This window comes from Nilaparvata lugens, chromosome 4, assembly GCF_014356525.2.
Source record: "Nilaparvata lugens isolate BPH chromosome 4, ASM1435652v1, whole genome shotgun sequence".
NCBI lineage: Eukaryota > Metazoa > Arthropoda > Insecta > Hemiptera > Delphacidae > Nilaparvata > Nilaparvata lugens.
In genome coordinates, this window is record NC_052507.1 from 38,470,205 (window position 1) to 38,758,562 (window position 288,358).

Consider the following 288,358-nt stretch of genomic DNA (forward strand, 5'->3'; position numbering starts at 1 on the left):
CAAAAAATTATAGTTATTTCAGTATTTTTCTGCGTTTTATAATCTCTTCCAAAAAGTAATTCACAAAAATGTTCAAATTTGGTACACATTATTCATTCATCTGAGGTACTCAAATGTTTTATTGAAAGGGCTTTGAAATAACGACAAAACATGCGCCAAAAATCAGCGTTCTCCGATTTTTTCAATAACTGAATGACAGAAACGTTCACATTTGGTACAGGGGGGGGGGTTCAGCTAGGTTCTAAAAAAACTTGATATGAGAGGATTTCAATATTTCGTCAAAGAAACACTCAAAATCGGCGTTTTTCGACCGTTTTTCTCAATAATTGATGGGAAATATTTATTAAAATTTGGTAAATGTTGTACGAGAAGTGCTTTGAAATAGCCTACGGCCAAAAGATACGCCCAAATAGTTTTTTAGAGTTTTTTTGCGTTTTCAGTTTTTACAAGACCAAATTGACAGAAAACGTTTAAATTAGGTACAAATATATAGCTAGGGTCCAAATATCTTAAGTTGAGAGGACTCCAATATTTCGCCGAAGATACGCTCTCAATTGGCGTTTTTCTAAATGTTTTGGCTTTTTGACAATCTTATAGGTACATTGTTCAAATTTGTTGCACAGGCCCGTATAATATTTTTTTGTTTTTGAGTAGGCCTGAGTTTTCCCAGGGTTTTCAGGAACAAATGAACTTGAAAGAGTAAACACCAAAATGTAAACAGGTTTAGCTTAAGTAATGGTATTGCTAAATAAAAAGGTCTATTTTCACACGTTCTTCATTGAGTTTTCAATTGTATTTTTCTACATTATTTTATCAAGTGTCTCAATTCATTCTTAAGAGGGTTAGATATGGATGTTTGTTAAGTTCTCCACATCATTACTGTTTCAAATTTCAAAGAACTATTAGACTGAAATACAATAATTCTCATATCTCTACCAAGTCTGTAGTTAAGAAATAACTGAATATTTATTAATTCTGATAAAAATAAAACATTTTGCAACCCTGCGCTATATAATTCAAATAAAACTGGTGATTCAACAGAGCCTAAAAGTCTCTTCTGAATTTTTGACGGGAGGAAGGCAAGCTCAAATGAAAAATACATTTCTGATCCTATTTCTGGATGATCCAGCCTGGGGTCCAGGAGGCGGAATCCCCTGGCTAGACGGATAAGACGAGCGAAGCGAGCCTGCAGGCTACTTTCATAAAATAACAATAACTCAATTTAGTAATCTAATGATGCCCGGTTACACTTGCATCTACCGTACTGAAACGCAAAATCGCAATATTGTCCGATTGGTTCCGTTAGATGGCGTATAAGCGATTAAATTTAATAGACTTTAACCTTTGTTTCTGTTACGTTTGAAGGCTTGACAATTATCATGAATGATGGAAGACTCAAAATTATTTGAATTTATTAGTGAAAATCCGTGCTTGTTTGATTGTAAGAGTAAATTTTATAGGGATCAAAAGATAGATCAGAATTTCATAATCAAAAAAAGCAAGAGCTAATTTCCTGTCGGATTACTGGATTTGGCGGAAATAGCTGAAAACTTTGGCGGCAGGCGGGGTCCGGAGGCCCTACCCAATAAAATTTTAAAAATTGTTAAATAACCCATTTTTAGACCATTTCAAGCTTTTATTGACAAAAGTTGGAAGGACACCATGTATAAAAATACAATAATAGAATATACTATAGTACAATAAAAATCATTTCTCCTCTCAATTTGGTGACTAGGAGAATAAATAGATAGACAATACAAATAAACTCAATATTGTTTATTGTAAGAACACAGAACTGTATCAGTAGAAAAGAGCAATAACATTACAAAACAAAATTCATTCTTGTGTTCTTGTAAACTCACCAATCACTTCTTCTGCTGAGATGTGATGGCTTCTGTGAACCGACATGAGAGCCAGTCCACTTAGTCTGTCTTGTCGAAGCGCGTTTCTCAGGCACCTATGTCTTGAAACGCTTGAGAGTGGAGAAGGTCCTCTCGCCAGTTGCAGTGGTCACTGGCGATGAAGCAAATATTTTTAGGAGCGTGAATATGTTAGGCAAAAGTTCTCTATTACATTGGCTTAATGCCTCAATAAGGCATGGCACAAGAAGGCTTGTCGTGCTCCATCTGTTTTCCCCAAAACGATTTCCACAGCGAGTACTCTACATAGTAGTTCTAGATCAACAATCTTTCCATGAAGTTTCAAAGATTGAACATCTATTTTCTCAGTTGCTGAGGTTAGTAAAAAACACTGAAGTGTTACCAGAAGTTCTTTATGGTCGGTGAATGTGCATTCGAGCTGATCTACCAAATCGCTGATCTATCGATTTCCATCGATATTCTAAAATAGGATTGAGGGTCTTGAGTAGAGTAGCTGCTTATGTGGCTTGGCAAGGAGCTAATCTTAGCAAACGAATTTCTTCACCAGCATCACTCATTTTAAGATTCTGCTTTTTTGGAAATCTTTGAAAGCTCAAGATCGATCGTTTTCTTCAAGTTTTCGAAATGGCCAACAATATTTTCAATATTGTAAACTGAAGACGTGACGTAATAGGGAGACTGAAGCACTTTGTAAACAGATATTGTGGCAGAAAATGTGTTTGCCAGTAGAGAAAGGAACATTACAAATTCACTAGCAATCATAGACGTTGAGAGCGATGATGTTTTGGAGGATGTCTCAATATCCTGACTATCACTAAGACTTTCTAGAGTTTCAACAATGGCCTTGAACATCTCCTTGAACTTCAGGAAACTGTTGTGTTTCTCCGCCCACCTGGTTTCGCACAATGATAGTCTGATAGACTGATGACAGACTGATATACAATGCATTCAAGTTTGCATTTTCTGTGTGGCTTAGCAAATTTTTATCTCCGCACTTGAGTCTCATCCTTGAAAGCGCACAAAAATTGCCGTCATTTGAAGGCTTCATCATTGATTGATATTGGCCCATGGTCATCACTACACCTTAATGCTAACTCTTTCCGGCCACAGAGTTTTATTGTTTCTACTTACAATCGATGAAAGCTTTTTCCTGTTTTCTTCCACTTGCTTCTTTCTACTTGAATTCCTTAAGCCTATATTGAATTTCAATATTTGTTTTCAACAATAAGTGTAGAATCTTAGGCCGGTTACAGAGCTCGACCGACCGTCAGTGCGTACGTCAGTCGCGCTTGTCTTTTCCACAGAGATTCCATGTATCCCTACAGAGCAGGTATCCGTACCATGCGTTTTACACTGCGTACGAAGACCTGTCGAGCTCGTGCGCATCCGTTCCATCGGTCGACTGATGCGCTATTGAAGCAAATACTGTAGAAGCTTTCAGAGCTGTACTGATAACTGATCAGTAGCCCGATCGCACCATAGCCACTGTGCTGACACCACTGCCTGACAATCAGCTGCTATTGAATTGAATAACATAATGAATGTATTCAATTAATAAAGATGTCATATATTTGAATTTAGTATTTTTCTATATCATTTCTAACGTTCTTATTGGAAGAATCATTTATATTATTGTTATCTACATTCATTTGGTCTGTAGCTTTAAAGTGACTGCAAGAATTTCCAATGGTATACAGAAGCTTGAAATAAGTTTTGACGTTTCAAGTTGTCTTGTAATTTTCAGATAACTCATTAAAACTTCTGATGGACATTCTGAGGTAGTTAAAAAATTATCTTTATCCCCAAGCAATGATGGATAGATGGTACTGAATCCCCCTTGAAATGCTCTTTGGGCGACCATCGTGTGAACTTGTGAACGCGTCCATTTTGTGAGTCGGATCAGTTCGTTCGTCAGGAGAGCTCTGAATCTGAAAAACTGATGTATGGATCCGTATGGTCAGATGGTACATACGCACTAACGGTCAGTCGAATTCTGTAACCGGCCTTAGAGGTAGCTGAGCGACTCGTGGTGTTTTTAATTCCAGAGCATCCTTCCATTTAGTTAAAGGCTCTTTCAAAAGAGATTTCAATGTTTGGTTACATCCTCTGCCTACACAATAAAACACAATATTTACAAAAAAAAAAAAAAACAACATCAGTTTGAGTATATACAAGCCTAGGGTATAGTTTATACTATAAAATTATAATTCGTCGTAGTCGAACAGTCGATGAGTAACATATATCATAGCGTAGAGTAGTTTTAAAAACAGTAGTAAAAAGTAGGTCAATAGCAAGGTGTTAGTTTTCAATAGCAAATACAGTGTAGTTATCTAACTTTCAAACATCAGATTAATCAGATTTAAATCAGCAAATCGTTCATTCACCAACAAAGCCACCATTTGGATTAATTGCGGAATACGAAGAGGAGGAGGAAGAAGAAGAAGAGGACGTCAACCCGCAGGACAAGGAACAGGACCAGGAAAGAAAGGATCAGCCAACAGAAGGTAAAATGCATAGTAACATAACTTCAGTTATGAAATCGGAATTTGAAAAAGACATTCAAGATATTAATAAAACTATTCTAGAGTTCAAAGAATGGGCTGGAGAAGAATTTGATAGGAGGAAAATCTTGCGTGCAGATTATGACATGTTTTTAAATATAATAAGTCGAGCTACGGAATCTGTGATATTGAGTCAGGCGGCCCAAAACTGGAGCAATCAATTATTAACTTGAGTAAATCTGTTCAAGAAATTAAGAAGCCCACTAGTTTTGCTGATGTTATTAAACTGCCAAAAAAATAGCTTCATTCGACCAAACTCCAAATAACGTCAGGAAGTTACAAGCAAAAGAGCATGTTGTTCTGCTGAAACCTTCCGAGTTGAAAGGAGACGAGAAGCAAAGCAGCGAAAACTTAGAAAAAGCTTTAAAAGAGAACATCCCAAAAAAGACAATATTAGGGTCAAGAAAACAGTGCGAGGAGGTGGACTTCTTTTAGTATTAGACACATTAGAGGATGAGAAAAACATACTTCAAAACAAAGGCTTGCATACTTCAGGAACCATTAAAATGACGGAACCTACCAACAAGAAGCCGAAAGTAATAATTCTGTACCTTCTGACATCACCAAACAAGAGCTATCTGAAATTATCTATAGTAAAAACTTTAGTCATACTGAGATTTCAAAATCAGATTTCAGGAAAGATTGTATCCCAGCTTTCAAGCTAGGCCCTAAAAACAAAGAAATGCTGCATTGGGTATTAGAGTGTGACCCTGAAATCAGGAAGCTCATCATAAATAAGGTTAAGATTTATATTGATTTCATTAGTTGTAAGGCAAGTGATTACATCACAGCTCAACGTTGCTTTAAATGTCAATCTTTCGGACATATAATGAGTACTGTTCTGGCCAGAGAATTCGAATTGTAGCGCCAGAATGCCAGACTGCAGTTCTGCCAATAGTAGGCTTGTGTTTGCGCCAGCGCAGACCGTCCTGCTGCTTTGGCCTTGTCGTCCTAGTCTAGTCTGTCTTGTTTTGTCAGCCCGTCTTGTTGCAAGACCAAAATTGTGTTTGTCATGTAATTTCGATCGGAAGTTTCTTGTAAATTGTTTGAGTGTCGTGTGTGTGAATTATGAATATAACAGCGTAAATAGTATTGAATTGAATTAATTTGAACCGGATTTGAATTTATAAAGAATCCAGTTTGAGCTTTGTTCAAAACACAGTGCATAGCCTGCAAGTTGAACGCAAAAAGGCAGCCCAGAAGCCAGAACCTGTCTTTTTCCAGATTTCGTCCCACCCTGAATCTGACCAAAACACCTAATAAAGGCTTCGAAGGGCAAGTAGTCAAGATTGGAATAAATCTGGTGAGTTTTTGCTCTTTTTTTATTGTTCATTAATGCAGAGTTTAACTGTACAAATAACCTGGCTTAAATTCAACAAGTTATTATTGTTTGTGAGTTGTTGGAAGAACATTATCTAATCATATAGTTTTGTTCTCAGCAATAACTTATCTTGTGAATTGATAATCAAAGTTTAACTCTGATAACTTACTAGTTGTGATTCTTCCTTTCATCTAGTTTTGAACTCATTCTTGTTTTGTTGTCTGTTGTTTGTATTGTCGGGGCTGAATTGTTTTGTGTATGAGTTCAAGATGGAGGAAAAATTACAGAAACAAATCAGGGTGTATCACGCTAAACTGGAACAATTGTATGCCAGATTGCAAAGAATTTATGACCTGTCTAAAAATGTCTCTTATCCAAAAGTTGCTGAGCAATTTTCAATCTTGTATCCTCGGGTGTCTCAGACCATTTCGGATTATGAAAAGACAGAATTAGTGGTTGATGAGTTGGAACTTGAGTTGAATAAAGATCATGTTGTAGCATTCAATGACTCACACCTAGATCTGTTTCAGTATATTGAAGTAGCGGCTAACACTCTCAAACAGAAAGAGGCGACTGTCGCTATTGCTCAATCTTCGGCAGCTACAGCAGCTAGTGCACAGCCGGTCGTGTCCGAGTCGGTACTGCCTAAAATCGACCTTCCGAAATTTGATGGGAACCAGACTCAATGGTCGGTGTTTTATGAACTATTTAAGCCATTGGTACATGACAACAAGAATTTGAATGATCAGCAGAAGGTCCAATATCTTGTAAGTAGAATAACTGGACAAGCAGCAAATATTTGTCATCTTTTGCCTACATAGGTAAAAAGAAAGTTCGAGTGTCAGATGGATTGTCAAATTTACTACAATCGAAATCACTGACGCTCGAAGAATGGAATAACCTTGATTCTATTTATTGCCAAAATAGAGTCACATCTGTTTTATTTCAAACTATTAAAAAACCTGACAAACAAACTGTACGTAACTTCGTGCTGCCAGTGAGTAATGATAAATGTTCTTGAGGAAACTAAGAAAATATTTTCAGAGATAAATGAGTGGGCATCAAATAATTACCCACTTGTCGTAGGCATAGATGAATTTAGTCAGCTTGCTGATATATCATCTGTTGAGTTGCTCAGCTTCATCTTATCACCTAGTCATTTGAAATATATATTCTTTCATCGAGGCACTGGTAGTATGAATTTCCTTGATATTCCCGAAGCAGAACGACCGGACGAGAACGAATGTCCAAGAGGCTATCTACTGGAAGATGATATGAACAATAGATTTGTCAATTGCATGATAAACTTGAAAATATTTTACAGCAATACGATAGAGTCAATGGAACAATTTTCAAAGAAGTTTTTCTGACACTCCAAAGCACAAATATTCATGATTCTTCGGCAGTTTTCAGAGATATTCATTTGAGGGGTATGAATGTGTATAACAACGAACTGAAAATGTTTTTAAAACCAACAAGTTCAAAATACAGAATGGGGTTTAGTCTTGAGGGAGGCGGAATTTATGTACCCTTCGATAAACACTCTCACAGGTTCAAAACTAACGAAAAATATATTATTGTTAGTAGAGATACTCAAGTGATGTTAAATGAGGAACTGATGTATTCTATCAAGAATTTTAATATAGCAAGATGTGAATTACGGTACCAAAGGTCAGATGGATAGATGATGTTCCTGGTAGTGGAAAAACACAACTTATTATAGAAAAGCATGAGCCATTGAAAGAACTCATATTAACTCAAACAAGGGCAGCAGTTAGAGAAATAAGAGTAGCCATACAAAAAAAAATACGAGAATAAATATAGTTCTATAATCAATTCCAACTATAGAACAGTGTCGTCATTTCTGATAAATGGACCGCACAACAAGAAATATAATCGTGTGTTTATCGATGAGGCCGTACTAATGCACGCAGGCTTCGTAGGATTCGTCTCGGCGCTGATGGAATAATTCTGATTGGTGATTCGAGACAAATTTCGTACATTGAGAGAAGTGATTTACCGGCAATATGGAAACATATTTCTGTGTCTCTAACAGATGCCCAATGGACGTATGCTGCCTACTGTCGAATTACTACAAGGATATCTGCACGAGGAACAAGATTATACGCTCAATCATGCCAACAATCAGTAACGGAGGCTATCATCAACTAGGACCAGAGACATTAATCCTTACATTTACACAGGCTGAGAAGCAAATGGTGATGGAAGCAGTGAATAATAAGGCTCCTGTCGGTTCACTTAAGGACTCACAATACATGAAGCTCAGGGTCTAACATTCAAAGATCTTGTATTGGTGAGGAAAAATATAAAGCCGTTAAATATTTACAACAGTATCCAACATGTGATCGTTGCACTGAGTAGGCATACCCGGTCTTTCAGATACTTAACAATAGGGGAACTAGATTTGATGATGTCATTAACGAGGAAAATACTAGATATCAAGGACGAGGATATTCTTAACTGGCATATAAATAACTACAAATTTTCAGTGAACAATGAATAACAATGATGTTCTATCATTGGGAGAAGAACTGGAGGTTTTCGAGGAGATATATGATGTATCTGTTAATCAAGCAAACAACTTAGTAAGATAGCTTGAAGAGTACAACTTCAAGATTTTCTGTCTCAATATAAGAAGTATAAGAAAAAACTTCAATCAATTGATGGTACAACTGCAAGATATGTCTGTAGAATTCGATGTTATTGTTCTTACTGAATGCTGGATAAAAAATGGTAATATCTTACAACACATGGAGAATTACAATATAATTTCTTCGGTAAACAATCCACTCCAAAATGATGGAATCGTCATCTACATCAAGAAATGCTCCAATATATTATCTTGTTCCGAATTAATAGTTAGACAGGCAAATGTACTGAATTTGAAGTTGGAAACAAGAAACAACTGTTATTACATCATTGCAATTTACAGATCTCCCTCGCATCATGACATAACAGATTTTTTATGTGATATGAGACAAGTTCTGGATAACCTGCAACGTAATCAAGTCATATGTGTTGGAGATATGAATATAAACACACAGCTTCGTCATCCACATCAACAACTACAGGATTATCTGAATTTTTGTTGTGAATATGGTCTTAAACATTGTATCAAAAAAGCTACAAGGAATACTAGAGAGGCAGCTTCCTGTATAGACCATATTATGATCAATTTCGAGAAGCAAGTACTACCTATAATTTATGAATCCAGCATCACAGACCACTTCAGCATAATCCTGGGATTGAAAGAAAGTACTTCTACTGATGACAGCAGCAACGACAGCAATACACTTCAAAAATCCATAGATTTGATAAGACTGAAACAGCAACTTTCTACAGAGAACTGGGAAGGCGTCATCAACGCTCAAGAAACCAAAATTTCCTACGGAAATTTCATCACCATCCTCAAGAAACACATAGGAGATAATACCATAGAGAAACAATAGTGTAAGTAGATATCCCATGGTATAGGGCGTTTATGTCGCAAGTTTTACTGTTATCCCAAGCCGATAGTTCACGTAGTTCTTTCCTATGCAGCTGTGTGACGCTGGTAGTCTTTCAAATTGTGCCGTTCATACACCTTCACCCCAACAAAACAGTAGAAATTGACAATAATCGACAGTAATCGGCGTGACATAACAGTAAAATTTGCGACATAAACGCCCTATACCATGGGATATCTACTTATGATATCGTTTCTCTATGATAATACCAACTAGTGTACTACCACCAACGTAAACGTCTCAAACCTATCAAACCATGGATCACAAGAGGACTAGTCTCAGCTATAAGGAGAAGGGATCTGCTCAACAGAAGGAGGAAGATGCGACCTGACGACTTGGAATTAGCACAACACTACAGACAATATCGCAACACTCTAGCAACATTAATTGAAAATACAAAGGAAGAATATTATAGAACAAAACTAAATGGAGTACAGGACAATCTAAGAAAAACCTGGCAACTGATAAGGGAGGCAACAGATGCAGTGAAAACTGAAAAGGAATGAGGATACATCAAGTAAGATCATTATTAAAAACAACATCCTGTCAATCGAAAATAATCACGAAATCATTCTTGAGAAGACTAATGAGCATTTTGCTAACATTGGAGCGAATCTAGCCAATAATGTTGCAATCACACTTGAAAAGTCACTCCACGTTATAGAAAACGAATATAGACCAACTATAAACTCGCGATCTTCGATGTATTTTCAACCAGTTACAGAACAGGAAGTACTGGACACTATCAATACTTTTCGAAAATAGTGCCCCGGCTTGACGAAATTGACAACAGAACTCTGAAAGCAGTAAAAGAGCACATTGCAATACCACTAGCGGATGTTTTCAATAAGAGTCTTTCAAGTGGCGTCTTTCCAAATTCAATAAAAGAGATTTGTATAAGACCCTACATAAAGGTGGCGATAGATCTGAACTCAACAACTATAGGCCAATAGCATTAGTCAGTAATATTTCAAAGATCCTTGAAAAACTTGTAAAAAAGCGATTGGTTAATTATCTTGAATCAAAAAACCTGTTGTCACCCAATCAGTATGGCTTTCGACTAAACAGATGTACAGATGATGCTATATTTGAGTTGACAAGGTCCGTAATAATTAACGATTTGGATAATGGTAGGAAATGCGTTGCAGTATTTCTGGATCTAGCAAAGGCGTTTGATACAGTATCTCATGGCATCTTACTGAAAAAGCTTCAGGCTTTGGGTGTAAGAGGTGTTGTCTCAGAATGGTTCAAGTCATATCTGGAAAATCGTAGGCAGAGAGTCAGGATTGGGAGAAACCTAAGTGCAGGAGATGGCCTTCCAGTTAGCTTCGGAGTACCATAAGGAACCGTTCTTGGACCAATACTCTACCTCATCTTTGCCAACGAGCTGCGCTCTATGGATGTCGGTGGCAAGATTATCGCCTTCGCCGATGACACAGCAGTATTATTCCGGGGAACCAGCTGGGATGACGTCTTCAGGTCAGCTGAACTTGGAATGGGAAAAATTACCTCCTGGCTCTTCAATAACATTCTGACGATTAATGCCTCAAAAACAAAATTTATTGCTTTCTCACTGACAGATTCCAAGAAGCCTTCTAATCAGACAATCAAACTACATCATTGCAAATTGGATAGTATGAATTGTAATTGTCCTTCAATAGAGCGCACAAACAATATAAAATATTTAGGAGTCATAATAGATGAATTACTTCGCTGGGATAAACACATTTTACATCAAACGACTAAAATCAGAAAATTAATTTACAAATTCATCCAACTCAGGCAGCTACTATCAATAGACATGATGAAAAATGTTTATTATGCCATAGTCGAGTCCATAGCAAGATATGGCATTTTGGCCTGGGGAGCAACAAATTTCTGCCACATCGATCCTATCTTCAAGGTTCAGAAGCTAATTTTGAGGATAATAGGGCGCAAACATCCACTCTTCCCTTCAGTACTACTATACTCGGAGCTCAGCATCCTCAGCATATGGCACATTTACATTCACAGACTTCTAACATTCACCAGAAAGAACCCACAATTCTTCATCAATTTGAATCACCCGCAAGGAACACGCAGAAGGAACATGGACTTGGCAATTCCCAGATATTCACATATTTAGGACCAAAAATATTCAATAAACTGCCAATAGCTATTAAAGAAACAGTTCCAATCAATTATTCATTCAGATCAAAAACAAAAAACTGGCTCCTGTCCAATAGAATCAATCATGGAGAACAATAGTTCTATGAAAAATTTTCCATACTGTTTCATTCTTATTTTCTTCATTTTAATGATTTTTTCCCATGAGTATTATAAATGTTTTTCATGTTGAATTTTTATAAAATTTCTACATCTTAGGTTATCAATTTTTTTTATTTGTGTATATAAATGTGGTTTTCATGAACTTCTAATGACTCGCAAGATGTATCTTTATTATTAATCATGTCTATAATTTGAATAAACTCCTCTGGTCGTGTTGTACCCTCGACCAAAGAAATTATTATATTATTATTATTATTAATACATTTTATAAAGTATTAGAGTAGCCTATATAGTATACTTTTAACTATAAATTGTTTTGAACTCTTCCTTATTTACCTATAAAGATATATATTAAAACTTGAGTAAATTTAATTCCTATGTGTTGGAAATGCTTATTTTGAGGAAAATTTCGCGGGGAGGGGGGTGGGGGTTCCAACCCCTTTGAACCCCCCCCTCCTCCAAGGGAACGGCCATGACTGGACTACCTGGAGGTCTGCTCAGTTTCAGAGCTTGACGAAAATTCATTAAAAGAGCTTTCCACTGACAAACTATCTCTGATCGTTTTTGTAATACTCCTTCAATTTAAGGGTTGTGTAGAGAGAGGACCTATACTCTGTCCAGACTGCCATGAGCGGTCTACTTGCGCCATTGATATACTATGTATACTACGTAGTATACAGGTAGACAGACCGTCCCTTTACTCATACAAACAAAAGGAGACTGCGCTTGTGTGTGTGAGTAGTAGGAGGGTCGGCCTAATCCTACAGAGCTCATGCCTATTTGGAAAGAGTATAGATTCCTAATTCCGCTCTAAATAAAGGCAATGATTCAATTCAATTCAATCTCTGAGTTTGAGTCAATAATGAGAATTTCACCTACATCCGAATTATAGTTTGTGGTTCTAGGTGGCTTTATCAACCTACTTCATAAATAGTCTTACAGAACCCCTAAAACCTAAACTAACTGTTGGATTTTTATTCTTTTTATTCCTATCACCTCTTTGTCTAATTGATAAGAATTAATTTTCAATTGGGTCCTGATTTAATCAAGAAGTGAGTTAGTAGTATTTTACTCCCTCAGCATCAATATAAAAGACAACTCTGAATTTAGTGTCAACTTCATGGTAACCACTTTTTGATGCATTGATTTTTTTAATATTTAGAAAGATGTCTTCCAAATATTGAAGATGTGAACATTATCCTTGCTTGGAGCACAATTATCAGTTTTTCGAAAATATATTTTTGCTATTCAGTGCATCAAAGAGGGAATCCATTAAGAATTGGACGTTTAGTGAGAAATGGAGAAAAATATAAATTTATTATTTTTTTACAAAATAGCATTAAAATAACATTTTTTGCATCTGGTCACAAGCTTAGCTTTGCTAATACATTGGCACTATTGTAAGTGTGATATAGCCTGAGGCTACTTTACTTTAGTTGGATCTACAGTCCTTAGTGGACCTTGGCCTCCTCAACACAACGCCTTCAATCGCCTCTTTGGGGTCTTTTCCGCCAGTTGTTCGATACTATAGCCTGGGCTGGAAGTTTTTTATTGTATTTTTTTATCAATAGAATTGAAGTGATTGTTATTTAAAGTGATGTTCACAGAAAAGGCACGGCGATCATTCCCTTATCGATGAATGAATAATTATCATTTCTTCAACTTTTATTTTTAACATGAATGTTGAAAACTTATAATATAAATTTAACTTACAATATTGATTAAGGTGAATTTCATGATCAAATTGTGATTAAACAATTCAGGAATGATTATATCTCGCAACAGTATTTCTGAACGTTTTGAATATTTGACCACTAATCAACTTGCACCTAAGTAACGCCTCATGGTATTGGGCTTCTGTGAACGTTCCCTCTGTGTAGGAATTGACTATTTTATTCTCACAGTTATCGAACGTGAAGGTCATTCGTCCTTTACTGGCCTGCAACAAAAATAAAGCATTTTCATTCTTTAGTACAATGAATGAAGAATACTTTTCTTGAATATCTAAAATTGGTTTCCAATATTACACTAGGATTGCATTATGCCGCATATATTGGCCCAACAAAGGCCAACGTCGGCGAGCGCCAATGTGTGGATGGGTGGTTTGCCAACGCTGGCCTTCATTGACCTTTTGTTGGTCATTACTCCGATTTTTTCCGAACGGAGACCAGCCCAGCGTAGGCCAATGAAGGCCAGCGCTGACAAGACACCCATCCAAACTAGTCAACCAATGCGTGCTGTTTCCTGTTTTGTCGCTATGTTGCTGTGTTGCTATACGCTCAACTGTTATTAATTATTATTGCGTTACTTGTTTTATTGTCTTCATTTTAGTTGATATTTTCAGTTTCTATCGTGGATATGTCGCTGGCTACCGCTGGACATTACAGTGTGGATGGCAATACAAGCTTACCAAGCTGGGCCAGCTTACTAGGCCAGAGACTGGGCCAATATGTTACTTTTTTAATGACTTTAATATCAACGTAATAATTATTTAATAAATATAAGAATTATTCTAGGCTTGTTGAAAAGACATTAAAATTGAAAGTGTATTCGAATCTAGAAAGACCACTAGAGCAATTTTTCCAACAATCTGGTTTTGGAGACAAGATATTAAAAATAAAAAATACAGTTAGTTTATTGTTAATGTCTACTTTCTTGGTTACTACTTCCAATGGCTGATTAACTAACTTAACATTTAGAATCGCTCAACTAGTATTGACAATTTCAGTTGAAATGAAAACTTCAATAGTATTGACGAAGTTGATAAAGTATCGTAATGAATATATATATATATATATATTATATATATATATATATATATATATATATATATATATAATAGACGAACAGGTGTTACCCGTGCTCCGCAAGGATCTTTGAGAAACAGACATAGATTGAATTATGGCTATAGAGTAACAAAAGTGAGTTAAGAAAGGGGGTGGATTCTCCGCGACATCTCACAGACGTATGAAAATTATAATAACCAAGGGTTAAAAATCTGGTGTGGCGCACTCACACAACTTCTTGCCGTTATGAAAATTTATCACCTGACGCTAGTGTTCCCGCGCATCTCAAGTCTACTATTCAAAGATCTGAGTCAGCTGGTGACTGAACAATAACGCTGTAGATACAAGAGGTCTGCTATCTTTTCATAGTGAATGATTTAATTGAATCATCACATTTTCTCGAATTTTGAGCTCAATTTTAGGTGAAAATGCTATTGAACATTAAATGTAGAGATTTCCATGCTCAATCTTTTCCACTTGAATTTTTTTGTTTGAATTGTATCTGAAGCCTGATAATTGGTAATCTAAAATCTAACTTTGCATGGATGGGGCGGAGCTCCTGAAATTTTTACAGGTATGGGACTTGTGGCAGTTGATAGAGCTTTCCAATTACTATTTTAGGTATGAATTTGATCAAAATCGTTGGAGCCATTTTCGAGAAAATCGCGAAAACCCCTGTTTTTGACAACATTTCCGCTATTTTAGCCGCCATCTTGAATTACATTTGATCGAGATTGTTCGTGTCGGATCCTTATAGGGGAAGGACGTTAAGTTCGAAATTTCAAGTCATTCCGTTGATTGGGAGATGAGATATCGTGTACACAGACGCACATACACTCATACACACACACACACACACACACACACACACACACACACACACACATACAGACCAATACCCAAAAACCACTTTTTTGGACTCAGGGGACCTTGAAACGTATAGAAATTTAGAAATTGAGGAACCTTAATTTTTTTTGGAAAGCAATACTTTCCTTACCTATGGTAATACGGCAATAAAAATATGGTAATAAAAATATAATTCATAAAACCACGACAATAATTCATCATCAATTAGAAAGCTTTACAAGAAATAAGCTTGGATCCTTAGATTACAAAACTATTACATTATGCTTATATCAGAGCTTGGATTTAATGTCAATAAATAATGAAAATGAGATAATTTCACTGCAATTTAATAATATTGTAAAACAAAAATCCAAATTAACTGCTGTCGCTGTCAACTATTTTTTGATAGTTCAATAAGAAATAATATTTTTCAATAAAGATGAAAAAGCAGATTTTAGCTGAATTTTCCAATCAAATACATGTAAAAGTGGTAGAGGATAATTTAAAAAATGAATATGGATTGCAGTGAGGAAATAGTTATTATGTTTGGGACATTCCTGCCATTCCACAATGTATTTGAAAGAGATGTATGTAGTTGAAGTCAAACGAAATGAATGTGTTACCTTCAGCTTTATGTGATCTGGATCGATTATGATTTGATCATCGTCAGCCACCATAGCAGAGACTGCACAAATCACACAATTCATTTCGATTCCAGAATTGAGCAGAGCCAAACATACCGCATTTATGGCGCAGGCCAAAAGCTGTAAAAGAAATTAAGTTTCAAAATGTGATATATTTTGTACAAGATAAATAAATATCTCTCATAAAAAGCAATGATATTTTTCCCAGCAGAGCAGAAATTCATTGTAAAGAATATCCTTCGCATTAGAAATAATCAGATGCGGTGCAATCTGGAGATATAGGTGGCCAGAAATGTGAATGACAGGTCCAGGTTTCATTTCCCCCACGCAATCACTGCAATCTTTTATGCTCCGAATTTGGACACACTATACAGTACTGTAGCATCTTTTGCAGATAACAGTGCAGTCATATAGAAATATATTTATAAGGAAAATTATGGATTGGAGAACGGTACATGAAATCTCAGACCAAAATTGTTTGTACATGAGAAAATAGTTTCACAAAAGTATCTTGAGCTTTGATAAAACAAATAACATTGTTTCTTATACAAGAAATTTGGAAAAACTAGTAGAAATTCAGCTCTAAAACTCACAACTGCAATAAAGACTCCAAAAATCTATTTTTTTGGGGCCTTATTACACAAAATATTATGTATGGTCATAGATATTTGACCAATTTGTTTTAATCAAAGATTTGATTTCGTAGTAGACCCGTATTAGGCTGTCGAATGTGATATAAAAAACCTATTACACCATTGCCATCATTATTACATATTTACATCATTGATCAAAGATTTGGCCGAATATATTTCACTGGAAAATGATACCCTTAATATAGAAAGTGTTGATAGAACAAAATTCTAGTTACCCTTATTAGTCATTCATATAGTCTTATCAGCGAACTGGTCAAATTATTACAAAATGTGTATATACTGTAGTAGGCTACAGATAAACAGTAATCGTATTTCTTTGAAATATGAAATCAAAATTAAATTCGAATCATATTATACGGAGAAAAATTGAATTTTAATCGAATATATGTAATGAATTACAATCATAAAGAATGAAATTGAATCAGATTGGATTTAATTTGAATATGAATGTATGTAAATTTGAATCGGAACAATCGTACAATTTATTTACACTGAATCGTAGAAAATCTTATTATTATGAATGAATATACTTGATAAACAGTTAACTTTGTCAATTTCTAAAGACGAAGAATAATATTAACTAACATACCCCACCAAAATCCTGTACTTTTTGAACTATGACAGAAACACCGGTTCTTGGATATGTCACAGTCCGCACCACTGATTCACAGGTGCATTTCAAAAAGCTTTCCCTTTCTCGGTCACAAACCACTGAAAAAATAACGAAATATTTATTATTCAATATGGACGAAAAATTACAATTGTTTATTTCTATTCAATAAGAAGCAAAATTATTACAAATACAAGGTGCGTCAGAGAAACTTACTTATTTGAAAAAATCCTGTACGTTGGATTGGTCGTGTAGAGGGGCAGGAGGGGGCGCATCTGGAGGGGGAAGTTCTCAAATTTATCCTCCTTCAAGTAAATTAGCCATCATGCTCTGGTATAGAGAGCAGCGGGCCTTCGCAGTTGGGAGCTTCTTTTCTAATGGTCGATCACCTTCCATGCTTGATTTAAAATTCCTCCCCACAGACTCGTTCCTGGCGTGGGTTAACTCATTTCAGGAGTGTGGAAGTGTCGCTAAACCCAGAAATGGACTTCAACGAACCATCAGAGCTCCAGAAAATATAGAAAGAGTGAGGCAGTCAGTTGTGCGTTCTCTAAGGCGTTCGGCTTGCAAACACGCAGCTGTTAAAAAAAAAACACGCTGCTATTTCTGACTCTACTGTTCGACGAATTTTCCATGAAGGCCTTCAACTTCATCCCTATGAAATGGCTGTTGTTCAAGAATTGAGTCGAGTGAAGTCAGTGGTAGCGGACGGTTGTGTTTTTGGTGCAGCTCCGTCTCAGATAAGATAGCCTGTTTCCTTTCGTTTCTTGCTTTCAGAAAATGAAGTAGAATATTGTGTTCATAACCTTCATTATAACTTAATTTTTTCGCGTCTTTAAATATTAAAATAGCTTTCAATCTTAATACCGTAACATCATTTAGTAAATGTTAGTCTAATACCGTAATTATTATCAATCATTAACAATCCTTGTACTAACGTAAATTTCTCTAGTTGATAAACGCATTTTAAAATTTATTTTAACTGGATCCATTAATCTTACTTTAGTTACAGATTTATTTATTAATTTTTTTTATTTTTTTAATACAGTCGTAATAACAGTTTAAAAAGTATTTCTGAGTAAATTCATGATAAAAAAATCTATTTTCAATTTCATACTCAATCTTTCCCGTAATTGAATAGAAATCCTCTAAAATCAAATTCAAATTAATTTGTGATAAATAATGCATTATATCTTCGTGTTATAAAAAGTAGGTTTAAATTTCTAATACAAAATAAATTAAGAATCATTTCAAGGAGCTAGGCATTATCACCGTTCCCTCTCTTTGCATTTATGAGGTGATTATGTACTTCAGGAGAAATAAGGCTTCGGCTAGAAATAGTGATTCCCACAGGTATCAAACCAGAAATAGAGGAGACTTTGCCTCCATGTACCATAGGACAGCTCTTTTTGAAAAGAAGCCAACATATATGGGTCTTAATTTTTTTAGAAAGCTTCATGATGATATGAAAAACGTTGAAGATCTCAATTTATTCGGAAGGAAGTTTAAAGAGTTATTGATGGAAGGTGTATTTTATACCACACAGGAATATATGTGTAGGGATGGGCCCTTTGTGTGTTAATATGTTTATGTGTATGTGTGTGTATGTATGTATATGAGTATGTGTCATGTGTATTTTTTCTTATTGAAAGTAATGTTTCCAAGCATTTTTTTTGACAATTCTCATACTCTGTTAAGAGTCTCTGGGAAGATATTAAAAACAAACAAACAAACAGAATTGACTGAACGCGATTTTTTTGTCCGTCAAAATGCATGTGATATGCTGATTGATAACCGCCTGAAGACGCGGTCATTTTTGTTAGTGACAAGGCTCATTTTTTATGGGGTTATTTGAAATCTCTGTTTTATGTCGATCGACAACGGACCATAGCACACCTCAAGAACAACATTCGCGACGCCATTGCCAACATACCGATTGATATACTGCAACGAAATTTCAAAAAACGACCTCATCAGTATAAGCGCAATGGGGGTCGCCATTGGTCTGATCTCATTTTCAAGACTGCATGGAAAAAATTGAGATATTGTATTCTCATATAAAAAAAGATTAAAACAATATCTCAAGTACTTTTGTTTTTATTGACCTTCCAAATAAGTAAGTTTCTGTGGCGCACCTTGTATAAACAATATTATCCAGGTCTCGGTCTACTCTTCTTCTCAGGTGGGGTCTGCGTTTCGGTCTACGCCGGATCAAACATAATATCCTCATACAAATCACTAATAGATCTATAGTCAAAGTTCGATAAATATCCAACTTTCACGATAGTGAGATACTCAGATACTAATTTTGATACAGAGTGGGAAGAGTTGAAAATAGGTCTCTAACCATCCTCGGTAAATTGAGAATCCATATGCAAAATTTCAAGTTAATCAGTTCAGTAGTTGAGACGTGATGATGTGTCATTCGTGAATTTCCTATCCCCCCCCTACATGTATAAGCCAATTCTTCTCTTTATTATATTATAGATGAGTGGACCTTCACCTTCAACTCAAGGTAGGTTCTACCGGAGAATGTTTTTTTATTCATAGATAATGACAATGAGTAAGCAATGTTGGCTCATCAAGTGGCCACCCATCCAACTATCGTTGAAAAATGTAAACTTACAAGACTGTCCTGCGTTTGGTCTGTATATTGCTTCAAGGTACGATCTATCACTCAATTGTTTTTGAGGTCTCACGTCTGCTGGACCATAGATACTGGCAACTACAACTGTTTCACCTGCAAACAAAACATAAATAAATTATCATGTGCTCTTACAAATTCCTCACTCATGAAATGTTGACATATTTTTCTCAGTTCTAGTTGATTGATTATTTACTTTTAAATGTCAATTTTCTCTTATTGGGTCTCTAAGCTGTACCAATAAGCTGTAGTAGCTGCGAGAGTAGTTCACAGTCTTCAACTTCATGCGAATAACAACTGCTATTTTGTCGTGGGATAAAGAACTTGATACTGTAGTGTCGCTTCGAAAAATATTATATGTTCATTTTTGGACAGTGCAAGGAGAGAAGGAATGATATGTTTGAGTGTATAAGTGTCTCCACTAATACTTACTCAATTTTGTCACAATGCCTCAACTAAGATCGCAGCCTTCACAATATGGAAATACATTACTATAATGAAAAAAAAAAAATATATATATAGGTAGTCACGACTAACTCAATATTTCCTTGGAAAATCATGATTATGGAGAGGAAAATGGAAATTAAAAAAGAAAAACTAGCCTCACCAAACACATTAGTGGAAATCTTTATCAATAACGCAATTCCGAAAGAAATGAATTATCACTCTATAAAAACAAACTATCTGGATTATTATTTGAGAGCTTAATTATATTTTACTCATTTATTTTAGCAAATATTCAAAGTAAAGTAGTTCAAGGTAGAGGAAGCCTAACCTCCAACACTTGCATACCATTCCGGAAAAGTAATCAATCATTGTAAAACTTCTATTTCTATATTAACATAAGTTGCAAAGCACTATTTTGTAATGAGATCAAGCTCATAAATCTCACTTTTTAACATCTTAAATATCTAAAATTGATCTGAAAAACTTTGAAGACCACGTGAAAAATCACAATTTTCAAACACTGATATTTCTAAGAATACAGAAATTCTTACAAAACAAATTACCACACATGAAAGAAGGAATTTTTATGTACATTACCTGTAAATTTCAAATTCCTAAGCTCCAAAAAAGTGTATTTTCCTACAGTTACCTTGAAAAGTGGCCATTCCTGCACTGATTACAGAACGCAAAGAATCACTTTTCCGCTCTAGTGCGGGAAAAAACTTTTCTGCACTCCAGATTTGCAACATGGCAACACAAAATAGTTGGTGGGTTATATGGAGGATTAGTGCACGAAAACAAAAATTAAGTTGGTAACAATGACTGTGGTTAGATTTAGATAAGAATCATTTCAATGGCTACCCTACATTTATGATAAAATCCCAATCTAGAAATCCAAAACAAGAATAATGTTTATCTAAATCATAATTAAATAATAACTTCTCATCATTTAATAATAAATAATGTTTATTTCTATTGACAGTAATAATTATTTCAACTCCAAGCAATGAGAAATGTAGCAAACACATTTTGAAATTCAAATTTTCAGGTTAAATAATTACCATTCGAAATCCATGTCAATAAAATTAATAAAATAACATTAGAATATACTACAATAAAATATTTTCTGTTGTCTATGTTATTTTATAAATATTTTTTAGTTTACTTATGGTATCTTTCGGTAATTCTAGTTAATCATAATATTCTGAATTCTGAATACTGTTTTAAGCTGGATGAAATGAAGTTAGGTATGATTCTTCCCGCTAGGTTGCGCGCTTGTTGGTTCAGCCATTTTGCAGTCATCCAAACCAGCTGTTGGCATGTATTTTGAATGCGAAATTATTGTTTTATCTGTATTTTTTCTGATTCTTGAATGAATAAAAATGAGAACTTTGGCTGAAAATTTTCAACTTCAATTGGATTATTAATTTTTAAATGAATTAAGGTTGTTATTAATAACAGCATCACACACACAAACATTTGATGGATTTCAGCCATCATTTTATCCATAATTACCCACTTTTCATATTCAATGGTAACTGTAGGAAAAATTTAATGTGAAATATGTGCGCAAAGTTCCTCTGCTGCACTCAAGAAGCCATTCTGCCCTCGCCTACGGCTAGGGCATAAACGTTTCTTTCGGTGCAGCAAACTGACACTTTGCACACTAGTTGCACAAATAACTATTGTAGTTTTTTGTGTATGAGACATGTTGAGTGGAGCTTGACTCAAGCAGCCAGCACATCCTTTTGTTTAAATAAAATAAGAATCTACTCTCTGTCAGTTTCTGTGGGAATATGTTAACCTAACTTAAAATTTGATATAGTGAACTGAATTACTGTGATGGAGAATCAAAACTTAAAATGTTTATGAACTCTAAAAGCTAGTCAAAATGGCGACACACTATAAATAGCTGTAGAGATGTCAGCTCGAGACAGTCAGCAGCCAAATTTCTGAATCTCCAGACTATTAATGTCATAAGTGTTTTCTGTGTGCCAATGTAGACAATATTCGGTGAGTCGCCTCAAAGTTATCTCAAAGTCATTTCAAAGTATTCTCAAGTTTATTCAAATTTACATCGAATTTAGTAGATCTAAACCATTCATGAACTTTTAAAAAATTGTTTAATATAATTCTTTTTATCAAATCAGTTCGAGAGCAATTATAAATTTTTCCATACAGATCTAATTCTGAATCATTATAATTTTGAATTCATTCAGTTTTACTCAGAAACTTTTGCAATATTTAAACTACCTACGAAGACAAGTGAATTATATAAGATGAGCTGTATAATTTTGTGCTGATAGATCACACATTGTTGAATTAATAATCCGTTCAATCATTTTTTTGTCAATAGCCAAGATAATTAAATAATTCACTCTATGTAGCTTACAGTTTATTATTTAAATTTTTTAAGATATCATAGACCGGATTAGGAGTGCTCGTTAATTTGTTGAATAACTGTTGCCCTGTCATAAATCGCACTGAAGCTGCCCGAAAAACTTTGCAGTGTGCTTGGGCTGAGAGGTGAGATGGGCAACGGACAATGAGCGCATCAAACAACGGTGAAGAGGGCCGCTGCGTGCTGAATCGGACGGAGCCTACACGGGGACCAGGACGACGCTGCAAGACTGGACCAACTCCGCCGCTGAGGGCATCACCGACAACCACGGCCAAAGGACGACCTCTGTGCTGAACCCGATCACTCAAGCAAACCAGGTCATTTTGATAAAATATCCATAGTAAATTGAGAAATTCATAAGAACACCCTTGGAAAGAACATTCAATTAATTCCATGAAGGCTTGAAAGTGCAATAAATTATCAAACTTATTCAAAACATCCACACCCTGATGATAAAATTGAATTAAATGTCTCTAAAAGGGAATTTTTATTTCATAGATTATAAGTGACTCTATGAGAGGCTATCTTCTTGGCTCGAAAATTCTTCATCTATGACCTACAAACGTGGGCCATTTTTGACAAAAAAAAATATATATATCTTTTCTGTATAGGGCTACTTGTAATATAAATATAAAGAAAATAAAAATCTCAGTACCCTTTTTTGAAATATTTTATCACTACATGTTTCGGACATTTATGCCATTTTCAAGTGATATGAAGTAAATACATTTAATACAAAGTATAAAAAATAAAAAGAATTATATTAAAAATACAATATTTTTATCAAGTCAGTCCTGGCTGCCTAGGAAGCAGTTGTTCTGTCAGAGGCCCTGAAATTGATCAGTTGCAACCTGAAAACTCTGACACCAGACCTAAGACAGCCAGGTCACTCGATATTATTATTATACCTGATAATCATCTACATTGATGTAGAGGCTTTTTACACGCTGGACTGAACTTACAAGTAGCACAAATGTGTTGATTGTTGAGTTATCTCTTGAACCGATCGGATGCTCTTACTATCGCTCTAGCAAACGTGCCGACTCCGGTTTCTCAAAGCGTCGAGTTGTTCTAACCTAAACGTTTATTTATTCAATTTCTAAAAATCTGGAAATGAAATTTCAAAACCAGATTTCTAGCTTCAATTAACTTGGAGCACGTAAGGCAACATGGAGGTGTGATTTATGTAAGTGTGAGTCTCAAAGTGAAAAAACTCTGAGTGTGAACAACGAGACAATTTAGACTGTTTAAAAGAGTTTTTCACTGAATTTATCAATTGTATATTTGAGGAACTGAATAATACTATTTCCAACTTGAATAGTATTACTGTTGAATTGGAAAACACGCTTAAGAAAGTCTGTGATGAAAATACTGCTTTGAAAACTAATTATGATAAACTGGCTATTGAAAATTCAAAACTGCAACGAGTTATTAATGATCTAAGACAGCATTCTTATTTCGATAATTTAGAAATTGTGGGAGTCCCGGAAACCAGAAATGAAGATGTTTATTCTGTGCTACAATCTACAGCCCTGGCAGTAGGAGTTCCATTCAAAAGAGAGGATATCTCCATCGCCCACAGGGTCCCTTCGGCTAAGAAAAAAACTAAACCAACCATCGTTCGTTTCGTTTCGCGGACTACAAGACTACAATGGAGAGATGCTGCAAAGAAAAAGAAAAACCTGTGTTCTACCGATATTCATCCTAATCTTTCACCTCAGAATATTTACATCAACGATCATAACCGCGCACAATAAGATCCTTCTTGGGAAAGCTAAAAACATGACCAGAAATGGAGAGTTAGCCTGTGGGACATACACAACTAGCGCCCAGCGGTCAAATGGGAGTGATACATGGCTCCCATAAGCACGTACTCTGTTTACGTAGTGACGTCATCACTGCCAGTCACATTACTTGTCTGTCACTCACTCTCTCTCTCTCTCTCACACACTCTCTCTGAAAGTGACAACGGTATATAAACTTTCCGACAACCATCTGCTTTATAACGATCATTCCTTCCTATTCAACTCCATTGATTTATCTCGATTTGTGACGAATTTTGAAATAATTAATACATCAAATTTCCAGCTGTGACAGTATGTTGAAAAAGTTGACGACTGGGAATCCCCCGGTTTGTCAAAACCACACCACCCCATCAACTTTTCGATAATTAGCACATATTGATTCTTTCAGGCTGTCACCATGAGTGAGGAAATGAACAGTGTTTGCTACGCTGAGTGACAGAGGTTCAAAGTTATTAGTGTTTGAAGATTTTAAGTATTCACAAAATCTTCATCACCCACATTGTCTTTGTCATTAAAACAAAATTCAGAAATGGAAAGTAAAAACATTAGAATGAATGATTGAGACGATGTCTTTGCTAGAACCAATTTGACAGAGATTATTCATTCAAGATGACTGTATGAATGATTGTTCGTACAAGCATGGTTCTAGCGCAATCTTTCAATATCAATTAGAATGCAATTATAGGATAGAAATATGTATCTCATTAACTTTGCTAATATGTTGTCATAATACAGTAGTGTTTTGCTTGAAGCTTCCTTCGTAGCGAGCTCGCTCCCGCGGAGGTAGTTTTTCTGGAAGCAGTTCACACCAAAAAACGTCCGCCAGCGGTAGTTTGGTTTTGTTCTTGTTTTGATGAGGCTGGTTCTCTAGAAGTGGGGGAAGGCCGGCAACCAGAGTGCTGTACTTCGTCTCTTACTTACTTTCTTTTTGCAGAATATTGAAAATCTCATCCCACTCCCTATCTTTTCTCGTACCATCTTTCTCGACCCATATTATGGGTCGTTTCCTCACTTCTTCAATTAGGTTCTCCATTGAAGCAATAGTTGATTAAGAATAGCTGCAACACAAAATGTTGCGTCGCTGATCGCCCAGCGATCAGAATGTGTTTGGGCACTCACAGATTGAACGTAACTAAAGGGCAGGTCACTCCGAGCTCTCGCGTCCGCGGCGGTAGCGAAGTCAAAAAACTCGCCTTCCATGTTATTAAGTTGTGCAGGTCACACCGAGCTCACTACCGCTAGCGGTACTCCCACTAGGAGACGTTTCAAAAGTTCGCCTGGCTCGCGAAGTGAAACTACCGCCGAGGTACTACCTCCGCGGTAGCGAGCTCGGTGTGACCTGCACAACTTAATAACATGGAAGGTGAGTGTGTGTATGAGTGTATGTGCGTCTGTGTACACGATATCTCATCTCTTAATTAATGGAATGATTTGAAATTTGGAACTTAAGGTCCTTCCCCTATAAGGATCCGACACGAACAATTTCGATCAAATGCAATTCAAGATGGCGACTAAAATGGTGAAAATGTTGTCAAAAACAGGGTTTTTCGCGATTTTTTCGAAAACGACTCCAACGATTTTCATCAAATTTATACCTAAGAAAGTCATTGATAAGCTCTATTAAGTGCCACTATTCACATATCTGTAAAAATTTCAGGAGCTCCGCCCCAACTATGCAAAGTTTGATTTTAGATTCCCAATTATCAGGCTTCAGATACAATTTAAACGAAAAATTTTAAGTGGAAAAGATAGAGCATAAAAATCTCTAGAGATAATGTTCAGTAAGATTTTCACCTAAAATTGAAAATAAGCTCGAAATTCGAGAAAATAAGATTATTCAATTGCAAACTCTTGGCAACTGTTGATTCTATTATATCATTCACTATGAAGAGATAGCCGACTTCGTGTGTCTGCAGCGCTATTGTCCTGTCACCAGCTGGCTAAGATCTTAGAAAAGTAGACTTGAGATGCGCGGGAACACTAGCGTCAGTTGATAAATTTGTCACCTGGTCATATGGGACATATATATATGAATCATATATTTATCTCATATTGATCAGGATTTTAGAGTTTTAAATTAGAAAAGTTTAATGAACAGTGTTTTTGTCTTTGAACAATTTTTGTCATCGACAGAAAGATTTTTTATTTCATTTGTTGTCAAAATTATTGTAGCTTCTCTTTTGTTTTTAATAACAAACGTGCCTGTGTTTGTGCGACAGATAAAAATATGTACTGAAATGGCTTTCATGTTTGGCATTGACTGAGTTATATTTAATACCCAAAATTTTTCTTTTGGTCGGTGTGTGTGAGCTCGTTCGAGAGGACTGTGAGTAAAGTCCGGCTGTTCTGGTGAAGGGGATAGATTTTGCTCTTGTTTTATAATACAGTTTTCCTATCGCAGTTCGGGCAGTTTAAAGAGAATTGTATTATTGAATAGGACGGGATCTGAACCCATTTCATTAGATCAGTTATTTTGATTTTTAATTAATAATTAACGCCGCGAAATACCAGTGGATGCCAAAGTGGGAAGCTATTTCAAAAAGGTAGGTGACTACTGTGTCATTGTTCTTTAAATTTTTCATAACCACAAACATTGAATCCTCATTAGCAGCAAAGCGAGTAGCCCCTGAAATATTCATACGATTATTATTATTTCGTAATTTCTTATTATAATTCTAATTTTGTAATAAATAATTTATTGTTTTGTTTTAAATATCAAAAACCTGTACGATCTTTTCTTGTGTTTTTTTTTTCATTTTCCCACCCTTACATATTTGGTGGAGGCTCAAGGGTTTTTAATCCAGCTTTTAAATTTGGACTTTTCCGGTTACCTCATTGAAGATTCAATTTTTGTGTTTGCATTTTGCATTATTGAATATATGTTTTTTTCAGTGAAATTATGGGTCAAGTAGTTGAGTTTAAACCTTACGGGGCTCTAGAAACAGTTAGTAGGATTAATTTCGAGGATTTATTGAATTGGAATATTGTGGAACAATAATTGATTACTAATAATGGATTTTAACGGATGGAGAATGATGATTATAATTGAACAGATTAATTTTGAGATTCACGATATTGGAAGATTTACGATTATTGATTTTGAATTACAAAAGCTATGGCAATTGAAGATTTTGTACGATTGCAAGATTTATTATCAATTCTTATTAGAAAGAATTAGATATTTATGATGAGATGAGAAATTAATGATTATTAAGACTGTACCTCAGAACAAGAACAACCAATGTCAATTTTTTGTGAAATTGCAACTAATAGCCTATCCTATGTATTTTTTAATGCTCTTTCCAATGCAACAACAACCAATGTCCTATGACATGTAGTTTCCGAGATATTACTTATTTTTTATCCCAATGTCATCAGCTGTCTGAAAAAATATTTTTTCCAATAACAACCAAACAATAGATTGGTTATTCGTTATTCATCTTTCAAGTACAAAAACAACCAGTCATCATTGGTTGTACTTTAATACGAAATAAATTCAAAATATCTATACAACTAATGCAAGAACAACCAAAGTCACTTTGGCTGTTTTAGTGGAAATATCCCTTCCCTATAGACCAACCAATGTCAACATTGGACGTTTTTGCAGCTGGTGTATTTTGGAGTTTATCACACATTGGCTATAGTTTTCAGGAGATTTCAGGTTATGTTTGTTCGCCTAGTGTATCTGCTAAAGGAATCAAGAAACAAATTTCAATAAAAATATTATTTATAGTAGTAGTGACACTAAATTGATAATATTAAGTTTTACTTAGTAGGTAATAATTTCTGTAAATTCATTTAATTCAGTTATGTGACTTCAAGAACTTACATGATATTGGCCAAGGCTTTGGCGATAGCTGAAGGTAAGAAAATGTTTCTTGTAATTTTTATAATAATAATAATTCTGACTTTATTCAATACCGAAGTTTCTTATACTTTCAAATAATAAAACATTAATAAACATAACTTCTATAGATTCAATAACTTCAATTTCTCTTCTACTATCACAATCATAGCCTAATAAAATGGGCTGATAGCCTACTTTAATGAACCAAGTAGTTTTCAAGTTACAATGAAATCAAGTTTGTGTGTTTTTATAAAATTAAAAAGCTCAAGTCTTCTGATCATTTTCAATAATTATTAATTTTCATTTGATTTGAAATAGGTATGTCCACCATGTGGGTCCACATAATAGGTAGCCTACCGTACTAAAATTCTAGGCTAAAGTCTAGTTTATTTTCATAAATAGGTACCTTTTTCTTATTTTTATTTTTCAAAGTCGTACGGTAGGCTTATTTAGCACTTTCGATTTGTATAGCCCTTTCGCTGCTGATTTAGAAGAGCAGAGAGATTTTTTGCAGTAACCTCTGTGCTGATTTAGGAATTTCGGAAAAACATTGTTTTTTTTTCACTAGACTTACTTGTTATAGTCCCTAGTTGAGATATTAGCAGGAATTTCACCAAATTTTTATGTTGTGTTTGTCCTGGGTTCGATTCTGATAAGCCAACAAAACCACTACTAGTTCCTGGTAAACCAGCCATTCTGAATAAAAGTTCACAAAATATTATAAAATGATAATTTTTTACAGTCACAACTCACAAACAAAACCACGAACTGTGAACAAACCGATCTGATTCTGAATTGTAAAGCCTTGTACACACGTCCGTACAGATTCGCGCGAACAATCGTATGTACATATGCCTCAGCATTCAAAAAGCTATCTGATTTGCAGACGACACGAAGACATGGTAGATGTAGATTTTCCACAACATGGCAACAATGGCGTCATTCCATCATTGAAGATAGTTATCACAAATTGCAGCAGTAACATTTTATTTCAATGACTTATATAATAAAATCAAAAATAAAACTTGACAAACGATGTTGGTGGGTTGAACGATTGTAGGTTGAAGTAAGGAAATAAATTGCTACATGACATAATATTGGCAATTCAATCTTTCTTAGGTTGTCAAAACATTATGTTGTTAATATACTGAATCTAATTCAACTAGTTATCTAAACAAAAAATGATATCATCATGAGGGAAGCAATAACTCCACAAGAACGATTGGCTCTAACTTTGAGATTCTTGGCATTAGGCGATTCATTTGTTGGTTTCCAATATCTATTCAGAATCTCAAAAAAAGAAAAATTCTACAATAATTCCAGAAGTTTTGATGATCTAATCAAAGCACTTAACACTGTCTCACAAAATTGACAGTCTTCTTTAAGGAAATTAGCCATAAATTGAATCAAATACTAAATTGCTGCCCATTTTAAACTAACTCTGCTCATACACATGACAAAACAAGATTCTCCAAAAGATTAGCTTCAAGATTTACCTTCAAGGGAATACTAGTTCAAAGTTTGAATAAATCTCTCTATAGATAGCCTAGCTATCTAAAACGTATAATATCATATTGAAGATTACAATTTTAATTAACAACTCTGATTGATAACATGAAACAAACACAAGATGACTTGATAGCCACAGTAAAATAATATTTGAGCTATACTTTCTTTTAGGAACCCTGTAGAGAAGCTTTTTTCACTTAAATTATGCAGTTCTAAATTTGTTAATCATGATACAAATTATATACTCCATGCATGTTTCTATTTAAATATTTGACAATCCACATATCCTACAAAATTACAAAAATCCTACAATTTACAATTAGTTATTGGATCACAATTTGATTTGTCATTCATTAACCTAATTCATTGGAATTAGGTTATGACGCCTTCAATGTTTACGTTTTGCCACACCCGTATGGCAAAATCGCGTCCACACGTACATTCAATGCTCGCCCGAGGCGCCTTTGAGCACGCCAAAATACCGACAGGGTTCCGGTTCGCCCACATGCCTCAGCGAACAGTGTCCACACGTGCGAATGCAAGCCCATACACGTATGCTCACCCGAGGCAAACGTACGTGTGTACACCGTTTAACATAAACAAACTACATAGGTTATGTAGCTACTGCAGTAGGCTATACAGAACATGACAGCTGATAGCTTACAGAAGGTCGGAGAAATAATGTGGAGAGTTCTAATTAGTTCCTAATCGTTGCCAATAGATGGCATGAGTAGTACAAATCATAACAGATTGCGACAGTAAATATACGGCAACAGCAATTGACTGGTAAAGTCAAAAACGTAGATCTACGTGCACAGCACATCTTGTGAATTTTTCTCCGACCGTAGATAGATCTACGTGAATAGCAGTAGTAACTAAGCCGCGTTTACACCGGAGTTGGCAATAAAAAATTGCCAATTTCGATTGCAGACGCTAGTTGCCGATGGAAGTCTGCAACTTGTACTTGCAACCTGGGCACATAGTTTGTTTTTAGGTCTGCAACCTGCAACTTGAAACTAAACTTTACAGTATGTAGAAAATCAGACAGTATGTAGAATGTCGAGTGCTGAAGAGGTTGTTCTTGCTGCGGCAGCGTGTGTTATTTTATCAAAATGTAGAAAACCGAGAAGATACTGGGTTCGACCTTCATTGCAGGCAAGAGCAAAGTATAGCAGCAGCGATCTTTTAAATCGAGATGATACAGATCCTTTGACGGGAGAATTGAGATGCGATGGCAGTGTAAAAAACTTTTTAAGAATGTCAAGTGACGTTTTTGGAAGTTTAATTGTTGGTATTGGACACATAATTAGTAAACAGGATACTAACTACAGGAAAGCAATTCCAGTACGAGAAAGATTGGCTATTACATTGCGCTTTTTGGCGAGTGGCGACTCTTATACTAGTATCAGTTATTTGTTTAAAGTTTCCAAAAGTGCGATATCTATTTTAGTGCCATAGATTTGTGAGGCTGTTATAGGTTTCCTGAAGGATAACATACAGGTGAGCAAAGAAAGAAAATTACTAAATATTGTTATTTTAGATTCCTTTTATTTGTTTACGTTGTGCACTGAGTTGAATAAATCTAGACAAAAGTTAATTGTTAATAAATCTAGACAAAAAAAGTTGCAACCTGGTAGTGACTTGTTAATAAAATATGAACACAAAGTTAAGTTAATGTTCCAAAGTAACACAATTCATAAAATTAGAATAAATGTATACATCAAAAAAACTCCAAATCAAACAAAGAAACTCTGTAGCTTAAGAAATATATAGCTTAGCTTGAGTAATGTATAGCTTAGCTTACATTATAGCTTACATTGCACTAGCACAAACAACAACCAAACAACAAAACACAACAAGTCACGACGACTAGCCTGCTTGAACTGAGGAACTGACGCAGCGCGTCCATGTGGAGCCAACAGGTGGGAGGGGTAGCGGGGTAGTTGCAGACTCAAGTTGCAACTCAAGTTAGCGCTGCAACTCGCATTGCCAACCGGGGTTGGCAACCGCCTTTGATCTTTACCGACTCCGGTCGGAAAACCAAATTTCGATTGCCAACTCGCAAAATCGGTCTCCAACTACGGTTGGCAATGCGAGTTGCAGTTGTTTTAATGCGTGCAACTCAAAATTGCCGATAAATGTTTATCAAGATAATGACTATAATATCTACTGTGTGAAATAGACTATGAAATGTGTTATAAACTGAGGAAAATGAATTTGTCTTGAAACTATGCTAGCCTATCGCTTGTTTTAATGACCTATGTCAAACTTGTATTAATATAATAGCAAACGGATAGCCTATTATCACTTGAAACTTGCAATTATTCATTCATTACAGAAATTACAATCTTTTTTTCTGAAGATTTCTTTTTTGTAACTCTAGCCCAATCATCAGCATTGTAGGATCCTGTTTATTACAGTACTCCTAAAAAGCTGGGGATGGGGCTCTAGTACCAAAACGTGCATATAGAACACAGAATTTTAATCTCTGTTGTAAATGAGAATGAGAGATTCAAAGTAATATTTTTATTATTAACAGTTCATGTTTATGCTAAGATACAACAGAAAAATGCATTGTTCAATGAAAATTTTCCCATCTTTTGATTCCAGGTAGAGAATGTTGGAGAAGTTGCATCTGCCACTAGAACTACACCTTCGTCACAGACTATGGTATACAGCGAAACTGATCTGGAGAACATGATGGTTGTTCTTCATTCTGAAGATTTAGATGCCGCTGAAGAAGTCGCCATTCAAGAAAATTTGCCGAAAGAAGAAGCAGACAAAAATACTGATAATCTGCATCAATTTCAAGAATTCACCATTCAAGAGTATTCGCAGCCAGTTGAAATAGAAAAAAGTAATGTTAATCAACATGAATTAGTCGCCTTTGAAAAAGTATCCATTCGAGAAAATTTACAGGCAGAAGAAACAGACAAAAATACTGATAAACTACATCAATTTGGAGAATTCACCATTCAAGAGTATTCGCAGCCAGTTGAAATAGAAAAAAGTAATGTTAATCTACATGAATTAGTCACCTTTGAAGAAGTATCCATTCGAGAAAATTACAGACAGAAGAAACAGACAAGAATACTGATAATTTACATGACTTTGAAGAAATTGTCACCCAAGAAAGTATTCAGGCAGAGAATAATATTAATCTGAATGAATTTGGAGACGTTTCCATTCGATAAATTTTTCAGGTGGAAAATAAAATTGGAAATGGTGCTAATCTACATGAGTTTGAAGTATTTGCAAATCAAGGAAGTGAAAATGTTGACAAAAATAATGCTAGTCTACATGCATTCAAAGAAGTGACCGTTCAAGAAAATGTGCAAGCAGTATATTGTATTGAAATTGATGGTATTTCTACTGACCTAGTAGAAGAGATTGATACAAATGAGGAAAGTATTGGAGCGAATTCTACGGATGGAATCATCGATACAGGAGAAGAAAATTTGGAAAATAACTCCAAAAAAATAAATAAAAGAGGAGGAAGGCAGATAAATGAAAAAAAAATCACGAAAGCGCATGAGGAATAACAATAAATGGGAACGCAATGTCAGAAAAAAGGCCAAAGATAGTGGCATGGAGTACATGTCTGTTACAGGAAAACTCAAACCTGCCAAGACGTTACTACCTCCATGTAATGTATCATGCAGGAAGAAATGCTTTGAAAAAATCAGCGAGGTTGATCGATTGACTCTTCTTGAAACATTTTATAATCTTCCAGTCAATTGTCAGAATCAATTCTTGTGTGATTCAGTAGAAGAGCTCGACAAGAAAACACAAAGAATAAGAAGTGATAAGAAGGAAAGCCGACGCCAATACACAAGAAAATATTTTTTAAAAATGAAAAATAACTCGGTAAAAACAGAGGTATGCCAAACAATGTTCCTGAATACATTTTCAATCACACTCATGAAAATGAGAGTGATTATAGAAAAAAAGCAGAAGTTGGGAAACAGCATCCTGCCTCCAGATGGTAGAGGAAAACATGGCAATCAGATTAAAATATCGTCAGCTGTAAAAAAAAGTATAATTGAGCACATAAACCTATTTCCTGCTCATGAAAGCCATTATTCTAAAAATAGAACTGAGAAAAAGTATTTGAATGAGGATCTGAATATAGCTAAAATGTACCGATTGTATGAAGATTATTGCAAGGAGAAGCAATTTGATGTAATTGCTAATGAGGGAACCTACAGAAAACTATTTGTAGAAGAGTTCAATTTATCATTCAAAAAACCCAAAAATGACACATGCAATAAATGTGACAAGTATGATTTAATATTGAAGACTACTAATTGTGAGAAAGAGAAAGATGAAGCTATCAAGGCACGTGATTCAGATCTTCATCTGGCAGAAACTTCTTATTCAGAGAAAAAGAAAGACAAGGAAAGATCATTGACTGATCCTGAATATGCTTTTATCAGCTTTGATTTAGAGAAATGTCTTCCAACTCCTCATTTGAAAAATAACGTTTCCTTTTACAAAAGATCTCTATGGACTTTTAATTTGACTTTCTATTCAGTATTGAGAAGAAAAAAATACCACTGTGCTATTTGTGGGATGAAACAATTGCACAAAGAGGAAGTGCTGAAATTGCCTCGTGCTTGCGGCACCATTTATTGGAATTGCCTGAAAATGTAAAATAAGTGACTCCTGCAGTGGCCAAAACAGGAACATTCAAGTTGCAGTATTGTTTTTGAATTTTCTAGAAGCTGAAATTGGCAACAAGCAATTGAAAGTAATAAATCAAAAATTCTTGCAACCAGGACACACTCATCTTGAAGCAGACACTATTCATGCACTGATAGAGAAAGAAAAAATAAAACTGCTATGAAGATTGATTTACCAAGAGACTGGGCGAATTTGATTCTGTCCATTTCCCGACAGAAGAGTATAAAAGTTGTAGAAATGGAGCAAAACTCTTTCGGTGACTTCAAATCATTGTTATCAAAAAATTCATTCACAGAAAAGTTAACACAGCCACGAAAAAGTGCCGTGGTTGAAAATCAAATGGCTTCAGTACAGGAGAGATGAATCTGGGAAAATATTTTATACATTTTCATTTGAAGGTGAACAATTCAAAGTTTTAGACTTATCCCGAAAGAAAAGCCGTCGCTGTAGCAGTATTGAAGCATCAGTTCCTGCATTGTACCCTGGACCTCTTGCATTACAACAACAAAAAGTGAACGATCTCATTTCTCTTCTTCCCTACATTCATTCGTCCAGCAGAAGTTTCTATGAGAAGTTGGTGGTTAGTGGTGATGGTGAGATGAGGTTACCAAGAGACAATGACGATAATTATGATGATAATGAAATGAACATTGAATAAAAATAATGTCAGTGATCAAAACATGATTTGATGGATTTAAGACTATTCATTCAACTTTAATTTTTTAACATGTCTGATTGCATTTCAACACTTTTAAAACATCTTTTTTTTCCTTTTCCACACTTTTCTATTTTTTGTCAATGCTTTTATTCAATAAATTTAGTTTGTTTGCTTATTCAGTCATTTTCTTAACAAAATCCTTGAACATTTTCACCATCAATGGTAAAATTGAAAGAAGAATAGAACCAATGTCATCCTCCGGCTCATTCGCCTACATGCAAGAACAACCAATGTCAGCATATTTTTAATTAATATAAAAAACATTAAATTTTAAACATTGCCATACTGAGGTCTTGAGAAAAACATATCCACCTAGCTAAAAACTTTTAGAATCAAAGAAAAATTGATTGAGATATTCTGATAGCAATATCGACCTATTTCTTGAAATGCTCATATCTCAAAAGTTGGATTTTTGACATTGGTTGTTCTTGTTCTAAGGTACAGCAATATGATTGAATAGGATAAATTTATTATTACTGAAGAGATATTTGAGATATGGAGAATTTATGATTATTGAAACCAGATTAATTGGAAATTTATTATTTATTATTGAATAGAATTGGATTGGAACAGATTAACAATGGAAAAACTTAGACCGTTACTATTACCAAAATTTTTTCATGGAAAAGATGAAGAATTTGACATTGATGATTTTTTCAACTATTTTGAAAAGGTTGCCTTGGCCAACGGCTGGGATGAAAAGGATAATTTATTATACTTGCGGTTTTGTTTGAAAGGAAGTGCTGAGAAATATTTTGACGTTATTGAGAATGATTTGACTCGACAGGAAAATTTTGAATATATGCCAGTGAAAGAAAAATTGGTTAATTTCTATTGATCTCCTCTCAAATTGTGGAAACTAGAAAAGCAATTAGATACTTGTAGAATGGAATTTGACGAAGATGGCAGAGATTTTGTAGCACGAGTCTTATCCCTATGTAGAAAAGTAGATTCGAATATGCGTGAATCTTGGATTATCAGGATAATTTTAAGAGGTTTGTCTTCAAATATATTTGAAAGAATTATAATGTTATCAAATAGTACTATTGTAGAATTGTATAAAAATATTGAGAAATATGAATTATCATGTCAGTATTTGAATGAATGGAAATTTGGACAGGTGCAAGTAATTAATGATATTATGGAACCCAAATTTGAAGAACTATTGGAAATCGGAAATGATTTTGAAAATGAGAATTGTTGAGAAAATGCTATTATCTCTGATGATTTTGATTCTTGTAATTATTATGTTTCAAATGAAGTGGATGTATATTGTCATGTTAGTAACTTCGAGATTGAAAATGGGTTGGATGAAGTTCTTATTTGTAATGATTGTGATTTGAATGAGGAAGATATAATTTACAAAGAGGATAAAGATATGGAAATGATTAAGGAAGAGTTATCAGATTTATCGGAAAGTGATTTGGATTTCTCTTTTATGATTGATAACAGGCCGATTGAAAATTGTGTGAACTCTGGTATGCGTAATGATTGTGAATCTAGAGAAGTCAAGATGCATCAGAATGTTAGTCTCGTGAATAATAGGACTAATAGAAAAAGAAGATATAAGAAATGTAATGTTTGTGGTAAACATAATCATTTTACGTGGAATTGTTTTACAACGTTAATTATGCTTATCGGGTTTATAAAAGGATGCATAGAATTTGTGAAAAAGAAGGCTATGATATTAGAGTGTGTTCTTTTGATGGCAGAAAGTTTTCGGACAATGCTAGACGTAAGAAAGCATATTTTACTGATAGGACACAGGAGTTTAGTACTAGGCATATTGATGAAAATGTTTTAGACGGCGGTCCATCAAATATTGATAATTCAAGGAATGAATAAGGAAATTGTATAGTCACTGAATCTGGTTCTACTTTGGAAGGTGTTGGGCACAATGGAATATATTATGTTAGAAGAAATTATTATAAGAAATATTCAATCTTCCATAAACACGAGATTGATCTAGGAGATATTAAAATGAATTATAGCCAGAAATGTGGATCAGCAAATAATGGTGTTGAACGAAATATTACTGACTCATGCTACTTGGAGCTGAAAAGTATTACTGACGATAATAAACATTTTGTTAACAAGATGAATGAATCAATAATTATCGATAAACAAGAACCAGGCCATGGAAATAGTATATTGAACTGATTACAGAAAAAATGTGTATCAGCGAAAGGTGTGAACAGTGAAGGTGAAAATACAGAGTCAGATTTGAATTATTGTAATTATCCGAATGATATGAAGAATAAAAAAAGTGGACCAGATGAATTTGTTAATGAGAACTCAGTCGAAAAATATTATGGCATTTCGGATATCTTATTACAATCGGGTAGTGAGAATGTTTTAGAAGACGTGTCTCAGTTGAACAATAATAATGAGAAATCAGGCCTGCAAACAAATCAATCACGAATAGAAAAGCAGACTCAGCGAATGTATTGCATGAGACAGTATTGCTCGTAGAATGAGGCATTTAGCTAATTTATAATTGTCATTCATTTATCAACACTGATCAGTGTAATATTCGATATCTAATAATGGAAAAATTTTTTGGCTTTTCTTGGTATTTGTTAGTAGTAGTCCTAGTGATAATATTTTCATATATTAGTTCTTGATTAATTTTAATATGGGATTGCATTTGAGCAATGAAAATTTTGATATTTTTACTAATAATGAACTTTTCAATTTTGGGATTTAGGATTTGAGTTTTGATATAGGATTTTTAGATATGATACATTATATTTCGTTTTTGAGTTTAATTTTTCTATAAATAATAATTAAGTGTACATACTTGAGATTTGGAGTACGAGTTTTATTGATTACTTTTTCCAACATTTTTTTATTAGTAATGTTATTAATAATATATTATGGTTGAAAAGGCTGCAATTGGGTTTTGGAGATGGAAAATTAATTTTATAAATCTTTATAATTATTTTTCCCACGCTTGGTTCTAGGATATTTTATTATTGCAATTTGAAGCCTAAGAGGTTGTTAACCAGTTTTGATATAATAGTTGAAGATTTTTTTTAACATCATACATGCTCCTATTGAAGGCCAGGCATGTTGAATTATTGCGAGTTGAGGTCAATGTCAGCAATTGGATTATTTGTCACGTTTACTACTGTAATTTGACTTGTTAACTAACGTTTTGTTTTGATTTCAGACATGACTCCAGAGTTTATGAATTTTGTTTATTAATTAATATGGTCTTTTATTATAGGTTTCTTTTATTCAAAGTAAATAACATGAAACTAATCCCGTCTAGTCAATCAATTATTTATTTTGTTATGATTTCAATCAGAAATTAATTACCTTTTATTCAATTATTGTTTTGAATATTATTGTTAATGTTAATAATGGTCGGATTTCATAGTTACAGAAACTTGTCAAATAATTTTCTACTTAATTCATGTATTATTGAACTTGATCTTTATTGATTTTTTTTCAAGTCATTTTATCGAATTCGAAATTTGTTAAATATTATGGTCGTTATTTGGCTTATTTTATCATTTTTGAGCTGAAATACTTATTTCTCATAAATTTTTTTATTGATTTTTTTGTTGTTTAATGATACTGTGGTCGTGTTTTTTTTCACATTCTTATTTAAATTGAATTTGATCTTTCACCTATGAAATTATTTTCTTGAATTGGAGATTTGTTGTTTAAAGTTAGCTGTAGAGTTTTATGATTGCATAATGGAAAGTTTGGTAGTTTGATTTTGAAAGTTGTTTTTTTTATACAGTAGAATTTATTATAATTGTAAAGGGGTTATCCTTTCCTAAAAATGTTCCTTGAATTAGATTTGAAATTTCTTATACTCATTCATATTCCTATAAGTAGTAGTTCTCATATTACATCTTCTCGACTTCGGACTTTGCGGGAGTATGTGGACTTCACCTCAAGGACTTCGTGGGATTTCGCAGACTTCATGGGCTTGTTTGAGATGACTTCAGCTTCAGCGCAAGGCGACTTGTGAATTGTCACTACACTCTACGAGATAGATTTTCTTGAAGATCTGGAGGATATTATGCAAGCAGAGACGTTTGGCTGTTAACACAAGCAGGGCCTGAATTTTCATCATGTAGTATGCTGTACACTACTCAACAACGGAGAGGACATCAGGCGCTAATCAGGGCTTCCATATAATGAAGAACAAACTTCATCTTCTGTGGAAATCATAACAGATGAATTTCGATGCTGGTAGATTTCATTATTTTGGCGGCTCAATTGGATGGCAGTTGGATGAATTAATATCCAGTGACTACTCAACCACCGTAGCCTATTACTGGTTGGACACACACATGCTACTACATGCAAGCTGAGCTGCGAGATATTTCTTCGACAGTTGAGAGACAGCTCGATTTCAACCAGAAATATGGATGCCTTACGATCGTCATCTTATCTTTAGTACATGGTTCAATATTGTACCTGTGGCTGGAGGTCTGAAGGAGTTGAGGAAACTATAATGATCATCGGCGGACAGTTTCAATTGCACAAGTATGTGAGGACACCTATGTATTTCGACGGCCAGATTTGTCAGCTTCAGCAGCAGGATTTCGTTTTGGCGTGGAGACAGGAGGATGGTGAGATTCAGGTCATCTCAGGAGATCATCTCTCTTCTTGTCGGGCACAGGACGATTTCTTATGCTATCTTCCGCGGCTGGTGCATGGAGGACATATGTCATCGAGATGTATGCATCACTTGTTTGCGGCGACAGAGCTGAAGGACATCCAACAATATTGCAGTTTAAGCTGTCGTCCAGCTAAGCAGGAGTTGGAGATCGTCGAATTTTCGCCTTTGGAGTATATCGTCGCGAATATACAGGCTAACACTACAGTCACTTGCGAGGGAGGTTCATTTCATCATCTTCAACCTATTCCGGGAGCAATGTATGTGGTTTTACCCTGTCATTGCGAGATTTCGGTCAGCGGGAGAATAATGGTGAGAAAGACTTTTCCGTGTGACGCAAATGTTGATAAACAACCTCAGGTTCTCCATTACTTACCTTTACATTGGGTTAAGTTTAATTCGTTAAAAATTGATGTTTTGCAACCGCATTTCAATCCTAATTTTGTTAATTTTAGGGAAATTTCAAAAACTGATATAGATATAAAGGTTCCGGATTTACAGTTCAAGACGTAATATCGTCAGATATATTCACAAAGTAGATCTTCCAAATTCTTGGGAGATGTTATAATTCCTCTAGTTTTGTCTTTTATATATTATTTGGCTGGTTAGGGTTTTTAACTTTATTCTGTGTATATTTAGGCATCAAGTTGTATGTGTGTAAATTATCTGCTGTAACGGTAGCACAACCTAAGATACATATAATCGATAGTTGAGAGTTATATAGTTGCTTTTTGATGGATTAACTGTTTTATTGTTTTCTTTCTTGACTATATAGTTATGAGTCATATGTACTTATAAAGTTTTTTTTCTTCTTCGATTTTATTGCAGCTTTTGAAGTAGTTCAAAGTTGATTCACAAATAAATATATTGTCAATTGAGATTTTCTTTTCATAATAAGTTGAATATTCATGTACGTCTTATTTTCAAGATGAGATTAAATTAAAGTGCAATGTGTATAATATTGAAAGTTAGTTTCATATTTAATCAATGTTATTGTGCAGCATAGTTTCATTTGAATTTGATTGAATGTTTGTAATTTAGTTGGAGTAACCTACCTTTCTATGTAAATGTTTGATTTCAATGTATAGTAGCATTATCAAGTCAATCAGGCACACGTTTGTTTCCGGAGTATATTATTTTGTTTAATTTTTTTTTTATTATTATTTTTTTGTTCCCCTCTTGACTACAGACTCAGGGACGAGTCTTTCAGTGGGATGGGTGATGTGTCAACTGGTCATATGGGACATATATATGAATCATATATTTATCTCATATTGATCAGGATTTTAGAGTTTTAAATTAGTAAAGTTTAATGAACAGTGTTTTTGTCTTTGAACAATTTTTGTCATCGACAGAAAGATTGTTTATTTCATTTGTTGTCAAAATTATTGTTGCTTCTCTTTTGTTTTTAATAACAAACGTGCCGCTTGTGCGACAGATAAAAATATGTACTGAAATGGCTTTCATGTTTGGCATTGACTGAGTTATATTTAATACCCAAAATTTTTCTTTTGGTCGGTGTGTGTGAGCTCGTTCGAGAGGACTGTGAGTAAAGTCCGGCTGTTCTGGTGAAGGGGATAGATTTTGCTCTTGTTTTATAATACAGTTTTCCTGTCGCAGTTCGGGCAGTTTAAAGAGAATTGTATTATTGAATAGGACGGGATCTGAACCCATTTCATCAGATCAGTTATTTTAATTTTTAATTAATAATTAACGCCGCGAAATACCAGTGGATGGCAAAGTGGGAAGCTATTTCAAAAAGGTAGGTGACTACTGAGTCATTGTTCTTTAAATTTTTCATAACCACAAACATTGAATCCTCATTAGCAGCAAAGTGAGTAGCTCCTGAAATATTCATCTGATTATTATTATTTCATAATTTCTAATTATAATTCTGATTTTGTAATAAATAATTTATTGTTTTGTTTTAAATATCAGAAACCTGTACGATCTTTTCCTGTGTTTTTTTTTTTATTTTCCCACCCTTACATATTTGGTGAAGGCATATATTGCTTACATATTTGGTGGAGGCTTCTCCCACCGTCCATATCTTGCTTACAAATTTTCATAACGGCAAGGAAAGTTGTGTGAGTGCACCACACCAGATTTTTGTATTAGTTTTCATGTTGATCGTTCTATTGATTTTCTCAAAGCCGCTAAACCTGTCCATTCTTATAAGACTATTGACTATAATAATTATATTCTATAATATGACTATAATATTCTTAAATTGACTATAATAAATTACTGTTACCTATTGGGGAGGAGAATAGGGAAGATGTGCATAACCCAAACTTACATGTAAACGATCAAATGATTTTTTTCGCAGACAAGATAACACGTTACATTGAACAAGCAAGTGTTAAAGTACAAATTCCACATAAGTTTCTATCATTAAAACCCTGGATCACCAGACGTCTTGTTTTGTCAATTACTAAACGTGATAAATTATTTAAAAGGTTCTCAAAGCAACCTTTTAATGCTATTTTAAAAAATGAATTATCGCTTACAGGAATATGCTGAATAAATTATTGAAACTCAATTTTGCTGAGTGAATGTGATTATTATAAAAAAATAGCCAAAATAAAAATAATGTCAAGAAAGTCTGGGACACGTTAAATGAGATGTTTGGAAGAAAACGAAAATCAACTCCTCCCAAAATTGATGCTGATATTTTAAATCTCCACTTCGCCAAATTAGGGAAGAACTATGCTGAAAATTCCATCTCAACTGTGGGAAATAAGTTTAGGGATTCATCTATGAGAGATCATGTCTCTTTTTTCCTAACACCTACCACTGAAATTGAAATATTTACTGTGTTAAGCTCTCTAAATGATAACTCTGTTCCGGGAATTGATAGAATAAGCAATAAATGTTTGAAAATTATCCGGCCTCACATTGTAAAACCCTTATCAGAAAAAATTTAACCATTGTTTTTTGGAAGGCTGCTTTCCTGATAGTTTGAAGTTGGCAAATATTATACTGCTGCTTAAGTATGGTGATCATAAAGACCCAACAAACTACCGCCCAATCAGTCTGCTGAGTGGTATCGCTAAACTAATTGAAAAATTGATCAAGTCCCGACTAGTTTGTTACCTACTTAAACATAATGTCATTCATAAAAACTAATATAGATTTCAGGCAAACAAAAGTACAATTGATTCTATAACCCTCTTAACCCAAACAATTTCAAATAACTTCACTGAAAATAAAAAAAAACAATAGCTACCTTCCTGGACCTAGCCAAAGCTTTTGATACAATCCCACATTCCAAATTACTAAAAAAGATAGAAAAGATTGGCATATGCGGTATACCCCTCAAATTATTTGGCAGTTATTTAAAAAATAGATACCAAATCCTTACTATAGAAAATAAAACTAGTTTTAGACAGTTAAATGATTACAGTCTTCCTCAAGGAACTGTTTTATCTCTGATTCTATTTCTTCTATATATTAATGATTTAATCAAACTTGAATTGAAAAATTGTGTGACACTCGCTTTTGCGGATGATACCTCTTTAGTATTTACCGGATCGTCTTGGGAGGAGGTAAAGAAAACTGCAGAGTCGAGATTGAAGACTTTTAAGACCTGGTTAGATTAGCACATTCTCACACTTAATTCGAATAAAAGCGTCATGACCTTGTCTCCCAATATGGTTGGCCAACCACTTGGTCTAGACCACATTCATATTCATGATTTAAACTGTACTCTTTCAATCTCGAATGATAGCTGTGGTGCTGTGGCTGCTCAAAATTGAAAGAGAAAATTAGGCTATGTTAAATATCTAGGTGCTATAGTTGATCAGCATTTGTGATGGGATATTCACATAGATAAGCTTTGTAATAAACTCAAGCACTGGATCAACAAATTCTATAATATCAGCAGGTTGGGTAACATAGCCGTTTCAAAATTGGTTTATTTTGCCTACATTCAATCTCATCTCCAGTATGGTATAAAAATTTGGGGTGCATCTTATTCGAATCACTGCAATAAGATATTCACAATCCAAAAAGCATTATTAAAGGCAATTTTGGGCAAAACTTAAAGATTTCCAAGTGACAGTATTTTTAATGAATTGAATGTATTGATGGTTGAGCAGCTGTATATAAAGAATTTAATTATTTACATTAATAAACATAGAGAACTTTTCAACCTCTGTATATCGCCTTACAGTCTCCGTCCCTCAACCATTACCTTTGAACCACACAATGCAGTTCAATCCATTTGTAGAAGACAGTTTGATTATATTGTGCATAAGCTTATAAATGTGATACCTGAGCTCTTTTAATAACATAATATCGGGGGACCGAGCTTTGCTCTGGAGTGTAAAAGCATAGAAAATTTGTAACGAAAGATTGAATTTATAGTTTATATTTATTTATTCATTTTTTCAGTCGTACAATTATTTTTACAGTTATATGAGGAGGCACAACAGGCTTATGCCCAAAACGGTCCCTTTTCAAATTTATACTACAGTCCAAATCAAAATCTAGGTTAAGCTTCTATCACTCATCAAAATCTAGGTTAAGCTACTATCACTCATTAAAATCTAGGTTGAGCTACTATCACTCATCAAAATCTAGGTCAAGCTACTATCACTCATCAAAATCTAGGTTAAGCTACTATCACTCATCAAAATAACAATTTATTCACACTTAAAAAAACAAACACATCATCAATTACAAACAAATAGATATATTATGAATTCGATTTAGAATCATATACTATGTTTGCTACAATATTTGTTAATATACATCCACTTTGAATCACTAACAGCATCCACTTACTATTTTGGACTTTCTGAAGTGTGAACATATTTTCTAAAAAGAAAGGGAAATAAACAAAAATAAGTTTCTCTTGCTGAATATTTTTTCTCGTGAGATCAGCTGGATGATCCCACACACATGCACTCGTTCACTCTCTTCCATTACGGTATCGACAGATGACAAAATTTCCAGCTGTTTTTCCAAGGACGTATTTATCCTTTTAATGTCCTTCAGCGAGTTATCCAAGGGTTGAGACCTAGTGCAATCGAATCTTCATATCATAAACCTACTTTGTTCCAAATTTCATGAAAATCGTTAAAGCCGTTTTCGAGATCCGTTGAACATAAATAATCATATAACCAGATATAAAAATATAAACAGATATACAGAAATTGCTCGCTTAATATTGTAATAGTGTGAATATTGAGTGGGTATTATTGTAGCTGTTTTTGTGTATCTTATATTGTTTTTCAGGTTTTTGAACTGAAATGAACTTTGATTCTAACTGTATATTGAACCCTGCGTTTTTAGTGTGAGAATTGACTCTGTCTTGTTTGAATTTGCTAACTTGTTGCTTAGTTGTCAAAAATTAAAGCAATTTTCGTGCATTTTTCAAATACAGTTTCAATTTCATTTCGAAAAAGCCACTATATTTGAAAATTGTACGAGCATTGACCTTTTTGCAGCTTTGGCTTTTCCACTGGAAGTTGTGCTCAATGCTCGTGGAGGGGGAATAATTTTTAGTGAAAAGGCCACAGTTGGTATTGAGACGTGAATGGAAAATCATGTAAGGTGTGCAAGCCTTGGTCCTCTGAATGGGTCTGTTGCCCATCCAGAGGGACAAATTGAAATGTTTTTCATCATCAGTACTTTTGTTGTAATTCGTACAGTAATCTAAAATTGATAGAATCCATAGATGTAAAATTGAAAGGTTAGTTGTGTTTGTGAATTTAAGTAGAGTGTAGTGAGTTTCATTACGTCTGAGTTTATTGAGTTTTGGATTGAGTGTTTCTAAAGAGTCGAAGTTTAAATTGTAGAAATGGTGAGTGCCAAACTATTGTTTTTATTTAGCTCGGAATTTAGTACGTACATAGAATGACCGAGGCCCGAATTTAGTTGCAGCAAGTTAGCAGGTTCCTAAAATGTATAGATTGAAATAGAATATACCTTCTTTTTCTGAATCAGTTACTGAGTAACTCTGTTGGAAAATTTGACATGATTGTTATTGATTCGTTTGATTCGTTAATGAGTTGAATAAACCTGAGGTTGAATTTTAAAAGGATTTTTCATTGAAGTTCCTGGCTCGTAGTTACTATAGTTGCTAGAATAGGCGACAATTATGATAATCTGTGCTTTTGAATGAACGAATCCACTAAAAGCTCCCAACCAATCAAGGATTCAAATACTGCTAGATGATTAATTGATAGCAGTAAACTTTAGCAAATATTATAGAAAAGAAGAAACAACCCCCCTCCGTTTACATTGGTGGCCAGCGGTGGTATAGTCTGCAAGGATGACTATTGAACCACATGTATTCTTATATATTTCATATTTTGGAAGATTAATCTAGAGGTGCGTACAGACTTTCGTTCCGCTCCAAGACCGAACGTCACTCCAGCACAGCGATTGATGATCGACCGGCAAGCAACAATGGTTCGACCGGGGAACGCGAGAAGATCTACCATCTTCCGTAATGTTCATGATCGGTGCGAGTAGAGAGCGGAGGCGGAGCGATTGCTGTGCGATGGTGGTACGTGGGCGGTACGAGGGAGGAGTGTGCTCGGTGCGGGTTGGAAGCACGAGTATGTGTACGCAGCTAAATAGAGACAAATATATCTCCAGTTACAGAATTATGTCAGGTGTGGTGTAGGGTTAAAAATACGTCCATTGGTTACAATATAATAGGATAATTTAAAAGGAAGACTTCTGAGAGAGATAGATTTATGGATTGCTTCTTCACATCCTAGGATAAGTGATTTCTTGTGGATAAGTTCACAATCATTCAAGCATGTCTGCTTGTTTATTTTATTCATCTCGTATTTTCCAACTTCTTTACTTTCCTTCTTCATAATTTTTTTCAAATTTGGATGTTAATAGAAATCCACCAATTTTATTTATCATAGAAATAATTTTGTTTTCAGTAACACTCGGTCCCTGCACTCAGGTTTTTAACCTTTTCAGAGACTTTCCATTTTTAATAATAATACTATTTTACTTTTAACTCATTTTGTTAATTGTCAATTGTATTTATGTAATTATAGACATTCATGTATGCATTGTATGGAGGAAAAATAAACTATTGATTGATTAATTGATTGATTGAAATAATTCCAATATTTTCTAGTCAATCAGTGGTCAAACAGTTTGTGCGTTTGACTCCTGACTACATTTGGATCGTAATCATTAAAGCTGTAGATAATAACTGATGTTTGTGCAACATACACTGTCAGTGGATTGTAAAACTCCAGTCCAGGATACAGTATATTTTTGGCTTATTCGTCTTTTTATTGAAAGAGACCATCAACCAAATCAGTAGCTGTGGCAGTAGCCTAAATAACTGCTTCATGGTAACAACATTCCCAGACTTGAACGCTACCAATTCACAAGAAAAAATGTTGATATTTCTTAAAATTTTAGTTCCAACTCAATACACCTTATAGTTAAAAAAACAGATACCATCATCCACTCACGACCACGGCAGATTGGCCACCTTTTCAGGACGTTTGTCATACTTTCTATGATAACAATTACAGTGTAGTGTGAGTCCCAAGTATTCTTCTCCAATATCTCACTTTTCCAGCCATAGCCCAGTTCAGTTGGTGACTCACTTGAGCATAGGACTGTATTATAACAAGTGAAGTCTGGTGAGTGGCCAATCTGCCGCGAGCGATTTTGTGGAGTTTTCCACTTTAATCCATTGCCTGCTCAAAAAATGGTGTAGAGGGAAAAGTTTGGAAAACAATTTTTTGACTCCGCAGTTCTGTTTAGGGTAGTAAAGGAGGTCAACTTAGCGATTTCACAATTACCTTGGGGTTAGAGATATGCTGTTTAGCATGAATGGAAAAGCATTATTGTTTGCGGATGACACCACTCTTCTTGCCCAGGATGAAGATCCCCAATTGGCCATCCTCAGGTCTGCCCAGCTGCTTGAAGAGGCCAGTTCGTGGTTTGGAGCAAATAGACTGTGCATGAACCAGACTAAGACGCAGAACATGTTATGCACTCTGAGACGCAGACCACCATCCTTTGGTGAGCCTGAAGACAAGCTGCTTGGTTTTATGATAGATGCCTCACTGTCATGGGACCAGCACATCAACATGGTCTGTAATCGGCTCTCGAAGGTGATTTACCTGATGCGCAAGTTGAGGAACATTGTGCCAAGAAGCTACCAGGTGACTGCGTACCATGCTTTGTTCCACAGTCATATTATTAACTATGGATTGTGCTTTTGATTTGGGGACATGTGGGTTTTTGTAAGAGGATTCTGCTTTTTCAAAAAAAGGTGATCCGCATAATTACATTCTCGCCATACCTGGAACATTGACGGTCACTGTTCAAAGAACTGCGGATCATCACAGTCTTCAGTCAATACCTGCTTACTTCGTTAGTGCTTCCAAAGGAACAGTAACATAAATTTCAAGTGATAGGCCAGGTTTATGATTATTTTACTAGAAGACGTGATGATGTGGACCTACCACAATTGTGATTGGCCAGATCACTCACCAGTTTCCCAATTCACACCCTGAAAATATTGTACAGGCTCCCATTCTGTGTCCGTGAATTGAAAGATGAACAATTTAAAAATGTTCTTTGAGATAAACTCCTCAAACTTCCACTCTATTCCTTGAGTGAAGTGGAGATCACTCATTTTATTTGTCTCTTTGACATGCCATTTCGATAGTTAGTGTGAATTTTATGAACGTTTAGGTTTTTAAATTTCTATGACGAAATCTATCCAGTGAAAAGGCTGGTCATGGATTGAATGAAAGTTGAATTGAACTTTGGGCCGCCCAAAGGGCAGGGTGACCGGGGCGGTCACCCAGGGCGCCGCGGCTAGGGGGGTAGGATGTATAGGCTAGGTCGTATAATGATTACCGCCATGACATTATCGGTTCAAGTACCTGGTACCTTCATTTCACCTTCACTTTAAAAGTCTTGAACCATTTTCTTATCAATTCATTTCTGTGTATAGGCTACCTCATTACTTATATGTGTAGAGTGAATTGTGGCATAAACAATAAAAACTTGACGTTCACTGATTAAACTTTTGGTAAATACAGTCACTCTACGCATAACATAGGCGTATATTTTTCTAGTCATTGAGTGAGTCTATGCGCGCCCACTGCCCCTGCAATCTGCAAGTCGTCATTGGTCGCTTCATTGTTTCAAGCTGGGGAGATAAAACTTCTTAAATTATACTTTTTTCTAACCTTGTATTCTGCAGGCTAAAAACTATTAAATTTTAAATTTCCGTTGATATTCCTAAATTGAAATTTTTTAGATTTGAAATAAATTGAATTTTTCTAATTAAAATAAATTGAAAAATTTTTCAATTTTGAAATATCAACTGAAATTTAAAATTAAATATGTTATAGCCTGCAGAATACAATGGTAGAAAAGTGTATGAGATAAGACAAGCTGGGCCGGATGGTTCAAATATGGAGCTGTTCAAGCATGGGGGAATCTTCTTCAAACTTCGCTTCCTCCATTTGATGAATATGTGCTGGAGACAATTGAGGATCCCAGAAGTTTGGAAAGTGGCTACAGTCAAATCTATTTTCATGAAGGAGGATATATAGTCCAGTCACTATATACATTGGTGCTTGCAATTTATATTGTAGTTCTGATTTTTTAAAATATATTATTTGGATACATGAGAAAAGTCCACAACCAATCTCTTCATGCAAAATTTCCTTGTGGTAGATACAGAGTGACCCAAAAACTATCTCATATAGATTTCCAGGTACAACTGACAACAATGCTCCTTGTATTGTCAAAAACACATTTTTTCAGCTTTAACCATCATCACCAACTACTGGAAATTGGCCATTTTTGTGTATTGGAATATGGGCTTATGTACACTCAGCAATAAATTTTTTACTTTTCGACCGAATTTGACTCATGATGCATGATTTTGGACCGCCTTGACGAGCCGAGAAGAATAAAGTGTGGTACGATGAGATCTGAGCATTGTGTCAAGAGTTATGTGTTTGAAATTTTGATCCTTGAGGTGTCCTTATGCGCGCCTCTTTACTAGGAAATACTGAAATGGAGTGCATCTAACGGGTGATTCTCATAGAGCATAATCTCATGATAAGCTTATGTCATTGTGCGAAATATCAATGTGAGGTGAAGATGGTTGAAGCTGAAAATTAAGTGTTTTTTACAATACAAGGAGCATTGTTGTCAGTTGTACCTGGAAATCTATATGAGATAGAGCTTTCTACCTGATCTTAGATTCTAGAGCACAAAAATACGCCCTGAGGGATTTTGAATTATACATCTAACTAAATGGTATCGTAACAATCGAAAGATATTGTTGATCAAAAACTAAAATTCGTCAGAATTGATTTCTTCTTTAAATTTTACTCATTTTTTGAAAATTATAACTCAGTACCTACTTATTGGAGATAGAGAGTTCCGAATGATCTCATTTTATACAGAATTTTATAATCTAAAACAAAGGCTACAGCAAATGTTTCCGTCTGATTACTGGAGTTGGTAGAAATAGCTAAAAACTGGAAAATGTACTAAAAATACGAGGTTTTCTGGCCACTCTGTATCTAGCACAAAGAAATTTTGCATGAAGAGATTGGTTCTGGACTTTTCTCATGTATCCAAATAATATATTTAAAAATCAGAACTACAATATAAATTGCAAGCACACCTCCTTTTTATGGTTATATTGACTGGACTGGGAAGTTCCTGTGACAACTATAGAGGAATCAGCTTACTAAACAGTGCTTACAAAATCTATAGGCTAGCATGATTATCAAGGAAAGGATGCAGCCCATAATGGAAGTTCTCCTCCTGGAAGAGCAGTGTGGTTTACTTTTAAATACTACCTTACCGCGCTGTACTTGTGGGGGCGCATATTAAAATCTCGCCCCGTGCGCCAATTAACCTCGGGGCGGCCCTGGACGCAGGGAGTCATTATAATTTTGCCCTAGGGTATAATTCTAGCATAGGGTGTTTTAGAAATCAAGTTCCTATGTGTGCTGTTTTCTCATGAACATACTTTGCTACTGTTCACTGTAGATTTCTAGTGTGTTTATGAGTTTATGTAAAGGTAAACAATGCAAAAATTACACGTGGAGGACAAGTTGATTGTTTTGAAACTTACCTTGTGATATGATTACAGAGCCGTCGGGATTCGCTAAATAGTTCAATTCACATCGCATTGGACGAAGAATATCGTCAGATTCTTGATCAATTTCCATTATTAGATTAAATATTTACTAATTATAAGAAACTGACATGACATAACCAATCTCAAAATAACAGAGAAGAGAAAATAAAATCAAAAACAAAATCTGTCTTGTTCTGAATCATGTCTACCAACTAACTTACCAGCTGTGTCCACTTCCATTGGCAGATTTTCAACTTTTTTGAGCTTGATATATTAAATTTATCAGTGTCACCAATAGAATCTTTAATATTCATATAAATGTTTTTTACCATCTATATGGGAACAATACAAACCGTAAGTTTTCAAATTTTCAATTTTATACGTTGTGATCTTGTGCCTATGCTAGTCCCTGTGTTGGATTTCCGGCGCTTCACTCTCAGCGAAGTGCTTCTAAACAGTTCGCCAAGCGTCCAACACAAGTGGCTAGCGTTCGACTTTCCATAAACACTGCAGTGAAACTATGATACTGTAAAACAGATTCTATCAAATGTTCGAATAAAAATAATAATGAGCTGAATAAAAAATAATATATTAGATATAATTTTGTATTTTTCATACAATATGATATGACCCAAAATGTAACGGTGGCGAAGTAGCCGTCCACACTCTTGCGTGCGTCGACATTCGTATAAACTCGGCAAAAGTGAAGCGTCTGCATGAGAGCATGGGGCCTTGAGTTGAAAACCTTTCTCCTTTAACTTTAAGAGTGGAGTGAGTGAGAGATTGATGTTGTCTGTTGTGATCCCAGTCGGTCACGCAAAATGTTTTACTTTTTTCTGGTGAAATGTATTTGTAACAAAGTTTGAAAATAGTTATGTAAAGCTTCATCTTTCGAGTGATTGTAAATATTTTAATACATTTGATTTTATCCTTTAACAATAATGGAGAGTTTAAATACGCATTTCTTCTGAAGTGAGTATCTGTCTGTGAGTTGCATGACGTTCTAGAAAGTTGCTAAGTTCTGAGAATTTAGGATTGAGTTTTCATCTCTAACTTGTTTTTATTGATTATCTTGTTGAAGATAAATATTATTTTCTACGTATCTTTTATCCTGATTGCATTTGTCTTTTAAATTCAATGTTAATTTTGAGGAGAGAATATAGAGCTGAAGTACAACCAGTATGTACCTGCTAATGTTTGATAAAATAGTATTGCATGCATGGTAGTAGTTTCTAAAATTATCATGTTCAGTTATAAATATTGCAACAATTAATTACCGTATTATATTGCTAAATTTTCAGTTTCGTAGTAACTATTCGTTTGCCTATGGTGTTAACTAAAAAAAATTGATTTAACTTGTGTCAACTTTCTATTCCATACCATTGTCTAGCATAGCTATGCTAGGTAGCTCCTGTCTATTAAAATTATTGATAGGCCTATTACACTTCATGAAGAATTTTCCCAGTAAATGATATAAAATTATAATGATATTATCTTAGGCTATATAAAAAATACTTTGACACTTTACTTTGGATGTTAAATAAAATATACTATCCAATATTAGACTATCGAATTTCAATATTGATACCTTCTAAAATATAACTGGAACTAGCATTCTGGAAATAAAACTGAAATAACTTAATAATAATAACCAATAAACTAATAACTAAAATTTAAATGAAATATACTGGAACTCTATTGTCTCTTTTCTGTTTAGGGCTACTTGTAATATCAATAGAAATTTTATTTCTAGATATAATAAAAAAATATTTTCAAATTAGGCCTATTCAAAAAGAGTAATGAGATTTGTATTTCTATTTATAGGCCTATGGAACTCAATATTATTAAATGATCACTGTTGCACTCAAATTAAAGTCTAGTCAGATAATTTACTGAAACTAATAAACCAAGAATACCTATCATTGAATTAATCATAATTAATCAATTCATTCATCATTCCTCACATCGTTTCCAACACGCAGGTAACCCAAATAAAATTATATTTTTTGGTTTTTATCAAATACCTACTTTATAATCTTGTACCCAATCTTCATTGTAAGAGGTTCAGTGTATTTTTTCTAGGTTAATATATAATTAATTATTATTCAATATTGACTAATTCTTTTTTCATATTCTTCAACAGAACTCCACCATTGACCTGCACTGCCATCAAATCCTATAGGCCTAGTCTTTCTATTTTAACTACAAACTAGAAATTGGCGCTGACTACGAGAAAATGGAGGTGGATTTAGAAGTCAATGATGAAGGGCAGAATGCGTCCGACAATCATGTGACCAGATTGTCGTTGAGCCCGTTCATGAGCGAGTTGGGAATTTCTCCGATGTCGGCGCTTGCTCGAAACCTAGACACTGCCTCAATCAGTATCAATCCTCGAAAATTGTCTCTGAACAATTGTGAGGAATCACCACTGCCATCAATAGTGCCAATTATAGGTGAGTTATAAGTTTGAAAATTCCTTCCCAGTGGTTCGAGTTCGAGACATACATAATGCTGAATTTCTATCACCCACGCATAAGCCTGGAGCTTATTTGGTCATCATCATCAGAAAAAAAAAACAGGATTTATGTTCAACTATCCAATCATCTATTCTAGATAACGGATCAGATCTGAGGAAGCTGCGCAGAGGATATTTGAAAAATTTACTGGTTTTCATAAGTTTTTCGAGATGGATGTAAAGTTATCAAAATGAAAAAAGTTTCTCTGGGAAAATTCATTTTGATTATTATCACTTTTTGTTTTTTGAGGTGGATTTCAAGTTATCAAAACGATAAAGTTTCTCTGGGAAAATGTATTTTGATTATTATTACTTTTTGAGATATCGGCAACTAAATTTAATTTTCTTTAAAGATATAATTTAAAATTTGGTTATAGATTAATATCCATGAAATCTTGAGAATAAATTCTTCACGGTACGGTAGCCTAATGCAAAGTGAAGTAAGGAATGTTTTCTAAAAATATTAATTTTGTGAAACTTGTAGCCTACCTATCTTAAAAACAAATTACTTACAATAACTGGAAAAAGTTTATCTTTGAAAAATGTTTATATAGCTTTCTCGAAAATAAATATTCTCAGAAAATATATTCTAATTTCATTAACAAAAGGCCTGTGATGTCTTGAAGAATGTATTCTTAAAATTCAATGAATTCATCTGTTACCAAATTTTAAATTGCCTTCTTAAATAAATTAATGTCAGCGTTAGTCGCTCATACCTCAATAGGTGATAATTATAAAAAATTCCTTCAAAACTTTTCTAATTTGGTAAGTTGATAATATCCAAAAAGAAAACTTTTACAAGTAAAAAGTTTCAAAAAGCCTGTTGCACAGTTTTAAGTCAAATAGGTTGTCATAATTTGGTCAAATACTTGATGGTGTGATAGGTAATTCCTGTTATGGAATATTTGGTTGGATACGCGTTGCTATAGTCCGTACAAATTTACATCAGACTTGGAGGAATATGCATCGCAGAGAAATGGAGGGAGATCAGCCAATTACATTGATTAATAGAGTCATAGATAGGTAGAAGCGCAGTTGCCATTTTGTAAGTCGTCTGACTGCTTTCAGACAGGAAACAGGATATATGATCCGACTGAGTAATGTGGTCTTGAAATCTCAATTGAAGTTCAAATTGTTTACTGGATGGAGGATTAGAGTTCACTATGAACTTACAGTGGTTTTAAAAGATCTGCAACTTTCTAAGTTGTGAATTCAACGCCATTTAATAAGCTATTCATTATTTCAACTCGAGGCTTGCGTTGGCAATCATAACTTGCTCAAAAAACCTGAGCATCATAATAAGCGCTTCGCCTCTTACATTTGCTTACCTAACCTAGATTAACGTGATTGAACTAATTAAACCTAACAATTCTAAATTTATTAAACCAAACTAATTTATTAAGCCCATGATATATGAACCTTCTTTCAAACTTTAACTTTAAGCATCTGAAATGAAATAAATTCTTTATTAGGCGGATTTAGGACTTTCAAGTCCTCTCTACCACTCAACCTCGACTGTTGCTTCTGTTACTTTTTCGGAGATAAATATAAGTAATAAATTATGTGCACTCAGCAATAAAAAGCTCAATTTATTGTTGGCCAAGATAGCCGGCAGATTTGTAAATGTGTCCGGCTTGCAACAACTGAGCTTCAAATTGTACATTTCTTAAAATCAAACCAGTAAGTTACATCATCCTAATGAAGCTATATGATTTGAAAGTCAAAAATAACCAAGTTCATCTACTGTCAAGGTTTTCTGTTTATAATAAACAAAAGATGATTCAAATGAAAAAGTAAAATTGATTCTTAATATTTCATTTTAACGAATTGAGAAAGATGAGTTGTGTTATCAAAAGGTTCTATGTTGGCTCAAATGTTAACTTACTATTGTTTGTAATTTGTTTTGATCCTTGAGATGTCCTTATGTTTATTTCCTCCTCTACGAAATACTACAATTTTGGTGAAGAAAACAGGTGATACTAATAGAAGAAGATCCCAGTAACCTATTTTTATACATCTCGAAATATTAATTTAAGCACAAAGATGTTAGTGGTGATGGTTGAAACTCAAAATAAATGTTTAGTATCTAGAAAACCAATTTTAGGTAGAAAGGTAAAATTAGTCTCAAGTTGGAGGGTACAAACTTACACCTAGAGAAGAAATATTTTGAATTATACATTCAAGTGGAAGATATAGGCATTCAATTGAAAACTGAAATTTCTAAAGAATTTCATTCCTCCAAAAATTGTAATTCATTACTTATTTGAGCTTGAGCTTATTTTATTCAAAATGTTATATTGAGAAAAATGTGGGAATGGTTTTTCTGTCCGACGGCTGGATTTGGCAGCAGAAATTGTAGATTAGGCCTACTGGTAAAGGAACTGAAAATTCTAGGTTGTAGGCTACAGGTTTACAAGGCCAGCCTTTTCTATTTACGTTTTCCAATTCTTAAGAATCACTGCCCAAAAAAATTCCCGCAAAATTATGTAGGGCTATACCTAGTGACGATCAATAGTAATTTTTGGATACCTCTTTAGAAACAGTCCTTGGTCCTTTGCTTCTCCTTCTATATATTAATGACTTGCCACCACACCTTGAACCAGCACACTGTGTTTTATACGCTGATGATGAGAGTATTTTATTGAAAAGTAACAATCAGCATGATATGGAATCTGAAAGTAGAAGAGCTCTTCAAAAACTAGAAGAGTGGCTGGCCTCAAATATGTTGGTACTGAATTACAATAAGACTATGCAGATTCCATTCAGGACGGCTCGGGAAGCAGTATTGGATACGAGAGATGGTAACATAGATTCAGCAAACGAGGCAAAGGTACTTGGAGTAGTGCTGGACTCTGTACTCTCCTGGTGACCTCATTTAGACCAACTAAAAAGCAAACTCAACTCGGCAGTATTTTATTCTTAGAACCGTGAAGAAATTGCTGGATACAGGAACGCTTAGAAATGTTTATTTTGCTGTGTTCCATTCTCTTCTTTCATACGGTGTTATATTTTGGGGTAATTCAACTCATGCAATACATATATTTAGGATTCAAATGTGGGCAGTTAGAGTGATGGTGGGTGAATCTATTAGAGCAAGCTGTAGAGAAGAATTGAAGATTCTCCCATTACCAGGTGTATATATCTTGGAGGCTTTTTATTCTATTGATAAGAATAAAGATAGGTTCAATACAGGAGAGTGTTCCACTCATACAATACCAGATATAGACAAAACCTCAGAGACGAAACTCATCGAACTAGTATGTATGATAAGGGGGGTGAAGAGTGCAGGAATTCGGCTTTATAATTCATTGCCAACACGTGTTAAGGCTCTCACAGGTGAGAAGTTTAGAATTAAGGTGAGAGAGGAGTTGTTGCAGGATTGTCCTTACTCCAGTGCGGAATTCTTTTTGCATTATGAAATGCAAAGATTGACGATTTAGATTATAATTAACAAATCCGTATACCCCTTTCATAGGTGGTCAGTGGGATGAAAAAAGGAAATGAAAAAAAAATGATTAGACTAATAGATATTCTTCACTGCAGTTGGATAAGAATAATCTTGCAAACTATTATTTGCTTCAATCCTTAGATTAAATAGATTGGAATTATTGAGATTGATTGGATTAGATAAATTAGATTTCAGAACCTATGAAATACAATTGTAGGCTATAGTTTAAAAGTTATCAATTCTTAAGTATAATAAAAATCTATTCTTCCTTAAAGTTTTTATGTTGTAAAGAACAAAATGGTAGAACAAATCTGATTTTCCGACTAACTATTCATTAACTCAGTTGTCATCCTTGACCAAGGTAATGGGAACGGAAAATAGTTGATCGCTACTATTCGAAAGTATTTCAGTTTCTGTAGTGGTTATTAATCCAACCACTTAGGCCTATATCATACTCTGCCACCACAGACAAACCACCAGTTGCGCGATTCTTGCGCAAGATATTGAGAACACTTCACCAATATTGCCACTAATGCCCGGTTGCAGAGTCGTCACATAAAGTTAAAATCAGGCATTCAACTTATTTATGAAGCCATAACTCCACTTTTCCTTGCACAGATGTCAAAGTAAACTATAGCTCCCATAAAACTAAAAACGCCCAATTAAACACATGATTCCGTTGCAGAGTAATCAAAAACAGCTTATTTATGTCTCCAATAGCTAAAAACGCTCATTTAAGTTATAGGCCCGCATTCGTGCTATTATCTACTCCCGCCAAATGCACTTTATTACTTTCCTTGCCCTATTACCATAGGTAAGGAAAGTATTGCTTTCCGAAAAAAATTAAGGTACCCTAATTTCAAAATTTCTATACGTTTCAAGGTTCCCTGAGTCCAAAAAATGATTTTTAGAGGTTGTGATAGCTTTTAACTTTCCTTGCCCTATTACCATAGGTAAGGGAAGTATTGCTTTTCGAAAAAAATTAAGGTACCCCAATTTCTAAATTTCAATACGTTTCAAGGTCCCCTGAGTCCAAAAAAGTGGTTATTGGGTATTGGTCTGTAAGTGTGTGTGTAGGTGCGTACAGATATACGCGCCGCAAACATGAGCAATTCACTTTAAATCAGCTTATGCCAAGCTTTTCATATCAGTATCTTACCGTTTCTGTAAAAATACAGATATAGTCAGCTGATTATAAGTGAATTGCTCATGTTCGCGGCGCGTATAAATATCTGTACGCACCTTATGAGTGTATGTGCGTCTGTGTACACGATATCTCATCTCCCAATCAACGGAATGACTTGAAATTTGGAACTTAAGGTCCTTACACTATAAGGATCCGACACGAACAATTAATTCGATCAAATGCAATTCAAGATGGCTGCCAAAAGTGGGGAAAATGTTCTCAAAACCAGAGTTTTTTTTGCGATTTTCTCTAAAATGGCTCCAACGATTTTGATCAAATTTATACCTAGAATAGTCATTGATAAGCTATATCAACTGCTACAAGTCCCATATCTGTAAAAATTTCAAGATCTCCGCCCCATCTATGCAAAGTTTGATTTTAGATTTCCAATTATCAGATCTCAGATACGATTTTAACAAAAAACTTCGAGTGGAAAAGATTGAGCATGAAAATCTCTACAATTAATGTCCAGTAACATTTTCACCTAAAATTGAAAATAAACTTGAAATTTGAGAAAATGTGATTATTCAATTGCAAACTGTTGGCAACTGTTGATTCTATTAAATCATTCACTATGAAGAGATAGCAGATCTCGTGTGTATCCTGCGTTACTGTCCTGTCGCCAGCTGGCTCAGCTCTTTGAATAGTAGACTTGAGATGCGCGTGAACACTAGCGTCAGCTGATCAATTTTCATAACGGCAAGGAAAGTTGTTTGAGTGCGCCACACCAGATTTTTGAAAGATGTTTATGATAAACCATCTGTAATATTATCGCTAAATTATGGTGAGAAATCTCTCGCCAAAAGCCAAGATTCGCCATTTTATGGTTTATGAATTTTATGTGAGGTCTTTTAGGTCAGTTCACTGTGATGTTCAGGGGTGCCCAGCCCCCCCAAGGGCAATGGCGCATGCCCCCCCCCCCCCTAATCGGAGAGTAATGCCCCCCCCCCAATCCAAGAGTAATGCCCCCCCAAAGTACCCCAATTCCCAACCCTTTTGTTTTTAACATTGGTCAGTGTATGACAATAAAATTCACATCTTACATTCTAATCTTCCAAAGGACATTATTTACCTTTGTTCTTGTGAGGAATTCTTTCTGTTTTTATAATATTGTAAAAATATATACCATCGTTTCTTATCTCGTTTAAAATAGAAATAAAGTATCTTTTTGATATTATTTTTGAGACTAGCAGTGCACCCGTTCTTGTTCGGGAGGACTAGAAAGTACTACATTACATCAGGAAAAACTAAATGGCAAATATTTTAATAGGATATTAAAAGATAAGTAAGGGAGGCTTTGCTTTTCAAATGTTGAGGCTACTTATAAAAAGTTGAATAATAATATCATTGATAATTCTTTATTGCAAAAGAATATTGCATAGCAATTTTGGTACGTAAACATTCATACAAATTTGGAACGATTTTATTCATACAATATTATAATGTCGGCAAGTTTAGGTGTTCTAAATCCTATAATATTAAACGAGCAATTTCTGTTTAGATGTTTACATGTTTTGATGTTTAAATGTTTAGATGTTTGTATTCCACCGGATCTCGAAAACGGCTCTAATGATTCTCACGAAATTCAGAACATAGTAGGTTTATAATATAAAAATTCGATTGCACTAGGTCTCATCCCTGGGGAAACTCGCTGAAGGACATTAAAAGAATTAATCCATCCTTGGAACAACAGCTGATAATTTCGTCGTCTGTTGATGATGGAAGTGAGTGAGCGAGTGCATGAGTGTGGGACTGAGACAAAATTATGACAGCTGTTGAACTTTTGTAGGTATCTAATTCAATCAGGTACTTAGTGGCAGTTGTACAAAAGCCGGTTGAATTTTAATGCTGATTAATTCCAGTAGAACCAATCAGATAAGCTATCTTCTTGAGATGGTCTTCTGTGATTTGGTTCACGTGAAATTAATCAGGATTAAAATTTAACATGCTTTTGTGAGAGAAATTTTTGCATTCCTCTGCGAATTAATCTCAATCCACTATGATTAGATAGAACCTTTCTGTATGAACTATGAATATTTTTTATAATTTCTTCTTTCGTAATAATTTTTATATGCTTTTGTAGGTACTCCAGAGCGGAGCTCGGTGTCCCGATATTTATCATAAATTGGAACAGGTTGTCACTGATGTTGTGTTGTTGGTAGTATTCACTTTTTAACATTACAGGAGTAAATAACACAAGTCGAACAAAATGTATCTTTAAATGGTTTGGTTTTTGGAATGAAGATATCATCTGAACAAGTACATTTTGTAAATTCTATCTATTAATACCAAATATCGGGGCACCGAGCTTTGCTCGTTATTTATTCATTGATAAACAGAACTCAATTCTTTAAAATGATTGGGGAAGTACTAACAGGCACAGCCCAAGACTGTTTCTTCCCCGAATTTTGAATTATACACTAATAACAAAATAATACTCACTAATCACTTAGAACTGTAAAATAATGATTAACTTTGAATAATATTATTATGATATATACCATCTCATGTCAACAAATCATATCACTGTATTTTGATCTAGTTAATTAAAATTTCTAGATTTCTCGCGAGATACGGTAAGCTAATTGATTACACAGCTGATCCACACAGGAGCACGCATCTTCTGTTATCGACAGACGACGAAATCATCATCTGTTTTTCCAAGGATGGATTATCCGTTTCATGTCCTTCAGGGAGTTTTATCAGGGATGAGACCTAGTGCAATCGAATTTTGATATCATAAACCTACTATATTCCGAATTTCGTGAAAATCGTTAGAGCCGTTTCCGAGATCCGTTGAACATAAATAACCATATGACCAGATAGCCAGATAACCAGATTTAAAAATAGAAAAATATGAACAGATATACAGAAATTGCTCGCTTAATATAATAAAATGATAACAACTTATAGTCCATTTGACTGGTCGTTTTTCAGGAAACAGCCCCAAAAGATTTTTTTTATGGTTCTATATGTATTTTGGGGCGCTGAATTCTAATCTGAAATTTGCTGACACGCCAAAGGGCGACTTCACCATCAAAATTCTGGACTTTTTTTAAGTTTTCCATTTAATCTCGAGAACCTTGAATTTTTCGAGAAAAAGCATTCTCTATATAATATTAAAGATTATAAAATTTCCAATGAATTGAGTGGTCGCGCAGGCCTACTTTTTGGATTTTTTATCTGAAGTGTTCCACAAGATACGCAACTTTGAATGTGCGAGAAATTTGTGATATTTCTCCCATTTTCACAGTCTCGCATATGCAACGTTGCGTATCTTATGAAACACTTCAGATAAAAAATCCAAAAAGTAGTCAAGGTTGTGATGAATTTTCTCCTCTTCTCACTCCCATTAATTATACTTCTGTTTTCAATACCGTTCAAAAGTTACAGCCAATTGAATGATGATCTTTATTTTCTCATTTTTCTTGCGATTTTACTGTTATCAAAGAGTCTCTAAATTGAGTACAATACATGATATAAACCTGCGATTGGTCTTAAATGAGAGAAAATTTCATGCTATAGAAGTTGAGTTGCCTTAAATTGATCGAAAAACTGTCGAGACTGTGAAAATGAGAATAATATAGCAAATTTCTTGATTTTTTGAAACAAACGTATCTTATTTCACGACTATATTTTTACAAAAATCATTCACCTCACATGAAAGAGGAGATTCTTTTCTTCAAATCAAGACCAAGTATCATTTTGAGTTACCGAGACACACAGTTTTGAATATAGAAATCGGTCATTTTTCTATGCATTGAAATATGGGCTAAAATACACTAAAGAAGGAATTTCTAATTTTTTTTACAAATTTTAGTGTTATGATACATGATTTTCAACCGCCTTGACGAGCTGATATGAACGAGCTGTAGTACGAGGAGATGTGATCATTCAGTCAAAAGTTATAAGTGATTAAATTTTTGATCCTAGACGTATCCTTATGTGTGCCCCCACTAGGAAATACTGAAATCTAATGAGTGATTCTCATAGAACATAACCTTCGTAAGGTGATTTCAGCCGAAATATGTTTCTTTTTTTTAGGAAGGCCATGATAATGTATTATAATGAGAATTTGAATTTTGGCAGTAGGACATGATTTTCTATTTTTGGGTGTATTCCCCCTGCTACCACTACTAAATTCAAAATACATAAGGAATTCTGTTCAGAATTGATATTGTTAATTCACGTGATATGTGGCTTTCTATCATTACTAGAAAAAGATCCTAGTTGTATAGGGTAGAAGTGGTAGGTTTGCATAATTTTGAAAACCCCTTAAAAAATACCCCATTTTTGAAAACTCTTAGCTCCGGAATAAAAAATCGTAGAGTTCTGCGCGACCACTCAATTTATTGGAAATTTTATTATCTTCAATATTTTAGAGAATGCTTTATCTCGAAAAGTTAAAGGTTCTCAATATTAAATGGAAAACTTGAAAAAAGTCCGAAATTTTGGGGTTTTTTGGAGTTTTGGGGGTAAAGCCGCCCTCTGGTGTGTCAGCAAATTTCAGATTAGAATTCAGCGCCCAAAATACATATATATAGAACCGTCGAGAAAAAATCTTTCGGGCTGTTTCCTGAAAAACGACCATTTGACTGGACTATTATACAAAACAGAAAAAATTAATGAAGCATTACAATAATTAGCCTACTTGATTACTGTGTGGTAAATAGGGTGTAAATTTGAAAGATTAAAATTGGCTTCATTTGATATTTTTCACAAATTTTTGACAAGAGAAGTTTTTTCTTCTGTCAAATTCCCTAGAGTTTGCGATGTTGTTTATAATTGCATTCCCATTTCAGAGACATTAATATCATCATGAAACGCCTTCGAAATTTATTTTTATTTATTATTTATTTTTTAATAATAATTAAAATAATTATCAGATTAAAATGTACATTACAATTCAACTTATCATTGTGCTTTTAAGAAAATTAGGTTGCAAGGAAACTCAAACACAGGACCATTAAAAATTAATATTAAGCAAAGGAAATCAGAATAATAGTAGATGATGAAGTTATAATTTGTTTTTGTCAAAGATTTACCTTCAAACTCATAGACTTAAAATTACTAAAATTCCTAAAAGTATTTAGAGAAAAAGTATTTTAATTAACTACATTAGGATATCTCTATTTAATACCTTGATTTTTTAGCCATGATTCAAAATATTGACATAAAATATAAAAAAATCATGCCCCCCCCCAAAATGTTGATGGCGCAAATTGCGCCATGCCCCCCCCCCCTTGTGGGCACCCCTGGTGATGTTGATTGAAACTTTCCCCGATGCCAAAACATTGGTTGCATGTACGGGAATCTACGGAAAAAAATGAATAGAGCTGCAGTGTGCTTTATGTGTGATGCTAATTCGAGATATATCTAAATGAGCTTCGATAAACGACTGTGCAACGACCAACCATTTATGTGAGTAATTTTAAACTATGTCTCAGATTAATTGAAACTATGTCTCAAACATTGACTATGTTTCATTTTAAGTAACGACTCTGCAACCGGGCATAAGTGGAGCAAAAACCTGTATGATTATCAAAAATATTTTTCGCCACACTTGGATGTAATGAGCTGGTTTACGTGCGTCATATGGAGGCCGAAAGTGATTGTTTTCCGACCAGGCCGGTAAAACTTTACGGCCCTAGGGCTGTAAAATGACCTTGAATAACAGCTGATCGTGTCCGATCTCACAAAAATCATAGAGATAATCTCATAACGACTGTAATAATCTATATAATTATGTATCGTGAATCGCGGTATCATGTCTATAATATATTTTATAAATTACTGTTTCATAATTTAATATTTATTATTGTGTTTTTGATATCAAACAATAGAATACGATGATATCTCCATAGCCTCAACAATATAATGTTGGCTGCATTGTCCATTGTCAGAAAGGTACGTATCGCAAGTATTTAAAAGTGAAGAATCGAATTTGAAATCAAAGTACAATAATTGTATCAATATTTAAAAGTGAGGTAGAGTAATAATTGTTTCTTTTTTATTATCGAATTCCACTTTTTAATGCAATACAATCAACAATAATAATAGGAAAATACAGCAGAGATCTAAATTTTAAGGTAAGCCTACTGGTGAAACTCAGCCTTGACTGAAAAATTCCTAGTAATTTTTCCGTAATTCATTATTAAAACTTTTAGATAATTTTTCTTCAATATCAAACCATATAGAGAAAACATTAGGCCCACTCAAGATTGAATCTTCAAATGTTTTCTCTATGATTTAACTATTTTCAGAGCAATATTTTGTTGTGAAAATGCCGGCAAACCGGCTTCAAGTTTGCCGCTATACACTATATTATAGTAGCCTACATAGTACGTTACATGACTTACAGGCCTCTACGATCAATAATACACAATGGCCGAGAGCGTAAAGGCGTAATACATCAGAACTCAAAGCTCAGTGAATTACAAACATGATCTAGGTTCGAACCCCTCAGTCAATGACATTTTTTTTGTCGATGAATTTCGACTATTATTAGCTATTTTTTATATTAGTCACCGTGATTTAAATTTCAATCAATTTTTTATATATATTTTGAGACAAAACTGTGAAATATGCATTATATTAATTTTTAATCACATTATTTCAAAATAGTAATGAAAATTCTATTCATCCATCTATCCATGAGATATTGCACCAGGCGCAAAGCGCGAGCTATAAAAATTCAAACAATTATTTGAAATATTAATAGTATAAAAATATTGTCACTATTGTAAATTATTAATTAGTAATATTGAAATTAATTGACAGTGAAAGTTGTCATAACCAAGATTCAAACTATCAAAATACGCTGTTTGAATTTTATTTATTTTCCAATTTCTTATATATTGGGAAGTTTTTTTTTGGTGTGGCGAAAAATAGCGTTCGCAACATGGGCAAAAATGTTTTTCCGGCTCTCGAACGCTTCAAGTTCTCGACTTCGTCTCGAACTTGAAAACCGCGATCTCGAGCCGGAAAACGTACATTTTCGACCCTAGGTGCGAAATATACTATTACATCACCATAGTGCATGAAAATAAAATCCTGCTCCACCAAGACAAGGAACCATCTCACAACTCAGTGGTTGCCATAGTAATAAACTAGTAGTTCTGTGAACAGTAGACCTCACGCAGAATTCTCATCCACAAGTACCTGATTGGAACTATGGACCTTATGGAAATACAGCAACAGACTGGCTTCCCCACACATCTGTGTAATCACTTGTCAGCTGATTTATGATGAATAATTCTATAGTATGATTTTTACTTTCCTTGCCCTATTACCATAGGTAAGGAAAGTATTGCTTTCCGAAAAAATTAAGGTATCCCAATTTCTATATTTCTATACGTTTCAAGGTCCCCTGAGTCCGAAAAAGTGGTTTTTGGGTAAGTCTGTGTGTGTGTGTGTGTATGAGTGTATGTGCGTCTGTGTACACGATATCTCATCTCCCAATTAACGGAATGACTTGAAGTTTGGAACTTAAGGTCCTTACACTATAAGGATCCGACACGAACAATCTCGATCCAATGCGATTCAAGATGCCTAAAATGGCAAAAATGTTGTCAAAAACAGGGTTTTTCGCGATTTTCTCGAAAACGGCTCCAACGATTTTGATCAAATTCTTACCTAAAGAAGTCATGCCACAAGTCCTATATCTGTAAAAATTTCAGGAGCTCCGCCCCATCTATGCAAAGTTTGATTTTAGATTCCCAATTATCAGGCTTCAGATTCAATTTAAACAAAAAAATTCGAGTGGAAAAGATTGAGCATGAGAATCTCTACAATTAATGTTCAATAACATTTTCACCTGAAATTGAAAATAAGCTCGAAATTCGAGAAAATGTGATTATTTCAATATTGCTAACTGTTGACAACTGTTGATTCGATTTAATCATTCACTACGAAGAGATAGCAAACCTCGTGTGTCTACAGCGTTATTGTTCTGTCACCAGCTGGCTCAAATCTTTGAATAGTAGTAGACTTGAGATGCGCGGGAACACTAGCGTCTGGTGATCAATTTTCATAACGGCAAGGAAAGTTGTGTGAGTGCGCCACACCAGATTTTTACTCTAATATTGGCGTATGAATGAGGCTCCTTTTTCCTTTTATATTATTCTTGAAATGCAAAATTTCTAAAAACCTTGTGTATATATTATGTAGACGCGCAATTAAAAAAGGAACATACTTGTCAAATTTCATGAAAATCTTTTACCGCGTTTCGCCGTAAATGCGCAACATTTAAACATTAAGAGAAATGCCAAACCGTCGACTTGAATCTTAGACCTCACTTCGCTCGGTCATTCAATATAAAAAGTATCATGTGTGCATACAGACAGACATGTAACCTAAGTTTTATTTATTTGTTTTTGAATAAATGTGAGTGCACAAGGAAGACATCCCATTGCTCTCTTGACACATAAACAATTGAGAATACAATGTGATTTAACAAATATCAAAAGCAATATAAAATTATCTACAAAAAGTTTTTCTGAAAGGAAAAATATATATATAATACAGAATGCTTCAAAAATAGCTGATTGATAAAAATATTTTAATGTCATCCTGGTGAACGGAAATCGAGGCGTAACCGCACTGTTGCATTGCAATGCTACTCATACTTTGCAATGTGTTTGTCTGTCACATGAAGGTCGATACGATCGTAACTTACACTGAAAGCTGAATATCGACCAGACCGTTCTGTTCCTACCATTACGCTTTTCATTAGCTGATGCAATCCTTATTGAATGAGCGGTTGCTAGTTCTTACTTTAGACTCAAGGCCAAAATCATTGCCCGTCTGTGTGTTTGTTTGCGTGTCCGTTTGTTCTACTATTATCTCGTCTATATAAATAAAAATCGAACCTCAAATTTTGACATTCAATAACTTTTTTATGTGTGCACCGAATTTGATGATTTTTTCTTAGTTGTGTTTGTTATGTTCAGGAGCAGGTTTATGGCCTATCAAATTTATGATCCGACTTCAGGACTCTTTCCTACGGTCCTTCAAAGTTTACATGTAATCCTTATGGGATAAGATTTGTAAGCTAGCCACACACAGAAATAAAAATGAGCTGTTATAATCATTGCGTCATACAACAGCCGTCGGTAGATCTTTTTTCTATTTTCTTTCTTCTGATTCACAAAATTTCAATTCTAATAATAATGCCGCGGTACGAACGACGTTCAAACTTGGGTCGTAGAACTCGAAATGCTGTAAATTTAGAATATACATGGGAAAATCAGCAGCAAGATGTACCATACAATTTCCCAGTAAGCTGCATTCAACTATATCTAAAAAAAAAAAAACTGCGGCACAACTAACTAAGCACACAGGAAGTCCATATTGAGATATAAATGTAAATACTGATTGTTGGATAATTTCGATAAAAATATAGTGCATCAGATCACAGTATATGGAAGAAGACGTTAGGTGTCACGCGCATGTTTGTGATAAATTTCCGGTGTAGCTGACGTCATTTTATATTCAATCATCTGTTTTTAACAAATAAGTTTCATAAATTGCCAATAGGTATTAAAAACCTCGGTTGGTGGTGATGACGCAATCTAGCTGGCTGGCCACTGCGCGCACATTTCATGACCCCTACCGTTTTCATCTAAATACCGTGCATCAGATTAAGCTAAGGCTAAGCACACCTGAGGAGGCGTGGCTTGGTGATACAAAGTGTTGATCTTATGGAGATTGCCTTATCACACCGTTACACGCAATGCCCTATTCAGTGTGTGTGAGTTCTTCCATTCAAACCAATAAGCAAGAAGCACCTGGATGCAAAATGCCGCATCGCTCCTTCTCAGGTGCGCATCCAGCTAAAGTTTGTCATGAGATGCATTAACTATTTGGCGGTACGAAGTTCGCCGGGCCAGCTAGTATGAGATAATATTCTACTATTATCTCCTATGAGCACATCACATCATTTTCTTTACAAAGTAAAGAAATATTTACAAAGTAAAGTGAGTTAGAGCACATCACATAATTTTCTTTACAAAGTAAAAGTCACACAGTTGAATTCAGTGCGTCAAGCCATTAGATGAAATTTGATGTTGCTTGATGAACCTTGTCAAGGTTTCCATTAAATTTAAAAATTGGGCATTCTAACATTTAATGATCCATTGTCTGTGTCTCAGCGCCACATTCACATACAGCAGAGTCAGCAAAGCCCTATTTATACATCAGACCTCCACATCTTCCATGGCAAGTGCACATTTGGTTCAACCGAGTCCATGCTCTTCGTGACAGTTCAAATCCTGCCACTCTTATGGTTGGGTCCAAATTCCAGGCACTGTCATTCTCAGAAAAATTATGCCACTGTTCTCTCCAGGCATTGGATATGTCAAAGTTGTAGTCCACGGAATTGCATGGAGCATTTCTGGATTTGAGGCACTGTCTTGGCATATTTTGAAGGTCTTCATGGATGGGTAGGGTCTGATTTTTATTTATTTCAGCAAACAAGCTTTTAAGAGCTTTATGAAGTCTCAGCTGTGGTGGTGGAATATTGCTCAATACAGGGAGTCACTCTCTAAGATTTGACTTAACAGTGCCTGAGATCATCCTCATAGTTGAGTTCAAAGCTGTATCTATCTGCTTGGTGTGAGCACTGTTCATCCATACTGGAGCACAGTATTCTGCAACAGAATATACCAGGGCCAAACCAGCTGTTCTCATTGTGTCTGCTGAGGCTCCCCAAGATGAGCCAACAAGTTTTTGCATTATGTTGTTTCTTGTTTGCAATTTTGCTCTCAGCTTTTGAGTGTGGCATCTGTATGTGAGCGACATGTCAAGTTTAATTTCCAAGTACTTAGGAGTAAAATTGTGTCCCAGTACTCTCCCATCAAGTGTAATATTTAGATCAGTACCTGCCTCCTTATTATTTAGGTGAAAACATGAGGCATGAGTTTGGACACAGTCTCCATTTTCGAAAGTACTCCTGCAGGTCTGTAAGGTCAACTGATAGTTTATCCTCTGCCTCATTCATACTCTTACTCTGCACAGTCAAAGCAATATCATCAGCATAGATAAATTTCCTTGCATTTGTCTGTGGCAGGTCACTTTTGTACAGATTGAAAAACAATGGGGAGAGGACCGATCCCTGAGGAAGACCATTGTGGAGCTGCCTCATTCTGCTCTCCTTGCCACCCATATGCACTGAGAATACTCTTGCTGATAGCATGCTGCTTACCATGCAGGGGATAGTTTTAATTGATTTGTTTAGGAGTCCCTTACTTCATACAGTATCATAGGCAGATGATAGGTCTATGAACACTGCAGATGTTTTGAGACTCTTCTGAAAACCACATTCTATGTTTGTGGTTAGGGCCATGACTTGATCCACACAGCTACGTTTTTGTCTGAACCAGCTTGCTCTGGTGGGATAACTGAAGTGATTGTTGGCTCAATTCTGTTATACAGCAACCTCTCCAATACCTTATATGCTACACTTAGGAGGGCGATTGGTCTGTAACTGCTAGCATCATTTGGATCTATACCAGGCTTCAATATGGCAACAATTTTGGTTTTCTTAAAAACAGTTGGTAATCTCCCAGTTTCCAGAATATTTGAGAAGAAATCTGCAAGATACTTCCTTACTTCGATTCCACACCCTCTCAGAAACTCTGGAAACATGCCATCTAGTCCAGCTGCTTTCCCTGTTTTGGTCTTAGATAAAGCTATATTGATTTCATCAACTGTGAATGTGCTGATAATGCAGAAGAGGGCTGGGTTTGCTTTACTATCTCTTTCAAATTCTGCTGAACCGCTATTGTATGGTCTTTATGTGCTGGTACTTTGGAAAGAGACTATTCTGCTAGCAATCTTATTTTGGTCAACTCCTGGATTGGTACTCTGAATGCTAGGAGCAGCACCAAGCCTTTGTAATAAGTTCCATGCTTTCCTGCTTGAGTGTCTGAAATCAGTCTCCTCCAACATTGATTTCCATCTCTCAGCACGGGATTCATCCAGCTTCCTTAGCAAGTCCGATGCCACTTCCTGGTTTTTTGTTTAGATGAATTCTTTGTAAAGAAGGTTGCATTCGTTTGTCCACCCAGGGATATATTCCTTGCGGTAACCTCTTGGAATAAACTTTTTTGCTACCCTCAGAACCAGTTCAACAATTCTTTTATAGTTGTTCCAGGTAGAGGGAACTTCTACAATCTCTCTGTCCAACTCTTGGCAAAAAAGATCCCATTTTGCACTCCTGAAATTCCACCGTGGTTTGGGTATTGATTTTACAAGGGGTACCTTAATTCCAACTTCATGAAACACACACAGGTCTGTGCTGACTATGAGGAAAGTCAGTGAACACTTTCCTTAGAACAGGTAGAGGCCGGCTGTTCTCATCCTGGGAGACAAAACATAGATCTGGATTATAGTCTGTCAACCACCTAGCTGATTGAAAGGTTTTTTTATCCTTGGCATCAAATACTAGATAAATAGCTCATTTAGCTCTGCCCAGTCCATCAAAGTTTGACCATTTTGATCTGTCTCTGCATACCTCCATTTTGTTTCATGGCTGTTGAAATCACCTATGCTCCAGGGTGGGGATAGCAATCCAAGACTCCAGGCGGCCAGCCAGATCTTGGTGGCTTGTAGATGTTTGTTACATGTAAGTTACCAATCTTTATTGTTTTTCTTGATAGATAATCTGTAGAAGAGCTGGATTTCACTCCAACATCCTGCAAGTCACTCCTTACGTAGGTGGCTATGCCATACTGCCGATGATGTACTGCTGCTACAATCTTATATCCATGTATTCCACCTCTAGATAGCAATTGGTCATCATTTTCCACATGTGTTTCGTGGATAAGCTCCACGTCTATTCTGTGGCTGCTGAGTAGTTTAGATAGACATTCAGACTTACTTCTCCATATTCCTTCAATATTTAGTTGGCAGATTCGGACTGAAGGTCCAATATCCTTTGTCTGGATATTTGTTCTACTATATGTTTGCAAAGATTCGATCAATCAGCTTCAAATTTTGAACACATATTCTTCGAACCTTTCTACAGATCTTTTTTTTCTACCGGCGCTACAGTCCATGAAGAACCTTCGCCTCCATTCATTTCTTGTCTGAGCTAACACTCTCCATTTCATTACTTCAATCACATACAGGTCGTCCCTCAGCCTCCCTCAGCCAGCTCCTTCTCGGCCTTCCTCTTTTTCTTGTACTGTAGAAGACTCCTCGCAAGATCTTCTGATGGGCTCTCTTCTCACAACTTGTCCCAGCCAACTTATTCTTATTGACTTCACGAATCTGACAAGATCCTGCCTTTGGAGTAGGGTTTCGATCTCCTCATTATACCTGATCCTCCAAATCCCTTCATTTCTGGGGCCATAGATTCTTCTTATCACCTGCTTTTAAATACTCTCAATGCATGAGTGTCCTCAGCCTTCATAGACCATGTTTCACAGCCATATGTCACGACAGGTCTTATCAACGTTTTATACATTTCCATTTTCGTTTCTCTGTGAATAGCTCTTGATATTATTATATTGAATATTGGCAAATGATGTTCTGTTGCCAAGCATTATCCTTCTTTTTATTCTTGGGGATATTCTATTTTTTGTTGGACCTCCGCGTCAAGGTAATAAATAGTCCAGTCAATATAGACATGAAAAAGGGAGTGTGCTTTAATGTGCGGTCTCCACCATTCATTTTCTCTTGAAATTCTGTTTCGAAATCATATATCTCTTGAGCATATTCCCTTTTGAAAAATGAAGTTTGAATCAAAATGAAGTTGGGCTCATATGACGGATCCAAGATGGCGGACAAAAGTTTTGAAGCGACAAAAAAGTAGTTTTCTAATTTGAATAGAATCTTCAATGAAACCTACTGTCAAATTAGCCTTGTAAATGGAATATTAAGTTGTTTCCATAATTTTCACCAACCATGTATTCAAGTTTCGAATTTAAAAGCTCAATCTGACAGTTTATGAGTGAGTTCTCCAACTCAGGGAGTCACTAGTTATATTTATCTGTATTTTTACAGATGCAGTAAGATACAGATATAAAAATCATAGCATTATCTTATGTATAGCGTAAGGCCCGGTGCACACTTGCGTCTTTTCTAGTCGCGGTTTTACGACCAGAGCGACAACTAGGTCACTGGCGTTCTAAAAGTTGTTAGAAGTATATGGGTTCCGGACGGAGCAGTGCACATTACAGCGTCGCACACCCCGCTCATGCTTTGCGGACGTTCTGCTGACGCATGTCAGCCGCCACTTTCTTTACGTCAAAGCGAGCAAGCCGCGTTTCATTCTCCACTTAAAAAACCTAGAACGCGTATAAATGGTGATAGACAAATTGTGATTTCAGATTCGGATTCAGCGCCTCCAAATTAGTCAAGTGACCTCGCGGCTATCGAAAATAATCATAATTAAAGAAGTTTTGGTTCTATTGGATATTAAGCCATTCTATGTATATAGTTCTCGATATTCTTCGAATGTTTTTTCAAAGTTTCATTTAAAAAACTGTCCTATGCTTTGTAGTTGATCTTAATACAATAACATACTTTGTTATTGCATTGAGGTAAAAGTAATCGTACTATAATTACAGTACTTGATCAATAACATCTTGCTCTGAATTAAATTCTAGGAACTATTATCCATAATGTGTATGTGGCTTCAAATAGTTCTGAGTATAAGCTGAGTCTGAGTAGTTTCCAACGATTTTTTTTTCTCATTGTTAGTTGACTTCATTCATACTTTGTATTTGTTTCCTCTGATTATCATTATGAAATATAGGAGCTTCGATCTAATTGGAACAATAGATCTTTTGAAATAATAAATACGGTAAACACCAACCTACGAATGTCGGCTAGCAGTCGGCTAAATTGATGTTTGCGTTGACATCCAACAATTCTTGGTAATGCATGTTTCATTCAAAATGAGTTTATTCTCAGTTTGTCACAATTGTGAGTCGCTTAGTGCTAAATTACTTTGGTCAATAAACACGATCATTTTAGAGAATTGTGTTCTGTTCATCAATAGATAAAAATAACGAGCGAAGCTCGGTGCCCCGATATTTCATTTATAAAGCCACCACGCACCATAGCTTTCTCATAGTGGCGTAGTCTTATTGTTTTCTGCGAATAATTTTCAGTGATCTTCTGTAAAAGACTGAATTCTATAAATAATAAGTGCATTCCGTTTTCTGTATTTTCCTATGTAGTACATAGTATGTACGTAAAAGATACATAAGCTACGGTATTTACCAATCTTACACTGAAGTTGGATTTTGGAACTAAAATCTCCAATCTCTTCCTGTTGGTTGGGTACCCACCTAAAGCTGTAAGTCCACTCATCTGTCATTATCATCCGTCTCATCAACCACGTACAAGCCTAGTTCTCTTGCAGGCATAATCCTTTTGAAAAAGAATGGGGGTGAAAAAATGAACCATTGAATAATCAGAGAACAAGACGTTATGATGTACTATTGTTGAATTGTTATATTGGTTTTCAATATTGATACTGTGATGAGGTCCAATACTGTAAATAATGTTCTATATTCGTATTACTATAATATATTTTTACCATAGTATTATATTACTATAAAATATCATTAAAATTATTATTATTAAAATATTATGACTATTAATAATATTCATATTACTTTTATTGGTGGGAAGCCACTCAATGAAATTCCACATTGTTTGATATTTATATACTTTGCCAATAATGTGCCTCACGATTGTTGTGTTTTGAGCCGGGACCGCCAGTTCGGATGTCCATCCGAAACCATGTTAGTAACTTGACTAAAAAACTTCCCAAATCAAAAGTACTTATGTAAACCTTTTCCATAAATGTGAGTGGAAATCTAAACTACATAAATGGATAGCATTTTTCATAATGATGAATTGAACCATCTTCTACAACTTGTTTACTCTTTGATCCGGTTTTACTGAGGGCATTTGTTCATTCAGAAAAACAATGGATAGATAAATCCCTTTCAATGTCACTAACAAATAAACAGTCGTTAGAATCACCTTCCAGGTAAAACACCTTTTTTTCTAGCGAAAACGACTTTCGTCCTGGACATGTGAAATTGGTCACCCAAAAACATTAATTTATGCAGAAAGTAATCAATTAAGGAAGGAAGGGTCTGGAGGGTTGAACACCGACTACCATACCAGTTCCAACGGACCGTCCATTGTTTTAGACTCGGGTTTCTAATAGCGTCGCTGGGAGCTAGACATTTTTATTATTTATACAACTCGAGCTTGGGCTAGTGGAGGGATAGATTGATTGATTATATGCCTTTATTAGGGTGGAATTAGGACTCCTGGTCCTCTCTGCCATACAACCCTTTACAAAAGAAGACAAATTTACATAAGAACAGAAAAAAATAGATTACATATTATGTAATAAGATTACATAAGATTAATATATAAGTAAATAAAACTATTAATCAAAATACAATAACATATAATAAAAGAGAATTTTAAACTTTATTTATTTATACAATATTTCAAATTCCACTAGATAAATCTATAGGAAAACCTATCAGAAATGATGATCTAATCAAGTTGCCATTCACTCACACATGCACACAAAACAACCCTAAAAATAAAGATTTTACAAAGTATAATAATAATTATCAAAACAATATATTAAGATGAAATATTTTTGTATCTGTAGTTGCATAAAAGGTGGAAATGAGTTAAATTCATGTAGATTGATACAATGTAGATAGACAATAAAAATAAAGCTGAACCCGACCCAAGCTTATCTGCGCCACCAGATCCCAATTCAATACTGCCGCGCCAAACAGAGCTCGATCGCCAATACTCTTCACAGTTGGAGGCAACAGATTCCAGATCCGACAAGCTGATACATGGAATGATTTATTATACATAGATGTTCTATGATTTGGAATAACCAATAGTTGGGTGCCCTGCCTGGTACCTCTCACACTACGATCTCCAATAAAAACAAATTTATGTGCCAAATAACCTGGGGTTTTTACATGCAAAAGGTCATGAAGCAGCATCAGAATGTGATACTCCCTCATTTTCTTGAGTTTTGGCACATGTAGTTGCTGGAAAAATGGGGTGATATGATCATCTCTTCTTAGATTGAAGATGAACCGGATGCAATAGTTCTGAGCCCTCTGCAGTCGCTCAGACAAGGCCACAGTCATGTCATTGATCACAATGTCACCATAAGAGAAGTATGGGAAAATTAATGACTTAACCAGCATCACTTTCACATGAAGTGGAATGAAGTCACTAATTTTCTTAAGCGAGTGGATACCTGCAAATACCTTATTACAGGTGGTGTTGATTTGTTTCGTCCAGTCGAGTGTTTTGTCTATTGTCAGTCCCAGATTTGTAACAAAGTCACTGTAATTCAAATTTATGTCGTTTATTTTGATGTATGGTCCATTATCAAAGTTGAAACCTCGGCGAGTCATGAGTTTAGTGTAGAGAGAGAGAGAGAGAGAGAGAGAGAGAGAGAGAGAGAGAGAGAGAGAGAGATAAATCGTAGAAGATTGCGAAGAAGAAAGAGGGGATAAGAGAATGGAAAAGTGAGTAAATAAGTAGAAGGTAGAAGAAGAAATAAATTGAACTAGAACAATTTTTTTTGGTGGAAGAAGAAAATAAGTCGTGAAAAGGAGAGAGGTAGAGAAAGAAGAAATGGAGTTGCAGAATGCATATAGAAGTACAAGAAAGAGTAGGAAAGGAAAGAAGGAATAATGAAAAGGGAGAAGGGAAAGATAAATAGAAAGGATAAAGATAAAGGGGAAGGACTAAAAAGAGTAATAAATGAAAGGGAAAGGGTACAAGAATTGTTGACAAAAAAGTTACTAAGGGGGAAAAGAAGAGTCTTAGAAGTTCATGTAGCGAATACAAGAGGAGAAAAAGAGGGAATTATGCAGGAGAATGCGGAGAAAAATTGGAAACGAAAGTTTAGTGTGAATAGGAAGGATGAAGAGCCAGAAATTGAAGGTAAAGGAAGAAAGAAGACTTGAAGTTAATTTACGTCTGTTCAATATTTTTTTAGATTATTGCCGAAATAGAAAATCAACCTCTTACATGAACAATTAGCCAAATCAATCTTCCAGGCTTTCAGCTAATAATTTTACTATATTTTCAGCAACCAACATACTCTTCGTTTATACATCACTCTGTCTGTTGTCTCGTTGAGTAACTTTAGATGAAGATAAAAAAAATTACGTTTAAAATTTCAAAAAATATTCATAAATGAATTAAAGAGAATAAAGGCAGATAGAGGAAATATACATAAAATAGAAGAATGTGAACGAAATATTCATATTCATATGCAAATTATAATAATTCTGGTTTCTATGCAAATAATTACTCACTATGAACTGGAGAATTGCTGAACAATCAAAAGATAGAATGCAATTATTTGAAATTGGTATAATACTTATATTACATTCCAGCAGGTAACCTGCGCTTTGCACTCAGTAAAATTTTGTATTATGAAATGAAACTGTCCTATACTTCTTCAAGTTTTCAATTTCTCTTTGATTATTATTTGAGCAAACATCTGAGGCTGGCTCAGGTCTGGTGTCAGTGTTTTCAGGTCGCAGCTGATCGATTCCAGGGCCTTTTACATGAACTAACGACTGCTTCTAACCGACGTATTTAACGTGACCATCCGAAACACAAGAGTGTCCCGAGAAAAATATATTGCCCAAGAAAAACTTTCACTTCTTACATTATTCTATCCACACAGTTAAGGTCTGTCATTTCAACTGTCTTCTTGTAACCCTTCTTGAATTGCATCTTGAGGTGTCGTCGTAACACCAGCAGCTTAGACGTCCATTTTCAAAGACGAAGAAGAAAAATAAATCTATTTTCGAACAAGAAAACGAAGGATGAAAAGTAGAAGACGAAAAAGTTGGATACAATTACGAAGGGGTCTTTAAAAGAAGTAGGAATAAGAAGAACGGTTGAAGCCGTCGCGCACAAGACGCTGATCCGGTTGGGGGGGGGGGCAACCACCCCTTCTTGAGCGCTTTTCACCTGAACCTGTGCAGTGCACCCTTGCTTGGCCGCGAACCAACGGTGAAATGCTGGCAACAGCGCCGCGACAGCAGAAGACGTTACAACCACAACCAAAACCTGATTCGCTTTCTTCAAGACGATGGCGAAGGGGCTAAACCGACAGCAAAGAAAAGTAATACCGTCGTAGAAGGTGCATTATGCACCAACGAAGGGACACGTGCTAATATTATAATATACATGCCACTGTGTTCAAGACCCTCGCACTACTACAATAGAGGGCAGCAAGCTCCGCCAATAACGACTTTACAACGGAAACTTATCGCTCCTATCTCTATTTTCTTTTCTAGTTTTTCTTCTGTTATTTTCAATCACAATCCTCGCCCCTCCCCCTCGCTTATCTAACCGTTTGCCTACCTGCAATTGGTGTTCATTTTTTGTCTCATCAATGTGCAACTGAAATTATAAACTACTAGCCGTCAGGCTCGCTTCGCTTGCCATATCCGTCTAGCCAGGGGGCTCCGCCCCCTGGACCCCCGACTGGATCGTCCAAGGATGAGATCAGCAGGCTCGCTTCGCTCGCCTGCATTTTTCATTTGAGCATTTTTATCATATGTTAGAACAATCCAGTCGGGGGTCCAGACTAAACGTCTGGCTAAACGGATATGGCGAGCGAAGCGAGCCTGACGGCTAGTAATATAATATTCCCAGGATTGAAGTAGCAGTGCCCAATCAATTTTTCCGCGATAAATGCATTTAAATCTTCAACTTGGTGCCAACCTAACAAAGTCAACACAACTTAATACCAACCTGACAAAATTATTATTTAGTTGCCAGTTAACAACTGCTTCGAAGAGGTACTCTATCTAGATTATAGTTCTATAGTAACATATGATATGGAAATTTCAATTATAATTAAGAGATTGGGAGAAGAAGAATATACATGCTAAAAGACGAACTTTAAACCCTTAAAAACAACCCTTAGAGTTAAAATATTGCCAAAAGATTTCTTAGTGCGCCTTCTAAAGAGCCAACTGAACATACCTACCAAATTTGAACGTTTTTGGTCCGGTAGATTTTTAGTTATGCGAGTGAGTGAGTGAGTGAGTGAGTCAGTCAGTCAGTCAGTCAGTGAGTGAGTGCCATTTCGCTTTTATATATATATAGATTAAGATTTTTAGGTAGAGTTTCAAATATGTTATGTACCTATTTATTTCGATAATGTATTGTGAAACTATATTGATTGCTTCTATTCAATTATCTTACAGTAAATTTGATGGCTTTTGTTAGTGGGGAGTCTCTTGCGGGAAGGTCCCACCTCGCGTGAATATATAATTTAAGCCCCATTGACGGCTATACTTCAGCCGGGAACGACAATTTAACGTGGTCATTTTATATTAATCCAGTAATTCGCAGCTTCTGCTACTGGATTTGGAGATTCAACCTTCACATATGCAACTTGCTAGACTTGGTTTTAATTTTATTCATTTATTCATTTCCCTGATACACTAAAATGTAATTGATTGCTTAGGGCCTTTCCACACAGAGCTATAAGCGAACAGAGCTTGCTTAGATATGTCTATACTGCATCCTCCTAATGAATTCTGATCGCAGATCGCTCTATGTGAGACCAGGTCCTTGAGATTCTTTTATTGTATTGACGACTATTATTGCTAGAATTCGTTTCAAGCAAATAATAATTGGTGATGAATAATGTGATAACATTCAAGAGAGCCATGAAAAATACTAATCATCTTCAAGTTAATAGTTCTAGAAATTATTATGGATTTTGTGTTGATTAGGAGAGGGGATTTCGAAGAAAAGAACAAAAGGTTCTCTCAATTTAGAACTACTGTATTAAAACATATAGTCTAGTGAATTTCCAAACGACCAAAAATAAAATTGGATTTCAATTTGGAATATTCTTGTCAAATGATTCTACCAGTTTCGAAAGCTCAGTAAGGTCAATATAGGTGTATAATACTTCTTCAACAAGCTAAATTGTACTATCTCTATTCAGAATTAAATCTTGAATTGTGTTTCAAACCCTCATTCTAGAAGGTGGCGTAGATTTTCGATTCGTGACATCTTCCTGATGTTCAATAACGTTGTCTTTATCATCATTCAGATTCCCAGGGTGGCGTTCCAAATGATTACATGGTGAACTATTGTTCTATCATCCTATCTCTCTAGCCTGTTACCCGTAGCGGTTATGTCCACTACAGAAAAGTAAAGTTTAGTTTTAGAATAGATAATTTTAGAATAAATTGTTATTGGTTTGCTCAGTGATTCAGCCAGTTACGTTCATTCCTCTACCATTCACCGTAATTAAGTTACTTGTACTTCAATATTTACTGGGATACTTTTATGAAGCTCAACTTTCTCTTTGAGAAATGTTGCAATTTCTAATGTGATTAGTATAGAGTGCCGGTTGCACAAAAGCCGCTTAAATTTCAACCGTGATTAATTTCATGTGAACCAATCAGAGAAGGTCTTCTCTGATTGGTTCTCGTGAAACTAAACACAGTTAAAATATAACCGGCAGTTGTGCAACCGGGCCTGAGAGTTCAAATCAAAAAACATTATCCTACCTTCGACCTTTTTCCTCATACTCAAATTTGGCAATTAATTGTTTAAAATGTGCGAAAAGGCAGATAATCTTGTAGTGTGAAGATACAGGATACAGTAAGATATTTTTCATAATAGATTGTTCTATTGGTTTGATAATTTAATAAACAAAAATTATTTTATTTTTCCACATTCAATAGTACATTGTTTACCAGAATATTTTATGTTCTATAAAAGACTTCAACATAAGGGTAAACTTGAGAGGTGGTTTTAACTTGATAGGGTAGGATCTAGCTTCAAAACAGGCTTCGCTGATTCTCAGATTTTGGGATTGAGGAAGGTTGGACACCCCCGATATAACTTTCACAACTCAAGTCTTGTTTGAGCAATAAAAACTAACTAAATTTGAATCAAGTACCCAAGTACATGGTTGAGATGGTTCCTGCGAGCCTTCCAGTCTATTTGTTGGTATGTCACCATGGGTCCATTCCTTTTGTAGGCGAGCGAAGCGAGTAATTTAAGTGGGGGTTCGGTTCAGCCACTGTACTAGAGCAGGGTGCGTTAACCCCGATATTTTTACTGAATGAAATGCAACATCCTACAAACTACTACTACAACTTCCACCTCTACTCCAACATTCAGGCGTTTATTCAAAACAGTGCTTCAAGACAGAAGAAAGGAAAAAGCGGGGGGCCGCGATCTGGAGCATGTGGAGTGTCGTGCAAATAAGAGCGAGATAAAAAATGGGGTAAGAAGTAGAAATGAGAGAGAGAAAAGGAACACCACATGTGACTTCCGGCGGATGAAGGTGTTTGTCAGTGCGTGAACGGTCGTCCGGTGCTCAGAACTTGGAACTCCTGGCGAGTGGGGCTGGGGCACCTCCTACAGCTCATTCTTGAGTGAGGAGGAGAACGCCTCCTCCACCTCAAGACGCAACCAAAGAAGCACGTGCTTCCCCTGGAGAGAGTAAGTCGGTGAGGTGAGCTAGCAACTGTCGGCTGGAGTCGCCCGAGTGTGACTGATCACTGACAGCAACAGGAACGCTGCAATACGCCCGTTAAATAGTTCATTATCAACCGTTAATCGTTGAAGTGTTCAAGTACTGAACTTGGTAACCGTAGATAACATTATCAAATTATAGATATCACAGATATTACAGATATCACAAAAAAATGTAGTACGCACTCACTGAATATTCAATAATTGAATTCAAACTAAAACTTTCTACAAGATATTATTGAATAATACCAGACAGTATAAAGAAAAGCTATGGAGATGGATTCGTCTGATGTAGTAAAACTTCATTTCTAACCGTGTCTCCTGAAGTGTATTATCGCAGTAGCTTTTCACACCACTATGAAACCCCATAGCTATTCCTCAGCTGATGTAAATTTCCCAATTTAATGGACGACAAAGGAGTGAATCGATTTCGTTAGCCAACGGTTCTCAATGGTTCAAAAAATAAGTAATTGAATTTTATTTATGTATGCAATCGAAAGCAATATTCAAACACTTACGGGAAGACTCTAGGTTTTTTTTGTTATCAGTAAGAGTTCGCTACGCTCGTTCAATAACCTTGAAGCCCAGTGGTTTTATCAGGTAGAAATACCATGAGAAGGAAAGAACTCCAAAAAGTATTCTATTCCTGATTATGGTTAATAAATACATTGGATATCATAGATATACAAGCCAAGTTATTACCTCAACTGATAAGCATTAAGAAATCATTTGACCTTGATCTACTAGTTTCATCTATGATTAGTTAAAATCAAAAAGTATAAGAAGTATAATTTGAAGTATACATTCTATTAATTACTGTGGTTAATTCACAGATGATCAGCTAATGAATTGTAGTTTCCTGATACCAAATTATCCTTGAAGCTATCAAATCATTGTATTAAAATACGAGTCTTGACTCCCGCTTATTTCTTATATATATATATATATATATATATATATATATATATATATATATATAAAACAGGAGACACAAGACATAAAGACATAGATTCAAAACACTTAGAAACGGAAATTTTCGGAAACTGAGTTTCCTTCCTCAACCGAGCAGTGAGTGAGTAGCCTACAGTTTGAAATGAAACGGTCGTGACCACAGAGTACGCACGGAGAGTCAATTCTATCAGCAGAGACCACAGATTATACGCGGTGCAGACGGATGGAGAGAAAAAGGGTACATATTCAGGGGACATTATGGGGTATTTAGGGGGCGGTTACAAACGGGATATTTAAGATTTGAGTGGGTTATGAATAAGGAAAGGTGTAGCTTATGAATCGATAGAAAAGAGGAGATTTAAAATTAGGAACCAAAAAACAATTGGGCTAAAATTGGAGAAAGGAATTGTAGAATTGAACTTGAATGAAATTTATTTTTCATGTTTATTGAACATTTAATATATATTTGATAGCTGTGAAATTTATTATGATATGATGAAATTTATTTCAATTTAATTAAACAGTTGGTGTAGAGTTGATAGCTATGGTAGTTGATAGCTACTATTGCTGTCTGTTGAGACCAGGACTGGAAGCAGCTCCAAGCACCCAAATAAAAGCCAATTCTTTCGTCTTGACATCTTTACTGTGGGAGGGAGGGTGGCAAGGACTTTGACTTTGAAGCATTGGTCAAAGTTCGTGTTGTGCTTAGAGCCATGGGTAGGGATGGGTAGGGAAGTATTATTTTTAAAGGAAGCCCTGTGATTGTTGATCCGGAGGTTTAGGGCAGTGGTGGTTTCACCTATGAAAAAGGCAGGACAGAAGTTGCAGGAAAGGAGTTAGATGCAATTTTTGGAGATGCAATTACTGGATTGATGGTTTTGGTGGGTGTAGTTGGTGATAGGACTGGTAAAGGAGATGGCAGAATCAGTGATAGGACAGGTTTTACAGCGGGGGCGTTTGCAAGGTAGGGTACCAGGTGGAGTTGGGATTTCATCAGATGTGAGTGATATGTTTTCACTGAAAATTTTCTTGAGGTTGGGAGGTTGCTTATAAATGAGGGTGGGTGGTTGCTGGAAAAGGTTTTTGGTAGAGGGATTAGAGGAGACGACATGGAACAGATCTTTAAGGAAAGGCTTGAGGTTTTTAATCTATCCGTGTCGTGTGTAACGACATATATATATATATATATATATATATATATATATATATATATATATATATATATATTATGTATGTATGTATCATATTTTGAAGCATCTAAATTTGAAAATCGACTTTGTGAAAATACTTGAGGACTGAAAATTTTGTGAATTGAAGAACTACAAGACTTGACCTATTTCGGACTATGTGTTATCCATTTGGGAGAGGAATAACATAAGGTTACCTTATTTTTCCTCCCCCCATCATTTTTATAATGTACTTATTGTATGAATAAATAAAGAATAATGAATAAAATGATATGTATCATCCTTGAAACTATCAAAGTATTGTATTAAAATACGAGTCTTAACTCTCGCCTATTTCTATGAAAGGGGCAGCTTCTCGAGACTACCCTTACCAGCCTTGAAATGATGTTCTTCTCATAAACCAAGTTTCCTTCCAAAGCCAAATACATGCTCCAAAAATGCACCCAACTTGGGGCTGTCACACACACACACACTCAGACACACAACAGTTATTTCCCGTTACAGTTTTTGCACTACTCTCAATGCAGCCGAGCACTTGGGGCAAAAATCCGACTCCCCTTCAACAATATATCGAACCGAATTAAATTTATATCGACAAGGGTTCAATTCAACCCCCCTATCTGCACTATCGTTGCCTCTCACTTGCACTCGTACAATTAGTGCGCAAGACACCCCTTGGCCAGTAGAGTCCGTTGAGCACGTGGAGAGCAGAAACAGCTGTTGATTATTCTCTCTTGCAAGTAGTCTCTCTCTCGCTTTCTCTCCTTCCATTAATAACGCCGTCGCAGCTCCGAGCTGGTGCCAGTTTGTCAGGCACAAAGCGTGTACTTGTACAATGCCTTTAATGACAGTACTCTGCCAGGATAGCTGCGTAACATCAAAACTGTCAGCATTCCTTATATATTTAGCATAAAGCTTCCGATTCAACCAATGCTGACAGTTTAGAGTGCATCCAGTTGTGGCAATGCTGACAGTTTAGAGTGCATCCAGTTGTGGCAAGGTGAGGTGCAACACATGGGGGTGTGCCAATACCAATGCCAACCCCTTGCAATGCCACCCCCCACCCACCCAACAAATCCAGTCAGTGACCGACACTAGCAGATGGTAGAGAGTAGTGCGTGCCCTCACCAGTGCCTTCATTATTATTATAATCATTTATCCTCTCTATTGACTGAAACGAGCCAGAGTGAGATGGTGTAGAAGGGGGAAAAGAGAAAGATAAAAAATTACATTAGATGAACTACTTATGTAAAATACTGATAGAGTGAGAAAGGAGATGATTTAGGGTAAAGATAGTGGGTGGAGAGGTGGATAGAAGAGAGAAGAATATAGAGATGAGCTGTTAGTGAATGTGCAACGACTTGCAATTCATTCATTGTCGAGAAGAGGATAGCGTACTACTGTACTGCTTAGTACAAATTCAGAAGCATCTGCTCTGTCTGGTTTAGTGGGTTTTGTTTCCAGTGGTTGCCGTCGTCCCCCTCTGTTGAGCGGATCAATAATTGACGATTTTCAGTAAACAGTATAACTGGTAATCAGAAACCATATTTGCCGAATATAAGGGAGAATTGAAAGTTGATTTGAGTTGGTGCCTAGCTTACCCTTTGAAACAATTCTTTGGGAAGACAATTCAGTCTTCAATTGTATATGTTAACTAAATTTCAAGTTGTTCAAGCTGTTCTGAAGAAAACATAACTTATTGGTCGTGATTTGGCTTTCGGTTTCGATCGATTCCGGCACTAATCAGCTGTCAATGATTGGATGCCATCGTGCTGAAACTCAACCGAGACTATACCGTTCTGTTCACTCCCATTCTTTACGATGAGTTTGTGTTACAGGAAAATTAATCGCGACCGCGACCTATACTGAAAGCTAAACATCGACCTGACCGTTATCTTCGTACCTTTAAAGGTTATTCAGATGAAATGGTAACATTTTGAAGTGAATCTCACTTTAGAACTCCAACTGAGCTAATGTACCAATTATAACACTTTTTTGGTTGGGTGACTTTTCTAGAAACTGACACATCTATTTTTACTTCCTTTGCCCTATAACCATAGGTAAGGAGAGTACTTTTCTTTCCGAAAAAAAATTAAGGTAACATAATTTCTAAATTTATATACGTTTCAAGGTCCCCTGAGTCCAAAAAAGTGGTTTATTGGTCTGTATGTGTGTGTATGAGTGTATGTGTGTCAGTGTACACGATATATCATCTCCTAATCAACGGAATGACTTGAAATTTGGAACTTAAGGTCCTTACAAGATAAGGATCTGACACGAACAATTTCGATCAAATGCAATTCAAGATGGCGGGTAAAATGGCAAAAATGTTGTCAAAAACAGGGTATTTCGCGATTTTCTCGGAAACGGCTCAACGATTTTGATCAAATTTATACCTAGAATAGTCATTGATAAGCTCTATCAAGTGCCACAAGTCTCATATCTGTACAAATTCCAGGAGCTCCGCCCCATCTATGCAAAGTTTGATTTTAGTTTCCCAATTATCAGGCTTTAGGTACAATTTGAACGAGAAATTTCTAGTGGAAAATATTGAGCATGAAAATCTCCACAATTAATGTTCAGTAACATTTTCACCTAAAATTGAAAATAAGCTCGAAATTCGAGAAAATGTGATTATACAATTATTGCAAACTGTTGGCAACTGTTGATTCTTTTAAATCATTCACTATGAAGAGATAGTTGACCTCGTGTGTCTCCAGCGTTATTGTCCTGTCACCAGCTGGCTCAGATCTTTGAATAGTAGAATTGAGATGCGCGTGAACACTAGGGGGCTAATAATAATTATATAGCCTATTAATCCATTTTACAGACCTATGTTTTCGAAATTGTCGGCCGAGCGGCTAACGTGGAACGGGAAGATCATCATGATTCAAGATCATGTTGTGATAATATGATTTATCATATGAACTTACCAGCTGTAATAAACACGTCACTCTGTGATAAAATTGTTTACTGGTATTAAAACGGTAGTTTTAAGCACATAGGAAGTCCGTATTGGTATGTAAATAAAAATATTGATTGTCAGATAAATTTCATGATTCACCAAATAAAGTCAAGTGTGACATGAGATACATTGACTTCTTGGCGGTACGAAGTTCGCTGGGTAAGCTAGTTATGAATAATAAATTCATGTATGAGGATATTGATGTATATGAATAAGTGGTATAATTCTATTTATTATTCATAGTCCTAAAATTTGTTTCATCATGAACAATAATTTATTATATTTGAGGAATGGCAGAAATGGCCACTTCCTCTTCCAATTTATACTTTAGTTCAAATTTAGATTATTCCATATGTCGCTTTATAAATCAACTATATACTATGTACTGTATTTGTATTATGGTTTAAATATAGCTATTTCTATCGCGATATGTAGAAATAGCTAGAATAGATGTACAGTTAGTTGTTCATTAATTTTAAACGAGGATAGTATGTGCAGTAAAGTGTATGTTAGGAAAGTTGCTGTTCAACTGTAGTACCGTAGAGAAGCTTGTGTATGCTTTTTCTATGATAGACGATGAGATGTAGTACAGTTTACTGTGTATCAACATGAAGAAAGGCCTTGCTAAAAAAAACTCCCACTCGCTCACTATGACCTCAACTGCAATAATTGAGGGCTTGCATTCTTTGAGAAGGTCACAGGCCATTGAACCATTATTATTAGGCCTCGTCTTTCCAAATGGTGCGTTTTAAATGGCCATAGTTGAGTGAGTCAAAAACTAATTTGTGTGGCTATGTTTCTAAATTGATTGAATGTGGCGTATCGGTATAAACAGCTTGGGAAGTGTAGAACCAATGGTCACTGATCCATTAGTTATTGAATTCCTTCAAAGTACAATAATAAATAATTCAGTATATGTTTGGCATTGTTTGGCTGGTAGAGGCAAACTATCAGGAACGAATGATGAACTTATTAGTGACATTTTTCAATTCGGGAATATTTTTATCTATTTTGAGATATGAAAGGTAATAAGTAATATGTTGGTACAGTAGTCTTTATGAAAAAGAAGAGTATAAGTTTAGATTCGATTACTGTTTATATGTTTAATTTAATTAATTCTGTATTTTATTACATTGAGATTACTGGATAAAATCATAATTGTGTCTTTAGATAATTGTATGGTTTTATCCATATACATAGAATTATGAACAATTATTAATATTGCTCGCTTTTGTGGAACACTACATGGAGGTTTGTAATGTTGGCTAATTGAATATTGAGACGTAAATATAAATTTTTTATTGATTTAGATTACTATTGATTGTAATTAATTATCAAAATTAATTGTATTTCACTTGTTTATTCTGTCTGATATCTTGTTTCTCAGATATTTTCTAATTTTCTCTGCGTTTGTTACAGAAAAGTCAAGTCCTACGCCTTTATCATCTTATAGAGTGAAAATATCGCCAAGGAACAACAGCCCAAGGTAAAAATATATTAGAAAATATCTGCACATTATATTCTGTACATAGAACTTAATATCATAAAACATAATATGATGTCGTATTACTAAATTTTGTGTTATCAGGATACATACAGAGATCTTCTTGAAACCTGTTCTCAATAATGTAGTATATTCTATCCATGCTTCATTCTAATTTATTTTGAGTGCATTGACTACAATGTAAACTGTGATGAATCTTAAATGTGTAGTGAAAAACATGTGGCCTACGCTTGAATGGTGGGTGACCTAGTTTTCTCTTATCTCAGGGCCTGTTGCTATCAACTGAATGTGTGTGTAAATATAATTCAGTACAATAACAAGTGTAGAACAGTAGGCTACTAAGTCTTCAAAACGTGTCTTCTAGTTGATAATCATATCATACATTGGTGAACCAATTCATTCAGTTGTTTTTTTAGAATTCACTCTGGTATTCATTGTTGTCTTCATGACTGCAAAACTTCACATTCAGTATTTCAAGATTGTATTGCATTGATTCATTTTCTATCGAAGGAGCAGATCTTCAAGCTCAATATAATCCACCTATAGTAATTGAATATTGCTTTTCTTTGATAAATGTTATTACAATTTGTAATTCTAGGTAAGTTGTACTGAATACAGGATATTTATCTGTTAATTCTTCTCTTTGATTATTTTTCGCTTCTTATATTTTGAGAGAGAATTTGAAGAACTTGAGACTTTTATATTTATGTCAGAAATCTATTTATCCAAAAGATAGTTCCTTCGTGATCCTCTCGATACTTCGAATTGGTTGTGATTGTGAATTTCGCACATGTATTTTAATTTTATTTCTCTTTATAATTATTATTCAACGAAAATCCTAAATAAATGCTGTAAATCACCCCGAAGACTTCTGCTACTGCAGACATTGACAACAGAGTTAACAGCTAGATGGAAATTCGATGAGAACTACTATCCAAAAATTAGTTGCCAGCCCGGGAATCAAACCCGGTACCTCCCAATTGCCAGTCAGGAATGCTTACCCATACACCAAACTGACAATCTCTGGATAGCAGCGCTCATTTTATACGAAGCCATAGCGGCCAACCAGTTTACAGATGGAATTAAATAGAGAATGCATTTATTCAAATGCTAATTAATATAGCCGCTATTGCTTCGTATAAAATGAGCGCTGCTATCCAGAGATTGTCAGTTTGGTGTAAGGGTAAGCATTCCTGACTGGCAATTGAGAGGTACCGGGTTCGATTTCCGGGCTGGCAACTAATTTTTGGATAGTAGTTCTCATCGAATTTCCATCTAGCTGTTAACCCTGTTGTCAATGTCTGCAGTAGCAGAAGTCTTCGGGGTGATTTACAGCATTTATTCAGGATTTTCGTTAAATAATAGTTATATATTAATTATTATTTCTCTTTCTTGAGATCCATTTAATATATATATTTAATGGATACAAACACTTATTTGTTAAGCACTGATATAATCTCTAAGCGAGATGAACTTAGCTTTATGTGTTCCTAATATTGAGATGTACTTAGCGAAAAGTACAAAAAAAATTGACCTTACATCAGCGTTACTCTGGCTGTTATTAGTTTTGCAAAATTGTTCCAAGATGTAAGGAGAGGATTTCACTATATTTATAGTGCAGAACATTGTTTTATTTTTAATCTAGTTAATTCTCATGAAAGTATAGTACTGTATTTTACAAGTTCGATTAACTGCGGGTGTATCGCATTGTGAGATTTCTCCAATTAACCAAGCACTATAAATTGATATTCTTTATAGAATATTAACTCACGTGAATATTAACTCAACATTGCATTAGCCTTGGTGCGTCATATTATGTGAGGCTTATGTTATCATCTTGAAAAAAATTTAACTGCAGTTTATCGTGATTCATATAACGTATCACCGAATGGAAAGGATGAAATAAATATACCTTACTATTGGCAATGTATTTGGAAAATAGTAGAGGTCTCAGGTCATTGTACGTTTTCCATTGTATGATTTCATTGACCTTACGTGAAAAATGTAGATTGGAACATTGATTTTTTTGTATGTCTTAAGTATACAGGCTTTGCTCAATAATCTCTCATTCAGAAAACTTGATTATATCCTCAGAACAAATTCAAGGCCAACCACAACGTTCAGGACCGCTCTGAGGCGAAAATTTGATTGAAACTTGATCAAACCAGCACTTCCTGTCATATTCTTCTACCAAGCATCATCCCTAATGATAAAATACTCATTCATATTGTGATAGACGCAACAGGCAATCGGTTTTTTTTGAGAAGTATATGGCTCTATCACTTTCATTCTCACTCTTTCTCATTATCACTCCTTCTTTGTCTCTCATGCAACTTGCAGACATGCCAGAAAGGCAGGTGGCCACTTCTGAGATTCCGCTTCTATGCAAAAGAAACTCCTCTCCTCTCCTCTCCTCTTTCCTTGTATCATATAACCTCACACATCCGTTCCATGTCGCCTTACATCCTCTCCATTCTATTTCTTTTCCTTCTTTTCTTTCTTCTTCACCTTCTTGTACTTCTTCTGCTACTTATTCTTCTTTCTCTTCCTCATCTTTCCTCCTTCTTCTTTTCCTCTTCTCAACCTTGATTTACTTTCTTATCATTCATATCTTCTGTCTCCTTTTAAATGAATAAATTATACATTTTTATTTATTTATTCATTTATATTAACCAATGCACAAATCAAATACTTGATTAGAAAAGGACCAACAATAAATAAATATAAGTCGTCTTCTCTACTTTGAGATTAATGTTAAATTATGTAATTTTTAATGTAAATTTTCTACATTCTCTACTCTTTGTTCACCTTCATTCATCATCTTTATCGTTCATTTTTTTCATTTCATGTTCTCGTGTTTTTCCTCATTATTCTCTCTTCAACTATTCTTCTTCTTCTTTGTTTCCTCTCCTTTATCTTCATCTCAACCATTCTCTCTAATCATTTTTCTTCTACTCTTACATATTTTACATCTCCCGGTCAGTGCAGTGCTTTCTTGTACAAATAATAAATAACAAAATTATATATATATATATATATAATATATATATATATATATATATATATATATATATATATATATATATATATACTCGTATAGAATTCCTATTGTATTCTGTCTGTCTCGTTTCCTTTTTCCCCTCAAATCTGTTCCATTTTCTATTTGGTCTTTCTCTATGCTGCACCTGTCCATCAGCCTTCCACTCACTCTGTCTCTGTCTCTCTCGTAGGAGCGGATGTCTCGCACCCCCCATACTTCTCATTGACGAGGTCCTTCATGCTTCATTCACTAACTCAGTGGCATTTGAGTAGAATACCGGTAGTGGATTTGCATAGGTTGGCGCCATTTCCCTGGAAATAGAGTGTTATATTTTCTTGTCATTTTTCTAAAAAAGTATGAAGTAAAGTACTAGTACTGTATATTTGATCTACTATGAATTGTATAATAGTAGTTCTGTGAACAGTAGACCTCACGCAGTATTCTCATCCACAAGTAGCTGCTTGAAACTATAGACCTTATGGAAGAAAATACAGCGATAGACTGGCTTCTCCACACATCTGTGTAATCACTTGTCAGCTGGTTTATGATGAATAATTCTATAGTATGGTTTTTACTCTGATATTGGCGTATGAAGGAGGCTCCTTTTTCCTTTTATATTACCCTTGAAATGCAAAATTTCCAAAAACCTTGTATATACGTCGACGCGCAATTAAAAAAGGAACATACCTGTCAAATTTCATGAAAATCTATTACCGCGTTTCGCCGTAATTGCGCAACATATAAACATTTAAACATTAAGAGAAATGCCAAACCGTCGACTTGAATCTTAGACCTCACTTCGCTCGGTCAATTAAAATCGATTATTTCTAATTTTCCAATTATTTGAAATCTCACATAAAGATTCTTCATTCATCGAGTATAATTATCGGCCTTCCAGTTCATCAAGTTTTCAATTCGTCAAGTTCCAATTAGTTATACTTTGCTTGAGAGTCGTCATAGATAAATAAGTGTATTCAACGGTTTAATCTTCTATCTATCTATATCTTCTGATTCTTCTTCTTCTTCTATATCTATACTATAGACTTAAGCCGGCTCCAGACATGCATCATTCGGCAAACACCGAGTAGCGACTCGCCGAATCGCTAGTAGTGTGGATGGATGTTTGTCTATTCAGCAAGCAGCGAAAATTCGTGCTCGTTGTTTCAGCCGGCTCCAGACAGGCGGCATTCGGCGAACACCTAGCATACTCGCCGAATCACGAGTAGTGTGGATGGATGTTTGGTATTCGGCAAGCAGTGAACATTCGTGCTCGTTGTTTTCCCGGTCGGTGTGGGACTTTTTAACACATCAAAGTTGACGAATGTTCATGTGAAATGTACATACCATATGTTAATATAGAACTATAATCTAGAGATACTACCTCTCCGAAACAGATGGTTAAAATTGGTAACTAAATTAATACCCAGTCCAATTTTGTAAGGTTGGCATTAAGTTGAGGGAGGTTTCTAAACAAGATTTGAGTTCTGTCACTTTATTATCATGGGCGTACAAAGAAAATGCACTGAATGCAATTTTTCCAAACTTTGATTTTTCATTATTTTTATTTAATTCTATAAACTATGAATATTAATTAAATCATATCAGATCAAATAATCAATTATCAAACAAATAAAGAATATTTCATTTCTTGCAGTATGATATTATTTTGTGAAAAATCACTATAAGGAAATTATGATTGATGTTAGAAATTAGAAATTGATTTCCTGAGAAATTTACTTTTATGGATTTAGTGGATTTTCCTTGTATGCCCACGTATGTTAGTACCAAGTTGAAGAACTTATCTATATTATAATAAAGAAAAAAGAGATTCGGTGCTCCCTTATCGCTCAACGATGATAGACTTAGCAAGTTACCGCGCGCAAATAGGCTCTTTCGTAATATTCAGTGTTATATTGTGAATAACATAGTGTTGTATAAATTAGAACAGTGCTGCTTTTCATGGTTTATTGTACTTGCATCGTTACTAATTATTGGAGGTGTTGAGTTGAATCCTGGTCCCGAGAACGTTACCCTCGACGATGTGTGGAAAAAGCTCAAAAAACTCGAGAATTTGGACGTTATGATGAAGGATTTGAGTGAGCTAAAAGATTCGTTTTTCAAATTTCGCGTGAAATTTGTGAATTTCAGAAAGATGCTAAGTTACAAAGTGATAAAATTGCAAACCTTGAAGACGAGAACAGTTTCTTGCGTTATAAAGTGGACAGTCTTGAAAATCATTCCCGGCGTTCTAATCTGTTATTCTTCAACATCAAAGAAGATTATAGGGAGTCACCCGCGCAAACAGAGACAATTATTACAAAAATTATTATGGAAGTGATGAGAGTTAGAATTCATCCTATGGACATTGAAAGAGTGCACAGGCTAGGCAGAAATAAAGGTAGAGATCGTCCTATTATTGTCAAGTTTTTGAGGTTCAAGAAAAAGTTGGAGGTCCTTCAGGCAAGGAAAAATTTATTTCGAACAAAAATCAGTATATGGGAGGACTATTCACAGAGAGTGAGGGAGATAAGAGAGAAGCTGAAAATGTATGAGGAGCGGATGAGAAGAGACGGTCACTCTTCCACTATCAGATTTGATAAATTAGTGATTGACGGAAGATATTATACACTCGAAGAAATTGAAGAGATTGATCGAGAAAACGGTTTAGAGAGACCTGCATTTTCCAATAGGAATTATCCAGCATCGCGTCGCCAAAGAATTCGCAATAGTTCACGTTCCAAAATCCAAGAAGCTGATAACATTGATGCAGATGCGAAAAATTCAAGTCGGCTCCCGGGCAGCTCTGGACCACGGGGATTTTCTCAGGAAAGCCAATCGCAGGAGGTTATCGCTGAGTCGAGTTCGTTGTTTTCTCAAGGCGATGAGGGCCAGTCTCAACACGAAGTTTGCAACGATGATGGCCGTTTCCAGCATGGTAATGGCGATAACGGCTCCAGTGTGGTGGCATGCGCCGCGCCACCCGCGGAAAGCTGCGCACCCGATGATGAAGTTCAGCCGAGGAAAACAGCAAAGCGAGCAGCAAGCAATGCTTCACCCAATGATGACGGTCAGCTGAGAAAAACTTCGAAGCGAGCGGCAAGCAACGTATCGGGCCCGTTGGCGGGTTGGCTGGAGAGTGGCAGATTACCCAGGCAAGCAGTTTCCAATGAGAAGAATCAGTCCCAGGGAGGTGAGTTGGGGCAATCCTAGCAATCACGTCAAAAATCTCAGAACTTTATAAACTCTAATTCAAGTGATTGTATAAACTTTTTTAATGTTATCTATTGGAACAGTCATGGATTTGGAAATTTCTATAATATGCACAAATCTCAAATTAATCTGTTTAATAATTACTCTGTGATATGCATTAGTGAAACATGGCTTTTAAACTCATTACAATACATAAGAGGTTTTGATGATAATAATATTTTATCAGTTCCGGCTTTAAAATGCGATATTAGAGGTAGGCCAAGTGGAGGACTTGCAATGTTGATAAAGAATAGCTTTAAAACAAAATTGATTACTGCTACTGATTCTCTACTGCTTGTTGAGTTATCTAATGATATGCTTAGCTGTATAGCTGGTCTAATTTACACTAAGGCCAAATGAGATTGAAAAATCATTGAAAGGTTTGCAGGATTGTTTCTATGAAAACGAACAATTATTCTCCACTCTACCGGTTCTAATAGGAGGAGACTTTAATTTACGTATAGGTTCTCTCAATCAACATGTAGATAGCGAAGTATTTGATAATTCCTCACTGTGGGCGCGAAGAGTTGTATTAGATGAATGCTTATCACGCTATGCAGGTAGACTTGTAGATATTATGGAAGAGAATCTGTTTATAATAGTTAACGGTAGGAGTGATAGTGATAGGCCAGCAAAATTCAGTTTTCACAACTCGAATGGCAGTAGTACTATCGATCAGATTTGGGTTAATATTCAGGGGCTCGAATGGGTGGAGGATATGATAGTGTCTGATTCTGTCTTGTCTTCCAATCATTTGCCGTTGTTTTTAAAACTAAGTCGTTCTTATCAAGTGATAACTGTCAGTGGGCGAGAGGGTATCGATGGAGAGAGGAATCTGGTAGAGAGTACTCGGCTTCCCTCTCTCTCTCTCTCTGATAGAGTACATTTCCGTAGTGACAGTCCTAGCAGATTGGCTGGTAATTTAATGCAAGCCATCAAAGAAGAGGCCGAATTTTCGCGAATGATTTTTTCTAAATCAAATGCTACGAATTTCAAAAATAAACCTTGGTTTTACCTATACTGTAATAATCTGAAGAGAAATCTACGTACTGCTTACAGAACTGCAAAGGCCAAAAATTTCGATAGGGTTTCATTAAATGTATATAGCCTATAGCAGCTAAGAATGAATATAAGAATATGGTTAGACAGAAAAAGGTAGATTATTACAAAAATTTGGAAAACAGATTCAGGAATATTAAAAATGGTAATGAATTTTGGAGTGCAGTTCACTATTTTAGAAAGAAAAATTCGCAATTAAATATGATAGGTTTGAAGGATTGGGTAGTGTTTCTGAAGAATAAATTCACATCAAATTTGATGGAAAATAGAAATGAAGTAGCTCTGGCAGCCATGAGTCATCCCCTTCTGGATAGGAAAGTTGATTTTCAGGAATTAGAAGCCATACTAAAAAAAACTAAAAACAAAAAACTCCTGGCATCGATGGCTTGTCTTACGAATTCTATAAGTCTCTTCTATTTTCCTGGAAAAATTACATGGTAGAATTATTTAATTGCATACTGGATAAGGGTAGAATTCCAATAAGCTGGGCGGAGATGATTTTGTTCCTATTGTTTAAAAAAGGCGATAAACTGAACCCAAAGAATTACAGGGCAATAGCTATTTCAAACTGTCTGTTTAAATTTTTTACAAATTTGTTAACTGTGCGTTTATCAACCTGGGCAGAGTATTTCCATGTACTTGGCGAGAGTCAATCTGGCTTTCGTAGAGGTCGTGGTTGCATGGATAATATCTTTTCACTTTATTCTATTATTTATTACTATCTCGAATTGAAGCATCAACCCATGTATGGAATTTTCGTAGATTATGAAGCCGCGTTTGACTCCATTCCTCATTGTAAGCTGTGGCCCAGATTAAGTAATTTTGGAGTGAGCGGTAAATTTCTTTGTGTTCTTAAAGACATATATTCCAAAGCTAATAAAGAAAAAAACTGGCTTATACACGTACGGGATAGGAAAATTATGTTTCATGCATCATCACGCCTAAACTACTGGACTGAAATTAACTTGAAATTAGGCATATAATTAACCGAAGATGGTTTTAGGCCTCCTTCAAGCTCTTCAAGATTCTACTCGCTCATGTTTTCAATTAGTCAACTTTTAAAACAGACCCTTGCTGAGCACGGGTTACCTGCTAGTTAATGAATAATTCAAATCTTGATGAAAACTAGATAATGACCAGCCCCGTCCAGGTTATTGAATTATTTAAATATTTCTACAATTTTTTTTTTGTAATCAATTGCAGTTAAAATTCAAGGGCTTTTCATGTCCTCTACAGTTATTGACCCGTCGTAGTTATTGTCCAATTTGGACTTAAAATTTGGCTTACAAGTTCTTTGAAACAAGGCGCAGAAACATATGTGTAACGATTTTTGATAAGACCTCCGGTTATTCTGTAATTTGAAAAACCGCAGAACAACCTCCATCCAGAAAGTTACTTTTTTGTATCTAGCGCCGTTATTTTGCAAGATACAGCAATTTTTATTCTTTTCAAAATGAAAGATCATTGTATTTACAATATGGTAAGAGTAAATCTTTACCAAAATAAATATAAGTAAAAAAAATTGGCTCTCATTTTTTATAATAGAACTTGTGCCGCTCTAAAATGTGCTGTATTTATTAATTGTAGGAAAGCTCTCACTCGACTGCACAATTTTTTCCCTTTTCAACACGAATAGTTTCTGGAAAACTATTGGCTTTTGTTTTTCCTTTTATCGTAAACCCTTTTTTTCCAGATCGGAAACCGAGCTGTGAGCATTTAACATTCTGCATAGCATAACAAGCCATAACACATTAAAACCACTTTTCATTAAAACCATCATTAGCAACCTCCTTTCATTGACACCAACAAACCCATCTTATTTAGAATCATTTTCTTTCTCACTATCGTCTGTGAGACTAAATTGCCTACTGCATATTCCATTTTTCCGTCAGTTGACCAATATCTTATAATCAATTATTAAAAAAGTTGTAATATAGGTTAATATTGTAAATATTGAGACGATGTGAAGGTACTTCCTCGAAAGAAATTTATAATTCCGATGTCTCTGGAAACATTATCACTAGCATTTTCAATGGAAAAAATAATATATGACATTGCTAAATCTTGACAATATACTGTACTTTCATAATGGCCCTTTTCATTAATTTGAAAGTTGTATTCATGAGCGAGGTTTACTGTTCGCAGAACTAGTAGTTTTATCTTTCCCTAAGAAATAGAATCGGAGAAGCTAGAAGGGAAAAGTATTTCTTGGGTGGTGCAAGGCCAATCAGTTGATCAAGAAGAAGAAGAAGAAGAAGTAGGAAGGTTCTTTGCTGTCTTCATCAGTTCCTATTATTTTTCTCTTTCCTTCTCGGTCCCTCATTTTCTCTCTTCAGGCTTTCTTCGAATTTTGTGCTTTGGCAGTGATCAATGGCTTGTTCGTACTCCACCGTTTTGATTTATTTCTGCTCATTTCTTCTCCTTTTTCCTCCAAACCATTCATTTGATGGTTGTGTCTTTTGGAAATGTATCCATTCTGTCTTGTCAAAAATTCGTTTCTATCTTTGTTGTCGTGAGCAATCACCGCGAGCACGTTTCTCTTGAATAGGCCTTGAAATAGTAATATTTTCTTTGTCCTAGGCACTCTATAAATATTGTGTTTTCCAGTCTATTGAATTTTGCAAAATGGCATAGTGCCGGTTGCACAACAGCCGACTAAATTTCAACCGTCATTAATTCCACGAGAATCAATCATAGAAGCCGTCTTTCCAAAACCGTCTTCTCTGATGATGGGTTCTAGTGAAATTAATCACGGTTAAAATTTCACCGGCTGTTGTGCAACTGGGCCATACATTCAAATTTATTTACACTCAAAGTTGATGCAATATGGTTGAGACTTCAGTTATAATTCACAACTGATGTTTTGAATGCATTCATTGTTAGAAAAACTTGGAAATCACTAGATCAAAGAATCACAGAAATAAGTACGAAATCGATCAAAGATGAAAATAACTTCGGCTACCTCCATTATTGGTCTGAAAATGATTTCGTATAATTAAAAACCTAATTTAAAACTTTACGAACCAGATAAGATTTCATATAAGATTATAAATGATAATTTTGGTTTAATATTTCCTCATCTCATTCACTATTCTGCTATCCTGTAAAATTGTATGAAGTAAATTCCAATAACACTCTAGCTACAATGCAACAGAACCCAGTTCTTGGTAGGATAAGCTAGGTTAGTGATAAGCATGAACTGTGTAAAACATTGAGTTTGAAACTCAAGCTCAAAGTTTTAAGGGGCAACATTAAAACTTGGAGAAAAAATTGAAGAAAATATGAAAACACGTGCAGTTCGTGTATAATTCGTATGCTGTAGCCTACATTTTTCAGGTACAGTTTTGAAGGAGTACAAGGAACACTTCAAGTTTGAACTAGGATTCATTGCAATTCGATATTTCCCAAGTAATAATTGTAATCATAGTGTTTTCCGGGTCTACTAAGAATTGTAACTATAAAAAATCTTTTACAGGCCTACAATGAAAGTTTTTATATGCATATAATGCATTCCATCCTTTACAATAATAATTCAACATTTATTATAGTTTTTAGAGTTCATCAGCCATGCTCCTGATAACCTACAATTTAGTAGTATACCTGGAACAATAATCAGTATCTAAGCACAATAATCAATCACTGTGGTCCACGCAGATATTTCTCAGCGAAACCATCTTAGCAAGGCCTGAAAATGTACCTGATGTTTGCTGCAAACAACAGCTGGTTTCCCCTATTCCAGCCAGAAACCTGATAAATGCCTGAAAAAGGATCCGTCAACAGAAAAGCAGGTGTCACATTGAATATGGGCCAACCAACCCAAGCGTTGTCCACACTTTTGTTGGGTGCATTTCTATCTTGGCTGAGGCATATAAAAAGTAGAATTCCATTCAGAAAAGTTTGTGTTCACTCTTCTTTCTTTTGTGATTTTCAACAATTGATTTATTTCCAGCAAGTAGAAATTTTATAGGTGTTCTGCTTGAATGCAAACCAATATGCATTAAATCATTTGAGGAACATGTTTGCCAAAATTTGGTTTGGAATGCTATATTGCTTCTCACGGCAAGGCACTTACTTATAATACTCATACCAAAAATCGTATGTCCTATGAGACTCCTTTTTTCGTGGAATTGTTCAGATATCTTGTAAGCAGGGTTGGAAAGGGTATTATTGATGATTTTAAACTGTCATAGACTTATTTTTTTATCCAAACTCACATTTCATCTTTCCAATAAAGAGATTTCACGTTACCATTACACATATAGAATGTGTGAAAAATCTGTGAATTGTTAAATGATATGAATAAATAATGAAACATTTTGAATAGAGGTTATTTTCAACATTATGGGAAGTTGTTCATATTGAAGCATTTCTCTCATATACGAATCGCTTATTTGAGAAACAACAGATATCCATTTTTTGTCATTTTAATTTTTTTACTGAAATGCATTCTTCTAATTATATCGTTTCATAGAGAAACAACACTAATTCAATGTTTCCTTGGGCAACAGAAATGGCATTAAATATTCAGTTCATTTGAGAAACCACACATCTACAATACATGTGTGATTTCTGTAACCAAACTTTTATGATAATAAAGGTAATAGAAAATTGGAAGAGTGACTGAAGCCCCAAGAGGCTGAATCAAGTAGCAAAATATTTAAATTGATTAAGGTGAAAATCATGGACATTAAGTCAGTAAATCATTCTATTTAGCCAGTAAACAACTTATGATACATTTTTCAAGTTTGTGCATACATGTTTTATTCAATTTTCAATAAATAGTTCAAATAAAAAACTATTTATATCTTTTTATTATACCATTCTTCTTCATTTATTTGAGAAACCACACATGTTCTAATTTTAAAAATGGAATTGACATATTGAAGAAATAAATTGAGGAATCATCTCAGAATTAAGTTTTTCAATATGAAAAAATAAACCGAGATTGTACTGGTAGTTTAGTTGTAATCATGTTTTTCTCTGTTCCCGAAAAATATCATCATGTGGACTTGTGTTGTTTCTCAAATAAGCGATTCCTCAACTGTACATTAACAAACCACAACCACGTACACTTGAATGCTTCTGCTAAACAGTATAGGACAAGTGATTCGAGTGTTTTCACGTGAAATCCTTAAGGTAAACTCCTCAGAACTCTTCAGGTGAATTCCGTAGGAATGTTTGGATGAAAAAGACCACTGTTTAATAAAATTTATGTTTTTTAATTACGTATGTTTCAAATTATTTTTGTTTTTTCTACTTGAGATGGCCAAACGTCAGCTATACACTCTTAAGATTTAATTCAAGTTGAACATAGTTGATAGAGTTGAGTTGACTGATTAATAACCCTGTGACAGTTATTTAAAATTATCCATACTTTTCTGCCCATTCCTGTTTATGATCATCTTGCCTTAGATTGTCCATAGAGATCTCCGCCAAATTGATTACAAATGAGTTTGTTAGTTAATCTTCATTGCTAATTCTCTTTGTCTAGGCTTTTCTCACTTTTTTAAAGATATTTAATGCAGTTAACTCTTTCTCTCATTATTATGCTGGAAAGGCATAAGGCATATTCAGTGCTTATAATTCCCATGCAAAAATCTCATGTCCCCATCCTCAATGTCATACAATATTGACATTGAAAAAATTCAATTTTTTGAATCAGTTATATAAGTTAATATCATTTTTTTGGTATGATATGAATGTATATGAATTTTGCTCAGTCAAGCATCAATATGGTTTAGGATGTAGTCCGTGAAAACAATAATTAAAGGAAATACACATTATAATATATTGTCTTACATCTATGTGTAATCTCGAATACAAAAAGCTAATAAGTAATTATTAATCTCAATTTATAGTACATTAGAACTCCTTGTTTACCACTAATATGTTTTATTAACAATAATAATAAAGTAAAACCGTCATACTAACCGTTCATTTAAATGAATATTTAATTTGAATAAAATTATTTTAGAAAGAAAGAATTGAAATATTTTATTGGCTAAAAAATACAACTCAAGCTGCGTTTGCACCGGAATTAATAACACGAGTTATTAACAAATAGTTATTAACTTGACTGAATCGTCAAAAATTTCTCTGAACAAAAGTTAATATCTCGTGTTTTTGACAAAAAATTCCTTGTTATTAACAAGATCTTGTTACCAATATAATTGACTTCCATATGATTTCATTTAACGAGACTATTCATTATGATATAACAGCCGGAATAAAAAGCAAAAAATTGTTTTCAAATTTGAATTGAAACATGTGTGTGACCATTAAAATAATGATCTTCATCTGATCTAATGTAAATAAATTATAATGAGTTTACAACAGAGTTTAAAACAAAAGTTTTCAACATAAGTTAATAACATTTTTTTTGGCTGCTAGTTTTGTTTGCAGCTGTAGTTATTAGGGACCAGCTGTAGTTGTAGGGTAGGGATGCTGGGTGAGGGGTGTGAAATTTGTCTAAGCAAAAGAGTGGACTGTATAAAGGGGTGAATTTGTAGGTTATGAAATTTAGTAAAGTAATCAGAGACTAACAAAATCCACATATAAATTTGAAAGGAGGAAAGATGCAATGTGCTTACATAATATGTATTGAATGGAAGCAAATTGGCATGTACAGCAAATGGTAACTCAGGATTGAGATTGAAATAAAAAATACCAAATGAAAGGTTGAATATATAATCACAAGTTCAATTAAAATGTTTGTAGTGCAAATAATAACTAAAAGAGCTCTGAGAAATTTAGAATAGTTGATGATTAACCCAAAATTAAACAACAGGCTCGATGAATAATGAAAGTTACTAAATATTGAAAAATCATGATTAAAATGCTCAAATTGAAAAGTGCTCAAGTAACAAATACAAGAGTAATCAAAAATTGAATTTGTAATGAAAAGTTTTATAAGAAAAAAAGAAAGTTCAAAATCAAACAAATGATGAACGATTATCAAAGTTCTACAATTTAGAATGGATAAGCTGAACAAATAGAAGTCACAAAGTTAAGCTAATAATCGATACAAAGGACAAGATCTGCAAAGGTGCAAGGATCAAGAGACTGAACTGACACAAAGGAAACTAAATAAAAATACAATATTAGTGGAATACAAGTAAAAGAATGGTTCTAATTGCTTGCTTGAATTTAAATAATGACAAGATAACGGAGTGATGTTTAAACACTTTCAATACTTTGGAATATTTTAAGATTGATTTACAATAAAACAATATGAATTTGAAATCATGAGATTAAATGGGTACTTTATAGATAACCAAAATAATTGAATGAGTTTGAGACTGTTTAAACTTTTAGAAATCAAAATGAAAATACATTAATATGTGAATTAATCTTTATAGATAACCAAAATAATTGAATGAGTTTGAGACTGTTTAAACTTTTAGAAATCAAAATGAAAATACATTAATATGTGAATTAATAATTGAAAAACAAATAACAATTATTCAAAATGAAGGTTACTAATTATTGTCAATTTTGAAACCAAAAGGATACAATCACCAATGGAAGATGAAAGCTTTAAAATTAGTGGAAAACACTCAATTAAAAAGATTCACTGAATATTGAGATAATATTAAATATAAGATTCACTGATAAATTAAGACAAGTCTGGGAAGATAGAGCAAATGTACTTTCAACTCAAAATATCCAATTTAGAAGAGATAGCACAAGATCTATAACCAAAGTGGATATTTTGCTACAGTTGACGTGATGTGAGAATATTAATAATGTTAAATATAGGACTTAGCTCAGAAAATTTGAAGCAACAGCAGGTGGAGACGAGCACCAGCGTGTCCACGCAGGTGGTGCAGATCAGGATGAGAACCTCAAACCAAGATTCTGGAGACCAGCAGGAATCCAGGACGACTCTAGGCTGACAACAGTGAACCCCTCACTGTTATAAGAAACCGATGAAACTCCGACGAGGACACTCCAAAGGCGATGGCGAGATTGAATCCGAACGTACGGTAGTAGCGTTACCAGATACAAGACGATGTGAAAGAAGAAATTGATTCTTCAATGAGTAGCATTGCAAAAAATCCAAAATTGCAAGCTAGATGCGAGATCCAAATCATAAGATGAATTTGGATTGAACACTGAATGAATGAAGAGGTTTCAACACTGAAGAATAGTTTCATGTACACTGCAAAGTTGTGACGCACATGAAAACTTGGAATGGAGATAAATCAAAAACTAATGAATCAATTTTGAAACGGTGAACGGCGAGATGTATAGCGCAGATTGATCTGTCGAAATCAATGCTAACAGTGACCATACTTCATAGAAATACTTGAAGTTTTGAAAAAAAAAATTGGGACTACAAAGAGTTAGTGCACAAGAGACAGGAACAAGCCGGAAGAACGAAGTAACGTTAGGCTCGGAACCAAAAAGGCAACAAAAGGAAATGACTAAGTGACTCAAACTACTGTCAACACGTAACTGACGATCACACTAATATAATGAGAGAAAATCTATTTGAAAAATATAATTGAAAATGATTACAAAAAGTGAATATAGATTATTTATTTATAAGAATAGACAAAATTGAGACAAAAACGAAACTACAAGCGGCCATGAATTCTCAACTGCGATACAAAAGGCAGTGAGTTGCAGACATTAAAACAAAATGACAGCTGATAGAAAACAACATCGTCTATTAGCCTAAAAACAAAATAAACAGGTAACCTAAAAAGTGGAAAACGGTAAGTGAGATTTAACAAGGGGGTTGCGGGGAAGATAGTAACCTGTTATTAACAAAAGTTACCGACTCTCGATGGCTAACATAAATCTTGTTAATAACAAGCAATTTTCTGTTGAAAACACGAGTTATCAACTTTTTTCAAGATAATTTTTTGTCGATTCAGTCAAGTTGACAACTTTTTATTAATAACTCATGTTATCAACTTCGGTGTAAACGCAACTCAACATGATGTCATTAACTTGTGTTATTAACTCCGGTGTAAACGCAGCTTTAGAAATCTATATAAATAAAAATCGAGCCTCAAATTTTGACATTCAATAACTTTTTTATGTGTGCTCCGAATTTGATGATTTTTTTAGTTTTGTTTGTTATGTTCAGGACCAGGTTTATGGCCTATCAAATTTGTAATTCGACTTCAGGACTCTTTCCTACAGTCCTTCAAAGTTCGCATGTAATCCTTATGGGAGAATATTTGTGAGCTGGCCACACACACAAATAAAAATCAGCTGTTATAATCATTGCGTCATCCAACAGCCGTCGGTCGATCTGTTTTTTTTTTCAATTCTCTTTCTACTAATTCACAAAATTTAAATTCTTAATAATGCCGCGGTACGAACGACGTCCAAACTTGGGTCGTTGAACTCGAAATGCTGTAAATTTAGAATATGCACGGGAAAATCAGCAGCAAGGAGATATACCATCCAATTCCCGGCAAGCAGCATTCAACTATAACTAAAAATACAAACTGCTGCACAACTAACTGAGCACATAAGAAGTCCATAAATGTAAATACTGATTGTTGGATAATTTTCATAAAAATATAGTGCATCATATTAAGCTAAGGCTAAGCACACCTGAGGAGGCGCGGCTTGGTGATACAAAGTGTTGATCTTATTGAGATTGTCTTATCACACCGTTCCACGCCATGCCCGATTCAGCGTGTGTGAGTTCTTCCATTCAAACCAATAAGCAAGAAGCACCTGGATGCAAAATGCGGCATCGCGCCTCCTCAGATGTGCATCCAGCTAAAGTTTGTCATGAGATCCATTAACTATTTGGCGGTACGAAGTTCGCCGGTCCAGCTAGTACATAATAAAAGCAATACTAATTTGACAACATGGGAAAAAATACTATTACAAAATAAAATGAAATGCTAATTGAGTATTTGCATTATATTATTCATTAGGCCTATATTGTTTCGAAAACAAAGTATGAACAAGAGGCTAATAAATTATAATACTGTATGTTGGTCAACCTCCTTTGGGTGATATTTTTGCTGGAGATGAGAGATAGGAGCGGGTAGATGCATACTGAAACATAACACAAACATATCTTGGTGCTCGAGTAACTTCCAACGCTGATCACTATACAGTAGAAGCTCTCTTAACCGACCTCGGATCAACCGCCTGTCGGATTAACCGACCGTTTACAGGAATATACAAACTTCCGCTGCTGCTGCGATAACGATCCAAAAATAACTTTCATGTTCCAACAGGTCGAACATATGATTCCGTAGCAAGTCAAAATTCAGTCAGTTGCGGGCAGTTTCTAGTGTGCTAACTGTGTTTGCAAACTTTGATATTTAACAGTTTTTGATACCGTAATTGTTTATGTAATTGACTTTGTTAGTGTAAAGAACAGTAGTGTAAAATGAGTGGTGTTAAACGTAAGAGACTGGTTGTGACGATGGAACAAAAACTAAAAGCAATAGAACGGCTTAATAAAGGGGAATCTGTTAAAAGCATTAGCGATGAACTCGGTGTCGGTGTTACAACGGTCAAGGACTAGAAGCGTAATAAAAAATCCATTCAGGACTACTGCACCCAAATTGAATCCGAGAAAATCTTAACCTCTCTTTGCACTTTAAAGAAACCTACAAACGAGATTGTTGACGATGCATTATGGCTGTGGTTTACTCAAGAGCGGCGGAAAGGTACACCGATTAGTGGGCCAATTTTGAAGGAAAATGCGATGGCGTTACACGCTAAAATTGAAAACTGCGGGACTTTCACGGCGAGTGACGGTTGGCTAGCACGATGGAAGAAACGTCATGGTATCCATTTTCTGAGTATATGCGGTGAAAAACTGTCAGCCGACCCAGGTGCATCTGCAGGAACAGTTTTTAAAAGTTTTTTTCACGTGTTTGAATGATTTTAACACCTAATACGACTATTTACAATATTATTCGGTTTAACCGACCTTTTTCGTTATCCGACCACGGTCCGGTCCCGTAGGGGTCGGTTAAGAGAGCTTCTACTGTACTTAAATTAAGGGGCGGTTTCCGAGCTTGGGATCTGTAAGTTCTGGACTTACAGATTCCAGGACTAAAATAAGTGCTCGGGTCTAAATCGACTTTCTGAGTCACGGGCTTATCTTCTAAACTACGGGGTCTATTAGGTTCTCGACTTATATTTGAGTCCAGGACTTGAAGCAAAAATTATGAGGGAAATTCTCAATATTTTGTTGTTGTATTGTTGGCACTATATTCTATAGCAGAACAGCTGATTGAAGCGGGCTAATTCAAATGAAAATGTGAACTCTCCAAACTATTTTGTAGCAAATTTTTTGTGAAAATACGTTTTGATTTCTGTGCAGGCCTATTCAAAGTAAAACCTAACCTTTTGAAACATGAATGAATAAACATTTCATTTTCGTTATGCTATTATTGATCATTGATCCTAACCAGTGATTTTGGAATAAAACTTTTAGTAGGCGATTGTGTTGAAAACGTATTTGTTTTGAAAAAAACTGGAATAATAATTTATTATTGTTATATTTTTATTATTAATATGCTAAATATGACATTGATTAATAACATTCAAATTGGAAGATAAAATTTCAAGGCAATCCTTGTATTATTTTTCTTGAACATTTTTAGGTTATGTCACCATCATAAAAAAGGTCAGTTTTCTACGTATAATTCTGATAGAACTTTATTCCAAAATAGACTCGCAAACTAAAAATTATGATTTTAGATTTACTAATCCAAATAATTTAGGTATTCCAAGACATCTATTTGGCTATTCATCTACTCCAAAACAATAACTGAGATGTGTTTGCTCAGGTTAGGTCCAAAACTTAATTTTAAAACCTACCTCAGTCGAGGGTTTAAAATCACTCTGTTTTAAGTTCTGGACTGAATGATCTTTGGTAAATCCTTCACTCGGAAAGAGGGCAGAATGTAATCCAAGTCCTGGACTTTTAAGCTCTTTACTAGGCACGTACTGCATTTATCAAATTGAAGATTTTACTGGCATCAAGAGATATAAAAATGGATCTCCGAATTCGTCTCGTGTTTGCAGTTCTATTATATGGTATGGAAACATGAACCTTGACTAAATTGAAAAGAAAATTCAAGCCTTTGAGTTTTGGACCTACCGCAGATTGCTGAGAATCTCATATACAGACCATGTACAAATGGAGAGGTACTCGGAAAAATGGATCAGTGAGCAGAAGACGAGAATATCTTGTTTGAGCAACTTGAGGGATTGGTTCCAATGTAAATCTAACGACCTATTCAGAGCAGCTGAATAGGTTTTGGATAAACCAATTTTGGAATTGGCTATGAATAATTTAAAATAAAAACCGCCATCATGATAGCCGACCTCCGCCACGGAGACGGTACATGAAGAAGAAGAAGAAGATGTAGGTCAAGTACTATTCTTAGAATATCGTTTTTGCATGTTGCAATTGATAAAATGTATTGAATTAAATCTTGGTCTCATTCACTTCAGATTACATAGTTTACAGTCTCCCATGAACTCGCACACATAAACTTATCTCCTTTATATTTTCTGTCGTTTTCATTGTAGCAATATTGTTTGTTGGAATCTTTGCTCAACCATCAACGACTTTTCTCTGTCTGAGTTCTATGCTTTTTCCTAGAAGAACGAGAATGGGGATCCCTTTTTTCTCTTATCCCTCAATGCTTCAAAGTACAATTCCCTTTTGGTCCCTTTCGGGTTTCTAGCCCTACCTGCTTTCTGCTGTTCTTGTCTTCTTTTCTTTCGTCCACACTTATCTTCTTCCACTGCAGGTTGATAATAATGCACCAAGTTTCTCAAGCCTCATTGATGATGTCCATTATGGCGATGGTTGGTTATACAGAACCCTGTTTCTACAGAATTGCTGTATATCTATACACTTGTATAGAATGACTGGCCATTGCCTGAGGAATGCGTGCGTGCTGGGGTGTGATGGGTGGAATGGAGGGTGGCTTGTTTTCAAGAAAAAGAAACTCCATGGAAAGAGGAATTAGAGGAGTGAGAGGAGGGGAAAACGTGTAGGTGAGAAAGAAAATTACCTGTCATCGGGACAATCTTTTGATCTATAACCCATTCTTCGTTTCATCTTGTTCTCTTGTTAGAAGATTCTTTGAAAATCAAGGTATTGGAAATTGAGGATTTCAATGTTGTTTTAATGCAAAGATCTATGTGTTTTAATTAGATGCTCTTTCATTTAATTAATTTCAACCCATTATTCTTGATCTCTACCAACAATTTCATGATTAAAGTGATTGAGAGAGTGTAAGCTATTTCTCTAGAATTTGGTATTTCTCCCCCGAATTTACATTCTGTTTTGATACCGTGAATAACACTCCAATAAAACAATTAAAACATTAAAAAAACATGCTTACTGAAAACAAGATACCAAACACCTGGAGACTTTAACCGAACACAAGTACACACTATTGTATGTTGAAAGTTTCACAAAATCAAATAAAATTGAGTTGCATAAGACTTGGCTCTACATAAAACATTGAGATTGACAATATGAAGATGAATTGAATCAACGATGATACCAGACGCAAACCAAATAGGATATCAAGGAAAGTGAGACAATATAGTTTAGATGTTGATTTTAGTAGGTGGCACACGGACAGAAGTTACATTGCATTTTTATTGGGAAAATAATCTTTATACTGTTGCAGCCCAAAGGAAATGTAAAAAAATGGAAGATACATAATGCAACGTATAAAAATAGAGTGTAAAAATGTAGTATAAATCACAAATCTAAGAGAAGATTCATTTTTGTTCTATATACTCTCCGTATGTTATTCCAAATCTTTGTATATCCATGGTAGAAATTATTTCTATATTGTGGCTTTTACAAAGCCAAGAAATGAACAAAAAGAAGAAATGAGTGTAGAAAAGTGGAAGAAATGAGTGGGATTCATTCACCTGAAACTGTCAGCATTTCTTTAAATAAAATTAACGCTTCCCATTCATCCAACGCTGACAGTTTGATGTGAATGTGGCCATTATATCCCTGAACAAAGGGCAAGCCAGCGTTGAGCTTGTTTACTGAATGCTGGTCCCTTCCAACTCCAACATGGGACCTTGGAGCTTCCTGTCCACAGTCCCTTTTTGAGTTTTTTCCCCCTTTCCCCCACCCTACCGTTTAGTACTTGGCTCCAGCAAGTTGTTCTTAACAGTCAGTCAGTATTGGTTTGGTTCCCCTGTTGGCTGGAGCTGGAGAAGGGTTCGAGTCCTAAGGCTAGGTCTGGCTCTCTTGGAGGATGAACCTCGACTCCACCCCCACCTCTGCCGCCCTCGATAAGTCAATCAGGTGATTGCAGCCACCTAGAAAATTGTTCTGTCAAGTTGTTTGCTTGCTAAATAAAATTTTAATACTATTGATGTTGATTCTATGTTATAGCACTGGTTGTTGTTCATCTGTTTAGAATTTGTTGCTGTACTTCTGCAATAATCCGCTGTTGATAATTGAACATTGATTGTTAATTTGAAATTTGTTCTGTTGAACTCAAACTTGGATATTTTTTTTACTTTCTGTAGAAAAATGAAGAATGTTGATAACTAGATTTAAATTAAGGGGCGCTATTTTATTAGTTCCATTGAGTATCTTTTACATCTTTTTCTTCTTTCACTGTTTCTATTAGCTTATTTTTTGCACGTTTGCAAATAGGTTGTACAGTCTTATAACTGTATATTGTTGAATGGGCGGGCGGGCATTCAGGGCCAGGGCCTGGCTACACAGAGAGCGATCTGCAATCCAGTGCAATTTGTTGCATATATATTGATGGCATATCTTAGATATAGAAACCTTCAGGTTCGGAGCTCCTATACAGTGAGCTTTTACGGCTTGATGAGCGTCTGTGAGGCGAGCGGACCCTTATAGTGCATTTCATTGCTAAAGACCTGAGGTTAGCTGGTACTATGCACCAACTGAGTCCTTTGGCCATTAAATGCACTATTGTGCTCTTTTATAAACACATTTATTATTTTTTTTGCAAAATTGCTCTTCATGCAAGTTTGTCTTTTAGCTCATGCTTATTTTTAGCTTTGACGTTGAGTGGTTGGTAAAGAGGACTCTTCTTAGTCCTAACTTCGCTCAATAAAGAATTTTTTTTTCTTTTCTTATCATCAATATACATTCCATTCCATTTCCATTCATCGATATAGATATAGATAAAATGTCTTATGAAGAGGATTTGAGCTGTTTATCAGTGTTCAAATTTGTTTGTTGACCTTCTCATCTAATTTAGTTTTTAAAATTTCATGATTCAGTGCAATAAACAAATTGTTGGATTGTTTGTCCTATCCTAGTATGTCTCATTTTATGTTGAATGTCGTTCACATTCAATGAACCGTACACAATACGGATTGCTCAATATTTACATTAGTCTAGTCACTATATACATTGGTGCATGCAATTTATATTGTAGTTCTGATTTTCTAATATATTATTTGGGTACATTAGAGAAGTCCAGAACCAATTCCTTCATGAAAAATTTCCTTGTGCTAGATACAAGTTGGCTCAAAAACCTCGTATTTTCGGCTCATTTTCCAGTTTTCAGCTATTCTGTCAAATACGTAATCGGACAGAAAAATTTGCTCCTGCCTTTTTTTAGATCATAGAATTCTGAATAAAATGAGATCATTCGGAACTCTCTATTTCCAATTAGTACTGAGTTATGATTTTTCAAAAATGAGTGAAATTTGAAGAAAAAAATCAATTTTGATGAATTTTAGTTTTTGATCAACAATATCTTCCGATTGTTACCTTTTAGATGTATGATTCAAAATCCCTCTGGGCGTATTTTTGTGCTCTACAATCTGACATCAGGTAGAGCGCTCTATCTCATATAGATTTCCAGGTACACCTGACAACAATACTCCTTGTATTGTGAAAAACACCTAATTTTCAGCTTCAATCATCATCACCAACTACATTGTCCTCACATTGATATTTCGCACAATGACATAGGTTCATGAGAACCTATGTAAGTTATGTTCTATGAGAATCACCCGTTAGATGCACTCCATTTCAGTATTTCCTAGTAAAGAGGCGCGCTTAAGGACACCTCAAGGATCAAAATATCAAACACTTATAACTTACGACACAATGCTCAAATATTATCCTACTACACTTCATTCTTCTCGGCTCGCCAAGGGGGTCCAAAATCATAAGTCAAATTCTTTCGAAAAATGGAAAATATATTGTTGAGTGTACTTAAACCCATATTCCAATACACAAAAAATGACCAATATCTATATTCAAAGCTGCATGTCTTGTGAAAAACTACTGATAAAATTTCCAAATCTCGTGAGAGTGTTAAAATTTTCCCCCTCTACCCACTCCAATAAATAATACTTCCGATTGTAATACAATTCGAAAGCTATAGGAGATTTTAAAAATGGCGATTTCAGTTTTTATATTGTTTTCGTGATTTTACTGTTGATCAAGAGTTTCTAAAACGAGTCTGATACATCATAGAAACTCACGATTGATTCCAAATTGTAGATAAATTCATCTTCTACGAGCTCAGTTGCCTAAAATCCATCTTGAATCACTTTTCCTTATCATTGAACTGCCAAAACCGTTGAAATGCGAAAATTATCCACAATTTCCGGATTTTCTTCAACAATCAAATCTCACTTTACGAAGATATCTTTTTCATGAATCGTTTACAGCAAATGAAAGATTAAATTCTATTGTACATTTCAAGATCAAGTGATGATTTTTATAATGAGGGGTTACCGAGATACATAGCTTTGAATATAGAAATTTGCCATTTTTTGTGTATAGGGATATGGGCTTGAGCACATTTAACAATAAATTTTCCATTTTTCGACCGAATTTCACTAGGAAATACTGAAATGACGTGCATCTAACGGTGATTCTCATAGAACATAATATCATGAACCTATGTCATTGTGCGAAATATCAATGTGAGGACAATGTAGTTGGTGATGATGGTTGAAGCTGAAAATTAGGTGTTTTTTACAATACAAGGAGCATTGTTGTCAGGTGTACCTGGAAATCTATATGAGATAGAGCGCTCTACCAGATCTCAGATTGTAGAGCACAAAAATACGCCCAGAGGGATTTTTAATCATACATCTAAATGGTAACAATCGGAAGAAGATATTGTTGATCAAAAACTGAAATTTATCAAAATTGATTTTTTTTCTTCAAATTCCACTCTTTTTTGAAAAATCATAACTCAGTACTAATTATTGGAGATAGATAGTTTCGAATGATCTCATTTCATTCTGTTTTAGAAAACAGTAAAATGTATTTAACTGATTACGGATTGCCACAAGGGACCTTACTCTCACGAATTCTGTTCCTGATTTACGTGAACGATATACTGAAATTAAAAATTGATGATTGTGAAGTAATAATGATATAATCAAAAGTAGTGAATTGGGGTTAAACGAAATAAAATCCTTTCTACATAGACACACTTCAACACTAAATTCTAAAAAAGCCTCTTCATTACTTTCTCACCCAACTTTGCAGGACAACCTGATAGAAACAAGACTTTACGTATCCATTCATCATCATGCAATAGAGATAATATTTGTAATTGTCCAAAAATAATAAATGCGAAAAGAAGTAAATGTTTAGGCATAATGTTGGACCCTCACTTGAGATGGGGTGCACAGATAAATAATTTATGTAATCGGCTCAAGTTTCTTATTTACAAGTTTCATAGTATCAGTAAACTGAAAAATCTAGAACTTGCAAAAATGATTTATTATGCCTACGCACAAAGTGTCCTGCAGTATGGCATCAAAGCCTGGGGTGGAGCTTTGAACGCGCATTTGAATAAATTATACGTTGTTCAAAAATATCTCATTAAAGCCATATTAGGTAAACCAAGGCGTGATCCTAGCAATTTGAATAAATTATACATTGTTCAAAAATATCTCATTAAAGCCGTATTGGGTAAACCAAGGCGTTATCCTAGCAATTCTATGAGTTTGGTGTACTCACAATAAAACAGTTGTACATTAAAAATATATTATTCTTTATATGAATAGATATAAAGATAACTTCCAACTACGAAGAACACACTACAGTTTAAGAGAAACATCCATAACGTTTTCAGCTGCTAGATCTAGACTGTTGGTTTGCGATAGACAACTCAGTTTCATAGCCAATAGATTGGTTAACTACATTCCAACTAAATTCATTCTTCATTTCATTCCTTTTTATTTTTTCTCTGTTTTTGGTCATTCCATCTCATTATTTCTCTTTTGAGCATTCCTTTCAACTATCTTCATTGAGCTTTATCATAATTACAAATAATAAAATATTCCTATTATTAAGATGCACTAGATAAGTTTATTTTCAACTTACCTGCGCTCAGGCTTATGCCTTAACAGGTTTTTTCCCTGTATTGTATTAAGTGTATTATTTTGTATACAATATTGCATAATAGTATGTTATTATTCAATTGTATTTTTGTCTTGAAAATGGAAAATAAATTTGATTTGATTCAGAATTTTATGATCTAAAAAAAGGCAGGAGCAAATTTTTCTGTCCGATTACGATATTTGACAGAATAGCTGAAAACTGGAAAATGAGCCGAAAATACGAGGTTTTTGGGCCAACCTGTATCTAGCACACGGAAATTTTGCATGAAGAAATTGGTTCTGGACTTCTCTTATGTACCCAAATAATATATTAGAAAATCAGAACTACAATATAAATTGCAAGCTCACCCCTTTTTATGGCTATATTGACTGGACTACATCTTTATTTGTACTGTACAGTTTATTGCTACTGTGACTCAAATTGTCCATTTCAAATAATATTTAAACACGTATTTATTACTATTAATTGACAATTGAACTTTTTAGTATCTACATATTATTATTTGAGATACTTAAGGGATAAGAAAGGAAAAAGAAGGAATATCACAAATTTTCAAAAACTGAATTTCAACGCCATTTTTTAAGCATTGAAGAACGCTACATGTGTAGTTTAAATGCGCATAAAACAATTCATGTCCCGAGAGTTATAGCATTAAAAAAATAATATTGCGACCAAGTTAAATAAGATAGGGATATCCATAACACTCCTGAGTAATTTTGTTTTTATCACATTCTTTTTTCTTTTCACTGACGTCTTACAAAATATTTGATTTCATTTTACAATATAATAGTATTCAAGCATTTGTGACGTTCTGTTCTGCACTTTAGCACAGATCTAGAACAATCGACTGGTCTATAATCTGTGACTGTACCAGTTAACGTCAGGTTTAAAATGTTTACTTTTTAAACTAGATTTTGATGATACGAATAGGTATCAGTAAGATATAAATTCATGTTTACCATACTTAGCTCTTTATTTGATATGTTCAAGTTTCATTTTTTTAAGATTTGTTAATTTTTGTCACAGGTGAGTCTGAATTCATATCATACTAGGAAACAGGTAATTTTTTATTCAGATTATTAAAATTCACGTTCAATTGAAGTTTGATAAACTATTTGAGGCAGGTAAAGTTAGTTGGTAGATAGTAGATACAGAGCAGCGTTAGTACACAAAGGACAGAGCTATGGTTCAATTTGCTAACTTCAATCCCAGTTAATGGCTGCTATTTCTCTTTAAAGCTGATACAAGCTTCGTTTACATTTTATATTTCATTATTCATCTGTATTTTCACAACATGGCAAAGCGCTGTCTGGGGGAACACAAATAAATATTCGAATAATGTAGAAATTGTGGATTTTACTTGTTTCAAGAGTTCAAATTGAGTGTGATTAGAAATTGAATTGCTGAACTAAGTAGTATCACAGATAATTAAGCCTGTCTTGTATCTAGTAGTATCTGTACTGTCAGGCACCTTGCAGTAGCTGCAAGTATTCTAACCTCAATGTCCGTCAACATCCAATAAAATTATTTGAATCGCATTTGTTCATTCATACAATTACAAATATTCAATTACAGTATGATAAACAACAGTATGTGCCCCTAAACTGTACTTCTACCAGTTTTTAAACAGTAAGGCGCTTCAAAAAATAGGTTATACAGAGTGATTCATAATTATGGTAAAATAATTTAATACGTGATAGTAGAGGTAAAAATAAGAAAAAACGTTCTTATAAACATATATCTATAAATGCTTCATTAGCGAGCTATACAGAGTGAAAGATTTTGCCCGGAATTCAGTTCCTCTGGTGAAATACACCGATGCTGAATTGTTTGGGGACTAATTTTTGAAAAAATTATGCTGGAAATGTATGGAAAAATATCTGAAAAATTGAATAAAACTAGTCTGGAAGCTGTAGTGTGAGTAAGTTTTGAGAAAAAAGTTGAAATATGCAAAAAATCTAAGTAGAAAAACACAGACTTCTATGTTTGATGCCCAATAACTTTCTTTAATGACCAGTAAACAAATCATTTTTCGCAATAAAAATTGTAGAGAATTTAATTCTGAAAAGAATGATGTAAGCTGTGTAAAATAAATTTAAATAAAAGTTGAATAAAATGTATTCTTATGTAGTACATTACACCACAAAAATTTGCTGTTTTGTGAGGAGAGTACTAATAACTCATAAGTTGTAGCTGATTGCAAATAAAATATTCGGTTTTTTATGAAAAGTTTTTTTTATATGAAAGTAGCATATCTAAATGACATTAAACTTATACCAAAAGACTAGTAGATTATGCCATTAAGACTGGGAGGAAGCTCGAACAGAAGTAGATGATATCCTATGATTCCTGCCCAAATGTTTACTGAAAACTGATGTTGTGGAAGCATTAGGATTGATGGCATGAGGATTCTCAGCTGCCCAAATATGTTAGTTGTGGACGTTAACGATTGCTGTTCTTGTCAAGTGTGCCTCGTCGGTAAATAAAACGGTTGTTAAAAAGTTTGGGTAAACAAGTTTTACTAAAAACCATCGGCAAATACCAGCACGGGGAATACAGTCTTGTGGCAATAGAGTATGAATTTTCTGGAGGTGGTATGGATGTAATTGTTGCTCTTTTAGTATCCTCCAAATAATAGATTAATTGACATTAAACTGCACTGACAATTCTCTTGTGCTCTTCTCTGGATGTTCATAAATTTCATTAAGAACTTGTTCTTCTAACCCAACAGTCATAGAAGATCGGGGTCTGCCTGCATAAATGTGCTCTTTGGATATCAAAGAATCTGTTTCAGACAGACTTTGATGAATAGTGGCAAAAAACCTTGAACTTGGACATACTCGGTTAGGAAAGTTCTCTTGATACAAACGTCTTGCTCCAGTACTATTACAGTAGTGTCCCATTCCATACATTAAATGCATGTCAGCTAATTCAGAGTATGAATAATGTCTAAAATTACCTGCCATTTTTTAAAAAGTTAACACTTAACACAAAAGCAAAGTGAAATGGTTACAAATAACTGGTTAATAGATTAAACAAAACACACAGCGCAGCTACAGTAGGCCTAAACTTACAGTTTGTTTTTTTGTTCAACAGTGAGCTAAAATATTTCTGAAAATAATTTTCAGCTGATAATTTCTTTTAAATATTTTCTTATTTAAAACAAAATAAATCAGCTGTTTTGGAACAGCTGTTATTAAAATCCATGTTTCATTTGCAATCAGTTACAAGCTATGAGTTATTAGTTCTCTCCTCATAAAACAGCAAATTTTTGTGGTGTAATGTACTACATAAGAATACATTTTATTCAACTTTTATTTAAATTTATTTTACACAGCTTGCATCATTCTTTTCAGAATTAAATTCTCTACAATTTTTATTGCGAAAAATGATTTGTTTACTGGTCATTAAAGAAAGTTATTGGGCATCAAACGTAGAAGTCTGTGTTTTTCTACTTAGAGTTTTTGCATATTTCAACTTTTTTCTCAAAAACTACTCACACTACAGCTTCCAGACTAGTTTTATTCAATTTTTCAGATATTTTTCCATACATTTCCAGCATAAGTTTTTCAAAAACTAGTCCCAAACAATTCAGCATCGGTGTATTTCACCAGAGGAACTGAATTCCGGGCGAAATCTTTCACTCTGTATAGCTCGCTAATGAAGTGTTTATGGATATATGTTTATAAGAACTTTTCTTTTTATTTTTACCTCTACTATCACGTATTAAATTATTTTACCATAATTATGAATCATCCTGTATATGTTCACTTGTTAATTATTATCAAAGTCCAATTTTCAGTCCATTTTGTATAGAACTTCAAACAACAACTTCTATAATTTTGTTAAAGTTTAATATTGTAACTAGTGTTAACATTAATTTTGTATCCACCCCTTGTGGTTTGTGTAGCCTGTCATATGTCGTGTGTCATCTTTATTTCTCATCATTTGATTGATAAATCGCTGTCGCTCACCTTTCTTCCCTATCCATTGGCGCCATTCAAGTGTGAGAACCTCTTCAATCGAATTCTGGAAAAAGACCTGTGGGTGCTCTTTCTTTTTTCACCCTCTCTCACTCTTCTGTCTATCCATCTTGCTCTCTGAAATTGAGAAAGAAGAGAAAGATACTATAGTCCGAGTTGTTTGTGTGTGGGATGAAGACAGAGCCGACCTTGTTGCATTCCCCTCGTCTATGCATTATCCTTCCCCGCCCATTACATGATGTCCTTTTATTTCCTTCTTCTACTCCTCCTACTTCTTCCTTCTCAATCTGATCCTTTCCACTCCACCACACCTGTTGCTCCTGCGGTTGTTTATCCTCCACAGGTCCTTACACCCTATCCTTCTTCCTTTTCTGCCTGTTCTCCATCTTTGTCGCACTTGGAATTCCAATTCATCCTTTGTCCATGTTATGAGTGTTGAGCTCTACTCTTCTTCGAGATACAGCCCAGAGATGTGGTCTCTCATCTATTTGCCACTTATTGAAGTCGTGCGTCTTGACGTTTACAACCTGATAAATAGTTTGTAATTGACAATTATTAACATGGTTGAATAAATGAGGCATCCATTTAAATTTGACCAATTTGGATGTTTAATGATTGAAGCGTCGATTTAAATTTGACTAATTATTTTGGACAGCAAAATACAAATTAATTGTGCGAACAATTTTCCTATTCTTCAGGTGCTCATCATTTTGTTAGTGCCATTAGTTTTTACTTGTAATTCTATTCCATTTCTTATCAAATGTAACAGGGTACGTTTTAAAACAAATTTCTGCAATTAAATGTTATTACATGAATAAATTCAGTCTAATCACGTCTAAAATTTCTAGGATAACTAGGAACATCTAGGCCTACCACTATTGTTGAAAGTGTTTGCTGCATTACATTGCAGTATAAATTTATGAATCTATTCAAATTCCATATTCAACTTATTTTTAGCTATAATTTATTTGTCTAATCATATTCATGCCCGGTTTCTCAGTCGTTCAATAAACAACGCTACAGCTATTGATTCAATAACTTTATGTATTCAATACATTTTTATTGGTTTCTTGAAAATACTTATACAATCCATAGCTATGGACCGATTTATCTGTTTAATGAATCTGGCAACATGGCATGCTCCCAAACCGGCCACTTTCGTAAACAGACTTGGTGCTGGTTGCATAAAAAGATTTAATGTTAATCTTGATTAATCCCACGAGAACCAATCAGAGAAGCCGTCTTATCGAAAAGGCCTTCTCTGATTGGTTCCCGTGAAATTAATCACGGTTAAAATTTAACCAGCTTTTATGCAACCGGGCCTTGATGTTATGGTAACCAACCAAATCTTGGTTGTTTATTTATTGCTTTTTCCATGTTGTGAGATAGGTTATATCCTACGGTACTGACATCTTTTGGCTGATGTCTACAAAACAAGATGGCTGACACCAGATAAGGGCTAGCAATGTTAAATATAGTACAAATTTGAATCTGTTTTATTATTAAAATACTGGTGACCAACACTTGATTTTTGTAACTTAATTTTTCGATTGCAAACGGAAATTTGATCCATTCCGAAAAAATGACACATTTATCCATTCCATAAAAAAATATTATTTATAGGCTAGATTTTAGCACTATAGCTTATCGAGAGATTTATGGATTCAATAAGTTAAGCTTGGTTTACACCAAAGTTACCACAAAATGTTAATAACTTAATCCCTATAGATTCTAATTAGATTGAACGGAACTTGACAAACACATATGTTCATCATGTTTATGATAAGTTAAGTTCAATCTAATAGAATCTATAAGGATTAAGTTATTAACATATTGTTAATAACTTTGGTGTAAACGCAGCTTTACTTTATGGAGCGGTCTAGAAACGCAATTCTCATGTTTATCGATTCAATTAAGTTATTGAATGGATATTTTATGGAACGACTATAAAACCGGGCATTGGTCTCAAATATTAGACTCAATCTCAAGTAACAGAAACTCGATTATTCAAAACCTCCCAGCTTCATTCCCAAATCCATTCACAAATAGTGAATGGAAAATAGTGATTTTCTGGAATATGAATGGAAAATGGTGATTTTCTGGAATAGTGAATTTCTTTTAAAATAGTCTAGTTATGCTCTTAACTCCATAACCTCATTGTGATAAATCCGTTATATAGTGTAAAGAGTTCTTTGAGAGTGAAATAATATTGTTGCTTAGAGTTAATAGGTTTCTATTTGTATTTATGTATTGTTCAAAAGGCTCATGTGCTGTAAGGAATATGTTTTGTGCATTCATATGAATCTTAATTCTGTATTTGAACAATCGAATTGACTTTGATATAAATGACAGTTTACTTAATGTATTATTTTTAAGACTCAGTAATGTAATTTTGTGTGTACAGTTTCTGTAAAACTTAATTTTATCTTTTGTCCTGCTCTTAGAATTTAACGGCAATAAAATCATATTTATTTATTTATAATATTTTTCATTAATATTACTTTTTTATCATCATCAAGTTTATATTCATGTTTATCATCAAGTTTACATCATTGAATTATATTCATCCCACAAACATAATAGACTATATTGAGTCATCTCAGTCCCCCTCCCCTTCTAGATCCCATTTTTCAATTGAAGGAACGGGAGGTCTTGCACCAAATCAATGCTTATACAGTGAAATGACTAACAAATATTGAACAAAACTCTAAACAATTGCTATTGATAATCTTATCTATACTTCTGTGCACAGCAAATATTGGCTACAGAGTAAATAGCTTCTTATAATTTAATGAACATTTCTGCACCTGGGCAATCATTATCGAATTTACTGTGCAATAGTCTCAAAGAGGGTTCTATAGTATTTGGATTCTCTTTTGATTATCATCCCATTTTTATCATTTCCTGCATATTATTATTGAAGTGATATTGTTTATCATCACCTCTCCATGTTGCAAATCTATTCTTCCGTATCAGTGTTGCTACAAGAGCTTCCTCTCAGTAATAGATGTTACCTTGTGGAGACTGGAGCTCTGTTTGGCTGGCAACTGGTCCACCACTTCTTTTATCAACAGCATCCTTTTAATTCTTGTTCTTCTGAGAACAGCTTGCAACCAGCTGTTATGGGATGCTCTGCAGAATTTCCGTTGAGACGATAAGATTTTTGAATTTGGTCATGTGACTCGGCCAGCTATTATCCACCAATCGCGGTCCCCGCTTTTTCTTCTTCTTATTTTTCTTCTCAGCTGCCGAGGTTTCTTCTACTAAAGACCAACTTGTAATCAAGTCATGATCTGCTTCATGATATAGCTTTTTACTTTTTTTCTTCTTCTTCCTCTTCTTCATTCTCAATATTCCTCTCTGCTCCTGAGGTTCTTCTCTGTACGAGTCATGATGTCTGAAGAAGAGATTTTCTGTTGTAGAGAAATGTGTTGTAGTCTTGAGAGAATTGACTCTACCTTGATTCAAATTTCTCATCTACATCTGATGAGACATATTTGTTCACTGAGACTCGAAGAGAAGTTGATTGGTAAAATCTCATTGCATTCAATTCGCTTTAAAATTTATTCTTGTACCGACGTATTCAATGGATTCATTTTTTTAAAGCTTTCTCTTATTCGTTTGTTTGAAGTTTCGTACGTTTGCTGGTAATGATCCATAGAAGTAAATTGTTCATCCTCTTGTTATTCTTAAAATTGTTTAATTCTATATTGTAAACATTATGCTATCGTTTTAAATTCCTGAGAATCCTTCTGGTTCTAAAAAATATTCAGATCCGTAAACAGGCTAATAATTATTGTAATTAACTTTTTCGAAACTTGCATAAACTGTACGAGAAAAAAAATCAAAATTTTTATTCGCAATTCAAACAATAAGGGTCTTGCCAAATCCGAAGGTTTTTCGGTGGGTACCCAGTTACAAAAAAAAAGTTACAAAAGTTAAATAAACTTAGACAAAATAAATATGACACTTCAAATATTTCAAGTATAAGATGAAAGAAAACAAATACGAAAGTGCAAGTGCAAAAATAAAATAAGAAATATACATCAGATTTTGCTAGAGAATTAATAAAAAAAAGATTGGAAAAATGTTGGAATTGAACGAATCAATTCAATAGAATTTTTATTTTGTGTGGAGTATTAGTGAAGAAATACTGAATCAAATGATCACTGATCTTTGATATAATCAATATTCACTTGATCATGGTTAAGAAACAAAGTATTCTCTTTCTTTTAAGAATTTTGGATTCACAGCAAAGGCACATCTGTCATTTATTAATTACTAGTATATCATCGGTTCCAAGGACGCATTCCACGGATTCATTTTTAAATCGTGCAAATAATACACGTGATCTCACAAAATTTCGTGAGATTTTTGACATTTTCCCAAATTTCTCTATAAATATATTCCAATAATTCCAATGTTGCCTAACATGCTCAATTAATTTTGCTAGATTTTCATTGAAATAACAGTCAAAATTGTTTTAAATCTGATCTGTATGGTTAGCCAAGTACTAGGATGGGTTTGTTAGAAGAAGGACATGTGAAATTATCAATAGTGTACACACGGCTGCGCACAAAATCCACAATTTCCTGTGTTTTCTAATATTTTTTGAAAATTTCAAGGCAGAAAATTTCAAGTTCGACTCACACGTTCTGATAAGACTAGTTCAGAGGTGTACCAAAATAATGCCTGTAATTCACTATTTCCAGTAGTTATTCTGAAATAAGTTAATCGCAGTAGTCTAAATTTGTTGTTTCCAAAAGTTGTATTGTTTTTTTTTCGAAATAAATAAAATGCTGCCTGGAAGTCATCTTCCAATTACTACTACCATCCAGTGGCAGATTTTAGAAATTACTCTTGATCAAGTATTTTATCACTTTATGAGTATTGTAGTTGTGATTGTGATATGATGGTAGTTATCCATAGGTACTGAATCAAGTAACAAGATATTGCCAAACCACAGAATTGAAATCTGTAGTCTGTCAATATCTAGTCTTTTTATTCAGTCTCGATCAATTGTTGATTGATCTTGGGAGAGAAGACTTGAATTCGTGTAATTTAAAGCTGTGCACCACGCTTTTTGACCCAAGAAATATAACTCAATTCAAGTTATTTTCAGTTTTTTTTTTCTAAAATTGGAAGAAATTTCCTTATGTTAGCTCTGAGAAATTAAATATGTTATGAGATTAACAATATACTGGAGAATATCCACAACATTTCAGATCTCTAAAGATTTCAAATTTAAATTGTAAATCACTCAGTAACTGTGGTAGAATTTGAACTATGTCTCGATCAATAGTTTACCAATCAGGGAAGAGTACGCGGAGCTTCCAAATTATGAACAAACAGGAGAGAGTAGTAACAGCTTGAAGGTCTGAGTTAATTTCTACAAATTTACAAAAAATACAATATAATAAATTCAATTACAAAATTAATTTGATCAATGTTGATTAATCACAAAAATTCACTTCTGATAAAAGAGTAGATTAGTAGAAGTGGGTATTTAATACTCTTGATTGATTTTATCAATAGTACCTAATTATTTTCAAAATCATTGTTTAGGTACCTATAAAGTTTTCACTATATTATTCTGAAAAATAGAAAAACAAATTGAGCTTGAAATTATGAAAGCTTGCCTGTGATCTAAATGAGACTGTCCAAGATGAATCTTTTGAGGCCCCCAGAATTACTTATTACTTGAAGAGAAACTTGTATTTTCAGTACCACCCAAGTTGAAAAGGGTTGCAAATGCCAGGAAATGTGTTATCAATCCACCTACTTACAGAACAACTTGTTACTCCACTTGTCACGGGGTTTGTGCGACCGTTTGAATAAGATGTAGTGGACAAGATAACAGCGAATGACGTTGGCAAGGGGGCGGGCGGGCGGGAGTGACGACTAGTGAAGACATAGGAAGCGGACATAGCAAGATGCATCATACAATGAGCCAAAGGGTTGTTCAGACCACAAACAACAAAAGGACCGACCAGAGAGATTTTTGCATTTCCTGTTGTAAGCCAGGAAAAGCCAGTTTCCTGTTTTCAAGTCAGTTCTTCCTTCCTCTTCCTAAAACTGCATGTATCTTATTAAAAATTCCCGTAAAAATGAAGTGTGAGACCGTCCCGACTCTTCCTGGGAACACACACCCCTCCACCCTCACCAACTACCCCCTCCCCACTGTTTTTCTTGGCATTTTCTTGCCAAACCTCCCCTACCCTATAAACACTTCCCTGTTATCCCAACTGACCTTCAACTGGCGCTGCTTTTTAAAGCAAAAGCCACCAATGCAATCACTTTTTTCTCACACTTCCTGGTTGTTCGACCACTTCCTTCTCTATCATCTCTTCTTCCTTCTTTCCTTAAACTCGCCCTCTCAAACCGGAAGTATGTACGGAATCAGTGTAAAGTAGCCCTTCCTACCGGTAGTCAATGCCCAACCACCTTATACGTTGTGCATTGTATGCTGCTGAAATTAATACACCCGGAAAGAATTCGTAACTAGCCTTTTCTGTCAACAGCAAAGGGTTGACTGGAATTTATTCTTTGGTGTTATTGAGTCATTTCTGACTAACACTGACAAAAAATTTAAACGTTAATTCAGGGTATAGATATTGAGAGAATAATGACGTATCATGTATTCATTATTAAGATCATAGTTCAACGCTGTGGTCAGTGAATAATGTATGATACATAAGTTATACCTCAACTTATCAAATTAATCAATTATTTGGAATAATTATGTTTGTATGTAGGTGTGGATTAGTTTTGGAGAAGTATCTTGTTTTTGTTTCAAATGAAAGATTTGAGTTACTGTACCTAATTGAACCACACGGTGTCTATTTCAACTAAAATATGAATGAAAGATAAGTGAATATAAGTCATATTATATACGACACTTACCGGTACTACTAAGTACTGTAGGCCAGAATTCAAAGTTTCAACATCGTCTACACTGTTAAGAGCTAAGGCAAAATCGATTATCCGGATTATTAGTTATCCGTACACTGCGCTGCCTTGCCTTATCAATTAGTCCGGATGATCGGATTATTAGTTATCCGGACACTGCGCTGCCTTGCCTTATCAATTAGTCCGGATGATCGGTGTTCTACTGCAGCCTAGTTGGTTTTGTTTATTAATTCATTTAATCAGTTACTTTCAATATTTCATGCAGAAATAGTAACTATACTATTCGCAAACTCTGTTACTCATCAGTTTTGATAATGTATAGGCTTATTTAATTTGTTGATTGCATTTTCATAAATAGAGTTTATGATGTAAATGAACTAAGGGAATCATGGTGCAGTTTATTAATCTGGATTTCTATACCAAACCCCTATTGTCTGGTTCTGTGTGAGGACATGGATAAAGGTTTCATCCTTACTAAATTGCATGATTAATCGTCATCCACCTAGCAATCCAGTTTACGCGGAAATCGGAAATAGTCATTGATTGCACTAATAATTATGCATTATTACTCTGTGTAATAATTTCTATACATCACATGTTTTATAATTATTATATTGTTGGTGTAAATCATTAATATTTCTAAATTCTAATAGTCTCATAGAATTTTAATTTTAGTTAAACAGTTACATTACCTTAGTCTACTGAAATCTGACTAGAGTAGAAAACATTTTCTAAAAATGAATCCACTTTTTTGTATTGAGAAATTTTTTCGTTTTGTTTTGGGCTAGTCTCAAATTTCTTCTATTCAGTTTGAGTCATAGTACTCTGTCTTTATCAGTCAGTGTCCTATCGATGTGTCACCACTCTTTATGAATAAGTAGGCAGCTGCTAGGCACTAACTGAACTGCGGTACACATTAGTGTAAATAATAAAGAGGGTGCGGGCAAATTGTGATCTGTGATGGGGGCGTATAGAGCCAGAAAGAGTGTGTGTGTGATGGTGGGAGGGGGTTGGTTCGGTTATCGGGTCAAACGTGAGGGCGTAGAGGATCATAGGGGTGAAAGACCAGTACAAACAAACTATATTATTCATTTATTTTTGTTAGGATATTGCTAGGTCCATTTCGATAGTATTCATAAATCCATAGGATAGTCCATTCATAAATCTGTTTTCACTCCGACCGACCAATTCAAGTTTTACATGATGTCATCTGCTCATCATCGAATATCGCGCTGCGCTACTTCCTTCACCGATAAGCATCTCATATGCATCATGAAACATTTTGTTCTGTATTAGAAGGATGATAACCATTCCTAATTGCAGGACGTTCAATTTTTATTTTATCTATCAATACAATTAATTACAAATCATAATAATATTATAGCTATGACTGTGAGAAAGCAGCAGGCTCTGCCCAAAACTGCTCTTCTCCCAAATTTAATAAACAGTTGAATTTTCCAAAGATAAATTACATTTAAATTTTTAAGAAAGTAGAATTTTCTGTCAAGAAATGGAGAAACTAGAAATTTTTAATTATGAAGGAAGAAATTTGAATTAGAATTGAAGTTGAGAATTAATATTGAATTTCAGAAAAAAATCTTTGAAAATGTCAATTCTGTGATTGAAAATTCTATGTACTGTAGATATGTGGTTTCTAAACAATAAATGAATCTTTCATCTTGAAAAAAATTAATAATGGTTACATAACCATTATTTCGACTTTAATTAGGATGAAGGGAATTAATTTAATTATGATGGGAATAGAATGGAAGTTATGGGCTTGTTTTTCATATTGTTTTATCGGTCCCGGCTACCTAAAAAGCAGTCGTTAGGTCTGTCAGAGGCACTGAAATTGATCAGATGCGACCTGAAAACTCTGATACCAGACCTGAGCCAGCTAGATCATTCGATATTATTATTATATTTAGTTTTTTTTAATTATTCTATTTGATGAATAATTATTTACCCCACTTTAGATGGGTGGATTTAGATTACAATTAGATTACCCCACTTAAAGATAGATGATTCAACTAAAATATGTATCTCACCATGAGAACGAAACAGTAACGAATTTTATTCATTTTAATCATCCATAATAATGATTTATTCATGTAAAAATATTTGAATTTTCCGATGTAAGGCTTTTAAATAATGTACTATGGTCCACCTACCTACAGTGCGAAACAAACGTGAACCCAAGTGTGATTGAGAAGAATAGCAAAGCAAAAAAAAAGTATGTGGCAATAGCGAGCGAATTCAGGTCATTGAAAGCGCTTTGAAGCGTGGTACCTCCGATAAGACACGGAAGCCAGCCAGCCCTGCTTGAAATTGGAATTCAGCACATTGTCCATTCAATTCAATTGGAATTCACATGCTTTCGGTTAGAACAGAAAGCGCATTGCATTATAATACAGTGTGGGCTCTGTGCTCTGTGTATGTATGCAATAATAAGGAACGCACAGTGCATTCAATGAAGGGACTAATGCAAAAAGGGCAGCAAAGCCCTTCCAATACATGCACCCTTTGCGCTCGTTAGATGCACTGTTTTTTGTTTCCCTTTCACGAATGCAAAACTTGGCTGTATTGTTTGATGCTAAACTGAAATGTGTGTAGCGAATGTTGTTGGACTTTGAATGTTTGGAACTTGGCAGTGTGTGGAGGATAGGCCGACCCACTACCACAAAATTCGTAGAGGTTAAAAATAATTATTCTGGTCTTACATTATTTTCTGTGATTGTACTTATGAACCGGACTGTTGCACAATAACTATTGATAGGTAGTAATACATTCAAATCTCTTGATAACTAATTTTGTGAAATGGAATTTGGACACTTTTACTGTTTTTTTCAACTCTATTCTTCTTAAAGTTTTCACCTCGGATTATTCCTTCTAAATTTCACTCAAGATAATGAAGTTCGTTTCACTGTTTGAAAATATTTCACAAAAGTTTGAGGGTTGAATCAGTGGTGTAACCTCTTCTAACCGGGCCCCCTGAGGCAAAATTTCGAATTTTGATATCATCTTCAGGCATCGCCAATCACTCTATGAGCTGCGCTTGAATATTTTCGTAGAAGGCCTCATTATTATTTAAAAGCTGAATATTTACAAAATTACTTCATTTTACATTTGCACAAGACTCTTCAATACGGTATTCATACATCACAATAATACAAAAATAATTTACAGTAAATGGAAAATGTAATTGATTTTTTGTATTGTAAATGAATAAATTACTTCAAAAACTCAACAAATTTAATAATTTGACAACTTTACTGGACACACATATAAAAATCTATCATAGCACGACGAAGAGACTGAATGAATTCAATTCCAAAGCAATATGCATTAATTTATTTAACTTTCACTACCACTTTTACTATTTACTCAGGAATAAAAAAAGATTCACTTCAAGAAACAGTAAAAAAATGGATACATTAAGGATCTAATCATGGTGTAAAAATGGATGGAGAGCTCTCATTGTTTGTCTATGATCTAACCTAATATGACAATCACATTCACTTGATTTGTTTGATTGAACAGTATTTTTGAGCCACCTTTAATTATTATCTGCAGATAATATTCCGAATATTCCTTCCTATCCAAAGTTGTTCGCCAATTAAACAAAGAAAAGACTGTAACAGTAATAATTATTTTCTTCATTTCGAAATTTCATTACTCATAGCTTGTTCGGTTTTCATTTCATAAAGAAATTTCATTTATGAGTTTATTCTTTTTTTCTTTCATTTCTTATGAGTTCAGGGCCCGGGTCAAAAATGTTCTATCAATCCGGCCCCTAGTAGCCCATGGCATCCCCCCCCCCCACGCAGCGGAGTCAGCGGGGGTGTATAGCACTGGGTTGGATAACAGTGATCTAGTTCTTACATAATGTAACATTAGCCTATTTTTGTTGTGATCTTACAGGAAAACCATTACCGACACTAGGTAAAATTTTTAAGAATAAGGAAATCCTATTATTCTCTACTGTCAGTAAATAGGTATCTGTAAATTGACTGATAATCATGTAATTATCTTTGTTGAATATAGAGTCATCTGGAAAAGAAATGCTCTAACTTGATTTCAGGGTGTAAACGGATGATGGAAGAAAACTTTCTGTCTCCAACAATGTTAACTTTAAATTCCATTCATCAATAACGAATATGGAGTGAGGTATTATTCATATTCCTGTGCAATGTTGATTATTGATGCTAGCTAACTGTCAATCTGAGTCACTGGTAATATTTTTACCTGATGACCACTCAATCCTTTAAATTGATTCATTGGAAACATCAATGTATGAATATATATGATGGCCAGGTAACATAACACAGAGATAACGTTTTAAGCATGACTGAATCAATTAACATTCATCACTTTTGGTGCTATTTTCATCTATCTTATATACTCTTGCATGTTGTTGTTGTTGTTGCTTTTGTTGATGTTATTCAACTAATTTGACATTATTAGAAGAGTGACATTAGGGCAGTACCTATTTGTGTGAGAAGTAATTCCTAGGTTGTTTTGTTTGCTTATGCTTACCTTCATCGTGCTCCTCTTCACCTCCTCGTCCTCCTCGTACTAATCATGTTTGTCCCGCTGAGTTCCTTGTTCGCGACATATTGTTTCTCTATCTCACTTCCATCAAGGCCAACGTCCCAGCTTTCTTTTGCAAAATATATTATGCTCGTAACCTAGGAAGCTTTCCTTCGTTCTCATAGTCTAAATTTAGTACTAGAACACTTGTAGAATCTGTTTTGTTATTGAGTATAACTCAAATTACTGGTGACTTGTCAGAATTATTCTTGAACCTAGACCTAATAGTCCTAATCCCAAACTATTGTATATGTCATACATTGGAAATTTGGACATAAATATACAATAACATTTTCAAATGTTTTTATCAATTCTCTTTTTTTTAATTGATTCTAAATTTCTGTTTGGCTGTTGACAATCTGTTAAAACAATCTCATTCCTGAATAAATCAGGGTTTTCTCAAATGCGGATCTGTATAGGTCATGGAAACGCAATCAAGTTGCAATATTTTGAGTATTCTAATCATGACTATATGATTCGAGCACCGACCGGACTTGGCAAAAATGCAGTGCTTGATTTGTAAATTTTCAGGTGCCAGAACTCTAGCTGGCTCGACTACCGGGTGGTATGGAATACCCCCCAGTAGAAGGGGGTCCGGAAAAAATTTTCCAAATTCAGCTATACTACAAATCCAGTTTATGTTTTCATTAAGTTTAACGTGAAACAAATACAGATTTGATGAAATAATAGGTAAAGGGTAATACTTCAAATTGCCAGAACCTCTTGAATCGAGAGAAATGGGAATGAAAATCAACTTCAAAGATAAACTGTACTATTCTTATTTTTGTCTACAATATTACTACAAAACTTGTTGTGTATTGATTCAAAACTGTCAAACCTCAAGACAGAAAATGGAAGTAGTAAAAGTAGTTTGGTTCTTGAAGTAACAGTTTTAAGAAAATATTTCCCAAAGCACAATACTTCATTGTAAGTTTTCTCACTTCGAAATTTCGAATTTGTGTCGAGAGCAGAGTGGTGTCCTCTTGTTATTTTGATGTTTTTAGCTGCATCTACGTTATGTTCCGGTCGCCCTGGGAGGTACCGGAACGCCGTTCCAGTGCGTTCCGGCAGAAATTAAGCACTGCAAAAATGTAAGAACTGGACTACAGTTTCGTGGATCAGTCACATTTGCAACTTTGTGTTTCATTTTCATTCATCATGTCAATCATAATTCAACAACATAACTTACCATTTTGGAAAAAAAAATTGTTGACTACCACTGGGTAAAACAGTGCGGGGTCAATCTCAAAATAGTGTATTGATATTGGAAAACTCCATCACTAAGACACAGTTGTTCAATTGGCTTTGTTGTCACATTTGTAACAGTACTTGTTGGTATTTAACAGTAATTGATGTTGAGAGGTTGTAGGATAGGTGTTGATGACACTTTATTTCTAGTCAATCATAGCGCTAGACTATGATTGCCTTGAAAGCAGCCCAGTCGAATTCTACATGAATTGACATGCGCAGTTGGAAAGATCATCGGAATATTTAACGGCATTGAAAATTTCTGCTATCTTGAAGTTCACCCTTAGAAAAACTTCCATTACCGGTGGACGTGTACTTCAACGGGCGAAAGCACTTGTCTCGTAATTCCAGTTTCGGACAGTGGAACAGAGTTTCATTCATCTTTTCGACTGCAACAAAGCAGTGGTATAGCATACGGGTCGGTCCCATTCCAACCAACCACACGGACAAACCGGCTTCAAAGAACCTGATCGACCACCACTGGTCAAAAAATATTTTCTGAGAAAAATGTGTTTCCCTGAAGCTTGATCTATTTCGGTTAGTATTACTGGGTGCAAAGATGGAGTATCAAGTACCACTGTTATTCAATCATTAGAACATTCACATAGTATTCAAAATTATTGAGAGAGAAAAATCTTGTGATACCTGATAAAATTGGAAATGTATGGAAAACTATTATATATGATCAAAATTATAAAAGTTGTAGGGTACTTAAACGTTGTTGAAGATATAATCTAGTAATATTTATGTGTGTTGAATAACTTTCTATTATCAGAGTGACGAGTGACTTTTTTCAATCTGTATCCCCATTTATAGTTCAGTTTAATGATGCAACAACACAGAAGAAAACAAATGTTTATTATAGGTGGTTGAGTTTATACTTTCAGCGGACGAGCTGGTAACTATGACGAGCACCCGGTACTCCCGTTGAACGGATGACCGCTTGTTACCATCAATGAAACTATGGTGATTTCAGAGTCTCGCTGTAATCTAGGACACGTGCTGTAAATATACTATAAAGAACCCTTCAATTTTTATTTGGGTAGTAAACTTAGTAAACTAATATTACGGTCGAGGCAAAAATGTGACATATTGTGACTTAACCATTACTTAATCTTGAAACACTATTGAAATTAACTCAACTTTATAGATCAGTTTATCTTGTGTTTATAAACTTGAGAAAAAATTATAAACTTCCTGGAAAATTAATGTTCTGATTTTTTAGAAACAATAAATCCTTGATCATATTGGAGAAAATTTTTATTTCCATAATTATGTAAAGAATTAAAACTAGTTTATTTTGCCCAGAAATCTCCCCAGTTTTGTCGGTTGGAAATGAAAGCACTGAACTCCAGATTCAAGAAAGAAGATTCTATTGTTGTTTTGGGTGAATGAAGCCAGTATTTTGACCTTGGCATTAATACTTTCCCGGCGTTGAACTTATCACCTCTGTTTTGCCTTCTCATGAGACTGCCATCCAACAAACATGCTGGTGCTGATGTTGTGTATTGTGCACCCCTGGCTACCTGGTCATCCAGTCTGGACTTGAACCCTTCCATTTTTTCATCAGCCTGTCTTGAACCGAATTGATAATTGATATTTCATCGTTGAAAATACCCTTTATTCGATAGTGAGGGCTCCAATAGACTCTAAACTTTATAGTAGTTTGTCTAATATAGGAGAGGCTAGTTGAAGAGGCTAGTTCTATTTTCTCTAGACAGTCAGCAAGGAATAGAAATCTGAGGAGCCCTTACTTTATTAATATTACTTTATTAACATATAGTTTTATGTTGTTGCAACTGAACGAATTTGTAATATAAAGTAGTGATAATTGAACTTCAATACACTGAAGAAGAAAAAGTAGAACGTATTTGTAGTTGACAAAGAATCATATTTTACATTGTCACATTAGTTTGATAGTTGATTTATGTACTACGATTTGTCAACTACTTTACAACTCACTTTGTAAGAGTAGAACTTCACTATACTGCACTCTATGAATCCAGCAAAAAATGTTCATATCACAATTTTGTCTTAATACGGAATCCATTTCAAGGACTCATGGATTTTAATTTTAAAATTTTAACCGAGTTTCCGATTCGTCTGCAAAATTCAAAACCAGGTTAACCTGTTAACCTCATTAACACAGTCGAAATAGCACGTATTTGAAGACAATTCATCAGCTTCAATTGCATATCAAGCATAAAACATTGTTTCAATTTTCTGTATCCATAAGGTATTCATAAAAAATATTCAATTCTTTTTTGAGGTTGACTAAAAATATAACTCGTCCTAGAAAACGTTTTCCAATTCAGACGCGATTTTTGCTGACTATCAAGTTTTATTAACCTACATTGGAATGTACGAGTTAGATGTTTCTATCAATCGTAGTTTATCCTTATCAAAATGATAAAACATGACATTTATAGAGACTCTCTTACGAAATATGAACATTGTCCTCAATCGTTTTGAGGCCATCTCTCTCTGTAGTTCAATATGTTTATTTAGTTTCCAGGGAAGAAATATCCTACATCAAGGATAAATCAATTTGTTGATATTGTAGTTGGGTATAGAATGGATTTTTATTTACATTGTGAACATTGAATGGGTTAAGATAAACTGAAAATGTCAGTTTTCATATTAATTGTCGTTGTTCCTCAAATCTAATGAATTGACTAACACAGAACTTTAGTGGTATAATACTTTGATTAATATTGATCTTGGAAAGTTGAATTTAATTGAAGCAAGTGATAACATTTTATTTTCCAAACCATAATGAATAATTCGTTAATTGGCGACTAACTGTACTGTATCTATTTTTATCAAACAGAAACATAATTAGCATAAGAATTGTTTAATTATCATAATGGTCAGATTTATTATAACTCAACCCTTCCTTCGGGCAAAACGATTCTACTAGGTTTTAATAATGGTCCTTCAGCAAAGAGGGTTCTTCTTCCTCTTCTTTTCTCTATTATCATTCAAACATTTTTAATTGTCTTGGTTGCCCATCCCATCCAACCAATCCGCGTTCTTCAAACTCACCTCTATAAGGTTTAGCATAATATAAATAATTATTTTAACTAATCGGAAATGTTCCACACCGTCGTATTGGGACTATCTTTCTCTTCTCAGTCTTTTTCGGACTCTATGCCTTCCCTTTTGCGATGTGCCCTCACCCAAGTTAGCTGTCTCTCACCTACCTACCGTTTATTTTTTCACTCTCTTGTGGGGTAAACGCAACCGTTGGGAACCAGTTCCTAGTAGGCCAAGTACACAACCTATACATAATCTTATTGTGAGTTGTACACAAATCTCTGGGGTGTACCGACTGTAAGATGGGAAGACGAAAGTATTTTTTGATTGTTTTCTTCTTAGTTCTCTATCCCTCTGTCTTACATTTTTATATTGCATTTTATCTTCCCATTTTTTTCTGTCTGAAACCTTTTTTCAATCCTACTTGGATGTGATTCGCATATTTTGTTGACAGGACTTGTTGAGAAAGGTTTTTTCATTCAAATGTATTTATCCCTGCTTAAAAAACTATTTTTTTTGTTTTAGAACATTTTTATAGCCTACTATTGTTCTTGGTAACGGATTCATGCTAATTTTTTGCTTCGAAAGTATTTTCTTCTCTCACAGTTTTTTTTTTTTTTTTTTTTTTTTTTTTGTTTTTTTTTTTTTTTTTTGTTAATGGTTAGGTTTAATAATTCATGTGTCTTGAACCTGTGAATCGCAGTTCCTGGGTTGACTCATTAAATGAGTTATTTAGTTATAAATTCCATTAAGTCTTTCTTTATCTATAGATTCCAGTGTGAAATTTGATTTTGTTGGAATTGGCTTGTTCGTAGGTTCATAAATCTTGTGAACGTTGATACTGTTGACAATTTTGTATTGATAAACTAAGCACTGTTTCAATAAATTTAACTCATTTATTGCTATAATATAATCATTGTAATCATTTCTTCTATTTTGTGTGAGGGCTCTTTTATTTTCAATGTCTAACGTTCGTTTATTTTTGTTACAGGTGAGTCTTAGACTTGTTGGCAGTATCGTGATTGGTGACTGGTAATACCTGATGGCACTGAACATCTATACTATATTCTTGTTTATCTGTGTTGTTAGGCTAGAGATTGACTCGAGTATGATCAGAGAGTATAGAAAGTATGATCCAAAGTTGATGGCGGAATATTATTCTTATGTACTATTAATCTGCAATAATAACACCAAAGCAATTCTACTTCCTCATACTGTCAATAGTAATCTTCTCAGATTGACTTCACATGCTGTTGATGAAAATAAATCATATACTTTCAGAGGTGATAGGTTCCCACATCTAATTATTAAGGGTTATTAGGGGTTTTCATGAACATTTTTTACCCTATGAAAAAAACAAGTGATAAAGGACACTTGCTTCTACATTATTCTATTTATTAGTATGAACATTTTTGCGATAAGTGAAAATTTATTTGTGAGTGATTAGAAAGGATCATTTGAGATGATCTTTTCCCCCATATGTAGTGCGGTTTAGCCACTCACGCCTGAGTTCAATTACCTCTGAGGTACGGAATCAGCTATCTGCTGATTATCTACATCCACAGTAATCTCCGACAGATCTTACCATTGAGATCTCGTAAAGACTATATAATTTTCTTTGGCTTTTGTTCGTTTTTCGTGTGTTGACCACCGTTTTCCTCTCACCTCATTCATCACATCTGTTCGTTGAACCTTCTATTATGCACAAGGAATCCAAATACTAATTTTTGTGGCTTTACTTTACTTTAGTGTTACATAAGACCTGCATTTTTTCAGCAATAGGGGATTAGAATATACTACATAAATCTGTTCTAACATTAGGTCTTCAACACAGGAATTGAAGGATGCTTTTCGTGCAAAATTGCTTACGAATTTGAAACAATAATATATGTTTAATAAAATTAAATGAAAAAGAGTAAGAAATTGTCAAAAAACCACAGATTTAATGATACTTAGAAAGACCGGTTTCGGTTATTACACCATTGTCAATCACTGATAAACTGACAGAGATTGGCAATGATGTAATAACCGAAACCGGTCTTTCTAGGTATCAATAAATCTGTGGTTTTCTGAAAATTTTTTAGTCTTTTTCATTTAATATGAATAACTACCACAATATCAACTTCTCAACTACACAAACAAAAATTAATAAAATATATAAATATATGTTATATAATATAAAATATAAAGCTTAATACAACTGTATTAGTTTCCCTGTGATAATGTCAAATATTATTTTTTTAGATATTTTTTTTCCTCGCACACAGGCTTTGCCCATGTGAGGAACTTTTTCAAGTTTTGTATATGTATATTGTTTGTACTTTCTAAGAAGTAGAATAAATACACTTTCAAATTATTCTCCAGATGTATTTGTACGATTGGAAGTTTGAACAATATAAATTATTCGTTAAACAGATTATCTACTGCGGGATATCAATCTCTCTTTTAGAGTGAATTCCATAACTCCATGAATTTATTGAAATGTATTAACGAGCAGCAACATACTTCTCACTAGGGATACTTGGCAATGGGGGGGGGGTGGCATTTAAAAGATTTTCCAATCACAAGCTTATCAATAAGAGAATAGCATTGTGTTTATAGCGATATCCAATCTAAGTTGAGTAAGTTAATTAACGAATCACAAGATATTGAAGTTATTCAAACTTTACAAAAAGTTACACGTCTTTCAAGTAAGTACAAAAAGTGGTACTTTTCTCAGAGATCGAAGTTAGGTAGTAAGCTTCTTGAGAAGAAAATAGTGAACTAATGGAAAGGAGGTATGGTTTCCTGTTTTCTACTAAAAAAAGTTTCTTCTTCCACAAATTGAAAAAAAATAGTTGTTAGAATTAATCTGTAATTGTTCTTCAGATATGAAGTAGAAGGCCCTAAAACTTTTGTTATTATAGAATTGGCATAATTTGTGTTGCTGTTGATGATGGTTAGTTTAATCAGACTGTTGATCAGGGTTAAGTCACCTTAACGGTTATCGTCCTGCATGTTTAACCGTAGCAACGAACTCGTGCCAAAGAAGTTAGTAAAGGTCCACTACTACCCGCTTACTACTACTACACTACTTCACATTATAATAATGAGCATAGTCGCCCACCTGTCACAATGGTGTGTGTAGGTTGCGGGAGGGTTGTCTCCTATAGGAATTGATTATGAAGGTAATTGTGTAACGATGTATACGTTCTGCTCTATGATTCTACCCGTTTTAGGTGGTTGACCGTTCCAATTCTTCAGTTCAAAAGCTATTTTTTTTTTATTGATATGATTGTCGTTTTTATTGTTAGCTGGAGCCTTAGTAGGTGTTCCAATGATTCATAGTTTAGCTAGAGGCATAGAAAAACTATATCTGAAAACTACTCTATATCTATGTAAATACCGTATAACTTACATATATATAAAGTTATTCCATGCGAGAGGTACCACTGTACTGTGGAATGTTTTTTAAAAATATCATCCTTTTTTAATTGACCGAGTGAAGTGAGGTCTAAGATTCAAGTCGACGGTTTGGCATTTCTCTTAATGTTTAAATGTTTATATGTTGCGCATTTACGGCGAAACGCGGTAATAGATTTTCATGAAATTTGACAGGTATGTTCCTTTTTAAATTGCGCGTCGACGTATATACAAGGTTTTTGGAAATTTTGCTTTTCAAGGATAATATAAAAGGGAATAGGAGCCTCCTTCATACGTCAATATTAGAGTGAAAATCAGACTATAGAATTATTCATCATAAATCAGCTGTCGAGTTGACTATAAATTGCATGCCATGACGCATGCAATTCAATATCTCAATGTAACTTGGTAAAAAATTAGCAGCTGTGTAGACTATAAATTGCATGCCTCATTGAATGCAATTTTTATGCACTATTAAATAGGATGCAAAGAACTTATAACAGCTCGTCTGGGCGCCTAGATGTCTTCTGGTTTTCTCGCGCTAAATTCCGGAAAGCGTTATATGATAATTAAATCTTGTGTAAGCATGATCTGATCAAATAAATACTTATGTATCAGTGTGGATGTGCTTATGGTTTGGGACGTCGTTTTAACTGCGCGAGGTCTACTGTTCACAGAACTACTAGTAAATGATGATTCTGCTGAGTTGGAAAGAGAGACTTTCTACTTAGCACTACAGGAAACAGTAGATAAAGCACGGCAATATGCAGAGCACATAATCATAATGGGAGACTGGAATGCAAGAGTAGGTAATGACATCACAATCGGTCATGGGTGTTTGGGGAAGCATGGAGCTGAGTCGGTTTTGAACGGCAGTGGCAAGAGAATGCTGCAATTTTGTATAGACAATGATCTTCTGGTTGGCAATTCCTTCAACCCTCACAAAATCACCTTTGAGTCACACAGCAGAGGAGTCAAGAGTGCTATAGATTACTTTGTATATACAAGGCATTTTAGATATGCAGTGACTGATGTTAGGGTGTACAGAAGTGCCGAACTTAGTACAGAGCACAAACTTGTGATCATGGGAACAAGAATAAAACCCCCAAAGAAGAGTAAGTCACCGAAGTATAGGAAAATCAAAGTGATGGAATTGAGGAAGACAGAGAAAAGAAGGGAATATCAAAGATCAATAACGGAGGAGCTCAGAAGGAAGGAAGGAAGAGCAAATTCATGGAGAATCAGAAGAAAATATTGAAAGAAGATGGTACCTATTAAAGAATACATTGTTTAAAGTGGCAGAAAATGTTTGTGGAATGACAATGGTTGGAGAACATGTTAAAAGAACCAAGTGGTGGAATGATTCTGTGAAAGGGAAGATTAGGCTGAAAAAAGAAGCTTGGAAAAAGTTTTATAGAAGCAAGAGTGCAGAGGATTGGAATGAATATGTACAGAAACGGAATGAGTCCAAACAAGAGGTGAGAAAGGCTAAGTTGGAGTCATGGGAAGAATTTGGAAAGGAAATTGAGGAAAATTATCAAACAAGGAGTAATAAGTTTTGGCATACAGTTCGAGCTCTACGAGGAAAGTATGGAAAGCGAGTGAGAAGTGTAGTTTGTTGACGAGGAAGGAAGGGTAAAATCTGATTTGAATGAGGTGCTACAAGTATGGAGGAGTTTCTATGAGAAGACATTCAAGGAAGAGGGAAGACCCACTGAGAGTGATAATGATTATAATGTGGAAGACCAACAACAAAATGAGGTGCAGATATCCCTTCAGGAAGTTCAAAGCGCGATTTCTGGTCTGAAATTAGGTAAGGCAGCTGGATATGATGTAGATAACAAGTTAAGTAAAGAATTTAGAGTGAATAGAGGCGTAAAGCAGGGTGATGCACTCTCGGCAGTTATCTTTAACCTGGCACTTGATGTTATTCTTAAAGCATTGCAGACAAGCGGCAGTATTGTAACTAAGTCCAAGCAAGCATATGCGTACGCATATGATGTGGTGCTTATATCAAGAAGCAAAGCTGGTGTGGTTGACATGCTCCAAACTCTAAAAAATGAAGGTGAGAAGTTGGGTCTTGAGATTAATATAGAAAAATCTAAATATCTTATGATGTCAGCAAACGAGAGAAGAAGACATGTTGGTGATCTGGAATGTGGGGGAGGAGTTTGGCTTCAAAATGTGAGGCAGTTCAAGTACTTGGGTTCGCTTCTCAATAGTGAGAACAAGGTACGAGCGGACGTGGAAAGCAGGATTTTAGCTGCAAACAAGGCGTACTTTGTCCACATGAAACTAATGAAGTCAAAGCTCTTATCACGCATGTCTAAGCTGCGGCTATACAAAACAATGATCAGACCAGTGGCCACCTATGGTGCTGAGACGTGGACGCTGACTAGTAGAGAAGAGCAAGCATTGCGTGTTTTTGAGAGAAAAATTGTAAGGCGTATCATGGGACCAGTCAGGACAGAATATGGGTGGCGTATCAGAAATAATGAAGAGATTGCCAATTTCATGGGACCAGAAGATATTGTACGAGTTATAAAGGCGCAACGGTTGAGATGGTTGGGGCATGTCCAGAGAATAGAGCACTGCAGACTACCGCATAAGTTGTTAAAAAGTAAAATGATTGGTACGCGTAGAAGAGGAAGGCCCAGGAGGAGATGGCTGGAGGATGTGAGTGCCGATTTGCGTGTTTTGGGCATCAGAGGATGGGAGAATGTGGCGGAGAGGAGATACGATTGGAGGCGAATTGTGCAGGAGGCCAAGGTCCACATCGGACTGTAGCGCCAATGAAAGTAAGTAAAGTAAAGTAAGTAGCTGGATATGATGATGTTACCCCAGAACTAATAAAATTTGGTGGACAGGATGTGGCTAAATGGATATGGCATCTTTGTAATGATATCTGGCACTATGCAAAAATTCCCTCAGAATGGGAGAAGAACGTTATTATCCCCATACACAAGAAAGGAAGCACAGTAAAATGTGAAAATTACAGAGCCATCTGCCTGTCATCAGTATTGCTGAAAATCTACTCTAGACTAGTGATCATATGTTTACAATAAGACAAGTCATGGATAGAGATTGAGCCGAGCTGGTCAAACATTTATTGCCTTCTTAGATTTGAAAGCAGCTTTCGACACCGTATCTAGACAGTGCCTTTGGGATGCCCTCAGTGAAGCAGGTGTGTCACCTGAACTTACCAAAAGAATTAAAAGCCTGTACAGTAATGTCAGAGGGGTTGTGAGAATAGGAGGTGCTGCATCTAGAGAATTCAAAATAGATAAAGGTGTCAAACAAGGAGACAGTCTAAGCCCACTTCTATTCATAGTACTGATGGATCAAATAATAAAAATGTGCAAGAGAAGAACGACTCGAAGCAAGATTGGAAACCGCAACCTCCGTCCAGTATACGTTCAAGCACTGATATATGCAGACGATATCTTGCTAATAGCTAACACTCAAAGAGATCTACAAAATGCTGTAACAGAATGGTGTAGTGCGATAAGAGATAAGGGAATGGTTGTCAACATTGAGAAGAGTAAAGTGATGATAGTATCAAAGAATCAGGAGAATGTGGAGTTGGATATAACATGGGATGGTAAAATATTGGAACATTAATCTCTGCAGATGGAAAAGTTGATGAAGAGATAAACAACAGAGTAAGGAAAGCCAACCAAGTGTATTACCAGCTTAGCAGAACCATCCTGGGTAAACGAGAAATAAGCCAGGGAACTAAAATAAGGATATACGAGTCAATATTTAAGCCAGTTCTACTCTATGGAACAGAATGCCTCACAATGAAAGGTCAAAATAGAGTATCAGTTCTACTCTATGGAACAGAATGCCTCACAATGATAGAAAAGCACAAGAGTAGAATTACCTCCTCAGAAATGATATACCTAAGGAGGGTGGTTGGAAAAACCAAAAGAGACAGAGTGAGAAATAGTGTGATCAGAGAAACATTAAAACAGGAGAAACTGATTACCACTGTTCAGCGAAAAACCCTTGGATGGTATGGCCATGTAGCTCGGATGAGTGATGAACGAAAGGCAAGGCTGGTTATGGAGGCAAGACCGGAAGGAAAACGAGGCAGGGGACGACCACCACTGCAATGGAATCAGTATGTAGAGAGTATAGCTGCTGCAAGAGGAAAGACAATGAATGAAGTGAAGAAAATGGCACAGGATCGTATAAAGTTTAGAGAATGGTTGAAGGAACCCGACGCTTAACGGAAAAAGGGTATGAAAAAGAAGAAGATTTTAATTCTATCAGAACTGTAGTTATTGTCGGACGTTGTAATGTTGAACTTATTTGTTCGTACGTTCTTATTTTTATTCAAGAAAATCTGGTGTGGCGCACTCACACAACTTTCCTTGCCGTTATGAAAATTTATCACCTGACGCTAGTGTTCCCGCGCATCTGAAGTCTACTATTCAAAGATTTGAGCCAGCTGGTGACAGGGCAATAACGATGGAGACACACGAGGTCTGCTATCTCTTCATAGTGAATCATTTAATAGAATCAACAGTTGCCAACAGTTTGCAATAATTGGATAATCACACTTTCTCGAATTTCGAACTTATTTTTAATTTTAGGTGAAAATGTTACTGAACATTAATTGTAGAGATTCTCATGTTCGATCTTTACCACTCGAAATTTTTTGTTTAAATTGTATCTGAAGCCTGATAATTGAGAATCTAAAATCAAAATTTGCATAGATGGGGCGGAGCTCCTGAAATTTTTACAGATATGGGACTTGTGGCAGTTGATAGAGCTTATCGATGACTATTCTTGGTATAACTTTAATCAAAATCGTTGGAGCCGTTATCGAGAAAATCGCGAAAAACCCGGTTTTTCACACACACTTACAGACCAATACCCAAAAACCACTTTTTTGGACTCAGGGGACCTTGAAACATATAGAAATTTAGAAATTGGGGTACCTTAATTTTTTTCGGAAAGCAATACTTTCCTTACCTATGGTAATAGGGCAAGGAAAGTAAAAAAAATTGTTCATATCAAAGTCTTGTTTGAACTGGCTCTTATTTATTTTATTTTGTTTCTAATATCTAAGATTATTCTTGAAATTTTCTTATAAAATAAATTGTCATAAGTGTTGCAAAAAGTTGGTTAGGTTTAGAATTTTGTAATTTTAATGTAATTGATTGAATTGAGTTGCATTGATTTCATTAAATTGAATCGACAGTTCCCCGAGAATTAAATTCAATCATCACCATCATTACTCAAATGACAGATATCGTTATTATAATAGGCTATTCAATTCGTTTATTGCGCGGAATAGTTATGATCCTGTAAAATTCAATCAAGTTATATCATTGCAATGAAATCAAACATTTTATTTTTTCCCAAATCAGCATTTCCTTATCTTCATATCCCTAAAATCCTTCAAATTCCACTCTCCAATATCTTCCTTTGAATTTCAGGAATTGAATTACTCATACCAATAGGTTCTTAAGTGACAAAAATAGGCGAACCTTGCTACTGTGTTAAAAATAGGTCGCCTACAGCTAAAGCTGCTCCAGGGAAACCCCTTCTACTAACAGTCAAGCAGTTAAACGTTCAAGAAAGGTCAAAGTACTGGCACTACGGTTTGAAAACTTTCCAAATTGTAACAGACAGAGGGTGAGTTACAAAATCGGATAGAAGAAGATGCTGAGGAAGTAGAAGAAGAAGTGAGACGAAATGAATGAAGAAAAGAGCTCTTGGATAACCACCACTCTAGGCCCCAAGTAGTTACACGTAGGGTGTTCCGAAACGAACGCACCTTTGTTTCAGACTCGACATGAATGGCGAGAGAGAAGAAGAAGAAATAGAGGAAAGGAGAAGAAAGAGAGAGGAGAAAGATTGCCTCGGCTTCGGTTCACTTTTGCTACCCTCCCCTCCCTTATCAGTCTTACAGAAAATCTACCTTTACTTTGACAATGCGAGAAGAAAATGAAAATGAAGAAGAAAATAGAAGGGAGAAATATGAAAGAAAGAAGGGGCTGACCGAGACGTTAGAAGGCACGTGCCGAGATTGGACCGACTTTTTTTCTTTCCTGCCCTGCTTCAGCATCTTCTTCTTCTTCTTCTTTTCATCTCAAGAAGAAAACCGTTTCTGGAGCTCCTCCAGGAGAACAGATCTCCCCTCTCACTTTGTATCCCTCATACCCTCTCACTCATTCTCATTGTAATCAGACCAGACAACTATCGCCGTCTTATTCCTTTTATTGTGAAATTTCTATTAGAACAACGGTCTCTATCTTTCTCTTCTTCTTATTTTTTCCTTATTCGTTTTCTCCTTTCCCGAGCAATTAGAATACCATTCTTAGGCCCCCGAAAATCTCCATGTGAAACTCTCAATGGATTTAAAATTATAATTTTTCGGGCAATAACCGTTCGAATACTATTAAGCTATATAAGATGCTCAAAGATATTGTTCGATACTTTAATATACCTGGATTTTGCAGTATTCTACGACTGTATTTCATTTGGATTACCTTACCATTACAGTTCCAAAACACATTAAGTCCAACAAATAAATATTTTTATCTTATTAACTACTGGAGTATGATTTTACAGGCTATGTTAGAATTATTTCTTATATTGTATTACATATTTGATAATTTTTTTTTTATCAATTATTACCGCCAGAACATGAATAGGAAGTTTTTTTCTGTTTCCTGTAAAATTTGAGGACTGTCCTGAAGTCTGCAGTCGTATTATTTTCATTGCTTATCAAAATAACTAATGGTTTTTTACTTTCCTTACCCTATTTTCATAACGGTAACGAAAGTAGTGTGAGTGCGCCACACCAGATTTTTTTATAATGTAGATTCAATTGCAGCCGTAAAAATCTGGTGTTGCGCACCACACAACTTCCTTGCCGTTATGAAAATGATCACTGACGCTATAGTTTGTGTAAAACAAGTTGAAACTTGGCCCTCCATCCGAAGAAATTACAGGGTTGCCAAATCGTGTAAAATTGCAACTTTCTCAAATTTCCAATTCAACGTCAGAATTGGATGTATAATATCATCCCCGATATCCTAGTAGTGCAAAAAAGTTTTAGCGTAGAAGGATTAAAAGGAAATTTTAATTTTATGATAAAATTGGAAACATCAAAACATTCTCTTGAATATCACTTCTCTCAGAATCATGTAGCGTTGTAATGCGTAATAATTTCATATCAAATGAACGGGGAAACTGTCTCCTTTCTATTGGTGTCGGGATAATTTTTATCCGATCCATAGATATTTTTTGATTAATAATTATGTTCGTCAATGTCGAGACATTTCGAGCAGAAAACATGAAATTTTCGACATGCTGGAAACTTTTTTGTTTCGAAAGATAAGTGTGTGTGTGTGTGTGTGTGTGTATGTGCGTCTGTGTACACGATATCTCATCTCCCAATTAACGGAATGACTTGAAATTTGGAACTCAAGGTCCTTACAATATAAGGATCCGACACGAACAATTTCGATCAAATGCGATTCAAGATGGCGGCTAAAATGGCGAAAATGTTGTCAAAAACAGGGTTTTCCGCGATCTTCTCGAAAACGGCTCCAACGATTTCGATCAAAGTTATACCTGGAATAGTCATCGATAAGCTCTATCATTGCCACAAGTCCCATATCTGTAAAAATTTCAGGAGCTCCGCCCCATCTATGCAAATTTTGATTTTAGATTCTCAATTATCAGGCTTCAGACACAATTTAAACAAAACATTTCGAATGGAAAAGATTCAGCATGAGAATCTCTACAACTAATGTTCAGTAACATTTTCACCTAAAATTGAAAATAAGCTCGAAATTCGAGAAAATGTGATTATCCAATTGCAAACTGTTGGCAACTGTTGATTCTATTAATGATTCACTATGAAGAGATAGCACACCTCGTGTGTCTATTGCCCTGTCACCAGCTGGCTCAAATCTTTGAATAGTAGACTTGAGATGCGCGGAAACACTAGCGTCAGGTGATAAATTTTCATAACGGCAAGGAAAGTTGTGTGAGTGCGCCACACCAGATTTTTTTGAATAAAAATAAGAACGTACGAACAAATAAGTTCAACATTACAACGTCCGACAATAACTACAGTTCTGATAGAATTAAAATCTTTTTCTTCTTTTTCATACCCGATTTCCGTTAAGCGTCGAACCCGACGCTTCAACCATTCTCTAAACTTTGAAAAAAAAAACTATTGGTCGGATAAAAATGATCCAAACACCAATAGAAAGGAGACAGTCTCCCTGTTCATTTGACATAAAATTATTACTCATTACGACGCTTCATGATTCTGAGAGATGTGATATTCAAAAGAAAAACAAATCTTCGCGATGTTTCCAATTTTATCATAAAAATTAAATTTCCTTTTAATCCTTCAACCCTGAAACTTTTTTATCGCTACTAGGATATCGGGGATGATATTATACATCCAATTCTGACGTTGAATTGGAAATTTGAGAAAGTTGCAATTTTTCACGATTTTTCAACCCTGTAATTTCTTCGGATGGAGGGCCAAGTTTCAACTTGTTTTACACAAACTATAGTGTTTACGCGCATCTAAGATCTAAGCCAGATCTAAGCCAGCTGGTGACAGGACAATAACGCTGCAGACACACGAAGTCTGCTATCTCTTGATACAGTTGCCAACAGTTTGCAATTTAATAATCTTATTTTCTCGAACTTTGAGCTTATTTTTAATTTAATGTGAAAATGTTACTGAACATTAATTGTAAAGATTTTTATGCTCAATCTTTTCCACTTGAATTTTCTTGTTTAAATTGTACCTGAAGCCTGATAATTGGGAATCTAAAATCAAAATTTGCATTGATGGGGTGGAGATCCTGGAATTTTCATAAATATGGGACTTTTGGCCGTTGATAGAGCTTATCAATGACTTATTTAGGTATAAATTTGATCAATATCGTTGGAGCCGTTTTCGAGAAAATCGTGAAAAACCCTGTTTTTGACAACATTTTCGCCATTTTAGCCGCCACCGGCTAAAAGATCTTGAGGAGAGTTTGAATTGTATTAGATCGAAATTGTTCGTGTCGGATCCTTATACTGTAAGGACCTTAAGTTCCAAATTTCAAATGATTTCGTTAATTGGGAGATGAGATATCGTGTACACAGAAACCACTTTTTTGGACTCAGGGGACCTTGAAACGTACAGAAATTTGTAAATTGGGTTACAGCAATACTTTCCTTAAAGTATAGTATATTTCCTTAAGGTAATAGGGCAAGGAAAGTAAAATCAATATTATTCAATGCACAGTTCAACCCTGAAATCTCAGTAACCAATATTTAAGTTTAATACGTCAAATCAAAGGGGATGATGAGTAATTCTGCCGAAATTTATTAAAATTTTTGTTTTTTCTAAGATCCAATAATATTAGTCCATTCCACACACCCAACCTAAACTTTCCTGTAACGTAATAAATTGTCGAATTCCATCAATTTAAACAGCTGATCATGCGTATCTATTTCAAACGGCTGATCATGTGTACAATTTGAAAAAAAAATTGTTCGGCTTACCATAGGGCTAAACGTTAGCATTGGAGCATCAGGGTTTTAAAACTTGGTCACGCACGCTTTGCAGGAAGAGGAGAAAAGAAAAAGAGAAAGAGTGGAAAAGAGAGAGGAAGAGATAGAGAGAAAAGAAAAAGGAAGAGAGAGAAAAAATTAAATAGATGAAGGGAGAGATAGAAAGAGAATGAAAAATGAATCGAGAAAGAGAAGGGGAGTAAGAAAGAAAGAAATAGAGAAAGAGAAGGAGATAGAAATATTATATAAAAGCGAAATGGCACTCACTCACTGACTGACTCACTCACTCGCAGAACTAAAAATCTACCGGACCAAAAACTTTCAAATTTTAGAGGCGCACTAAGAACGGATTTGGAAAAATTTCCAAAGATACGCCCAAAATCTGCGTTTCTCCAGCGTTTTCTCAGCTTTATCGAGAACAAATGAACAGAAAATGTTCAAATTTAGTACAGAAGCTCAGCTAGGGTGTAATAATGTTGTGTTAGAAGGAATTTGAAATAACGCCAAAGATACGCCCAAAATTTAACGTTTTTTCAGCTTTTCTGCGTTTTCTCAGTACTTTGACAGCTTGATGGAATGAATCATGCTCAAATGAAAAATGCAGGCGAGCGAAGCGAGCCCGCTGATCTCATTCTTGGACGATCCAGTCGGGGGTCCAATGGACGGAGCACCTGGCTAGACGGATATGGCGAGCGAAGCGAGCTATTATATTAAGCGAGCAATTTCTGTAATTTTATATTTGGTTATTTATAATTTATTTGTGGTTATTTATGTCCAGCGGATCTCGAAAACGGCTATAACAATTTTCACGAAATTTGGAACATAGTAGGTTTATGTATAAAAATTCGATTGCACTAGGTTTCATACCTAGGAAAACTCTCTGAACGACATTAAGAGGATAATTCATCCTTGGAAAAACAGCTGAGACTTTCGTCGTCTGTGGACAATAAAAAAGTGCGTCTGTGGAAAATCAAAATATCTCATCCTCGAAATTCATAAGCTGACGTATAGCCAGCTGTAAAATGTAAACATGATCATTTTATATAATTGTGTCATTTATATAATTTTATCAATAAATAAAATAACGAGCGAAGCCCGGTGCCCCGATATTGAGAAATGAACTATCAAAGTTTCAATTTTTACTTTCCTTACCCTATTATCATAGGTAAGGAAAGTATTGCTTTCCAAAAAAATTAAGGTACCCCAATTTCTTAATTTTTATAAATTTCAAGGTCCCTGAGTCCGAAAAAGTGGTTTTTGGGTATTGGTGTGTGTGTGTGTGGTGTGTGTGTGTGTGTGTGGTGTGTGTGTGTGTGTGGTGTGTGTGTGTGTGTGTGTGTGGTGTGTGTGTATGAGTGTATGTGCGTGTATGAGTGTATGTGCGTCTGTGTACACGATATCTCATCTCCCAGTTAACGGAATGACTTGAAATTTGGAACGTGGTCCTCACACTATAAGGATCCGACACAAACAATTTCGATCAAATGCAATCCAAGATGGCGGCTAAAATGGCAAAAATGTTGTCAAAACAGGTTTTTTCGTGATTTTCTCGAAAACGGCTCCAACGATTCTGATTAAATTCATACCTGTAATAGTCATTGATAAGCTCTATCAACTGCAACAAGTCCCATATCTGTAAAAATTTCAGGAGCTCCGCAACATCTATGCAAATTTTGATTTTAGATTCCCAATTATAAGCCTCCATATACAATTAAACAAAAAATTTCAAGTGGAAAAGATTGAGCATGAAAATCTCTGCAATAAATGTCCAGTAACATTTCCACCTAAAGTTGAAAATAAGTTTGAAATTCGAGAAAATGTGATTATTAAATTGCAAACTGTTGGCAACTGTTGGTTCTATTAAATCATTCTCTAAAAAAAATCTCTAAAAAATCAACTTAATGTTGTATTACGTAATGATTACCAATGTAATCATTGGTGATATGAACTTGAATATTTTAGATAATACCAATCTCACAAATGAATATCTAAGTGTTATGTATTTAAATTGGTATAAATCCTACATGAATAAACCCACAAGATTACATAATTATATAGATCATGTATTTTTAAAACAAGATACTGTCAATGATAGAGAGGTTGTTGGTGCAATACTAAAAACATCCATAACCGACCATTATTCTACTTCTCTACATATTATGTAAATATGTTTATGTAAATAAATATTAATAAAACCAAGCTAAGAAAAAACCCAGTCCTATTAATGTCATTAAAATGAATTTGTCCCGTATCATTTCCGACCTAGAGAATGAAACATGGGAAGATATTTACAGCGGTGCTGATGATATTGATTCCCTGGTTGACACATTCATTAACAGGTTGACTTACTATATCGAGAAGCATTCTTTCATTGTCAAAATTCCCCACAAAATGAAACCATTGAAAAATGGATTACTAAGAGTTTAGTTGAATCTATAAGAAAGAGAGACAATATGTATAGGAAACTCAGTAAACAACCTTTTAATATAAAATTGAAAGAGGATTATATAGCATATCGAAATGTATTAAATAATACAATAAAAAAGGCTAAATCAGATTATTTCAAGCTGAAACTGGAAAATAGTAAAAACAACTCTAGAAAGGCATGGGATTGTTGTATTAATGAAATGCTTGATATAGATAAAAAAACACGTTCAGCCAAATATAGATCCATATATTTTTAATGATCATTTCACAAGAATTGGTGAAAAATATGCGAGTCAAATCCTGGATGATATCCATAATATTGAAATACCTGACTCATTATCCCCCAGTCCTAATAACAGCATTTTTTTCACTAACAGCACTGAAATACTTGATGTGATAAAATCTTTGAAAAACAATGCAGCAACAGGTGTTCTTGAAAAAAATTTCTCAGTTCATAGTTAAACCGTTAAATAAATGTTTCCTATTAGGCTACTTCCCAAAAAAGTTCAAAATTGCAAAAGTGATAGCTCTTCACAAAGCTGGTGATCATACACAACCCGGAAATTATAGACCTATAAGTCTTTTAAGTAGTTTTTCAAAAATATTTGAAAAATTGATCATCATTAGTTTGTTTCCTAGATAAAATAAAATTCATTCATAGTAATCAATATGGGTTTCAATCTGGTAAGTCAACCACTGATGCTGTTCTCCACTCAACTAACATCATGAATAACAATTTCAAATCCAAGCATAAAACACTATCAGTTTTTTTAGACCTTGCAAAGGCGTTTGATTCCATACCACACAAAATACTATTGCAAAAATTATATAATTGTGGAGTTAGGGGCATAGCAAACGATCTGTTTGCGAGTTATCTAACGGATCGCTCTCAATATTTGACAATTAATGGTAAAACAATTTTGAAAAATCTTTCTGTATTTGGTCTTCCTCAAGGCACAGTCCTTTCACCATTGCTCTTTTTGATTTATGTTAATGACCTTTTGAATTTGAAAATACCTAACTGCAGAGTAATTTCATTTTCTGGTGACACGGCTCTTGTTTTTTCTGGTGTGTCATGGGGGCATGTATATAACAATGCAAATGAGGGTTTGAAAATTGTAAAATCATGGTTGATAGACATGTACTCACCATGAACCTGAAGAAGACTAAATTCATGACTTTTTCTCCTACTGAAAAAGGTCAACCAGAACAAACCTTGTCTTTACAAATGCATTCTCACGCTTTGTTAAATCAAGTGGTTTTTGGGTATTGGTCTGTATGTGTGTGTGTGTATGAGTGTATGTGCGTCTGTGTACACGATATCTCATCTCCCAATTAATCTGTACAATTAATGTTTTAAATTGAAAATAAGCTCGAAGTTCGAGAAAATAAGATAATTAAATTGCAACCTGTTGGCAACTGTTGATTCTATTAAATCATCCACTATGAAGAGATTGGATTAGGATAAATGTTTATTTTAGATTATCTATATCCATTATGTAGTGTTTCATTCTTGTGTTATAAATTAAATAAAAAAAATTGTCATGGCTTCCTTGAATTGGTCTTTTTAAGTTTGTCATTTGCTTGTGATTTTTTTACTTTGTCTTATCGAGATGTGATCTGGTGTCCATAATTTTAGTTATTCTAGTGGTTTGAATAAGCTCTTTTTCTTTCTATTGACATGTTTGCTGTACCTAGTTGTTCGAACTCACTGCCGGCGCACAAGTTTTCTTTGCCGGTAGTGCCATTTTGTAAGTTAGAATATTTATTTTATCAATCTGTATTATTTTATGGCAAATGAATGAATTTGAATTTGAATTCACGACGAAGAGATAGCAGACCTCGTGTGTTTCCAGCGTTATTGACATATTATCACCAGCTGTCTCATATCTTTAAATAGTAGACTTGAGATGCGCGAGAACACTAGCGTTAGGTGATCAATTTTCATAACGGCAAAGAAAGTTGTGTGAGTGCGCCACACCAGATTTTTGTCATTGGGGAGTGGTGAGCTAAAACTTTTCACATTTCAACTTATGATTTAATGATCAGCTGTTTTGAAACAAAAATTATATTCTTCATTGTTTATTCAGAGAGAGAGAGAGAGAGAGAGAGAGAGAGAGAGAGAGAGAGAGAGAGAGAGAGAGAGAGAGAGAGAAGAGAGAGAGAGAGAGAGAGAGAGAGAGAGGAGAGAGAGAGAGAGAGAGAGAGAGAGAGAGAGTGAGTGATGGTAGGATAGGATAAGGAAGAAGAGAGAGTGAGAGGAAAGAGAGAGAAAAGAAGAAGTGGAAGGAGAAAAAGACTAGGAAGAAGATGATGAAGAAAAAGAAAATGAAGAAGAGAAGTAGAAGAATAAAGAGAAGAAGAAAAAAAGGAGAAGAAGGAGAGGAAGAAGATGAAAGAAAGAAAAAATAGTTGAATAAAGTCAGCTATATATTTGTCAAATATATTTGTGCGACTGGGTTAACCTAGTATTGTTAAATGTTGGGTATTTCCATGTGTAACTTCCTTTCCTAGTCCAGATCTCCAATGATAGGATTTCGCTTATATGGTGGAACAGACTTTTGGTTAGCAATATCATACAGAAAAGATAGCATAAGCTATGCACTTATGCTCGTATGACCTTATCATTCTTATGCCACCTCTTCTCTATGATAATATCCACGTAATAAGAGATTGTTTCTGACATCATTCAGCATTATTATTTAATCACCTGATTCACAGAAAAGTTTTTCTATTTGATAACTCGGTTGGTGGCGGAGACGCCACGCTCGGTGGCGGTTGGTGGCGCTTTCTGCGCATACATTTCATGGCCCATACCCCTTCTACTTCTACAAACCTTGGTAATACCAACCAAAACCAAAAATCTGAATTTCGCCTGAAAAAATTGGTTCTAGACTTCTCTTATGTATCCAAACAATATATTAAAAAATCAGAACTACAATATTTTGCAAGCACCAATGTATATATTGACTGCAATAAAACATTTTGGATGCAAAACACCGATATATTTAGTGAGACATCTGCACTGACCATTGTCTTTTGTATGGGTAACATAACTTGAACAACTGACTTGAATTTTTCATTAATAAATTTCATAAACTCCAAAATATTATGCGAATGAATTTTGTTGACATAATTTGTAATACTGTATCAAATTTCATTATTTATTGCTCTCCGTTTGTCAGCAAAAACAATACAATCATCGGAAAAGAAAAAAACATCCTCCACTTCATCACTCATTAGAATAAAATAAACAATTTCAAATTTGGAAAGATTGATAATAAAAAATGATTTTGTTGCAGTCAGATCAGTGCACCTTATTTTGCTAGTTCAATCATGTCTGCGGTAGATATATCGGGAAGAGACACAGACGACCAAAAATGTCATTATTATTTGTGAAGACTTTGCTTGGCTTCTCTGTAAATCATCTATCATTTAATTATTTAAAAGCAATGGTGGAAATGTAAGTTAATAATCTAGCTCACTATAGTTCTGTAATCTTGTTCTTGATGTTGACCTATTTGCATCAATTTCTTAATTGCGTGGAACGAACACTAGATGCTATTTGCTTTCAACGGTACATTGTCAAATAGTGTATCTATTGCTATTCGTTTTAGAAAGTGATAGTTATGAAAGCTGAAATCTGGAATGTGAGCGCGATCAGCTGTCCAATTATTATCTATTCCCTGTCACTACTGTTGAACTTGGTGAAACTGTCCGTAATTCAAATACAGCTGTTTATTTGTTTGACTAGAATCAGCATATCGTTCTCAGAATTTGCCAATTCAATTTTTATTGTCCAATATTCTGTCGAACTTTTCTATTGAACTAAGGGCCGTTTGCACACTAACATTTTAAACTAGATCAAATCCGTATCAAGTCTCGTTTGTTAAAATTTGTTTCATTTTGAGTTTAAGCCACCAGCTGACTAAATTCAGTTTACGCTTTGACTGTGCAAACTTCCCTAAATGTCATAATGTCTTCTGTTTATAACAGTTTGGACGAATATTCAAAAGAAAAATAATTCACATGTTATTTCGAACATGCAGTTTTCAATATTATCGATGTTAGTTTTTCGCCACGATTAGAAATATATAGTTTTTTAAACTGACTTGGGCAGTTTACCTTCCCCTGCTTGTGATTGTGGAGAGGCTAGACAGACGATGAAGCACATCATCAGAAATTGTAATATACGTGCCTACCAAGGCGATTTACATGATTTTATCTCGGCTTCTCCACAATCACTACACTACATTGATAACCTCGACGTGAAAATTTAAAATACAACCTGACAAAATTTTGTTAACCTGACAACGGTTCCATGGCCAGAGGTTTCATTGACTACCTATGTATTTGTGTGCGTCTAAATATGCCATACGCTAATAATATGGTTTTTATCAAACAGTTTATTGCTTTATTTTTCTCCCAATACGACAGGAATTTAAAATAATTCTTCCTTAATATCAAACTAATATTTTGGAATGTAGATTATGTATAGTGACTCAATTCTCTATAATAACTTATACTACTAAGTAAGATTCACTTCAAAATATCAGCATTCCTTATTAATAGCATTAATGCTCTCAATTCAATCAGTACTGACAGTTTGAAATGAATTTTAATAAACATTATCAAGCTTCTAATTGAGTTTGTATTGTATTTTAATTTTGTATAATTTCTAATTAATGCATTGAATTCACTGTGTTTGATAAGGCTCTCCAATTATCATTGTTATTCAATTGTGTTTGCCCAGTCTATGAATTCGATAATGGACTAAATATTAACTAGCAAACTTGGAACAATCTTTCTTTGTTGATAAACTGAAGGTCGCTTTTGAAATGTAAGTAGAAATTTTGAAGTATTAAAAACCAACCAGAAACAAGTATGTGAAACTGTAAAATGAACATTATTGAGTAGTAACCTAGATTCGGTTTATCGTAATTTTTTGCACTCGTTTGTACTTCTTGTTGTTCTTGTAAATGATTGACAGTTTCATCTGCTCTTGACATGCTGACAATTGACGTTGACGAACCAACGAAGTCGTCAACTCACGGAAACGGGGTTTAGGATGTAAAGTGATATTCCTGTATTACTTGACATTCTACGGTTGCCAGAGTTAAGACTTGAAGCATTCAAAATAGAATAATATATACACATGAGGGTGCTACGTCAGGCATACAGTACCTAGTTTATAAGATCATTGTTTGACATTTTTCTCACTTTTTGAATATGAAGTGAGCCGAAAGTCAAGACCTTTTTGGGGTAGTTTGGTACTTTGGCAGTTTTCTTTCATTGTATTGACGAAGGTACTTGTGTTTTTTATGTTGTAACACTTCTTCGTTTCTCTTGAAAGAAGCCAAGTAATTGGTGTGTGAATTTTATGTAACTAAGTTCCCTAGTTAGTTTTTGTATATTGTAATTGATTGTGGTTCTGTAAGGATTGTTATTTCTGCTGAGGTTTATCATAAAACTTCGAGATTTCAATGTAATAAAATTTATTAAAAATATCAACTTATCTGTTTCAAGTCGTAATAGTATGTTCCAAAAATGAAATATATTTAAAAAAATACAGTATTTGAAAATAAATTAGAAAACAAAAATTTGATATCAAGCCAAATCAATGTTATTAAACTCATCAATTGCTCGTCATTTTCTCATCAAACTTGTTGATTTGTTGCAGACCACTCGATATCATGGAGAAAAGAATACTTATATTTTTGTAATATTTGATCTGTGATCATACGAACCTGAAGTATCTCTATTATTTAATAACATTGTCTTACAGTAGCCTTTTTCCCAGCGGTTATATGGACAGCAGTGCATTTAAATACTTGCACAACATTCCGTGATACACTTTTATTGTTATGGGAAAAGTTTTATAAACGTACCCTATTCGTGGTGATTCATTTGATTTTATTCATTTTCGAAGCTAATAGATGATAAATACAATTTACTCCTTTTTTCCTTTCTTAACCCCTTTTAGTTATTTGATTAACTCCTTATTTCTTTAAATTCCAATTATTATGTTTATTATAATTTCTCATTATGATTGTAATCCTTTTATTTCATTTCTTGTATATTACTCTTGATTCACGACAAGCTATTCTATTTTATTTATTCTTAATTTTAATTTAATGTTGTGAATAATTTTGTTTTGATCTGGCACCTGCTGAAAAACTCACGGGTTTAGCAGGACCCAACAATGTAAAAATGTTTTTCTAATAAAATTGATTGATTGATTGAATAACATGGAAAAGCATGAGTGCAATCATGCTAGAACCATACGGAAAAGTTGTAATCGAAGAAATAAAATAGTTCATAGGGCTAAAAATACTTCCAAATCACATTCACTATGTATATTTCACATTATACTGTATTTATGGTTTCATTCAACGATACGGATCACCTTCATAAATTTACTCCATTTGCATTGGTGCTAGAACCGTATTATTGTACTGTATTCGAAGAATAGCCGATATAGTAAACAATACTCTCAGATCACATGCTCTGTTTTAATTCAACGATGTGGGTCACCTCGAATAGCGATCCATTTCTAATGAGCAGGGAGGGAGGGGGACAAAAGGGTTGTGAGATGGTGGTTTGTTTCCATGTCAATCTTAAGACGAGGTACCGATTTCACAGGGCGCCCCAGTAGGTAATTCGAGTAGATTGACTATCACATGCAGCCTCCTGGCTGAGACACTGAAATCAAGAGCCAGCCTGAGAAAGTGAACGGGATGGGATGGGCCCCTGGCTGCTCGCCCCCGTCCTGGGTGTCTAGAAGAGGAAGGAAGGAAGGAAGAGATGGGAAAGAGAAGGTGGCGAAGGTGAAACTGAATCGGCCTGTAGCAGAAACCTGGATGCCTCCGATCGGGTTCAAGTGAGACAGTAGATATAGTCGCGATCTAGAGCAAGTGAGACAGTAGCGAGAACCGATCGAAAGAGCGTGTGAACTGCTCACCCCTTGGTCGACGGTCACCCTCTCTGTCCCGTCTGCAACATACCTTCTGGTAGCATCTCTTGCACCCTCTTGTTAGTGGGTAGGCCTACCCATGGCAGGGAGGATTGCATGGGGGTGAAGAGGGCGACCGACCTTTCGCGAGAGTGGCCTGTATTTGGAAAACACTCCTTCAGGAAGCTGAGAAATGTATGCAAACTATGGAAGTCCGCCTTTCAAATACATCCTATGTCGTCCTATCTGTCTTCAACTCAAGGATTCAGTCAATAGTATTGATAGTATCTATTCTAATGTATTGATAGTATGTCCGCCGTCTCTCAGTACACCCAAGTGGACTTCATATCAAGCGCTCTTGAATAGTCAAGTTGCTTCCAATAAAAACTTATTAGTACTTATAGAATGGCAAAACGTCATGTACCTTGCAATAAATATGTTCAACTAAACATATTGAACCACTGTAGTAACTATTTAGTCTATCAATGAAAGGTTGTTGAGGGAAATGTTTGCTGCTTTACTCTAAACACTGAAAGCTAAAAACTGCTTCAAGACTCGACGGAAGACTAATAAAATAGTTATACCATCTTGTTACAATACTAAAACTAAGTTGGACATTTCTTTCTTTCAATTTTTTTCTAGACTACATTTCTTATTCAATTGCACACTTTCAAGAACGGATATCTCGAAAACTATCTGAGATATCAAAACATTTGGCTAAATTAGCTTGTCGGAAATATATCCATCTTCAATTATTATGGTCAGGACGATTAGATGTATAGTTTCCAATTTACAAGCTAAAAATAAATTATATGAATCATACCAGCCTTCTCCATGAACAGAGTGGATGGGTGTATAGTTGTAGAGACTTTTATTATTATGTTCGCCTCCCAACTAGTCCCAATAGATCAGTAAAATTGAACATTATGCTACAAACATTTCCTTTTTACCTTATACCTATTTTGGAGCATTCGTTGTCTAAACTACTATATACATTAACTTTCTAAAAAAGTAAACTAAGCAGGTAAAGTTTCTGTCAGTTCAAGGAATTGTCTTTTGTGGTATCCAGAGAATTGGGCATTCAAGGACGGTTGATATTATTGAAGAGTTCCAATCACAGATGTTTTTGTTAGTCTGATCGTAACTAAACAACTGAAACAGGTATACCTCAATACCTGGGAATCCTTTCTGGGAATTATGTTGCAAGGAAGGTGTGCCATTTTGGATTTTATGTCTGAAAACGGGGCTTTGAAACTGTACAGGACGTTTCCCCATAACTGGAAACAATGGATCTATTTCAAACGAAAGAGAAAGAGGGTGAACCACCCAGACACTACGCATAATATATATGCATTCGAAGAATGCACTGAATATCTATGATAACACTGTTCGGTTGAATGACACAGGACTTCCTTGAATTGTTCTGCCCAACCTGTAAATCACATGTTATCTTGTTTTATTTGTGGTGTCAGTCAGTTGGCAACTTTCTTTTCAAAATAGAACTTCTTTCTTGTCATTACCATTGTGCATTGAGGTTGAAAGCCTGGGCAAAAACCATTCCTACGATTTGTCACACTGTCAGTAAAATCAAAGTTTATGAAGCTCTCTTTGTTCAATAAAGTTAGAAAAAGACCATCAAATGATAATTAATTTGTGGAAAATCCAAATCTCAAATCATTGTAAAATATATTACAAACTAGCAGGTAAACCGTGCTCCACAAGAATCTAATTAAAAGTTTGACAAACAAGAAACTTCACCTATTGAAATCTTGAATAATTTAAAATAGGTCTATAACCATCCTCCGTAAATTAAGAATCAATAAGCAAAATGTCAAGTTTATCAATCCAGTAGTTCAGACGTGATGACCACGTACATGTATAAGCCAATTCTTTCCTTTATTATAATATTATAGATCATGAAGGATCAACCCAGTTCAGTATTTTGATAATATTACAGTTGTATATTACAACTTTTCCTGGCTTAAATACTTATTCATAATTAATAACAATGTAGCTGTAAATTCGCCACAATGTCATAGGTTCAGTCACGAGAAAAATCTCGGTCCTGATAAGGCCACTGCAATTTCAGGCTTTTTCTCTTGATTGAACACGAGAAACATCCTCATCGATATGAGGATGAAATGTCGAGTAAAATTAATTGTGCTCTGCGATTGATAGATCGGCGAAAGATTGATAACCGTATTTTCTTGGAAAAGTATGCCAAATAATATAACTTCTATCAATACTCTACCAAACTTCAACAACATTACATGATAACATGATTACATGATAATTACACTACCTAATTGGCGATTTAAATATCTTTATGTGAGTTGTGCTCTGAGATTTTAAAAAGAGTTCTCAGTGTCAATATCTTTTCAAATGAATGGTTTGAATTTTGATGATATAAGTTATGTATAAGTTCCTGTGGCTGATTGATTTCCAAATCTTTCTCAATACATAGTACATGAAATGTAATGTAAATTTAGCATCTGAATCTGCATCTGTAGGTGGTGATGGTCAATGGTCCTGCCAGAATACCAAATGCTTGACACTTATCCAATTTAATTGATTATAATTATCCAACAATTGCAATATCATATTTACTCCCATTCTAATTTATGTTTACTCTCTAATTTACGTTTTGGGTGTAAGTTAGCCTGTGGTACTTTTCTGTAAGTTATATAATTCTGAATGATTGAATAAATAAATAAATAAAATTCATAATTGTAAGCATATGAGAACCTTTTGAATAGATGCAAGGTTTTGAATATAAAAGGTATAATTGATTGGAACTTATACCAGGCCATCGCTCAGTCAACCAAATGAAAGAATAGATCATTGAAAATTATCGATGGTGAAAGAGGGACTGAGACCGAGCAATCTACTACTGTGAGATATTTGGTAGCCATTATAGCAGGATGATGACCCTTGCTTTCGGTAATGGAGTTGTGGTGAGGCTATTTTGCAAGTGTCAGCATTGTTTGAATGGAAAGCATTGGTGCTATGTATGAGGAATGCTGACAGTATGATGTGAATGTCGTCGCGATACCTTGGCAATGACTTTGGCAGGTGAGCTGTGGCTGTGAGCAGAGAGCAGAGAGCGCGCCGCGCCATATGACGCCGGGTCGATGTCTTCTCCTGGCAACAGCAACAGAGAGGGTACCATGTTTGGAGGAAAGTGGGACTGCAATGCTTGGCTGAAGGGCGCCAATTGTATGTGCGCTCGGCTCCTCCTGTGCATTGTAGTTCCAATTCCTCTTATCCACCCAAGAATAGCAGCTATACAGTATACACTATGTATTTCTTTTCTGTATAGGGCTACTTGTAATATAAATATAAAGAAAGATAAAAATCTCAGTACCCTTTTTGAAATATTTTATCACAACATCAATAAATTGATCATCAATGAATTGATGTTGTGATAAAATAAGGGTACTGAGATTTTTCTTTTTCTTTATATTTATAGTATACACTATCCTTGTTATTCACCATCCTATTCAGTTTCTTAGCTCACTTCTGCATCACTGTTTCCTCTACTCCAGCTTACCTTTTCCTTCAGATACAATAACGTTAACGTTTGGTTAATTCTCACACATGTTATTTTACTTGTTAAACTTTTCTACAACCTATTACCTCCTGGTGTTGTAAAAGTTACATTGTGGTAAATATCCATATTGCATGAAAATACTTGAACTTAAACCCACTCATTTATTGAAACAATTATTTGGAAATACTAGTTTCATGATTATTATATTTAGTAAACTCTATCCCTTCATCAAATTATTCCTTTATAATCTATCTTATCTCCTAAATTTCCCCCTTCTTACTGCCAACTTTCTATATTTTATTCTCATGCTCAGCACTAGCAGTGATCTTCATCATTCTATTCATCTTCTGTTAATCCTGACTTCTAAATTCCCACTTTCCTTCTATACCTATTCCTTTCCTATCACTCCTTTTCTGCCTCATCTCTCAATTATTAATTAGAAGAGGACTGAGAAGATGAAAGTGTTGATAAAACAAGAAAAAATAAGAATAAATTATTTATTCTTGTATAAATAATTCCTGTATAAAAATTGTTATAAACAATTTATAAGTTAAATGATTTATTCTTATTTTCTCTTGTTTTATCAACACTTTCAACTCTTCTCAGCCCTCTTCTGATCCTTTATTCTTTTCAATTCTCAATGTCATCTATCTAAATTTATTCCTATCTATTTTTTCTCTTGTGCTTCATCCATATTCTAATTTTTCAGCGCTAGCAGTAATTTTATATTCTTAATCAATATTCTTAATTCTTGCTTTTACTTTTTCTCTCTTCTCTGTACTTCCTGTACTCTCTTCTAATTCCTCTTCTTGTTTGCATTTCCACTATTTTTGAATGTGAAATATTTTTTCACATTTTCTCTTCTCAACTTTCATATTTTAAACTTGTACCTTTTTCTCTTCTTCGTCTTCTTCTTTTTTCTGCATTGCATTTGACTGGAGGAAGTATGGTGTTAGGAGGATCGGTGAGGTGAGGAGGAATGTCAGCATGACGTGAAGAGGGCAACGCTCCCGCGTCTTTCTCCTCCACTTCCTCCTCCTCCTCCTCCTCCTCCTCCTCCTCTACCTCCTCCACCTTTTCCCTCCATCAGTCCTCGCCAAGCGCCAAGGGAGACCAGAAGAGCCAGCAGCTGTTGGATTTCCTAGAATAATTCTCCCCCTAGCTTTCTACTATTCGTACAACTACTGCACTACAGTGCTAGTGCTAGTCTATTGGCTTTAGCGCCAATAGGTACTGTGAAAATCTATAGATACAATCTAGGATGTAGGATGGATTTGTGGTGTTTTTGGCGCTCAAACTTGTTGTCTGTGTCTGGCTTTACCGTGAGAGGTCCACTATCACTTTTTTTCGATATCATAATTTACTATTAAAAATTTGAAATTTATTTATTCGCCAAAAATTCTTAAATACTATTTAGAAGTACTAGTAATATTTATTTCCAATATAGTTTACCCTTGGTTTAGTCAACTTATTTAAACTATGCTCTTATTGTATCTATTTCTATCACTCGATTTCTAATGTAGCTCTTTACTAGAATAATGATTTGATTGTAGTAATCATAAATTTCCCATTTATTTATTTGACCAATACAGATCAGAAGTATAGGTACTGTCTTGTTTATAATATTTTTTTCATTATCTTCCTTCATTCTTCTTATCTATTTCCTCATGCTTTTCATTTTGCTAATGAATATCCGCTGTACGACGAGAAAATTTTCTTCAAGTTCCACTGATGAACGTAATCAACATTCATTTAGACATGGATTTGCTAATATCTCAGTATGTTACCCGGAGGTACATGAGCATTTCCAAATACATTATATTAATATGTCACTGATTTCTTGTTAAAATTGAGATTTTTATCCACATATTGATGATTCACAATACAATCCCGTTAGTTCTGAGTAAAACTCATGACAGGATTAGTCATCTTTCTCTTACAACATTGTCTGTTAACTCGCTTATGTAGGAAACACTGCTATTAGATCCATACTGAGTACTTCAAATCTAAATTTGGACTGTATATGCATAACGACATATTCAACCGCATGTGCGTGTAATATTGTATTGTATGTTTGAGAAGAATAATCTTTCTATGAAAATTCACTTTGTGTACCAACTTCTGCAACTCAAATCGCTCATTGGACGACACCGAAAAATGACGGAAACTATTTGTGAATCATCTGAATAATGTGGATTTGACAATTGAATTTTGTAAGTGAAAATTTGTTAAATTTAATATAAATAAATTTTCAATATAATGATATAATATTACGTCCTAACATTTTATGAGATGTTCCACTTGTAGTTGAGAGCTTCGATACCTCAGCAATAGAACAATCAATAGCAATTGAACAAAATACATAGTTTGTAAAATATGCTAATTTCAATAATTAACTTTCATTGAAATTACTATTTTCAACATCTATTATATTCTAAAATCAACAATTCAATTCAATGGGTTCAATTTCATTTGCAGGGAATACAATTATTATCAGGGCCTAGTGTTTTATTCACTGTTTATGATGAATCAGGTCACTGATTAGCTGTATTTTCTAGATAGATAGTGCTACAAAACCTCACTTCCTCATTGGTCATAATGTTCATAATATGAGGGCTGACTTAGGGGACACTTGGCTAGTAGGGGACATCTGCAAAAATACTAGCAGCATTTTATTGCTTTGGCGCTTTGTATGTCCCCAGCTTCAGTTCCAAGGGTGATATTAATAATTTCTGACAGACTATGAAGCGTGCAGTCAGTACTACTTGTTCTGCAGCTGGCTTGTAGTTTAATACTTTTTCAAGTTATCGACCGAGTGAGTGCGTACCAGACCCCTAGCTGCGGCGTTTTTTTCGGGAGGCATTTCCAGAATGGCTCGTGTCGAGCCCTTTACATCAGTTTTCACGGGCACCCGTTAGGTTAGTTTTTTAGTTGAGTTTAGTGACACTGCACACCGTAGCGCTGTTAGCAGCCAAGACGGGCTGTGATTGGCGGAGAGCGCTGGTGGTAGGGATAGTCACTCTGACTCGCTAGCTTACTTCAAGCTGAGTTCATTGTCAAACAGAATCAGTTCAGTCGTCTTTCCTCGCTTGAGCAGAACGGTTCACTCTGTCAGATACAAAATGTTCGACTCTCCGGATGTTGGTGTTTGTGAAGTGTGCCGTTGTTGTTCAAGGTAGAGTATTTAGGGCTTTTGTATTTATAAAACTACATCCCAATCTTAATGCACTTAATCCTAACTTCATATATATTGTGTTACAAGTTTAAGCATCTTCACCGAACTTGGATACGTGTCTATGCGGGGTATTTAAATAGTGCTTGCCGTTTGTGTAGCCTACCTACTGGAGTTTTTGTGTTGTTTTAAATTGTCTGAGAACTACGATTAATCTATTGGGTTATCATACCTTAATTTTTTTGGATATGTGTTCATCATTGCTTCAAGTTATCTGGGAGAATGGTTGGAAGCGACTAATCAGATCATTCACTTTCGTAAAAGTTTGGTTGTTCACACAAAGTATAATAGTGGAAAAGAACTTCTGTAGAAAATTGTTAAATTACTGTGATTTTGTTTCTAATGTGAATTAGAATGGATTTGTTGAAGAATAGTGGATTTCATTGGTTCACTGATTGGAACAAACTCGACTGAGTTATGAGTTTGTTGTGGGTAGTTTGTTTGTGATTAGATGAATCCTGAACTGTGTTATCAGTAGAAATATCCATGCTGCAAGTGAAATAATTGTACTAAAGTAGAGTGAAATTATATCTTATTTTTAGTGCATCAGTGATTCTCATCGGCAATGTTTGGGTGTGTAGGGAATGATATTGCTTACATAGCACCTTGGTTCTTCTGTCTTTTTTTTGTAAATTTTACATTTTACTCATTTGATCAACTTCACAAAGTAGATTTATCTATTGCAGAATTTATTATGCAATATTTGGACTCATCGTGGAGTGTTGGATCTTGGTGTGAATGTGAAAGAATGTTTCTTTGGTTGACAGATATCGGTCACGAAGACAATGACTGCAGTAATATAAAACTAGTGTCATTGAGAAATCGAAAAACTAAATAATCTAAACTACTACTTAATGTATTTCATTCTGATCATTTCTGATCAGATTTGATGCCTTAATTTGTGACGCTAATATTTTTATAAACAGTGAGTTCTATATTTTTATATTATGTTGATCGATGGGAAAGTAATTATTATGAAAAGGTTATGAATTGCGTTTTTGAGGTTATGATAACTTCACCTACGGTATCTGAAGCCCTCCAAATAGGTTGGCGCTATTATTGGGTTACCGCCCTTCCGAAGGAGCGCGAAAGTAAACCCCCTTACCAATTTTGAGGTTATGTACTTGTTTACGTTGTTCTCTGACGGTCTGAGTACCCATCTACAGTATATGAGATTGTCTCTTATCGGGTAAACTTAGTGTTCAAAACGAATATTAATTTTATTGCTTTCATATGATTTGAACTTTGGGTACCCTCAGGCTGAACATGTTGTTAGATTTTATCCTCAAATCAAATCTATAAATCTATTGATCTGTTGAAAAAACGACCAATTTTCCCAAACTTCACGTTATCTTTAAGTCTAGTCTTGAATCTAGTCTCATTAAGAATAATCAAGTCTAGATCTCATGTGGGCATAATACTAGAACTACGTGGACTATCGGCTTGAGATAACAGTAAAAGTTGCGACATGAACGCCCTGAACGACACGATCACCATGGAATATCTATTTATGCTATTGTTTCTCTATGATACAACTCATTGAACCATTTCTGACTGACAGTTTTAGTTGATCCACCTCCATTCAATTTCATACCAGATAGCAAATAAAAATTAATCTGCTTGAAGTATTATTACTTACAGTGATGAAATCTTAGTTATAGTTTCATTTGATAACACTTGATAGAAACGTAAACTAACTTGATTAAGTAGGTGTACTTAATTGCTCATTATTAAAAAGGTTCATCATAATTTACAGAATATCTTATCCGATCCATCCGAGCTTGAACTAACAAGTAGTAGATTACCCTTGTCCTTATCTTAACTCAATTGTTATATTTTTTAAGTGACTCTTTTCATTTCATGAAAATACCATTGCAATCGATATTGCTGTAAACGTTTCTGGTTTCAACGGTTGCATCACTCAACACTAAGTACGAATTATAGCTGTGTTGTGATCAATCACATCGACCTTAAGGTGAGTTTTGATTTGTGCCTGAACTGCCGACGTCGACAGGCATTGTTTTCTGAAGACATTCATATTGTCCAAATTTCAAATGTGCTAAAAAAGCTGATCAAATGACTTCTCATTGTTTTGTGTTTTTTAGGCCCATCTAAATTTCATTTCAAACTGGATTTAATCCATATCAAGTCTCGTTCGTTATAATGTGATAAGCTGATTAAATTTCAGTTTAAGCTTTGACTGTGCAAACGGACATTAGAAGGAGAAACGTTACCTCCCCCTTTAAAACATAATTGAATAGAACCTCTAAAGTTCTTTAGACAAGTTGAAATCTAGCCGATCTGAGATCCTCGCCCTGTCGTGGTCGAGGTCGGAATTTATGCACAAATCAAACCCCTTCTATAGCGAGTTTATGCATTGATTAAATCAGAGCTTATAAAGTTTTTATTGTGATGTTTGACTAAGTGGTTTGTTTTGTGAACAGAGTGGGTCGCGCCTGAGAATGCCTTTGGACGACTTCGACCCCAACTCGCAGGACAGCGGCATCAGCTGCGGCAGCGGTAGCGGCAGCGGCAGTGGAAGCTTCGGCGGTTTTGACGACACCTCCAACAGCAAGGGGTTCCGCTTCGCCGAGCCGAGTGGTTTTGCGCCGCGCAAACTGAGCACCTGTGACCTGTCGGCGTCCTCTCCGCGTCGCGGCGCCGGATTCCTGTCGCAGGCATCCAACTCGAGTGGCGCACACTCGCAGTGCTCCATCGAGTCGCTAGACGACAACTTTATCGATCTGTTGCAGAACGATAAGCTGGTCAGTACTTTTACGTTTACTTTTCCAGTTTATCGCATTATAATGGAAATATTGTGTTGCCGGACTCCCCTTGTTTATTTTAAATCGCCTCTATTAGAAGGTCCGTAATATAAATTATATTAGAGTTATTTATTCATGTATGTTACAATATATACTGGCGTATACACCAATTTACATTAATCAATCAAACTCTTTATTCAACCCATACATTAATTATGTACATGAATACGTGATTGAAAATGAAAAATTCATTATAGCGAACTAGTTCTATCAGGTACTTTTCAAGTTTATTTTTAAATCTGTTATCATCCCTTTCATCTCTAATACCACTTGATAGATAACCCATAAATTTTATTCCTATATCAGACAGACTTTGTTTGAATTTTTTCTTCATGTTCCTTAATCAAGAATGTATCCCTGTTTCTAGTGGTTGTAATTATGTAAGTCCCGTTGTCTTGGGAATCTTGATTCATTATTTTTCACATATAGCACTTTGCGGTATATGTAGAGGCTGTGAGTGCACTGTCATAAAGTCCAGATCTTTAAAAAGTATTCTGCATGACTTTTTAATTTATAATTAAATATATAGTTGATATAATTTATCAATTAATAATTGACAGTATTGCTAATTATTCAACGAGTTTTACAAAGCATTGACAATTAATTAATGAGAATAGAAATCGAATGCAAATCGAATAGAATTGAATGATATAATTTTGTGATGTTAACATAAATTGTCAACAAATAATTGGCGACACTCTAGAAAGGATATAAAATAATATCACTCACGACCGGGATTATACAGAGGGATGGAGTAGAAGCCACAGTGAACTGCCAGCTCTCCAAATGAATAGCAACAATTCTTCCCATATTACCAATGCTGGCAGTTGAAATTAAATCGTACTATATGCAGTAATTTAGTTCCTCGTTTATTATTTCGCAAAGTCGTAGTAGAGAATCAGGGCCATCCTCCTTTGTTTAATAAGATTTATATATATATCTTGTTTACCATGATGAATAATCATATCTTTGGATGTAGACCCACATTTCATTACTAACCTGTCCATCAGGCATCCAAAAGATCTAATTGATTGTAAAATGAAACGAATGGATATTACGAATCTTCAAAACTTGTATACCTACATTTTGCACCTCCCTGTTCATTTATTCATTAATAACAAATCATACAGCTATGACTGGGAGAGAGCAGCAGGCTCAGCTCAAGCCTGCTCTTCTCCAGATTGTATTATATCAATAGTATTTATAAATGTTGTATTGACTTTTTGATAAATTATTGTATGCTCATACAAATTTTCAAATGCACAGCATCCTGGCATCTTTTCTTCTAAACTAGCGAACAATCTCCGATCAGCTAGCTACGTTAAAAACAAATAGAGCAGAGTTCAATTACACTACACACAGTTTGCATATAAATTTCTATTAGAAGATAGCTGACCCGGCGAACTTCGTGCTGCCAAAAAGTCAATGTAGAAATCATATTGTAATGGAATATTTAAAGGCGAACAATACAACACAAAACAATATCATTCAATAGAAATTGGTATGAATTTTCGTTCAAGTGATTTTCACAACTTCTCTGAGGTTTAAACCAGGACCTCCTAAATACCAGACCTGAGCATACAAACAACATGGCCGCCATAGTTAGTAGACTAACTTACTGCCATCAGCTAGGTTCCAGCTCCCTCTAATAACTTATTACTGTTCAAAGTCATTTTAATAATTTGGATAAGGTTTAATTTAATTAATTGAATGTAAATAATTTGAAAAATTAAGATTTATTAAAAAAGTAATTATTTGATACTGGACTTTATTTATTCTCATGCACATAGAATTCAAGTGCATTCTCATGCACGTGAATTCACATGCACATTGCTTATAAAATTATCGTTATTTTATTCTAGCTTAAGAATTTAATGTTCTCAATTTTTGCGACTTTGCTTGCTTGGGCAACTGATCATTATCCTTCATGTTGTAGTAATATATTGTTCAGAAATATATTGCCCAATATCTTTACACACGATTTAATTATGTTGTAAGAAGGCTGATTTGGAAAAAATGTAGGGAAGGCACCATCACATAGTATAAAAACCATCTTCACACAAGAACTTGTCTTCTTTAATAATATCTAATGCACTAAAATAATTGATACACACAGCCGAATATTGTTACCTAGTGACTTTATAATCTTTCCTACTTTTACACCTTGTCCACTTTTCCTTAGCTCTTTATCTTTGGGAAAAGTAAATATTGTCACTAAGGGTGTTTTTTATAATATAGTTCGATTTACACCCAGGGACACAACAATTTCTAGGCATGTTCAATAAATTAAAACTGTTCATAGGCCTACTCATTGTAGCAAATGTATCTTTTTCCTGCGAACTCGACAAGATTGTGTAGATTCATTATTATTTGTCAAACTAGTTTTTTATGACTAGACTTTGAAGTCAGATGACACAATTACTGGGTGAATTTTTTGTCACCAGCTGGATTGTTGCTTGTTATTTTCCTCTGCAAATTATTGTTATTCCTTTTATCTAAGATTGTACGGTATATTTTCTGCCACTAATACATTCTCTTTCTTTGCTATTTCTTCTATCCAAGATTGTACAGTGTATTTACTGCCACAAATAAATTCTATTTCTTTGTTATTTCTTCTATCAAAGATTTTACATTGTATTTTCTACCACAAATACATTTTCTTTTGTTATTTTCTCTTAATTATGGGGGAAAATAACAGCTGATAGTTGCAGTTTTAATTTTTCTGCTCAAATTTTTCAAGTTTATTTCAATATTATTGAAACTTTCGGATTGTTTAGTGTTATTTCCGGCTCTTATCAACCCTTCGAAATTCAAAATTCATCAGTCATTATCTCGAATACGTATTCTCTGAGTGTTAATCTTTGGTGAAAACAGAAATTTTAAACTTAACCTCACTTTGGACTATTTATGTGCCAAAATCAAGGAATTGAAGAAGTTTTGGGCAATTGCCTGTTTCTCTTTCCAAATATCGTGTTTGTGACTGTTCTAATAAATAAATAAATAAAAAAAATGTTTAACTGAAATTTTTATGTGGTTTTAGATGGACGATGAAAACGCGCAGCTTCCGTCGGGGTTGAGCAGTCTGCTGACTGATCCCATTCTGCGACATGGTGACGAGAATGCCCGCGCGTCCCCCGCCCTCAGTCCCAACAACTCGCCCTTCACACTCAGGGGCCCAATCAGCTTCCGTCGCTGCCTCTCCGAAAACATCAACAATCTCAACACTGTAAGCTCATGTTGCATTTATAATGACCCGGTCTTTCGACTAAGGAGAATACATAAAAACTGAACGATTTATAGTGCAGTCACTATATACATTGGTGCATATAAATTGCATGCAAAATTATCGTTGAGGTGTCCTTAAGCGCGTCTCTCCACTAGAAAATACTGAAATGAAGTGCATCTAACGGGTGATTCTCATGAAACATAATCTTATGAACTTATGTCATTGTGCGAAATATCAATTTGAAGACTATGTAGTTGGTGATGATGGTTGAAGCTGAAAATTAGGTGTTTTTCACAATACAAGGAGCATTGTTGACAGGTGTACCTGGAAATCTATATATGAGATAGAGCGCTCTACCTGATCTCAGATTGTAGAGCACAAAAATACGCCCAGATTTTGAATTATACATCTAAATGGTAACAATCGGAAGATATTGTTGATCAAAAACTGAAATTCATCAGAATTGATTTTTCCTTCAAATTTAACTCATTTTTGATAAATCATAACTCAGTACTTATTGAAGATAGAGATTTCCGAATGATCTCATTCTATTTAGAATTTTTCAATCTATAAAAAAGGCGAGGGCAAATTTTTCTGTCCGATTACGATATTTGGCAGAAATAGCTGAAAACTGGAAAATGAGCCGAAAATACGAGGTTTTTGGGCCACCCTGTATCTAGCACAAGGAAATTTTCCATGAAGAATATGGTTCTGGACTCCTCTTATGTACCCAAATAATATTAGAAAATCAGAACTACAATCTAAATTGCAAGCACACCCCTCTTTTATGTCTATATTGACTGGAATATTAGCACAACAACAATAGTAAAGTTGTTTCTTTCCTGGTTCATAATTTTGCAAAATTATTCAAAAATGTCCTATTAGTAGAGATTTGAGTAAAATATATTTGTTTTTAATTACATCAAAACTTCTAGTCTACTCGTTAGTTTAGGAGTGAAAATTGGACTTGAAAGTGAAAAATTATTTATCGAAACTTTTATTCATAAAAAATTTGGGAAACAGACAGTTTTGGGCTATGTCTGTTGTCTTCTTCCAATCATATTGTTTTATAATGTAATGATTTGTGATTGTCGACAAATGAAATAGATGAATTATTGATATTAGGTTCAAGTTTGCTTAGGTGCTTGTCCATAAATATCAAACATCTATTATACCTGGACTCGGCCTTGACTCTGATATTTATTTGATTTTAATTGTAATTTTGTTTTACTAGTATATGATGTTTGTGAATATGTTTTGAAATTCCAGTTTTAATACTGTAAAAATCGAAGGCAGATTTCAATAATAATATTTTTTTTAATTGCCAAAATAACTAAAAATTTAGTTAAGCGAGTACTCGCTATTTTATTACTTTATTCAATTATCAATTTATTGAAATTTCACCTTTTAACCTCCAGTTTTATTTTGGCATTAGCGTTAAAGGAATGGTCGCTATTTTTGAAACTGTAAAAATAATCCATTGAACATAATTTATTGTTTAGTTTATGATTAATGAGTTGATCTTCATACATACAAGATTGACATGTTGATGGAAAGATGCATGTGAGTGTTCATATGAGTCCATTAGTTGACTTATTCTGTCATGGTTAACTTGAGACATCACAAAATCTTGCACTTTACCAATGTTTGAGTTTACATAATATATCGTAAGTGCATGAGTATAATAGGAATGCGTTTTTTTCATTGTTGAAATATTGGGTTTATAAATTGAAATATATTTTTAATTGTGTATGGTTTGTGCGATTGTAGAGCGTGGAGGACTTTGTAAAAACGAAACGTCCCCTGTGCAACTCACCGCAGTCGGCCGCCAAACGCATGAAGCCGCTGCAAGACGTTGTCGCCGCCACGGTCACCCATCCAACTGCTGCACCGGTGGTCGAGCACAAGAAGCGCACCCTGCTGGACCATGGATTCGTGAAGCAGCCGCGCAGTCTGCTCGAGGCTAAGATCAACTATGCGCTGTCTCGGTCCAGCGAGGAGGAGTTGATTGGCGACTTCAGCCAGCCCTTCGTTCTGCCACTGGTCAAGGGAAGTCACGAAGACCTCAAGAACATCTCCAGCGACACACTCGCTGATCTTATCAACGGCCGCTATCACGACCAGATCGCAACGTATCAAATCATCGATTGCCGGTTAGTGCTTCTTCTTCATTCCTTTTCTTACTTCTTTTTTCGTATCTTCATGTGTTGGAATGTTTCAATTTCTCAAGTAATGCTCAAATTTAATGCTTCATTGAAGTACCTTCAATTTAATTGTAAACTAAATTGAATGCAAATTAAATAAAACTACTTTGAATCAGAAGTAAATTAAATGAATCTACATTGAATCAAAAGTAAATTAGATGAAACTACATTGAATCAAAAGTAAATTAAATGAAACTACATTGAATCATAAGTTTCAACTACTGAAATACATATTTATTGCTCGGTCAGACAAGTTCCTGTGTCTTTTTATTCCTCTTGATCTGCTCTTTTCAATCCTCTCTATCATTTTATTGTATACATTACTTCTTATTGCCCTTTATATTCTTCAACCTCTCACCTTACTATCATTTTCTAATCCTATGTCTCTTGATATTTTTATTACCTACTTTACTCAAAATATCTGCAACCCTACACAAATATTAACCAATTATTACTACAGTTTTATCATCACACCTACACTAATGCATACTACGTAGTTGATATTCTTATTTTTGTCCACATTCAATAATTTAGCGTAATCTATTGTTTACTTCATCTCTATTTCTTCTTCCTACTCCTTTCATTGCTCTTCTATTTCTATTAGCCTATTCTTTTTTCTCTTTCTCATTCCTCATCCTATGTTTTCTAACCTTTTTGGCATCTTATTTAAATCTGTAAGTTGGTGTAAAGTAATATAATATTTCATAGAAATATAGGTTCATTTGTAAAAATACTAAACTGATTTTAACAAGCTATGACAAGTACTTTGTTTTATAATGATAACAGCAACAAACATTATTAAGTAGATGATCAGTTCAAACTTGAAAATTACCAACCAACTAAAACTGTATATACCTACATTTTCACCCACATTTTGAATAGATTGTGAATGTTGCATTGTGTAGTTTTATGTGTTGCGTTATACTATTGAATGGAAATTGATTGTTAGGTTTCCTTACGAGTTTGACGGCGGCCACATAAAGGGCGCAAGAAATATATATACAAAGGACCAGCTGGAAAAAGAGCTGATCAAATGTAAACCTTCGTTCGTCAACTCGAGCTTCAGCGGCTTCAACACCAAACGCCACATCATCATTTTCCATTGCGAGTTCTCCTCAGAACGTGGGCCTACACTGTAAGTCCTACCTACACCTACTCATTCATTTATACAAGATCTTTTCATTGAAGTGATTACATGCCTTTACTAGGGCGGAGTTATGACTTCAGGTCCTCTCTGCTACACAACACTTGAAACTTGATCCTCAACTTATCCTCAACATCCTTTAAATAAATAAGCCTAAATAATATATCAATAAAAATAGTCAGAATTATCTATTATTGTTCCTCCAAACGACAGAATACTAAAGTACAACTTTTTGCCTCAAGAAATAAGTGGTCACTTTGCGCCCTAGCAATTAGAAATAACTCCATTTAAGGCTGTTCGCTACACCTTTTTATTTTTATTCAAATTGAATAATCTTTTTCAATATAATTGTTAAGATCATTATAAGAGTGAGAAAAAGTGGCAACTGAAATTTTTAAGTGGTCTAATAAGCGAGTTATGGGTTGTTGAAGTGCTAACTTTCCAGATTCCGTTCTCTTTCCAAATCATAAACGGTTTCGACTATATTATTAGAACTTTTCTTGAAAATTCAAAAAATGTATCTTCCCAAACTAAAACATTTTATTCCCCATATGTTCATAAATAAAAAGTAACTTTTTTTGTAAATTCGATAACTTGTTTATTTTGGCATTAATTGCAAAAAACGAATATTAAAACAAAGCCAATGATATACTGAATGTATTGGAAAAACGCCAATGAAAAATTAGAAACCGTTTATGATCTGGAAAGAAAACAAAGTTTAGCACTTCAACAACCCATAACTCGCTTATTAGACCACTTGAAAATTTCAGTTGCCACTTTTTCTCACTCTTATAATGATCTTAACAATAAAGCGGTCTTAGCATAAAGCGGTACTAAAGTACAACTTTTTGCCTCAAGAAATAAAGTGGTCATTTTACGCCCTAGCAATTAGAAATAGCTCAATTTTAATAGCAACTTTGTTGATCTGTCTAAGGTCAAATTATAATTTGTTTATAATTGTATGTTATAATCTTGCGCACAGTAGTTTATATGGACTATGATACATTTTAGTATAGCAATATTGTGATACTACTTTAACTTTATCATATTCAGTATTGAAATGAATTGTGAGATGTTGATGGTGAATGTTGTGTTGTAGATCGCGATTTCTGCGAGCACGTGACCGTGACTGCAACCGCGACAACTACCCAGCATTGAGCTACCCTGAGCTGTACCTGCTGAACGGCGGCTACAAGGCATTCTTCAACACGCACGCCGAGCTGTGCGAGCCGCGCGCCTACCTCAAGATGACCGACCCGCGCCACGAGCGCGATCTGCGCCTCTTCCGCGCCAAGTCCAAGACGTGGAGTGGCGACCAGAAGCACCGCCCCTCCAAACGACCATCCTCCTTAGCACACTACCGACTGCACTGACACCTACTACGCTACTAGATACCTACCTATTCTTCTTCTTCAAGTCTATCTTCATTGTCAACTGTAATGAAATTTGTAAACAGCCAAGGAACGTTCTTCTTCTTCTTTAAATCTTTTTTCATTGTGAACGAGAACGAACTTTGACTATTGAACAAGGAACTTTCTTCTTCGAATCTATTTGCAGAACAAACTTAGTCAATTGAACAAGGAACGATCTTTGAGTCATCTTCATTGTGAACAAGAAGGAGCTTTGTCAATAGTACATAGAGTGGTCTTCGAAATTATATTCGTTGTAAACCGGAACAACTTTGTCACTCGCCCTTTGTTCGCGCTCTTCGTTACTTGCGATTAAAAGAAGGAGCAGTACACATGACTTGGAATTGGATTGAGAAAATTGCTAGATAATTGAAAAAAGAATCAGTGCTTGTGACTTGAAATTCCGTTCGAGCTCAGATTGATTTCTTGCGTACTAGAGGAAGAATCTCACAAATTAAGCTTTCTCTCAAAAATTAGTTGTTCTCTTCGGAAACATGAGTTACAAACGAGCACAAAACATGTCTTCTCCTCAAGGGATATCTTACTATATGTCCTCTTTTCTTCGGAAACGTGAAATTCGCACGAGATCAAAAGTATGTTCATCTCAACGGCCATCTTTCCAAGTTGTGTGTGTTTGAGTAGAGCTACTTTTTATCGCATTGCCTGGAAAATGGATGCGTGAAAATGTAGCTGGTTGTAATAATTATTGTGTCATTTCTCTGTTGTCAGTCAGGATGGGTGATTGTATTTGGACGAATGTGTTCTGGATGATGCAATACGCGGCTACTTGTACATTTTCTTGTATTATTTATTATGTCAGCTAGGATAAGCATTGCAAACTGAGCCAGTGTGCTCTCCAAATTGAATGTGAATGTCATGTTTATGGCATTAAAGTATAATGAATACGAACGTTCGTCAAGATTTCGAATGAATCTAAAAATAGGTGAAGGTAAGTGAATGTCAGTGAAATACTTCGAGTAATGGTGGATATTATTCAAATTTTGCGTTTAAGATGCTGAAAAACTTCTCCCAGTGCATCAAATTTTGCCAACATTTGTGCTGAAACGATGTAGGGATTTTTGTTTTTCGGTTACCTTATTTATTGTGAACTTGAATCCTTTTATAATTCTAAGATCGAATTGATGAATTAATATTTTCAAACTTTATTTTAAAATTTGTTTTGTTACATAATACTAAAATCTTGTTAAATAACTCGTTACAAGAATCAGTTTTCAAGTATCCTGACTTATTTGCACAATGCAATACGCATTACCCCCTTAACGAAACTTCAGGAAACTATATATTAGCTTAATATTAACTAATATTATTTTATTACTGAAATCAGACTAAAAGCAAAAAAATTGTTTCAAATAATGAAAAATTGCAGAATAAAAGAAATAGGACTCATGAACAATATAACTTGACATTCTGTAATATTTATCCAATAATAGATTTTTTGCTGAGATTCCACAACTGTTTGTTCCACTGGAAATTGCTAGGTTGAAAATTGAAAAAATGTATAGACAGAATGGAGGTGAAAATCATGCTTTAATCACTAATAAATAATAATAAACATAACGTATTTGAAAATACCGACCAATGATATACACGAATAATAGAAGTAACTTTTAAGTCAAAGAAAAAGATAGATAACTCAGTCTGTTTTAGAAAACGTATTATTTTAACCAACAATTAATAACTTTAATATTTATATATTATCATGAACAACCTCCATAAAATTATTAAAGAGTTTGAAACTCGTAAACGCTTCATTAATACTTGATTTTTATCCTCAATTTAAACATTGATTAATTATTATTCAGTTATCATTGCATAAAAGTTAATTTACATCACGTTTGTTTTCAAAAAATTCCATTGTAGATTCCATTTATATAAATCTGTATTTCCTCTTAAATTATCTAAAATTTAGATAACCGTTTTATTTAGTTTCTTCATTTTTTATTTGAAATATTATTTTGAAGAGAGGCAAATTATAACCTAGTATTGTACTTGGATATTTTTTTTCTTAATCTTTATTACTCTTCTCTTGATGACTGTGATGAAAACTTATGTTTTAGACATTGTTACTTTGCCTACGATTTCTTTCAAGTTTCCGAAATTATATTTTAATACAGTTTTATAATTCTTAGAATGAAATTTCTCGTGTTTTTTCCAATTAGAAACTTTTTCATCGTTGTAAAAGCCAAGTTCTGGTTCAAGTATTGAAATTAATTCTCTAGTTTTATGCATTTCTGTACAGTTTCAAATTAGTTTTCTGTGAACAAATTTGAACCAGTAATAATTTCTCAAATGTTCTTAACTTGGTTTAACATTTACCGATTTTCTTATTGTTAATTTTAAAAATATCTAGATTTATTACATTTTATATCAGATATCGGTAGTTAGTTAGCATAGGCTACCATCCATCGATTCATTTTCAACCACCTATTTTTCACTTTGTTTCTATTTTTCTTCTTCTACAACTATTTTAATTGTTTGTAATTATTTGAGTAGTATAAAGAATTTTAAACATCTACGATTTTTTAAGGTTTGAAATGTATTATAATTATTTAATCAGAACTAAATCATGATCATTATTAATCTTGATATTATAAATAGCTTTCAATAATTAGACTAAACTAAAAAGCTGTCCGTCAATAGTTTCAAATTCTAGTAGGTTTCTGTTAATAAATTTTCTCATTTTTGTCGTGAAGCATATTTAAAAAATTCCAAAACAAATTCTGTTATAGCATACCATTGAAGTTGATCAAATTGATAGTTGTCTGAATACTATAACGGCATAATTGACTAATTGACTGTAATTGTGTAAAAATTTGTTTTTTGTTCAAGGCCCAGTTGCATAAAAGCCTAATCGTTAAATTTTGATCGTGATTAATTTCACGAGAAACAATCAAAGAAGGCTTTATCGAAAAGAAGGCTTCTCCGATTAGTTTTCGTGTAATTAATCACGATTAAAATTCAACTGGCTATTGTGCAACCGATACCAAGATTTGTATGAATGAGAGAGCATGTCTATTATATAATCAACCGCACAAAAATAGTCCGATGGAAATTGGAATAGATGAGTGCAACGATACCAAATAAAAGTTGATCAATGTTGTCCACAGCTGATATTTATAAATGAGAATAAATAATAATATTTTTATACATCTGACGAATTGGCAACGTATATTTTTGCGGGGGGTTGGGTGAGTTGTAACTCATCTGTTACAATTCCTACCGTACTATTTTCGTGCGGTTGACTATTATAGTTGCGGAGCCAATGATTATTATCAGTGCGATTGTTATGTGAGGGACCGCTATGTTTGTGTGCTTGCGTATGAGTATTCCTGAAAAGACTGTTATTGGAAAATCAACAGTGATCTCAAAAGCTCACAACACTGCATTGATACAATTTATTAAATCATTCTTTTCCAAAATCGATTGTGTTCGTTCACTGAACGAACGCTCTCATCCATATTTTTGTGCAATTCAACAATAGGTAATAATATATTTAAATTTAATAGACTAGATAAATATATAATTTATATACAGAGATTATATTGTAATATTACTAGGACAATTCGAGTTGTCCTACTAATGAAATTATTGTGTTTCAATTTTTTCTATACTTTTCAGTAAATAAATTTTGATAATATAAAAACTTGTTTCATTTCAACTGCATAACCCTACTTGAAATTATTTGTCATGCTTATGTTCTCTTCTGATCCTTTGACTGATATAAAAATTGAGATTCTTTAATCGAATTAATTTTTTTTACAACTAAAGCTACGTTTACACTATGTGGCTGAAGAGCTGCTATATAAAATTTGAGCTACATATAGCTCTGCTAGATATAATTTATGTAGCCCTGCTAAATGTAGCTCTGCTACATGTGAATTTTTGTTTATAGCAGAGCTAGATGTAGCTGCTATGTCCTTGAAGGAAGGCTGCCGCAGCTGTTTAGTGCCTGCTGGGTTTACACCAGATATACTGTACTCATTTGTTGACTGAGTGCTATTAGGTTATTGCGCATTGCGAGAATTTATTTTTGATTTATATTATTGTGCAATGATGGAGAGTGAATTTGACTGGAATAGAGACAAAATTATCGAATGTCTTCTTTTTCTTCTCTGTGCTGCTATTTTGATGCCATTAATTACTTGTAGCAGAGCTACATATAGTTTGGAATAAACCAGTATTCACTGCTCAGTTCCTAGCCAGATGCCGAAGAAGAGGTCCGAAGGTAGTAGTTCTTGCAGCAGCCGCTGCTTTCGCCGAGCTACTGTGATATTTTCAGCAAAGAAAAAAGAAAGAAGATAATGGATAATTTTGTCTCTATTCCAGTCAAATTCACTCTCCATTATTGCACAATAATATATAAATCAAAATAAATGCTCGCAATGCGCAGTAACCTACTAGCACTCTGACAACAAATGAGTACAGTATATATTTGGTGTAAACCCAGCAGGCACTAAACAGCTGCGGCAGCCTTCCTTCAAGGACGGCTGCATATTCTCAGATTCTCTTTGATGTTTACCGAAAATTTTGGATAGCTCATTTTCGGAGAAAATAGGCTTAAAACTCCAGTGTCACTTTTTTGAACTTGTAGCAGAGCTATATAGCTGAGCTACATGTAACTCATCAGCTCCATCTGTAGCTCTGCTACATAGTGTAAACCTAGCATAAGAGTGGCTTCTCGCATCCCCTCCGCCATCGCCCCTTATCTCTCCAGTCCTCCTCTCGCAAACCTTGTGCGCTGACACATCAACATAATTTACAACTTATCAATATTATTTTCTATAATTGTGTAGCGAAAAATATCGTACGTTACTTGGCCGAATATATCTTTCAGGGCTCGCATGAAATTCCTGTCTTGGCTTTGATACAGTTTTCTATTTTTTGATCAAATTTAAGTTCAATAATGATACATTATTTTGAACCGCTTTGACGAGCTGAGAAGAATGAGCTGTAGTACGAGGAGATCTGATCATTCTGACAAGTTATATGTGTTTTAAGTGTTGATCTTTGACGTATCCTAATGCGTGCCTCCCCCCCCCCCACTAGGCAATACTGAAATTAAGTGTATCTAATGGGTGATTCTCATAGAACATAACCCTCGTAAGATGATTACAGCCGAAATATGTTTTTTTGTTAGGCCTTGAGAAGGTATTATAATGAAAAATTTGTATTATGGCTGTAGGACCTGATTTTCTATTTTTGGGTGTAATCCTCCCCCCTCTACGAAATTTCCTAAGGAATTTAGTTCAGAATTAATTGTTCTTTGACGTGATGTGTGGTTTTTTATCATTATACTAGAAAAATATCTAAGTTGTATAACCCTTGTTTGAAGAACCCTTAAAAAATACCCCTTTTTCGAAAATTCTTAGCTCAAGAACCAAAAAAGATAGAGTCCTGCGAGACCACTCAATTTATTGGAAATTCTATGATCTTTAGTTTTGTAAAGAAAGCTTTTCTCGAAAAACTCAAGGTTTCTGGAGATATATAAATGAAGCCATCGGTGAAGATAAAAAGGATAGTTGCAAAATTGGAGTTGACGCCGATACTTTAAATGATTTCTTCACAAATGTTGGATCAAGGCAAGCCCAAAAGGTTAGGAATAATCTCTCAAGCTTCAATAACAATGATATTGATATCACACCTGTTTTAAAGTCTTTTTTCATAAAACCCACAAATTTTAATGAGGTTGAATCTACAATGAAGGAACTAAAAATTAATTCAACCCCAGGAATTGATAATATTAGTAATTCAATCCTTAAAAAAATAGCCCACATAATTTCTATGAACTCCATTCAAATTGCAACCTTGACCCCTACTCCTGTACTTGTCCTATCATTAGTAAAGTTGAAAATTGTAAATATCTAGGTATCTCTATCGATGAGAACCTGAAATGGGATATCCATATTAAATTCATTTGCAGAAGGATGAAATACCTCTCTTACAAATTTTGGGGGGGGTGTTATAATTCCCATTTGGAAGAACTGTTCATAATGCACAAATTAATAATTAAATCTATTTTGAATAAACCCATATTTTTCCCGACTGACCTTACATTTGATAAATTCAAGGTTTTGACAGACAGTTATATGTTGAAAATGTAATTAAATATTTAATAAAAAATGGAACCAATTTCCCATACACCAACAACGCATTAAATAGACATTACAGCTTGAGACCCACTTCAAATAAGTATTTGATATATAATACTAGTATTGAAACAATTAGACGGCAACTTATTTATCTAAGTACTATAATAATCAATAAAATTCCGGATCATCTTCTCAACAATGCTAAAATTACAAAGAAAATGAAGCAGGAAATCATTAATTGAATAAAAAGCTATTATTTTTTCAATCTTTAAATTATTGTAACCGTTATCTTTATTGTTATTTCACATCCTATCTTCCTTTCCCTCAGCCCTGCCTATCTAACTACCTTCTTTCACTTCCCTATCACACACCCTTCCCTTTCAGTTTTACCTTACCTGCCTATTACATGGGAAACCATAGTTGGCAAGGTATTTTCCCCCTCTTTCTTCCAGCACACATAATTTTAGCAATATTGTCTTTAATGTGTTAATATCATTGTTACTGCTATTGTTTTTTTGTATATTGCATTTTCTCATTGTATTTCTGTGTTGTGAATAAATTGAATTGAAAATTGATGAAGGTCCTTGGTTGTCCTGATGTTGAAAGTCTGTCACTTTTTCTTGATTCACTTTGTAGATGGAATACAGTATTGTTAACACTTTACTATACTGTTCACTAATTTTATTATTTTTCACACTTGTCCCGATATTAGGTGACTGAGTAGAAATATAATTTTGCAAATAAAACTCACGAATTTAATAATATAATAGTTCACCAACTTATTCAATTTGATATGAAGTTACTTTGATGATTGTTCACTTATTTAAGTCCCGATGTTAGGTGACTTTTTTGTAAAGATACAACTTTTTCGTAAGTTCATGAACACTTCATTAACGGTTAAAACCGAAAAACCAAATTATCATTTTTGAAGTGTCCTACCGACTGCACCATTTAAGATTGCGATTAATCAAATAGTCTTTTTAAAAAATGAATTTATTTGTTAACCACATATTACAATAATTTTATATCTCGCGATAGAGCTCCGTCTGCTATGTCCACCAGCTTGGAACTGACTAGAGATGTGTAGTTCGCGAACGAACTAGTTCAAATGAACTACTCCACAGTGTGAACTATTCACATCAGTCGGTCGTTCAGGCAAACTACAGTTCAGTTTGGCTTGGTACTGGGTAAAATCAAAATGTTGTAGCTATATGATACGTACTACGCAGACACATACACACAGTTCATAGTTCACCTGGTTCACCACAGTTCATAGATCAATAATAGCTCCTTTGGTCATAATTGGTTTTATTATATGTCTGAAGAACTGACTACTGAATACAATGTTACCTTCCACTACAACTATGCTACATCAACAATAATGGAATGAGGAGTGCTGACTATATTATTGTAATTGACTATATTATTAGCTAAATTATTGTAACCGTTATTTCACATCCTATCATCCTTTCCCTCAGCCCTGCCTATCCAACTACTTTCTTTCACTTCCCTATCACACACCCTTCCCTTTCAGTTTTACCTTACCTGCCTATTACATGGGAAACCATAGTTGGCAAGGTATTTCCCCCCTCTTTCTTCCAGCACACATAATTTTAGCAATATTGTCTTTAATGTGTTAATATCATTGTTACTGCTATTGTTTTTTTGTATATTGCATTTTCTCATTGTATTTCTGTGTTGTGAATAAATTGAATTGAAAATAGAAAAAAAATTAAATTCCGAAATTTTGGGGGTTTTGGGGGTGAAGCCGCCCTTTGGCGTGTAAGCAAATTTCAGATTCGAATTCAGCGCCCTAAAATACAAGTTAAGATTGCGATTAATCAAATAGTCTTTTTAAATCTTCTTATTTATTTGTTAACCACATATTACAATAATTTTATATCTCGCGATAGGCTATAGCTCCGTCCGCTATGTCCGCTAGCTTGGAACTGACTACTGAATACAATGGTACCTTCCACTACAACTATGCTACATCAACAATAATGGAATGAGGAGTGCTGACTATATAAGTAATTAGCTATATAACTCCTCCATCCCTAAAAAAAACTTCGGGGGTAGGGTTGTTAACAATGTTTACATTGGGTGAATCTTTTCTACTTAGATAACGATACAATAGAACAATTGACATTAGAATAAAAATTACATACAAAATAATTGTCCAAAAACTTATGTTTGTAGTGAAAATACTTTCTTCCCTTATGGTGGTGTACTTGTTAACAGCACTCGGATTAAAATTGAGATGTTCTAAATTAATTGTGAATTCTGTTTCTTGGTCTTCATTCATACTATTGATAACGTTGTCTAGGTTCAATAACTTAGATCGATATTTTGATTCAGAAAAATGATTAAGTATTTTATCATTATAATAATAGGTATTGTTGTTGCTATTGATTAAATAAACTCCTTTTACACATTTTGTTATCTTTTCTGCTTGCTTGTCAATTTTTATGTTTTCTTCATTTGGAAAGATACACAAATAGCTATTCAATTCTGGAATCCATTTTACAATACTATTACCTATTTTCATTTTACTATATTTACAGTTTGATGTAGTTCCTGATTCAATAATTTCTTTTTCACATTTCAATTTGTCATTACATAAACTTTCTACAGAACAAATAAAATTTGAACTTGTTTTTCTAGTGCATTCACTAGTTAGACCTTCAATTGATATTTCTTTCTTATTATAATACGTTTGACTTGAGTAAGTATCTGACCTTAGGAATAATAGTTACATATCCATTTTGAAACATATACTAGGTACAGAAAACAACTTGTATAAGTTATAATTCGATTCATCTACGATTGGTAAGTTCAAAAAGTAAATGATTTCTTTAGACGTTAGTTTACAGTTTACATTTATCAAATTTTCGAATTCCCACATATTTTTCAATTCAGGTTTCAATGGTAATTTATTCTGATAGTAACCAGCAATCTTGGTTATCTGATAATACAACTCTTTAGTTGAAATAATGCTAGGATGTAAAACTTTCAATTTGCAGAATGTTAAAGAGTTTTCAATGTCTTGAATCAAACTTAATACAATGTTATATAAAATATTCAACTGGTTCAGCAAATCTCTAAATTTCTCTAATTCTACATAGTCGCTAAGTTTATCATTTACAAATTTAAATTTATTCTCCAAATCATTAAAATTATAACTTAATTAACAATGTTCATCTGATTAAATTCAGCAATAAGTTCTGAACTCAATGAATATTGGGCTGATATTTGATCAATCAAACTGTTTTGATTAGTTTTTAAATGTTCAAGTAAATAATCGTATCTTTCACCATCATACGAGTCCAAATTTCCAGTAATAAATTTTATTGCGGCTCCTATGCCATTCAATAGTCCTCTTTAAGATCTCTTATCATTAGTACCACTTATGATATCTAACTTATCTTCTTTTACATTCCTAGTATGATTAATAAATTTAAAATAGTTTACTATATCTCTTGCTTTGCTACCATTACCAGTTCTACATTTTCCATGATTGGAATCTTATTTCTAATATTTTCAGATACCTTATCATAATACACATTCAAATTATCAACATGATCAAAAATACTTTCTAGTTCATAATAGTGGATGAAAGTGTGTTTTGAAATCTCTAACTTTGCAGAGCCTAAATCTGCTGCAATTATTCCTAGATTACTACTTATATTCCTGAATTCTTCAGCTTTAGAAGAATGATTCACCATACTCATTAGGCAGAGGAGGAACCTGGAAGAACAGGATTTGAATTAGGATCGGTTGTTACTTGTTCAGTTCTCTCATTAGTTTGATCTTTGTTCAGTTTCTTAAACTTTCTAGGTCTTTTTATCTTGGATAAATGAATTTTCTCTCTAGTGTTATGATGTCGGGGATTTATTTTGGCAGTTTCAAGTTCTCGATTCACTGATAGGAGAGTTTCTTTGTTGAATTTATTTTTAGTTTTACTTTGTTTTTGCACATTCCTCACATAAACTTATTTTGGAATTTCTGGTAGTTCTTCTCGATCTTTGTTCCTTTCGTTGATGACGACATGTTCTGTTCTACTTCGGTTTATTTCCTGTATATGGTCGAATAGTCGTTTAGTTTTTTCTTTCTGATTATTAACATATTTGTTAATAAATCTGTTCTGAATGTCAATTTCGAGAATGGGATTAGATTCTATGTGTCCGTATAAAACTTCCAAAGGAGTCAGTTTTGTTACAGAGTGAATGCTATTGTTATAAGCAATTACGGCGTACTTTACTTTACTTTCAATTGTTTCTGTTTTGAACTCGTCGCGATTATTGAATATTCTGATGTGCTCAATTATCGTAGAATGAAAACGTTCGGCTAAGCCATTTGAAGGCGGATGTTGAGTACTTATCCAGTGCATTTTGATTTTGTGCAATTCTGTCAATTCCTTTACTAAACCATTATTGAATTCACATCCATTGTCGGCAACTATAGTTTGAGGGATACCATGGTGGGAAAAGAAACTAAGCAGTTTGTCTGCTACCTCAACACTGTTACAACTTGTTATTGGATAGCATTGTGCTTATCTTGAGAAACTATCAATGATCGTGAGAAATTTCTTTTTCTCAAATGTTATACTGTCCACGGTCCACGTGAATGATTTGAAGCGGCCTTGTAGCTGTCGGTGTCAGGTTCATTTCTAAATTAAGTGGATTTCGTTCGTACTTTGTTTTGAGACATATCTCACATTTGTTAATAAAATTTTGAATATAATTTTTCATGTTGGGCCAATAGTATTTTCTTCTTATCTTATCGTACGTTTCTTATATACCTCTGTGATTCGTTTTTCCAATATGATAATTATCAATAGTTTCTATTCTGTCATCCTCATGTGTTACATCAAGTACTTTAACTTTACATCGTACAAGTTTGAGTTTTGAAAATTTAAAATTTTTGGCAATCTCTGAAGCAAATCTTTCATAGAATTCATTTTCAAAATACAAGCTATATCTAACATTAGGCACTTAATATTCTTTCACGAAGTCAATCACATTTTTATCGAAATTATTATCAGATATCTCTATTATCATTCTTGTTTTACTATCAAATATTTTATGAATAGTGACTTTCTTTGGATTATTGCTCACAAGCTTCAATATGACTTGGTTTTTAGCATAGTTAACTGGGTCATCTGAAACTGGTATTTCTACTGATGTGTTACTTTCATAATTAGAATGTTGCGTATGAGAATTATTTTCTATGAACTCATCTTCAGCAGGACCTATGGAATCTGGTTCATCATTTTCGAATACTTGAAAAGGGGTTTCGTTTTCGAATCCTCTAAATGGGGTTTCATTATTAGTCCAGTCAAGGAAAGGTTATAGATAAATAAATAAATATCTTTATTTGCAATCGGGGCCACGCCCCATACAAAGTCACAATCATCATGATACAAACAGAAAAAATACACAAACAATATGGAAACATTGATTATAATTACAAACAGGATAACACAATTCATTCAATTGAGTGAAACGTCATGATTAAATTGCTGCGATTGTTAAAAAGGCTCACTGCCGGCTCAACCTGTTATGCTTATAGTATCTCTGATCTTATTTTGAGCGCCTCTACTGTAAAATTGTACACGGAATTTATTTTTCCTGCACTCAAGTTGGATAGCAGTACCATTACTTTATCTGCGTCATTTACAATATTCTGAGTGAATTTCGCAGTGAATTGCCTCCTGATGTGGCAATACATGGGACATACTAATAAAAAATGTTCTACGGTCTCATCAGTTCGAAAGTTGCAGATTGGACAGTGCTCTTTGTAATTTATCCAAATACCCTTCCCCTCAACATACAGGTAAATACTCAGGTCGTTATCCAATCTTAGTTGGGATAAACAACGAATCTTCGAAAAGGCCAATCTAAATCTGAACTGCTCACCTAAAATGAAATTTTGATTCAACTGCGTGTATCTGGGAGAGGATTGGGAATCGATGGCTCTACCTACATCTAAGTTGTACAGATTACCACAATATGCTTCTATAAGCTCCTCATAGCGTTGTTTCAAAGCATTCACATCAATACTATAATTCGTCCACAAATTTTCTGCTGAGGCATTGAAAAACTGGCTTTTTAGTGAATGTACCCAATTGAATCTGAGCTTTGAATTATCAATTCCTCCCTGCGCTAATTCTGATACCATAATATCGTAGCACTTCCTAGGGTATCTACTATTTGGCATTTCCAGTATTCGAATCAACCATTTGACAGCTTTACAGAACACAATGAAAGCCAATTTGAACCTTGCTGACTGAATACGGATTGCCCGCCCAGTCAGGAGTGCCGCCATTCAAGAAAAGTAGACATTTGAAAAATTGACATTGAATTTTTTCTATGCATTCTATGCTGAACAGACCCCATATTTCAGAGTTATATAATACTCCCGGTAATAAGACAGTCTCAAATAACTTTATTTTACTCTCCCATGTATTGCATTTCGCCTTAGCCAGAGCATATCTAATAGCTGCACCAATGCTCTTTGCCTTTGTACACATGGATGAGCAAAAATAATTGAATCTACCTGAACTGGAGAACTCAACCCCCAAGTATTTATACGTTTTTGCGATTTCTATTTTGTCATTGAGGTAGTAAAATGGTAAAAACTTCCCTAATCTTCCTTTGTGGAAAGGTATCACCTTTGTCTTATCCGTATTTATTTTTAATTGTATGCTCTCACAGTAGGTCTCCAAGCACCGAAGTTTTCTATGCATGTCTGAAGGACTGTCAGCCAAAATTACAATGTCGTCCGCGTACTGGAGCATGAATACATCAAACTGGCCATTCATATGAACTTTAACATTTAATCTGAACTTTATTCACTCGTTCTTCTTTTTTTTTTGATACACCATTGTAAGGTGTAAGCTATGATTTAACAAAATCAGCTCCATGTTGTATGAGTGTGTGTGTGTGTGTGTGGTTTTAATTATTTATTATATTTACTATTTGGTATCATTCATATTCATTATCATTATTATTTTATTCCCATTATTTTCAGTTTATAATATCTCATGTGTGTACGCTAAGCGAATTCCATATTTTATTTTCAATTGTGAGATATGCTCCTGTTTGCAGACAAAGTTCACTCTTTAGCAAACAGTATTGTATTCATTGACTGTACACTAAGCATTTTTGTTGAATTCAATATTTGATTATTGTTATTCTGTAATGTACTTGTCATAGAATAAAGATTTATTTATTTATTTATATTTACACCGTGTAAACCCTGATTCCTGAAATAATCCTCTATATCGCTTACATAGAGAGAGAAGAGCAGCGGACTGATGGAATCGCCCTGCAAAACACCCCTCTCCACAGGAATGATATTATCACCTACTTTTAATATTGCATGGCTATACAAATGATCGAGCAATCTGATAATTTTACTGCTAACTCCCATGCTTCCAAGCTTGTACCACAATTTAGAGTGGGGAACATTATCGAACGCAGCCTGGAAGTCAATAAATAGTGTAAATATATTCCTATGACGCATTTCAACATAATGTGTTATTACGGAATGCAAAACGAAAATGTTGTCTACACAACCCCTATCCTTTCTGAAACCACATTGGCCTTCTGGGAGCACGTTACACATTTCTGCCCACGTCGCGAGTCTAAGTTCCAATACTTTTGTAAATATTTTAACCATAGTATTTAAAAGAGCTATCATTCTGTAATTTTTCGGATCCTTACAATCGCCTTTTTTGTGGAGGAAAAATACTAAAATATTGAACCATTCCTTGGGCATTTTCTCTTCTTTAAATACTTTATTTAACGGTATTTCTACTGATGTGTTACTTTCATAATTAGAATGTTGCGTATGAGAATTATTTTCTATGAACTCATCTTCAGCAGGACCTATGGAATCTGGTTCATCATTTTCGAATACTTGAAAAGGGGTTTCGTTTTCGAATCCTCTAAATGGGGTTTCATTATTAGTCCAGTCAAGGAAAGGTTATAGAGGGAAAAGTTGGGAAGACAATTTTTGAACCCACAGTTCTGTTAAGGGTAGTAAGGAGGTAAATATATCAAAAGTCCCCACCCCTACCCTCTGTGCTAAGGGGGTGGGGGTGGTTTAGAGGTACCATTTTTTGATTTATCGCATAAAACTCAAAAACTATGTATCTTAAGGACTTGACTGTCATATAGCAAATTAAAGCTTACATAATTTTCTACAATATACATTCCACAACTTTTTCTCCTCCTAGATATCCGCTCTTGAACGTGTGACATTTTTGAAAAAAAACACGTTTGCCACCAATTTTTAATATTTTCGCTCTTATAACTTTTTAAAAATCGATGAGAGAAAGCCATGCTGATTATGAGCTCATAGAGCATTATATTCTCTTCAATTTGATGTATAATTTCATACTTTTACGAATTTCCCTACACCTTTTGCAGCAGCTTTAGTGTTGAGTGTGAAATATTCATTTTTGCAACAATAGACCAATTGACAACGGAATTTGGAGGGAATGTTTTAAACAAAATTTTTGACATTGCATCTTTGTTGGGACTAGTTAGTAGCGTGGAAGACATATCAAAAGTCCCCATTCCTAACTCATGTGCTAAGGGGATGAGGGTGGTTTAAAAGTTGCATTTTTCAGCGTTTTACTTCCACGTTCATATCTTGAGAACAATGCGTTCAACAGACATAACTAACCATTCAAAAATAAAGCTTGATAATTTATACATTTTTTGTTCAGTGGAATCTTGTGATATTCCCAACAGTTACCGAGATATTCGCTCTTGAAGACGTGTAATTGTTAAAATAACAGGTTTTTACCCAATGTTTTGCTCTTTCTGGGCTTATAACTCTCCAACCATGCAACATAATAACATATGATTATAGTACTTTTGTGGAGAATTAAATTCTCTTTGAAATGATGTATTATTTCACTATTCCAAGTTTTCCTTTCATTGTTATAGCAGCTTCAATGTAAGGGGTGGAATTTTCATTGCTGCAATAATTGATTGTATGACAATGACATTTGAAGGGGGTGTCTGTGACACAATTTTTGACTTTGCAGCTTAATTTGGACTAGTTGGTAGGTGAGCATAGGAAAAGTGCGCATCTTTATCCCCTCTGTTGAAGGTGTGGAACCGCTGAGTTGACACTTATTGTTGCAGCAATGAAAATTTCACCCCCTACATTGTAGCTGCTATAACAATAAAAGGAAAACTTGGAATGGTAAAATAATACATCATTTTGAAGAAAATTCAAATCTCTACAAACCTACGATAAGCATCAGTTTTTATGATGCATTGTTGGAGAGTTATACGCCCTGAAAGAGCAAAACATTGGATAAAAACCTGTTATTTTAACAATTACACAACTTCAAGAGCGAATATATCGGGAACTGTTGGGGATATCACAAGATTCCACTAAACAAAAAGTGTAGGGAATTTATCAAGCTTCATTTTTGATTTGTTAGTTATGTCGGTTGAACGTATTGTTCTGAAGGTACTGAACGTATTGTTCTTTGTTCTGAATATAAGGAAGATATGAGCGTGGAAGCAAAACGCTGAAAAATGCAACTTTTAAACCACCCTCATCCCCTTAGCACATGAGTTAGGAATGGGGACTTTTGATATGTCTTCCACGCTACTAACTAGTCCCAACAAAGATGCAATGTCAAAAATTTTGTTTAAAACATTCCCTCCAAATTACTTTGTCAATTAGTCTATTGTTGCAAAAATGGAGATTTCATACTCAACACTAAAGCTGCTGCAAAAGGTGCAGGGAAATTCGTAAAAGTATGAAATTATACATCAAATTGAAGAGAATATAATGCTCTATGAGCTCATAATCAGCATGGCTTTCTCTCATCGATTTTTAAAAAGTTATAAGAGCGAAAATATTAAAAATTGGTGGCAAACGTGTTTTTTTCAAAAATGTCACACGTTCAAGAGCGGGTATCTCGAAAAGTAGAGGAAATATAGAAAAAGTTATAGAATGAATATTTTAGGAAATTATGTAAGCTTTAATTTGTTATATGACAGTCAAGTCCTTAGGGTACATAGTTTTTTAGTTTTATGCGATGAACCAAAAAATGGTACCTTTAAACCACCCCCACCCCCTTAGCACTGGGGGTAGGAGTGGGGACTTTTGATATGTTTACCTCCTTACTACCCTTAACTGAACTGTGGGGTCAAAAATTGTCTTCCAAACATTTCCCTCTATACCCTTTTTTGAGCATTCATTATTGCCTGGACTATATATCATCTGTACCGGTTTCATTTTCTAATATTTGAAATAACGTTTCGTTATCGTCCACGTTAGCTATCATAGATTGTGCATCCTCGTTAGGTATGATATTCACTACATTTTCAATGGCTTCATTTATAATCGCATCAATATCACTGAATAATCTGGGTGAGTTTTTGTTGTGTGTGTTATTATTATTCAACTGAATTCGGGAAAGGGCATCTGCGTTTTGATTTGCTGTTCCTTTTTTATAACATATGTCATAATCAAATTCTTCTAATTTCAGTCTCCATATTAATAATTTTGAATTCGGTTCTTTCATAGAAAATAACCATTGTAGGGGTTTGTGGTCAGTGAATATTTTGAATGTTCTAGCATAGATATAGGGGCAGAAGTACTTGGTAGCCCAAACTATGGCTAAAAGTTCTTTTTCAATAGTTGAATAGTTCATTTCAGTTTGGTTGAGGGTTCTACTTGCATATGCACAAGGCAAATCGGCACCGTCTTTGTTCTCACTAACAACTGCCCCAATAGCTAAATTGCTAGCATCTGTTGTAAGGTTGAATTGTTTTTCAAAATCAGGATACTGAAGGATTGGTTCGTTAGTAAGGATATTCTTACAAGTTTCAAAACATTTAATGTACTCTGGGTCTTGTAGATCTATTTTAGCATTTCTTTTCAAACATTTAGTTAGAGTTTTTGTTATACGAGCAAAGTTGTTAATGAATTTTCGATAGAATCCTAAAAGTCCAAGAAATCCTTTTATCTCTTTCGTTGTTTTATGGATAGGATATTTTCTTATCGCTTCAACTTTGTCAGGATTTGGTTTAAGTGTCCGTTTGGTGTCACTAAGTGTCCGAGAAAACTAACTTATTTACGCAAAAATTCTGTTTTATCAAGTTGTACTTTGGAGTTTGATTGTCTTAACCTTTCAAATACTTGTCTTAGTCGATCAATGTGTTCTTCTTATAATATAATAATAATAATAATAATGTCATCTAAATATAGGCTACTAAACACAATTCATTTTGGAGTCCTCTTAGTATGCTAAAAAAAATTAAGGTACCCCAATTTCTAAATTTCTATACGTTTCAAGGTCCCCTGAGTCCGAAAAAGTGGTTTTTGGGTGTGTGTGTGTGTGTGTGTGTGTGTGTGTGTGTGTGTGTGTGTGTGTGTGTGTGTGTGTGTGTGTGTGTGTGTGTGTGTGTGTGTGTGTGTGTGTGTGTGTGTGTGTGTGTGTGTGTGTGTGTGTTGGAACAAGGTATAATACGGGGAGACAATCAAGTATACACAGCACATTAAGGGGAGGTGTGTACACTAAGGGGAGACCCCGTATTGTCACTGCTCAATTTTAGCAAAAATCACTTCTACATGCTTAAAACCATGTAAAAACGTAATAAAATAAAATCTCCCCATTTTGTTAGTACTCTACCTAATTGGGATACACTCCAGTTCCCAAAATTGCCACACTCACACAAAACTCATTTACGGATTGAGCATACAATGCGGGCTTCTTGCATATCCCTGCAAATCTCCATTGTCACCTCCACTGTTCGAAGTAACTGGTTTGCTATGGAATTTGCCGTGAATTCATGAAGCAGCAGCTCATTTCCTGTTTCGTTCACTCATCGATTCACAGCTTAGCGAATTCATAGTTTATTTTTCTGTTCATTCACTTGTGACATGAGAAGGGAGCGAGGATACATGCTTGCAGAATGTATTGTAGTACCGTACTGATTCTTTAGTTATTTGGTACAAATAGTCTGTAAATGATGATTCTTCACAAAAAATACCCTCTGCTGTGTGTGTGTGTGTGTGTGTGTGTGTGTGTGGTGTGTGTGTGTGTGTGTATGAGTGTATGTGCGTCTGTGTACACGATATCTCATCTCCCAGTTAACGGAATGACTTGGAATTTGGAACGTAAGGTCCTTACACTATAAGGATTCGACACGAACAATTTCGATCAAATGTAATTCAAGATGGCGGCTAAAATGGCGAAAATGTTGTCGAAAACAGGGTTTTACGCGATTTTCTCAAAAACGGCTCCAACGATTTTGATCAAATTCATACCTGAAATAGTCATTGATAAGCTCTATCAACTGCAACAAGTCCCATATCTGTAAAAATTTCAGGAGCTCCGCCTCATCTATGCAAAGTTCGATTTTAGATTCTCAATTATCAGCCTTCATTTACAATTTAAACAATAAATTTCAAGTGGGGAAGATTGAGCATGAAAATCTCTGCAATTAATGTCCAGTAACATTTCCACCTAAAATTGAAAATAAGCTTGATATTCGAGAAAATGTGATTATTAAATTGCAGACTATTGGCAACTATTGGTTCTATTAAATCATTCACACGCAGAGATAGCAGACCTCGTGTGTTTCCAGCGTCATTGACCTATCACCAGCTGTCTCATATCTTTAAATAGTGGACTTGAGATGCGCGAGAACACTAGCGTCAGGTGATCAATTTTCATAACGGCAAGGAAAGTTGTGTGAGTGCGCCACACCAGATTTTCCAATACTGCTAGGATCCATTTCTGTCTGATGGAAGCCAGAGAATAAGTCTAGGGTAGTGAAGTACTGTGCTCTTCCTAATTTGTCTAGAATATCCGTAATATTGGGAAGTGGGAATTTATCGTCTACAGTCTTAGAATTCAAACCGCGATAGTCAATTACAACTCAAAATTTCTTTTTACCAGAAGCATCTTGTTTCTTTGGAATGACCCATATTGGTGAATTCCAAGGTGAATTGGAGGGTTGAATTATTTTTGTTCCAACATTTCATCAATCTGTCGATTTACTTCAGTTTTATAGATTTCAGGGTAGCGATAACTTCTTGTATAGACCGGGATTTCGTCGGTGGTTCTTATGATATGCTTTATTTCATTCGTGAAAGTCAAAGGATTTCCATAAATGTGAAATATATCTGAGTAATCTTTAATCACCTGTAAAATAGCTTGCTCTTCTTCGGCATTCATATGATTGGTTCTAATTTTTGATAGATCGATTTTGTTAGTTTTGTGATGGAGTAGATTCAAACTATTACATGCATTATGATTACGTAACTCACTTGGAATAATACCACTTGGAATATAATAATACTCACTTGGAATATTTTTGATAGATCGATTTTGTTAGTTTTGTGATGGAGTAGATTCAAACTATTACATGCATTATGATTACGTAACTCACTTGGAATAATACAATTATTATAGTTTTCAAGCGATTCGACTGACATTGGTTTGTGAATGGTAAATTTCTTGTCTGACGTAGTGGGGTTCAAAATAGAACAATAGGCTTTATCGTTTTCTTTCACTTTCACTAGACACTGAGGAATTTCAAGTCCGGAAAAGTTTTTGTATGTGAAGCATTGCATGCACTCCGCACAGCTGGCAGTGGACTGCTTATGATTAAATTACAACTGATGCCACTGGGGAGTTGAGTAAACACGAGCCACTTCACTGGAGAATGAATGAGAATTGATAGTAGTGAAATAATTACCAGGAGGACCAGAGCCTTGTTCCCTTATCATCAGATGAGAGAGCAAGGTTCAAGAATTGAAGTAAAGAGCAGGCATCATTCAATAATAAAACAGATTCAACAATATAATATTTATTGATGATAATAGTAATAAATTTTAATGAGGGAAGCTCCCGAGCTTCAATAGTAAAACAATTACAAATATTGAATATATGCCATAGAGGATGGTCAAAAATAGGTATGCTATATAATCCAGAAATATTATTAAGATGGCATTCGGTGCCCAAAATTGAAAATTAATCCAAAGTATCTGTGAACAGAAATACAGTATTGAAAAATAGTATAAAAGTAGTAGGCCTAATATTTATTAGCAAATTGAAAAATCAGTAATGTAAGTAAAATTTGGAATATTTAAACTGTAGGCTATTGATTGATATTGAAAATAAATAACTGAGTTAGGAATGATTGAATCTGAGAATTCAATTGATTTGGAAACAATTGAAACTAGAAAAAATAACCTTAAATTAATCAATCAAAATGTCTAAAACTGCTTTGACTTAATGAAGTAAATTATTGAGATGGAAACCCATTATTGCCTAAAGAAGGAATAACAGAGGTTATGACTTAGAGAGGCAGTAATGAGATAATATTTTTTGTGTTGATTACTTATGTTGATTGCCATAGATGCAAAATGATGATTACTGATGAATATTGTTTGCCTTTGAAGCAAAATATTATTGATGTTTTGAATGGTTTCTTGTTTAATGTTTGATAGTAAAGTTTTGTCATGAAATGTAGTTTGTGTTTAGAACATTGAAGAGTCGAAATAAACTATAGTATCCAACAAACGATGATTAACAATATAAATAATTTGCTTTTTATACAAATTTTGAACAAAATTAAAACTAATAATTTTGAAACCCTGAATGATAAATCATAAATGTGAAATGAACATGCTATAAATGAAATTTATTAAATGATATGAAATGCAGATATATTATGAAATGATTGTGAATAGAAGACCAATTGTCTGAAATTATTGAAATATGTATTGAAATTAAATTTTGTTGTGATAATCTGATGTTTTTTTACAATTTTGATAATGATACAGGGTGTTATGAAATTATATTTCTATTTTGAAGAATGGATTAAAATTTTGATATTTGAACAGTGAATAGATGAAAATGAATGATTTTTTTTTTAAATTTATCATTGATATGTCCATATTTCACAATTTATGTATTGCTGACTGTATAATAAGATGTTAACAAATTTCAATTTCATATATATTTAAAATTAATTTTCATGTGTATTAGATTGTATTGATAGCCTAATCAAGTTTTTCTTTTTAGTTTATAAGCATTTTAAGATAACAGGTACAGCACAGACATTAACATTGAAATAGTTATCATGTGAATCTCGAAATCAGTAGCAAGTGAACGCCATGAAGAGTGTTAAGAACATTTGGGTGATTTTCAAACTAGTGTGACATAACTACGCCAATATCTACGCCTAAATCTAAGCTGCGGCCTACACCAATAACTACGCCAATGTCAACACCAATAACTACGCCAAAATCTTTGCCGATGCCTGTGCTGATGTCAACGCCAATATCTACGCCGATGCCTGCGCCGAAGCCAATATCTGCGCCAATGCTGATGCCAAAATCTGCGCCAATGCTGATGCCAACAACAAAAATCAAAGCCAAAATCAACGCCGATGCCTGTGCTAATGCCAATGCCTGCGCCAATGCCAATGCCTGCGCCAATGCCAATATCAACGCCGATGCCAAAGCCGACACCAAAGCATACACCAATAGCAATGCCAATGCTTATTGCTGACTCTGTATCTCAAACTTCAACACTACTGCATTACCTGGAGGTAATTGCCATCCATGTTCACATTCACAACTTTGAATTCAGAAGAACAGTCACAGTATCATGAAAGAATTGATTCAAAAAAAAATCCTCTCCTAAATTATTCCTGTATGCAGAACTCTAAACCTTGAAAGCTGAAAATATCAAAAACCAAACCTTACCTAAATTAATCCTCACCTAAATTAATCCTGTATGCAGCGTCTATCTCTTTTCCAAAAAACGAATTACATTGTCATTTCAAGCCGGAAATGTACATTGTATAATTACAAATATGATACAAAATTTATGTGACTCTGTATTGAATTTGGAATGCAGCCATCTACTACAAGCATGAGGCAATGCTAACTGAGATGTCACCTGTATCGAGTTTGATATGCATCAGTCGACTACAAGTATCAGCCCAACACTACGTGCATCCAGATCAGCCCAACACTTAACGTCATCACATTGGAGTCACACTTAACTGAAAATCATACTGAGTGCCTTAACGGACTGTTTTCCAAAATGTGCATCAATAAAATCAACCTCGTCAATAGTGAAAGAAATGAACATTTTTTGATTTATTGAAATTTTATGTGAAAATTAAATGTAACAATTCATCAATTCATTTAAAAAAAAAAAAAAAATAATAATAATAATAATTTTTTTATTCAACATACTAAATTTTCTTTATGCAATAAAAAATTGAATTTTTCTATCTATTAAATTTATGTGCAATTTCAAAAAACTATTCTTTACATATTAAACTTTCTGTTGAGATATTTTCCTTTAAATTATAAAGCTAAATCAAAAGTAATATTGATATTCTATATTTTGAAATATTGTTTGGAAACATATAACAAACGCTATTGATGAATTTTTATAATAATTTTTAATATTTTTGGATGACATGTAATGTTTTTCTAGAAAAAATTGTTACTGTTCTCAAATTTAAATTTCAACAATTTTCATTAGGGTCAATGTAAATTTTTTCTTTAAATTTTCAAACAGTAAAATTTTTTTTTTATGTCAAGAGGGGGGTATTTGTAATATTACATTTTTCTTCTCACATTGGAATCGAATCTTCAATTCGAGATCTATGGAACTTTATAGTAAATGTCAGAGTTATCAATAGACGGACAAATTTTTTGACGGAGAATTTATTATCGTGAATGTTTGTTGCATTGTTCCATGGTGTCACCGAGGCAGGGTTAACAAATTACTGGATAAATGGTTTATTTAAATCGAGATATATATAAAAATTTAAAATAACATTTTCAAAATAAAGTTTTATTGAGAACAGATGTAGAATGTGAATTCTAAACTTATAAGTTATAATTTTTTTGATGACGTATCTGTGGAGATCGATATTGAACAGGGCGTTGGCTTCGTGACTTTCAACTTTGCTTTTCCTGTTCAGCCCTTCCTTCTTCTCTAAAACATGGCTGGCTGTTGTGTGTGTAATTTTGTGCTCTGAATTATTGTCTGTTTAAGTGAATTTATTAATGTTTTAAATTGAGTTTTAAACAGTTTATAGTGTTCTATCTTGTGGATAATTTGTTTTTTCTGTAGTAAAGCCAATAGCCACTGTGTTTCAACTGTAAACTAGATAAGTATTTTAGTTTGTAGTTACTTGAAATAATTAGGCTTAATAGATATTTTCTCTTTCTGTATTTTGTGAAATTTTATCTGAAGATTATAAGTTAATTTGCTCTGAAAACTGGATTTCTCATTCATAGGCAATAGATCCATTCACAGTTTATCAAGAATCTATTTTATTGGAGCCGACAACTGTCCTTGGTTTGATAGGTGTTAAATGCTATTCCAACCGTTTAAGGAAAAATTGGTAGCACGGCATAATATACAAATGCCAGTGAAAATAAGTAGTCTAAATAATAAAAATCATTTAAAATGACTGGCAAAAAATCTCTAGGCTAGCTATTAGAATAGTTCAAATTCAATGTAATAAATTTGTAATAGGTCTGAGCAGGTAATTTCAAAATGGCTGGCAAATCTCCAGGCCAGCTATGAGAATAACTATTATTCAAATCGGTAATAGAATTGTTGTAAATAATCAGGTACCGTGAATAAGTTAATAAAAGGAACAGATACCGCCTTTCAAGTGTGCTGCCGTCCAATCTCAATGTCCAGAGAAATTGGAATATCAGGAACCAGAGTTGAATAAGGAGATTCAGTGAGACTTGAAATTCAGGAACCAGGGTTTCAGCAAGGATGATGTACCATGGAGAGAATAATGTAGTTTTTAAAGATGAATAATCGTTCAAAGTTGGAATGTCTCAAAATTTGTAGGCACTGATTACATGAAAAATCGTGATGCACAATGTATGTCAATGCAGGCTAGGCTAGGCTTGCAAAAATTGAGTCCTAGTATTGTAAGTCCTGATGAAGTGAACCAAATCAATGATTTGTATGTCTTGTTGAATAAAGATATGTAAAGTTCTCAAAAAAATTGATAATAAATATTGCTAGTTCGAATTTCAACATGTTTGAAATCTGTAATAGGTTAGAGTTCTGAATGAGAATACTTCACCAAACGATGTTGTAGAAATTGGCAAGTAATTGTTGGAAATCACTGAGAAATGAGACGCCGCTCATGAATTTCGACTTGAATACATAGGTAATTGTTCAAAAAGATCAGATGAATTAATTAGAAACAGCTTTGCAGTCGCTGAAGTTCTGAATGAGAATGCGTCACCAAACGATGTTGTAGAAATTGAGAAGTAATTGTTGGAAATCACTGAGAAATGACGAGACGCCGCTCATGAATTTCGACTTGAATACATAGGTAATTGTTCAAAAAGATTAGATGTAGTTAGAATCAGTATTGCAGTCACTGAAAAAGATGTATCAGGAACAACCAGGAAAAGATGCTGAAGTGCGTAGAACAACTGGATGTAGTTATGCAATAAGGTACCAAGTGCCAAAAGTAAATTTTTTAGTAGAGGCGTCACAAGATATGAATATGCAAAACATTATTTAAGCAATATTACTCATCCAAATTTGTTCAATTTACTAATATATCATTCAATCCACCAACTGAACAATCTCAACTGTTAAAAAATGTTAATAACAATATGTTTTTTTTTAAAAAAAAGGTAGTTGGTTCTGTATTGCTTAATGAATGAAATGTAAAGGAGGAAGATGGTTCGTTTGAAGATATTATGAGAAAGGTAGTTGGTTCTGTATTGCATAATCTAAGAACTGTGAATGAGGAAGATGGATCGTATTAAAATTTCAGAAAATAATATATCAGACTTGATAATAGAAAAAAGAAATTTTACTTTTCAATAAACTTATGAACTATAAAAAGCTATATTGATATATAGATGTGAGTCGTTTATTGAACATGATGTTTTATTCAAATGCAAAATTGAACTGAATGTTACTCACTTTTCCAATTAAAACATTTAAAAATTGGAAAGTTGAGTTATTATAGTATTTATAGTGAAGTTATTGACAAAATTACAGTATGTTGTGTTCAATCTTATAGTAGTGTGAAAAAGTAGTAAAATGAATTTGATGAAAGAAGTTGAAAAATATTGCTACTGTACTGATTATGTACATTGATTACCCTCCAGTAGGCTTAAGTACACTCAACAATAAATTTTTCATTTTTCGACCGAATTTCACATAGGATGCATGATTTTGGACCGCCTTGACGAGCCGAGAAGAATGAAGTGTAGAACGATGAAATCTGAGCATTGCGTCAGAAGTTATAAGTGTTTGAAATTTTGATCCTTGAGGTGTCCTTATAAGCGTGCCTCTCCACTAGGAAATACTGAAATGAAGTGAATCTAACGGGTGATTCTCATAGAACATGATCTTATGAACTTATATCATTGTGCGAAATATCAATGTGAGAACAATGTAGTTGGTGATGATGGTTGAAGCTGAAAATTAGGTGTTTTTCACAATAAAAGGAGCATTGTTGTCAGGTGTACCTGGAAATCTATTTGAGATAGAGCGCTCTTCCTGATCTCAGATTATAGAGCACAAAAATATGCCCAGAGGGATTTTGAATTATACATCTGAATGTTAACAATCGGAAGATATTGTTGATCAAAAACTAAAATTCATCAAAATTGATTTTTACTTCAAATTCCACTCATTTTTGAAAAATCATAACTCAGTACTCATTGAAGATAGAGAGTTCCGAATGATCTCATTTTATTAAGAATTTTTTAATCTAAAAAAAGGCGAGAGCAAATTATAGTCGTGATGTAGACTTGTCAATTGCGATTTGAATTAAGACATAGTTGTTGAAGTTAGAGTTCTAATTTGAAATTCAAAATCACTCTTCAAATAATATTAACTTACTTTGTCGCTGCAACATCTTCGATACAGAGTTTCAAAAGTAAATAAATGGCAGAAACCAGCCATTGATATATCAAGCCATATCATTTTTTAGATGTAAAAGTTGTGAATTATGTTGTATATTAACCAGCTGAATTCATGTGTCAGAGCTTGTGATAACTCTTAAATTGTCTCAGCCGATGTTGTGAATGAAAGAATGGAAAACTGTAATAATTTATTATAGTTTTGGCATTTGGTTCCTTATTGCAAATCATAGGAATGACTATTTTCTGAAGAACCAGCTGATTTTGGACTTGGCTCCTTATTGCAAAATTCACAATAAGCTTTACCGGGTTTTGTAGTTGGTTCCCTACTTGATAGATGGTAGCACAAAGCAGGAATGAGTACTATGACCAAAGAATAACAAAGTAGACTGCCCCTGAGTATATTCTGACCAATAATAGATTAATAAAATAAAATAGAAATATAAAAATAGATTAATAGAATAATCTACTGATTTCGCAATTTTGGCGGTTGGTTCCCTATTGCATAACTACGTCCAACAACTGTGGTAGTGGTAGAACAAACACTGAACTCTATACTAACTGGAAAGGACTAGCAACACAAAGAAAGTGAGGCAGCTGGTAAAGATAGGCAACCCGCATTGCTGTGGGATTCGTCATTTTGTAACACATTGGCTCTTATGGAAAAATGCATTGCACAGTTTCAATTTCTATTTTATTTCTATATTGTATGTCTTATTCCATGGAAGCGTTATTTTTCCTTTATTAAGCAGTTCATTGTTAACTTTTTGAGAGCAAAAATAATGAAATAGGTTGAATATGAATAAAGAAAAGATTTTTTCATTTGTGACTGCAGTAGTTTTAGTATTGTCAACTTTTCACAAGCAAGGGAATAACTTTGGGCCAGATTGCAGAGAAGTGTATAATTTATTTATTTTTATTTATTTAACAAGGACAAATATAAACTGTCATGAAATGATTGGGAATGAAAAAACAAGCTCATAGTCCTTATTATTCCAATCCCGAGTTTTGTTCGTACACAGTCCAAAGGAGGGCTGTGTTTAATTGAAACTATTAAACACAGTCTTATGTTTATTTTGATAGGATATACTATTGTTTTTTGGATTATATGATTTATTGTTGAATGAAAGATTTATGATTTATTGTTTAAGAAAATATCTCAATTTAATAATATAGGCCTACTTACAGCAGGCTATGAATGTAGAATAATGTAGGTGTGCATTGGTGTAATTTCAAATCATGTAAGAGTGGGAGTTTCTGAAATGGAGCAAATAATGAGGAAACATTTTTTATATTATATGACTATGATAAGCAAACAGTAAAATATGCTACATAATTACCAGAGTAAAATAAACAATTTGAAATTAAAAGGTTTCAAAAATTAATTACAATTCAGCTGATAACAATCTCATATTTTTAAAAATAAAAGTAGCTAAATAAAATGAATTATGTGGACTCATGATAATTCAATAACACAGAATATGTAATGATAGCAATATACTAGGTATTCTGATAACATTTCAAATCATGTATGTGTGGGAGTTTCAGAAATGATGCAGAGAAATCTATGAAGAAACATTTATATTAATAGTTGTATTATAACTATGACCATATGATAAGCAAACAGTAAAATATGCTAAATAATTATTATAATATTGTAAATTGAACGATTATTTATTTGAAATGGAAAGGTTTCAAAAATTAATCACAATTCAGCTGCAATATCAATATCATATTTTTCAAAATAAAAGTAAGTACCTAAAATAAATTATGTCATCTCATGATGATAACACATAATTATTAATCATTTGTATTTATTCTTTTTTGAATAATGATTAATTTGTTCTCCAACTATGTTTCTTTATTTTAGATGCTATAAAGTAGGCCTAAATTTTCAATTAGCAAAGAAACTATCACCATATACTAGGAATATAACCAAATTTGTTGTTTTATTTTTGGTCAGATAAACTGATCAATATAGAAAAAAGTATTGGAAATGAATGTAAAACAAAAAGGTTTCTTCAAATTAATGAATAGACTAAAAATGTTTGACTTACATCCTTACATGTGAAATGGTATTTCATTTCCTTTAACATGCCCATTCTTGCATCCTAATGCAACACAATACATCACCATTTCTCGGTCGTATTTTTATTCAATTCTATGCATTTCACGACAAATACATCACAATATCTAAGAGAAAAGCTTGTAATCTAATACTGATAGCCCTAATACTCATTCAAATCCGTTTTCCAACTTTAAAAATGAAAAATCGTACTCAAGAGCTGCAACAACCTGCCTAAATGTATGAGTACGAGAGAGAAGGGAATCCCACACGGTGGGCCTGTCTCACTCACTCCGCCTTACACACTTTTGGCTGTAACTTAGCATTGGACAGCCCGTTCCAGTTAGTATAGAGTTCACTGAGAACAAACGAGAAGCCATTGCGAAAAAGCGGCAAAGAGAAACACTGTCACACACATCTGAATTCATATTCAGAATTAAAATTACAATCAACAAATCAATGCCAAATGGAGAGGCACTAAAAATACTCAATAATACAAAATCAGACAAGAGATACAACTACAGAATACAATAATGACAAAATCGAGAATAATTAATGACAATGGCTGTTGGGTTGGCAACAGACGGAGCGGGAAGGCGCTAAATTCAAAATTACTGAAGAATTTTGATGTGAGTTTCAACAGTATGATACTATAGCTTCACCTTCATTCATATTTTCAATTGGAATTTCTATAATGGATTGAGCTCTAGCTTTTATCAGAAATGATTTTATTTGTGTTATTTGATTTTTGGTAGGGTTCGTTGACTTCACTTTTGAATCATTTTCTTCAGCGTTAAAATAATAAATAGGTAGTTTCATTCCATTGAAATCAATACTGTCATTAATGAAATCCAAATTTATTTAAAGTTTTTTCATATTATCAAGTCCGAGAAGAAGGTCAAAGTTTTTATGATAATCAAAAAGATAGAACGTGTGTTTCGATTTTCCTAATAAAGAAGTCTTTGTACTCTATTTCTCTTGTGATATACCATGCGCTGTTGCTACTTCAAAAGGGTCTTCTATCAAGTTTTCTTTGTAACATTCCATACCTATGAAGTTCTTCACGAATGACCTAGTGCTTCCTGTGTTGATTATGTTTTAGGGTCAATGAAGTAGGGAAGTTCATTTTTGTCATCTTGTAAGTTCATAATTGAAAATTTCTTTCGAGGCTCATATCCTCTAAAAAACACTCTGATTCGGTTTGTTCGGCTGGCTGGAAATACGTTTCATTTTCGTTTTCAACGGAGAGCTGTTTGAATTCGTTTGATAATTCTTTCTGAGCGTTTTCTCCGAAATTATTATCAAAATCATCATTTTGCATTTCGTCAATTGGTCGACCTGTCATTTGAAACAGTCTTGGTCTTTTTTGGGGACGATTGTTGATTGAGGAAATGCTCATTGGCGTTGGTTGATACGAATTTTGGGGTCTTGGTTGGTTGTAGTTTGGATTTTGAGCTCTTGGCTGATTTGTGTTGAAAGACTGTGGTTAGGGTTGTTTTTTTTGAAAATGTTGTTGAGGTCTGTTCATGTGTTGATTTTGGAAGTGTTGATTTTTGTTTTGAAAGAACTGACCTTTCTGATTTTGAGTGTGATAGAACTGTTGTCTCTGAGGATAGTTTTGCATTTGATAGCTGGGATTACTTTTGTGTTGGATTTGAGTGTTAGGCTTTTTCAAATTAGAGTGGTCTTGAAAGAAACAAAATTTGAACTGGAAGTCGTTGGATAGCATGTTTAGAGCACTGTCCAACGAACTGGGATTTTTGGTTCTCATGAGAGACCCGAGAGGCTCTCTTCATTCTCTTAGCAATACTCTAAGTGCTAATCCATTTACATACTGACACATGACTTCTGATATTGTAGGTTGTTTGTTTCGGAAATACAAAATCTGTAAATTCAGAAGTTTTTGGATTCTTTCATAGAATGAAAAGGGTGATTCACCTGATTCTTGTTTTAGTTCAGCCATTTCAAAATTGAGAGTAGAGCAATCTCTCTTGTCCATGTAACTATTGATCAGAAGTTTTCTTACGTCAGGCCATGCATAAGTGTTAGAACTAGTAACAATGTCAATTGCTGGGCTTTTAATATGGGCAAGAATAGTAGAATACAAGTATTCGTTTTGGAAATCATCTGGATTGGCAGTTACGTAAAATTTCGCTACAAGTTTGTCACAAATTGAAATAAAACGATTTAGCATAGTAGGCTCTCTTGAATAATCAGGGATCATGCCCAAGAATTCTTTCTTAAGGGTAGGTACAGTTTGGGGATTGGTTGCTTTATCATTGTTGGGATTCATGGCTCTTAGTTATAGATAAAATTACAAGAAAAAGAAATACGAAAATGATAAGTAAAATTAATATTGTCCAAGTTTGTAATAAAATGATAAAACAAAAATGTTTTGTTACTCACAATACTATAATCGAGTTCATCTTGTCATAGTCCAGGGTTCTGTCGCACGTGTAGGATATTCTCCAGAGGTGGAAGTTCTTAGAAGTTGAAGTCTGTTGTAGTCCTTAGAAGTTGAAGTCCGTAGTAGTCATTAGAAGTTGAAGTCTGTGGTAGTCCTTAGAAGTTGAAGTTCGTTGTAGTCCTTAGATGATGAAGGTCCTTGGTTGTCCTGATGTTGAAAGTCTGTCACTTTTTCTTGATTCACTTTGTAGATGGAATACAGTATTGTTAACACTTTACTATACTGTTCACTAATTTTATTATTTTTCACACTTGTCCCGATATTAGGTGACTGAGTAGAAATATAATTTTGCAAATAAAACTCACGAATTTAATAATATAATAGTTCACCAACTTATTCAATTTGATATGAAGTTACTTTGATGATTGTTCACTTATTTAAGTCCCGATGTTAGGTGACTTTTTTGTAAAGATACAACTTTTTCGTAAGTTCATGAACACTTCATTAACGGTTAAAACCGAAAAACCAAATTCTCATTTTTGAAGTGTCCTACCGACTGCACCATTTAAGATTGCGATTAATCAAATAGTCTTTTTAAAAAATGAATTTATTTGTTAACCACATATTACAATAATTTTATATCTCGCGATAGAGCTCCGTCTGCTATGTCCACCAGCTTGGAACTGACTAGAGATGTGTAGTTCGCGAACGAACTAGTTCAAATGAACTACTCCACAGTGTGAACTATTCACATCAGTCGGTCGTTCAGGCAAACTACAGTTCAGTTTGGCTTGGTACTGGGTAAAATCAAAATGTTGTAGCTATATGATACGTACTACGCAGACACATACACACAGTTCATAGTTCACCTGGTTCACCACAGTTCATAGATCAATAATAGCTCCTTTGGTCATAATTGGTTTTATTATATGTCTGAAGAACTGACTACTGAATACAATGTTACCTTCCACTACAACTATGCTACATCAACAATAATGGAATGAGGAGTGCTGACTATATTATTGTAATTGACTATATTATTAGCTAAATTATTGTAACCGTTATTTCACATCCTATCATCCTTTCCCTCAGCCCTGCCTATCCAACTACTTTCTTTCACTTCCCTATCACACACCCTTCCCTTTCAGTTTTACCTTACCTGCCTATTACATGGGAAACCATAGTTGGCAAGGTATTTCCCCCCTCTTTCTTCCAGCACACATAATTTTAGCAATATTGTCTTTAATGTGTTAATATCATTGTTACTGCTATTGTTTTTTTGTATATTGCATTTTCTCATTGTATTTCTGTGTTGTGAATAAATTGAATTGAAAAAAAATTAAATTCCGAAATTTTGGGGGTTTTGGGGGTGAAGCCGCCCTTTGGCGTGTAAGCAAATTTCAGATTCGAATTCAGCGCCCTAAAATACATATACAGAGTTGTGAGAGGAAACGCATGTTTTTCGAACAGCCAGTACTCGTCAATGGGAGAGGGTATTTCCCTGGAACGAATGTTGGCAGACGACTCATACTATGCCATTTCAGTTGATATGAGCGTTGGAACGTACAACATCGTGTGTTTGCTGTTAAGAAGTTTTTTTTAGAAACAATGAATCTGTAGTGACAGTGCAACGCTTTTTCGTCAGTATTTTAGAGTTGAGGGTCGAGGTGCAATGCCCGATCGAAATACTGTACTCCGATGGGTTGCAGCGTTTAACCTACCTCCGCAGTGCAGGCTGGATGCTTGTCTGACTCGGACTAGACGCTGAAACACAAATAATAGCAGCGTTGGTGGGAATGCGAGCGGCCGCAGTAACGTCTTCCACCCAGCAATGGTCGGCGTAGTTCCGCCTAGTGGACAGACGAAAGATCAATCCAGTCGGTTATTTGATCCCTCCAGCCAGACTCAGCCAAGCAGCCGAGACGATAGAACAATGGAGTGGCGGTCTTATTCGCGTTCATCAGCAGTTTTCTTTCTCACGATTATTTTTATTTTTGTGTGTCAATAATAACTCCAGTCACCAGTAAAAAGCTTCCAGAAACGTGGTGTACTACCATATAATGACTTTTCATGATGATTTTTAATTATTTAAAAATATTGTTGACATTCTGAGCCTTCAGGTTAAACTTGGGGTCGCTGAGAACGAATCTGCAATCAGAATTTCTCTATCACGAAAAATAACGAAAAAACCCAGCTGTTGATCTTCCGGCAACCGTTAACAGTCATCCTGCAATGCGGCCGAAATACCTCCAAGCCAGACACACATCTCAAATGACAACAACGCCAAGCTGTGAGAAACCATCCTGCACTGCGGCGCTAGGTTTAGGAGTACTAGTTCTGTGATGAAAAAGAAACCTCCTGGTCTCCCCCGTTGCCCGGAAAGTCAGAACGGCAGTTGTTACTAGTCCTAGACGATCGACTCAACGACACTGACTCAGTCTACATTTTCAGGAGTACGAACTGAACGGTAAAGACCAGTGGTTTCTTTTTCATCACAGAACTAGTACTACTAAACGCTGCAACCCTTCGGAGTACAGTATTTCGATCGGGCATTGCACCTCGACCCTCAACTCTAAAATATTGACGAAAAAGCGTTGCACTGTGACTACAGATTCATTGTTTCTAAAAAAAACTTCTTAACAGCAAACACACGATGTTTCCTGAAAAACCACCATTTCACTGGACTTTTTACTATATATTATTATATATTTTTCAATATGGCTGGAATTTTATCCGGATCTTTCTCAAATCCATTGTTTGAAGTAGTTTTTCAGATTTTTTTCAATTAGCAATGATAAAATACAGCTATGCTTTAAAATCGAACTACGAGACAAAAATATTGAATAAGGAACCAAAAACAACAAACATGTGTATGAACAAATATATTACAGTACAAAATATATTCGACACACTCTCAAAATTATATATAATTCACTTCGTGTTCGGTATTACAATATTTTCCTCTTACAATTTTCCAACATTAAATAAAATTGTCGATTGCAGGAAATAAATCTTATATTACATCCTACACGATAAATACACTGAAAGATATGATGCCATTACTGTGTATTGCAAGTATGGTAAATTTCTCATTACAGGACTTGAGAACTTCTATTAGGGCCGAATCCGAATTGAAGTCAGTACCTAACTTAAAGGCGATCTCTTAATGTCAACGTAATGTTGAATTTGAACTTAACGAGTATATATTTTTTGAATAACATAAGTTATTTCATTAAATATTTTTTTATTTAAAATTAATTATCAATAAGAATAAATCGGATTAATATTTTGAAAATAAATTAAATTACTGAAAGAATTTGATTATAATCTTGATCCTAGAATCTATGGTTCTAGATAACAAAATTAAATTATAAAAACGAACCAAATCTATAAGAATAAACTCAACTTTTAATGGAAAAATATATTTTCCAGAACCATTAAATGTAAATTTGTATTTGTCTTATGAGTTTTTTTTAATATACAGGTACAGTGTATGATTGACATTATGTACAGCAATGATATCAAATTTTCAGTATACTAGCTTTTTATATTCTCTAACAATTTTAATCACTATACATAGTATTGCATCAATGAATAATCCATTCAAATAAAGAATAAAATAAAATCATTCTATACATTACACAAATGTCATCGAGCATCATTAGATGGATGACACGGTTTCTTAAAACCTTAAATACTCTATGAGAAAATAATCCTTCATAAAGGTCGCCGACAGCCACCTAATTATAGAAGTTGCAGCAAATGAAACAAACGAATAAATTATAATAAGACTTGTGCAATCTTTGCGCTTCAACACCGGGTTTATTAATGGCTGGAAATAATTTCAATCAAGACTTCCAAAATTAAAGCTCAGTGGATACTCGATAGATTGAAATTTTATGAAAAAATATCAGTTATAACAATAGATTCAGATTAATAACGGCTTACGTTATGTATAGTAAGGTATGATTAATTAAGTATTCAACATTTTTATGATTACAAAATAACCCACTTTGGTTATGAAACATCCAAGTAACAAAATAGAGCAAAGAAATAAAATTAAAATTGGATACAAAAATAATTAGCTTATGTCAATAGTATATTTACAACATAATTTAACCGATAATTATTACCTAAGAGTTCAAGATATAACACAACTGGCTTTTTCTTGCATGTTTCCGTTGGCCTTTTCTATTTCTAATAGCATGGTGTGGAAGATATCTGCTACAGCCTGTAAAATAAATGTTTTGTTACTCACATAATGTCGTATTCTATGAATTCTTGATCTTAAACAACCATCAAACCGCAACACAGGAATAGTTTATTTTCAAGTAAGTCTGGCAATCATGTAAAAAAGTTATTGAAATTGAATTATGAAAACAGTAATATTCAACCCCAGTTGACAGGACTATGAGCCGTAAGCCAAGAACTCATTACGTTACCTAGTTAAAATTAAATTGTTGATAGTTTTGAGCTTTAGCCTGTGGTAGTTTTCTAGAAGTTGTGTAATTCTGAATGATTGAATAAATAAATTAATAACTTGAAGATGGATTTCCTTAAAATCATAGAATTATGATAAATTCAACAACAATTGGAAGATTGTCACTTTGCATTGTCTCGTAACTCGTATATTAGTGTCGGAATATACGGCAGCATTTAATTTTGTTAGTTCACACGCAAATTTCATCTAGCGTAAAAAGTGGCTTTTACTAAAACATAGGTATCGAATTTTTCCAAGAATTCGAGAAAGATAATTAATTTGGCCAGTGTTTCATGAAATAAAACGGAGTGAGAAGGTCTTACTGGTACAACAATTTTCAATTGTTAATAAATAGAACATAGTTATACTCAAGTCAATTTAGGCGGTTATGTTTTGGACTTTATGTTTTCAAGAAGTAAGCCAACATGAAAAAATAAAATAAATCAAATAAGATTAGTACTTACTTCATTTTGTTTAGCCGAAGTTTCCAAGAAAGCAGCTTTCCATGTATCAGCCAGTTTTTTGCCCTCTTCAGCACTTATCATTCTTTCAAGATGGAGGTCGGTTTTGTTGCCAACAAGCACAATAGGCACACTAGAGGGAGGATAGAAAAAATATATTATTAAAAAACAGTAACAATTATGATACGAGACAGTAATCTATCACATTCCCTGTCCATGATCGGTGGCGTGATAGTCTTCTGAGTTTCCTATTGGGGCGTCTCCTCTCTTTCCCCTGCTTCCCGTTTCCCGGACCCTACTCTGCTAGTAGCAGACCCGGGGTCGAGTCAGTTGTTCGGTTACCGGGTTAGTGAACAGGTGCGTTCTCTTCTCCGTGCGACGTTCCCGATAGTGGTTTTCTATAGGGATATTATTCTATTCTGAATTTTATTGAGTAGAATATTGTGAGTCGAGTTTCCAACAACTCGAAGGTAGATTTTCCTGGGTGATTTTCTTTCCTTGTAGTTATTTTTCCCGACTTGTATCACTTGGGGTGTTCTAGTTATCCTGTGGTTCTGAAACCTGTAGGGATCTTAAGTTTGCCGTGTCAAACAGTGAAGGGGAAATTTAGCTGGGCTCTCTTTGCTTCGATTACGGTGGGTTCCCAGTCGTTCGCGAATTGTAGCGTTTTTCTAGAGCTCTTAATTAGTAAGACTGTTTATTTCTGTCGCTTCACGACGGTTTTAGTTAGAATACAGGAATTGAGGGCCGGCTCGCAATTCTCTGTATTAGATTCAGGTAACTGTATGTTAGGACTGGTTGTCCATATGTGTTTCCTTCCCTGAAGTAGGGTAACTTCCTTTTTTAAGAATAATTTTTCTTGGTTAATTTTTATCACTGTAGGGGAATCCCTGTCCTTTGTAAGAGTAGTTTTTCTGGGTTAACTTTTATTCTTGTAGGGGAATCCCTGTCCTTTTTAAGAGTAATTTTCCAGTTAACTTTTATTCTTGTAGGGAAATCCCTGTCCTTTTTAAAAGTAATTTTCTCAGTTAACTTTTATTCTTGTAGATGATCCCTGTTCTTTTTTAAAATAGTTTTTACTCAAATAACTTTTATTCTTGTGGGGAAACCCCTGTCCTTTCCAAATAGCAGTTTTCTGACTAGCTGTAATTCCCCGTAGGAAAATCCCGAATTTCCTTGAGATCTTAGTTACAGAGTTGAGATCGTCCCCATTGAGGTTTTCAGAAGGCGATCCTTTCTTAAATCTTTCTATAATAATTTTTACCGAGGCTAGAAGTTCCTGACTGCTAGCTTCCCTATTCAAAATTTCTATTTTTCTTCAGATCTCAGTTACAGAGTTGAGATCGTCCCCATTGAGGTTTTCAGACGGCGATCCTTTCTTAACTCCTCCTATAATCATTTTCCCGAAACTAGAAGATTCTGTCTGCTGGTTTCCCTATTTAAAATCTCTATTTTCCTTGAGGTCTCAGTTTCAGATTCGAGATCGTCCTAGTTGCGGTTTTTCAGACCCGCAAATCCTTTCTAAAATTCCTAGGAACCTTTCCCTTGTAGTAGCAAATATTATTTGCTGGTTTTCCCTGTGGAAAATTCACGAGTTTTCCCGTGATCTCTGTTGCAAATTAGAGATCGTTTTCGTTGCAGTCCTCAGATTTGCAATTCCCTGGAAAAGCCCCTTAGAATCTTTTCCTGGAATAGGAGACTCTGACTCGATATTTTCCTTGTGGAAAATCCCGGAAAAATCCTTTCCTACCCTGACAACTACATACTATTGTCTTCCCGATATTATCCCACAGATTGTGTCTGTGAAGATCATTTCTATCCTCTCATAATAGTCGACAAACTGACTATTAATTTAAAAGCGGTTCGGACGATTGAGAGAGATTTAAATTCCCTTAAGAGCAGTTATAGACAAGCCCTTAATAACCGTCACACAGTCCACTGACTGGAAAACCTTGTTAGCAGGTTCAGAGTAGCTAAAGATCAGAGTAGCAGTCACAGATACCCTAAACCCTATATTCTAAATCTTAAATACCCTACACTGAAACCTTACACCCCGTACTGGGCTAGCAGGATCAACTTGCTGAGCGACAGAACGCATTCTCAGATTGCGAATTATTGAACAAACATCTGTTTGTTGTAGAGAATAATAAACTTGTTATTGAATCTCTGTCCCCTATACCTTACACCCCATTCTCTATAGCTTGTACCCGATACCGCATACTCATACCCTATACCCTATACTACCTTATACCTCGTACATTCTATCTTTAACCTTTACTCAGTGCCAGGTGAGCAGATTCAGTTTGCACGCCGTCAACGCGCAGTTGCAAATTGAGTAATCTCTAACAAATCTATATACCGTCCCCTATTTAATTCTATCCTAAACTTTTCTATAACACTTATTCCGGGCTTCGAGGCACAGCCTTGCTCACCGTCAGAACGCAGTTGTCAGATTGCGTACTACTTAACAAATTCTAATTTATTGAATACCACTAACGACTCCATAGTTCCGCCATACCCTTACCCCATAGCTCTCACCCTAAACCCTATAGTAAAATCTTTCTCCAGGCTCACAGATTCAGTTTGCCCGCCGACAATCCGCATTTGGTTCAGACTGCGTACTACCTTTCTAAATACAAATATTTGTAGGGATCTGATATCCGGATCCGTCTCCTTGTATAGGGTTATCTTAATCCCACTTAACACCCACCCTGAGTCCCAAAGGCCGGGGGCCGACCGGCCGGCAACGGCACGGGCAAACGCTCTTCCCTTAAACTTGAATACCTCGCGACAATTGCAGAGGATAAAGAATCAGGATAAGGGGAGAAATTTAGGTCCGGTATCCCCACCGGCTACTGACCCCAACCCAAATCCGCCTGAAGCTAGTCCGCGTTGTAGCAATACTTCGCAATTATACCTAGGGGGAAGAACAGGCATATCTAATAATTGGTCATTTCTTGTGTATGAAAATATGATTTAACGTACACTCAAAAATAATTTATTAATTTTCCGACCGAATTCGACTTATGACACATGATTTTGTTTTGAACCGCTTTGACGATCCAAGAAGAATGAGTTGTATTACAAGAAGATACGATCATTGTGTCAAAAGTTATGAGTATTTGAAATTTGATTGAAATAAAGTGCATCAAACAGGTGATTCTGATCGAGCATGATCTCAGAAACCTTTGCTATTGAGCAAAATCTCAATTTAAGAACAATGAAGTTGATGATTATGGTTAAAGCTGGTAATTGAATGTTTTTCGAAATACAAGGAGCATTGTTATCAGGTTACCTTGGAATGAATGTGAGGTAGAACAGTCACCTCAGGTAGAAACAGGTTATTGAGCACAAAATTTCGCCAAGAGGGATTTCGAATCACAATTTTAAACAGAGGAAATCGGAAGATTTAGTCCATTATATTATACATTCCTCTAAATTACGATTTTTATGTAAATTTGACTCGTTTTTGAAAAATTGTAACACAGCTTTCAATAGAGTTAAGAGAGCTACGAACAATTTCTTTCTATTATCTAAAAAAGCCGAGGGATTTTTCTATTCGTCCGACGGTTCAATTATGCGAAAATCGTAGAAAACTGGAAAAGGAACCGAAAAACCGTGGTTTTTGGGAGACCCTGTAAAAAGCTAGAAGGTCAACTTTTAGTATTCAAGTTGTCCAATACTCCAGAATCATTGCACGAAGAAATCAGAGTGTTTGGAGTTTACCCAGCAAAAAGTACCTAGTGACCTGAACTACATTGTGTGAGCTTTATGTATTGTTCTACTTACTGAATTTTTCCGGTCATATCGAGCAGTTTGTCATAGATGATTTGGACAACTTCGAAGGACTTGGATGAGGTGATCGAGTAGACGAGGACGTAGCCATGGATGTCCATCGAATATTGAGCTGGGAATATCGAGTACTCATCCTGACCCGCCGTATCAACCAGTTTCAAATCGTAGTCTTGACTTCTTAGTCGCATCGATTTGTTGAAGGCTTGAAAATAGAACAAGCAAATGAAAATAATTCTATGAAAATCAAGTTATATTAAAAGTTGAAAAGAAAAAAGTTTTTCATACTAAATAAATTATTGGAAGCGGTCAGGTTCACATGTATATTTTTATGTATATTTTATTATTATTTTTACAAGAAAGCATTGACCGGGAGAGAGAAGCATATAGTCCGCCTCTGATCACTAGGCGCAGCCAAGTAATATGGAAGGGAACTCTACTGATCTTCATAATAAACTAGCTGATAACCCGTACTTTGCACTGGGGAAAATTTTGGTTGTAAAATGCAATCATTTTATGTCCAGGAAACATAACAAAAATAATGATATACTATTTTGTCAGAATTAAGCGGATAATCTTCATCAGAGTTGAAAGTTCTCAGAAAAGAAGAGTTTGACTGTCTCGAACCCGCAACCTTTGATTCACGGGCCGCGCGTGCTACCAATTTCGCTAGTGTCACTTGGAGAAACCTGTTTGGTTGCGTTTTTATTGATGCGTAAACTTCGAATCAAAAATTGGATAGATTAATAATTATATTTGAATTAATTGATTTTTAGCAATTAGAATAAGCCAATATCCATCCTCGGTAAATCCAGCTCTGTAATACCTTGCTTAATAATATTATACCGTAGATAGATGAACATTCAATCAAAGTATCACAAACTGAAAACTTGGAGGATTGAAATCTTGACGTACTGGAAAGCTGAGGAATTGAAAACTCAATTAACCGAAAACTTGGCGTACTGGAATATTAAAGAACTGAAAATAAGTCTATAACACCCTCGGTAAATTAAGAATCTTTATGTTCAAATATAAAATTAATCAGTTCAATAGTTCAGACGTGATGATGCGTCATTAGAGTATTTCCTATCCCGTACATTTATAAGCAAATTCATTCCTTTATTATTACATTATAGATAAGAGAATTGAAGAAATGTGACCTTAAATTTTGGCCAATGTGGATGCGGTATTGCGGTTTGTCCAAAAAAAAAGTTTTTGTTCATATAATATATAAATTTCATTTGTTTTTGAAAAAATACCAATATTGGATCAAAACGGTAAACTTTGGTGCAATTCTATAGATGATACAGTCATTAGAAAATGAATTAAATTGCAATGGCTTCTTGGAGACCGAGCTTCTTATCGTGACTGAACAATTACTATCTTTATCTGGCATAGTTTTTCATTGCTTTGACCTATCATTCTCACTCAAAATATTAGCCAGCCAATAGTTGCTTCTAAAAAATGCAACCGCACCATAATAATAATTATCAAAATATCTGTAGAGGTTATGGTTTCGAAAATTCACATGGGGCTAGTATCGTGTATATAGTAAAGTTAAATGAACCGCCTTGAAGAGCTGAGAAGAATGAGATAAGATCATTGTATCAAAAGATATGAGTGTTTGAAATTTTGATCTTTGAGGTATGCTCTGCACTGGCGTGCCACTAGGAAATACTGAAATTAAGTGCATCAAACGGGTGATTCTGATAGAAGATAACCTTTGTACAACAATATTCGCTGAAATATTGATTATGTTTTGTTAGGAAGGCATTGAAAAGATAATACAATTAAAAATTTGTATTTTGGCTGTAGGACATGGTTTTCAATATCTCTGATTCTCCCCTCCCACTACACTAAATTTCATAATTCCTAAGGAATATTGTTCAGAATTAATTGTACTTTAATATGTGATTTATCATCATTACTTTATAATACTCCAAGTTTGATATGTTGTGTAGAGTAGTAGTAGGTTGACAGAATTTTTTTAACAATCTTGAAAAACACTCCTTATTTGAAAATCTGTATCTTCACCAGAAGATGTAAAATCCAGCACGACAACTACATTTATTAGAAATGTTATTGTCTTAGTCAGAGTTTTTTTTTAATTAAATGGAAAAAATGAAAAAAGTCCCACATTTGGGGTTTTTAGGGGGTGAAACCGCCCTCTGGCGTGTCAGCAAATTCCACATTCGAATACAGCGCCCTAGAATATATATAAAACCGTCGAGAAAAATTCTTCTGGGGCTATCTCCTAAAAAATGTTCATTTGAAAATTAGACTAGTATGTCTAATTCCATTTTTGATTATAATATCATATAGTACTAGAACAGGTATTGTTGTACAATATTCACAATAAGTAATCAAGCGGATCTAAATACAGCAGCCAAGGACACCTTATTGATGACTAGATTGAGTGAGGCATTCTTGATTATTGTAAAATTACTTTGACTTTGCTTTCATTACCGACAATCTATATTTGCAGATATATTAGATACAATCTGTATTTTCAGAGAAAATTTAGTTCAACAAACTAAATTCAGCCTAATAGGGTGATTCAGTTCAGCCTAAAGAGCTGATCGTGATACAGAAACTTAGGTTTAAATAGTGAATATAAATAGATTAAAAATTAATTTTGGTCTGATCAATTGCAGAATTTAAGAATCAGGCCAAACCATGTCAAGTTAACAGCAGAAACATCAAATAGCAAATGCAAGATAAAAAGGCCCCGATTTTATTGCATTAAAAACCTCGAAAAATGACAAACAATGGTCAAGAAAACAATTAAATTTAATGTGACAAGCTGATAATTGTATACTTGTTTGATAAAAAGATCAAGTTGAAAAAAGTGAAATAATGCTGACCCAAAGCAGAAGATAAATCTTTAAAAAAGATTTTTCCATGACATAACAATGAGTTTTATTTACGGTTCTGATGAGTAATAGATAAATTGGATTTAATAAATTGATTTTGAACTATTGATGTTAGCTTTTCATTCAAGTCCAAAAATCCCTCGGAGTCATTTTAAGGAAATTGTTCAAAAACAAAAGTACATATTGTCAATGCATCGCATGTTAGCCTACTGAATTTTAATAATAACTTATAAAAACAAAAGTACATATTGTCAAAGCATCGGACGATAGCCTACTGAATTTTAATAATAACTTATAACAAAATTTATATTAATTTAAAATTGAACTACATTGGTTAGAAAATTAAAATTTCCTTTACAATTTTCTGTGTACTTATTGGACGTTCTGTTTTATTTATTTATTGGATGGAGCAATACTATATTTTCAAAAAATATATAAACAGACAATGCCCGAAACTTTACTGATATTCGGGATCGTGCAAACAGTATTAATTGCAATTATCTTATCTAAGTTTGAAAGATCAATATAGTTTTCAATAACAACGTTTATCAGTAATAAAGGGGTTTCGAGAAAGCTCTCTATTGTTTTTCTGTTAAGGGTACCGCAATACTGATCGATAATCATTATCATTAGAGCCGTTAGAAAGATATCTATATCTATTTTAGAATAGTGTGATGAGGAGGGGGAGAAAGAAGAGGAAAGAATTGCATAGATTGGAAACGAAAACAATGACACTAGCTGGCACCGAAACGCCTTAAAGCTGTGCAAAGGCTAAAAATAAACTTTCTACTCGCGATATTTTTCAAAGTTTTTCGATTTGTACCGGGTGATTACAAATGAAATAGACAACTTCAATAGCCTGTACAAAATTAAACTGGTGTATTTCAACATAGTAAGTGATATAGGTTTGTAGGGAATTTCTTAAAGTTTATGTTGGTAGAACTGTTGCTGGCTATTGTTGGCTGCTCCGTGTTACAACAGCCAGTTTAGTTTAGCAATATGGCCGCTACTCAAGTGGAGAAAGCTTAATGGTTAATGGTTATTGTGTTCTTGAATTAGCCAAAACAAACTCTGTTACTGTTGTGCAGCGTCATTTCAGAACAAAATACGGTAAACCACCACCAACAAGGCAATCAATTTATGACTGGTATGAACGTTTTGAAAGCAGTGGATGTGTGTGTAAGAAGAAGAGTACTGGAAGACCTTCTGTTACAGAAGAAAAAATTGATAGTGTTCGTGATGTTTTTGTACGAAGTCCAGGAAAATCGACTAGATCAGCGAGTTTAGAATTGCAAATTCCTCAACCTACTGTGTGGAAAATTCTGCGGAAACGTTTGAAAATGACACCTTATAAATTGCAGTTAGTACAAAGTTTAAATGACAATGATAAAGTTGTACGTAAAAATTTTTATCAAGAGATGCAACATTGTCTTGAAAATGACGACACATTGTTTAATCGCCTAATTTTCAGTGATGAATGCACTTTTCACATTAGTGGAAAAGTTAACAGACATAATGTACGAGTATGGGGAACAGAAAGCCCAAGAGAGACTGTACAGCATATACGCGATTCTCCTAAAGTGAACGTGTTTTGCGCTTTATCTTGTGAAAAGGTTTACGGGCCTTTCTTCTTCCAAGAACCATCAGTAACCGGAAGAATTTATCTGGACATGTTAACCGAATGGTTAATGCCTCAACTCCATGAAGATAGTTGTAACTTCATTTTTGTACAAGATGGAGCTCCGCCTCACTGGTACTCAGACGTCAGAGGGTATCTGGATGAACATCTTCCTAGACGATGGATCGGCCGTGCAAGTGAGGAAAACGTTGTGTTTCAGCCGTGGCCACCTCGTAGTCCGGACCTAACGCCCTGCGACTTTTTCTTGTGGGGCTATGTAAAAGACAGAGTTTTCGTACCACCGCTTCCTGTTGATATCGATGATCTTAAACAACGAATCACAAATGCTCTTGCTACAGTTAACCGTGAGATGCTTAGTCGTGTGTGGTCAGAATTTGACTACCGTGTTGATATCTGTCGTGTTGCAAATGGTGCACACATTGAATATTTTTATATTTTTTTTTACTAGATCAACAATACCATGAAGAATCTATCCTCTAAACCTCATGGATTTATCTCTTACCGAATTTGAAATGTCCTGTCCCAAAAATTCAAACTTCAGGCGCTCGTATCTCAGAAAGTATTGATCGGAAAAAATGTTTTCCTGAGAAAACTTTTTCATTATGATAGCTTGATGATATACAAATCGAAAAACTACATAAAATATCACGAGTAGAAAGTTATATTTTTAGCCTTTGCACAGCCTAAAAAACGAATTCTAATTTGTATGTCTGAATTCCTCTTTTTTAAAATTGAATAAAATCATGTTTGAAAATATCAATAATTACAATAGTGTTTAAACATTTTTTTTAGCTATTACCTTTTTTAATAATTCATTCAACTTGAAACAAACATGTAATTTTCTTTAAAATCAGACCTGTCTTATTATGCAAAAATGAAAATTAATTCCAGTCATAAATGGTTTCATGATTTCTAATGAAAAAGGGGGAAAGCTAAATGAAACAAATTAGTTAATAGTACACGTCACAACAAATTTAATATGCATTAGTTATACTAATAAAAATAATACTATTATGTCTACTTTAAAAAAAATTATTTATGTTCTCTCTCTCTCTCTCATCTCTCTATTTATGAGTGTTGATTTTAAGAGAATAAACCTTTCGAGGAAGAGATATCGATATTATATACATCAAAGGTTTATGTAGATAAGTACACAGCACAAAAATGAAATTTAGTTATAAATTGCATTCATATCCTTGATTGAAGTGATGAATAATTAAACTAGTAGTTCTGTGAACAGTAGACCTCACGCAGTATTCTCATCCACAAGTACCTGATTCTAGAAATTACAATAAGTACCTATTATAGAAATACAGCAATAATAAGGTCTACTAATAGACCTTATGGAAATAAAGCAATAGACTGGCTTCTCCACACATCATCTGTGTAATCACTTGTCAGCTGATTTATGATGAATAATTCTAAAGTCTGATTTTTACTCTATATTGGCGTATGAAGGAGGCTCCTTTTTCCTTTTATATTATCCTTGAAATGCAAAATTTCCAAAAAAAACCTTGTATATACGTCGACGCGCAATTAAAAAAGGAACATACCTGTCAAATTTCATGAAAATCTATTACCGCGTTTCGCCGTAAATGCGCAACATATAAACATTTAGACATTAAGAGAAATGCCAAACCGTCGACTTGAATCTCAGACCTCACTTCGCTCGGTCAATTACTCTTTTCTCCCTTTGTGAAATGATTGATAGAATAATTTACTCATATTTTTAGCAATTCACTAGAACTCTAACACAAATATTTTGTAACCTAACCTCAATTGAATTCGAATGATGATGAAAATGAGATATAATACGTATAGTCCAGTCACTATATACATTGGTGCATGCAATTTATATTGTAGTTCTGATTTTTTAATATATTATTTGGATACCGTACATGACAGAAGTCCAGAACCAATTTCTTCATGCAAAATTTTCTTGTGCTAGGTACAGAGTGGCCCAAAAACCTCGTATTTTCGGCTCATTTTCCAGTTTTCAGCTATTTCTGCCAAATCTCGTAATCGGACAGAAAAAATTGCTCTCACCTTCTTCTAGATTATGGAATTCTGAATAAAATTAGATCATTCGAAACTCTCTATCTCCAATGAGTAGGTACTGAGTTATGATTTTTCAAAAATGAGTGAAATTTTAAGAAAAAATCAATTTTGATGAATTTTAGTTTATTCATGTAGATTACAATATATACTGGCTTATACACTTATATACAATAGCTTACAATACAGCAAAATTATAGATGAATTTACATAATATAGACTAAGAAAATAATTATTGAACTGTATATGATATGAAAAAGCAATTTGTAATATAATAACTATAGATAATAATTATATTGTTATGCATCTACATAAATTGGCGGAGCTTTGGACATATCAATGTCCATTCTTTGGAAAGAATATTAAAAATATCCTCCCCACTAACTCTCTACCAAAACGTTAATTTCATTATTTAAACTAAGGATTTATTTATTAATGGAAATATTGTAAAAGTTTTAATCAATATGAATATTTAAGAGAAAAAAACAGAAAATTGATAAAGTAAAATAATTATATGGGTAGATAAGATCAAATAATTGATTAATAAAATGTAGTAGGCTGAAAGTAGATCAGGGTTATCAACTTTTAGTAATATACAGCAGTATGCAGTGGATAATTGAAATAACATGAGTTTATATAATATATATATATATATATATATATATATATATATATATATAATTCGTTCTATAACAGGTTTAAAGGTTTATATTAGTGGAATGGGTGAGGGATGGTTGTCATGTGATCGTTCTAGGGCCGGACAGTTTCAGTCATTTGTTCCAAAATATGTTTTTTTAAAGTCAGGATGAAGCTCGCTCGGCTCTCGATAGACCTGATAGAAACAGGAAGTGCATTCCATGCACGACAGGCACTGACTAAGAAGGATTTTGTGAAAATAGTAGTTTGATGATTGGGTATCCTCAAAGTACTTTCTCCAGTTCTAGTATGTAAAGCATCTATCCTCCTACCTTCAGAGACAAATTTGAAATCATCTTTAAAATAGTTCGGATTACCGTATTTCAAGATATCTCTAACAAGCTTGACTATTCGAAAAAGCCTTTGATCGGGAAGCTTTAATGTTGAACTAGCAATGTGGGCTGGGGTGATATGATCATGGCGTTGGAGAGAGTAGACGAAATGTAGACAATAATTTTGGCAACGCTGTAGTTTATCATTCAGAGTGACTTGCATATCGTTAAGAACAGTATTACAATACATTAAATGTGGGAAGATGAGAGATTGAACCAATAATAATTTAATGTTTCTAGGGAGGATATCGTGCATTTTCTTCAATGCATGCATGGCTGAGAATACCTTTTTACAAGTTTTGTTCACTTGTTCTGACCAGTCAAGAGTATTATTCATAATAATACCTAAATTTTTAACTGAGCTACAGTAAGGAATGTCATTACCGTCTACACTAATTTTGTGAATCGATTCAAGGTCAATATTGTTTATAAGACGAGAATATCCAATTATAATGGATTGTGTTTTGATGGGATTAAGCTTAAGGCCATTTTTCTTTGTCCATTCCACTATCGAATTGATATCCTGATTCATTATTCCAACTGTTTCATTAATTTTTGTTATGGGACAGCTTAAATAGATTTGAAGGTCGTCTGCATAAGTATGGAAACTGGAGTATTTGATAATGGAAGAAAGGTCATTAGCATACAAAGTGAAGAGGAGAGGGCCTAAAATTGAACCTTGTGGTACTCCATGCATAACGTTTTTCCAAGTTGACTTTTTGTCACCGACAGATACACATTGTTTCCTACCTAATAGATAGGATTTAAACCAAACTAACGAGTTGTGACTGAAACCAAGAATAGCCAACTTATTCAAAAGGACTGTATGATCAACAGTATCGAATGCTTTAGAAAAATCAAATAGGGTGAGGATGGTGCATTTTCTTTGGTCCATAGCTAACCTTATATCATCAGTGACACGAAGCAGAGCTGTCTCAGTTGAATGGAATTTCCTAAAGCCTGATTGAAAGTTATGAAGCTTACTATTCTTGTCTAGAAATTTTACAACTTGAGCATGAATGAGTCTTTCTAGCACTTTGGACAATGCAGGTAGAATACTGATATACTGATAGGTCTAAAATCCTCAACTTTATTGGGTGATAGAACTTTATTTAGAGGGCGAACCAGAGCAAACATCCAGTTTTCAGGGAAAATGCCTTCTTCAAGTGACTTGTTGAAAATGTATGTAATGGTTGGTGAAACAGCAAATAACATCTTCTTGATAAATTCAATAGGAATTTTGTCTACACCCATAGCATTACTATGAATACGTTGAATTGCTTTGAAAGTGTCTTCTTCTGAGATTGGATGGAAATGAAATTGATCAGTAATTGGTAAATCTAAGTTTGTAACCTGCTCTTCAAGTTCATCGATATGATTAGCAATGACAACTTCGTCGTGTTGGTTAGAGTGTGAAACGAAATGGTCATTTATATTGTTCAATTGTAAGTCAATTTGGGGATTCGATTTCTGTTTGCCAAGCCCGAGTTCTTTTATTCCCTGCCAAAGTGATTTAGAGTCTTGTCTATTGTTTGTCATGAACAAATTCAAGTACCTAATCTTTGAGTTCCGTAATTCCTGTTTAACTCTATTTCTAAGGCTCCTATACTCAATCAAACTGTCCAAGTCAAATGTCTTTTTAAATTTTCTATGTGCTTTGTCTCTACGTCCCATCATCTTAAGTATGTCTTCAGTCATCCACGGTACTCATCGTTTTCTATTAATCCTCCTTGTCACATAAGGTGCATGTTTGTCATACAAAGTCAAAGTCCAATTCTCGAAAGTCTTGACCATGTCATCAACTGAGGGTAATGCTTCAATTTGATGCCATGGAGTCTGAGCCACATCAGTCAGGAAGGCGGCTTCATCAAAGTTTTTGAAGTCTCTATAAGTGATAATTTTCTGTTCTGGATTGGGTATCTTATGGGAAAGTACACAGTAGATCAGATCATGTCTAGAAATAGCTGGGACTGAGATTTGGCATGCTTGAACAACCTCATTGGGATCACTAACAATAAGAAGGTCAATGAGTGTGTCTGATTCATTAGTATGATGAGTTGGATCGAGAGGTAAAATAGTCATGTTTAGGCATTGGAAAATTGTAGTCAGTTGAAAGTAGTCAAAGTTATGATTTGTCATGTTCAAGTCGGTGTTCATATCAACCATAACTAGTATACGGCTATAACAAGGCATAAGAGAAAGCAAGGCATTTTCGAAATCTGTGAAATGACCTTTTGGTGGGCGATAACAGATACCAACGAGTAATTTATCAGTACTAGATAAGGATAATTCAAGTAGCATAAACTCTGGTCTGGAACAATACTCTTGTTTAGATGTGATTAAAACTTTTGTTTTGATACCATCTTTCACATAAATTGCTACACCCCCACAAGCTTTATTTAATCTATCATTACGGGAAAAATTATATCCAGGCAATGCAACAAAATTTGATGAAATACTAGGCTTCAGAAATGATTCGGAAATTCCAATTATATTGAAGTCCTGAAAACGGAAGATTGCTCTGAGTTCATCAATGTGGCAGCTGAGGGATTGTACGTTAAGGTGAGCAGCCTTGAAAAGTTTTTTGAAAGAGTGGAGCTTATTTGCTAGAAACATACCTGCGTCATTATTACTATTATTGAAATAATCATACCTACTTGAGGGCGAGCGAGCTGACGTGTCAGTGAGAGGCATCATGGAAGCAGCAGACCAATCGTGAACCGACCTCAGAACGACACATGACGGGGAAAATGGGGATGAAACTGATAAAACTTAACCTAAATGAACAATCAGGTACACCTGACAACAATGCTCCTTGTATTGTGAAAACACCTAATTTTCAGCTTCACATTGATATTTCGCACAATGACATAAGTTCATAAGATTATGTTCTATGAGAATCACCCGTTAGATGCACTTCATTTCAGTATTTCCTAGTGGAGAGGCGCGCTCAAGGACACCTCAAGGATCAAATTTTCAAACACTTATTACTTTTGACGCAATGCTCAGATTTCACCGTGCTACACTTCATTCTTCTCGGCTCGTCAAGGTGGTACAAAATCCATGCATCATAAGTCAAATTCGGTTAAAAGTGAAAAAAATATTGTTGAGTGTACTTAAGCCCATATTCCAATACACAAAAAATGGTCAAAAATCTATATTCGAAGCTGCATGTCTTTTGAAATACTTATGATAAAATTTCCAAATCTAGTGAGGATGTGAAAATTGTCCCCCTCTACCCACTCCAATAAATAATTCTTTCAATTCCAATACCATTCGAGAGTTACAGAAGATTTCAAAAATGGCGATTTCAGTTTTTACATTTTTTCCGTGATTTTACTGTTGATCAAGAGTTTCTAAAACGAGTCTGATAAATCATAGAAACTCTCGATTGATTCCAAATTGTAGATAAATCCATCCTCTACGAGCTCAGTTGTCTAAAATCCACCTTCAATCACTTTTCCCTATCATAGTACTGCCAAAACCGTTAATATGATAAAAATATCTACAATTTCCGGATTTTTTTCAACAATCAAATCTCACTCTACGAAAATATTTTTCCATAAATCGTTCACAGGAGTTGAAGGAGGAAATGATATTGTACATTTCAAGATCAAGTAATGATTTTTATAATACGGGGTTACCGAGATACTTAGCTTTGAAAATAGAAACTGGCCATTTTTTGTGTATATGGGCTTTAGTAGCCTACACTCAACAATAAATTTTTCACTTTTCAACCGAATTTGACTTATGATGCATGATTTTGGACCACCTTGACGAGCCGAGAAGAATGAAGTGTAGCACGATGAAATCTGAGCATTGCGTCAGAAGTTATAAGTGTTTGAAATTTTGATCCTTGAGGTGTCCTTAAGCGCGCCTCTCCACTAGGAAATACTGAAATGAAGTGCATCTAACGGGTGATTCTCATAGAACATAATCTTATGAACTTATGTCCTTGTGTGAAATATCAATGTGAGGGCAATGTAGTTGGTGATGATGGTTGAAGCTGAAAATTAGGTGTTTTTCACAATACAAGGAGCATTGTTGTCAGGTGTACCTGGAAATCTATATAAGATAGAGCGCTCTACCTGATCTCAGATTGTAGAGCACAAAAATACGCCCAGTGGGATTTTGAATTATACATCTAAATGGTAACAATCGGAAGATATTGTTGATCAAAAACTAAAATTCATCAAAATTGATTTTTTCTTAAAATTTCACTCATTTTTGATAAATCATAACTCAGTACTCATTGGAGATAGAGAGTTTCGAATGATCTCATTTTACTCAGAATTGCATAATCTAGAAAAAAGGCGAGCAAATTTTTCTGTTCGATTACGAGATTTGGCAGAAATAGCTGAAAACTGGAAAATGAGCCGAAAATACGAGGTTTTTGGGCCACCCTGTACCTAGCACAAGAAAATTTTGCATGAAGAAATTGGTTCTGGACTTCTCTTTAATAACTTTCTCTGTCTTAGATTCGTTCTATTTGTTCACCAAAACGTGATTCACAAAAATTTCCTTTTAAAATCTATACTATTTATGAAGGAAGTAATTGGCTTATAGGCCTATATGCACGGATATAAATACATTTATTCCATTAAGTCTGAACCACTCAACTGATTAACTTGAAATTTTGAATAAAGATTCAGAATTTACCGAGGATGGTTATGGGACTATTTTTATTCATCAATTAATTATGTTTTTAAAACAAATTTACTCAACTTGCGATAACTTACTATAAAAAGTTTACGTAGTATGACAACCCAATAAAAATGTTATTCTGTTGTGAATTATTACAGTTGTTAATAATCCTTCTTTTAATTTGAGAATGGAACTATAAAACTAAATTTAATCTTTTTGTGATTTTAGCAGACTCTTGCGGGTTGCAACTGCTCGTCGTTTATAAAGGCGGCACGGCATAATGTATCAGTCAAGCTATCTTATAGAAGAAACAAATATTATCTCTATCGACATAACTTTATGGTATGTTCAAAATGTTAAAGGTATTTCATTGTAAATTTTAAAAAAAAAAACATTCTCAAGTGAATATAATAATATAATATGAATAGGCTACTTGTACTATAATAATATAAGTTATATTAATGTTCGTATCAAGATCGAGTTACTCATCACTATTTACTTACTATTTTCTATGGTAGGATCATAAGAATCCACAAATTGTCCATCTACGAATTGTATACTTAGTGAAGATTTTCCTGAAAAAATACCAGCAGACTGTAAGATAAACAATAATTTTATTGTTAAGCATATAGGTATTTCATTTTTCAATTTTTCATGCTTATGTCTGGACTATAATTTTTTTCCCCCATAAATGTACTATTGTAATTATGTGTCATTAATAAAAATGTAACAGTATAACAAATTATCTACGATAACCGATAGTTACTCATTGAATCAATGGCTTCTGGAACTAATAAACAAATGGGTTTCATTCTGAGAGCCTGTTCGCCATTTGGTGATTTAAACCCCTGATTTTTTTATTTATTTGGTGATGTAACCCCATGATTTTGATTTTAAGTCACTGGTGAGAGGTCTGCTTGAGTATGCATCCGAGATATGGAATCCATACCATGTGGATAGAATAAGTACTCTTGAACAGTTACAGAATAAATTATTACGATTTAAATTCTTACGATACTTTAAAAATGTAATCGTTTTTGTCCATTTGACTTCCCAGAGTAATTCAGTTTATTCCATTTATGACAAACTTAAAAGTAGCGTAAGGCGTGATGTTAGAGCGGTTATTTTCCGCTTTGGAATCTTAATAATAAAATTAATACACCATTTCACCATATCTGCCTTTCAAAATGAATACATTATAAATCTCCCCATAGAATTGACGCTCTGAGTTTTCTTTTTCGGTTCGTAGATCGAGAACAATACACTTAAAAATTACAACTCTCTTAATAGGATGCAAAGAAGTTATAAAAGTTTGTCTGGGCACCTATAGAGCGGTCCACGTTATAATGGCAGTATTTGATTAACTTTGATGTTGCTATCCTTGTCTATCATTCCACAAAATAGGTGGCACTATCCTTTTTTGCTGCATAAAGATGCCAAATATGTTTTTGACAATATGGAAATATAATTAATTAAGGCAGAGAACAGGCAACGCTGCTCTTCTATCTTTATCCACTGCCATTATAACGTGGACCTCACTATAATAGTACAGTAATGGAAAGGTTATAGAGGGAAAAGTTGAGAAGATAATTTTTGACCCCAAAGTTCTGTTAAGGTTTGAATGTACCATTTTTTGGTTTATCGCATAAAACTAAAAAACGATGTATTTTAAGGACTTGACTGTTGTATATCAAATTAAAGCTTACATAATTTCCTACAATACTCATTCCTCAATTTTTTTTATATCTCCTCTGGTTTTCGAGATATCCGCTCTTGAAGGTGTGACATTTTTTGAATGGAAAAGAGTAAGAAATTGTCAAAAACCACAGATTTATTGATACTTAGAAAGACCTTAGTCTTTTTCATTCAATATGAATAATTACCACAATATTAACTTCTCAACTACACAAAAAATGTGACATTTTTGAAAAAAAGAAACACGTTTGCCACCAATTTCTTCTATTTTTGCTCTTATAACTTTTTAAAAATCGATGGAAAAAATCCATGTTGATTATGAGCTTTTGCTATGAGATTTATAAGCATTAAATCCTCTTCAATTATTAGTTATGTCTGTTGAATGCATTGTTCTCAAGATTTGAACGTGTAAGCAAAACGCTGAAAAATGCAACTTTTAATCCACCCTCATTCCCTTAGCACATGAGTTAGGAATGGGGACTTTTGATATGTTCTTCTCCTAACTAGTCTCAACGAAGCTGCAAAGTAGAAAATTTTGTTTAAAACATTCCTTTCAAATTCCGTTGTCAATTTGTCTATTGTTGCAAAAATGGAGATCTCACATTCAACACTAAAGCTGCTGCAAAAGGTGTAGGGAAATTCGTAAAAGTGTAAAATTATACATCAAATTGAAGAGAATTTAAAGCTCTTAAAGCTCACAATCAATATGGATTTTTCCATATTTTTAAAAAGTTATGAGAGCAGAAATAGATAAAAATTGGTGGCAAACGTGTTTTTTTTTCAAAAATGTCACACCTTCAAGAGCGGATATCTCGAAAACCAGAGGAGATATAAAAAAAGTTGTAGGATGAATATTGTATGAAATTATGTAATATATTATTGTATGAATTTGTTATATAACAGTCAAGTTCTTAAGATACATCGTTTTTGAGTTTTATGCGATAAACCAAAAAATGGTACCTTTAAACCACCCTCACCTCCTTAGCACAGGGGGTAGGGGTGGGGACTTTTGATATGTTTACCTCCCTGTAACCATTAACAGAACTGTGGGGTCAAAAATTGTCTTCCCAACTTTTCCCTCTATACCCTCTTTTGAGCATTCATTGCTTGGACTATAGATATTTTGCTTTTCTAGCGCTAAATTCCGGAAAGCGTTATACGATAGGCTACTCTTGTCTAAGCATTGATCTGATCAACAACTTTGTGTGTGAGTATGGATATGCATCTGGTTCGGCACGTCGTAAAGTGATGAATGTTATTTTATTTTATTGTTGGTATATTCTTAAAATTTTTGTTTCATTAAGAAACATTTTATTACCAAATTTAATTTTTATAGGTTTTGAATTTTTTATCTTTACATTTTTCATAAATATTTGAATTATTTGCAACTTATTTAAGTTAATATTTTTATTAATTTGAACTCTTTCTTTTTTCATAAGTTATCCATTTATTTACATTTGTAAATTTTGTATTGTAGATGAGACATTCGGGGAAACCCGTTATCTCCATTGTGAATTGTGAATAAATAATATATTGTGTAAATATAACAGATCGTTGGCTCTTTAAACATTCTGTAAAAACTTTCAAAAGTCAATTTATATTTTTTTGACGATTTTCACTTTATATAGTAAGTTTTACTGTTGACCCTTGCATATGCGCACGCCAATGCGTATGTCTGAATAAGACGAAAACAGAATAAAGAAAGGAAGCTTTGCGACGGTGTGCGCAAATAAAGGCTTCAAGTGAATAGAATTTATGACAGAAATAATACTCTATATCAAATTATCCGTTAAATGAAAAATATGCATTACTTCACAAGAAATAGGATTAGCAAAAGAAAAACACTTTTGAAACTCAAAACATAGAGCTTGTTCAAAGAATACATAGCTTTTGATTGGAACTAGACTTAAAAAAAGAGAAATAATTCAAGTTGAAGTTTTATTTTATTTTTCATTCGTAATGGATTAAATGGAAACCATTTTGCTAAGAGAGGGCCATTAGTGGGCCATAAACTATTGATTTCATGAAGTTGTTCTTTATAAAATAAATTATACTTGTGTGATGTACCGTATTCAGCAAATGCCACCCTGCCTGGCCACCGTAATGCCTGGCCACAGATAAGGTTTTATAGTGGTGAGTACCCTACTAAGCTAGATAATTAGCAAAGTTAATCAATTATTACAGCTACGGTACTTTATTATTGATATTCAACTAGTTCATAATAAAAGCAATTCCATAAAGCCTATAAGGTGAATGATCGATTTCAATTATAAAGAAACAGCTCATTTCAATTTGGAGGGTATTCTAATGTTGAGAAATAGCCTACACTTGATAACAAAAAAAAATTTAGAAAGTCAGGCTTAATAAATTAAAATGTTTGTAGAGAATTGAGATTTGGAGTTGGCTGATTGTGTTTAGATTTGAGTCTGAAAAATTACGTGATTTTTGTAATCTAAGTAGGTAGCTACTCAGGTTGGAATGATATTGAGCGTACTTTTTTATCATATTGGAGATGATAATTACTAAATCTAGTAAAACATATTTCCTGTATGGTTGGTATGATTAATGGATGACCTTACTAAAAAAATATCAATGACACAAATGAGATCCAGTATTGAGTAAAAATAACCTTAAAAATTTATTGTTCCTGTTGTCAAGAACTTAAAAATAGGGGTTTCTTTAAAATGTTTGAAAGAACACAAATTAATTTTAAGACGTAGTAACTTAGGCCTAGTCTACTGTTTTCACTTGAAAATACCCTATCATAATCGATAACATTTTAAACAACACTCACCTACAGACCTATAGCCCATGATAGCTATTTTCCTTTGTTTTGCAGGCATTTTTATTCAATTCAAACACAAATTACCATAATTGAAATTAATAATTCAAACGAAACACTTTTTAGAACAAAATAAACAACACCAGGTTCACAATTAACTCATGTAAATGAACGTGTGTAGGTTATAATCTGGATTTGCTATTGCTGTACTGTATTTTGCTTTGCTTAATCCTGCATCAATGGCGCCTTGATCAGAACTACGAAGTACGAACACGAACAAGTTTAATGCGTCGAAATAGTAGACAAAGAACATTGATGAAAGAGGATAGATAATTATCAAACGCAGTAGGATCACGTCAATGAGGCAATCATTTTTGTATACCACCACTAGCAGAAACCCGTGCACCGCAAGGAAATATTTTAAAACTTGATAAATTGGAAACTTGACGTAATAAAATTTTGAAGAATTGAAAATAGGCCTATAATCATCCTTGGTTAATTATTAAGAATCTACAAGCAAAATTGCAAGTTAGTTTCAGTCCAGTAGCTTATAGCCCAGTCAATAAAGGTTTTTTCGATCCGAAAATTAAATAAAAGCTGAATCTTTTACCATCGATAGAACCCTCCCAGAGGGTCATTCTCCCAAAAGTCCCAAGAAATCCCCTTGGAGCTTTCCCCCCTAGCCACCCTCAAAGTTGAAAAATGCAGGTAATCACGGAAAATCAATTATCTCTGTACCCATTGATCGGAAACAGTTCTATTATATGCCATTCGATTCGTTTTATTAAGGACTACAGTAATAGTTATATTATTTTTTTTCAAAAAAATTAACAGTTTTCTTGATAAAATAATATATATGTAAAAATTTAGGGGGTTTGCGATTTGATTTTTTTGTTTTCTTCGATTAACTTCAAAGCAAGTAGTTTTAAAGAAAAATGAGCCAAATAATTAATGTAGCCACTCTCATTGCAAATCCATTGATGTATATTGTTATGTATTTGCGATTCGATTTGACGCCGTGGAAGGGGAAACAGTCGACGCGGAACGGCGCGGCTGACTCTCTTAGCCATAGTAAACAGCAAACTGGAAATCAATTATCTCTGTAACCATTAATCAGAAAAAAATCTATTATATGTCATTCGATTCGTTAAATTGAGGACTACAATATTAGTCATATTCAATTCCTCAATAAATCGAACAGTTTCCTTGATAAAATAATATAATGTAAAAATTTAGGGGTTTTTCGATTTGATTTTTTTGTTTTCTCCGATTAATTTCGAAGCAAGTAATTTTAAAGAACAATGTAACGAATAATTATTGTAGCCACATTCATTGCGAATTCATTGATGTATATTGTTATGTATTTTCGATTCAAGTTGACGCTGTGGAAGGGGAAACAGCCGACGCGGCTGACTCCCTTCACCATAGTAAACAGAATAATACTGCTGTCTACATTGCATCTAATTTACACTATGGCGCTCGAAACAATTAATTTTTTCTATTGTTTTGACATGCGCTGTCATAGATTTTCACTTTCAAATACTCTAAAAAATATTACAATTTTCTTGATTTAACCATGCTCATGATAAAAATCAGGATTTCGTTGTTTGCTCACAGAATTTATTATATTAATTTGAATTGTGCCTTCTCCATACGAGTCAGAGGTAACACAATTTGATAACTCTAGTTTCAGATATTGATGTTTTTCAACGAAGTTTCATAATATATTATGTGTCCGACTCCTTCATCTTATCCTTATTTTGTGAAAAATGAAGATAAAAAATTTCTTTTCATAGCTTTTCTTGCGTTTTATCTTGTTTCATCACTCTTTATAATTTAAATACTTGATAATGGAATGAATATCATCAGATCACGTGAACAAAAAAATAAAAGGGTGGGCCCACCTGAGATACTATATGATAACATTGTACTCCTGATAAGTTGAAAATTTTCAAGCTGAAAGTAGATTAATTTGTTGCAAATTCGGTTCAAATATTAACAAATGTTACCAAATATCACCAATATTATCTATCATATATATAGTGAGAACGAATTACTCTGAAGCTTTCTATTCTTACTGAACATGAAGAGGCAATACCAAGCCAGAATCGCAGTTCCATTTAAATCATTATTATAAGAGCTTTCAAATTGATGCTATGTAAATTTAACTAAGGATGTCATCCCCATCTCACAATTTCCCTATTTATCCTTATCCTGATTCAGAATAAAGTAGTTGATCTCTATAATCACAAAAATCAATGTACAGTAGCTATAATAAATAGTGAAAATAACAAAATTTCTAGTAATAATGCAACTTTTTCTAGGTACGAATTTCAAGGCTCATAAAATGACTTTTTCTCAATCACAGGCAGAAATTTGAATGCTTCAAATAGAAAATGATCTATTCTTTTGGTGTCCTAATCAAAATTAATTTCAATCAACATTAATCGACACAAAGAAAAGCTTCTGCCAACCTTGTGTAATGAATGACAAGATGCGAGTGGAGGTGAAAAATCGATATGTTAACAAAAATAATAGAAGATGATGAATCATCTTCCAATTATTAATCTTATACGGGAGGGTACTTTGTGGTTAAATTTGAAACATTTGTGAAAATGTGAATATTAACAGTAGAAAACAGCAAACACTGCACGCTATGATTTTTCAGGAAATTGCCACTGTTAACACTATTGTAATCTATGATTTATCTCAGTTTTTGACATTCATAACTTATGATAAATTCTAGCATAGAATTATGATCATACACACATATTTTAAATATGTATTATATTATGTAATAGTATGACTATTTATTTTATCGGTTGCAAACAATATCTTTGTCTGTCATAGAATGCATGATTTAGCACATATATAACAACAAAATGATTTTAGATAATTTAGAGAATAAAAATGTGAAAAATTAGTTTCATCGCATGTCAAAACAATAGACAAAATTGATTGTTTCGAGCGCCATAGTGTGAATAAGAAAGCAGTACCGTAGGCCTACTACTGTATTTTACTGTTTACTATGGTGAAGAGTCAGCCACGCCGTACCGCGTCGACTGTTTCCCCTTCCACAGCATCAAATCAAATCGCAAATAAATAACAATATACATCAATGGATCCGCAATGAATGTGGCTACATTAATTATTTGTCTAATTTCCTTTAGATTATTTGCTTCGAAGTTAATCGGAGAAAACAAAAATGAAATCGAGAAACCCCTAAATTTTACATATATATTATTTTATCAAGGAAACTGTTCGATTTATTGAGGGAATGGACGCGACTAATATTTTAGTCCATAATGTAACGAATCGAATGACATATGATAGATTTTTTTCCGATCAATGGTTACAGAGATAATTGATTTCCAGTTTGCTGTTTAATATGGCTAAGAGAGTCAGCCGCGCCGTTCCGCGTCGACTGTTTCCCCTTCCACGGCGTCAAATCGAATCGCAAATACATAACAATATACATCAATGGATTTGCAATGAGAGTGGCTACATTAATTATTCGGCTCATTTTCCTTTAAGAGCACTTGTTTCGAAGTTAATCGAAGAAAACAAAAAAATCAAACCACAAACCCCCTGAATTTTTACATATATATTATTTTATCAAGAAAACTGTCAATTTTAATGGAAAAATGAATATAACTAATAATGTAGTCCATAATGTAACAAATCGAATGACATATAATAGAACTGTTTCCGATCAATGGTTACAGATATAATTGATTTTCCGTGTTTACCTGCATTTTTCATGTTTTAGGGGGCTGGGGCGGAAAGCTCCAAGGGGATTTCTTGGGACTTTTGGGAGAATGACCCTCTGGGAGGGCTCTATCGATGGTGGGAAATTCAGCTTTTATTTAATTTTCGGATCGAAACTGCTTTTTTGGACCTTCATTGACTGGGCTATTAGACGTGGTGATACTGATGATGCGTCAATAGTTATTTGTGCAACTAGTGCGCAAAGTGACAGTTTGCTGCACCGAAAGAAACGTTTACGCCCGAGCCGTAGGCGAGGGCGGAATGGTTTCTTGAGTGCAGCAGAGGAACTTTGCGCACATATTTCACATTAAGTTTTTCCTACAGTTACCATTGAATATGAAAAGTGGGTAATTATGGGTAAAATTGCCTGAAATGCATCAAATGTTTTTCTGTGTAATTTTATTATTGATAAAAACCTTAATTTATTGTCAAATTGAATAAAAATGTTGTCCTTGGTTATAATATATGATTAATAATTAGCGCATTGTGCTTGGTTGCACCTCCGCTCACTATAGCAGCCACAGCAGTCACTGTTACCAACTTCATTTTGATTTTGCTGCACTGTTGCTCCATATAACCTATTAAGTATTTTGCGTTGTCATGTTGAAAATCTGGAGTGCAGAAAAATTTTTCCCGCACTAGAGCGGAAAAGTGATTCTTTGCGTTCTGTAATCAGTGCAGCAATGGCCACTTTTCAACGTAACTGTAGGAAAACATAATTTTCCTATCCCATATGTGTTTAAGCCAGCTCTTTACTTTATATAGATGATACTAGCAAGAACCCGTGCTTCGCAAGGATCTATTTTAAAACTTGACAAAATGAAAACTTGACGTAATAAAATTTTGAAGAATTGAGAATAGGCCTATAACCATCCTTGGTTAATTAAGAATCTATAAGCAAAATTTTAAGTTAATTAGTCCAGTAGTTCAGACGTGATGATGCGTCAAACATAATTTTCCTATCCCGTACGTGCATAAGCCAGCTCTTTACTTTATATAATTATTATAGATATAGTTAACGATTGCAAGAGATAGGACTGTGGAACAGAATAGTGGTGAAACTATGATAGCGCCAGAAGTGTCTCAAACACAATACCGTAATAGTAGGTACTACATGAACTTTTTGAAATTGATTTGAAAAAATGTTAAAACAACAGAACTGAATCCTTATCATTCTACCTTCATTTAAAGAGGCTTTTGTCTGAATTTCATCAATCCAATTATGCCAATATTTAGTACCTATTTCGTACTATTTAGTACCAACAATAAAAATTTTCTTTTCTCAAAGGTTACAGAGTTATTGCATGTAATAGCAGGGGTCAATGACCTCTGCCCATGGGCATGTCACTGGCCCGGCTATGTCTGAATTTCAACAAAATAATTATGCCAATATTCAGCACCTATTTCGTACTATTTAGTACCACCATTAAAAACATTTGTAGTTGTACCCTCAAGTAGAGCTTGCACTACGTCGGTGGAGCGGCGCGGCGCGGCGCGGCTATGTCTGAATTTCAACAAACTAATGATGCCAATATTTAGTATCCATTTTTTACCATTATTAAAAACATTTGCACCTCCAAGTAGAGCGTGCACTACGAAGGTGGAGCGGCGCGACGCGGCACGGCTATGTCTGAATTTCAACAAACTAATGATGCCAATATTTAGTATCCATTTTTTACCATTATTAAAAACATTTGCACCTTCAAGTAGAGCGTGCACTATGAAGGTGGAGCGGCGCGACGCGGCGCGGCTATGTCTGAATTTCAACAAACTAATGATGCCAATATTTAGTATCCATTTTTTACTATTTATTACCATTATTAAAAATATTTGTACCTTAAAGTAGAACGTGCACTAGGTCGGTGGAGTGGCACGGAGAATTTTTGATCTCGAATTAGATACATATGATCAAGTGTAGGCTACCTCCATGCACTTGGACCGCGGCGCGGATCCCGAAGAGTCTCTGAACTTGACGAGGAACGGCGTCTTGCCGCGCTGCGATCGTAGTGCACGGACCTTCCATCCTCTCTCTTGCGCGCCCCACCTCGCCGCTCCACCGACAGAAATGGTATAGGTATTTCCACAAGTATAAAATTGGGCATACACAATACTAGATTGGAAAACTAAAAAATTGAAACTTTTCATTTTATTGACATCACACTTAAATCTCAATAATTCACCACCTATTTTATTGCATCATGAACATTTTTCAAATGTAGAATTGTTGAAATGAGTACATTGACAAGAAAGATACGTTTTGGCACTTATAGGAACTATAATGAGGAATTTCTCAGTTACTATACATGAAATATAATAGTATTCACAATTTTTATAGGAGGGTACTTTGTGGTTAAATTTGAAACATTTGTGAAAATGTGAATATTAACAGTAGAAAACAGCAAACACTGCACGCTATGATTTTTCAGGAAATTGCCACTGTTAACACTATTGTAATCTATGATTTATCTCAGTTTTTGACATTCATAACTTATGATAAATTCTAGCATAGAATTATGATCATACACACATATTTTAAATATGTATTATATTATGTAATAGTATGACTATTTATTTTATCGGTTGCAAACAATATCTTTGTCTGTCATAGAATGCATGATTTAGCACATATATAACAACAAAATGATTTTAGATAATTTAGAGAATAAAAATGTGAAAAATTAGTTTCATCGCATGTCAAAACAATAGACAAAATTGATTGTTTCGAGCGCCATAGTGTGAATAAGAAAGCAGTACCGTAGGCCTACTACTGTATTTTACTGTTTACTATGGTGAAGAGTCAGCCACGCCGTACCGCGTCGACTGTTTCCCCTTCCACAGCATCAAATCAAATCGCAAATAAATAACAATATACATCAATGGATCCGCAATGAATGTGGCTACATTAATTATTCGTCTCATTTTCCTTTAAGAGCACTTGTTTCGAAGTTAATCGAAGAAAACAAAAAAATCAAATCACAAACCCCCTGAATTTTTACATATATATTATTTTATCAAGGAAACTGTTCGATTTATTGAGGGAATGGACGCGACTAATATTTTAGTCCATAATGTAACGAATCGAATGACATATGATAGATTTTTTCCGATCAATGGTTACAGAGATAATTGATTTCCAGTTTGCTGTTTAATATGGCTAAGAGAGTCAGCCGCGCCGTTCCGCGTCGACTGTTTCCCCTTCCACGGCGTCAAATCGAATCGCAAATACATAACAATATACATCAATGGATTTGCAATGAGAGTGGCTACATTAATTATTCGTCTCATTTTCCTTTAAGAGCACTTGTTTCGAAGTTAATCGAAGAAAACAAAAAAATCAAATCACAAACCCCCTGAATTTTTACATATATATTATTTTATCAAGAAAACTGTCAATTTTAATGGAAAAATGAATATAACTAATAATGTAGTCCATAATGTAAAAAATCGAATGACATATAATAGAACTGTTTCCGATCAATGGTTACAGATATAATTGATTTTCCGTGTTTACCTGCATTTTTCATGTTTTAGGGGGCTGGGGCGGAAAGCTCCAAGGGGATTTCTTGGGACTTTTGGGAGAATGACCCTCTGGGAGGGCTCTATCGATGGTGGGAAATTCAGCTTTTATTTAATTTTCGGATCGAAACTGCTTTTTTGGACCTTCATTGACTGGGCCATTAGACGTGATGATACTGATGATGCGTCAATAGTTATTTGTGCAACTAGTGCGCAAAGTGACAGTTTGCTGCACCAAAAGAAACGTTTACGCCCGAGCCGTAGGCGAGGGCGGAATGGTTTCTTGAGTGCAGCAGAGGAACTTTGCGCACGTATTTCACATTAAGTTTTTCCTACAGTTACCATTGAATATGAAAAGTGGGTAATTATGGGTAAAATTGCCTGAAATGCATCAAATGTTTTTCTGTGTAATTTTATTATTGATAAAAACCTTAATTTATTGTCAAATTGAATAAAAATGTTGTCCTTGGTTATAATATATGATTAATAATTAGCGCGTTGTGCTTGGTTGCACCTCTGCTCACTATAGCAGCCACAGCAGTCACTGTTACCAACTTCATTTTGATTTTGCTGCACTGTTGCTCCATATAACCTATTAAGTATTTTGCGTTGTCATGTTGAAAATCTGGAGTGCAGAAAAATTTTTCCCGCACTAGAGCGGAAAAGTGATTCTTCGCGTTCTGTAATCAGTGCAGCAATGGCCACTTTTCAACGTAACTGTAGGAAAACATAATTTTCCTATCCCATACGTGTTTAAGCCAGCTCTTTACTTTATAGATGATACTAGCAAGAACCCGTGCTTCGCAAGGATCTATTTTAAAACTTGACAAAATGAAAACTTGACGTAATAAAATTTTGAAGAATTGAGAATAGGCCTATAACCATCCTTGGTTAATTAAGAATCTATAAGCAAAATTTTAAGTTAATTAGTCCAGTAGTTCAGACGTGATGATGCGTCAAACATAATTTTCCTATCCCGTACGTGCATAAGCCAGCTCTTTACTTTATATAATTATTATAGATATAGTTAACGATTGCAAGAGATAGGACTGTGGAACAGAATAGTGGTGAAACTATGATAGCGCCAGAAGTGTCTCAAACACAATACCGTAATAGTAGGTACTACATGAACTTTTTGAAATTGATTTGAAAAAATGTTAAAACAACAGAACTGAATCCTTATCATTCTACCTTCATTTAAAGAGGCTTTTGTTTGAGCCGAATGGGAATCTATTTATTAAAAAATGAATGTCTGTTTGTGTGTTTGCTTGTATGTTTGTTCCCTGTAGTCTTGAAAACTACTTGACATAACGGCATGAAACTTTGGGAATATGTTGTGTGAATATTGGGGATGGTTTCTGAACAGAAATTTCAATAGGGGGGCTAATAATAATTATTATTTATTAATCCATTTTACAGACATATGTTTTCGAAATTTTTGGCCGAGCGGCTACTGAAGAACGAAAAGATGATCATGATTCAAGATCATATTGTGATAATATGATTTAGCATCTGAAGTTACCAGCTGTAATATATCACACTGTGATAAATTATTTTGTATTGGTATTAAAACGGTATTTTGGAGTTGAAGTGTAGTTGATAATGGTTCCTTAGAAGACCTATACAAATAATTATCACTCCCCTATCATTGAGAAACTGGAAAATATTGAAAAAAATTATTCACCTAATGAAAGAGAGTATATATACAAGGTGGGGCAGAGCCGACTGACAAGTTTGGAGGGGGCACTGCTCAGCCTGTGGTGGGAGTAGGCAGGCTCGGTGGGCGTCATTGTACAGTCCCAGGAGAATAGTTTTTAGTGTGCATCATGAATTGGATGGGAGAGCATCGCGGTTATGTTGTTTGCGCTTTTTACGAAAATCAACATTCGATTATCGCAGTTCAACGGGCGTTTCGACGACATTTTAACATTCCTGTCCACAAACCCGTCCCATCTGTGAACTCTATCAGAGCGTGGGTTCGTCAACTCGAGAAAACTGGTAGTACACGACAAGAAAGAAGACATGGCGCACCAAGAACAGTGAGAACTCCCGAAAACATTGAAATTGTGAGAGCAGCAGTCAAGCAATCACCAAGGCGTTCTGCACGCAGGCATGCAATAGCTTTGGGGATGTCCAGCCGTTCAATTAGGAGGATTCTTCATGAACATTTGTTTTTTCATCCATATAAAATCATGATTGTGCAAAAATTAAATGCCACCAATTTTTTGAACCATAAAAATTGTTGCAAGGAAATGCTTCAATGCATCCCGGCAATGGCGACTCTTTTCTGCAGTGACGAGGCTCATTTTCATCTGTGTGGAGCTGTCAACAAACAAAACTTCTGGTACTGGGCAGCAAATAACCCTCGACAACTTCATGAAAGACCACTTAATTCACCAAAAGTGACAGTTTGGTGTGCCGTTTCTCAATTTGGAGTGATAGGGCCATACTTCTTTGAAGATGACAACATCACCATCACTGTCACCTCCGAGCGTTATGTCACAATGTTACAAACGTTTCTGCAACCCAAATTGGAAGAACTTGCTGAGGAACAAGACTTGGGGGAAATATGGTTTCAGCAGGATGGGGCTACAGCCCACACAGTGCGCATTTCAATGGATTTGTTGAGAGAAATGTTCCCAGGGCGACTTATCTCTCTGAGGGGGGACGTGAAGTGGCCGGCACGCTCTCCCGATTTGAGTGTCTGTGACTTTTTCCTGTGGGGCTACCCCAAAGAAAAGGTTTTCAAACATCGCCCACACACTTTGGAAGAGCTTAAGGAGAAAATCAGGGAGGAGATTCAGGCCTTACCGGTGGCAATATGCCAAAATGTGTTTGAAAATTTCAAAAATAGGCTACATCAGTGTATAGCTGCTGATGGCCGCCATTTAACCGATATAATTTTCAAAAACTAACACTAAAAACTATTTTTCGAGCTGAATTCAATAAACCAAACCATTTTTTTCTAAGTTTCTCCGTTCATTATTTATAACCCTTTCAAACTCGTCAGTCGGCTCTGCCCCACTCTGTATATATATATATATATTATATATATATATATATATTATATATATATATATATATATATATATATTATATATATATATATATATATTGTAGAGTATTCATATTGCATTCATTAATTACTGAAGAATGAAAGAATAATTTACAATTTTTTGAATTTAGCTTAGCTTAATTCATCCTAAAATGAAAACAATATGGAATAATGGAATTCTGTGTAATTCATTGTACATTGCATATTTCCTGGACCATATATCAACAATCTACAGCTATGAAAACATTCAATATTTTTCTTTGAAACACTGATATAACATTTTTTTTTAATTGTAAACTTTACTGATAGATATTACTACCAATTGATTGAGAAGAATAATATGTTTTCGGAATAATGAATGCTGCATGACTAAGCACATAGGAAGTCCGTATTGAGATGTAAATGAACATGTTGATTGTCAGATAAATTTCATGATTCACCAATTAAAGTCAAGTGTAACATGAGATACATTGGCGGTACGAAGTTCGCTGGGTAAGCTAATTGTAAATTAAGCTTTATTATTAATAGACAACGCTGAAAAAGACAGGCTCAATCACCAGGAATACTATAAATCTATGAGGGACCAGTAAGCCATTAATTTTGAGTAGTTCAATTACTTCCATTATGGACACTGGATACATTATGGACAATCAATACGTATGAAATTTATTAGCTACCATACAGAATAAAAAATTTTTGATTGCAGTGACCTCGACTACTGTATTATGAATATCCATTCGGATCAAATATAAGGAATTAAACGCATCTCTCATCAACTCGTAAATTTTATTCACAAAATATTAACAAAAAATATATATATATTAGGTCATATTTAATAAACTCACGGCTAGTACTCAAATTTGTCTTTTTCTGGCCGTGCTACAAATAAATGTAGGTATATGTTTGACATTTTGTTTCTGTAATCTTATTGTCTATTAAGAAAGTTTTCAATGTGATTTTTGATGGCAATTAAATTTGAATTTGAAAAAAGGATTATCAACAAACTCCTAACCAAAGAAAACCTTTGTGCTCTGTTCTAATTGGAGTGTATGAGACTCCATATAGGTACAGCTGATAGAAGGCGCAAACCGAACTGGCCAAGCATACAACAATGGAACAAACACGTGCTAACTGCTAAGCTCGCACTCTCAATCAATGCAAAATCAATTCGATCAGCTAATTGATGAAATTGTTTTAAGCTTTCCAATGATTACAACATATGTTAGAATATCATTTGTCAATTATCTCAGTTCCATAAGGCGTTCACCTCACCATAAGCTTACTTAACAGGATCCTTTTTCATCCTTTGAAATCCTTAGAGGCAAAATATCTCAAAATCCGTTCTTACTGTGCATCTAGCATGTTTCAAGAATATTTGTGCAAAGTTTTAAGTCAGTAGGCCAATTAGTTTGAGCTGTAGTGTGATTTTACATCAAAATTTTCCAAAAGTGCCCTCTCCTGAACACCCCTGTGCTCCTGATTGGAATTTTTCTGCATAGATCTGATTTTTTTCGTACTTGAACAAAAAAGTTCCTCATGACTTTGCTGTGCAATGAACGGTTGAAAAGTGAAAATTTTGGGGGGCCCAGCTCCCTCAGGGGGGGGGGCAGATTTCTGAAAATCCTTTTGTAGTGGATGTTTTGAGGCTACAATAAGCAATTGTGTGAAATTTCAAGTTTTTAGGCTTAGTAGTTTGGGCTGTGGTGTGATTTCAGTTTGTTGGGGCTTAGCCTTTTAGATATATGTAGAAGAAGAAGAAGAAGATAGATTATTATGTTGCTTTGGCCTGTGATCTGTATAAAATGTCCTGTAACAACTAAAGGTGCATCCACACATGCCGAACCGAACCTCGAACCGCGCAGCAAACCGTGCATTCCTCCGAACATCTTGCCTTTCAACGAACATGATCATATGTTTCATAATGTTAAAAATCAGCTGTTAATCATTCGCCGTACCGCACTCCGAACCATTCGCTGTGCCGCTTGCCTCAGTTCTAACTGCTCGCCTCACCTCACTCCGAACGCTGAACTTTTCAGCCAATCAGAGCCCTCGATTACAATTCGCCGTGAAGCTCGCTCCACGATATTTTGGCTATCCATCACAAGTGGATAACATGCAAACATGAATACAGAAGTATGGGCAATTTTTTATTTGATTAAATTCATGTTTTGAAGAATTCATTGTTATGAATGATAAATTGATAGGAGCTTATAAATATTTTCCAATTCAAATGAAATAACTTCTGAAAAAAATAATAATTGGATAAATACCAATATTTTTTTTTTTATTTTTTATTTATTTATTTACTCCTTGAAAAAGCATTACAATAATTCACAATTCAGAAATATAACAACAAAATGAATCAATAGGAAATACAAATAAACATAAGGAACTACTTCCCCAAAAGAGCAAGCTCGAGCTTGGGGAAGGAGCAGCCGTACTTTGACTACTTACTTATTATTAATTAACATTACAGTATATACATTAACAACTAAAATCAAATCCTTTCAATAAACAAGATAAATCAGTGATGCTATAATAGATCAATATATTTACATACAATATGTGTTAGATGCAACAAAATTTGTAAATTATAATAAATTATAATAATGACCTGATATTGCCTAGCCTAGTGTATAACATGATATAAGATGTGGTACAAAATGAAATCTATTCAATTGGAATAATTACTATACTAATGTAATCCAGAAATTCTCGGCACTATCCCAGCCATGAGAGCTAACCTGATACTTTTTCAAATGTAGTCCAAAGTTTTTTTGGGCGAGTAAACCTCTCAAATTACTTGGAAGAATATTAAAAAATAATGGAGATAAATATATGAAGCTACGCTGACCAGCAGTAGTCAATAATCTAGGAACAGTAACCAGACCTGACTCCTCCCGTCTGGTAATAGCACAATCCGTTCTATTAATGAAATGAAAAAGTGATAGCTTCTTATAATATAATATGATGTGTTTCAGGTATATCTGTCTAATCGGTAGAACTGAAAATTCCAAAAAAGCCAATCTTGTTGAATACATTCTATTCTTTTTCAGAATAATTTTTAATATTAAATTTTGTATTGTTTTTACTGGTTTTAGAACATTTGTATATGCACCACCCCAACCCACAATACCATATTGGAGCAATGACTGTGCCAGTGCATAATACACCATCTTCATGACTTTCATAGGCAAAACAGAACGTAATTTCACAAATAAATAAATAAGTTTTCTAGATCGTGTAGTAAGCTGCGACAAATGTACATCCCACTTTAAATGCTGATCAACCATTACTCCAAGATATCTGATACTGCTAACCTCCTCTATTTTATTACAATTAACTGAACACCCTAAATCTACATGACTAAGACAATTTGGAGAATGCAAAACAAGTGACATATTAACTGGCTGATTCTGTATATTCAAGGAAAAAGAGATGTATTTTGTTTTGGACAAATTCAGAGTCAGTTTTCTTCTATCAAGCCATTTTTTTACTTCTCCCAGTCCCCTAGCAGCTGAGTCATATGTGCTAGCCCAGTTTTCTTCATGAAAAATTAAAACTGCATCGTCTGCAAATGACAATATTTTCCCATTGATTAAATTAAGGTTACAAAAGTCATTAATATAGATCAGGAAGAGGCAAGGTCCAATCACTGTTCCCTGCGGGATTCCCATTTTAACAGATTTATATTCACTAACAGTGTTATTGACTCTAACACATTGTTGCCTACTCTTTAAATAACTGCAAAACCATCCCAGTGCCACATCCTCAAGACCAAGGCTACGGAGACAATCAAGTAGACGATCATGGCAAACTGTATCAAAGGCTTTTGCAAGATCAAGAAAAATAGCTATTTGTCTCCTACCTACATCCAAGTTTAAGATTGTTTCTTGAACAAAAGCAGCAATTGCTTCCTGTGTTCCCATCCCCTCTCTAAAACCAAATTGATTTTTTGACAGAATATTATTCACTTCCAAAAATTTATGTAGCTGTCTCTTTACACATTTTTCAATTATTTTAGCCAAATTCGAAAGTAAACTTATAGGTCTATAGTTGGTAATTTTCCTTTTGTCTTGTGATTTGAATATTGGTTTTACTACAGTTGTTTTAAAAGAATCTGGAAAAATACCTTGTTCAAAACTTACATTAATAATGTGTTTGAGTGGAGAGGCAACAATACTTTTAACAGATTTTAAAACAGATACAGTAATGCCATCATGACCAGGCCCAGATGCACCTCTAAGACTCTCGATCGCCTCCACAACCTCAGTCTCTGATACATATTGAAAAGTAAAATAATCTTGCGGATTGTGGGGATTGTCTGGTTGCAAATCATCACCAGGCTCACTAGGAATATTTTGTACCATTTTCTCTCCTATAGAGATGAAAAAATCGTTAAACACATTAGCACATATATTGGGATTATCCCTAGCACTATAGACATTACCATCAATTTCAATTTCTTCCAAACACTCCTTCCTTATTTTACAACCAGCTACCTCCCTAACTACATTCCAAGTCCGTTTTACATCATTTCCAGCCTCCTCAATTTTTCTGCTATAATACAATCGTTTAACTTCTCTAATAAGGACTGTCAATCTATTTCGATAACTTCTAAAATAATTTCTCAGATTTAAATTGAATGGTTCCTTTTTACATTTGTTAAATAGAGCTTGCTTTCTTCTAATAGAAAATACTAAACCTTGAGTAATCCATGGCTTGATTTTTTTAAACCTCGAACTAGATTTGGCTACATTTATAGTGAATTTTTCAATATAGCTTTGTAGAGTTGCTACAAAGTTATCTGTTGAAACATTAACATCCCTACTAGAAAATACAGACTGCCAGCCCTCAGACTGGATAAGAGACAAAAGCCTATCATAATCGAGCCTGGTGGCAACAAGTGGCAACTGAGCAGCATTGTTAGTCAAGTCTATTTCACAACGAACCCTAAGAGAAGTAACATAGTGATCAGTAATACAAGTCTTCAATACCATGGATCAAATGTGCTTATTAGTGTGAACATTACCGAAATAATGATCTAAACACGAAGGTGTTCCCTGAAATGGAACCCTTGTAAAACAATTCACATAAGATATAAGCCCATTTTCGTTCAATAAATTCAAATAAGATTCAGTGTGGATGTTATTTCTATTATTCAAGATATCAATATTTATATCTCCTACAGATATAATATTTTTTCCTAAATTTAAATTCGAAAGCAGCTCAGCTAAAGAGTTAACAAAGTCCTGGCAATTATCATTAGGTGATCTGTAAGCACAAACAATAACCCACTCCTCCTCAAAAATTTTCAGCTCTATCACGAGACAACTAGCCCCAACTATTGTGCATTCCCGCACATGAACATGATCATAATCTTTTTTCAAGTAAACTACTACACCCCCATTTCTATTTGTGTGATTCATTGAATAGTACTGATTAAAACCAGGTATATCACACCCTATGGGCCTAACACCTTGGTGACCCATCTCAGATAATACAATCATGTCTATAAATGGAATGGATAAATGGTCTATATATGTTAATATTGAATTATTGTTGACCAAGAACTCAGTACATCAACAATTCATTCAACTAATTCTGTATTGATAAAATTATAATCATTTTCTCTATTGATAATCAATTTCATCAACTAACTGAAAATAGTACTTCAATTTCCAAGAATTTATTAATAGAATTATATAAATCTAAAGTGTAGGTCATATCTAAATTCACAAAGAGTTAGATCCTTGTTGGCAAGATAGAATGTTATTCAATGCAGAAATCATTGTTATTTTACTAAAAGATAGGATAAAATGAATAGTTCTCTTTCAGGGGGAGTTTTGACAACCCACAAAACTCATTTTTCATCTGAAGAAATAATATTAAAAAGGTGCATAGGATCTTACTTTTTTGTTCAGCTTGCCAAAATACCCCTCATTTCAATATTAAAATTTCTGACTGACTGTACAGTGAGTCAATCATTCTATCAAGGATTGAATAATTTTGAAATTTTAATTAAATAAAAATGGTAGAGAATAATTATCATGTAGATATCAACACCTTTATTTAAAGACATATTAACTGCATGCATTGATAAAACTGTAGACGTCTATTTAGCAGTCTCAAAAATCTGTTCTATAGTGAAGTCCACATTATAATGGCAGTGTATGATTGACAATACTGTTGCTGTCCTTTTCTATCATACAACTCTGAGTAGATTTTTGCCCACACCTTCCTCTACTAGAGTTCCCAGTGTCGCTCTGGGCCGGCTAAACTCAGTCGGCACCGGGTGTCTTCCCGGGGTCCAGATAAGTCTAGGAGCTCTCGCAAAGGCTTTCCCTAGCCTTTCTAGAGGTCCTTTTTCGATTCCGGCTGGAATCAGTAAGCTGCAGGAGCTCGCGCTCCAGACTTTTCTAAGTCCTAGTCGTCGGGCACCGGGTGTCCTCCTGGGGTCCGGATCGGTCTCGGAGTTCTCGCAAAGGCCTTCCCTGGCCTTTCTGGAGGTCCTCTTTCGATTCCGGATGATACCGACTCATTGCGGAGGCCCGCTCACTAGACTTCTCTCGCAGACGCGAAGTCTAAGTCCTCGAGCACCGGGTGTCCTCCTGGGGTCCGGATCAGTCTCGGAGCTCTCGCAAAGGCTTTCCTTAGCCTTACTTGAGGTCCTCTTTCGATTCCTGATGGAATCAACACGTTGCGGAGGCCCGCTCACTAGACTTCTCTCGCAGACGCGAAGTCTAAGTCCTCGAGCACCGGGTGTTCTCCTGGGGTCCGGATCGGTCTCGGAGCTCTCGCAAAGGCTTTCCTTAGCCTTACTTGAGGTCCTCTTTCGATTCCTGATGGAATCAACACGTTGCGGAGGCCTGCTCACTAGACTTCTCTCGCAGACGCGAAGTCTAAGTCCTCGAGCACCGGTGTTCTCCTGGGGTCCGGATCGGTCTCGGAGCTCTCGCAAAGGCTTTCCTTAGCCTTACTTGAGGTCCTCTTCCGATTCCTGATGGAATCAACACGTTGCGGAGGCCTGCTCACTAGACTTCTCTCGCAGATGCGAAGTCTAAGTCCTCGAGCACCAGGTGTTCTCCTGGGATCCGGATCGGTCTCGGAGCTCTCGCAAAGGCTTTCCTTAGCCTTACTTGGTGTCCTCTTTCGATTACTGATGGAATCAACACGTTGCGGAGGCCCGCTCACTAGACTTCTCTCGCAGACGCGAAGTCTAAGTCCTTGAGCTCCGGGTGTTCTCCTGGGGTCCGGATCGGTCTCGGAGCTCTCGCAAAGGCTTTCCTTAGCCTTATTCTAGGTCCTCTTTCGATTCCTGATGGAATCAACACGTTGCGGAGGCCCACTCACTAGACTTCTCTCGCAGACGCGAAGTCTAAGTCCTCGAGCACCGGGTGTCCTCCTGGGGTCCGGATCGGTCTCGGAGCTCTCGCAAAGGCTCTCCCTGGCCTTACTTGAGGTCCTCTTTCGTTTCCGGATGGAATCAACACGTTGCGGAGGCCCATTCACTGGACTTCTCTCGCGAACGCCGAGTCTAAGTCCTCAGGCACTAGGTGTCCTCCTGGGATCTGGATCGGTCTCGGAGCTCTCGCAAAGGCTTTCCTTAGCCTTACTTGAGGTCCTCTTTCGATTCCGGATGGAATCAACACGTTGGGGGGGCCCGTTCACTGGACTTCTCTCGCGAACGCCGAGTCTAAGTCCTTGGGTACTAGGTGTCCTCCTGGGATCCGGATTGGTCTCGGAGCTCTCGCAAAGGCTTTCCCTAGCCTTACTTGAGGTCCTCTTCCGATTCCGGATGGAATCGACACGTTGCGGGGGCCCGTTCACTGGACTTCTCTCGCGAACGCCGAGTCTAAGTCCTCAGGCACCAGGTGTCCTCCTGGGATCCGGATCGGTCTCGGGGTTGCTAGAAAGGCTTTTCCTATCCTTCCTCGAGGTCCTCTTGCACTTCGAGGCTCTGCTGGTGATGTACCAACGTGTAGTCAGGTTTCGACCAAAACCTGACGTGTCGCTGTTGGTCAAAACAGGTAGTCCGTCATCTAAATATGTTTTAGACTTCGATCAGCACTCGTCTAAATGGATGTTGAGCAGTGGAGCTTACAGTGCCTGAGATTAATCGTCCCTAATCTCAAACACAACTCCCGGTCGTTGAAGGATTTGGAGTACACTCTACTACGAGTTGTACTGTGTTGCTAGCTGCTCGCTGCTTCCTTCTCACCTCTCTCGACCGCTCGCACTGGATTTCCCAACTCAACTCTCTCCTACTAGCCTTTCTCGAGCCTCCCTCAGTGGCCGAGAGGGAGGGGAGAGAGGATGCGCAGCACCGCTGAGCGGTAGGCCAGCGGCTGGCTTGCTCGTTGACCCCTGTGATTCCATCAAAGATAACCGAGCATCAAGTAAATGAGCCCTAAACTCAATTCCTTACATTAGTTACGATATACATCGTGACACACTGTTCCTACTAAGGGAAGGGGAAGGAAAAGAAATGGGGAGGAGAGGGGAGGTGAGGATGGAAAGGGTAAACGGCTGACAGAATGTCCCAAGAGACTGAGTACATTCTGCCGCCTCTCCACCGGTCATAGAAGACCGAGCACAAACTGGGCACCAGGTTGGCTCCTTGCCAACCGGTGGCGGTGCGTTGGCACTGTCCAAAGAAACCAGCAAGCTATCTGGCCACGTCCTTGGCCTAGCTTTCAAACGAGATAACGAAGATCTGCGCCGTGCTCCCGCACTGCGTGGAGACGCCGTGCTTCTGCACTGCAAGGAATCGCCATGCTTTCGCACTGCAAAAAGGGACGCCGTGCTTTCACACTGCAGAGTCGCCGTGCTTCCACACTGCCCCGGATGCCGTGCTTCCGCACTGCAGGTGAGAGTCGCGGTGCTTTCGCACTGCCAGGAAACGCCGTGCTTTCGCACTGCAGAGTTGCTGTGCTTCCGCACTGCCCAGGACGCCGTGCTTCCACACTGCAGGTGAGAGTCGCGGTGCTTTCGCACTGCGAGGAAACGCCGTGCTTTCGCACTGCAAGTGAGAGTCGCAGTGCTTTCGCACTGCCAGGAAACGCCGTGCTTTCGCACTGCAAAAAGGACGCTGTGCTTTCGCACTGCAGAGTCGCCGTGCTTCCGCACTGCCCAGGACGCCATGCTTCCGCACTGCAAAAAGGACGCCGTGCTTTCACACTGCAGAGTCACCGTGCTTCCACACTGCCCCAGATGCCATGCTTCCGCACTGCAGGTGAGAGTCGCGGTTCTTTCGCACTGCCAGGAAACGCCATGCTTTCGCACTGCAAGAAAACGCCGTGCTTTCGCACTCAGAGTCGCCGTGTTTCCACACTGCCCCGGACGCCGTGCTTCTGCACTGCAGGTGAGAGTCGCGGTGCTCTCGCACTGCCAGGATGGACGGGCAACACAAAATACAGAAAAGTACAAAAAAAAATGAAAGGTGAACAGCACCTCCAACCGGTTCTGAGAACTCGAGTCGCATTGCAAGGAAACGCCGTGCTTTCGCACTGCAAAAAAAAGGACGCGGTGCTTTTGCACTGCAGAGTCGCCGTGCTTCCGCACTGCCCCGGACGCCGTGCTTCCGCACTGCAGGTGAGAGTCGCGGTGCTTTCGCACTGCCAGGAATGCCATGCTTTCGCACTGCAAGGAGACGCTGTGCTTTTGCACTGCAAAAAAAGGACGCGGTGCTTTCACACTGCAGAGTCGCTGTGTTTCCACACTGCCCAGGACGCCATGCTCCCGCACTGCAGGTGAGAGTCGCGGTGCTCTCGCACTGCCAGGATGGACGGGTAACACAATATACAGAAAAGTACCAAAAAAAATAAAAGGTGAACAGCACCTCCGACTGGTTTTGAGAACTCGAGTCGCATTGCAAGGAAACGCTGTGCTTTCGCACTGCAAGGGAACGCCGTGCTTCCGCACTGCAAAGAGGACGCTGTGCTTTCGCACTGCAGAGTCGCCGTGCTTCCGCACTGCCCCGGACGCCGTGCTTCCACACTGCAGTTGAGAGTCACAGTGCTTTCGCACTGCCAGGAAACGCCATGCTTTCGCACTGCAAGGAAACGCCGTGCTTTCGCACTGCAAAAAAAAGGACGCGGTGCTTTCGCACTGCAGAGTCGCTGTGTTTCCACACTACCCAGGACGCCGTGCTTCCTCACTGCAGGTGAGAGTCGCGGTGCTCTTGCACTGCCAGGATGGGCGGGTAACACAGAGCACAAAAACACACAAAACATAAAAACACACAAAACATAAAAGGTGAACAGCACCTCCGACTGGCCCTGAGAGCTCGAGTCGTCGCAGTGTTTACACGCCCGCTGACTTGCTGGGAAACTGGCCCCTGCTTTTACACTAGGAAACAGAGCTCGCGCTCTGCTGGAGGGCTGTGTTTGCACACAGCGAGGCACGAGGATTTTCGCCCCGTCCAGACAAGCCGTGCTCGCGCACTGCAGGATAAAGGGTAACACAGAACACAGAAACACAAAGCCGGGCTTCCGCCCTGCAGGCCGTGCTTGCGCACTGCGTGCCGTGTTTTCACACTGCCGCGGTGTTCACACACCGCGAAGGTGTGCGTCTGCGTAATGACAATCCAGACACACACTGACCGATGTGCCATGCTTGTGCACGACGTTCGGACGAGCTAGCAATCTGGCTGCAGTGTTCCCACACTGCTGTGGTCAAGCTTGTGCACTTCCTTTGCCGGGCTTTCGCCCTGTGGGCCGGGCTTTAGCCTTGCATGTCGTGCTTGCGCACTGCGTGCCGTGCTTGCGCACTGCTTGCCGGGCTTGCGCACTGCATGCCGTGCTCGTGCACTGCGTGCCGTGCTCGCGCACTGCGTGCCGTGCTCGCGCACTGTGTGCCGTGTTTTCACACTGCCGCGGTGTGCGTCTGCGTAATGACAATCCAGACAGCATATGTGACACAGTACAAGAAAATTCTAAATAGGTGCATTAGACAGGCTAAAATATTACACAACAGTAACAGAATACGTCAGGCTGATAACAAAACAAAAATGGCTTGGAAAATAGTTAAACAAGAGACACATGAGGGAGGGAAAGAGTTGGAATTTTCGAGGGTATTCAGTGATGCTCCAATTGAATCTACATTAAATTCATTCAATCAATTTTTTTCAAACATTTGCAAAAAATTGAAGTTAAGTACAGACATGGAAACTGCTTTTGAGTACTGTAATAGACAACAAAAAACAAACAGCATTTTAGTTTCATTTGCTCAGGTGACGGAACATGAGATAATTACCCTAATAAAGAAAATGAAAGCATCCAGAGCACCTGGCTGGGATGATTTTCCTCCTTTCCTTTTAAAAAAATGTGCTATCCAAATGATTAAACCTTTAACTTTTCTAATTAATCAATCTTTTAAGCATGGTGTGTTCCCTGACATTTTAAAATATAGTAATGTGTTACCTTTCTTAAAAAAGGAGATCCCAATGATCTGAGTAATTATAGACCAGTTGCAATACTGTCTGTGTTCTCAAAGATATATGAGATGGCGGTTGTGTCTAGGTTGACTGCTCATTTAGAGAATAATGGATTATTGGTTGAAGACCAGTTTGGATTTCGTAAAAAGAAGGACATTTCTGGAGCAATCTATGATTTTGTCAAATATATGTCACTTGCAATTGATCGGTCGCAGCATGCTGACATATTCTGCGATCTTTCAAAAGCTTTTGACTGTGTGAATCATGAAATCCTGCTGGAAAAATTGAGCTTTTATGGAATAGCAGGCACAGCTCTAAGTTGGCTCCGCTCCTATCTTTCCGACAGGAAGCAATGTGTGAGAGATCCATCTTCTGCAAAATGTTCTTCATTTACCAGGGTCCCAAATGGAGTACCACAAGGATCTGTCCTCGGACCTTTGCTCTTTTTGTTGTACATTAATGATTTACCCAAGGCAACAACCAATTCAAAGTTAATTATGTATGCGGATGACACAACTTGTATAGCATCAAACGCTGATCAGATCACATTGGTAACTCATTAAAGAATACACTTATAGAAATCAACGAGTGGTTTAAAGTGAATGGACTTTCCTTAAATTGCATTAAAACACACCTTATACAATTTCGTTCCATACGCAACCAAACGAGGATAGATGAGACTCACCTTCCAACCATTAGAAATAGCTTAATACTCTCCTCCTCAACTAAATTCTTGGGACTTGTAATCGACCAGAATTTTTCCTGGAAGGAGCACATTAAGAGCTTAATGAAAAAAATGAATCAGGCCTATTTTGTAATTTCAACTCTTTCCAACTCACTCGACAGAAACACATTATTGACTGTCTATTATGCATATGTTTACTCCCACTTGAGCTACGGCACAATATTTTGGGGTAACTCTGTAGACAGCCGAAGAATCTTCATCATGCAGAAAAAGATATTGAGAGTTATCTGTAGACTGAGATCAAGGGACTCATGTAAAGCATTTTTCAAAGACCTTAACATACTCACACTTCCTTCCATTTACATTTACCAGCTAGTAGTTTTTGTTAAAGTAAATATCAATAAGTTCCAATTTTGTACAGATAATCATAAATATAATACTCGAAATAGAAATATTATTGCATTTCCAATCCATAGAAATGTAGCTTTTGAAAAAACTCCATTTTATTCAGGAATGAGACTCTATAATAGGCTGCCAACAGACATTCGAAACATTGAATCAGTCATTTTATTCAAACAGGCAGTCAAAAAATGTTATTAGAGAGAAGCCTATACGCAATCTCAGAATTTTATTCACAAGAAAATTGATTTTTTCTATATATATGATATATATCATTACCATCCTTAAAGATACTTGACACTTGATACCTGAATAAATGTGTGTTGAGTTATCTCTTGAACCGGTCGGATGCTCTTACTATCGCTCTAGCAAACGTGCCGACTCCGGTTTCTCAAAGCGTTGAGTTGTTCTAACCTAAACGTTTATTTACTTCATTTCTAAAACGAGTTTGTAAGTCTATTTTAATCAACCATGGATAGTGAGTGTTTCAAATGCAAAATCAATTTCACCAACATCAAAGAAATCATTGAGTGCTCGGAGTGTAAGAACGTCTACCATCCAACTTGTTCAAAACTACGCACCATTGATAACTTCAAAAAACTTGGAGCACGTAAGGCAACATGGAGGTGTGATTTATGTAAGTGTGAGTCTCAAAGCGAAAAAAACTCTGAGTGTGATCAACGAGACAATTTAGACTCTTTAAAAGAGTTTTTCACTGAATTTATTAATTGTAAATTTGAGGAACTGAATAATACTATTTCCAACTTAAATAGTATTACTGTTGAATTGAAAAACACGCTTAAGAAAGTCTGTGATGAAAATACCGCTTTGAAAACTAGTTATGATGAACTGCCTATTGAAAATTCAAAACTGCAACGAGTTATTAATGACCTAAAACAGCATTCGTATTCCGATAATTTAGAAATTGTGGGAGTCCCGGAAACCAGAAATGAAGATGTTTATTCTGTGCTACAATCTACAACCCTGGCAGTAGGAGTTCCATTCAAAAGAGAGGATATTTCCATCGCCCACAGGGTCCCTTCAGCTAAGAAAAAAACTAAACCAATCATCATTCGTTTCGTTTCGCGGACTACAAAACTACAATGGAGAGATGCTGCAAAGAAAAAGAAAAACCTGTGTTCCACCGATATCCATCCTAATATTTCACCTCAGAATATTTACATCAACGATCATTTAACTGCGCTCAATAAGATCCTTCTTGGGAAAGCTAAAAACATGGCCAGAAATGGCGAGTTAGCCTATGTATGGGTAAAGGAGGGAAAGATTATGGTTAGGCAGAGGGAGGGTTCACCAGCAAAAAGAATTTCAGATGAGGAGGATCTTTCAAAATTCATGAAAACTTAATAACTTTAGTATTTCTTACAATAAAAACTAAAAATCAGGATAACCAAGAATGAACTTAGAAATAAAATAATAGCAGAAAAAGCAAATAGACTCTCTTATTATTTCTTTTTGAATTCTATTTATTTCCAGTTTATCATTTAAATTTAGTAGATTTGTTCATATGACTAATTTGATAATAAGGTTGATTGATTTATAATATTATATTGTTTTAATATTTTGTTATATTGTTGTATAATAATTTATAATTTTGTGGCGTCTTGAGGAACCAAGGAGTCGGTTTCAATAATATCTTATTTTCAATTTTTAATCTTAATTTATTTTCTTAATTTATTCCATTTTCTATAACTTTTTTAGTCTCTTCGTTTTATAATCTTTTATTTTTTTCTTTTTTTATGGTTCTAGAAACTGATTTTGATGAGCAGATTTCCCTTGAATGTTACAATACGATCGAAATAGAGAATATTTTCCAGTTCAAGACAGAGTTGTTTGGTGATAGATTATGCAATTCCTTTCTTAATATAATTCACCTAAATATTAGAAGCTTGAATAAAAACTTTGACAATTTTTCCTATATAATTAGTTATTGCTCAGTTGATTTCCATATAATTATTCTGACTGAAACATGGGTGGTTGATGATGATAATTTCAATTTCAGCTTGAACGGATATTCAGTAATAAATAAGTTGGGTAAAATTAACAAATGTGACGGAGTCTGTATATTTTTCAAAAATAGCTTAATCGTAGACGAGTTAACTTGTGAGATTACTGAAGCAAGCTCTGTCTGCTTGGATGTACAAGTGCCAGAAGTAAAAGATAAGATTACAATTATCGCTGTTTATAGATCGCCTGCATCGAATGCAGATACGTTTCTGAACAGCTTAGATGAATGCTTGCTATCTCTCAGAAATAGAGCTAATATAATCTTTGCAGGTGACATCAATATTCACTTAAATGATAATAATACCATTTCCAGCGATTATTTTAGCACACTATCCTTAAATGGTTTGAAGTCTTATATTAATAAGCCTACCAGAGTTCATGGCAGCACAGAATCATGCATTGATCATATTTTTTTTAAAAACTCTACTTTTAATCCTGATAATGTAATTAGCTCAATTATCAAAACAAGCATTACTGACCATTTTTGTATCAGTATTCATGTTGATCTTTCAATTGATTTTCTTAAAGCCGCTAAACCTGTCCATTCTTATAAGAAAATTGACTATAATAAATTACTGTTATCTATTGGGGAGGAGAATTGGGAAGGTGTGCGTAACCCAAACTTACATGTAAACGAACAAATGCTTTTCTTCACCGAAAAGATAACTAGTTACATTGAACAAGCATCTGTTAAAGTGCATATTCCGCATAAATTTCAATCATTGAAACCCTGGATCACCAGGGGTCTCGTTCTGTCAATTGCTAAACGTGATAAATTATTTAAAAGCCTCTCAAAGCAACATTTTAATGTTATTTTAAAAAACGAATTTATCGCTTACAGGAATATGCTGAATAAATTATTGAAACAGAGTAAATGTGATTATTATAAAAATAAAATTAGCCAAAATAAAAATAATGTAAAGAAAGTCTGGGACACGTTAAATGAGATGTTGGGAAGAAAACGAAAATCAACTCCTCCCAAAATTGATGCTGATATTTTAAATATCCACTTCGCTGAAGTAGGTAAGAACTATGCTGAAAAATTGAAAAGCGAAAATCCCATCTCATCTGTGGGAAATAAGTTTAGGGATTCATCTATAAGAGATCATGTATCATTTTTCCTAACACCTACCACTGAAATTGAAATATCTACTGTGTTAAGTTCTCTAAATGATAACTCTGCTCCGGGAATTGATAGAATAAGTAATAAATGTTTGAAAATTATCCGGCCTCACATTGTAAAACCCTTCTCAGAAATAATTAACCGTTGTTTTTTGGAAGGCTGCTTTCCTGATAGTTTGAAGTTGGCAAATATTATACCGCTACATAAGTCTGGTGATCATAAAGACCCAACAAACTACCGTCCAATCAGTCTGCTGAGTGGTATCGCTAAACTAATTGGAAAATTGATCAAGTCCCGGCTAGTTTGTTACCTACTTAAACATAATGTCATTCATAAAAACCAATATGGATTTCAGGCGAACAAAAGTACAATTGATTCTATAACCCTCTTAACCCAAACAATTTCAAATAACTTCACTGAAAATAAAAAAACAATAGCTACCTTCCTGGACCTAGCCAAAGCTTTTGATACAATCCCACATTCCAAATTACTAAAGAAGATAGAAAAGATTGGCATATGCGGTATACCCCTCAAATTATTTGGCAGTTATTTAACAAATAGATACCAAATCCTTACTATAGGAAATAAAACTAGTTTTAAACAGTTGAATGATTACGGTCTTCCTCAAGGAACTGTTTTATCTCCGATTCTCTTTCTTCTATATATTAATGATTTAATCAAACTTGAATTGAAAAACTGTGTGACACTCGCTTTTGCGGATGATACCGCTTTAGTGTTTACCGGACCGTCTTGGGAGGAGGTGAAGAAAACTGCAGAGTCGGGATTGAAGACTGTTAAGACCTGGTTAGATGAGCACATTCTCACTCTTAATTTGAATAAAAGCGTCTTCATGACCTTCTCTCCCAATATGGTTGGCCAACCACTTGATCTAGACCACATTCATATTCATGATTTAAAGTGTACTCTTTCAATCTCGAACGATAGCTGTGGCTGCTCTAAATTGAAAAGAGAAAATTATTTTAAATATCTAGGCGTTATAGTTGATCAGCATTTGCGATGGGATATTCACATAGATAGGCTTTGTAATAAACTCAAGCACTGGATAAACAAATTTTATAATATCAGCAGGTTGGGTAACATAGCCGTTTCAAAATTAGTTTACTTTGCCTACATAATACAAATACAAATACAAATTGTTTTTATTCTGATTCAAAAATCAAATACATACAAAATTTCAAATACATCAAACATCAAAAATGGAAATAAAATACAAAGTGCACTGAAGAAATTGTATAATATATAATTTATGTAATAAGGCTTTCCACGTGTATGATGTATTATGAAAAAAAAGCTTTTTTGAAACAGAATATTTCTAGCTTGCTGTAAGCATAAAATGCTTAACGCGTGCAAGCAGGAGTGCTTATACTATAATTGAATGAAATCAGAAAGAAGAAAAAAAAATTTTTTTTGGGCAAGAAAAAAAATGAAAACACACACTCACACATTCACTCACCTCTCATACATTTCCAGTTTGGGCTTAATTACTTTTTGATATGATTTTCTACAACTATAATAATTATTATGTCGAAAACTAAGAAAGAATAAAAAACATGTGTTCTAAACAATCAGGCAAGATATTTCTAAGCCATTTAAGAATGTAATATTTGAACATTTTCCTATTATCAATTCTCTTTGCCTCAAAAGGTAAATTATTGAAAAATTTCGGACCTAGAAATACAAACGATTTCTGGAAACAAGTGGTATATGACCTGGGAAGCCTTAGCAGATCAGAAGTGACTCTCCTAGTTTGATAATTTGTTCTCTCCCTGAAAAGTGCCTGACCACTGTTTCCAGACATTACAAAGAATAGGTATAAAACTTTGAAAACATATATGTATCTTAGAGGCAAGCATTTTATATCTTGAAAAAGGGGAAAGGCATGTTCATATCTTCCTGATTTTTTAACAGCTCTGACAATAGATTTTTGTAAGGTTATAAGTGGTCTCAAGTGGGTAGGTAATGTAAGTAGAGCCCCAACAAATTATTCCATAATTCAGTTTAGAGTCAACAAGAGCAAAGTATAACTGTCTAAGAATGGTGATTGGAAGAATCTTATTTAGAAAATAGAATTTTCTCAGGATATGTAAAAGATAATTTTTAACATAACGTATGTGTAGAGACCAGGTAAGCTTCTCATCTACTGTAACACCTAAATATTTGATGGAGTCAATTTGCGTGACAACTTGACAGTTACAATTATTCCGCAAACAATCAACGTGGAACTTCAAACCAGATGGTAAATTCCAGCTTGACGACAGTGTGAACAGAATATACTTGGTCTTTGACAGGTTAAGAGACAGATTATTGTGTTTGAACCACAACAACAACCTATCAACATCAGTCTGCATCACACTCTCCAAGTCCAAACCATCCAACCCACAATATGCAAAAGCAGTGTCATCTGCGAATGACACTGGCACACCATTGTAGTTACATGAGAAAAGGTCATTTATGAATACAAGAAATAGGATTGGCCCAAGGACCGATCCTTGTGGTACACCACAATCTACTACCTGGACCTCACTCTTCACACCTCCTATGACAACATATTGCACCCTTTCTTTCAAATAGGATGAAAACCACATATGTGCAACACCTCTGATACCAGCATTATATAGTTTGTCCAGCAGAATTGTGTGGCTTACTGTGTCATTCATACATTCAATCTCATCTTCAGTTTGGTATAAAAATTTGGGGTGCATCTTATTCGAATCACTTCAATAAGATATTCACCATCCAAAAAGCATTATTAAAGGCAATTTTGGGCAAACCTAACGATTTCCAAGTGACAGTATTTTTATTGAATTGAATGTATTGACGGTTGAGCAGCTGTATATAAAGAATTTGATTATTTACATTAATAAACATAGAGAACTTTTCAACCTCCGTATATCGCCTTACAATCTCCGTCCCTCAACCATTACCTTTGAACCACACAATGCAGTTCTATCCATTTGTAGAAGACAGTTTGATTATATTGTTCATAAGCTTATAAATGTGATACCTACTTTTTTATAACAGATAATTTGAATGGAAGACTTCTGAGAGAGATAGATTTATGGATTGCTTCTTCACATCCTAGGATAAGTGATTTCTTGTAATATTGTAACTAGGATAAGTTCACAATCATTCAAGAATGTCTGCTTTTTTATTTTATTATCTCGTATTTTCTTACTTTTTTTTACTTTCCTTCTTAGTATTTTTTCAAATTTAGATGTAAATAGGAATCCACCAATTTTATTCATCTTAGAAATAATTTTGTATTAGTAATAACACTCGGCCCCTGCGCTCAGGTTTTTAACCTTTTCAGGGACTTTCCATATTTAATAATAATACTATTTTACTTTTACTTATATTGTTAATTGTCAATTGTATTTATGTAATTATACATTCATGTATGCATTGTATGAAGGAAAAATAAACTATTGATTGATTGATTGAAATATTTTATTATTTTGATTGTATGTATTATAGTATTAGGATTAGTATTGGTACTGACAAGTTACCTGTCAAATGGGATTATTCCCAAAATTGATGTAATGTAATGATTATAATAAATATATAAATAAATAAACACTGACCGATGTGTCATACTTGCGCACGACGTTCGGATGAGCTAGCAATCTGGCTGCAGTGTTCCCACACTGCTGTGGTCAAGCTCGCGCTCTACCTTTGCGGGGCTTTTGACCTGCGGGCCGGGCTTTCGCCCTGCATGCCGTGCTTGCGCACTGCATGCTGTGCTTGCGCACTGCGTGCCGTGCTTGCGCACTGCTTGCCGTGCTTGCGCACTGCGTGCCGTGCTTGCGCACTGCGTGCCGTGCTTGCGCACTGCTTGCCGTGCTTGAGAACTGCGTGCCGTGCTTGCGCACTGCGTGCCGTGCTTGCGCACTGTGTGCCGTGCTCGCGCACTGCGTGCCGTGTTTTCACACTGCAGCAGTGTTTCCACACCGCGAAGGTGTGCGTCCGCGTAATGACAATCCAGACACACACTGACCGATGTGTCATGCTTGCGCACGACGTTCGGATGAGCTAGCAATCTGGCTGCAGTGTTCCCACACTGCTGTGGTCAAGCTCGCGCACTACCTTTGCCGGGCTCTCGCCCTGCGGGCCGGGCTTTCGCCCTGCATGCCGTGCTTGCGCTCTGCGTGCCGTGCTTGCGCACTGCTTGCCGTGCTTGCGCACTGCGTGCCGTGCTCGCGCACTGCATTTGCCAGGCTTGCGCCCTGCGCGGCCGTGCTTTCGCAACTGCCAAACTTCGCCGTGCTTGCGCACTGCATTTGCCGGGCTTGCGCCCTGCGCGGCCGTGCTCTCACAACTGCCTAACTTCGCCATGCTTGCGCACTGCATTTGCCAGGCTTGCGCCCTGCACGGCCGTGCTCTCGCAACTGCCTAACTTCACCGTGCTTGCACACTGCATTTGCCGGGCTTGCATCCTGCGCGGCCGTGCTCTCATACTGCCTAACTTCGCCGTGCTTGCGCCCTGCACGGCCGTGCTCTCGCAACTGCCTAACTTTGCCGTGCTTGCGCACTGCATTTGCCAGGCTTGCGCCCTGCGCGGCCGTACTCTCGCACTGCCTAACTTCGCCGTGCTTGCGCACTGCATTTGCCGGGCTTGCGCCCTGCACAGCCGTGCTCTCGCAACTACCTAACTTCGCCGTGCTTGCGCACTGCATTTGCCGGGCTTGCGCCCTGCACAGCCGTGCTCTCGCAACTGCCTAACTTCGCCGTGCTTGCGCACTGCATTTGCCGGGTTTGCGCCGTGCACGGCCGTGCTCTTGCAACTGCCTAACTTTGCTGTGCTTGCGCACTGCATTTGCCGGGCTTGCGCCCTGTGCAGACATGCTCTCGCACTGCCCAACTTCGCCGTGCTTGCGCACTGCATTTGCCGGGCTTGCGCCCTGCGCGGCCGTGCTCTCGCACTGCCTAAGTGCGCTGAGCTTGCACACTTACGGCTTTACCCAAGCCCGTCGTCCATCAGGGAGACGCACTCGGATCCTCGGGCGCCCGGAGCGAGGGCGCTTCCCGGGGCGGAAAGACTGATGAGTAACCTTCTTGACCAAAGGCCGGTTCCCAATGGTTATGAGGGCAAGGCCTCGTCCGAAGTCGGCGGCGGTCAGGCGGACTGCCGGCGGCAGCAATGTGCCTTCCTCCTCGTCCTCGGAGGAAAGTTCCAGGACCTCCGATTCTCCATGGCTGATGGTGGCGGAAGGATGGGGAGGTGTCGGCGGCTGGCTGCAGGAGACTGGTAGGCAGCCGGTACTCTCAGGTCGATCACGAGGTCCAGTGGAGGCTGCTCCCCAAGCCTCGGTGAGTCCCCTCTCCTGTATCCAACATGGGGTGGGGGGAGTCGGGGTTGCTGGCCTTGCCGCGGCGAAGGGAGGAGTCGAGGGTCGAACAGCCTCCTCGGGAGTCCCATATGCCAGTGAGATGGAAAAATCGCCACCTCCTCCTTCTAGCAAGGCATCCTCATCCTCAGTAGGGACCTCCGGAATCTCCATGGGGGTGTCGGCGATGGCAGAGGTCGAGGGTACTGGGGTCTCGGCTCTATCCGAGTTGGCAGGGGGCTCGGAAGCAGGCTGGGTCACCGTGACCACTATCTCGCGGTCGCGTCCTGTTCGAAGAGCAGGAATGACTTCGAACAACTCCCTAGAAGCAACCTCTACCAAGGTGTCCACCGGAGGGGTTCGTTGCTGGAGGAGCCGGAGTAGCTGCTGCCCGATGATTCGCTCGGACTGCCAGCGGGTGAGGCCTTCTCGGGTGTGCTGATAGCATTGTACATCCCATCCTGGCACGCGCCGCAGCCTTTTTACCTGGCAGAACTTGGCCATGATGGCGTGGATAGCCTCGTAGTCTTCAGTAGTGGTCTTGTGACCAGGATCCAGGATGGTGGTAATAGCTTCCCTCCGATTTACAACGGTGAGGGCGATGCCTCCCCTCCGAATCAGGGGAAAACCGAGGAGAGTGTCACTCCTCAAATTTCTCAGCACTTCCCGGAGTCCTTCCGGGACTCCGGGAAGTGCTCCCGGAAGGACTCCGGGACTCGGGAAGGGGCGGCAAGATCTTTATATCCTTCACGTGAACAGTCAGCCTTTTACCAGCAGCTCCTTTCAGCAACACTACAGAAGCGCTCAACATTTTCTCTACCTCATAGGGCCCAGAAAATTTTGGAGCTAGCTTAGCCGCAAACTGGTTCACTCCGGATGAGAGATGATAATCCCTCTTATACACCAACTGGCCCGTTCTTAGTTCCAGCGGTCTTCGCATAAGATTATAATACCTCCTGGTATTATTATAGGCCTCGTTTAGGTTATCTAAAACGAGCTTCTGCGCACGCTTCAGTACTTGCAGCCTCCTCAGCTGGGCTGCTCGACTCGTGCCTCCATCCTCCTGTCGGGGATCGCCTTCCTCCTCACCACAAGCATCTCCTGGTGCTCTCAACTCTCTTCCGAAGTTGAGGAAGGCAGGAGTATACTTAGTACCGACGTGTACTGCTGTATTCATGGTGAAACAGAATTCCTCCACATAGCGATCCCAATCTGCATGGTGCTCACCCACATAGAGCTGTATCATAGTCTTCATGACTCTATTAACCCTCTCCGTAGGGTTACAGCTCGGTGTATAGGGTGGGGTGTAGAATAATGTGATGCCATTCTCTTTACAGTATGACTTAAAAAGTCTACTTGTATACTGTGTTCCATTATCACATATGAGCAGCTTCGGCACCCCAAATTTGGTGACGACTAGCTCCCTCAAAGCTCGCGCTACAGCATTGTCATACGCGCTACGATAGAATAAAAGTTATTGACAAAATAACCGTATTTTGCGTTCCATCTAATAGTAGTATAAAGAGTTGAAAAATATTGCCACAGAGTATGTACTCTGATTAAACTCTACTAATAGTACAAATCAAGCTTTCTGAAAATAAATTGGTGAGTTTACCTACTTATTACATGTTATAAATATTCAAAAAACATTTTTTTTATTCTAAACTGCATGAATTTTCAAATTTCTATATTAATATTGGCCTAATAGGTACCCTACCTACGTTCGCGGTGATATGTTCTATGTACCATATTCATTTATTTACCGCCGTGATACGATATTATAAGATCCATAGGATCGTGGCAGTTTTCTTGACAGAACCTCTCAATAACGAATACCTCTCTGCAGCGAATTTTTTCTCTGGATAATCGACTTCGTTATACAGAGGTTCGACTGTATACTCCCTGCGTGGATGATTTGTCCGTGTGCAGGGAGGAGTCTTACTAAATCAGACAGTTAAAATACACTGGTTTTAATAAAGGAAACTATGAGGTTGAGGGCTCAAATTATAGATCTCGACTTGTCGATGGTGGGAAAACTATAGTTCTTGGCAATAGAAAAAAGGAGGCTATAGACCCTGCTGAGCGCGAACCCACAAGACAGCCGAGCGCTTTTCGCTAGGAGTCCCAAGGGGTATAATAAGGAATTATAAGGGAATTGACAAATAGGGGCTTTTGTCCTTTAGTCAACTAGTCTTATATCATTTTCACTCGGCTTTTGCCAAACCAACACAGGTTTGCAACTATAATAATATGAGTACAACCATAGCCACCTCTAATACAATGCCCCGGCCTACGATATTGCAACATCGCAGTGTAGGCCTAGAATCTAATACGGTACATGATTGGTGAAAAAGATTTTAAAAAATACCAGCTGATCTTTTTCACCAATCATGAATTAGATATTCGGCCTACACTACGATATTGCAACATGTATTCAATGTATTGCAATGTATTCCAGTAATAATTTTTCATGTTCATTTATTCATGTTCATTATTTCCAGAAAAAGCCTTGTGATTACCTCTCGTTATCACTCTAAATGAAGTGACATACACTCTAAGAGGTTTTCTGGGATTCTGTGGGAAAACATCAAGCATGACAAGTATTGGACATTATGTTGCTTATGTAAGACGGTGCAATGATACATGGGAGCTATACGATGACACTAAAGACTCCAAGATTTGTGTGTCGCCAAGCAAATCGGTACCCTGTCAAGTATTGGTCTATACAGTTTAATGCAAGGTACGTTTCGATAAATTTATATTCATATTTGTGTACACGTGTACAATAATTATACATAGTGGGTGAAATGTATGAGAATGGCTTAATATCTCATTCACAAAGCTAATTTGACGGTTGTTATGATTGAGGATCCTAATAAAATTAAAAAACAGTACTACTTTACTGTGACTTAAAGAATCTGGTCCGCCACTTTGAATGTATTTTCTTTTAATAGGAAGGTGATCATGCGATACATGATTGCAATTAGGAAATTGAAGACAAAATTAATGGTGAAAACCGCACATTGATATGTCAAACCGTTTCGAAGTTCAGAAAACCCTGCAAATCAGAAATTAAATAAGTAAGTAGCCTACATTAAAAATCTTACCTAACAAATTGTTTTGTTAGAAGTGTAAAAGATGTGAATACAATGGGTGTTTGAAGTATTAGTTTCAATGAACAGTAGAGTTTTATAGGTAAAATGTATTTAATTCCTGTCTGATTTGCATTATATTGATTAATAATGTGAATATATTCGAAACGGTTTGGCTTATTATCGATGTGTGGCTTTCACCATTCATTTTGAATTCAAATTCATTATCGAAATCATGTAGACTATCGTACGACCATCTTGATATTCACAAAAAATAAACTTACATTGAAAATGGTGGGCCCAAGATGACTGACCAGATTTTTAAAGTCACAGTAGAATACTATTTTAAATTTGAGTAGGATCCTCAATCGCACTCACCGTCAAATGACCTTTGTGTATGAGATATTAAGCCGTTCTCATACATTTCACCCACTCTGTACAATATTAGGTACCGTATTGATAATATTCTTCCATCTTCATCGGTCGAGTTTATCATTCATTGGGCTATCATGTTAAGTTTATACCTAGTGATGAATGATCCATACCCTCAAAAAATATATCTATGCAATTATTGGATTACAGATTCGTGTATAAAATACTTCACTAATGTGTCTAAAATACTTTTCTATGCCAGTGAACAATTATCAATGGGACTTATTTCTGTCTTTATGTGGACGGATAAATTTAAATCAATTGAATTTATTTGCTGTAAATTACAAAAATTGAATGGGGAGAGAATGCTCTGAAGAATACAACGGAAAATAAAGTAGACGATTGATTATGAATTCCCCCACACTATAACTCTAAAAAATATGATGAATAATAACATGAATTGGAAACACTATATTAAGTCAAAATAATTTAAATTTCTCGAGTCCATTCATAGATTTCTTTGGCAATGATCCCAGAAATTTTGTTGATTGATAGGCCTATCAACAGTAATATTCTTGATTGAATGAAATTAATTGTAATTAGTCACTTGAAATATATTTTAATGAAATATTTGATCGTGAACTGATAAAACTGTTCTGATATGTATGTTGCAGATATGTTGCTAACTGGCGTAGGCTACTGATATTTATTGCTGACTGGTTTAGGTTGTAAATTAATTAGTGATTTAAGTGTGATGTGAATAAAATGAAAAGTTTAATTTTCAAGTTTTATGATCAAGTATAATGTTGGCCCAATTTTATTTATGAGAAAAATTATGAAATGAATGAATGAATGAATTCTATTTGCCAAAAACAAAATATGCAAAAAAGCTTCACAAAAAATAAATATACCGGTATATGCTACTTCACTTAAACTAAGATACATACATGAAAATTAACTCTTAATTTTAAACACTACATACTCTTTAGAGTATGTAGTGTTTGAACATGTAATTTATAACATGAAATTGATTATTATATAAAAGTCAACGATTGGAAATAACTTAAGTTCAGCCATGCCTCTATGGCTCTTTCTCTGTGTTTATTACTTCGGAAATTATTAAGTGGAAATTCACTTTCTAGTAGGTATATTCACGAATTCACTGCTAATCTAGTAAAGTTGCCTTCTAAAAATAGTTGATTGAGATAGTATTATATATTTCATATTTTCTTTTTGAATTAGGTCTAAGATTATAATTTGCCATCGGGTAGAGGGAAATTATGCTCGTATTTGAAACTGTAATTTGTTATGAAACTAAGATATAACTGTCGTATAGTTTTAACATCAAATTCACTGAACAAAATCTTAGTATCATAAGTTCTAGGTTTATTTAAAATTGACATTATGATGAATTTTTTTATTGGAAAAAGGTTTTTAATATGGTTATCGAAAGTCCCACAAAACCATATCGCATTAGGGACTCTACTAGTGCCGTATATACATATTTGCATTCTGAGGAAGATAGCACATTTTTCAGATTTTTAAATTTATATGATAGGTATTCTAGTGTTTTACATAGTAAGTTAACATTGATGTCCCATTTGAGACACTCATCGACCCGCATATACCAAGATATTTGAGGTTGATTTCCTATTAATAACAGGACAAGAGCATCTATCAATGTTTGGTTGGTTGATTGAAGAACAGTTTGAATAGTTGTAACTTATATTGGTTGTCAGGTTTACCCTCTCTATTTGCTGTGAAAGGTATGTAATTGTTTTTTTCTAAATTTCAACTCAAAGCATTAGAGTCCATCCAATTCTTCACAATAGTCATATCATGCTCTGCAACAATGAAAGTACCTATCATTCCAATTATTTTCTGAGAATATAATAACTGAATCATCAGCAAAAGATGGAAATCTCACATATTTTAGCAAATTATTTACATAAAGTATGAAAAAAAATTGGTGAAAGTACAGTACAGTTACCTGGGGCAGGCCTTAAAATTACAGTTTCTCTATACTTTTATTTTAAAATTTGGGATCTACCTTACAAGTAACTTCTTATGAATTTTAATGAATGACCTCTAAAATCGTACTTCTCCAATTTGTTGCAAATTTTATCATGTGGTATGGTATCGTAAGCCTTGTATAAATCCATGAAGACTGCAAGTGTTTTTTTCTTGGAATTTAACCTATCTGTTACATTGTTTACAAAATATACTAGCGCATCCTCAGTAGGTACTTTTATTAGAAAGGGAACCATATTGGTTACATTAATAATGTTATTATTTTGTGTGAACTTCATTATTCGTATGTTGAATAATTTTTGCAATATTTTGGCAATGTTGCCAATTAAGCTTATTAGGTCTATTACTCAATGAATCTTTTAATTTTTTATAGTTAATTGTTATTGTTTATATAGTTGATTTTTTGACTTGTTTAAAATTACTCCTTAATGTAAAGTACCTAACTGAGTAATGATCAATTTTTTAAAATATGTTTTCTACCGCACTGTCAAATACTTTATCAGTTGTTTTAAGAAATATATGGTTTATAGACAACTCTGAATGAATTCAAATCTTCAATTATGAGAAATTATCCTCCTATAAAAATTGTGAATACTATTATATTTCATGTATAGTAACTGAGAAATTCCTCATTATAGTTCCTATAAGTGCCAAAACGTATCTTTCTTGTCAATGTACTCATTTCAACAATTCTACATTTGAAAAATGTTCATGATGCAATAAAATAGGTGGTGAATTATTGAGATATAAGTGTGATGTCAATAAAATGAAAAGTTTCAATTTTTTAGTTTTCCAATCTAGTATTGTGTATGCCCAATTTTATACTTGTGGAAATACCTATACCATTTCTGTCGGTGGAGTGGCGAGGTGGGGCGCGCAAGAGAGAGGATGGAAGGTCCGTGCACTACGATCGCAGCGCGGCAAGACGCCGTTCCTCGTCAAGTTCAGAGACTCTTCGGGATCCGCGCCGCGGTCCAAGTGCATGGAGGTACACTTGATCATATGTATCTAATTCGAGATCAAAAATTCTCCGTGCCACTCCACCGACCTAGTGCACGTTCTACTTTAAGGTACAAATATTTTTAATAATGGTAATAAATAGTAAAAAATGGATACTAAATATTGGCATCATTAGTTTGTTGAAATTCAGACATAGCCGCGCCGCGTCGCGCCGCTCCACCTTCATAGTGCACGCTCTACTTGAAGGTGCAAATGTTTTTAATAATGGTAAAAAATGGATACTAAATATTGGCATCATTAGTTTGTTGAAATTCAGACATAGCCGTGCCGCGTCGCGCCGCTCCACCTTCGTAGTGCACGCTCTACTTGAAGGTGCAAATGTTTTTAATAATGGTAAAAAATGGATACTAAATATTGGCATCATTAGTTTGTTGAAATTCAGACATAGCCGCGCCGCGCCGCGCCGCTCCACCGACGTAGTGCAAGCTCTACTTGAGGTACAACTACAAATGTTTTTAATGGTGGTACTAAATAGTACGAAATAGGTGCTAAATATTGGCATAATTATTTTGTTGAAATTCAGACATAGCCGGGCCAGTGACATGCCCATGGGCAGAGGTCATTGACCCCTGCTATTACATGCAATAACTCTGTAACCTTTGAGAAAAGAAAATTTTTATTGTTGGTACTAAATAGTACGAAATAGGTACTAAATATTGGCATAATTGGATTGATGAAATTCAGACATAGCCGGGCTGAGAGGTCATTGACCCTAACTATTTTCATGCAATAGCTCTGTAACCTTTGAGATGAAAAATTTTTATTGTAGGTACTAAATAGTACTAAATGGGAACTAAATATTGGTATAATTAGTTTGATGAAATTCAGACATAGCCGGGCTGAGAGGTCACAGACATTTGCCACATTCATGCTGTAGGCCTATTTCCTCTGTTACCTTTGAGGTGAAATTTTTTTTATTGAAGGTACCAAATAGTACAAAATAGGTACTATTTAATGGCATAATTAGATTTATGAAATTCAGACATAGCCGGGCTGAGAGGTCATTGACCCTAACTATTTTCATGCAATAACTCTGTAACCTTTGAGATAAAAAAATTTTTATTGTAGGTACTAAATAGTACTAAATTGTAACTAAATATTGGCATAGTTAGATTGGTGAAATTCAGACATAGCCGGGCTGAGAGGTCATTGACCCTAACTATTTTCATGCTGTATTTCCGCCACCTTTAAGGTACAAATTTTTTCATTGGAGGTACTAAATAGTACTAAATAGGTACTAAATATTGGTGCACAGCTTGAGTTCAAATTTGAAGATAGCCGGGCAACCATGTCTCTGGCCCGGCACTTTAGAAAAATCAATAACTCAGTTAGGGGAGAGTTACAAATTTTTTCATTGGAGGTACTAAATCAAAAAATCAAAATCAATTTATTTCCATGAAGAACAAAAAATACAAAATATTCATTTTTTACATTATAGGTACTTGGAATTTACACTGCAAGGTCTTGGGACCCGTGCGCAGTGTAAGAGTGTTGTATTTTCATTAAGTAAAATTACTAACAAATTTTTTTAATCGTACTGTATTTGCTATGTTTTGATTTAAACTAGAAGAATATGAAAAACTGTAAAAAATAAAAGAGAAAAAGACAGAAAGAACTGATAGATAAAGAAAGAGAAAAAGACAGAAAGAACTGATAGACAAAGAAAGAGAAAAAGACAGAAAGAGCTGATAGATAAAGAAAGAAACTGAAAGTTTAAAAACTAATATAACTGATCGAAACGCCATTGTTAAAGATAAGTTAAGTTAAGAAATTTTCTGTATAGAGAAATAATAATATTGAGATATAGTAGAAAAAAGGGAGAATATAGAAAGATATATAGAAAAAAGTGACATAATAGATTTATTTTTCATCCAAAATGTATTTTGATCCTCCATATTGTAATATTACATTTTTTCTCACATTGGAATCGAATCTTCAATTCGAGATCTATGGAACTTTATAGTAAATATCAGAGTCATCAATAGACGAACAAACTTTTTGACGGAGAATTTATTATCGTAAATGTTTGTTGCATTGTTCCATGGTGTCACCGAGGCAGGGTTAACAAAATTACTAGATAAATGGTTTATTTAAATCGAGATATATATAAAAATTTAAAATAATAGTTTCAAAATAAAGTTTTATTGAGAACAGATGTAGAATGTGAATTCTAAACTTGTAAGTTATAATTTTTTGGTGACGTGTCTGTAAAATCTATACTGAACAAGGCGTTGGCTTTGTGACTTGCAACTTAGGTTTTTTCCTGTTCAGCCCTCTCTAGAAAAATGGCTGGCTAAGCGTGTTGTTGTGGAGTTTTGCTCTGAATCATCAGGCAAACATTAAAAATGATCTGAATCTTATAGCATTCTTAACACAAAAGTTTGATGAGCAAAATGCTAGGTTTGATGAGTTAAATGCTAGATTTGATGAGCAAAATGCTAAATTTGATAAGCAAAATGCTAAGTTAGACCAATGTTTAAAAATCAAAATGCTAGGTTTGATGATATGAAGCAAGAATGTACCAGCATTAGACTAGAGCAGGTTAGTATAAACCTTCTATTGAAAAATGCACATGAAACATTGAGTGATAATCATGAAGATGAAAACAAATTGAAGCAGGATTATAGTAGTGTTAAGATACAGGATCAACTCATTCAAGTTTCTGAAAATGTAGGCCTAGTTACTGTTGTTGAAAAAGTCAACCTTAATGAGATAGTAGAATTGAGTAAAGAAGTAGGTAGGGAGTTGTCTTCACTGAAAGTCAACTATCATAAAAGTAATATTGCTACATTGAAGGTTAGGAAAACTATGAACAAAGTGAATGATTACATGAGACAGGTTTCTGTGGAGGTTAGGAACAATGTAAACAAAATGAATGTTGCTTTGAGTCAAGTTGATGAGTTCAACTTTCAACTGAGAATTGAAAAGGTGTATGCAATACATTCTTATTGAGATATAAGTGTGATGTCAATAAAATGAAAGTTTCAATTTTTTAGTTTTCCAATCTAGTATTGTGTATGCCCAATTTTATACTTGTGGAAATACCTATACCATTTCTGTCGGTGGAGTGGCGAGGTGGGGCGTGCAAGAGAGAGGATGGAAGGTCCGTGCACTACGATCGCAGCGTGGCAAGACGCCGTTCCTTGTCAAGTTCAGAGACTCTTCGGGATCCGCGCCGCGGTCCAAGTGCATGGAGGTACACTTGATCATATGTATCTAATTCGAGATCAAAAATTCTCCGTGCCACTCCACCGACCTAGTGCACGTTCTACTTTAAGGTACAAATATTTTTAATAATGGTAATAAATAGTAAAAAATGGATACTAAATATTGGCATCATTAGTTTGTTGAAATTCAGACATAGCCGCGCCGCGTCGCGCCGCTCCACCTTCATAGTGCACGCTCTACTTGAAGGTGCAAATGTTTTTAATAATGGTAAAAAATGGATACTAAATATTGGCATCATTAGTTTGTTGAAATTCAGACATAGCCGTGCCGCGTCGCGCCGCTCCACCTTCGTAGTGCACGCTCTACTTGAAGGTGCAAATGTTTTTAATAATGGTAAAAAATGGATACTAAATATTGGCATCATTAGTTTGTTGAAATTCAGACATAGCCGCGCAGCGCGGCGCCGCTCCACCGACGTAGTGCAAGCTCTACTTGAGGGTACAACTACAAATGTTTTTAATGGTGGTACTAAATAGTACGAAATAGGTGCTAAATATTGGCATAATTATTTTGTTGAAATTCAGACATAGCCGGGCCAGTGACATGCCCATGGGCAGAGGTCATTGACCCCTGCTATTACATGCAATAACTCTGTAACCTTTGAGAAAAGAAAATTTTTATTGTTGGTACTAAATAGTACGAAATAGGTACTAAATATTGGCATAATTGGATTGATGAAATTCAGACATAGCCGGGCTGAGAGGTCATTGACCCTAACTATTTTCATGCAATAGCTCTGTAACCTTTGAGATGAAAAATTTTTTATTGTAGGTACTAAATAGTACTAAATGGGAACTAAATATTGGTATAATTAGTTTGATGAAATTCAGACATAGCCGGGCTGAGAGGTCACAGACATTTGCCACATTCATGCTGTAGGCCTATTTCCTCTGTTACCTTTGAGGTGAAATTTTTTTTATTGAAGGTACCAAATAGTACAAAATAGGTACTATTTAATGGCATAATTAGATTTATGAAATTCAGACATAGCCGGGCTGAGAGGTCATTGACCCTAACTATTTTCATGCAATAACTCTGTAACCTTTGAGATAAAAAAATTTTTATTGTAGGTACTAAATAGTACTAAATTGTAACTAAATATTGGCATAGTTAGATTGGTGAAATTCAGACATAGCCGGGCTGAGAGGTCATTGACCCTAACTATTTTCATGCTGTATTTCCGCCACCTTTAAGGTACAAATTTTTTCATTGGAGGTACTAAATAGTACTAAATAGGTACTAAATATTGGTGCACAGCTTGAGTTCAAATTTGAAGATAGCCGGGCAACCATGTCTCTGGCCCGGCACTTTAGAAAAATCAATAACTCAGTTAGGGGAGAGTTACAAATTTTTTCATTGGAGGTACTAAATCAAAAAATCAAAATCAATTTATTTCCATGAAGAACAAAAAATACAAAATATTCATTTTTTACATTATAGGTACTTGGAATTTACACTGCAAGGTCTTGGGACCCGTGCGCAGTGTAAGAGTGTTGTATTTTCATTAAGTAAAATTACTAACAAATTTTTTTAATCGTACTGTATTTGCTATGTTTTGATTTAAACTAGAAGAATATGAAAAACTGTAAAAAATAAAAGAGAAAAAGACAGAAAGAACTGATAGATAAAGAAAGAGAAAAAGACAGAAGAACTGATAGACAAAGAAGAGAAAAAAGACAGAAAGAGCTGATAGATAAAGAAAGAAACTGAAAGTTTAAAAACTAATATAACTGATTGAAACGCCATTGTTAAAGATAAGTTAAGTTAAGAAATTTTCTGTATAGAGAAATAATAATATTGAGATATAGTAGAAAAAAGGGAGAATATAGAAAGATATATAGAAAAAAGTGACATAATAGATTTATTTTTCATCCAAAATGTATTTTGATCCTCCATATTGTAATATTACATTTTTTCTCACATTGGAATCGAATCTTCAATTCGAGATCTATGGAACTTTATAGTAAATATCAGAGTCATCAATAGACGAACAAACTTTTTGACGGAGAATTTATTATCGTAAATGTTTGTTGCATTGTTCCATGGTGTCACCGAGGCAGGGTTAACAAAATTACTAGATAAATGGTTTATTTAAATCGAGATATATATAAAAATTTAAAATAATAGTTTCAAAATAAAGTTTTATTGAGAACAGATGTAGAATGTGAATTCTAAACTTGTAAGTTATAATTTTTTGGTGACGTGTCTGTAAAATCTATACTGAACAAGGCGTTGGCTTTGTGACTTGCAACTTAGGTTTTTCCTGTTCAGCCCTCTCTAGAAAAATGGCTGGCTAAGCGTGTTGTTGTGGAGTTTTGCTCTGAATCATCAGGCAAACATTAAAATGATCTGAATCTTATAGCATTCTTAACACAAAGTTTGATGAGCAAAATGCTAGGTTTGATGAGTTAAATGCTAGATTTGATGAGCAAAATGCTAAATTTGATAAGCAAAATGCTAAGTTAGACCAAATGTTTAAAAATCAAAATGCTAGGTTTGATGATATGAAGCAAGAATGTACCAGCATTAGACTAGAGCAGGTTAGTATAAACCTTCTATTGAAAAATGCACATGAAACATTGAGTGATAATCATGAAGATGAAAACAAATTGAAGCAGGATTATAGTAGTGTTAAGATACAGGATCAACTCATTCAAGTTTCTGAAAATGTAGGCCTAGTTACTGTTGTTGAAAAAGTCAACCTTAATGAGATAGTAGAATTGAGTAAAGAAGTAGGTAGGGAGTTGTCTTCACTGAAAGTCAACTATCATAAAAGTAATATTGCTACATTGAAGGTTAGGAAAACTATGAACAAAGTGAATGATTACATGAGACAGGTTTCTGTGGAGGTTAGGAACAATGTAAACAAAATGAATGTTGCTTTGAGTCAAGTTGATGAGTTCAACTTTCAACTGAGAATTGAAAAGGTGTATGCAATACATTCTTATTGAGATATAAGTGTGATGTCAATAAAATGAAAAGTTTCAATTTTTTAGTTTTCCAATCTAGTATTGTGTATGCCCAATTTTATACTTGTGGAAATACCTATACCATTTCTGTCGGTGGAGTGGCGAGGTGGGGCGTGCAAGAGAGAGGATGGAAGGTCCGTGCACTACGATCGCAGCGTGGCAAGACGCCGTTCCTTGTCAAGTTCAGAGACTCTTCGGGATCCGCGCCGCGGTCCAAGTGCATGGAGGTACACTTGATCATATGTATCTAATTCGAGATCAAAAATTCTCCGTGCCACTCCACCGACCTAGTGCACGTTCTACTTTAAGGTACAAATATTTTTAATAATGGTAATAAATAGTAAAAAATGGATACTAAATATTGGCATCATTAGTTTGTGAAATTCAGACATAGCCGCGCCGCGTCGCGCCGCTCCACCTTCATAGTGCACGCTCTACTTGAAGGTGCAAATGTTTTTAATAATGGTAAAAAATGGATACTAAATATTGGCATCATTAGTTTGTTGAAATTCAGACATAGCCGTGCCGCGTCGCGCCGCTCCACCTTCGTAGTGCACGCTCTACTTGAAGGTGCAAATGTTTTTAATAATGGTAAAAAATGGATACTAAATATTGGCATCATTAGTTTGTTGAAATTCAGACATAGCCGCGCAGCGCGGCGCCGCTCCACCGACGTACTGCATTACCTGGAGGTAATTGCCATCCATGATCACATTCACAACTTTGAATTCAGAATAACAGTCACAGTATCATGAAAGAATTGATTCAAAAAATCCTCTCCTAAATTATTCCTGTATGCAGAACTCTAAACCTTGAAAGCTGAAATATCAAAAACCAAACCTTACCTAATTAATCCTCACCAATTATCCTGTATGCAGCGTCTATCTCTTTTCCAAAAAAAAAAAACGAATTACATTGTCATTTCAAGCCTGAAATGTACATTGTATAATTACAAATATGATACAAAATTTATGTGACTCTATTGAATTTGGAATGCAGCCGTCTACTACAAACATGAAGCAATGCTAACTGAGATGTCACCTGTATCGAGTTTGGTATGCAGCCGTCTACTACAAGCATGAGGCAATGCTAACTGAGATGTCACCTGTATCGAGTTTGATATGCATCAGTCGACTACAAGTATTTGGATCAGCCCAACACTAACGTCATCACATTGGAGTCACACTTAACTGAAAATCATACTGAGTGCCTTAACGGACTGTTTTCCAAAATGTGCATCAATAAAATCAACCGCGTCAATAGTGAAAGAAATGAACATTTTTTGATTTATTGAAATTTTATGTGAAAATTAAATGTAACAATTCATCATTCATTAAAAAAAAAAATAATAATAATAATAATAAATTTTTCATTCAACATACTAAATTTTTTTTATGCAATAAAAATTAAATTTTCTATCTATAAATTTATGTGCAATTTCAAAAAACTATTCTTTACATATTAAACTTTCTGTTGAGATATTTTCTTTAAATTATAAAGCTAAATCAAAAGTAATATTGATATTCTATATTTTGAGATATTGTTTGGAAACATATAACAAACGCTATTGATGAATTTTTATAATAATTTTCAATATTATTGGATGACATGTAATGTTTTTCTAGAAAAAATTGTTACTGTTCTCAAATTTAAATTTCAACAATTTTCATTAGGGTCAATGTAAATTTTTTCTTTAAATTTTCAAACAGTAAAATTTTTTATGTCAAGAGGGGGGTATTTGTAATATTACATTTTTTCTCACATTGGAATCGAATCTTCAATTCGAGATCTATGGAACTTTATAGTAAATATCAGAGTCATCAATAGACGAACAAACTTTTTGACGGAGAATTTATTATCGTAAATGTTTGTTGCATTGTTCCATGGTGTCACCGAGGCAGGGTTAACAAATTACTAGATAAATGGTTTATTTAAATAGAGATATATATGAAAATTTAAAATAATAGTTTCAAAATAAAGTTTTATTGAGAACAGATGTAGAATGTGAATTCTAAACTTGTAAGTTATAATTTTTTGGTGACGTGTCTGTAAAATCTATACTGAACAAGGCGTTGGCTTTGTGACTTGCAACTTAGGTTTTTCCTGTTCAGCCCTCTCTAGAAAAATGGCTGGCTAAGCGTGTTGTTGTGGAGTTTTGCTCTGAATCATTTTCGTTTATTAATGTTTTAAATTGAGTTTTATACAAATTTTGTGTTCTATTTTGTTAAGATTTAGCTGTTTGTATCTTCAAGCCAATAGCCACTGTTTTTCAACTGTAAACTAGATAAGTATTTAGTTCGTAGTTACTCTAAAATTAATTAGGCTTAAGATATAGTTCTTTGTGTATTTGTATAATTTCATCTGAAGATTATAAGTTAATTTGCTCTGAAAACTGGATTTCTCATTCATAGGCAATAGATCCATTCACAATTTATCAAGAATCTATTTCATTGGAGCCGACAACTATCCTTAGGTTGATAGGTGTTAAATGCTATTCCAACCGTTTAAGGAAAAATTGGTAGCACGGCAATATTCAAGCATTCACTCAGAAAAGGTGATCTGTAATATTAGATTCTTTGATCCATTTTTCCATTTCAACAATGAGCTTGTTATTGATGTTATTTGTTATAAAGTGATGAGGGATGAAATTTACCAATCTAGAACAAGTGAACATGAACTGTCTCCCACAAACACTCAAATTTACTCTGGAAGACTCAAAAGTCAGGCTAGATGGTCTAAGGTTATAAATTGATTGTCGTAAATTATACATATGTTTATTTTTGTTGATATTCAGTAATAAACTTTTTATGTATAGTTGTCTGACAGTTAAGACATTGAACTCTGCAAATAAGTTGCGAGTAGGATAACGTCTAGGCTTGCCTAATATTGTTTTTATTAAATGTTTCTGTATGGTAAAATATCTTATTTAAATGACAACTCACTGCTCCACCCCATGCCGTATACTATACTGTAATATGGACTGCGCATAGGCAAAGTAAATTATTCTTGTTAATCTGGAATTTTTAAGTTTATTAAGGTTAAAAAATTTATAAGTGAGGTATTTCATACGGTTGCACATGTTATTTATATGTATATCCCATTTTAAATGTGGGTCTAAAAAAACACCAAGATATTTGGCTTTATCTACTTTTTTTAATTCTGGACACTGGCAAGGAGCTTGAGGAGTGTGATTACAGTTCAGCGAGTGGATCTTAATTGAATTCACATCATTTGGTTGGCCCCTTGCATCCGGAGAAAAGGTCATAAAAATACTTTTTGTAACATTAAGTGTTAATAAATGCTTGTTGAACCAAGATTTAACCATTTTCATTCCTTCCTCACTAGACTCAACCACATCCCTCCACTCATCACCCGTAAATGTCAATGTTGTGTCATCTGCAAATGAGACTGTAACACCATTTTTTATGTTCATTTTGAGTAAATCATTTACGTAGATCAAGAATAATATAGGGGACAATACCGTTCCCTGTGGTAGACCATATTCGGATAAAAAACTTTTGCTGGTTTCAAGATATTGACAGCGATCTCTAAGATAGCAATTGAATAGCTTTAAAGTAACATCTTTAATACCTATATTTTCCAATTTTTTTAGTAATATTTCATGTGGTATAGTATCGAAAGCCTTTGAGAGATCTAATAGAATGACTAATGTTTTTTATTATTGTTAAAGTTATTTGATATAATATCGACTATAGTTGTTATAGCATCTTGGGTACTTTTGTTTTTTGAAAGCCATACTGGTTTTTATGAATGATTTCGTATTTATTAAGGTAACTAACTAGTCTGATTTTTATAAGTTTTCCAATATTTTTGATAAATTATTCAGTAGGCTTATAGGACGATAGTTTGTAGGATTGTTGGGATCGCCAGATTTGAATAGGGGTATTATATTTGCAATTTGAATTTTTCAGGAAAAACGCCGTCAGCGAAGCATTTATTTACTATTTTGTTAAGTGGCTTAGCAATGTATGAGGCAATTATTTTCAAACAGATATTGCTTATAGTGTCAATGCCCGCAGCAGAGCTATTTTTTAGTGTTTTAATGACCTTTATTATTTCATATTCATTTGTTGGAAAAAAGAAAAAAGAATGTGGTGATGATAGAGGAGCTGAAGTGGAATGAGTATTAAGGGTTGCCGTGCTACCAATTTTTCCTAAATCGGCTGGATAGCATTCCACCTATTAACCTAAGGAAATTTATCGGCTCCAACGTAATAGATTCTTGATAAATTATGAATGGATCTATCGCCTATGAATGAGAAATCCAATTTTCAGAGCAAATGAACTTATAATCTTCAGATGAATTTTGGCAAAATATTATACAAATACACAAAGAACTATATCTTATAAACCTAAGCATCTAGAGTTACTACGAGCTAAAGTACTTATCCAATTTGTAGTTGAAAAACAGTGGCTATTGGCTTGTATACACAAATAGCAATATACGGACAAAATAGAACACTATAAACTGTTTAAAACTCAATTTAAAACATTAATAAATTCACTTAAATAGAAAATTATTCAGAGAGCAAAAATTTACAACACACACAGCCAGCCATTTTTCTAGAGAGAAAGAAGCCACAGGAAAAGCTACAAGTCAGGAAGAGAGCAAAAGCTTCTAGACACCTCAACGTTACAGACACGTCACCAAAAAATTATAAATTACAAGTTTAGAATTCACATTTTATATTTGTTCTCAATAAAACTTTATTTTGAAACTGTTATTTTAAATTTTTATATATCATCTCTATTTAATAAACCATTTATCTATTAATTCTGTTAACCCAGCCTCGGTGACACCATGGAACAATGCAACAATCATTTATGATAAAAAATTCTCAGTCAAAAAGTTTGTCCGTATATCGATGACTCTGATATTTACTATAAAGTTTCATAGATCTCGAATTGAAGATTCGATTCCAATGTGAGAAAAAATGTAATATTACAAATACCCCCCTCTTGACATAAAAAAATTTTACTGTTTGAAAATTTAAAGAAAAAAAATTACATTGACCCTAATGAAAATTTTGAATTGTAAATTCGAGAACAGTAACAATTTTTTTTTATAAAAACATTACATGTTGTCCTATAATATTGGAAATTATTATAAAAATTCATCAATAGCATTTGTTATATGTTTCCAAACAATATTTCAAAGTATAGAATATCAATATTACTTTTGATTTAGCTTTATAATTTAAAGGAAAATATCTCAACAGAAAGTTTAATATGTAAAGAATAGTTTCTTGAAATTGCACATAAATTTAATACATAGAAAAATTCAATTTTCATTGCATAAAAAAAATTTAGTATGTTGAATAAAAAATTTATTATTATTATTTTTTTTTTATGAATTGATGAATTGTTACATTTAATTTTCACATAAAATTTCAATAAATCAAAAAATGTTCATTCCTTCCACTATTGACCCTGTTGATTTTATCGATGCACATTTTGGAAAACAGTCCGTTAAGGCACTCAGTATGATTTTCAGTTAAGTGTGACTCCAATGTGATGACGTCAGTGTTGGGCTGATCTGGATGCACGTAGTGTTGGGCTGATACTTGTAGTCGACTGATGCATATCAAACTCGATACAGGTGACATCTCAGTTAGCATTGCCTCATGCTTGTAGTAGACGGCTGCATACCAAACTCGATACAGGTGACATCTCAGTTAGCATTGCCTCATGCTTGTAGTAGACGGCTGCATACCAAACTCGATACAGGTGACATCTCAGTTAGCATTGCCTCATGCTTGTAGTAGACGGTTTGCATACCAAACTCGATACAGGTGACATCTCAGTTAGCATTGCCTCATGCTTGTAGTAGACAGCTGCATACCAAACTTGATACAGAGTCACGTAAATTTTGTATCATATTTGTAATTATACAATGTACATTTCAGGCTTGAAATGACAAGGTAATTCGTTTTTTGGAAAAGAGATAGACGCTGCATACAGGATTAATTTAGGTGAGGATTAATTTAGGTAAGGTTTGGTTTTTTGATATTTTCAGCTTTCAAGGTTTAGAGTTCTGCATACAGGAGTAATTTAGGAGAGGATTTTTTGAATCAATTCTTTCATGATACTGTGACTGTTATTCTGAATTCAAAGTTGCGAATGTGAACATGGATGGCAATTACCTCCAGGTAATGTAGTAGTGTTGAAGTTTGAGATACAAAGTCAGCAATAAGCGTTGGCATTGTTATTGGCGTATGCTTTGTAATATTACATTTTCCTTCTCACATTGGAATCGAATCTTCAATTCGAGATCTATGGAACTTTATAGTAAATGTCAGAGTTATCAATAGATGGATAAACTTTTTGACGGAGAATTTATTATCGTAAATGTTTGTTGCATTGTTCCATGGTGTCACCGAGGCAGGGTTAACATATTACTGGATAAAAGGTTTATTTAAATCGAGATATATATAAAAATTTAAAATAACATTTTCAAAATAAAGTTTTATTGAGAACAGATGTAGAATGTGAATTCTAAACTTATAAGTTATAATTTTTTGATGACGTGTCTGTGGAGATCGATATTGAACAGGGCGTTGTTTTCGTGACTGGCAACTTATGTTTTTTTTCCTGTTCTGCTTCTTCTAAAAACATGGCTGGCTGTTGCTTATGTAATTTTGTGCTCTGAATTATTGTCTGTTTAAGTGAATTTATTAATGTTTTAAATTGAGTTTTATATAAATTTTTGTGCATAATTTGCTGTTTGTAAAGTCAAGCCAATAGCCACTATGTTTCAACTGTAAACTAGATAAGTATTTTAGTTCGTAGTTACTTGAAATAATTAGGCTTGTAAGTTATTGTTCTTTGTATATTTCTGTGTTTTGCCAAAATTTCATCTGAAGATTATAAGTTAATTTGCTCTGAAAACTGGATTTCTCATTCATAGGCAATAGATCCATTCACAGTTTATCAAGAATCTATTTTATTGGAGCCGACAACTGTCCTTGGTTTGATAGGTGTTAAATGCTATTCCAACCGTTTAAGGAAAAATTGGTAGCATGCAAATGTTACCCCTGTGGTGGGACAGAATTACAAAATAAATATGTCCCAAATGGTACACATGAAATCCCTGGTTATAGAAATTATTAGTAGGATAGATATCTTGATAGGTTGTGAATGGTTTGTTGCTGAGTGGGAAATCAGTTCAAGAGAGATCAAGTCCTAATGAATATATTATCTGTGCAGACTAGCAAAATGGCATACAATATGAAAAATATTAAAATTGATGATGAGTTAATAGCTGCCTTAACACAACTGTTTGATAAGCAAGATGCTAGGTTAGACCAAATGTTTAAAAAACAAAATGCTAGATTTGATGAGTTAAATGCTAAATTTGATAAGCAAAATGCTAAGTTAGACCAAATGTTTAAAAATCAAAATGCTAGGTTTGATGATATGAAGCAAGAATGTACTAGCATTAGACTAGAGCAGGTTAGTATAAACCTTCTATTGAAAAGTGCACATGAAACATTGAAAGATGAAGATGAAGATGAAAACAAATTGAAGCAGGATGATAGTAGTGTTAAGTTACAAGATCAACTCATTCAAGTTTCTGAAAATGTAGGCCTAGTTACTGTTGTTGAAAAAGTCAACCCTAGTGAGATAGTAGAATTGAATAAAGAAGTAGGTAGGGAGTTGTCTTCACTGAAAGTCAACTATCATGAAAGTAATATTGCTACATTGAAGGTTAGGAAAACTATGAACAAAGTGAATGATTACATGAGACAGGTTTCTGTGGAGGTTAGGAATAATGTCAACAAAATGAATGTTGCTTTGAGTCAAGTTGATGAGTTCAACTTTCAACTGAGAATTGAAAAGGTGTATGCAATGCATTCTCAAGTGAACATGACTAACTTTTGCAAGCAAAATGGCTTTGTTGAAACAAATGAACCCATGAATAAAATCATGCTATTGAAGAAAACAAAATGCAAAGTTTCCATTGATGTGTTAGTATTCAAAGGTTGTTTCAAGTTGCTTACTTACAAGATGATGACAATGAATCACATGATGAAAGGGTATTCCCCAACACACAATGATTAGGAATCCTGTGTCATGCCGGGATTCAGAATAGCAATGACCGTAAATACTACGTATGGTAAGAGTCCAATTGTATCTTTTTTCTTTCCTGTAGCCTATTTTCTTGGCCCTTAATCTTTTCAATTTTCGATTCTTTCCTGTCTTTGTGTAATATTCAGTAAATTTCTTCTATGATACATATCTTAACCAATCTTGTCCATAGTCATTTAAATTTGTATTTTTTCTGAAATAATATTAGAAGTTGAAATAGTTCCTAATCTTTAAATTGTTGATAAAACTTAACTTTTCTAAAATCTATCCATTGTAGTGTAAATAATTGTTTGCTTGTGGCATATTTTTTCATCACTTATTTTGAAATGTGTGTTGTTTTAGGGAATTTATTTACCCAGTTTTCTTTTTCTCTTGTTTGTATTTTTTTAGGGAACTTATTTACCCAGTATTTCATCTTGATCATCTTTGTATCATAATCTTGAAATGTTTATACTTATTATACAGTCTTTAAATTTTAAATTATTTTAAAAAATAATTGGTTTAATTTAAAACGTTGTGTTATATTATCAATTGAAATGAGTTAAAGGCTAAAATTTTTCTAAAGTGTTTTGTAATTGATATTTTTTTTTCAAATTTTAAAACTGTTTGTTCTATAAATTTTGATATGATTGATTATCGTTTGAAATGGATGCTGGAGTGTATGTAGAATTTTTAGTGGGGTTTGTTGATTAGAATTTTGCTGGTATGTGATTGTTTTTTGAGATGGAAACCCATTATTGCCTAAAGAAGGAATAACAGAGGTTATGACTTAGAGAGGCAGTAATGAGATAATATTTTTTGTGTTGATTACTTATGTTGATTGCCATAGATGCAAAATATGATAATAATGTTGATTGCCATAGATGCAGATGATTAATTATGAATATTGATTGCCTTTGAAGCAAAATATTATTGATTTTTTGAATGATTTCTTGTTTAATGATTGATAGTAAAGTTTTGTCATGAAATGTAGTTTGTGTTTAGAACATTGAAAAGTCGAAATAAACTATAGTATCCGAGAAAAGGTCATAAAAATACTTTTTGTAACATTAAGTGTTAATAAATGCTTGTTGAACCAAGATTTAACCATTTTCATTCCTTCCTCACTAGACTCAACCACATCCCTCCATCATCACCCGTAAATGTCAATGTTGTGTCATCTGCAAATGAGACTGTAACACCATTTTTTATGTTCATTTTGAGTAAATCATTTACGTAGATCAAGAATAATATAGGGGACAATACCGTTCCCTGTGGTAGACCATATTCGGATAAAAAACTTTTGCTGGTTTCAAGATATTGACAGCGATCTCTAAGATAGCAATTGAATAGCTTTAAAGTAACATCTTTAATACCTATATTTTCCAATTTTTTTAGTAATATTTCATGTGGTATAGTATCGAAAGCCTTTGAGAGATCTAATAGAATGACTAATGTTTTTTTATTATTGTTAAAGTTATTTGATATAATATTGACTATAGTTGTTATAGCATCTTGGGTACTTTTGTTTTTTTGAAAGCCATACTGGTTTTTATGAATGATTTCGTATTTATTAAGGTAACTAACTAGTCTGATTTTTATAAGTTTTTCCAATATTTTTGATAAATTATTCAGTAGGCTTATAGGACGATAGTTTGTAGGATTGTTGGGATCGCCAGATTTGAATAGGGGTATTATATTTGCAATTTGAATTTTTCAGGGAAAACGCCGTCAGCGAAGCATTTATTTACTATTTTGTTAAGTGGCTTAGCAATGTATGAGGCAATTATTTTCAAACAGATATTGCTTATAGTGTCAATGCCCGCAGCAGAGCTATTTTTTAGTGTTTTAATGACCTTTATTATTTCATATTCATTTGTTGGAAAAAAGAAAAAAGAATGTGGTGATGATAGAGGAGCTGAAGTGGAATGTGTATTAAGGGTTGCCGTGCTACCAATTTTTCCTAAATCGGCTGGATAGCATTCCACCTATTAACCTAAGGAAATTTATCGGCTCCAACGTAATAGATTCTTGATAAATTATGAATGGATCTATCGCCTATGAATGAGAAATCCAATTTTCAGAGCAAATGAACTTATAATCTTCAGATGAATTTTGGCAAAATATTATACAAATACACAAAGAACTATATCTTATAAACCTAAGCATCTAGAGTTACTACGAGCTAAAGTACTTATCCAATTTGTAGTTGAAAAACAGTGGCTATTGGCTTGTATACACAAATAGCAATATACGGACAAAATAGAACACTATAAACTGTTTAAAACTCAATTTAAAACATTAATAAATTCACTTAAATAGAAAATTATTCAGAGAGCAAAATTTACAACACACACAGCCAGCCATTTTTCTAGAGAGAAAGAAGCCACAGGAAAAGCTACAAGTCAGGAAGAGAGCAAAAGCTTCTAGACACCTCAATGTTACAGACACGTCACCAAAAAATTATAAATTACAAGTTTAGAATTCACATTTTATATTTGTTCTCAATAAAACTTTATTTTGAAACTGTTATTTTAAATTTTTATATATCATCTCTATTTAAATAAACCATTTATCTATTAATTCTGTTAACCCAGCCTCGGTGACACCATGGAACAATGCAACAATCATTATGATAAAAAATTCTCAGTCAAAAAGTTTGTCCGTATATCGATGACTCTGATATTTACTATAAAGTTTCATAGATCTCGAATTGAAGATTCGATTCCAATGTGAGAAAAAATGTAATATTACAAATACCCCCCTCTTGACATAAAAAATTTTACTGTTTGAAAATTTAAAGAAAAAAAATTACATTGACCCTAATGAAAATTTTGAATTGTAAATTCGAGAACAGTAACAATTTTTTTTTATAAAAACATTACATGTTGTCCTATAATATTGGAAATTATTATAAAAATTCATCAATAGCATTTGTTATATGTTTCCAAACAATATTTCAAAGTATAGAATATCAATATTACTTTTGATTTAGCTTTATAATTTAAAGGAAAATATCTCAACAGAAAGTTTAATATGTAAAGAATAGTTTTTTGAAATTGCACATAAATTTAATAGATAGAAAAATTCAATTTTTATTGCATAAAAAAAATTTAGTATGTTGAATAAAAAATTATTATTATTATTTTTTTTTTATGAATTGATGAATGTTACATTTAATTTTCACATAAAATTTCAATAAATCAAAAAATGTTCATTCTTTCACTATTGACGCGGTTGATTTTATCGATGCACATTTTGGAAAACAGTCCGTTAAGGCACTCAGTATGATTTTCAGTTAAGTGTGACTCCAATGTGATGACGTCAGTGTTGGGCTGATCTGGATGCACGTAGTGTTGGGCTGATACTTGTAGTCGACTGATGCATATCAAACTCGATACAGGTGACATCTCAGTTAGCATTGCCTCATGCTTGTAGTAGACGGCTGCATACCAAACTCGATACAGGTGACATCTCAGTTAGCATTGCCTCATGCTTGTAGTAGACGGCTGCATACCAAACTCGATACAGGTGACATCTCAGTTAGCATTGCCTCATGCTTGTAGTAGACAGCTGCATACCAAACTCGATACAGGTGACATCTCAGTTAGCATTGCCTCATGCTTGTAGTAGACAGCTGCATACCAAACTCGATACAGAGTCACGTAAATTTTGTATCATATTTGTAATTATACAATGTACATTTCAGGCTTGAAATGACAAGGTAATTCGTTTTTTGGAAAAGAGATAGACGCTGCATACAGGATTAATTTAGGTGAGGATTAATTTAGGTAAGGTTTGGTTTTTTGATATTTTCAGCTTTCAAGGTTTAGAGTTCTGCATACAGGAGTAATTTAGGAGAGGATTTTTTGAATCAATTCTTTCATGATACTGTGACTGTTATTCTGAATTCAAAGTTGCGAATGTGAACATGGATGGCAATTACCTCCAGGTAATGTAGTAGTGTTGAAGTTTGAGATACAAAGTCAGCAATAAGCGTTGGCATTGTTATTGGCGTATGCTTTGGTGTCAGCATTGGCATCGGCGTTGATATTGGCATTGGCATTAGCATTGGCGCAGGCATCGGCATAGATTTTGGCATTGGCATCAGCATTGGCGCAGGCATTGGCATTGGCGCAGTTATTGGTGTAGATATTGGCTTAGTTATTGGTGTAGATATTGGCGTAGTTATTAGTGTAGGCCTCAGCGTAGATTTTGGCGTAGTTATTGGTGTTGATATTGGTGTTGACATTGGCATAGTTATTGGCGTTGGCATCAGCATTGGCGCAGATTTGGCATCAGCATTGGCGCAGGCATTGGCATCGGCGCAGGCATCGGCGTAGATATTGGCGTTGGCATCAGCACAGGCATCGGCGTAGATTTTGGCGTAGTTATTGGTGTTGATATTGGTGTTGACATTGGTGTAGTTATTGGCGTAGGCATCAGCGTAGATATTGGCGTAGTTATGTCACACTAGTTCGAAAATCACCCAAATGTTCTTAACACTCTTCATGGCGTTCACTTGTTGCTGATTTCGAGATTCACATGATAACTATTTCAATGTTAATGTCTGTGCTGTACCTCTTATCTTAAAATGCTTATAAACTAAGAAGAAAATCTTGATTAGGCTATCAATACAATCTAATACACATGAAAATTATTTCTAAGTATATAATCAATATAAAAATGAAATTTGTTAACATCTTATTATACAGTCAGCAATACATAAATTGTGAAATTTGGAGACATCAAATAAATTTCAATATAAAAAAAATAATTCCATTTCCATTTATTCACTGTTCAAATATCAAAATTTAATCCATTCTTCAAAATAGAAATAGAATTTCATAACACCCTGTATCATTATCAAAATTGTAAAAAACATCAGATCATCACAACAAAAATTAATTTCAATATATATTTCAATAATTTCAGACAATTGGTCTTCTATTCACAATCATTTCATAATATATCTGCATTTCATTATCATTTAGTATAATATTTCATTTATAGCAAGTTCATTTCACATTTATGATTTATCATTCAGGGTTTCAAAATTATTTAGTTTTAACTTTTTGTTCAAAAAATTGTATACAAAGCAAATTATTTAATATTATTAATCATCGTTTGTCGGATACTATAGTTTATTTCGACTTTTCAATGTTCTAAACACAAACTACATTTCATGACAAAACTTTACTATCAATCATTAAACAAGAAATCATTCAAAAAATCAATAATATTTTGCTTCAAAGGCAATCAATATTCATAATTAATCATCTGCATCTATGGCAATCAACATTATTAATCATTATTTTGCATCTATGGCAATCAACATAAGTAATCAACACAAAAAATATTATCTCATTACTGCCTCTCTAAGTCATAACCTCTGTTATTCCTTCTTTAGGCAATAATGGGTTTCCATCTCAAAAAACAATCACATACCAGCAAAATTCTAATCAACAAACCCCACTAAAAATTCTACATACACTCCAGCATCCATTTCAAACGATAATCAATCATATCAAAATTTATAGAACAAACAATTTTTTTTTTAAATTTAGAAAAAGACATCAATCACAAAAACTTATTTCAATTAATAATATAACAAAACGTTTTTATTCAATGAAAACATTATTATTCAAGTTAACTTTCATTAATACATCACATATATATGGCTACACAATTCATTAATACTTTCAAATTTTTAAGTTTATTTATTATAACAAAAGAATTTATACATAAGAATAGATTTCAGCATGTTCTAAATTGAACCATTTATTTTTTAAAATAATTTAAAATTTAAAGACTGTATAATAAGTACAAACATTTCAAGATTATAATACAAAGACGATCAAGATGAATAATGGGTAAATAAGTTCTCTAAAAAATACAAACAAGAGAAAAAGAAAATTGGGTAAATAAATTTCCTAAAACAATACAAAGAAGAGAAAGATTAATTAGAGCCTATCCTACATGTCAGTACTAAACTTTCATAAGGAAGTATATTTAATAAAATATACTACTATGGAATTTTGTAAATTCCAAGTATGACTCTAATTTGTTATAATTGTGAGCTATCACTCCCACAAAAACAACTGGTGAAGGAAAAAAAAATGTTGACTATTGTGACTGGGTGGAGAGTTCCTAGATGTCTGTAAGGCAATGTGATAGCAGACTCTAGTATCGGACCACAAGAACAAAAGTATGCAAAAGTTTTTACAAACATTTGATGTTGCAGTCTCAAGGTTTTTATATCGCAAACAAGTAGGTCAGATAATCGAGTCCAGCCATATGTGGTTCACGCCCACACCTCTAAAAGAATCACACCTACTTGTCTACCAAAAATCCAAAGTATTGGACAGCAAAAAAAAAAAAAAAATGCAAAATGGGTTAAAAGCCCAGAAGAAAACTATAACCTAATTACATATGGCTTATGGCACGATATGCAATGAAAGATGAGAACATGGGACATAATTTTGCTCTGAAAAACCTAATTACCAAATATGATACCTAAAAAAAATAGACATGATTAAAATATGTAATACATGATGAAAAAATATACCGCAAGCAAACAATTATTTACACTACAATGGATAGATTTTAGAAAAGTTAAGTTTTATCAACAATTTAAAGATTAGGAAAATAAGCTACCTACTATTTTAACTTCTAATATTATTTCAGAAAAATACAAATTTAAATGACTATGGACAAGATTGGTTAAGATATGCATCATAGAAGAAATTTACTGAACATTACACAAAGACAGGAAAGAATTGAAATTTGAAAAGATTAAGGGCCAAGAAAAATAGGCTACAGGAAAGAAAAAAGATACAATTATGGACTCTTACCATACGTAGTATTTACGGTCATTGCTATTCTGAATCCCGGCATGACACAGGATTCCTAATCATTGTGTGTTGGGGAATACCCTTCCATCATGTGATTCACAGTCATCATCTTGTAAGTAAGCAACTTGAAACAACCTTTGAATACTAACACATCAATGGAGACTTTGCGTTTTGTTTTCTTCAAGAACATGATTTTATTCATGGGTTCATTTGTTTCAACAAAGCTGTTTTGCCTACAAAAGTTATTCATGTTCACTTGAGAATGCATAGCATACACTTTTTCAATTCTCAGTTGAAAGTTGAACTCATCAACTTGACTCAAAGCAACATTCATTTTGTTTACATTGTTCCTAACCTCCACAGAAACCTGTCTCATGTAATCATTCACTTTGTTTATAGTTTTCCTAACCTTCAATGTAGCAATATTACTTTCATGATAGTTGACTTTCAGTGAAGACAACTCCCTACCTACTTCTTTACTCAATTCTACTATCTCATTAGGGTTGACTTTTTCAACAACAGTAACTAGGCCTACATTGTCAGAAACTTGAATGAGTTGATCCTGTATCTTAACACTACTATTATCCTGCTTCAATTTGTTTTCATCTTCATGATTATCACTCAATGTTTCATGTGCATTTTTCAATAGAAGGTTTATACTAACCTGCTCTAGTCTTATGCTAGCAAATTCTTGCTTCATATCATCAAACCTAGCATTAAACTTAGCATTTTGCTCATCAATCTTAGCATTTTGCTCGTCAAACCTAGCATTTTGCTCATCAAACCT

General features: G+C 34.8%; 7 protein-coding genes across 12 annotated transcripts; 4 read left to right on the forward strand and 3 right to left on the reverse strand.

Annotated features, from left to right (window-relative positions):
• Positions 1 to 12,843: 12,843 nt before the first annotated feature.
• Positions 12,844 to 51,330, reverse strand: LOC120351165 (exosome complex component RRP46). Of its 3 annotated transcripts, none has more exons than XM_039427437.1 (5): positions 28,815 to 28,950; positions 19,723 to 19,836; positions 17,076 to 17,197; positions 15,813 to 15,953; positions 12,844 to 13,496 (listed from the first exon to the last, which is right to left on the reverse strand). In XM_039427437.1, the coding sequence occupies exons 1-5, from the start codon at positions 28,933 to 28,935 to the stop codon at positions 13,317 to 13,319; spliced, it is 678 nt and encodes a 225-aa protein (XP_039283371.1). In that variant the 5' UTR covers positions 28,936 to 28,950; the 3' UTR covers positions 12,844 to 13,316. The 3 variants fall into 3 exon arrangements, with proteins under 3 accessions (XP_039283371.1, XP_039283373.1, XP_039283372.1); XM_039427439.1 differs by lacking the exon at positions 28,815 to 28,950 and adding an exon at positions 51,127 to 51,330 and having other exon boundaries at positions 12,856 to 13,496; XM_039427438.1 differs by lacking the exon at positions 28,815 to 28,950 and adding an exon at positions 50,900 to 51,132 and having other exon boundaries at positions 12,856 to 13,496.
• Positions 51,331 to 51,660: 330 nt separating this feature from the next.
• Positions 51,661 to 133,686, forward strand: LOC120351166. Of its 4 annotated transcripts, none has more exons than XM_039427442.1 (4): positions 51,661 to 51,877; positions 53,049 to 53,358; positions 87,131 to 87,197; positions 133,667 to 133,686. In XM_039427442.1, exons 2-4 carry the CDS (start codon positions 53,142 to 53,144, stop codon positions 133,668 to 133,670), a joined length of 288 nt encoding a protein of 95 aa, XP_039283376.1. In that variant the 5' UTR covers positions 51,661 to 51,877; positions 53,049 to 53,141; the 3' UTR covers positions 133,671 to 133,686. The 4 variants fall into 4 exon arrangements, with proteins under 4 accessions (XP_039283376.1, XP_039283375.1, XP_039283377.1 ...); XM_039427441.1 differs by lacking the exon at positions 133,667 to 133,686 and adding an exon at positions 127,883 to 127,904; XM_039427443.1 differs by lacking the exon at positions 133,667 to 133,686 and adding an exon at positions 113,936 to 113,954.
• Positions 133,687 to 136,656: 2,970 nt separating this feature from the next.
• Positions 136,657 to 140,451, forward strand: LOC120351167. The gene is made up of 2 exons (XM_039427444.1): positions 136,657 to 139,884; positions 139,939 to 140,451. The coding sequence occupies exon 1, from the start codon at positions 138,118 to 138,120 to the stop codon at positions 138,862 to 138,864; it is 747 nt and encodes a 248-aa protein (XP_039283378.1). The 5' UTR covers positions 136,657 to 138,117; the 3' UTR covers positions 138,865 to 139,884; positions 139,939 to 140,451.
• Positions 140,452 to 164,206: 23,755 nt separating this feature from the next.
• LOC111048925 (M-phase inducer phosphatase) lies at positions 164,207 to 176,259 on the forward strand. The gene is made up of 5 exons (XM_039427445.1): positions 164,207 to 164,552; positions 167,653 to 167,838; positions 169,609 to 169,991; positions 170,992 to 171,177; positions 172,286 to 176,259. The coding sequence occupies exons 1-5, from the start codon at positions 164,250 to 164,252 to the stop codon at positions 172,557 to 172,559; spliced, it is 1,332 nt and encodes a 443-aa protein (XP_039283379.1). The 5' UTR covers positions 164,207 to 164,249; the 3' UTR covers positions 172,560 to 176,259.
• Positions 176,260 to 205,984: 29,725 nt separating this feature from the next.
• On the reverse strand, positions 205,985 to 228,953 carry LOC111048926 (GTP-binding protein Rheb homolog). The gene is made up of 5 exons (XM_022334912.2): positions 228,577 to 228,953; positions 224,591 to 224,662; positions 211,846 to 212,053; positions 208,060 to 208,189; positions 205,985 to 207,346 (listed from the first exon to the last, which is right to left on the reverse strand). The coding sequence occupies exons 1-5, from the start codon at positions 228,623 to 228,625 to the stop codon at positions 207,257 to 207,259; spliced, it is 549 nt and encodes a 182-aa protein (XP_022190604.1). The 5' UTR covers positions 228,626 to 228,953; the 3' UTR covers positions 205,985 to 207,256.
• A 9,168-nt stretch (positions 228,954 to 238,121) lies between these two features.
• LOC120351044 lies at positions 238,122 to 238,763 on the forward strand. Its single transcript, XM_039426983.1, has one exon. The coding sequence runs from the start codon at positions 238,122 to 238,124 to the stop codon at positions 238,761 to 238,763; it is 642 nt and encodes a 213-aa protein (XP_039282917.1).
• Positions 238,764 to 260,557: 21,794 nt separating this feature from the next.
• On the reverse strand, positions 260,558 to 261,172 carry LOC120351045. The gene has a single exon (XM_039426984.1). The coding sequence runs from the start codon at positions 261,170 to 261,172 to the stop codon at positions 260,558 to 260,560; it is 615 nt and encodes a 204-aa protein (XP_039282918.1).
• Between the last annotated feature and the right edge of the window lie 27,186 nt (positions 261,173 to 288,358).

Bases quoted from the DNA above. Each gene is read 5' to 3' on its own strand.
- LOC120351166 (XM_039427440.1), top strand. From the start codon at position 53,142: ATGGAGGTGGATTTAGAAGTCAATGATGAAGGGCAGAATGCGTCCGAC. The intron at 53,359-87,130 runs GTGAGTTATAAG...CGTTTGTTACAG, and splicing joins ATCAATAGTGCCAATTATAG to AAAAGTCAAGTCCTACGCCT. The intron at 87,198-90,445 runs GTAAAAATATAT...TCTCTCTCGTAG, and splicing joins CCAAGGAACAACAGCCCAAG to GAGCGGATGTCTCGCACCCC.
- LOC120351165 (XM_039427437.1), bottom strand. From the start codon at position 28,935: ATGGCTGGTTTACCAGGAACTAGTAGTGGTTTTGTTGGCTTATCAGAA. The intron at 17,198-19,722 runs GTAAGTTTACAT...TTATTTTTTCAG, and splicing joins ACCAAACGCAGGACAGTCTT to TGGTTTGTGACCGAGAAAGG. The intron at 13,497-15,812 runs GTAACACATTCA...TTTTTGTTGCAG, and splicing joins CAGATCACATAAAGCTGAAG to GCCAGTAAAGGACGAATGAC.
- LOC120351045 (XM_039426984.1), bottom strand. From the start codon at position 261,172: ATGAAGACTATGATACAGCTCTATGTGGGTGAGCACCATGCAGATTGG.
- LOC120351044 (XM_039426983.1), top strand. From the start codon at position 238,122: ATGGCGACTCTTTTCTGCAGTGACGAGGCTCATTTTCATCTGTGTGGA.
- LOC111048926 (XM_022334912.2), bottom strand. From the start codon at position 228,625: ATGCCTGCAAAACAAAGGAAAATAGCTATCATGGGCTATAGGTCTGTA. The intron at 224,663-228,576 runs GTGAGTGTTGTT...GTATTTTTTCAG, and splicing joins CATGGGCTATAGGTCTGTAG to GAAAATCTTCACTAAGTATA. The intron at 208,190-211,845 runs GTAAGTAGAACA...TCCTCCCTCTAG, and splicing joins GATATGACCGGAAAAATTCA to TGTGCCTATTGTGCTTGTTG.
- LOC111048925 (XM_039427445.1), top strand. From the start codon at position 164,250: ATGCCTTTGGACGACTTCGACCCCAACTCGCAGGACAGCGGCATCAGC. The intron at 164,553-167,652 runs GTCAGTACTTTT...ATGTGGTTTTAG, and splicing joins TGTTGCAGAACGATAAGCTG to ATGGACGATGAAAACGCGCA. The intron at 169,992-170,991 runs GTTAGTGCTTCT...ATTGATTGTTAG, and splicing joins TATCAAATCATCGATTGCCG to GTTTCCTTACGAGTTTGACG.
- LOC120351167 (XM_039427444.1), top strand. From the start codon at position 138,118: ATGCTCCAAACTCTAAAAAATGAAGGTGAGAAGTTGGGTCTTGAGATT.